This window comes from Microtus pennsylvanicus, chromosome 22 (genome assembly GCF_037038515.1).
Source record: "Microtus pennsylvanicus isolate mMicPen1 chromosome 22, mMicPen1.hap1, whole genome shotgun sequence".
NCBI classification, from domain to species: domain Eukaryota; kingdom Metazoa; phylum Chordata; class Mammalia; order Rodentia; family Cricetidae; genus Microtus; species Microtus pennsylvanicus.
In genome coordinates this window covers 16,051,098-16,337,811 of record NC_134600.1, presented here as the reverse complement: position 1 = coordinate 16,337,811, position 286,714 = coordinate 16,051,098, and the positions used below count along the sequence as shown (strand labels likewise).

The following is a 286,714-nucleotide window of genomic DNA, read 5'->3' as shown; positions in this document are numbered from 1 at the left end:
AAGGTCTGTATGTGCCTTTCTCTTGGCCTCTGGGTACAGGGCCGGACTCCGCTAAAGTGAGCCAGGGGAGATTCTGTAATGATCCGCTTCAGGCGAGAAGACGAGAGAAAGATAAGGTGACCTTCCTGCCTCTGGGCTCTCTCAGTTCTTCAGCTTAAGATGCCCTGCATCCCAAGGAGCCTCTTCATGGAGTACAGTGCTCTGATCTAAATAGGACCCTGCTCGCCAGGGCGAGCAAGAGGACTGAGGAGCTCTTCAGCAGAAGACAGGGTTTCCAGTCTCCCTCAGACCTCCTCATCTGGTACGCCCTGAGCAGGAAACAGTCTGTTTTCACTCACTGTACTCTCACAAAACAAAAGGCATCTGTGGCTGGGTATGTGTGGGGGTTTTCTCGGGGTACCCTACAATCCTGAAATGGACGCCCCTGGAATCATAGCAGAATGGCCTAACATATCCGGAGACGTCTGACGTGGCTTAACTGGAGAGTGTCAGATCCCATTGGTCAAAACTGCGGTCCTAGAAGAAAGCTCCCGTTCTGGGTGCCAGTCGCAAGCACTGGGCCACCACCTGACCAGCTGCCTGTAAACAGAGTTCCTAATCCTCCCCGCTGTGTTGGACGTATGTGCTAGAAAGGCTCACAGACGGTGAGCCTGCATTCCTAAGCCTATTTTAAAGGGTAGGAAGAAATGCGTAAGGGTGGGTGGTGTGCGTGGAAGGAGATGTTACCTCTGCGCTCTCCTGGGGACGCCCATGCTGCGGACACTGGGCCCTTCTGCAGCTTCCCAAGCCCAGCTTTGTGGTGTTTGCAGAAGCTTACCGTACAGCTAGGATTGAGCAGACCCTTGCCCGCTGCTGTCCAGCTTGAGCTTCTGCCCACCAAGGCAGCTTAGGGAGAGGCAGAAAAAGGGTTTGACCCTCTGAGCACATAGTTGGTTGCCCTGGCAACCAGACAGACCCCAATCCCGTGCTTATCTAGGGGCTTTATACAAATAGCCTCATTAAAGTGAACTCAGGTGTAGTTGAAATGGGTATAGTTGAAATGGGTGTAGCTGAAATGGGTGTAGTTGAAATCGTCTCTCACCTCTCGCTCTCTAGCTCTTTCAGGGACTAAACTCTAGACTCTTGGGAGACTATGGAAGCTACAAGAGCTGGGAGCTGTGGATGAAACCCACGATATATATTTTAGAACATTACACCTCCTCATCAGTATAAACACACTTACCTATTATAACTCCGAGGGCCCAGCTCCTTCTCTTCCTTCTCTTTTATTTGGGATGTGCCCAAATAAAAAAATGATCTTGCATATTTAAGCTGGCAAGTTATTGAAATGGTTTAATCTCATGATGTGGTTTTTTTTTTTGTACCTTTTTTAGCCACACTGTGAAGAGACATAACTTCACCAATGTAGACTTTGTATCCCTGCTAAAAGCGTTCTGTGTTGAGATGGTCTTATGCTCTGCCCAGAGTTTCTCTGCATTGTGTAAGACAGTGGTCTTCCCTACCTTCCCTGAAGGACTCCATCTTCCATGCAGCGTTTGACTCCATTTTGCAGGTGGAGGATGCCTGCGAACCCTGATAGACATGTAAACGACACCATCTGCCCGGACTCATCCACGAGGCGCAGACTGAGAGATACGTTGTTCCTGAAAGCAGAGAGGATGCCACCCCCTAAATTTGTCAGAGTAAATTGGGACCAAAGAACACATGGCTGTACTAAAAACATACAGGGAAAACTAGCTTGAGAATTTGTTGAACACGCCAGACTGAGGAAATGGAACAACTCTCCCTCCCCTGGACCCCAGAAAAAGGAAAAGACCTAACATTGTGCCAGTGTCATCTGACTACCTGATATGAGTATCAAGGGACTGACAGAAAACTCTTGGCTGTCCCAGAGGCTTGGACTGGGCTTGGCCCTCATTATTGATACGGCCTAGTCAAATCATTTCCCATCCATCCACTATCTTGTCCCTCAGCCCCATCCTGCTTCTGTCTCTAGATGCACGTTCCCACTCAGTGCATAGGAGGGAGACTTCCCAGGCAGGCCCGTCACCTGCTCCCCCTCCAAGAGGGTATCTGCTTCCCCCTCATCCTTCCTGTACCGTCTCAGTAGCGCCCTTCTCACGCATGTCTCTGCACGGACAGGGGGCGTCAGCATTCTGGTCTGGTGCTGGGGGCTGTGAATTACGATGTTCGCAGGATTTCAAAGGCTATTTTCCTCAGGTCAAGAGGCCAGCGAGACTGTAACTAGGCCTCTTGATGCATGTGTGCACTTGGCTTCCTTACTTCATAATAAAGCAGCACATCCTTTCTAACCTTTGCTGCTCAAAGCGTGTCCATAAGCTAGCCCTCGTGTCTGGCCTACCCGAGCGCTTGTTGGAAAGGTCAAGAGGTTACACTTCATTCACACCTGCAGGATTGGCATTCTAACAAACCCCAGGTTGGCTGTGTGCACGCAGAAGCTTCCTCTGCCCTAACCACCCAGGTGAGACCACGTTTCTTTCCTTTTTTGGAAGGTGGGGGGAGTCAAGACAGGGTTTCTCTGTAGCTTTGGAGCCCGTACTGGAAGTAGCTCTTGTAGACCAGGCTAGCCTTGAACTCACAGAGGTCCACCTGCCTCTACCTCCTGAGCGCTGGGATTAAAGGTGTGTGCCACCACCACTTGGCTCAATGTTTCTAACCATGGGACTGAGAAGCAAGACTTGGCTTGCCTCTGCTCTAGTGATGTAGGTTGGCTTGTGTAGCTGCTTGCCTCGGTCCCCGATGTCGCTCATGGCGGCCTCAAGCTTGCTGTCCCGCTGCCACACCAGTGCCGTTTTCAGTCAGATCATTTCCTTCTCTGTGAGGCCGTGCTCAGCAGTGTAGGGTCTTTGGAAACTCTCTGACCTTCCCCACTCCATACTTGCAGCGCTATGGCTCACCTGCCAGGCTTAAAGTCACAAGAGCCAAACTGTCTCACGATGTTGCTAATTGCCCGCGTGGGACCAAATCATCCACCCATTGCCTGCTTGAGAACGCACTGTCTTATCGGCATTGGGTTGGCTGATATTGTGTTTACAGTATAAATAGCTTGGTTTGGTTTGGTTTTGTTATTTCCCCAAAAGTAGAGGGTCTGGGCAAACCTGCTGGCAAAACCACAATCCAGATGTTCCGAAGGGTGTAAATATTTTAGGAAAAAAACAAACGTCACTGAAACAAAGATAGACATGAAGAGACGTCCTTTCTGGCAGGTGGCCTAGAGGCAGCTTTGGAGGCTTCCACACCTTGATGTCCCCAGGTCTGACTGGAAAGGATGCTGATGTCTAAAAGTTTTATCTGTTCTGAGCACCTGTGGTTGGGTACCCAAGCTGTAGTCTCCTCTCTCAGAGGGCCCTCTGGACAGGAAGTGATTCAATGTCTACTCATTCATTCATTCATTCATTCTCTCATTCATTCACCCTCTCATCCATTCACCCGCCCTCTGCCACGGACAAGGAGCTGTTTGTCCTGGTTGAGGGGAGGGATGTGATTCCTTCTTCAGGGGATTCACTTATGAGGGAGACGGGGTTCTCACGGCCATGATAATCACTTCAGAGTTTTTCTGTGCTTCCCTGGACACAGCTCGTGACTGCCACAGCCATCATGATAACTTCAGAGACATTCTGTGCTCGCTGGACACAGCTCATGACTGTCACAACCATGATAATAACATCATAGAGATTCTATGCTTACTGGACACAGTTCCTGAATGTCACAACCATGATAATAACATCATAAAGATTCTGTGCTTACTAGACACAGCTCATGACTGTCACAACCATGATAATAACGTTATAGAGATTCTGTGCCCACTGGACACAGCTCATGACTGTCACAGCCATGATAATAACGTCATAGAGGTTCTGTGCTCACCGGCCACAGCTCCTGATTGTCACAGCAACCCCCATGATGTTGCTATCATGGCTGTGACAATCAGCTCATGGTTGCTCTGCCTTCCAAGTAATGGAGTTCAGAAGGCGAAGTAGTGTGTCCAAAGGCACACGGCTCATGGCAGAGCAAGGACAGGAATCTACCCCGTGCACAGGGCTCTGCAGTGAGCATAGTGTTCCCATAATACGCACTTTGTTCAGACACATGCAGTCGTACATTGGAGCACAAAGAGGCAGGTTGGGAGAGGGCAGTGTCCCCAAGGAGGTGACATTTGAACAGGAGTCAGAATCCTGGGTAGTTGCACGTACGTGTTCACTCTTCAGACATTTATAGGGCGTCTCCATGGAGTCGAGACCTTGTGCTGTGAATTTAAAAATAGATTTCACCTTTTCAAACTTCGACTATTTAAAAGCCCCAGTTCCCATTTCCATCCACTGTATGTGTATAACCTGACATTGCTGGTGGTGGGGCAGGTTCCTGCAATGAAGATGGATATGAAAGGGACTGTTCAGGTCCCTGCTCGCAGGTTGGTTTTTGGTTTTGTTTTTTGGAATAGGGTTGAATTCAAGAGTGAAATTGGGGAGCTGGAGAGATGCCCGGTGGTTAAGAGCACTGGCTGCTCTCCCAGAGGACCTAGCTTCGATCCACAGCACCCACATGGTGGCTCACGACCATCTTTAACTCTAGTGCCAGGGGATCTAACAGCCTCTTCTGAAAATGACATCTGACCCCACCCCCACATCATGTTCTGTGCCAATGGAGGCAATGGGAATTCTCTGGACTCCCCTCCCTGAAGGTGGGTTAGTAAGGCTGTGTCCGGCCGATGCACTGCCCTGTGTAAGAGAGGAATAAATGAAGGCCCAGGGAAGGCAAGGACAATTTTGAGCATACAGGTCTTGCATTGCTCCCCTAACTTCTCCTGAGGCCAAGGCCTCTTCAGTCCAACCACATTTCTAGGTTTTCTTTTTATTATTGTTTTTATTGAGCTCTACATTTTTCTCCGCTCCCTCTTTCCTCTCCCCTCCCCTTCAACCCTCTCCCATGGTCCCCATGGTCCCAATTTACTCAGGAGATCTTGTCTCTTACTACTTCCCATGTAGATTAGGTCTATGTGTCTCTCTTAGGGTCCTCATTGTTGTCTAGGTTCTCTGGAATTGTGAATTTTAGGCTGTTTTCTTTTTATGTCTAAAAACCACTTATGAGTGAGTACATATGATAATTGTCTTTCAGGGTCTGGGTTACCCCACTCAATATGATGTTTTCTAGCTCCATCCATTTGCCTGCAAATTTCAAGATGTCATTACATTTTTTCCTGCTGTATAGTGCTCCATTGTGTAAATGTACCACATTTTCCTTATCCATTCTTTGGTCGATGGGCATTTAGGTTGTTTCCAGGTTCTGGCTAGGACAAACAATGCGGCTATGAAAATAATTGAGCACATGACCTTGTGGTACGATTGAACATCCTTTGGGTATATATATATCCAAAAGTGCTATTGCTGGGTCTTGAGGAGTTTGTTTCCTAATTTTCTGAGAAATCGCCATACTGATGTCCAAAGAGGCTGTACCAATTCACACCAGCAATGCAGGAGTGTTCCCCGCATCCTCTCCAGCACTATCAACCACATTTCCAAATGACTGTTTACTCCTCCTTGTCTCTGCATATGAAAGTATACATTTTAGCTCAAAGAAGTGATTTTGAATATGTGCGTGTGTGCATGTGCTCATACACCCCCATCCTCCCCATGTCTGTGTGTGTGTGTGTGTGTGTGTGTGTGTACAAATGCATACATGCAGAGCTTAGAAGACAACCTCTTGTTTTGACTGGTGATGGTCCTCAGAGGTCATTCACCTTTTCTTGAGGCAGGGTCTCTTATTGGCCTGGAACACCACCAGAGTGCTTGAGCTTGTCCCCAAGACTCCAGGGATAAGCCTGTCTCGGGCCCTGGGTTACAGGTATGAGCCATCACACCGAACACTTTTTTAATGTGGGTTCTGGGGATTTGAAGCCAGGTTCCTCTTGATTGCAAGGCAAACACTTCACTGGTCCCGTGATATTGAGTTTCTTTTACCATAAAGGAATAATAAATGCTTGTCGGTATAAGCAAATTATACATAATTTAAGCATACGCATGCATTGTGACTTCACATGGTAACTCCCGAATCAGTACAACTCTGGTGGTTCCAGGGGCCACGTTTCAAACAGGAAATGAGGGAAAACACACACTTTCCCCTGGGCATTTATGTCTTCACAGCTCGGTAGATAACGTATATTTTCCCTCTTGTGACTCTGCCTTTTGTGGTGAGTGACAGCTAGGACTTCTGTGAAGGGTGAGGAAGGGTGTGACCTTTGCTCCTCACATCAGCCAGCCAGCAGTCCACCTCAGTGCTCTCCAGTACACATCCTTTGAATCAAATCCATGTGCTTCTGTTAAATTGAATTTAGTTTTGTAACACCCGATTTTGTGTTACCCCCTTGGTACAGTTTGCGTACCACTGTACCGTATGCGAGTCGGGTAAGGGCCTGGAGATTGAAAGAACACACAAAGAGACCTGGGTCATCCGAAAGGAGATCAGCCGAATGCTGTTTATTCAACCTTGGGGAAATCCTTATATACCTAGCTGCTGCACAAGGATTTCTGGCCAGGCAGGTGGGAAATTACCATGCCAAAGATGGAGTCAACAATGTACTACAGCTAATCACCAGGTGGGGCAGGGGGAGCACAGGAACAAACAGAATGCTTTAGTTAGCTGACCGACCAGAAACTATCCTCAAGATGCACCCCAGGAACAAGGGTAGACCCGGGCCCTACAAGTTTGGCCTAATGGAGCTAATTCAGGCAATGCTGGAATGTGGTCTAAAAGTCTCCCCATACAGAGCAAAGAAAAACATATAGTTCAATAAAAACAATAAAAAAAAAACAGGAAAAAAAAGGCTCCCCATACTTAGTGAACTGTGACCCAACTTGATATGTAGACTGTGGTTTGCCCCTTCCCCAACTGCCAATTTCAGTCATTTAGAACATAAAGCCTTATCTAGTTAATAACAGGGGCCTCGAGCCTGCCCGCTTTTCTGAGTGTGGGCTCAGTCCTGGAGCAGGCTACTTTCAGCTTTTCAACTCTCAGATTTCAGAGGCAAGTGGGCACCAGCTGCCAGCTAGGGGTAGAAGGTGCCTCTTGCTTATTTGTAACTCTGATGAACTTGAAGTTCACCTCATCCTGAGAATGGATCACAGAGATTTGTTTTGTACAGTGACCCTCTCTATGGCCTTATTCCCTTCAAAGTTATCATCTGGCAATCTCGAAAACAAGACAGTAAAATCTTGGTAAATCCCCTCCAATCCTTGTTACCTAGTGTTTTACCTGATTAACTCTAATCCTACTCAATCCATGAGAACAACCCCATGACCTCATTCAGGTTCTTAGCAGTCATATGAGGGATTGCTTCAGAAGCCACCAAATCCGGTATACATGGCTATTTTAAAAACAAAAACAAAGGAAAAAACCTCAGTCACAATTCTGTCTTTGAGAGGCCCACACTCAATCTCAGGTGTGTCTCACTTTCTTCTCGGGTGCCTCTGTTTCTATTAACACCATTTTAAAATCTGTGAAACCCTCAGAAGTTAGGTCGTACTTCCTCATTCAGAAATTCTTTTCTGTGTGTCCCAGTCAAGGGTCTGGTGTTACCTGTGGAGGTGTCTGAATGACGGAGGAGCTCCTCAGGCCACTATGACTAGCAGCCGGGAGATGTGCCTGCACCCCTGACGCTGCTGGTGCCAGTTCCAGATGCAGACCGGCCTGAACCCGCCATGATGCCTCAGGACCCAGCTTCAGGGAAAGCTGTACCTCCCTCTGCATCTGCTATGCACAGAAAGAAACAAATATCCCATAGGGTGAAGGGTGTTTATCCTCCACATGTGAAGACCTACTTGGTATCCACTGATAAGGGGGTGCACAGAGCATTCCAGCAGAGTTCCATGGTCTGTGTCTGGGAGCAAAGAATCCACCAGAGGGGCTGGAGAGATGGCTCAGAGGTTAAGAGCATTGACTGCTCTTACAAAGATTCTGAGTTCAATTCCCAGCAACCATGTGGTGGCTCACAACCATCTATAATGAGATCTGGTGCCCTCTTCTGGCCTGCAGGCATACATGGAGGCAGAATTCTGTACACACACTAAATAAATAAATCTTAAAAAAAAAAAAAAAAAGAATCCACCAGAGACACAGCTGCTACAGGACAAAGACGTTACTAAGGGAAGATACACCTTGAGGAAGGGAGTGGCTGGAGCAGAGAGGTCAGTGGCTCAAATAATCCCCCCTACACACAGTTTTTAAGTCATATGACTCAGGCTTTTAGAGGCATCTGCATAGCCAGGGCTTTTGGGGTGCATCTGCGCTGCCAGGCTCTTCACAGTAATGTTACATGTAATTATGCATACAACATTTGTGTCCCGGTTTCATTAACATATTAAGCTTGTACCCATGAGTATGTCTTAGTCGTATAATGAGCTCGGGGTCCCTTTCTGACCCTCCGGAGTTCCTCTGCCCTTGTGCCAGGGCCCCGTTGTTCTTAACTTGCAAATTTTTTTTTTTTGTTTTTTTCAAGACAGGGTTTCTCTGTGGTTTTGGAGCCTGTCCTGGAACTAGCTCTTGTAGACCAGGCTGGTCTCGAACTCACAGAGATCCGTCTGCCTCTGCCTCCCGAGTGCTGGGACTAAAGGCGTGCGCCACCACCGCCTGGTTCATTGTTCTTAGCTTGGTGTTGAGTGGGATGTTCCAGTCTACCCCCTTCCACCATGGCTTTTTCATGTTACCTTGCTAAGGCTCTATGAGGCCTCCTACACCTCACCCTCTGTCTGTCCGGCTCTCTGGGCCCAGTGTTTGTTTCTGTTATTCCCACTAGAATATCCTTGCTTTTCATTGTTTTCCTGACATGGATTTTTTTTTCACATAGTAAAAATTCACATTATTTAATTTTCACATAATATATAATTGTTATATATATTCTACAGCTTTGGGTAAGCAACAGCACAGTTAGCTTAAACGATTTAAAAAAAAATAGACTGATTTGTCCTTCATGTCGGAACTCGGTCCCATTCCTGTGGCCCACCCAGAGCTCACCAAACAAACCCAACCCTGTGCCACCTTGAAAGCTGGCTTCATGGTGACCTTACGCTTTCCCAGGGTGACTCTTACTGAATTCAACTTTCACTATATAAATAGCAAAAGCCAGGTTTCCCCAAATAACCTCACAGCGATCTGCTTGTCAGCTGTGCCGTGAGAGAGAGAGAGAGAGAGACCCTGTCAATCGCTGCTCATTTCAAGTGCCTGCGTGGCTTTGTATTTCTATGTTTGGACCCTAAATTACATAATTCTACTGAGCCTGCCTTTTATTTCCCAAAGTAGTGTTTGTTTGGAGGCAGTCTAGAGGCATCTGAGTTCTTACAGTAAAATATAAAACAAAACACTATTAACTGTGCCGGTGTTTTTTTGTTTTGTTTTTTTTAGAAAAACGAAACAACCAAACACTTTGGGTAACTTCGCAGAGTGACAAACAAGCCATCTGCTGGGACCGGCTGCTTTGGGGATGGCTGATCACGGGGTCGAACGAAACATTCATAGTAATTAGTAGCAGCACCAAAATAGACGGCCGCGGTGCTTTTCCAGTTGTTATGGTGACAGCCCCCACCCCGCCCCCATCCCCCTGCTACCCTGCAGAAAGGCACGCCTACTTTCTGTGGCCTTCCATCTGGTGTGGACTCTCCGAGTGTAGTGAAATGAAATAGACGGCTCCTTTGTCACCCGGAGCTGTGAGTACTGGGGGAGGGGGAGGGCTGGGAGGAGGAGGGACTGGGGAAGACTGTCCTCTCCGCTCAAGTAAAGATGGCAGAGCAGCTGGCATATCCCTGCTGTCCATCAGACAGGTGCTGTCCCGGGGCTGCGAAGGCGCAGACGATGGAGACGGCGCCTCTGTGCTCGTGAATGAGATCCGTCCTTGGTCTGTCATAAGAGCGTCTCCCTGACACCCTTCACACTAACCCTCCATAGCCTAACCAGATATGGTTGGAGGTGAGAAGTGAGATGTAGCATTGGCTTTTCTAATGAGAAAGGTGGGAGCACAGGATGGTGCCCAGTGCGGGGTCCCCGAGGAGCTGGCGGGTGGCAGGTGGTATCCTGTCACCCAGGGGGGATCTCATGCTGCTGCTAGAACAGTCGTAACCCTTATCAGCAAGTAGTTGAAAGAGAACCCTATTCCAAATGGCAGGCCAAAAGAGGAAAAACAAGCTGATTAACACAAATATTTTGTAAGTGCCTAGGAGACACCTAAAGAGTAGGGAGTGTTCAAAAACAGCTCTGGGGTGGCATGAGCCTTCCTGGTGTTGGAATCAGCTCAGCCGTTCTTTATCTCTGAGGCTACACGCTCCTATCTTCCATCATACAAGTTAAAGTGTCTGGAGACCTTTGACCACTACTTCCTAGTGCTGTGTCGCTGGGAAAATCACTTTCAGCTCCTCAGGTATAAATTGGGACCCAAAGGGTGTCTTCTTTGGAAGGCTGGTTTGCAGACGTGTTGATGCTACATGGAAAGTCTGGCCCGCAGCCAGATGCAGAGCGAAGGCGTGGTAGCATTGGTTGTTTCCATTAATTAGGCAAATCCCCACTGCTGCTTCCTGCCTGGCTTTGGCCCCATCATTTCTTAGACCCAAAGTGTTCCCCGCAGGCTCTCGGTGGAGTCATGGCATACCGTATCTCCTTGCCAGGCAGCTGTTCAAGATCCAGCAGCAGATGGCCATTAACATCTGACAGCCTTCGTGACAGGAGCCGGGTAGGACCCTCTTGGGCAGCACAGCCCACAGCATCCAATCTGGGGTCTGTGCTGATCAGCAGCTCCTGGACCAGTCACAGGTCTGTGAGAGTCAGAGAAGTCAGGCAACAGGAACTCTAAAAGCGGAGATCATTCTGTCTGCTGGTCCAGATGCCCTGGGCTTAACATCTTTATCTTCATCTGCAGGACACATTCATTCAGCAAGAACATCTGAACCCATGCCACACACCTATAACTGTGGTCATAGATTCCTCCCCACACAACTCTGCCTTGGGTACCAATATTCTCAAAGTGTAGATGGAAAAGCTAGGCTACAAAGGCCAACAGTTGGGTCAGGCTAACCCAACTTGTGTGATGGGAGCTGAATTTGCACAGTAAACTCAGATGTACTCTGAAGATCTTCCTTTCATCTTTTTTTCTAAAAAGCGTTGAGTCTAAGAAAGCATTTCCTCACCTCCTGGCCAGTTCATCTCTAGTGCCAGCTTGCCCTTTAATGTTGGGGTGATGTCTTTGTTAATGTCCCTGTCTGACTTTGATAGATACGCAGGCCCTAGCTACTAAAATTGATCATACTTCAAGTCTAGATGCTCAGGAGAAGCTGGGACTTCTACAGCTTACCCCTGCACAGCTGACTTTACCAACTACAACACAGAGGGCTGAAAACCTCCCACACCTCTGCCCTGACCTGCTCTGACACTATGAGCACCTGCCCTCCTGTTTCTCTGCTTTGGGGAGTTTCTCTTCCCCAGGACATCACATGGTTCCCAATTCCAGATCCCTTTGAGCTGTCACAGGGATCATCCAGACCCTAAATTATCAAGTTCAAGTCAACCAGTCATGCTATTAATTGGTAAAGGGAGTCAGTGAAATATAGAAACCTTATCTCTGCAATCAAGAGCCTGATTCCTGTCCCCCTCCCTTCCTTCTTTTCTTTCTCTTTTCTTCCCTTTCTTCCTCCCTCCCTTCCTGATTTCCTTCCTTCCTTCCTTTAAATCTGAACTGCATTTTCTTTTGACTAAACTCTTGATGAGTATTTTTGTTTAATTTTATTTTAGAGTGGAAATTCAAAGACTGTGTTCTGACCGTGGTTCCCCTCTTTGATCTCCTCACATATTCTCCTGACCTAGCCACTAATCTGATTCCACACCTTCTCTCTCTCTCTGTCTTTAGAAAATAAACAAGCAAACAAACAAACAAGAATTTTAAAAAGGCACAAGAAGCATACACATACACATGCATTCCATAAAAACATAAAATCAGAAATTATAATAAACAAGCAAAAGACCAGAAAGAAAAATAAACCAAAACGAAAAACCTCAAACCACAAAATATAAGACAAAAAATAAATAAATAAAACTATTGACTTTGTTCTGCGTTGGCCATCTACTGCTGGATATTGGATCTACTCTGCAGTGTGGTTTATATACTCTGGGAAACTCCTTTGGAAGAAACTGACTTTTTCTTTGTAAGTGGTTGCCAAGCAGATACAGCTTCTTGGGTAGAGATGGGAGATCATGTCCAGTTCCCCCTCTCAATGCTGGGACCCCATGTGGCTTGAACCCGTACAGATCCTGGTCAAGCTGCCACAGCCCTTGTAGGTTCATCCGTGCATCCATTCTGTTGTTCTGGGAGACAATGTCTCCTTGTAATCATCCCATCTGACTCTTACACTCTTCCCAACTCCTTTCCTGCATAGCTCTCTGAGGGGAGAGGTCTGATGAAGACATCCCATCTAGGACTGAGTGTTCTGAGGTTTCATGGAGACATCCCATCTAGGATTGGTGTTCCAAGTCTCTCACTCTATACATTGTCCAGTCGTGGGGCTCTGTACTAGCCCCTATCTACTGCAAGAATAACTTTCTCTGATAATGGCTGAAAGAGACACTGGTCTATGAGTAAAGAAAATGTCATTAGGTGTCATTTTATTGCTGCGTTCCTTAAACAGAACAATGGTATTTGGTTTTCCCTTAGGCCCCTGGCCTATTTGGTTTCCAGGTTCTTGGCCATCCAGACAGTGTCCAGCATCAGGCATGGGTTCTGTAATTTCGAGTGGGCCTTAAACCTAATCAGACAGTGGTTGGTTACTCCTACAGTGTTGGTGCCACTATTGTACCGGCATATCATACAGGCAGGTCACCACGTAGACTGCAGAGTCCTTATCCGAGTTGGTGTTTACCTTTTTCCTTCAGTGGCATGCGGAGTGCCTTCCAGTATCATGAACAATTGTCAGTAGAGGTGAAGGCACCAGCTCAACTTCTTTGTTTTTAGCAAGATACATAAGTGTTGTCTTCAGCAATAGGGTCTTACATTCAGTTTGTGGAGAGCAACTGATAATAGCCTGAGAAGTTTGGGAGCGCCAAGGGGGCTCCTTTGGCCAACAGCTCCCTTAGATGAAACCCATTCTTGACACTGGAAGCTTGATTTTGTGGTGACAGGTGACTAATGGGACATCATCTCACCGTGCTTCCATTTAGATTTCTTCCATAGATGCGTATGCTTTGAGAAGATTCTATGGTAGTAGATCCCCATCTGACCTCTAAAAATGGCCCCTAGTGTTCATTGTCCCTCCTTGTGCTCCTTCACCCCCTCTTCCTTTCTGCTCCATGTTTCATCCTCTCATTCCAGTCTCCCCCATGTCTTTCCATAAAGATACATTCTATTTCTCTTTCTTTGGAGATCCTCCCATCCCCCTACTAGGTTTTCACTCAATACCTAACCACTTTATACAGACGAGATCATTCCTATTGAAGACTTAAAAAAACTATCATTCATAAATAAGAGACGATATACCGTACTTGTCTTTAGGGGTCTGGATTAACTTACTTGGGGCGATTTTTTTTTCTAGCTCAACCCATTTACCTGTGAATTCATGATTTCATTTTTTTTAAGCTGAATAAAATTCCATTGTATAAATGAATAACAACTTCCTTATCTATTCATCTCTTGGTGGATTTCGAGGCTGTTCCCAATTTCTGTCTATTATTAGTAGAACAGCAATGAACATGGATGAGCAAGTGTCTCTGTAGTAGGATGTAGGACTGGGCTAAGTCTCCATTCAGGATTTTTTTTTTCTGACTTATGACAGATGACAGGAAGTCAGCACAGAAGCTGAAGCTGAGCAGGCCTTCTCTGTTGACAACACTGTTCCCTATTCTCATGGCATCACAACCTGAGCCTCAGGGGTGGAAAGGCCTCAAGGGAACAGATCTGCCTGCTGCTGAGAGAGAGAGAGAGAGAGCGATGGGACGCTGTCAGCCTGTGAATCTAGGGCCGAGGTAGACTCTCTCATTATCTTTTGTGCTGTGGCTGCTTTGGGTACAGAGAAGAAATTCTTAACAGCTGAGCCTTCTCTCCAGTCCCTAAAGTCACAAATCCTAACTGAATATCTCTGCATCTTTAACATAGTTTCCAGATGTGGTTACCTCCTCCATGGGCTCATAGGGAGTTTCCAACTCCCCACGGCTCCCATGAACCTTTGCAGTCCTCTCCCCACGGCTCCCATGAACCTTTGCAGTCCTCAGCGACCTCTCCTCCGCCCACACAGGTTGCAGCGGGTTACACCTCTAACACTCTCAGTTGGGTTTGCTCATCATGTATGAAGGTCAGTTGGTACACACTCTCTGAGGTTTGGCTTTCTGCATCCGTCAACAGTATAGGAAACAGATCCAAGAGGAACTGTCCCTCATCGTTTTCGCTGGCTCGTAGTGTTCCTCTGCTTGGACAGACCACCGTTTACCCGCTCTGCTCTTCGTGGATGTCTCTGTTACCACACCAGGGCTTAGGAGCCAAATCCTTCGGCTGAGCGCTTAGCGAGCTTATGTCATTGTCCTTGAGAAACAGCACCACGACGCGCGTCCTGGAGGACAAACCCATACACATGCTTTTATTTTCTTTGCTTTCCATTTTTTATACTTTTAATATTTATTTATTTATATTTTAAATATACATTGGTGTTTTGCCATGAGTGTTGGGTCTCCTGGAACTAGAATTACAGACAGTTGTGAGCTGCCGTGTGGTTGCTGGGACTTGAACCCGGGTCCTCTGGAAGAGCAGTCGGTGCTCTTAACCACTGAGCCATCTCGCCAGCCCCCAATTTTATTTTTTAATATTTTTATTCTTAGTTCAATTTTCCCCCCACAGGTGTTCACTATATATCCCTGGCTGGTCTGCGACTCACTGTGTAGACCACTCTAGCTTCAAACTCTCAGAGGTCCGCATGTCTCTACCTCCCAAGCACTAGGGCTAAAGACTTGTGCCATTATGCCCAGCTTTCCCCCTTTAAAAAAATGTTATTTTAAATTAAAATTATATCATTTCCCCCTTAACCTTCCTCCTTCTAGCCCCTCCCACCTCCCCTCTGCCCTTGCTCCCTCTCGCATTAGTGGCCTCCTCTTCATGGTAGTAGCCAATTAGGGGCTCAGACCTGGGAAGACTGTTTCTGTCATTCACAGCACCCTTATTGGCCTGCAGTTCTTTGTCTACGTTTTTGTGACAATTAAAGCTATTTATGTTATAAAGACACAAAGGAAAATAGAGCCCTCGTTGAGATGCCACTGGTCGTGAACTGATCCTGATAGATTGCTACAATTGCCTCTGATCTCTCATTGAAAAGCAAAAAGGAACAGAATTGTTGAGGTCTAGTCCAATCACCCTTAACATTTGACCTTCCCATTTCCCTGGGGGAGCCAGAGCCTCACGTGGGCTGCATTAGGCTTTTGATAACTTCTGTGTTTTTGAGTGTTCACTAAGCGATACAGAGGACTGTTTACTTAAATGTGTTCTATAAATTATGCCCCATATTTCTCCAGCCTTCTGGTCATACAGAGTCAGTTACAAATACTCATCTGTGTGATAGCAAGACAGCACCTGTGTACAATATAAAACAAAGGTGTGACTGCTGTCCCAGGTGTGAAGATGAGAAAAGCTAGGCCGTTCTGGGATTCTTAATGTTTTGATAATGTCCCTGTGATTTCTGAATACCTTAGAGAAGAATTAAGTTTGAGACCCTGAATCTAGTCTGAATAACGTCTTAATAATTCCTTACATTTCCGTAGCACATGACAGTCTACAGAAGGTTTTTTTTTTTTCGGGGGGCAATGTTGGGAGTCAAATCCAGCATATCACACATGCCAGGCAAAATACTCTACCACTGAGCTATATCCGGCCTCCTGCCCCTACCTTGACCCAATTCCATGTGGTCTTCACTAGAGCCAAACTGATACGAGAGGCATGCCCTTTAATCTCCAGAACAGTGAGCTAATAAAGCCCTTTGCTTTATAAAGTTAGCTCACCTCAGGTGGATCACTGGACAATGCTTTGATACATGAGAGGAGAAAGGATATTTGCATGACTGACTACACTGATCACCATGGCAACCCCACTGGAGTAGATGGCTAAGCACCATCTTACATTGATCACCATGACAACCCCACTGGAGCAGATGGCTAAGCACCATCTTACACTGATCACCATGACAACACCACTGGAGTAGATGGCTAAGCACCATTTTATGCTGATCACCATGACAACCCCACTGGAGTAGATGGCTAAGCACTATCTTACGCCAATCACCATGACAACCCAACTGGAGCAGATCACTAAGCACCATCTTACACTGACCAACATGACAATTGCACTGGAATAGATCACTAAGCACCATTTTACACTGGTCACTATGACAACTGCACTGGATCAGATGGCTAAACACCATCTTACACTGGTCACCATGACAACCCCACTGGAGCAGATGGCTAAGCACCATCTTACGAGAAAGCTGAGGCACAGAGAGGTGATATCGTTTCTTAGGCTCACACGGGTCACACATGGCAAGACAGACTGGAGGTGCCCTCCCTGCCATCTCACCACCTCATCATGTAATGACGTCATCCATCACCTATGTGTTTAAAACTAGACTGAATAATTAATTATCGGTAAAGCTTTCTGACTCCCTCAGCAGCAAATAAACTCATCAATATCATTGTAAAATGAATCGCTACGATGCTGTCTTCATCGTCGGCTACAAACGGAATGTTTTTAGGACCCAAACATGAGCACAAATATTTAATGACCATATTAAAACTCTATTTTCTTGTATTCGGGTGACATAGGTGTGAATATCAACCACAACTTTTCTGCACAGAATGCAGGAACATACAAACAGGTGTGCTCTAGTCACCGTTCCGCTGCTGTGAGGGGGACACCATGACCAGGCAACTCCTATAAAAGAAAGCATTGGATTGGGGACTTGCTCGCAGTTTTAGGGGGTCAGTCCATTACCATCTTTGCTGGGAGCATGGTGGCAGGAAGATGTGGTGAAGGAGAGGTAGCTAAGAGCTACAACCTATAGGTCGGGGTGGACAGACAGACAGACAGAAACTGGGCCTGGAATTTTACAGCCTCAAAGCCCGCCTTACTTCTTCCAACAATGCCACGCCTCCTAATCTTTCTGATCCTTTTCAAACAGCTCCACATCCTGGTGACTAAGCATTCAACTATGGGAACCAAGAGGGCCCATTCTTATTCAAACCACCAGGGGTCCCTTCTGCTGGGGCTGAGATTTGATCTGCACAGGTTTTTCTAGAGAAAAGATGGAAACCAGCAACTGGCTCAGAGCCGTGTCTATGCTGAGCCTGGAAGCACAGCTAGTTTGCTTAGGTTATTTCCCGACTCATCTCTCACCATAGGCAACTCAAGTAGCAATCGGATCTTCTAACTAGATCCAACCTGGAGGAGTAAATCGTCTCTGTCTTCAAATCTTTCCTGTGCACTGTGCGGCAGTGAGAGAGGGGTGAGACCTTGGAGATCAGCTGTCCCGACTTCCACCATTCAACAGCTGTCACTGAGCAGTTACTTGGAGGAGAAGAACTGTATCCAGTTACTTTTTTGCCTTCGGAGTTCTTCTAAACTTTGCTCTCTGCATTGTAGGACTTTTACGTCATCTGTAAATGCATCGAAGTATTCGGAAAAAGAAACTAACATGGGCTTTATATTATTAAGGACATAGTATGAAAATAAAGTTTCTTGGTGGGGCAGGGAGCAGAGGCGTGTGGATTCTGTGGCCCCTGTTGCGACCAGAGGCCATAGGGATGTATGTTCATGGTCTGTGCAGTTGCCTGAAGCTTGTAGATCTTGGTGGCCTGTGCTGCCACTGAGGACAACGTGGATGTCCGTGGTTCATGCTGCCGGCTGAGGGCTCATGGTCTGTGCTGATCCTGGAGGCCAGGCAAATATCTGTGGTCTGTGCTGAGCCAGAAACCATGTAAAAGTCCACGATCCATGCTCCTGCTGACTGTTAAGAGCAAGGAAGCTTCTTCTGCAGTGGTGTTGATGATGGCAGACTCACAGTTGAGGAAGAGGGACTAAGAAGGCTTCTGTGGCAACCTCTATACCTCCTCCATCCTCCCCAAAAGAAACAGTCTAGACAGGAAACCAATGGAGAGAACTCTTGAAAACTGTGACAAGGATGCTGAAGTGTAGCTCTCCACAGTTGATGGGAGAGTTGGTGGGGGTGATGGGGAAGGATTCAGTCTTCTTTAAGGGGCTGGCCACTGAGAATAACACAAACTGGACCTTTCTTCCCTTTTCTTCTTCTTATTTTTTTAATGGAGGGAGGCCAATGGGAGTGGAGGAAAACTAGGAAGTGAATGTGATGGGGTGCATGATGTGAAATTCCCAAATAATCAATAAAAATATTTTGCTGGAAAGAAATAAAGTTTCGCTGGGTGGTGGTGGCGCATGCCTTTAATCCCAGCACTCGGGAGGCAGGGGCAGGCGGATCTCCGTGAGTTCGAGGCCAGCCTGGTCTACAAGAGCTAGTTCCAGGACAGGAACCAAAAGCTACGGAGAAACCCTGTCTCAAAAATAAAAAAAAGAAAGAAAAAAAAGAAAGAAAGAAAGTTTCTTTAGGATCATTGGATAAGAAGTATTCTACATATTCCCCATGGCAGAAAGAGATGAACTGTATTATGAAAATGCCTTACGTACTGAAGTTCTCACTATAACCAATCAGTCGATAGGTGCCCAGCAGTACAGGGGAGTTCCTGTCCTCTCTTGTGAGCTACTTGACTCCGTATTTCGTCCCCGAGTCATGTTTTCTTGGTATAGAGAAGAACCACTGGCCAATTTAAAGATATCCAATTTCCCTAAATTACTGATTATTTCTAGATACCAATGCATACAAGTGGACTTGGAATGGCATAAGGTCTCAGGGCTGATGCAGGCTATTTTGTTGGGAGCAGTGAGACCCCAGATCCTGAATTTCTTGTAATCCCCTGATCTGAGTGCCTACAGCTGCTCTGAGCACGAGACCTTCAGGAGTTCCTGATGGCAGGAGAGTGGTTTCTGGTGGGTTTGGCTGGGGCGTGGCTATCTCTATATAATCTGTCCCTGAACACAATAAAGGAGGCATTCTTGGGGAATTCAAGGATGACCCATGTCGCTGTCTCTCTGTCTGTGTGTGTTGGTATTTTAACCTCCAGCTCCCTTGCACAAAGCTCGCGAACTGGGTGCCAGCGCACAGAGTGCAGACACGGGGGTGGGGGGGGCACTATTTGGCAACTACATTGCTTCATAGTTTTCTTCTATAAAATTTGAGTCAAGATTTGTGCATCAAAAAGTCACTGAAAGGAATCAATGAACTGTGTGGGAGAGCATTTTGCAAATACACAGCGCAAAACAATCGCAACGTTTTGCTAGTTACATTGACTATCCTCCAAAATATCCTGGAGCCGTGTTACAGGGCTGTTGTCTGTGTACCCTACACTCTTCAGCTTCTCAGGAAGCATTGGGAAACTGTGGCAACAAAGGATGCATTATTTACGCTAAACCCAATGCATAGCTATGTGTCATTACGTATACTTTGTACATACCTCATTATGTACAGTCTTTACTACCTGTACAGTTCCTGCCAGGTACAAATACATTATCCTATTCTGAGAGGTAGGGATGGGGAGACGCTGCTGTCACAGACAACTGAATTTTGAAAATAGATAAATGCCCATATGCATATTTTTAGACTAAAGAGCGTACGTCTTGTGAAGCCTTGGCTTCCCGCGCTCTGTTTCCATTGCAATGGATCCTGTCCAGCAGTTGCTGTCCTGAGACACTGTAAGGACTAGTGCCTGCAGCAGCAGCGAGGTTCTTCAGTAATTGCTATGTGCAATCTAAAGTTCTAAACTTAGTCAGCTTCTAAGAATGTCTTGATAAATTCTATCAAGTGTTCCCTAAAGGTTTCTGTGTTGGAAGCTTGGTCCCTACCCCGTGGCAGTAAGAGGAAGCCGGGGAATCTTGAAGGGGTAGGAAATAATTAGCAGTCTTCCAAACATATAGGGACATGCCTTGGAGTGGAGTCCTGGTACCCTTGGTGGTGGTCTCTGTCTCTCAGCTGTGGTGAGGAGAGGAGCTTTGTCTAGCATGTGTGTCTGATGCAGCCCCTTGCCACAGGCAGGTGTTGCAATAGCATCATTCCAGAGATTTCTCTCTACGACAAATATGATAGGGTTCTTTTTTTATTTTCTATGATAGGGTTTGCAAATATTTTGCCCAGTTTCTACTGGCCTTTAGACACTGTGTCTGGGGACTCTGCTTCTAAAATGTAGAGTTTAATATTATCAAATTATTAGTCCTTTAGAAATTAGTACAGAGGGGGCTGGGATAAAGCACTGGATCCCCAAAACCCATGTAAAAGCCAGGCAGATAGAACAGCCCCCAGTAATCCCAGAACTCAAGAGGCAGACAAGCTGACATTAGACGGTTGCTGTTTCTGTGGCGCTTTCTCCCAATGAGATTCATCCCTTATTATAAACCACACAGAAGCCCACCATAAGTCACCACACAGTCTAAACTATCAATAATCACAAGGAGTGGCGAGATATTCTTATCACCCGGGAAAGTCCAAGGTTTCAAGGGTACCTTCCAGAAACCAGACCAAAGTCAGCAATCATAAAAAAATGTAAATATTTATTTACTTTCATGTGTGTGCACGTGAGCCTGGATGTGTGCATGTGCAGTGGGTACGTGCCTGATGCCCAAGGAGGTCAGAAGAGAGTGTCACATGCCCTGAAACTACATTCAGGTGCGGAGAATTGAACCTGGGTCCTCTGGAAGAACAGCCAGGGCATAGCCATGGCTCCTGCCCCCAAAGCCTGCAACATCGTTCGGTACCGGGATAAAGACACTAGATTTAATCTTGTATACGCAAAGTTCTTCCCTTCCCTAACACCATTGGCCGCGTGTCCCTCCAGCACCTGAACGACTGATTCCACACCTTTTCCAACATATGTTTTCTACCCATCTGGAATTTACTGTAATTCAAGTATGGAGAAGTTCATTCAACTTCCGGGTTTTCTCTAAGGAGCTCTCCCTAAATCTTTTTCTTCCTACGAGTTTGGACTGTCAGCCTTACCATAGGCTAATTCCGAATGTAGCATGACTCACTTCTAAGCTTCCTAGTGTTTCTCGCTGATCTGTTTGCATGTGACCATCACACAGTACTTTGATGATCTGTATCCCAAATTCGTAGTAATTTTTTCTTTACTATTGAACGTATTAAGAAGTCTTGTGGAACTTGGCTTAACAGAGCGGAGATCCAAATACAACCGTCAGAGGGGTGGACAGTATCTGTGGCTCTGTGGGCTGCCACTCCTAAGGGCCACACAATTGGGAGGAAGCAACGACACCACAGTGTCCTGTGCTCAACACATGGTATTTCCCGTTTGAGACTGGTTGAACTGGAGTACAGTCCATTATAAGTCGAAGAGCATCTGTACTTTTTTTAAAAAAATATTTATTTATTATGTGTACAATATTCTGTCTGCGTGTATGTCTGCAGGCCAGAAGAGGGCACCAGACCTCATTACAGAGGGTTGTGAGCCACCATGTGTTTGCCGGGAATTGAACTCAGGACCTTTGGAAGAACAGGCAATGCTCTTAATCACTGAGCCATCTCTCCAGCCCCGAGCATCTGTTCCTTATACCAGCATTGGAGAGAGCTAACAGAAGAGTTCTCAGTACACTGTGCACTGTGTGTTTTATACATTCAGAATCATGTGAAAACGTTTGCTGCATTGGAGACAGCACAGCCAGCTGCAGCTCCTGCAGTCTCTAGCGTGAGTAATAAAAACCCAGAGACAGATACTGGAGTTCAAGCTGAAGATCAGAAAAGCAAAAACAGCCAGTCATTGGCCAAAATGGTGGCTCCTGCCTCCAGGAATCCTTGGCCTGAGACTGAGCTGAGACCTGTCTCCTACCATCTTATATTCCTCTCTAGTGCTGGGATTAAAGGCATGTACCATCACTGCCCGACCTCTGTGACTAACTAGTACAGCTGCTGGGATTAAAGGTGTGCGCCACCGCTGTCTGACCTATATGGCTAACTATTATGGCTGCCAGGATTAAAGGTGTGTGCCACCACTGCCCGGCCTATATCCCTAACTAGTGTTGCTGCCTTGCACTCTGATCTTCAGGCAAGCTTTATTTATTAAAACACAAATGCTATACCACAATAGCAGTCTCCTCTCCAGTGGGAGGGTTTTAGGTATCTGAATGGGTTGGACACATGCCTTCCTCACTGGGGGCAGAGGGAGCACAGGAACAAACAGGATGCTTAGCCTGAAATTGCAACAAAATGTTTGTTTGGCCAGAAACTGTCCTCAAGATGAACCTCGGGAGGAGGGGTAGACCCTTGAGCCCTACACGTCTTACTGGTTGAACTAATCTCTTTTAATCTGATGACCTTGTACCTGAAAATGACAATTACATTCCTCTTAATGGCTGAATAAAATGCCACTGTACATAGAACACATTTTCTTTATCCATTTACCTAATGGCGGGTACCTAGGCTGATTCCACAACTTGATGACGGCAAATACAGTTGCAGTACACAGGGTGTGCTGATGTCTGGTATGTGCTGACTTAAATTCCGTCCAGTAAATACCCACCAGGGGTCTGGCTGGGTCAGATGGCAGTTCTATTTCCAGTTTTTCTGATGAACTGATTTCCATAGCGGCTCCATTCGTTGATATTGCTACCAAACGTGTCCAAGCTTTTCCAAGCCGATAGAATTTGTTTTTCAGCTGGAAATTCAGTGGGCTTACTTATGATGCATGTACTTATTTGTATGAAAAGGTATTTTGATGCATTATGACGAGCACCTAATAGAAATCATGTTCCATGCGCTGGAGACAGAGATCATTGGGTCCCTAGGCTTCATAAAATTTCTTATCAAGTAGGGATGACTGATGGGCATGTAATAACTTGTTATTCTTATTTTATGTGTATTGATGTTCTGCCTGCATGTAAGTCTGTGTGAGGGTGTCAGAGCCCTGGAACTGGAGTTACAGACAGACTTGAGCTGCTATGTGGGTGCTGGGAACTGAATCCGGGTCCTCTAGAAGTGCAGACAGTGCTCTCAAGCACTGAGCTATCTCTCCAACCCCAAATACGATCATTTAGATTTTGTTTTTTGAGACAAGGTTTCTCTGCATATCCCTGGCTGTCCTGGATCTCTCTCTGTAGACCAGGATGGCCTCAAACTCAGAGATCCGCCTGCCTCTGCCTTCAGAGTGCTGGAATTAAAGGTGTGCGCCACCACCACCACCACCACCACCACCACTGCCCCTGGTGGGCACTTAGACAACAGCCTGTGATGTATTTAATGGGAAGAATGGAGCTGGAACATATAAATGAGTATAAATGAACCCATGAAAAATTGATGTTCTTATTTCTCACTCTGCTCCAGAAAGGACTTAAGGTTGTTTAAATTTTTTATTTATACAAAATATCCACCTAATAAATCAGTATATTTACAAATGAAAATATCGACTATATATTAAATTGGTAATGATGGATACTATGCATTTGAATATTCATTTTCCTATGGTAGAATGAAACACAAAATATGGAAAAGATGGAGAACAAATACATTCTTGTCCTATAAATTCAAAACCAAAGGTGGAAGAAAATGTTGTCTGGGGGTGTACTGTGCTCGCCCCTATCAACTCCCAGCAGACACTGCACTGCGTATAGCCACAGGGACCTGCATCCCCAAGAGTAGACGTCATTATATTTATTAGAAAATACACGCATTCATTTTTATTCTCTGTGTTAGTTTTTTTTTCATTTAAAAACAAAGCCCACCCCGATTTGAACTTATTGATATAACTACTGCCAGCCACACCCAACAGGGTGCCAGGGCCCCTCTGCTAATCTCAGCCAGCATGGTGTTACCCACACCATAGCTCCTCTCTCTCCCCTCCTCTCAATGCTTCAAACTCCTCCTGTAGCAGAGGATGACCTTGCTGCCTCCACCCCCCAGGCACTTGGACCACAAGCATCATCTCCATCCCCCCCACAGGCACTTGGACCACAAGCATCACTTCCATCCACTCCCCACCAGGCACTTGGACCACAAGCATGGCCTCCATCCCCCCCCACCACCACCAGGCACTTGGACCACAAGCATGGCCTCTATCCCCACCCCAGGAACTTGGACCACAAGCATCGCCTCCATCTCCCCCCAGGGCACTTGGACCACAAGCATGGCATCCATTCCCCCCCGACTTGGACCACGGGCATCGCCTCCATCCCTCCCCGACTTGGACCACAAGCATCGGCCTCCATCCCCCCACACTTGGACCACGGGCATCGCTTCCATCCCCTCCCCCACTGGGTCCACAAGCATCGGCCTCCATCCCCCCACACTTGGACCACGGGCATCGCTTCCATCCCCTCCCCCACTGGGACCACAAGCATGGCCTCCATCCCCCACCCCCACCCCGCACTTGGACCACATGCACAGCCTCCATCCAACCCCGCCCCCAGGCACTTGGACCACAGGCACCGTCTCCATCCAACCCCACTGCTCTTCCTTCCTAGCATCTTTTTTTTTCTATTTCTGAGCTCTGTTTCGTGCTTTTTCTAGTTAGTCCCAAGAAAGAAACAGCTTGAAATTCACATGTGTTGAGCTGAAAACCATCGCCGAAAGGGCTCACAGAAACAGCCCACGGGAGAGAATTATTCCCAGGGAAAGCGGCTGGGGAACCATTCCTGCCTTGTTTTTCTTTAAATGAGGTTATTTAACATAGATTTGAGGAGAGCATGGTGAACCACATTTTGTTTCCCTGTTAACTGCATTTGAGCTAAAAGCAGAATTAAAAAGGAAGCATTTAATTGAAAAAGATAAACTTAATTCCTTTAGCCCTGGTGGAGCAGAGCCGGAGAGACATTCAGTGTGGAGGGACAGATTTAACTCCTTCAGCCCGGCTGGAACAGAGTGGAGAGAGCTGTCCATTATGACATTGTCTGGGTGGTGAGTTGCGAGGCAGCTGGGAATGAACCCAGCAAGCCTGGACTCTTCGGGTGACTGAAATACCGGTGTAAGGCAGAACTCTGTGCAAGAAAGGGTTTCTCATTCCAACAAAGGAGCAAAATGTTCCCATCGTGACAGCCTTGGAAATAGAGGGAGGAGGTATGGTCAGGAGAGAGGAGCAGTCACGGCTCTCACAGAGGATCTGGGTTAGCTTCTCCACGGCATGGCAGCTCACATCTGTCTATAACTCCAGCTTGGGGTATCTGATGCTTCTCCTGGCAATCAGGACACCAGGCACACAGATGGTACACTTCCATACATACAAGCAGGCAAAAGCCCTATACATATAAAAAATATTTTTTAAAATAAATGAGTAAAACACATACATTTACTCATGAATGAATTTAACAAAAGAGGTATAAAACATTTTGAATTTTTTGTTTGTTTTTTTTACAAGGTCCCTTACAGATGCAGGTGCCCAGAATCTGCTAGGTATCCAAGGATGATGTTGAACTATGGATCCTCCTGCGCTTATCTCCCAAGTGTTGAATTATAAGTGTGTCACCACACCTGGTGTCTCAGTTATTTTTCTAGAGCTATGATAAAACACAGGCCAATAGTGGTACACGCCTTTAATTCCAGCACTCTGGAGGCAGAGGCAGGCAGATCTCTGTGAGTTCAAGCCCAACCTGGTCTACACAGTGAGTTCTTGGACAGCCAAGGCTACACAGAGAAACCCTGTCTCAAAAAACCAAAAACATTAAAAAAACAAACAAACAAAACAAAACACTATGACCAAGGCAACTTATAGAAAGAAGGATTTGGGGGAGGGGTTTACAGTTCAATAGGGATTAAAAACCCAGCACCAATAGGTGGGGGCAGGGAGCTTAGCAGTTGGCAGGCAGACAGGATGTCACTGGAGCAGATGCTAAGAACTCATATGGCAGTGCACGAACAGGAAGCAGAGAAAACACACTGGGAACGCCATAAGTCTTTCAATGCCCAAAAGCCTGCCTGCAGTAATACACTGGGGGCTATTGTCACTGAAACCTTCCCATGGGGGTTATTCTCACTCAAACTGCCACAGCAAGTAAGAGGCCTAAAACTTAAGTAACAAAACAGGAGGATCTGCACCTTGGTGTGTGCAAAGCCAAAACCCACACCAGAAGCTGAAAGAAAGGAGAGAAATTCGCAACCCTCAGGGAGAAGAGACAGGATGGTCTGAATGAGAATGGCCCTAACTGGCTCCTGTATTTGGGTGTTTGGTCACCAGGAAGCAGCACTACTTGAGAAGGATTTGGAACTTTGACCTTGCTGGAGTAGAAGTGGCCTTGTTGGGAGAAGAGCATCACTGGAGGTGGGCTTTGAGATTCCAAATGCCTTCAGATCCAGATGTAGAAATCCCGAGCACCCTCTAGCAAAATGCCTGCCATTTGCCACCATGCTCTGTGCATGAATTATACTGGACTAAGCCTCTGAAACTGTAAGCAAGGCCCCAGTTAAATGCTTGGATGAATTTAGACACCTCGTACTTGACAATAGGAGACTCGTGTTATTGGACCGCAACACTCCTTACAGAAATCCAGTCATCCAGCTACCGCATCAAAATTACAGCCGAGGTCTTGGAGAGATAGCTCAATGGTTAAGAACACCGACTGCTCTTCCAGAGGACCCAGGTTCAATTCCCTACACCCACATGGAGGGTGGCTCACAGTTGGCTGTAACTCCAGTTCCAAGAGATTCGATACCCTCTTCTGGCCTCTTTGGGCACTAGGCACACAAGTGATGCATAGACAGTTATGCAGACCAAACACAAGTGTGCTCAAGGACCGGTATGTGTGTGTGTGTGTGTGTGTGTGTGTGTGTGTGTGTGTGTGTGTGTGTGTTTAGTTAGTACAGAAAATGGTGGGTTGGGAGTGACTGTCATTGCCCTATTGCTCAAAAATCCAGATTATTTGGGGCAGAAATACAGTATTTACAACAAATTAAAATGACACTCACAGTGAGTTGAGTTTTGAGAGGTTAGAAGGCCATTAGAGACAAGACAATTATATACCAAACAAGAAAAGGGTTGGTTCCCTTTTAGCAACCAATGGGTGGGTAAAAATCACCTTAGGCAGATCTATAACTGCTTTGGTTTAGGGGAAGCAGAGCAATCCCTTTGTGGTGGGCATGGCTTAATTCAACATAGTCTCGTGTTGGGTTGTAATCTTGGAACTATGATCAAACCATCAAAGCCCATGATAACACCCAACAGATGAACCATGTTTCTGGCCTGGTAGCACATCCAAGCCAGGGCTTAACCACCTGTGGCTATAAGACATTCCTAGAATATTGTCCTCCCCCCTTTTATTCTGTCATCATTCCCAAAGTTGCAGCTCCTGGGGTACAGAGATTCCAGCCACTGTCCACAGCTCAGACACTGGTTTCTGATGCCATTAGAAATGGAAGTTTGCATACATTCCTGCTGCTAAAATGTGGGCACTGGCTAACACCGCAATGGATTATGTGCTTGTTTGGTGGTTTTATTCTCCAGTGCTGGGGATCAAATCCAGGACCTTACATCTGCTAGGCAAGTGTTCTACCCCTGACTACATCCCTAGAAACGACATGATAAATAGGACCTTGCTACCTGGGTACTATGATGTGACCCTCAGTGAAGCTGTGCTCAGGGACCGGAGCTCGCTATGGAAATGACCCAGGTCCTGGGACATGCTTTCGTCCAGTGGGAATCATAAGCAAGAATAAAGGTGATCGCCGCTGCTCAGGGAGCTCATTTTCCAGAATAAGACATCCTTTCTGAGACTCCCGAGAGCCAGAATCTTTGAATCACCCTGAGAAGACAGTTGCAGGCACCACAGCACAAGATGTGGAAACACCCATGGACCTCCTTCAAGTCTTGATCCTCAGAGTGGTCTGGCATAAAGTGTTCTGTGTAGATAAATCAGATTAAACAGCATTCTCTGGGGCAGGATTCTCATCTGCCAGAATGCCTCATATGGCATTTCCTGGGGACAGCAATACTACAGTTCTTAGGGTGACTCTATGGGGGAGTATGCCCTTAGGAAGAGGAAGGGCAAGGGCTCTAGTGTGGGAATATGATGAGGTTTTTATTTCCACCACACCCAGCCTGGCCAAGATGATAAGTGATTCATCGCTGACTTGCCTCCTGTCTCTAATGGACCAGAGGACATTAACACCATCGATCTCCAGACAGGATGCAGACTGAGCCCCTTCCTGGATGGCTTACGGGAAGGGCACTGAGACAAGAATATAGACAGACAGACTCCCAGGGAAGAGTCAGGCTAAGAGCCCTCCGAGACTGGCTTTTCACTGGGCAGAGACCCAGAAGCTGAGGGAGGAATGAACTCAGGAAAGGGATTGAGGCTGACAATTTGCTATCAGGCATCCTCCGTGGAAAAACAGCCCAGAGGTGCAGGAGATGAGGGGCCAATAGAAAAGCATCTGTTCAGTCAGATGCATTGACACACATGTACAGTCTTAGCACTCCACAAGTGAGGTAGGTGTACCACAACTTTGAGAAGAGCCTCATCTACACAGTGAGTTCTGGGCTAGCCAGGGCTACATGTCCTGCTTCCACAAAGCAACTCACGCATCTTTGGGAAGGTCAGGGCTCGGGAGCAAGGTTCAGAGTGCTTTCTGTGCCCTCTGTTGTCCCTGCTGCTTCCGGAACAGGGGTTTCCTGTCACCTTCAGCCCCAGGGATGTGGCTGCTTCAGTCCTCACTAAGTTCTGTCACAGTCTTGAGTCCCAGTAGAATTAGGGATTAAAACACAGACCTAGGAGCCCAGGGCAGATGGAGGAGTCTTGTCACTGTGGCTGAGATTCTGCAGGCTGACCTGCAGTCTTCTCCTGGCTATGATGCTCCTTTGTGCAGACCCTAGCGCTGAGTGTCATTCTGAGCCTGGGCAAAGATGTTCTATGCTTCTGTATTGATCCTGTGTGTGACTTTGTCCCCTCATCATCATCGTCATCATCATCATCATTGTTGTCGTCATCATCCACCTTGTCATGTGACCTGTCTCAGCCTGCTTTCTGTTGCTATGACAATGTTTGCAAGAATGCTTTCTTCATAAAGGTGTGCAAAGTTCATGATGTGGGAGGCTGGGCTGTCCAAGAGCAGTGAGCCAGCTCCTGGTGAGAGCTTTCTTGCTGCATCATAACAAGGTGAAGGATATCACACTAAGAGACAGAGCAAGCATACTAGCTTGATTTGCTTACAGTGCTGCTTGGAGGGGGTCACAAACACATGAACTCATCTAATCTTAATGGACATGTAACTTTGGAACTAGATTTCCAGCATATGAACTCCAGGGAACATCTCACCCAAGGCTTCTGAACCCCAGACTTCTGGGAGCTTGATCTCACCATTTCCTGCTGTCTTAGTCAGTGTTCCATTGCTGTGAGGAGACACCAAGACCACAGCAACTCTTCTATAGATAAATATTTAATTGGGGGGGGGCTCGCTTATAGTTTCAGAGGTGTAATCCATTGTCGTCATGGTGGGGAGCGTGGTGGCATGCAGGCAGACATGGTGCTAGAGAAGTGGCTAAGAGTGGTATCCCCATCTGTAAGCAGAGAGAGAGAGAGAGAGAGAGAGAGAGAGAGAGAGTAACCGCCTTGGTGGCTTACTCAGTCTAGGGGTTGTAACCCACCCTGCAGTCAGTTATTCCAGGGTCCCGGAGAGGCACTATCTGAAAAGACATGAGCAAGAGAGAGGAAGAAGGCCAGGCAGATTTGTCGAAGCCTTCATTTATTAGAGTCAGGGTTACAGCTTATATAGGATAAGGAATTGGGGGGGGTGCACAGGGGCCTGGGCTCTTGCAGTGTGGTTCACGTTGGTCACTAGGCCAGGAGGTTACGAAAGGTCAGGTCACGATTCCTCGGCCAGGAAGTAACAAGTTGACACACCTTAGTTCTCTAGATAGTTTGGAATGTGAGGTGGGTTCCGCTAACAGATAGCTCTCTATTAACAGATAATTGGGAGTGGGATAGGCTCTGCCAATAGAACAATTCTAATTATTGTTAGGAGTGAGTGGGGTTCTCTGCTAACTCCTCAGGGCAATGGTTCCTGTAATAATTTTAGGAGGAAACGGCTCCTGACAAGAGAGAGAGAGATTGGGCCAAGCATGAGGGTGACATCCTATTTCCTCCAACAAGACTACACCTCCTAACCCTTCTAATCCTATCAAAGAGTTCCACTCCCTGGTGACTAAGCATTCAAACACATAACCTGTGGGGACATTCTCATTCAAACCACCACACCCGCCATCCTTTCTTCTCCAGGTGTAGACCCTCCCCTAGAGGCGTCTGAGTGGCTAGACAGGGAGGTGGTCACGTGTTGTTTCCATCAGGAATTTTGTCTTCGTGACACAAAAGTAACGAATGTAGGAGAGGCCATGAAGTTGTACCAGGAGGCCAGTGGCTCCCAGTCTGGCGTTGCTCTGCACTGACAGAGCAATCTGTAGCCTACGCTTCTTTAGTCTGAATGCCAACCTCAGACTGCATGAGTTGAGTAATGATGGTCCCATCTTGCGGGATTCAACCACCATGGCCACATCTTACTCTTTCCCTTGTCTCAGGTTAAATTGAAGGCTCCTGGCTGGCTGGCTGGCTGGCCTGATTATCACTCTGGCTAACTCATTATCCAGACTTCAGGCCTAGAGGCTACCTCCCAACAAATGTCTTTGGTGCTGCTCCTCTGGCTACCCCTGAGTAGGATCTGCTCACAGATGTCTCATCTCTCAGTTTCCCACTGAAATGGGCAATATTCTACCTGGGACCCTAAACCCCTGCCCTTGGTGCTCAAGTCCTGCATTACCTCTCTCTTTTGTTTTGACTCTGACAGGTTTTGTTTCCTCAGCCCCTTCAGCACATACACAGTTCAAGGTAGAATTAATTGCTGTCTGCCTTGGACCTTAACCTGCTTTATCCTTTAGGATCTGACTCTCCCCGTGGGATGCACAGGAACCAAATGCATAGTAGATTCTTTGGGGGTTTAAGTTGCAGGTTCAGGGCATATGGTAAAGCTGTGCACACAGTCAAATTGCCCTTTATAGTCCCTTTGATCACCCCCAAATTACTTGAATGACACCTTTTAGTGAGCCAATCAACATGACTAGATGTGTTTGTTTCCTGAACATCATATGCAAAGACTGGTCTGCACTTAAGGGAGCCATGAATATGCAAAATGAGTTTTTATCAGCATCATCCTGTTTGGATGACAAGGTGTTTGCAAAGTGGGTACCCTCCAGGGCTCTGTCCTGCTCACTTCCAGGCACGAAGGACACAAGATGAGTGATGGACACATGACCTCATGTTTTCGCTCTTCCAATACTTCTATTTGGGGGCTATGTATGTGGTTCCACTTGGAGCCACAAGCAGCCTTACAGCTAGTTTTCATGCTGGACCAGAATCAGTCCTGACCTAGCTCTCCCTAGCTATGCCCAGGAATTTGGCTTTTGGGCATTCTACAGTCTATAGTCTGTACGCCATTGGCTTTTGAAGCTTGACTGTGAATGGTGGACTCTGGGGTTATGGATGTGCCTGCCATGTCCTGACTGTGTTACCTGCTTCTACCTTAGATGCTGGAGAGCAAGATTAGGCCCTGGGGAGCTTGCGTTCTGGAATATGCTTCTTAGTCTGGCCTTGACTATGATAGTCCGTGTAAGAGAGTAACTTCTAAGTGTAACTTCTGGAGTGGTTTGGAAGTTCAGCTTTTTCATGCCGTCTCTCTTCTCTAGGTGACCCCTCATTTCGAGACTCTGACAAACGTGTCACTGGTTTGAATTACCCTTTTCCTTGACTTACCAAAAGTATATACACCAGTTAAGCGCTGTGTTCGACATCCCAGGGAAGAAGAGTGTTTGGTCACACACCTAGTGGGTGATTAACCCTCCTCTGCCATTTTCTTAAGTTTCCCAGCTCAGGTAACTTAGAAGAGATTTTCCATCTCTATCCTTATGGCAGTTAGCCAAACCAAACAAAAACAAGCCATGACATTTTCCTTACTGAGAGATTAAAATTTTTTCCTGGTTCTATGATACACATACTGTGCACTTAAAGAGCTGGTGGGAAGGCCAAAACCAGAGATGAAAACAAGACACTCTCATTCGCTGAGGCTTCAGTCAGGACACCACCCTCCCTCTCCAGCATCCTCCTGATGGAGTATTTGAACATCTTTAGGGTATCATTTTGAAGCACTAGGCAGCGATGTCGTGTTAAATACTTCTCCTGTACGCTGGGGTACGGCTTCTCTGCTCTATCCCTGTAAGATAAGCTTTAAAATCATCCATTTGCGGCAATAGAGTCAAAGATGCCAACAGTTTAAGCCAGTATCCTGGGTCACAAAGCCGAAGAGTACTGTACTAGTTAACTCCCTGAATCAGAAGTCTAAGAACACAGGACTAAAATCTGTTCGTTTCTGGTTTGAGCTTTCTGGCTACATCATCATGGCATCGTAGCAGGATCCCTGGAAAGAGGAAGAGATTATACTACAGGACAGGAAACAAGAGGTTCACAGGAGATGCCAGGTTTGTTCAGAGCGACTCACTTTCAACAGTTAACTGGGTTCCCACAAAAGTTATATTCATTCCTTCCCAGTTCAGTGTCCCTATGACCCAAGCACCCTCCTCTGCACCCCTTAAAGTTTCTACCAAGTCAGTGTCTGCACAGTGTGAACCTTTGGGGGACATACTCAAACACCATACATAAGCAGGCAGCAAGCCAGGTCCTCCTTAGTTCCAAGAATCTCATATTATTTTTTTAAATATTTATTTATTTATTATTTATACAGTTAGCCAGAAGAGGGTACCAGACCTCATTACAGATGGTTGTGGGCCACCATGTGGTTGCTGGGAATTGAACTCAGACCTTTGGAAGAGCAGGCAATGCTCTTAACCGCTGAGCCATCTCTCCAGTCCCGACTCTCATATTCTTAAAAAACTTCTTCTAAACGAGTGTCCAGCAAAATTGTCATGTGACTCTTGCTTTTGTGCTTTCAGCATTGTTTGTCCCCCTACACTCTACTCAGGAAGGCTCATGGCCCCATGCACTATCCTCTTTTTGTCCTCCGCTTGGGTTGATCCTAAACCACCATTTATTCCTTAATTTGCCCTGGAACCATCCCAGCAGGCTTGGCTCTGCTCTGTGTAATTCAGAAGGCAAAAATGACCACAGTGTTAAAAGGAGATAATAGTTCCCTATGTCTCCCCTTATATTAGATGTTTGTTCCTTAACGAACCCAGAAGACCAGCTATAGGAATCTGAAGTCATGTAGCTGTCCTGGGAGGTGGTACTGGTTGCACTGAGTTCCCACGAGTCACGCGTTGAGTGAGGTTTTAACCTCTGGCACTTCAGAATGAGACTACAAGTGTACTGCAAGTGGCAGTTAAATTAAAATGAGAGTCGTTGATATAAACCAGAGTTCAGTATGACGGTCACAGAGGAACGGTGGCATGAGGGCACAGGAAGGAAGGGGCCATCAGCAACAGAGGGACCCTTAATCTTGACTTCTAGCTTGCAGAATTGAAAAATCCGTCACGTCTTTGATTCTTGGTTCCGCAGTCCTAGCTCACCAATGCAATAGGCCCTGTCAAATTTGCAAATAATAATCCCATCCATGGTCAATGCAGGCAAGGAGGGCAGCAAGGCTAGACAGAGTCCTCGACTGGGGTGGCGGTGGCGGAGGGGGGGGGGGAAGGGGAACACGACGACGGGACACCACCTCCTGCCTGGTTCCTCTTCTAAGTGCTTTGTGGTCAGCGCTCTAAGTACTGTGATGAGATGTATGAGATCACCTTTTAGGAGCCAGCCGCAAAAGCCAGGCATCAGAACACAAAAGAGCCAGAGCCGGGTGCATAAACCTGAGTCCCGCCATCTTCGATTCAACCGCAGGATATCCATCACCCTCTCTGGGCTATAGCTTTGCAAGGCAATAATAATGAGGTCATTTGCTGGGCAGTTTTGAAGGAGCACTTGGAAAATGACATTTCAAAGAGGCAAAGTGAGCTGAGCATCAGGGCAGTATGCAACGTTCATAACTCTGAGGCCAACCTGCCTCCAAAGGAAAGGAAGAGAGAACTGCGCATGTGCTCTGGCACTGACTGGCTTCCTATTTCTTCCCTGAAGAAGGTAAGAATTCACTATAGGTGGTGGTGCCTGGTCGCAAACGTACTCACACACCTGATATTGGGAGGCTCGGTTACATTAAATAAATTACATTTTCTGTGCAATTTAGCATTTCCCTCTTCTGAGCCTCCTTCTGTTCCTACCTCTAAAGACCCAGCCCCTTCCAGCAAGGCCACACCCCTTCCAACAGGGCCACACCTCCTCTCACAAGGCCACGCCCCTCTCACAAGGCTACACTCCCTCCTACAAGACCACACCCTTCAAACAAAGCCCCGTCTCTCCTGCGAGGCCACACCCACTCCAACAAGGCTACACTTCCAAATCCTCCCTTAACGACCCACCAGCTGGGAATCAAACAGTTAAATCCAAGAGCCTGTGAGGGCCATTCTCATTCAAACTAACACACAGCCCAAGCTGCCCTCGAATTAAAGCGTGGTGGTTTGAATGAGAATGTCCCACACAGACTCCCGTGTTTGAATCTTGGTCCCCAGTTGGCAGAACTGTTTGGCAAGGATTAGGAGATGTGAACTTGTTGGGGGAGGTGCGCCACTGGGGTTGGCTTTGAGCCTCCTGAGGGAAGCCCTCAGCTACCGCGGCAGGGCCAGCTCGCCTGCCCGCTGCCACGCTCCCTCCCTGCTAAGGTGGTCATGGACTCCGCCCTCCCAACAGCTCTTCCTTCTTTAATTTGCCTTGGTCTGTGTCTTTTCACAGCAACAGAAAAGTAACTCAGACATCAGAGGAGTTCCCAGCCTGTCTGACTGCCCAGCCCCCATAGCACAGAAACTCTGTCAAGTGCCGGCGTCAACAAGAGAATGCATTCTGTATGAACTTCACATACGGAAAGCTTCAAAAGAGACAAAACCAGCCGTTAGTGGTAGAAGTCAGAATGGTTGTTTTCTAATAAGGAGGTGAGCTGGTTGGCAGAAGAAAGTGGACTGTGTTAAAATGTTGGCAGTGGTTTTTAATCATGATTGGGAGGTGGTTGCCTGGGTGCGAAATTAATAGTGCATGAAAGTCTTGCTTGGTGACCCACACGTTTAATCCTAGCACTTGGAAGGCAGGGGCAGGCTGATCTCTGAGTCTAAGGCTGGCCTGGGCTACACAGTTCCAGGATAGTCAGGGCTGCAGAGAGAAACCTGGTTTTAAACAAACCATCAAGGCTCTATGCATTTTGCTGGGCTTGTTGACACAAGCCTGTAATCCCAGTAACCTGGGACACTGAGGCCAGCAAATCACAGACTGGGTGGTAGGCTGAGCTACAGAGTGAGTTCAAGGCCAACCTGGGCAGCTCAGGAAGATCTTGTCTCAAAATGAGAAGTAAAAAGAAGTTTGTTCAGGGGCGGCGTGGACTGGGCACACGTGAAAGCCCTAGGTTCAACACTCAGTACAAAAACTACACAGACCATACAACTCAGCAGCTATATAACTTCCTGATTTTTTAAAATTTTTATTTTATGTACATTGGTGTTTTGCCTGCGGGTATATCTGTATGAAGGGATCTGATCCCCTGGAACAGGAGTTACAGACATCTGTGAGCTGCTATGTGGGTGCTGGGGAAACCCGGGTCCTCTGGAAGAGCAGGCAGTGAGCCATCACTCCAGCCCATAACTTACTGATTCTAATTACACACTCAAAATTAGCTAGCATGCACACACACGCACACACCACTGCTATATATACTTGTTTCTCTGTGTCCATGGGTTCAGCACTCCAACATTTATCCAATTACAAATCATAAATATTCAAGAAAAATGCATCTGTATTGGATGTAGCAGATTTTCTCCTTGTTAATTTCTCCCCAACTGTCCACATAGCATTTACATTGTAATAAGTATTACAAGTAATTCAGACATGGGTTAAAGCATCTAAGTATGCATGTAGGCCGTGCGCAAATACAACACTGTTTTATAGAAAGGACTTGGTCCCTCATGGATTCTGGAATCTACAGAAAGGCTATGGAACAGATCCCCTACAGATTCTGAGAAGCAACTGACACACCATTGTGAGAGGTGTCTGCAGGTATGTGTGTGCCATGAGCCAAACCAAAGCCTGTTCTAGGGGGGTAGAGACAGAAAAACAGTACAGGCAAACAAAACGAAACCCTTGACCCTAAGTCACTGTGGTGGCTAATACTGGCTACCAGTTTGACTACAAACGTCCTAACTAAAACCTAAGCAGATGCCCATCTCTGAGGGATTTTTTTTTTATTGCATCATCTAAGTTCAGAAGACCCACCCTAAATCTGAGCTACACCTTCTGATGGCAGCCCACATAAAGGAGGCGAAGAAGGAAGCTTTTGCTATTTGTCTGCTTGCTCACACTCTTGCTGGCAAGCTCCATCTACCTTACTGATGAAGCATTCATTTGCTGGTATGAGAGCCTGCTTTTCCAGGATTCTCATGTAGACTAACAACCAGATAAGACACCCAGTCTCATGGACTGAACAAATACCAGACTTTTGGCCTTTCTGTCAGGACATAGCCAGTGCTGGATTAGCTGGACCACAGCCTGTAAGCCACTCTAATAAATCCCATATACATATACATACACACACACACACACACACACACACACACACACACACACACATATAGAGAGAGAGAGAGAGGAGAGATTCATTCTATCAGTTTTGTCCCTCTAAAGAACCCTAATGCAGTTATAGTCTAAGACAGATAGTAACAGTTTCATTAAAGAGCCAGGTACAATGACTTTAAAGTTCAAAGGAAAGGCCAGGTGTAGCGGCTCTCACCTGTAACCCCCTCAGGAGGATCTCGAGTACACAGTAAACATGATCTCCATTGACTCTATCTCAAAACAAAAGGCTGAGAAAGGAATGAAGATGATGATAGGAAGAAATAGGAATCATAGGAGAGGCAGGCTAGAGCTCAAACCTGGAGCCAAGAACATTCCAGGTAGAAGAAACCATGGGACAAAAGGGTGCATTGTGGCTGGCAAGCAGCAGATGTCTCAGTGTGGCTGGGCTACAGAGGAACCAGTGTGTGCCCAACCGTGTGGGCTTTACTAGGAAGCAGCTGAGGGACATTGAAGAGGTGAGAGCCTCACCTTCTTGGGGGAGTCTGCTGTTTGCTTTCAGATAGGTTTCCCACGGATCTCCAACTGGCTTCAAACTATTGCTTCTACCTCCTGAGTGTTGGGATCACAGGAATGCACCTCCAAGCCCAGCTAGTTTTGTTTTTATTTTTATTGAGGGGAAGAGGTTGGTTTTCACAGCTGTCTCCTGGTACCTGAAGAGTGACCCAGAGAAGACCCTTGTCATCACCTGGGAACTAATCAGAGAGGAGGAGAACCCAGTGTATCAGCTTTTGTGGAGTCATATCCTGCATAAAAAAAAAAAAAAGTCGTTTTCGGCCGCGGTAGCCATCAGTAACTCGCCAAAATGACAAACAGAAAGGGAAAGAGGAGGGGCACTCGCTATATGTTCTCTAGGCCCTTTAGGAAACATGGAGTTGTTCCTTTGGCCACGTACATGCGAATCTACAAGAAGGGCGATATTGTAGACATCAAGGGAATGGGCACTGTTCAAAAAGGAATGCCCCATAAATGTTACCATGGCAAAACCGGAAGAGTCTACAATGTCACCCAGCATGCTGTGGGCATCATTGTAAACAAGCAAGTTAAGGGCGAGATTCTTGCCAAGAGAATTAATGTGCGGATTGAACACATCAAGCACTCGAAGAGCAGAGACAGCTTCCTGAAGCGGGTGAAGGAGAACGACCAGAAGAAAAAGGAAGCCAAAGAGAAGGGCACCTGGGTTCAGCTGAAGCGCCAGCCTGCTCCACCCAGAGAAGCACACTTCGTGAGGACTAACGGGAAGGAGCCTGAGCTGCTGGAGCCCATTCCCTACGAATTCATGGCCTGATGTACAAAAAGAAATAAAAGACCTGGACTATAAAAAAAAAAAAAAAGTCCTAGGCCGGGCGTTGGTGGCGCACGCCTTTAATCCCAGCACTCGGGAGGCAGAGGCAGGTGGATCTCTGTGAGTTCGAGACCAGCCTGGTCTACAGAGCGAGTTCCAGGACAGGCTCCAAAGCCACAGAGAAACCCTGTCTCGAAAAACCAAAAAAAAAAAAAAAAAAAAAAAGGCCTGGGCGATTCTTATGCACATCAAAGCTCTGAACAACACCAGCCCAAAGGCCAGAGAATGATGGTCTTGTGTATGGACAAGACTTCTGAGTCAGTCCTTGGTAATAACGCTCCAGGCAACTCAGACAGCAGGTGTGGATAACGGATCTTCATGATGCTGTCAGACCTGCCTGGAAAAGCAAGCCATCCCAGAAGGAAGCCATGAAAGGAAGAAAAAGATAAAGAAAGAATCAAAGGAACTCTCAGTGCCTAAATATCTCCACCTCACATTAGCGTCTCACACAGAAGGCCTCTGCGGGTTAGTAATGGTAGAATCGATTCTCCTGGTGCTACAGGGAGTAGGGGCCAAGATTATTTCATTTGAATAATTTATCATCCCCGGCATTAGAACTTGAAGACTTGCCAACTGCTACTGAATTCTTTAGAAGGTTATAGTCCTTTCTTTCCATTCCTGGCTCCTTTAGGCAAACTCTAAAAACACCTTTGCCTGAAGTGGCCATGAACTTCTCTTTTTCTCAGGGTCTCCATGTGGCTAGCCTCAGCAACGAGAAAAAGGTAAGGGGCATGGAAGATGTGGGCTGGTCTGCTTTATTCGTGGTCCAGCATCGCTGGGACTCTTAGATCCTCTTCTCCAAGAGGGATGGAGAAGCCGAGCATGATGTCATCCATCACCCGTAATCCTAGCACTGGGAGACAGAAGCAGGAGGCTCATGAATCCAAGGCCAGCCTGGGCTACAGGAGATCATATCTCAGAGCAGCAACAACAAAAGCAAAACAACAGCAACAGAAGAGCGGCAGAGAATTGAAATTGGCTGGCAAGAAAGACATAAGAATGGGCCAGAGAACTCAGAGAGGGACCCATAGGGACCAGTTTCCCTGCCTCCCTCTCCTGAATCCTGGTACAACTTCATACCTGGCCACATTTAATCATTGGGGGCCACTTATTTATTTTCTTTGAGGAAAATTTTAAAAACAAAATGCTCAAATCCTTAAGGTTGTGTTTGTTTTTATATCTGCCTATATCCACATGGTTCAAACCTCTATCAAAGTACAGATTCTTATTTTTCGGTGAATTCCCTTACACCTTTTCTCAGTTAATTCCATCCACCCCCCCCCCCATGCACCACTGATCTGATCTGCATTGTTATAGAACAATTTTCTTGTCTTTGACAGCTAACTTCCCTTTTTCATATACCCATTTCAGATTCTAGAATCGCAGTGAATTGTGGCAGACAGCAGACCACGCTTGTGTTTGGTCTGATTTTCTTTCTTTCACTCAGCATGTTTTAGAGGTGCCTTCGTGTTATTTTGTGGTTCAGCCCACTATGGATGGTGCCACCTCTAGACAGGTACCCGGTCCTGGATGCCATAGGAAGCAGGATGAGCGAAACATGAGGAGTAAGTTAGTAAACAGAGCTCTTCCAAGGCCTCTGCTCAGCTCCTGCCTTGGGTCCCTGCCCTGACTTCCCTGCATGGTGGACCGTCACTGCACGTTTGGTTATGGTCTTATCACAGTAACAGAGGCCTAGGGAAAACAGGTTTAGCTAGGAACCCTCTGGGTACTGTGGGAATTTTATCGCCTCTAGCACGTAGCTTCACTCTCTGGGGGCACTCCCATTAATGCGTTCTCTATGGAGATTCATCAAGGCAGGCCCACAATGGAGAGGCCTCTTTCTAGGTTACTCTGTGTCTGGCCTGTGGTGAGACAAAGACGTACAGGTGTTCCTGCCACTCTTCCTGTCTTAACCTGTCATCTCATAAGGTCTCCTGACGGTGACAGTCTTCTCAGGAGGCTCCCACAGAGAAAGGCTAGCATGTTTGGGAGGATCCCCTCCCTCCTCTCATGCTGGAAGCTTCCAGTCCAAATCATTGTACTTTGGCTATGCGTACAAAGTCTTTAAAAATCATAGCTGTCTTCTTCTTTTCATATTTTTTGAGGGACAGCCAAGTCTTCCTCTACCTCTGCTGACCCTTAAACGAGTCCCTTCTTCCACACTGGAGGGGCTCATCATTCTGGAACTTCATTGTCTCATGGCCTTACCCTTCAGATGGGTCAAAAAAAAAAAAACGTATCACGTTCTTTAGGATTGAAGTGGTCAGAAGAGAGTATGAGATTCCCCTGAACCTGGAGTTACAGCTGTGAGCCTCCTGATGGGGGTGCTGGGATGGAGTTACAGCTGTGAGCCTCCTGAGGGGTGCTGGGAACCCATCTCCAGTCCTCTGTAAAACCAGTATTCTCTCTTAGCCAGTGAGCTGCTCTCCAGCCGCTGGATACTAGGCATTTGTTGTTAGGGCAGAAGCCATGTCCTCTTGCTGAGCAAATCAGATTACACACCGCATTTATTTTAACACACACCTGATGAATGCCCTGCTTGGCAGCTCTGTGACCAGGGAGAAGACCAGAAGACCATAAACTACGGCCTTTGTTCTCCACTGCCTGAGCATGGACTGACTCTGAGGAGGAGTGATCACGGCAGGCTTGCTCAGATAGTCAGGCACCAAGTCTGTCTGGGGCAGCCATGAAGGCTCGCCCTGGGAGGCAGAGCTGGGGCTAATACCCCGAGAGGAACAGATCAGTCTGGGTGGATAATAAAAGTAAGCACACGCAGGCAGATAGGATGCTTCCCTTCTAGTCAGTGATAATGGGAGAAGATCTTCAGGGGATGCTGGCTCTGAGCCCCAAATTCCTGCTTGCTGCTGGGGTTTTCTGACCTTGAAGGTCTCATTAGGATGCAAGCGAGTGTATCAGTTACATTTGACGACCGTTTCTGCGAATTCCTGGCAGAAGCAACTTCAGGGAGGAACGACTCACTTTGGCACATAGTTTCAGATGTATGGGAGAAGGCGTGGCAGAACAGTTATCTTCTTGGCCAATAGGAAGCAGAAACGGGATATATAGGATTGGTCCTGTGAGATCCAGCCCCAAGAATACATCCCCAGGTAACTACTAGCTCCTACTCGGCTGGGTCTTCTACTCTGTGCACTTTTCAATGAAGTCATCATATTATTATGAATCCGTCAGGTATTCATCTCCTGATTAAGTCAGCGCTTCCACAGTAAAGCTGTCTCTGGCAACATCTTCATGGACACACCAGAGGTATTACTAATCTCCCAGGGACATCTTAATTCAATCAAGCTATGGTAATTAACTGTCACCGTTAGCTACATTTTCTACCAGACCCCGTTCTCCCTACAAACACAAGCTTAGGCAACTGTACCTCCCCGTTCCCATTCTTTTTTTTTTGTTTTTCGAGACAGAGTTTCTCTGTGGTTTTGGAGCCTGTCCTGGAACTAGCTCTTGTAGACCAGGCTGGCCTCGAGCTCACAGAGATCTGCCTGCCTCTGCCTTACGAGTGCTGGGATTAAAGGCGTGCGCCACCACGGCCTGGCTTGTGTGCATGTCTGCAGCCAGAAGAGGGCACCAGACCTCTTTACAGATGGTTGTGAGCCACCATGTGGTTGCCGGGAATTGAACTCAGGACCTTTGGAAGAGCAGGCAATGCTCTTAACCACTGAGCCATTTCTCCAGCCCCCTCCCATTCCCATTCTTAGTGTCGCAGCTGTATGACGTACTCATGGGTCTTGCTTGCTTCTCAAGAGCTGGATGGTTGGATCATCTAACATCCCAAGCCCCCACTTCTCATCCCTGTGTAACACCCCTTCTTAGGAGGAGCGCAGGAAGAGATGGACTAACGGAACTGAGCAGTGTTCCTGTACCCCCTACTGTAACAGACGCTGAGACACTCTGTGGCTACTGTCTGAACGTACACCTGCCAAAAAGAGGCAGGCACCTGTGAGGGTCACACACAGATTCTCCGGCTACTGTATTCTAAAAGGATAGTGGGAGCTGTCTCATTCCAGGCAGTTACCGCCTCCCGGAATCTTCAAGTTGGAGCCTCTCTAAATGTTAACTTTTCATGAGCTGAATTATTAATTCATTCCGCCAATCCAGTGACATTTTGATTGCGGCTTTCAGTCTTTAAATTTTGAATGATCTCAGATTCTATTCGTTCCTGCCTCGGACTTAGTAAAAACCGCAACCGGAGGATAAGGAACTGCTGGCTTTGCAACGCCGGTTTTAACTGTAAATTTACAGAGCTCATAGCTTCCTCTTTCTCTGAGAAAACAAGGATGGTTTTCCAATGTGACATTCTTTCCCCTGGGAAGTGCTTTCAAATGCGTTTGGGGCCTGTCTCCTGCTTTTGCCTACGTCCTTGCCTCTCACGGCAGAACAAGTTCACATTTTTTCCAGAACAAAATTGGGGTACCCAGGATAAAAAGGTGCCCTGAGATTGAAAATTCTACAGTTTTCCATCAGTTAAGTGTGGGACCGTCAGGGCTGTCGGATAAAAATAGGAGAGTTTGTGTGTGCACAGGTTCAGTACTGACCCTGCTGTCCAAATAAATAACACAGCGGACACTTGCAGAGACGTTTGTAGTTTAGCTTGCAGAGCTGAAGAGAAGTGAAATCTCGAGCATCCAGGCAGCAGCCTCAGGATGACCCTGCAAAGAGGTCAAGATGGAACTGGTTCTGAGAGATGTGTCACAGCTGAAACATAAGACTTTCCCAAAGTGACAGAAGACAGTGGTGTGGGGATTAACTGGTACCTCTAATTTCATCGACCCAATTTTAACTAAATAGCTACATTCTTTAGATTTCCTGTACTTTCTCTTTATTATGAAGTAGAACCAAACCACCACCAAGGAATGGACTCTTGGATTATGGGTCCCTGGGGTATTTCTGCAGGACTTCCGTTTCCTTCACAATGTTGTTTCCCGTTTCTTCCCACAGCCCTTCTGAATATAAACGCCTCATTTTCCTTGCTTATTGCTCAGCGCCCTGGTCTCCTCTCACCAGTTTATAGTGATTATTTCATTTGTGTTTTAAGAAATAAAGCTTGTCCGAAGATCAGAGTGCAAGCCTAGCCACACTACTCAGTCATACAGGCAACACACCTTTAATCCCAGAAGCCACACTTGTTAGACACAGGGGCTGGGCAGTGGTGGTACACGCCTTTAACACCAGCACTAGAGAGGAATATAAGGCGAGATGAGACAGCAACTCGCTCTCTTATCTGTCTGAAGATTTCGTAGAGGTAAAAGCTCTCTAGTGGTTGGTTACTTTGCTTCTCTGATCTTTCAGCTTGAACCTCAATATCTCTGTCTGGGTTTGTATTATTCGTGCTATGCCTGTTAGAAAGCAGTGAGCCATTTGAAGAAGCTTTGAAAATAGAGTAACCATTAGCCAGCGAACACACAAAGCGCTGCTTGTATCTCTATCGGCAGTGCACATTTAACGACTGTTGGCTGGATCCGTATTGTACTAATTGCTTTTCTTGTCACTATGATAAAACATCTGGCAGAACTTAGAGAAATGATATTTTTGGCTCATGGTTTCAGCGATTTCCATCCACAGCCCTTGCTTCTCTTGTTCTCTTGATTCTGCCTCCACAGTGAGATAGAATATTGTGGCGGTGGAATGTATAAAGGATGCTGTTCACTTCATGGCAGACAGGAGCAGAAAGGGGCAGTAATGGGGAGGCAATATAGGCAGGAACCCGGACAAGGCAGTAGTGACATGCCCCCAGTGACCTACTCTGCCCTTTAACCACACCTCCTCTTCCACACTTCCGCCAACTTCCAAAGTTTCAATGGATTCAAAATTTGAACCCATCAGTGGATTAAAGCGCGGATTCAGCCAGAGCCCCCATTATCGACTGTTTCTGAAAATGTCCTCATGGACAAACCTTTACAAATTCAACCGTCAGCCTCCTAAGTACTGGACACCATGTCCATTTTTCTGATTCCTACAGTTGAAATAATTATAGAAGAAACCCAAGTCTGTGGTTAAATTGCGGCTTACAGGTCTACAGCTTTGGCCACCTTGGAGTCTTCCTGTCATCCTGACCTTCTGGTCAACCCTTGAGTGTCCCCCTTCTTGGTTGTTTATATTGACCCCACAGATGAGCCTCACTGTCCCTTGACTTCAGTGTGCCGGGGGCCGCCAGGCATGCAGTCTTCCAGCTGTTTGTTATCTGTCGTAAAGCCACGGCTTCATCGCCCTGAAGGTGTTCCATCTCTGGGATCTTAACCTTGGATCATTCCCTTAGCTTATGCTCAGAAGCGAGAGGGCCGTCTACACTGGAGCGTGAATGGCTGGTTTCCAGCTTCCACTCCGAGCCACGCCGAGCTGTGACTGACTTCTAGCCCCGAGAGACACAAGCAGAAGAGCCACGTGAAACCGGTGAGAGCCTTCCTCACAGAACTTCAGCATTTTTCTCCTTCTTGTCTGCGGGGTGTGGTGTGGTGAGTCATGAGCTAGAAGCTCTCCGACTGAGGCTGGTAGCTCCGGTACAAAGGGAACTTGGGTTTCTTCTGCTCAAAAAGCTCCACAACAGCCCACATCCTTAAGTTTGGATGAGGGAGAAATCTGCTGTATTGAAGACTCGGCAGATCTTCAGGTTTTCTGCCCTTGCAGGCAATCCCGTCCCCAATATTTACAGCCTCGCCCCATGCTGAATTTCCTTTATCCATTTATTATGCATCATTGCCCTGGACCTCAAGTCTGACTTTTTCCGATTTTCTCTGGGTACGGTTTCCCTCTTTGCCCAGCCTCCAGAGGCCCTGCAACACTCACTATGAAGGGACTCAGAGCTCCCCAGGGTGCCCAGAAACTGCTCGGCTGTCCTGTCCCACTGTGTGTGGAGGAACATTTGCAGACGGGATCCCCAGGGGAGGCATCGCTTCTGTCTCCACCACAGCCACAACCAATCTGCCAGGATCGCTGACTGAAGAAAGAGTTGAGGAAGCAAGCGGAGCCCTCAGCTCAAGGAAGGGGTTGCAGCTATGTGCAGAGTCTCAGAAGGGATGCTCACTGGACAGAGAGGCCTGTGGACAAGGGAGGGTTTTTTTGGGGTTGCGCTAGCAGAAGGATGGGTGGGTCAGAGTCAACAATACAAGCCGGACATTGCAGAGGAAGCAAAGGACTCCTGGGCTCTGCCCCAGTCACGCCAGCCAGGAAGCAGTACCGCCTCCCTATGAGCAGGACCAGGGTGCCAATCATTTATCGGTTCTGGTATGGATGCAGATCTACAGGGCTCTTTAATTCTGATGTAAGCCCGACAAATCTCCACAGACGGTCCTGATATCATCATAAAGTTCAGCACGAAGGAGCCAGCTATAGGAAAAAGTAATGAGAAGGGCGGACCTCTAGGAGTCAAGCGTGTCTTCCCAGATGGAGCCAAACCAGTTAATCATAGCCCTGAGAAAATGTCACCTTGCTGGGTTTACCTTCGTCTGTTTTCTGACACTCTGAGCCGTAACCAAGGGGACTGTCTCAGTTGGGGCTTTCGTTGCTGTGAAGAGACATCATGACCACAGTGATTCTTATAAAGATAACATTTAATAGGGGTGGCTTGCTTATAGTCTCAGAGGTTCAGTCCATTATCATCATGATGGGGAATATGGCGGCTGCCGGCAGACGGGGTGCTGGCGGAATAGCTGAGAGTCCTACGTCTTGGGAACTTGACTCACAGTCACACTGGGGCAAGCTTGAACAAGAGGGACCTCAAAGCCCACCCCCACATTGACACTTCCTCCAACAAGGCCACACCCCTCATAGCGCCACTCCCTTTGGGGGCCATTTTCTTTCCAACCACCATAGGGACTTAGGCCTTCTCTCCCACGGGACCCCAGAATTCTTCAAGACAGAAACACAAACATCCCTTTGCCCTCTATGCTACAATGTGATAGACAGCAAGTGCTTGTTGATCGACTACACGAAAGAATCTTGACTCTGGACTGCACACTTAAAACTGGCTCTATAACAATACAGTTAAATGGGATGATAGAAGGAAAGAGGTTACACAGGCGTGGAGTGGTCAGAAGATGGAAGGGAAGTGGGCTATTGCTGAATGTGGGTTCCGGGTTTAATCATGTCTTCCCTAATAAGATGCTACTAGAGGCTCACGTGGCCTGCTCTTGTGGTCCACTCTCTTACACTAAGTGCCCATGAGACAGAGCATGTGAAATAGGTGATACAGCTCCTTCCCTGGACGTCTTGGGGCCACCACACTCGGGACCCATCTTGGCGAGAGGCAGAAGCTAGCCACAGCTGATTAGTACGGGAAATCCAGTTGGCGGGAGGGACTCCTTCATGAATGGTCCTGGCCCCCTGGATATAAGAATGGTCCCTGAGGTCTTAGGTCTCACAAAGACTGTGGAATGGTTTGAACCAGTGTCTGAATGGTCTTCTCTAGTGGATACCTCACAACAAAAACCGCAGCAGACCCCGGCTGGGTATCTGTCTTTGCAGATCTGCTATAGTGCTGGACCACGCCAACAGAGCTAGCAGCGGCGCCTGTGCTGGCATTTTCAAATTATATCACAAACACTCCCAGTGAGAGTGGATGCCATACCAAATGACAAATGGTGCGGTTTGGGGGTTGGTGACAAAGTTGTAAGCTGAATGTTGACTACAGGGCCACTGTAGCCCCTGGTGGAGACTTTCTCTCTTTCGCATGGAAGGAGGTATCAGTCCCTTTGGACTCGGGCCATGAACCCTTAGGCAACATCATATAAACAGAATGACAAACAGGATTCACTGTCTCGTCACAAGATGTCATCCCTGAACCCCCCAGAGTCCTCACCTCCACCCTGCCTCCCTCCTTCCCCAGCCTTCGGTAACCACCATTCTGTGTAGCTCAGCTTCTGTGATGACCCACGTGTGAGGCGGATCCTGTGGTTTGTCTTTCTGTGCCTGCCCACTCTTCGCTTAGTGTGAGGCCGCCTAGGTTAATCTAAGTTGTCAAAGGAGATAGGATCAATCTCCTTCCTTTACATCTTCCTTACTCCAATGCACTCCCCCCATGCTACAAACAACATTAGAAATAAGAACGCTGGGCACATCTGACACTTAGGGGAGGCTCTGCTGCAGTTGTAGGAGCTCTGTTTGGTTCCTAGAACTGTCTGTGCCTTAAGGACTCAGAGATCAGTGGGCCTGCAGAGACGTGGCTCATCAATTCACGGTTCCCGAGTGGCTGGACCTTGCCTCCCAGTCCCTGCCTGAGACACAGCATTATGCTGGTGGAAGCTGGAAATAGAAACCATCCTCAACTAGCCAGTGTGCCTGCTGGGGCCGCCACCTGCCCTGACGCGCACGCGCACCCGGCACTTCCGCCCAGGGGAGAGCTGATCTCTCATTTTTGGACGCTGAAGGCAGGATAGGGGTTCTGACGCACAAGCGTCGTCGCTGCAGTTTATCTGCCAGTGAAGGCAGGATCTAAACCCCATTTTACCTTTGCTGAAATGCCAAAGCAATGTGACAATCAGTTTGCCGCTGCTGCTGCTGCTGCTCACAAGAGTGAAGTCCACATCTGTGCTGCTAGGCAACAAGATGCTCCGCTTCCTGTGCGTCACTGGGTGGCTCAGAGCATCACTGATTTCCCTGCCAGCAGCATCCTTAGCACTAATGCTGTGTTGAGGAGCCCCCATCTCTCCTCCCACATCTGTCCTGCCTTGACCAACAGGGCTGCCCTCAGCTGCCTATCTGATCTCATGGGCAGGAGATTTAATCTGGATGGAATCTTGAAACTGGTCCTCGGCTACTTTATGGGCCATTGTATGTTCTCAGGATAGGGGACTGAATTTCATTGCTAAATGATCTGCTTGTTTCTGACTCCTCCCCTAAGTGGGTCAGGGTAATTTTAGACAAGGTCTTTTGAGGCTCTAAGAATTCAATTCAAATTGGAATTGACTTTAAAGGATGTAGAATTCTCATGGGAAGATATTCCCACGTTGTCTTTTTGAGCTCTCGTGTGAACTAGCTACGATCTGGGAATGACCTCCTTCAGGTTCTCAGTGGTGTCAAAAAGGCGAGAAGTGGCTGATGCATGGTGGTTTGGAAACATTGCCTGGACAGAAATCCAATCCCTCCATGTCCTCTGAGGCATCAGAATTGCCAGTGCCCCTGGGGAGCTTTCCAGCCCCGCATCCTCGCTGTGACCCCTACTGGGGGATTTCTGCCTCAGCAAGGTGGTGAGAGCACCAGAATTTCTCTATGGAAACTGTTCAGGGGATTCATTCTAATCGAAGAGTGGTTAGGGAAGTCCTGGAAATAAATGCTTGTCTCGCTTTACATAAAAAAGAAACATTCAGACGCAAATATAGGAGATGCAGGGATGAGGGATGGGAGGCAATGGGTTCTACCCTTGGTTTCCTGGGCGCAGCCCACCTAGCCAAACTCAGTTGTGTTCTCCTTCCCAAAGTCAGGGTTTCAAGGCGCCGGAGAGTCGTTGCCAGCAAGTGGCACTAGCGAGAGGCGGTGGGACCTTTAGCAGGTGAGACTCTGTGGGAAGTTAGGGCGCCGGGACTGGACTCTGGAAGGAGTTACAGGACCCTGGTGCCTTCCTACGAGCCACAATGTAGGCGAAGCTCTGTTGTGTGCTCTTGCCATGATGCCATGTGCCGCCACAGGCACCAAGTGAGGCCAGTCATGGACTAGAACCTCTGAACTCGTGAGTCACATAAAGCTTTCTTCTGTGTGCTCTGACTACCTTGGGCATTTCCATCTGCGCAGAAGTGCCTTTTCCATCACCGGCTCAGCAGACATAAACTCTGTAATATTGAGGCTGAGTGTGTGTGCCCTTCTCCATCGACTGTTCTAGGATTTTACAGGCTATGATCCCTTGAGACATGGGCCCCACGGCAATTAAAGAAAACAGTTGTCTGTAGATATTGTTTATATGGGAAAGAGAGAAAAAGGATGTGGTCAAATAGGTCATTTAAGACTTTTTTTGGCACCTTGACAAGGGATAAATTGAAGTCAACAAGATTCAAGTACATTCAGCTGCAGGAGAGCCAGGAAGACCTCAGACCCACACAGCAGCTTAAATGCGTCCCCCAGTGGGGTCATTTCAACTACAAGGAATGTGAGGGCATTGGTTGTTCCTTCTTGGAGGAAGAAGGGTTAGTTGGCAAGACTCAAAAACATCTCAGTGGTTAGTACAAATTAAGTAAGTGTGTTAGTGTAAACTGGCTCTGTCAATTATAACTGGGTGTGCTGGCTAGTTTATCTGACACACGCTAGAGAGAACGGAATTCTTACTGGGTGTGCTGGCTAGTTTTATGTCAATTTGATACAATCTAGAGGGGAAAAATCCTTAATTGAGAAAATGCCTCCCTAAGATCAGGATGCAGGCAAGCCTGTAGGGCATTTTCTTAATTAGTGATCAATGGGGGAGGGCCCAGTCTGTTGTGGGTAGTACCATCCCCGGGCTGGTGGTCCTGGGTTGTTTAAGAAAGCAGGTTGAGCAAGCCATAGGGAGCAAAGCCAGTAAGCTAGTAACCCCTCCATGGCCTCTGCATTAGCTCTTGCAGCCAGGTTCCTGCCCTGTTTGAGTTTTGACTCACTTCAATGATTGAGAACAAACCCTTTCCTCCACCAGGTTGCTTTGGTCACGGTGTTCCATCACAGCAACGGTGACCCTGACTAGAACTGGGTTACCCTGAGACAGCAAGAAGCCTTTCTGACCCTTAGTTCCTTCAGCTAAGAAATTAGAAAAATCGCCTTGACCACAAGGTAATTGAGGGCTGGAGAGATGGCTCAGTGGTTAAGGGCACTATCGCTCTTACTGAGGACCCAAGTTGGGTTCCTATACCCACATAACCATATGTTATGGCTTATAACCATAGAAAAGTCCAGTTCCAGGAGATCTGATGTCTTTTTCTGACCTCCTCCAGCACTAGGCACAAACATGGTGCATACATACACTCAGGCTCACCATGTACATGTAAGATTCTTTAAAAATGTGGCAACTGGGAGAATTAAATGAAAGGTTACTAAGTGGTTATCAGGAAAGTGTCCCGTACTGTGTCGCCAAGTGCTCCCAGCTATCCTGTGATGTCACCACCCCACTTTGCAGAAAGAGAAAAGAGAACGCTAGAGAGCCTAAAGAACTCTGTTGTGATGTGGATTTATGCCCACGTCTGCCGGACTTTGGCCCATTGAACCTGTTTATGAACAGAGCTACCAAACACTGTTGAAAACAAAATTACCTGAAGGTTTTGTTCTTCAATTTCCAATGCTGAGGTGTCACCATGATCAGTTACATCTGAGGGTCTGGGGTACAGACAGTTGGGGACCCCCAGGCTTAAGAGACTCTCCATTAATGTTGGGTCTCAACTGGCTGTTTCTTCGAATCACCAAGGGAAACATTTCCAAGATGGCAGTGGTCATGCTCAGGAGCTTCCTAAGTCCAGTAGAGCCATGGTTGTTCTGTGATAGTGAAGGGAGCCCAAGGACGTATTGGAGCTTTTGCCACCATTGAGTCTATGTATAAGACAAAGGCTTTGCTCGCTGGGTGGGGGCGCGCATCTTTAATCCCAGCACTCGGGGAGGCAGAGGCAGGCAGATATCTGTAAATTTGAGGCCAGCCTGGTCTACAGAATGAGTTCCAGGGTAGCCAGAGAACATAGAGAGAGAAAAAGCTTTGCTAAGATGTTCCCAGAGCCCTTCTGATTGCATGCGTGCTTCCTTAGGAAGAGTGCTGTGTTGTCTCCACTTGCCAGCGGGAGGGAGATTTCTCCCCGACTCAACAAGTGGGTGGTGGAGGCAGGACAGGCAAGGAACAGCCCCCCCCCCCCCGAGTGTTGGTGCAAGCCTCCTGCTGCGTTCACACAGCTGGCTAGATCAATAATGAGGTCAGCGTACATTCATCTGTCCTCTTACTGAAAGATCTGAACATTTCCTTATTAAAGTCAGTTTAAAAAAAAAACACCAAAATACTCTTTTCATTACTTAAAACTCTCTTACCCTTTTGATGACAGCAAGTGGCATTTATGCTTATGTTGTGACAACTCTGCCTTCCATTTTTGGTGAGAGGACAGTTATATTGCCCTGTTGAACAATCCCCAAATCTCAATGGCGTAATGGGAACTCACGTTCCATTTTAAGGTGCATCCGGGGATGGGCGCGGACAACTGGGGACCCAGGCTGGTGTGGTACTCACATAACTGTTTGGGCAGAATAAAGAACCTAGTCAGTGTGGGCTCTTATATGTTCCAGCACTGGGGGAATCCCATCAAATGCTGTTTCCTGGACACCGCACGGCTGATGCAATCATGAACACACAGCAGCTATGGCTTCCCTCACAAGACCTACACACTCATGACATAAGGCACGACAGGGAGAGAGGGGCCTGACAGAGTGGGAGGGGCAAGAGAGGGTAACGGGGCAAATATGTTCACAATATATTCCCTCCATGTGTGAAATTGTCAAAACTACGGTGATTCAAAATGTCCGGCACAAATCGAGACACTCGGTATTGCTAACATCTCATTGGCCAAGAGCTGTACCACCTTAAAAGGAAGGGTGACAAAAGTCTGGTTCAGACGGAGGGAAGAGGGTATTTATGAACAGCTGTCGTGACAAACACATCAAAACCAATATGTAGTATGGTTTTTGTTAGCGTGTCCCTAGAGCCTTGGCAGCTGTCCACAGAGTGTCACTCACAAGGACCCGGAGGATTGTGGGTGTGACTACCTGGGTGACTAGCTCCGCTGGTAGTGAGCTGAAGCTAGCACAGACTGATGGAGACAAGGGATATTGCCATGGGAGCCGAGGAAAAGTGACTCCTTCCACACAAAGCCAGACCAAGCATGTGCCAGGAGGGAGGAAACAAGAATCTGTCTGTGGACCACTGCACACGGCCAGCCCCCCTAAGGGATGGCAGGTCCCTGGGTCATCATGGTGCCCTTCACTTCCCGACTTCCGTTTTCTTCACGGCAAACCTTACACAGGATCATGTTTGACTGAAGCGACAACAAAGCAACCAAACAGTTGTCCGACAATCAAAATAACGGATAATAATTTTGAACCTATCTTGAAAAAAGTCCCAGCGAGGTATGAGGACTTTTTCTTTCTTCCCTCTTCCTTCCTGGCTGGAGAAGCCTTCTGGGTTCTTCGAGACTCTTGCAAACAGTGTGAGATCTTTCTACACCGCCTCTTAGACAGAACCAGTCCCCTTACACGCTCACTCTACGCTTGCCTGCACCATTACAACACTCACTATGCTGTGCTACAGCTTGCTTCTTGTCTAGTCAATTATTTAACCCATGTACATAGTTCTCACTTACTGTTTAGCCAGCATCACTTAATCCAATCCTTGGGACCTGTCCAGGAGGCGACCTCTGCTATTTCTACTTGGCACATGAGACACCTAGCCTCAGAGGAGCAGGTATTTTTGGTTCAGGAGAAAACACGGAGGCTGGAGTTGACCCAGATAGTTGACTCTCTTGGCTGGATCAGGAACCTTGGGGAAAGAGAGCGGCCATGATGAGCTTAGTATTCTCAAAGGCCTGGGCCGGGGCTTGGCATCAGGAATGGCTGTTAAGTGAACAGGCTTGCTGACGTAGGTGCTGTGAGAGCTAATCCTGGTTGTCAAGTGGATTATATCCGGAATTAACTAAAACCCATGCAACTGGGCATGAAGTAAGTGGTTTTCTTGATTTTCTTATAAGTGGTCAAGGCCCACCCTAGACCTGGACTACACCTTCAAGGTCATGGAAGAAGGGAGCTTTCTCCTTTTGCATGCTTGCCCTCAGCCTTGCATGGTAAACTCCTCTATCCTGTTGCTGAGGCATTGCATGGAGGGATTAGAACCTAATTCTTCGGGGTTCCAATGCAGACTAAAGACTAGCAGTTCCCTAGGAAACCTCCAGGATTCCGGCTGTAGACTGGGCCAGTTGAGACATTCAGCCTCATGGATGGAACAGTTATGGGCATTTTTATCCTTTCTATTGGGAAAGAGCCTTTGTTGGGTTACCTGGGTCACAGCCTGTACACACACACACACACACACACAAATCATATATATATAGCCTATCATTCTGTTCCTTTAGCGAACACTGACTAATCCATGCACCATCCCTTGGTCAGCCTTCCCCACACCTCACTGCATGTTTGACCCCATACAGATCCATTTCACAGATTACTCTGAGCTCATCGAGGTTATTTGGGAGCATATCCCCAAGTGAAATGACTCAAGACACAAAAATAGTATTGTAGAGATAAATTCCTTTCTCTCTCTCTAGAAATGTGGAACTCAGAATTACAGTAGGCATTACTAGGTGCATCTAACTTACTATTATACCCTCATATTTTAGTCTTTGCTTTCATTTTAATTAGTCTGAAATGGTATTTGTAGGGGACAGAGGTGAGCTGGGTTTGCCTTGTGAACCCAGGGCCAATGATGAATGTAAATTCATTCCAGGATCACTATGAGGATTTTGGGGTCTGTGTGTTTTCCTAGGGCTTTCCTGATGGCTCCTAGCTTGCTAGGAGATGAGGGAACATCAATCTTTGCAATGGAACAGGCTATCCCAAACTCACAGGAACTGGGCTAGGGAAATCAGGCCAGGATCCCTTTGCTATCATTTCATTTAGATTGTGTTGCGGCACTGACAGCTGGGCCACTGTAGCTCTCTCCAACCCCCCTACATACAGGGATCTCAGTCGTCCCCTTATAGAACAGAACAGAGCAAACAAGCAAACAAACAGATACTTTTGCTAGGTTACAAATGTTAATAATTGCTTACAAGTGCCTAACCTTAAAGAAACACAACACAAAAGAGAACCTAGCTGTTAGTGCCTTGAGGGAGAGGCTGAGAAAGGAGCAAGCTTCTTAAAAAGGTCAACAGGCCTCAGAGGTAGCAGAATAAATAATGGTTTTAACTGAGCAACTAGGTGTGGCTCTTGGGTTCCTAGTCAGTGTGTGGGTTCTCCGCAGCAGACCCCACTGCCCTGTTCTTTTGTGAACCCAACTGTAGCAACTGCAGAAACTGCCCAGACCACCCTGCCTTCCTCCCTGACTGAGCACCACAGCCCTGGTCCTGGAAGCCTCCACCTCCTCCTCTTCTGCTGCTTACAACATTCGGGAACACCCTTACTTATTATCTAACAGGGTCTTCCTTCTCCCATCAGAAAACCCTAGCTTGTTGTGGAATATTCAACTATGTAAAGATGTGTTACATTTGTTTATGCTGTGGAATATGTAACTGTGTAAAGATGCATTACATTTGTTATACTGCGTTTATTACTGGTGTAAGGATGTGTGTGTAATTATGTAAAGACTTGTTGCATTTGTTTTTGCCTTACCTGCCTAAGGCACCTGATTGGTCTAGTAACGAGTTGGACAGATAATTACTAGGCAGAGAAAGGCTAGCAGGGCTGGCAGGAAGAGAGAGAGAGGGGGAAGAAAGCTGGGCTTGAGAGAGAAAGAATGAGAGAGGAGGTGAAAATGAGGGGCAAATGCAAACAAGAAGCCAGGCAGTCTCCAGCCGGCCACAGAAGCAGTGAACGTAAGCTATACAGGAGGAAAGAAAAGTAAAAATCACCGAGGCAAAAGGTAAAGAAAAGCAGGTTGAGCGTAAGCTAGGCCAGGCTTTGAAAACTCGTAAGAAGTCTCCGCGTGTCGTGATACGGGAGCTGGTTGGTGGCCTGGAAGAAAACGCCTGGTACCCTAACCCTTCCCTGTGGACTCCCACAGGTCTCCCCATGTCCCGATTTCTCCACTATTCCTCTCCAGAGCCCTTTACTCCTCCTCCAGCCATAGAAACCTTAACATGGAGCTCATCCTCCCTCCCCTTCCCTGCTTAGTAACTCTATTTTCTTGTTTAGACGTGCTCCCAGCCCTGCGCATGCGCAAATGGCACTTTCCTGGGGAAGCCACGGTCACGTGGGTTCCTATAGCCGTTCCTCACGATCAAATTTATTTATACCGTTTTCTTTTGTAGGAGACATGAGCCATTCTCCTTCCCTAAAGTCTGAAACCTGGAGAGTAAGTGGTTTCAGTTGAAATCCAGAGAAGACCTGAGCAAGCCTCGGCTCACTTCCGGATCCTTGCTTTGCCACTGGTCGTAGGCGTCATTTCATGCACTGCCAGCTTGGTGAAGAATGTTTTGTTTGTTTTGGGGGTTTTGAGAAAGGGTTTCTCTGTGTAGCTCTGGCTATCCTGGAACTCACTCTGTAGACCAGGCTGGCCTTGAACTCACAGAGATCCGCCTGCTTCTGCCTACCTGAGTGCTGGGATCAAAGGCACGTGCAAATCTTCACCATTGCTTGGTGAAGAATTCTTGTTTTGTTATGAGGATTTGGAAATAGCTTTCCTTGTTTAGCTAGAAATTGTTGGAGCCACTGATTCCTTTTTTTCTTTAATTTAATTTATTATGTATACAGTGTTTTGCCTGCATGTATGTCTGCAGGCCAGAAGAGGGCACCAGATCTCATTATAGATGGTTGTGAGCCACCATGTGGTTACTGGGAATTGAATTCAGGACCTTTGGAAGAGCAGCCAGTGCTCTTAACCTCTGAAGCATCTCTCCAGCCCGCCACTGATTCCTTTTGTGAGCCTGTAACAAGTGACCGATGAATAGTGGGCCATAAGCTCCGCTAAGTCATGCTAAGTGCTCTTTCCTGAACATTCAGCCTTACCCAAAGGAGCGTCATTAAGTTCAGGTACACCAATTTCTTCATCTTCCTCACCGCCAGCCCTCCATCCCTCCCAGCCCAGACCACCTGTTTCTGCATTGCATCCCTAGAAAGGCCGACTTAAGCCCAAGGACTTCCCAGTCTCGTTGGCTGCCTCATGCATAGGCTGGCTTCAGGGACGGCATAGTAAGTGGCAGGCAAATAGGTCCCACTTCGCAGCAGCTGCTCTATCAAGCAAACTTTCCTGTTTGCTCTGCATCCCCAGAACAAAGGCTCCGTAAGGCTGAGGGGCTAATCCACTTGTCCCATGGTGCCCCATGGCTGGCAACCCTGCACATGGTATCTTGCACGCAGTAGGTACAACTGTAGACCTTAATCCTAACACTATCCTAGTGAAGCAGGCACCAGTGTTGCTGCTTTTCAACTGAGCCTTAGAAGGGTGGCCTGATGCTGCAAGGGTTTGAACCAGGATTTGGACCCAGGTCTTTTGCTCTTAGTGCCATACGGATTCTAGGGCCCCCAAGTGGTTTTAAATATGCAGTGTCTTCAATTTTATGAAAATAGCTTGTCTATGACTCAGCCTGTGTTCTTGCTATATATGATTCTGATGCACACTGTGTTCAGAGAAGAGCTGCTGAAAAGACCAATATGTAATCAAAGACAATCATGACGGATGTATTAAGGATGGGGGCCTCCCGCAACAAGGAAGGTTAAGGACTCCAAAGTGCCTGGTGCTGGCTGCTCACTGTGAATCCTCTCCATTGGAGGGAATGCTTCAGGCTGTTCAAAGGTGACCAAAAGTTTTCTTTTGTTTTAAAAATAGACACATACTACCAACTACTAAATGGACACACAAAATACAATGCATTATTATACACCAGAAAAATGAATGACGTCAACCAGGAGGTGGTGACCCACACCTTTAATCCCAGCAACGAAGAGGCAGAGGCCAGCTTGGTCTACAGAGTGAGATCTACGAGAGCCAGGGATTCTAAGAGAAACCTGTCTTCAACACAGCAATGAAGTCCTGTAACTTGTACAACATGGATGAACCCTGAAACCTCTGTGCTAAGTGAAAAAAGACAGACCTAGAAGACCACACAGTCTATAGAGTACCCACCTATGAGAGAGTTCTTAAGTAAACAAGACCCTAGAGAATGAAAGCAACTTCATGCAAGAAGGGAAAGGGGCAGCTAATGCTTCTGGGGCTTCGTGGGGTGTCTACAAGACGGGGTAGTGGCTGGCAAAACACTGTGTATTTACCACCACCGAAATGTACTTTTAAAATGGTTTAAATTCCATGTGTGGAGGCACACACCTTCAATCCCAGCACTTGGGAGACAGAGGCAAGCAGATTTCTTGAGTTCTAGGCTAGTCTGGTCTACACAGCGAGTTCCAGGACAGCCAGAGATACATAGGGACCCTGTCTCAAATAAAACAAAAAAGGGGTTTAAATGGTAAAATTTATACAACATATATTTTACCACAAACCTAACAACAACAAACTAGAAGCTAGAAACAAGCAGTTGACCTCTCCAGCAGCTTTTAGAAAACAGGAACCGCACACTGACCACGAAGTCTGATAAAGCCTAAAGCTCCAATACCCAATATAAAGGCTGCAGTGACGCTGTGCTGTGTGTGGGAATTTTGCTGAACGAATTGGAGTCTGGAGCCGGATGTGGTACCGCACGCCTGTCATAGCACTGGGGAAGCCACGGCAGGAGGACCCAGTTCAAGGTCAGGTGGGCTACCTGGAGAAAGGCTCTTTAAGAAAAACCCAGAGGGAATAAGAGAATCCATTTCAGGGGCTCTCGCCACAAGGGTGAGTATGCGGTGAGCCTTACACTGTGCATACCAAAACATTAAATGTACTCAGTAAAAATGAAAGAAATTAAGTATCTGCAAACCTCATTTTACAGAAAAGGGTAAAGAAAAACAATTAAGAGTTACGTACAAAGATATAAAAACCAGATCCATAATTTGAAAACCTTACCATAGTATGGTATTTTCTGGAACAAAAATGTCGGGCCTGGTGTGCAGCTCCCACCCCTTGACTGTGGTTTGTCAAGGTCTCTGGGCTGCTCCTGGAGCTGCCAACCCCCCCCCCCCCCCCATTGGTAGGGCACGCTGGTGGGTGAGTCCTGCTTCCCGGGCCTCAGGAATTTGCCACATCTTTCTTTAGTCCGTGAAAACAGCTGGCATATGAAGGGTGGCTGGTGGGGATGGGCCCTTCCCTGCAGGCAGCTGCTCTGCCTTTGTAGCCGACCCCAAACCCACAGAACTGCCTTCGCGTCCATCTGGACAGAACAGTGGGAAATGATCTCATCCTACTGTCTTGGCTCTTCAAGTTTCAGCGGCTCCATAGTCGACCTAAGTATTTGGAGGTTCCAGATGGCGTTATTCATGGAAGGGCTCCAAGTAGCCAGCTCCCTGATGAGGCTGTTCTTATTAAAGCTTCCCACACCTCTCCCTCATCCACAAGGAAATGGTGATAATATTGTCTGCACCAACCCAGGCCCTGCTGTGCCTCGGAAGCTTACCTCTTCCGACCAGGTGGCACAATCCTGGTGACGAGAGCCTCTTCCTGCACTTTTGGGGTGTCTCGAAGCAGCACCCAGCCTGCATTGCCTTCCAGGCACCCTCTACCTTTATTCCAACAGCTCCCAGAATCCTTTGCAGGGCCAGCCTGTCACCATGATTGGCTCAGGCGGCATCGGAATAGCATCCTTGATGTGTTACGAGGACCATCGAGTCTGAGCTTTGTGGGAACTCTTTCTCTAGGGACCCCCAAAGTCACAGGACTGACTGCTGGGTTCATCACTGTCAATACGTGGGAGGCTTGTCTGAGGGTGAAGACACAGAGGACACACAGGTGGAGATGGCAGTCGCGACGCAGGCTGTCACCCTCGGGAAGCTGCTGGTTCCAGTGGAAAGAATGCTGCTGTGCACCTGTCCATGTCTCTTTCTGTCTGATCCCAAGGCGTCAGACACGCTAGGACCACTCTCCCATGGCAATACTCCAACCCCACAAAACACACCTTTGCTGAGAAGCTGTTTGTGGCTATAGTGTGATTTTGTTGAAATTTCTATTTTCTGCATTAAAAAGCCTTTATTGTGGTAAAATTGCCAAGATTTACCGTGTTGGCTCTTTTAAGTGTTAACTCGCTGGCATGAAGTGTCTTCTCACTGTTGGACAATGTTATCATTACTGCCCACTTCCAGCATCTTTTCTTCATCCTACACTGAATCCCTGGCCACTATTTCACGCCAGCTCCCATCTCTCCAGCCTCCAGCCCCCACCCCCACCCCGTGACCATTTTAGTTTGCCTCTAAGAATGCCTGCATTAGTAAATAGCACAAGTGGAAATCCATCCCTAATTTGTGACTGACTTACCTCACTTCCAAGGTTCACAATGAAGAGTCTACCAGAGCGTCCTCCTTCCCACGCAAATACACATTTTGTTTCTCCCCTCCGTGCGCGTGGACACGGGTCCTACTTCTGGATTTCTGGCTGTTATAACAACACCGCAGTGAAAAGCGGTGTAAAAGCATCTATATGAGTCCTGTCCAGTTACAAGCATTGTGTATTCGCCGTGGCATGGCTGGCTATGCAGTGACTCTGTGTGAGGGCTAAAGGAACTGTTATGCTGTTTTCCATGGTTCTCCATCACTAACTTCTCCACCAATGTGCTGTCAAGGTTCCAACTGCCCCATCTTCTCACTAACACCTGTCTTTGAAAACCGTTTAAAGGAGGCACTGTGTGACCCTGGGAAGAGACCTTATTTCCTCTTTAGAAGAAAACCGTTGGGCTAATGAGGCATCAAAGCCAGAAGCTCTGGCCTTTGTAAATAGTCCTGGGCTCTTCAGCAGCGTCTTCGTAACTCCACCCTCACACCACCCCCAACACCAAAATGCTGGGCTGCCTGTCTGCAGTGGAGATGGAATGACACCCATAGCTACTCCCTTTCCTGATTAGAAGGGAAGATGCTGGCCGCATATATTTGTTGGTAGCCACCTTGACATGTCCCTCCTCAGCTCTAGTGTCTGCAGTTAAAAACAAAGCCATTTATTTTCCTGGACCCCCAGAGTCCTGCAAGCGACAATACCATGTCGCAAGGGTGCGGCCCCAGGAGATGTGTGACCAGCTGCCTCCTCTACATCCCCTTTCCCTGCACTCTGCCAGTGACAGAAAACCTGGAGAAACATTCCCTGTAGAGCTGAAGATGACAGGGGGAGGTCGGGGTGGGGAAGGAGCCAGTGAAGTGTGACACCCAAGACCTTGTTTCTTCCTTGTAAGGACTTTATTTCTGTATCATCGTGGTCTCAGACAGACTCTGAGGCACCATCATTTCTCTCAATTTGGCATCCTCATGGTTTTTTTTTTTTGTAGTGTTTTTCCTTAAACAAGAAAATGTCGAGTGAGCTTTGTACACCGTCAGTTAACGTTTTAACAATAACTTAAAAACGGTGCTGTCGTCTCACTGGTACAGGGGACCAGCAGGAACAGTGCAGCACAAGGAACGTTACAACAACTCACAGTGGGTCAGACTGACGCACGCACACGCAGCTGAGGGCCGGGACGGAGCGGTGTATGTACAGGTGCCCGAGGATGTGCGGCAGGCAGAGTTCATGGGTCACACAGTGAGTCTTAAGTCCATCTCATGGACTCCGTACCTTTTCACAGTTGTTGACCTGCGTCCTTCCAGATGACAGACGCTCTTGTCTCTTCTGGCCTCGTGGCCTTTTCACTACAAAGAGTTTACTGAGTTGGGCAGTCTCAAGCATTAAAAAAGACTCTTAAAAAAAAAAAAACCCTAACACTGAACAAAATGAAGTTTAACTTAGAACGCTCTGAACTCAATAGTGAGAACCCCAAGCATAACGAAACAGTGCAAATTGAACAGAGGCAGCAGGATTGGGAACAAGGTTGCTTGGAATCTCTTAAGATGTACATATTAAAACTCTTAAATCTATTTATACCTTATTTACCTTTTTGTTTAATATATTGTGTGTAAAAAAAGATGGAGGCAAAAATAGTTTTCTGAGCTATGAAAAAATTATTACAGGCACATTTTTCTGTTTCATGGCCGAAACATCTCAGTTTACCAGGTTGAACATTCAGCAGCCGTGTGTGTTTAAAGACATCGATTGACCTTGAGAAAGCTACATCTTCCCTCTGGGGCAGAGCTGGGTGGATGGTGATGGTTTCGTTGTGCAAATTACAGTGAATTATTCTGGTGATAATTCGTGCAAGCTTGCATCACGTCACAGGTGTGGCTTCTCCTCCGGTGGCTCCTCCTCACTGTGCTCCTCCAAGGACACTCGGTCTCCGGGTGACTGAGACGGTGAGGCAGTGGGGGAAGGTGGGGCCCAACGGGATGGAAGGCGGCGGTTGGCTGGTCTCTCTGGCCTGGAGAAGCAGGGCTCTAGGGATGGCGCGAGTGCAGAACAAGGTAGTTCCTTCAGAGCCGAGAGAGGGAGACAGCGTTATTCAGACCTGGAGTGTCACGTGGGCCATGGCCCCCAACATACGTCACACATGCTGAAGTTGAATGGAACAGCCCAGGAGGCTACAGCATCTGAACGATTATGGCATGCGTGGAGAGGAACATAAAGCGACCAGTAACACATTCCACAAGGATGACTGGCAACACAGGACACGTGACCTTTTACATCGCGACAAAACACAACAAAACATGGGGACATGGATCTGCTTGTAGGACATCTCCGAAACTGGGCTCGAACACAGAGAAGATGATGTAGCAATGGGGTCCCATCTTTGACCTCCTACTAAGTCAGTCTCGCAGGACGTCAGTCTACTGAGGCCCACAGAGCCCTGGGGTGGAACCCAGCTGTATCAGCAAAGAGAGCCAAACAGAACTCTGCCACTGTTTATCCCAAGCTGACTGGCGGAAGGCTAAACAAACTCCCACAGTGTGGGGAAAAAAAATGCTGCAGGCAGAAATTTTAATTGAGGTCTAGTTTTCTTTTATGATCGCCACCGAGGCAGCAGTCTTACCAACTAGGACTAGACTGTGCTCACACGTCGGTGTTTCAGCCACTGGAACAGTCTGAGTGCTGACCACGTGACAGTTGTTTGCTTGTTTTAAAGGACTGTGGAGCTACGTGTTCCTAGCCTGCAAGTCAGGGAGCAGGGATGTCCAAACGTGGAAGTTACGGACACACAGAAAGGCGGAAAGCTGTGTCGCGCAGTGAACCGTGGATGACGCTCACACAGGTCCGGAGGGGGTGATAATTATGGATAAAAGGCACAAGCATGATGTCATGGAATTAGGGCCCACAAAGGAAGTCAAGAGGCGAGCTAGAAGATTTAGACATGACAATGAAGAAGCCAGAATGAAGAGATTAGGGACAGAAGGGATGGAAGGACTGATGCCATGTCCAGTGGGCAGGCGATGGTTTTCAGGACAAGATGAAGACATGACAGGATGCTCAGAGATGGCCAGTGAGGATGTCATGACCCAAGGGCAGCAAGGGACCCACAGACTTCTGTAAGAGCGGTGGAGTAATGGGGCAGTCTTTCCCTCATCCCTGAGGGGCCAGCAAAAAAGGGAACACTGAGACCATTCCATCAGATGCCTCCTTTTGGTAGGCATTTTCCCTGACCTAGGAGAATCTTCCCCGGGCCATTTATGCCATGGTGCAGCGACAGCCAGGATGTACTCATAGCTGCCGTGTGGGTACACACGAAGTCAAGGTGGGACTGTATCTGTGTCTCGTTACCTCACCTCACAGTACCCGGAGGAGGGTGGGTACAGCATGTGAAATCCATGTCCCTGCTCCCACCACTGTAGGAGCGAGCATGTTCACGTTTGCTGCCGTTGGTGTGGCTGCCGCTACAGGTCTATCCAGCCCCTTCCTCCCACTGAGGCTGAACAGAACCAGCTCAGAGACACCTGCCTGTGCAGAAGGAAATGTGCAGCCGCGACGTCACGGAAACTAACATTTCCTTGGCAAGACACCTGTGCACATCAACGAGCGACGCTGTCCTCTACCAGTGAGGTGGCTGTGTGGGCAAATGGCCCTTCCCATCACTTCCTTGATCATTCACCCTCTCCCCCTGCCATGGCAGCTATGTCTCCCTCACCCCCAAGACAGCATCTCACTATGTAACCCTGGCTGGTCACAAACTCACCAATGTCCACTATCTCTGCCTCCCCAGGGCTGGGATTAAAGGTGTGCGTCACCACGTACAGCACGGCTCTGTGTTAGTTCTTCTGGTAGATTAGGAGGGTGACTACATCCTTGACTCAAACCAAATGTGTGCTTCCTCACACGCCTCCCTCAGTTCAGGCTCTGAAGAAGGCCAATCCCAGAGTTCTCAAAAATACAGGGAACAGGGATGTCCCTGCTATGATCCATTCGGCCAGTCCTTAGCAAGAACTTACTTTTCGGCCAATAGACTCACTTGAAAAGACAAGATACATTTGGACTTATTCTTCCTGGTATGGTGGTATGAAAAAAGGAGAAAACAAAACAAAACAAAACAAAACAGAGAAGGCTCAACATAGCCCAGCACACAGCAACACATAGATGTAACTGAAATGCCAGCGAGCAGCAATGGGTGGGTCGGAACCAACAGACGCTGGGCACTAAGACTTGAGTTGTGCCTGAGATGCCCCCCAGCCAATGTTCTTTCTCAACTGCAAACTCCCTGAGAGGAGAAATCCCAGCAAAATCTACATGCTAAATGGTTAACCCCTGGAGGCACTCCAAGCGGGGTGTCTGCACTCAGTGTCTGTTCCTGGGGATGAGCGTGGATTTCCACAGATGGTGATGAATGCGGCCATGAGTACATCAGCTACACACACGACTCTCTGGATGGAGGGAAGTGAGGAAGGAGGCACTTACAGTGTGAGGCAGGCAGGGCTAGAGTCCCCACGGGGCAGTTAGTAAGACAGTTTGGTTCTGGACAGACAGACAGAAAAAGGAGAGAAAACCAAGTCGGTTGGAAAGTTTGTTTCAAACAGAAGAACAGTATAAGTATAGTCCCTGCGCCAAGGTGGCCTTGAGAGAGAGAACGGGTGGTCCCTGGGTTCACGCAGAGGCAGGCCGCGGTAGAGGCAGGAGGAGGCGGCAATGGCACTTAGACACAAGACTGTCTTCTGCCATGTATCAACAGGTTGAAGAAGGAAGGTGAACCAAGGACGGGCAGTGGTCCCTTAGCTCTCTGATGGCGCTTATGTGACCAAGGGAGCTGTGAAAGTGGCTCAGCTGGGCACACAGCCTGGCTTGTTCTGGTCACAAGCTATGGCTCCCTGTGCTCACACGTCCCCTGCACCGTATTAGCTCTGGGAGGGAAGGATGCCAGAGCATTCTCTTGGCACAACTCTGCTTTGCTGCCCGAGCTTCAAGAGAGGGAGAAGCTAGGGCCACTTGTGGGGTGAGAGAGAAGCAAGGAAGGGATCTCATGTGTGGAGATCCCGGTGGCAAGGCCACACAGGGTGCTTGGTACAGGCAGGGAAAACACCAGCGGCTCCGCTGCTCTGAGTGTCAAAGGCAGACCCCCACAAATTCGCCGAGATGAGGCGTGATCCCCAACGCGCCCATTACGTGGGGTCCAACCAAACAGGATTCTGCTGGCACCCAGAACAAGCAAGCTGCTGAGAAAAGGGGGAGATGAGCCCATGGCCTTGAAATGCTGCCAGTGGGCCTCCCTGCGGGTTCTTGGGCTCTGAAACCGTCTGTGCTCCTGTCGTGACTCTCAGCTTGTTTGGGAGCCAATAAGACAGGCGTGTGTGTGTGTGTGTGTGTGTGTGTGTGTGTGTGTGTGTGTCTGTTCTCGTGCACATGCACAAATAAGAATCTAAACACACACTTTCTGGACAATAGGGCAGTGAGGGGTGACTGCCGTTGACAGCAAGGGTTTTGCATCACAAGGCCTTGACTCCATTAAAGCACGTGGCATCTCTATTATACCTCTGCGTTTTCTCATTCACTGTCAAGAATACAAAGGTTCTTTGGTTCCCAAACTTAATTTCTATGTGGTCTCTAAGACGAGTAGAAACTCAAAGACAGCCGATTGGCAATGTCTGAAAACGCGTTCTGTTTTACCCGAACGCAACATACTCATCTACAAACAGACTCTCCCAGGCCACAACTGAGGGCTCCTGAGGTTCGGGGGTGAAAAGATCAGAGGAGACACCATTTGCTACCTGAAAACTCTTATTCTGCGACGTCCTTTCTTTTCAGAGCACATACGAAATCGGTCCCTTCTGAAGTTGGGCGGATGCATTTAGCATTACGATCTGGCTACAAGTCCATGGGGGCACAGGGAGTGAACTGTGGTGGTTTGAATAAGAATGGCCCCTACAGGTTCATATATGTTAAACCTAGTCATCAGAGAATAGCACTACTTGAGAAGGATTAGGAGCGGTGGCCTTGTTGGAGGAAGTGTGTCACTGGAGGTGGGTTTCAAAATTTGAAGTCAGGCCCAGAGTCCCTCTCTTCCTGCTGCCTGGGGGTCCAGATGTGGAACTGTTAGCTCCTTCTCCAGCACCACGTCTGCCTGCATTCTGCCGCACTTTCCCACCATGATGATACTGGGCTAGACCTCTGAAGCTGCACACAACCCCCAATTAAATGATAATGATTGATTATTAATTATTAAATAATTAATTATAATTAAATTATAAAACTCTTAAGAAATCTGTCCCTAGAACTCAGACCTTGGGAAGAGCAGCTCACGGGATTGCCATTTCTATAGCTAAAAGTCAAAATCAGCAAGGCCTGCCCTACTGGTTTAAACTCGTCTTTTGAGTTAAGTACTCCTCCAAGGGCTGGACAGGGAACCTAATCATTTCTCCCCTGTGAGCAATTTGAGGCAAGTGGGCAAGTGGGAAAGGAAATACACCTTTCTCCTCCTGTCACCCAGGAAGCCAGAGCTACAAGGAAGCAGAGGGCAGTCTGAGGGCACCCTGCAGTTTTCTGCCCCTGCCCGTGCTGTATGTGGGAGTGGCTGGGCTTGGATGATGCTCAAGAACACGGGCACATCCAGGCTCCCAGGAGCAGCTGTCACGTGATCACTTACAGGCCAGACCCACTCTGTCAGCACTACATTAACAGGGAGGCGCCGATCCCCATCCGCCGTCACCACTATCACTGCTCCGACTGCTCCGTTTGCTGTGGACATAGGATTTTCTTCCTTGCTTTTGAGACAGGCTCTCATTATGCAGCCTTGGATGGCCTAGAACTTGGCGATAAACCTGACTCTGTCTCCTGAGTGCTAGGATTAAAACTGGGTAACACCATACCCGTGGGGTTCCCTGTTTGCTTGTGTGGTTTTCGATTTATTTGCCTTGCTTTTATCTTCCAGGGCAAGAACACAAGTGGATATAGAGGTACATGTATCAGAATGAAATTCAGTGCTGACAGATTGGTGTCACCATTGCCACACTGTATTGGGGCACTGTTTTTACTTTATCCACTGCCCGAGTCCAATGAGGAAGAGAGGTTTATAAGAGGACAATCTGCCAGTCTCTACTGAGGTGGCCCAAGAATCGAAAACCTATTCTTTAGTTCCCAATGAAAGGGTTTGTCAGGAGCCATTGTCCCAAAGATTATAGCAGGGACTATGGTCCTAAGGATGTTTGCGGGGAGCCCCACACCCAACTATCTTGAGAGCTATCTGTTAGCGGAACCCGCCCCACATTCCAACTATCTGGAGGATTGTTTGTGGTTGGAATCACAAAAGGACCGATTCCGCTCGAATAGAGAACACCAGGTGTGTCGACCTGCCCCTTCCTGCCCTTGCCATGCCCCTGCCCCCGTCCCAAGCCAAATTCCTCATTCAAGGGTTATATAAGCCACAACCATTTCGCTAATAAAGAGAGACCCTAACAAATTGAGAAGAGAATCTTGTCTGGCTCTGCTTGGTCTCCTTCCTGTCTCCCGCCCAGGTCTTTTTCAGATAGCGCCTCTTCGGGACCTTGGAATAACTGAACCGCAGGGCGGGTCACAAGGGTTTTGTGTCTGTGTGGCCCAAATACGCGGTAACACGTTCCTCACGAAGCCCACATAAAGTCTGCAGCGAGTCCTGACAGGGAGACAGACACAAGTGCACGCATGGTTTCCACTCACTCCCTTTTCACCCGTGCACCAAGTCACACAGAGAGAAAGCCAGTGTGCTGCAGGTACAACTCCTAGACCAAGAGAGAAAGGCTAACCCAGACCAGAGGACAGAGTCGGGGCAAACCACGTCCTCATCATTTTTGAGGAAAGTAAAAGTAATCTCTTCTGTAAGTTATTCAAGGTCTGTCTTTCTGTCTGTTCCACTTCACGGTTCACTGCGTTCCTGCCAACTGACAAGGATTCCCGAAACCAGTGCCCAGGACCCACCCGGCCTTTCTAAGCTAGGCAACTAAAGGCAGAGCTGATGGGAGACAGAGCGGTACCCAGTTTACCTCGATGGATCCTGGTTCAGCTGGTCCTGCTTCTCCGCTGTGGCTGTCGCTGGTGAGTCCTGAGGGGCCATGGGCGGCTAGCTTCTTCTCCTCCTTTAAGGCATGCTCCAACAACTTTTTGTTGAGGATCCGGGCTACATTCTCAGTGAGCGTGTAGCCAGGGGGGGCAGATAAGTCCTGTCTCACCGGTGTGTTCTCTCCCCCATCCTCCCTGCACACCTCTGAGCCCACGCCTAGGGGGCTGGGGGACCTTCCTCGGGAACTGGTGCCCGTTTCCTGGCCTGGACCCAGCTCCTGTCGAGGTTCTGCCGAGCGGGAACGGCTCCCAGCTCGCATCCCAACAGGACTGTGGTCGATGATGTTGAAGAGGCTGGAGAGGCCGTCGTTGATGGTGGTGTGCACAGGGCTCTCCCTGGTGGTGGTGGAGCGGGCCCAGGCTGACTCGCTGAACCCTTTCTGGGCCACGCCTGGCGAGGTCCTGCTATTTGGCTGATCAGCTTTGGACAGGGGCTTCCTCTGAAGCTTGGGAGAACCGTACTTTGGGGAGCAGCAGGTGCGTTCAAACTTGGCCTGCACCTTCTCGATAGCAGGGGCCACCTGTCTGTTCCTAAGGCTTCGGGAAGGAGAAGACACGGGGGTAGTGCCACCTCCGGCTTTTGGCGTGAGACACTTGTGGGGGCTGCTGGTGACACCGCCGGCACGCAGGGCCTCAGTCTGCAGGCCCACGCTGATTGTCTGGACGGTCTGTGTTCCTGCTGTCCTGGACCCGTTGGTCTGGCAGGCCATGTCCCTGACTTGTGGTTCGGCGGGACCAGAGCAGATGGCATTCCTGACAGAGAAGGCCACCTCCTTCATGTCATCACTCATGTTCCTAGACATATCTAGGCTGTGCAATGGGGAGGGGAACCCCAGGGAAGGGCAGACAGGTTTCTCTAGGGGGTGGAGAGACCCCTCCACATAGTCTCGGGAGTGTCTGGGTGGGGTGCAAGGCCACCTGTTGAGCACAGGTTCCGGATGACCTCCCTTGGCATCTGCCAGGTTCCCTCTTGCTCTGCTCATAGGAAAGGGGCCCTCGGGGTCCACTCGGCTCCTGCCCTCACCTCCCGACACGATACTGTCAACCCGGCGGACAGCAGGGGGGCTGTGCAATACATGCACCCCAGACTGCTCGGTGAGGACATGGCTCCGCAGTGGCTGCTTCTGGCAGTGCTCTGGGCTGGTCATGGTGTCTGTCGTCATGGTGACACTTGTGGTCAGGTACCAGGAGGAGTCAGGGAAAGGCTCCATGGTGGAGTCATGTCCTACCCGCCCCACCTCGGTCCTGTCTGCCCAGAGGTCTGGAGGCCTATCGGTCCCAGCCCTTGGGGAAGTATAGTCCCAGTTTTTGCTGTTGAACTCCTCGATGTACTTCAGGTCATCGGGAGACAGGGGTGGAGTGACATCCTCCTTGCTGCTGGCAGATGGTAGGCCCTTCTCAGGCAGGAATGGGGAGACGTCCATCAGACGTTGGAATTCAGACATACAGGACACAGACACAGCCCTGGGGGAAAAAAACAGAAGGGGTCAGCTCCTGGACTGTACTCTACACAAGATGTACCTGTGGAGGTGCCTGCCTCTACCTGGCTCTTAAAAATCGGGTCAGCCGGGGCTGGAGAGATGGCTCAGCAGTTAAGAGCACTGACTATTCTTCCAGAGGACCCGGGTTCGATTCCCAGCACCCACATGGCAGCTCACAACGGTCTGAAAATGCAGTTCCACGAGATCTGACACCTTCACACCAATGCACATAAAATAAAGTTAAATAAACCATTAAAAAAAAAATCGGGTCAGCCACTTGATATCCTGCATGGTTGTTACTCTTACCCCATGAATGCCCACAGTTGTATAGCTCTGCAATTGTGCCTGCAGCCTTGCCTTGGTCTGAATTGAATAGAGCTACTCCCTCCATGGCCACAGAGATGCGTGGATTACCCACCCACAGTCATAGCTAATTCCAGACTGTGGTCCAGCGACTCAAGCCACTATGGAGGATCACCCTCTGCTGGCTTCCATGAACCTGTGAAGATGAACACACCATACTCTCTAGCTACTGTGAGCCACAGGACGGGCAGAGAGAGACCCTGGTGAAACATCTACAGGTTCACATCTCTTTTCATCCAAACAGCCTCATCCTCCACTGGCTGGAAGGACACTGACTTTAGTCTCCAAAGGCCACCTGGAAGATGTCGGAGGAAATAGGGAAGTGGAAATCCTGATCAGTTTTGAGTCTTGTCTCAAACTAGAATACGATCAAGCCCACCCAATTCAGTAAGGGGCGTCCTCGCCTTCTGTCCCAGCTTTCCTCTCCATAGACAAGTGGCCTCTCTCTCTCTCTCTCTCTCTCTCTCTCTCTCTCTCTCTCCCTCCCTCCCTCCCTCCCTCCCTCCCTCCCTCCCTCCCTCCCTCCCTCTCTCTCTCTCTCTCTGTGTTTGCTCTTTTGCCAGCATTTCAACTTCTCATGTTCTAATCTGACAGAAACTTGGGGAACGCTTTCCCTCTGCTCTCCAGTCTCCACAGAGGCGGTGGGGTGGCAGACTGGACAAACCAGGAGGTGAGTGGGGTCTTCATGCTGCTTGCCTATCCACCAGGGAAAACAAATGGTCAGAGGCTGGGGGTCGGGTGCGCCCACCAACTCAGGTGACAGAATCGCTCCAGCTTGCAGCAGAAGTGGGAGGCAAGGCGGACACCCACTTACCATCCCACTAGATCTGTTTCCTCTCAGCTTGACAGACAGACTTTATACCTAGGGTTCTAACTCAGTCCTAGCCACGCCAGAAGGGATCTCATACCTGGTTCCCAGATCACTCTCTACAGAACCTGTTGGTAACAGGAAAGCCAGACTGAGGCTGCCCTGTGTCTAAATGCTCAAAGGTTGCTACACTGAACCACTAGTGGCAGTCACGAGTGAGGGCTTTGTGGGGTTAGCTGGATGGAGGAGCACAGAGATGACGAAGAATGGAGGGGTGTGGGCCTTAGAAACGGCCACGTTGATGAAACAAGAGGGCTAGGATCCACTGGAAGCATGGCCGGGTACCTCCTGGTGCAAGAGATGAGGCAGGGCCCCAACATGGTTACAAGTCAGGGGGTCCACATGGCCTGGGGAGGGGTCGGCACCTTCATTGTTTGGTCTCAGACACCTTGATGCTACTTAAAATTTGCAACCCCCATGTTGACTACTTCTGAAATCAGCAGAAGCAAATAAGATTTAAAATCACAGTTACAGTGCAAAGAGGAAGATGGGAGGCCTGGGTATCAAACGCGAATGGCGCAGGCCTTCATCTGGACACAGAGCGATTGCTCCTGTGAACGGGCACAGCAGTTGATGGAGCCACAGCTGAACCATGTGCTTCTCTGGCTTCCTGTGTGTTCATACGTGTGAACGCCACAAAGAAAACAACAAAATCTTTCAAAGAATCGGACTTCCCTATTTACAGATGAAGCAACTACGGCCCAAAGCACTTAAATCCCAGACCCACGGAAACACAGCAAGAGGCAGATGCAGATCACTTCCAGAGCCCAGGCTCACAAGTATACTTGCATTGCCTGGGGAAGACACCAAGTCCGGGCAACTCTGTGGGTTCTGTGGAAACAGACGGTCTAGGCTGCAAAGGAGACAGTCTGTATTTACAGCCTCCGAGATCAGAGGGAAAAATAGGATGAGGGAGCTGACGGCAGCAAACTGCCAGAGACACAGGATGCAATGGGGATAACACGTGTCCGTCTACGGAGGGAAGAAAAGGCAAAGCCAGAGAGCACAGGCTGTCAGGGAGGAAGCTGGGTGCAGCTAATATGAGGGTTGCAGCTAAGGTCGGTTCCCTCTGGGAATCACAGCAGGGAAGATTGCAAAGACAAAACAAATCCGCCATTTGCCATGAAGGACGCCTCAGAAATGGTTTTCTGAGCTGCCCATAAGAAAGTCTCCACAGACCTTTGAAAGACTGGTTTTTTTTTCAAGCACTCCTCTGGACATGGCAAACACAGTTGTTATCCTAAGACACAAACCAGCGCACATTGCCTTTTTGCTAATGCTAATCTAGAAAACAAATAGTTTAACAGCTGCTACTTACTGTACAGTATTTTGGAGAATACCCACAAACACTGCATGAAAACACTGCATCCTTAAAGGCAAAAGATTTAGAATTTAGCAATCAATTTTGCTTACCTTTGAAGATTTCCCTTGCGACTTTCTTCTTCCTGTAAAGAAAGAAAGAAACAAACAAACATCTGTCAGAACCAACTGATTCTGGCTTCCTAGGAATCCCGTCTGCACTAAGTGACTTGTTTTGCTATGGTCTCTTAAGATGTGGTTCAAAATGCTCACTGAGGCCAAGTCCTAGGCTACTGCCCTAAGCCCTTTGAAGTGGAACAGTAAAAGCTGCATCCACAGCATCACGGGGGGGGGGGGGGTAGGAGCTTCTGTAGTCACCGCCTGAGTGAGAAATACTGACTAGAAAGCTTGCTGAGTAAATGGTTCTCCCACACCCCCACTATATGGAGCTCAAAGAACTGGCAATTCCGAGTAGGTCCAGGTGCATGTGGGGGGGGGGAGTTGGAGTGGAAGATGACAGTGGGCAGGGAGGTGGGAGACCAATGGCCTCCGGTCCAATCTTGCTATGGAGGTTGGTATGAGTGGCATCTTTGGGGCAGGGACTCCTGCTTGTTTTTGAACGTTCCTGGTTATGATCAGATGTAGAAAAGCGGTGACTTCCCCTGAAGGGCAGCAGGAACTGTGCTGATAAACAGCGGCAGAGACAAAGGTTGTCTATTGAAAAAGACTCTCATGCTGGCATGGTTTGGAAGAAACAATCACTGGACAGTAATGAAACCATATTCCTTGGCACAGCCATATGGAAGCGTGCCTTCCTCACAGACAGCAAGCCTTTGCATCCACCACACAGAGGAGTAAGGGTCTCTCTGCTACAAAGCTATACCACGGACACTGCCTGCAGATCTGTGGCGGGGCAGACCAACCAACTGACATCCTACTGACCTGATACACACTGATGGGTGTAAGGCATGTGACTTCACTGACCTGACTGGCGTACGTGGTTGAGCATCCCTTAATCTAAAAATCCATAACCTGAAATACTTCAAAATCTGAAAATTCTGGACTTTGCTTCACACACAAAATAAGCATAGAATAAAATTGCCTTCAGGCTCCAGGCATAAGATGAGTATGGAACTTAAGTGATTTTTGTGTTTGAATCGAGTCCGATCCCCAAGATGCCTTTTTATGAACATGTGAATATCCCAAACTCCATGATAGCTGGAAACCTGAAACCCTATGGTCTCAGCATTTTGAACCAGGGACATTCAACTCTCATAATGTCCCCATATTTCAGCATAATCCGAGACAAGTCCCGTAAGTATGAAGTATTTGGAAGAACAGTAGCCAGTACAATCACTGTAAACCGGTTCATGTGTAATGATGCCCGCAGTAGGGTGCCCACACCATCATCCGGGTTTAATTGAGACAGGGTCTCACTATTCTTATACCAGTTTTTAAACTGTGGCTTTAAAAATACAATCATCAGAGGAAAATAAGTGACATCGTGCCGCAGAAATTTTGGTGGTTCTCTCGAACTCAATCATTTGTCCATCCACTTGTTGGATGTTTTTCCCTTTGCCCAGAATAACATATTTATTGCGGTTGCCATTTAGTGATATCTACTAAATGTTAAGATATTCTTTAATACAGAATTATTTCTCAGCCATCTGAGTTTTCTAGAATCAGAAAATGCATAATGATTTCAAGAAAAGCAGAAACTATACATTTGTTTTGTCTACTGAGTTTTGGGGACTACACTTGTTCTTGAGAGTTTTCATGTTACATGGGAGGCTAGTCCAGCATTTCTGAACCCAGAACAAAACGGCTACGTTAAACTGACCACGGGAGTAGGGTCGTGGTCCAGACACTGGCTGCACCGAATGTTGGCTCCCTCCTGCTGCTGGTAACCTCAGAGGACAAACCCAGGCTGACCTTGGCAAGGCAGTTCCTGAGGGGTGGCGGATCCTCTGGGTCATCGTCCATGGACAAAGCGTCCAAGTACAGGTTCTCGCTGGCCGAGCACCGGTCCGACTCCTTCAGTTTGGAAAGCGGCCGGTCTTCAAATGGGATGGAATCAGTGTCTGCACAGGGCCACATGGACACAGGCCGGGGAGCACGGAGGTCTCCTTGGTGTGGAAAAGGGTGGGCGTCGTCTTCCTTTTGACTGCAGAGGAAACTGCCGCTTCTCCGGGGGCTGTTCTCTTTCTGCAACTGAGTGTCAAAACAGAAACAATAAGCCTCCCTTTCCAGGGTGACAATTTTGCTAAGCCCATCCTTTCTCCACTATGTTGAATTACGTGTCTACCTGAAAAGACTTTTTAGAATCAAATGTGCTTAACGGCATGGCATCAGGTTCAAGATGTCGCACCGTACCACAAATGCTTCCTAAAGAGAAGCACACTTTACCTGGACTGCAGAATCTTCCTGATGCAAATATTTGTGTTTTGAGGGTTTTTGCTATTGTCTTCTTCATTTCTGTTGTACTCATATAATTTATCAATTATTGTGCTTACGGGAAATTAGACATTTTGGTTTCAAGTTTAAGGGGAACAAGCATCATGTTTAATATTTCTTTCACAGTAACCTCCAGAACTTTAGCAAACTCCTGAGGGGGAACCCCATTTTCCTACCTGACCCAAGGCAGATAACAAATTCGATACAGAACTGAATTGTAGTCACATGGTGCTCAAGACAACGCTAACTTTGCTTGAGAGAGTGAAAACTGAGCTACAAAGATGACTAAAGACCTGGAACTCTTTTCAGCCTGACGTGGTAAACTGAAGTAGTAACGGGGAAAGATGGGTCACTTGGGGTGTCAATGAAGGGGCTGGGGATACAGTTGGTGGGGAGCACTTGCCAAGCACATGCAAGTCCCTGATTTGGTTCCCAGCAACTAAACAAGGCAGGGCTGCAGCTGCAGAGGTGTGGTTTGCTGCTTTGCAAGCAAAACTGATTTCCCAACTCTTGCCTAGCTCAGTGGAGACGAGCAGACAGGTGTGCAGACAGGTGAGCAGGCAGGGGGCCTGGCAGGTGCACTCACTGGGCCAATAAGCACCTTTCTTCCAGTGGGAGGTCTTAAGTGGAGTATTTTATCAGACAACTATATAAAAATCACTGAGGACTGATGGGATGTTCCAGAGATGAGGCTCACGGTTTCATCTCTCTTACTTACTGCCTCCCTCTTCTAAATACTTATTGAAAGTGCAATCGAGGCCTGAAGCTACTCTCATCTAGGACTTTCTAATATGATTAAGTGCTCACCCTCCTACACTGGCTGTTCTCTTGAATAAGTTAAGTTATCCAACGAGCAGAATGACATTTTCATTTCAGTGGAAAGAGTGGCCAACTCAAGATTTCCAGTCCTCAAGTGCTGAGATGACGAGGAAAGTTCTTTAAAAAAATCCCTCAAACCCAGACTGATTATTTTTTTTATTAAATTTTTTTATACTTATTGAGCGTTACATTTTTCTCTGCTCCCCTCCCTGCCTCTCCCCTCTCCCCTTCAACCCTCCCCCAAGGTCCCTGTGCTTCCAATTTACTCGGGAGATTTTTTTCTTTTCTACTTTCTACTTCCCATGTAGATCTATATAAGTCTCTCTTAGTGTCCTCATTGTCTAAGTTCTCTGGGATTGTGGTTTGTAGGCTGGCTTTCTTTGTTTTATGTTATAAAACCACCTACAAGTGAGTACATGTGATAATTGTCTTTCTGTGTCTGGGTTACCTCACTCAAAAAAATGTTTTCGGGGGCTGGAGAGATGGCTCAGAGGTTATGAGCACTGCCTGCTCTTCCAGAGGTTCTGAGTTCAATTCCCAGCAACCACATGGTGGCTCACAACCATCAGTACTGAGATCTGGCGCCCCCCCTGGTGTGCTAGCATACATTGAGGCAGAATGTTGTATACATAATAAATAAATCTAAAATAATAATAATGTTTTCTAGCTCCATCCATTTTCCTGCAAAATTCAAGATGTTATTTTTTTCTGCTGTTTAGTACTCCATTGTGTAAATGTGCCACATTTTCCTTATCCATTCTTCGATTGAGGGGCATTTAAGTTGTTTTCAGGTTCTGGCTATGACAAAGTTGCTATGAACATAGGTGAGCACATGTCCTTGTGGTACCATTGAGCATCCTTTAGATATATACCCAAAAGTGTTTGAGGAAGGTTGTTTCCTAATTTTCTGATAAATCACCACACTGACATCCAAAGGGGCTATACCAGCTTGCATCCCCATCAGCAATGCTCCCTTTCCCCCACAACCTCTCCAGCAAAAGTGGTCATCAGTGTTTTTGATCTTGGCCATTCTTTCAGATGTAAGATGGAATCTCAGTTGTTTTGATTTGCATTTCTCTGATGACTAAGGGTGTTGAACATTTCCTTAAGTGTCTTTCAGTCATTTTAGATTCATTTGTTGAGAGTTCTTTGTTTAGGTCTGTACCCCATTTTTAATTGGATTATTTGTTCTTTTGATGACCAACTTCTTGAGTTCTTTGCATATTTTGGAGATCAAACTTCTGTCTGATATGGGGTTAGTAAAGATCTTTTCCCATTCTGTAGGCTGTTGTTTTGTCTTGTTGACCATGTCCTTTGCTTTTCAGAAGCTTTTCAGTTTCAGGAGGTCCCATTTATTGTTCTCTCAGTGTGCTGCTGGGGTTCTATTTAGGAAGTAGTCACCTGTGCCAATGCGTTCATGTGCATATTTCCCACTTTCTCTTTTATAAAGTTCAGTGTAGCTGGCTTTATGTTGAGGTCTTTGATGCATCTGGACTTGAGTTTTGTGCATGGTGATAGATATGGGTCTATTTTCATTCTCCTACATACTGATATCCAGTTATGCCAGCACCACTTGTTAAATATGCTTTCTTTTTTCCATTTGACATTTTTTTGCTTCTTTGTCAAAAATCGGGTGTTTGAAGATTGATATCCGAGCCTTCTATTTGGTTCCATTGATCCTTCTGTCTGTTCTTATGTCAAAACCAGGCTGTTTTCAGTACTGTACCTCTGTAGTAGAGTTTGAAGTTAGGGATTGTGATGCCTCCAGAAGTTCTTTTATTGTACAGGATTGTTTTGACTATCCTGGGATTTTTGCTTTTCCATATTTAGTTGAGTACCGTTCTTTCGAGTTCTTTGAAGAATTTTGCTGGGATTTTCATGGGCATTGCATTGAATCTGTAGATTGCTTTTGGTAAGATTGCCATTTTTACTATGTTAATTCTACCTACCCAAGAGCATGGGAGATCTTTCTACTTTCTGGAGTCTTCTTAAATTTCTTTCTTCAAAGATTTAAAGTCTTCCACTTGTTTGGTTAGAGTTACTACAAGATATTTTATGCTGTTTGTGGCTGTTGTGAAGGGTGTTGATTCTCTGATTTCTTCCCCAGCCCTTTTATCATGTGTGTACAGGAGGGCTATTGATTTTTTTTTAGTTAATCTTGTATCCTGCTACATTGCTGAAAGTGTTTTTGAGTTGTAGAAGTTCCTTGGGAGAATTTTTGGGATAATTTATGGTTTAATGTATGATTTAAGCTTTGGAAGTATTTCTTTTACATATGACGGTGCCCTTGTATTTGGGGCATAGATGTTCAGTATTGAAATTTTCTTTTGAGGGATTTTTCCTGTGACTAATAGGAAATGACCTTGTCTCTTTTGAATGATTTTAACTTGAAGTCTTATTTTGTTAGATATTAGGATAGCTACACCCTCTTGTTTCTTAGGTCCATTTGATTGGTATATTTTTTTCCCAACCCTTTACTTTGAGACGATGTCTGTCTTTGAGGTTGAGATGTGTTTCTTGTATACAGAAGCAGGATGGATTTTGTTTTCATATCCAATCTGTTAGCCTGTGCCTTTTAAGGTTAGTTGAGTCCATTTACATTAAGGGATATTAATGACCAGTGATTGCTATCTCCTGTTAATTTAGTTTTCATTGTTGGTAATATTAATTTGTGTGATTTTTTTTCTTCTTTTGGATTTGCTGTTATGAGATCATCGATTATCTGTGTTTTTGTTGGTGTAGTCATCTTCCTTGGGTTGGAGTTTTCCTTCTAATATTTTGTGTAGGGCTGGGTTTATGGCAAGGTATTGGTGAAATCTAGATTTGTCATGGAATATCTTGTTTTGTCCTTCTATGGTTATTGACAGTTTTGCTGGGTATAGTAGTCTGGGCTGGCATTTGTGGTCTCTTAATGTCTGTATAATGCTTGAACATGACCTTCTGGCTTTCATTGTCTCTACAGAGAAGTCAGGTGTAATTCTGATAGGTCTACCTTTATATGTTACTTGGCCTTTTTCCTTTGCAGTTCTTTTTTTTTTTTTCTGATTTTTCAAGACAGGGTTTCTCCGCAGCTTTTTGGTTCCTGTCCTGGAACTAGCTCTTCTAGACCAGGCTGGCCTCGAACTCACAAAGATTCACCTGCCTCTGCCTCCCAAGTGCTGGAATTAAAGGCGTGCGCCACCAACGCACCTCCTTTGCATTTCTTAATATTCTTTCTTTACTCTGTATGTTTAGTGTTTTGATTATTATGTGGCAAGAAGACTCTTTTTTTTTTTTTTGGATTCAGTCTATTTGGTGTTCTGTAAGTTTCCTGTATCTTCATAGGCATATCTTTCTTTAGGTAGGGAAAGTTTTCTTCTATGATTTTGTTAAATAAATTTTCTGTGCCTAAGTTGACCGTCTACTTCTATACATATTATTCTAAGATTTGTCTTTTTATGATGACCCTTATTTCCTGGATGTTTTGGGTTAAGCTTTTGTTAAGATTTAATGTTTTCTTTAACTGATGAGTCTATTTCCTCTATTGTATCTTCAGCACTTGAGATTCTCTCTTCTGTCTCTTGTATTCTGCTATTCATGCATGCTTTTGTGGTTCCTGATCTTTTTCTCATGATTTCTGTTTCTATAATTCCTTCGGCTTGTGTTTTCTTTATTGTTTCTATTTCAGTTTTTAAGTCCTGAATAGTTTCTTTTATATGTTTGATTTCTTTTTCTTGGTTTTCTTTAAATGATTTGCTGATATCTTCCAATTTTTTGTTTGACTTTTCCTCAATTTCTTTAAGGGAATTTCTCATTTCATCTTTAAGAATTTCAAACAGTCTCTTGAAGTTATTTTTTAGGTCATTTTCTTCTGGTTCATCCATATTTGGTTGTTCAGGCCTTGCGGTTGGAGGGTCTATTAGGTTTTGCTGGTGTTGTGTTGCTCTTTGTGGTGTAGCATGTGATCTTACCTTTTCTACTCATCTTTTCCTCTAGTAGGTGTGGTTGGGGCTTTCTGAGATTCAGCTGAATAATCTTCTAGGTGCCAGTGAATCGGAAGCTCACGAGTTGTTCCTCGTGGTACAGTCAGTGTCACAGTTCTAGTTACCCCATTGGTTACTTGGTGTTCCTAGAGATAGCTCAGTGCTCCTATGCCTTGCTCTGCTCCCTTGGAGTTTGCTATCTCAGGCCTACTTTGGCCTAGGTTGCTGGCATTGCCCTGTTTCTGTAAATCCTGGTCTGGATCCCCTCCTGCAGATGTCCCTGGCTTGGAGTTGAACCTGTTCTGCTGGAGATCGCTGACTCTGGATCTGGTCACTGGCTGCCAGTGTCCCAGGACTCGGTTGGCTATTGAGACTGGATTTTCTCCTGGCTTCTGCTCCCAAGGGAGCTTGTTCGTGCTCTGTCCTAGGTAGCTGGTTCTGTCCCACTCCGGTTCTGGTGGAGATTGCTGACTCTGAGTCAGGTCGCTGGCTCAATCCTTATCTGCCAGTGTCCTGGGCTGGCTTCTAGGACTGGATTTACTAATGGTGGAGCTTCCCCAGACTGGTTTTTAAAGAGCATCTTTACCAGTTGCATCTCTGAAACCCAATTTGAGCCTACATCGATGAGCTTGCAGAAGCATGGCTTGTGAATGAATGCTCAGGAGGAAGCTGAACAGGACAAAAGGACCCACAACTCACTTTTTAATTAAATGTCTCTGAGCATCATTGCTAGTCCATGAGAAGATGGGGTCCCTGCCAGCAGCAAAATCTTAGATGCCAGTCTGTGGCAGGCTCAATGTTAAATCAGGGAAAGAACAGATTACTCCAGATTCAAGCTCGGTCCCCTCTACCCTCTCCTCCCCCTCCCTAAGGACACATTTCTTCGCAGTTCCCTTAATGATGCTAAATACTTTATTTTAAAAAATCTATAAAAAGGAAAGCTTTTTATTATATTTCTCTAACGCATGTCAGTGCAGCTGAGTTTAACACATGATCATCTCCCAGGGTATTTTGGGCAAAGAATTAAAATGCAAGAATCACATTGGAAGCTGTAAATGGGCACTGAGGGTGTGTGTGAAGGGGGAGAAGGAACGACTAAAGAGAGTTACGAACAAACACAACCTAGCTCAGTAAAGTGGGGTTGCAAAAATAAACCCAGGCAGCCAGCAGCAGTTTGCACCGGGGCTGCTAAGTGTCAGATTTCCTAAAAAACCAAGCCGAAGTGGCCAGAGCTGGCAGTCCCTGTGGCCGAGATGCTTGTGTGCTGCTGCAAAAGTCTAGTGGGTCCTGACCGGGTAGGGTTTCCCGGGGCCACACGCCTACTGTACTTGTGATCTTGCAGCAGAATGCATTAAATGCAAATGGAAAATTTAACAGGCTTATATTTCAAATAATTGAGCACGACAGACTCTCAAGAGCATCACCTTACAGAGGGTGAAAAGAAAAAGGTCGCCCTGTGAAGAGGTTTAGAGGCTGCTCGGGTTCTCATGGCAGCTGACTTGAGAAAATGAATTGGAAGGAGAACAGGTAACACAATCGTTCCTCTTTTAGCTCCCTAAGTACAAATATAGAGACATTCCGTGACAGTGGCTACAGAGAAATCCACTGTGACCCCATAAAAGGTAAGTGACCCCCCCAATCACACATGGGTTGAGATGAGAGTAGACGAGAGATGAGACACGCCGAGTGACCGTAGCCACATTCCCACAGTCCTTCACCACACAGACCGCCCGTGTGTGTAGAAATTATGCGTGAGTTTATGGTCACTGGGCAAGTATGAAGCACATGTTCCGGGAGTGGAAAATGGATTTACTGTTGCTTCCTTCGCTGTCTGTATCAAGTTCTCACAGGCAATGCTATACGGCTTCTCTGGGGGTCAGATATCAGGGGGACACCGCGAGGAACACTCGTCTACGGAATGTGCAGCTAGACATTAGAACAGCAAGCAACTGGTAAAAGCCGTGCGCGTTTCCCCTCGTGCCGACCTCTCCACGGGCATCTGAGCCAGCCTGCTCTCTCACAAAATGCTGACAGCTACTGTGCTGGTGTTCGGAAGCCCTTTCCAACGCGGACTGCTCCAGGGGAAAGGCTAGACCGAGTCCTCAAAGCCACGTCTGCATGCGTTCAGCATCCTTTCACTGTGGACCCGTCTGACGAGCAGGGAAGCCTACGCAGACCTACAGCACAGGTGTGAGGGCCAGGGGGACGCCTGAAACACCAGGCTGCGGCCATGCGGAAGACACAGCAATCGAGTTCAGCTCCTGGTCCTTGCTTTTATTGCCTCAAAACGGTATCAAAGTGAGGTGGCAGCTCAGCCCTGGGTCACTGTTGCCTCAGAAACTGAGGGTTATCACGTGTTGTCTGACCAAATTTTTCTTTGCTAGAAATTCCTCATTCCCCAAAGAAAAACAAAGACCTTGGATACCTGTTTAACTGGCAGTAAGTGCAACTTTCAAAACTGAAGATGTCAGAGACAGGATGGATGAGTGGCAATGACCAGGCAAAGGGGAACCCAAAGGCCCATGACAGGGGACACAATGGCCTCATAGGGTGTAGCAGGGACACTCGAGGTAAGCAATACAAGCAGTGACCAAGAGTGAAGGTTCCCTGGAGCCTGACTGCAACGGCTTGCTGTAGTACAAATTCTACCTGGTCTTAATAATAAAAACCCAGAGTCAGTTATTAGGGGTGAAAGCTGAAAGACCAGAGAAGCAGAGCAGCCAGCCACTGGTTCTTTTTTTTTTTTTTTTTTTGGTTTTTCGAGACAGGGTTTCTCTGTGGCTTTGGAGCCTGTCCTGGAACTCGCTCTGGTCTCCAACTCACAGAGATCCGCCTGCCTCTGCCTCCCGAGTGCTGGGATTAAAGGCGTGCGCCACCATCGCCCGGCCTAGCCACTGGTTCTTAGCTCTGCGAAATTCCCAGACCGAATGAGGTATCCTGCCTCTGCAAGTCCTCAAACTGAATGCTCAGACTGTGGCCCTGTTATTTCCTGTCTTATATTTCTCTCTTCACCCAGACACATCACTCCTGTCTCCACCTCCCTAGGGCTGGGATCAAAGGTGTGAGCCTCCACCACCTGGCTGGTTCTCTTTTAGGCTGGGTTGATCTAGTGTGGCTCAGGGTAGCCTTAAAACTCAGAGAGATCCCTCTGCCTCTTCGAAGTGCTGGGATTAAAGGTGTGTGCTACCTCTATGGTTAACTAGTGGTGAGCTCTGCTCTTCAGGCAAGCTTTATTGGTTAAAACACAAACAACATACCACCACAGCCTTCTTATTCTTCCTAGGAGATAAAGCCCAGCCTCTTGGAGGGAGGAGAAAGCTTCATGCAATTTACAGGGCCCAAGAAGCACAGAAAATTAGAAGTGGATTCACCAAGAGTCCTCCACAAGGTTACATAAGCAGAACAGTTGTGGAGGAAGGAGCTGCCAGTGGGTTGAGCTGCCTGTGGGCTGAGGCGCCTGCAGTTTGTGCACCAGTGATGCAGCTCGCGTGAATCATTGCCGCTACGGTGGGCTCTTCGGTGCGGTTTCCACCTGGGAGCCACCCAGGCTCCAGGAAAAAAACTTTCCTCAGTGGTGGATCACTAAACTAGATCTGGGTGGAATCATTCTTTGGTCTGAATCAGAACTCCATCTGGGGCAGAGGCATCTGCTCACATCTCTTCAGAAAAAGTCAAGTTGGGTGCGACAAATTGGCGATCATTTTATAGGAACACATGCCGTCAGCTCTGACGTTCTGCCGCGCGGCAGGCTCCTCAACAGAGTACAGATGCTAGGCACAGTCTGGCAGATTCTTCTCAGGGCTGGATTTCCAAACCACACAGGAAGTGAGGACTTCCCTCTTGGAAGTATTTGGAGAATTTTGAAATGGGGCCATATCAAACATTAGCAAGGTGACTGAACCCAGAAAAGCCTCTGCCCCTTCTGTCCCTAGGGTGCTTTCCTCCTCTCTATCATTCCTTAGTCAGAGGCTCTGGGTCACTTTTAAATCACATGGTTCATTTCTGAGTCCCTGCAAATCTGGACTGGACTTCACCATGGCCCTTCAACTTTAGCGCAAGAACTGTGCCGTACACGTGGCCGGAGGAGCCTCATTCTCAACAGGTTCTCATACTAACGCCTAATAGAGCCACGCTGTACTTTCTTTTTCATTTCTAGCTGACAGTTCTTAAGGCTCTGGGCATTTGTAAGAGTGACAGGTTGGAAGAGGCAAGGTATCTGTAGGGGTAGTAAGAAATTCAACACCCGCTTCTCAGCATGAAGTAAAAAGCTTTCTGAATTTCCACACCACTCTGGGCCAGCTGCAGTTACACAAACCTCACTAAGGGCACGCAATGCAGAGAAGGATTAGCCAGACAGCAGGAAATCAGCTTCCTCTGCTCTCCCAGCATCCATCAGAGTTGTTTGTTTATCAGGAGGTGATGAGCTACCAGACACCTCCCTGGATTCTGTTTCCATCTAATCACAGCTCAGAAAAACCCCCAGCAGGCGCAGTCCCCAGCCAGCAAACAATGACTTCTAACTCAATTTGGTAATTACTTCACTAATGGTGATGAGTCCATTCAGGCTGCAGCCAGCACCATGACCGGGTCTTCAGGGGCATCCTAAGTGTTAGCTTACATAGGAGCAGAACTTTCTGAGGATGACCTGAAATAACCTCCCCTTCCAAGTCAAATCCCTTTAAAAAAAAAAAAAAATCCTTCCCAGTCCCTGTACACGCGTACAAATGCAGATCGCCTACAAACTCTGCAATGAAAAGGTGTGTGTGATGTAAGAGTATGATGATTCACCTTGAACTGTCAACTTCACTGGCTTGAGAAAGGTCTAGATTAGTAACGTTGACGAGGGTATGTTTGCAGTGGCCACTACATCCTGTGGGCTGTGACCTAATAAATCAATGAATTCCTAGACAAATTCAAAGACGATGGCATTATGGGAAGATAGTAGAAGACAAGAGGTGGGGGTGTAGTTGGAAGAAGTTGGTCCCTGGGGCTGTGCCCTTGGAGCTACAGCTTGCCCAGTCCTCCTGTATTGCCCTGTGCTGCCCGTCCAGCACAGATGAAGGAGCTCCTCTACCATGTGCTCCAGCCACCCTGCACCATTGACTGACGCGAACCACGCCTTTTAAGTTGATCTCACGGGTATTCTGGTGCACCATAGTAACTAACACGTGGCGCACAGGAGAAGAACTCTGCCACAGGAAATCTAGCCTGTCTCACTCTTCCTCTGCATGCCCTCAACACAAGGCAGGTGACAGCAGCAAGCTGTTTCTGAGGTCCCCTGGCTCCCAGGGCCATGAGCTGTCTGCATGCTGCTTGCTCTGGTGCAGCTGCCGCCCACGCCCACTCTGGAGCTGTGGCACACCTACCTGCTCCACCCGCCACAGGAGTTCCTCTCTCTGTCGCCCCCACTCCTGCCGCTCGCTGTCCAGACGCTCCAGCAGCTCCACCTTCTCTCGGTTCCAGTTCTTCTCCCGGTGATGGATCTGCCAACGCAGGTCCATGACCAGGCCGTGGCTGTCGGCCAGCAGCTTCTGGTGGACCTCTCTCTCCTTCTTCAAGGCCCCTTTGCCCTCCGCGGAGGAGTCGAGCTCTCCCAAGCTTTTCTCAGCCTTCTCTTCCAGCTGCCAAAGAAGACAAGACTCAGGGCTACCCTCTCTGAAATCCAGCATTGGAGGCAGAAAGAAAGCTGCCAAGCCAGTCTGATTCCATGGGAAAACGAAGCAAATTTCATTTTTAAGGCCAGAATTTAGAATGTCGGATATAAAATCTCCTAGATTGTCGAGCACCGCTCTAACAGACTCCTTGGGTCTACCTCCCTCCCAGTCTTAGTCACTCTGTCTTCTGCCTCTACAGCTCTTTGTAGGTGCTACCATGCTCGCTTGGTCCAGTATCTTTGGCCCCGATGTGGGACAACAATGGAACCCAGTATTCTTTAATAAACTTTTCTCAAAGACCCAGGGGTGAAATGTAGAAACCAGAGAACTACCAAAGAGGAAACAGGTAGAAAGCAGAGAGAAACAGTATTATGCAAAGGCAGGGGAACTCGGGTGTGCATGTAGGGCTTCCTTCCTCTGGGCGCCCACGAAGCATCCTAAGTGCTCTTGGTTCCTAGAACCATCGATCACTGCACGTGGTGCTCAGGGAGCACACCAGACTTCTCCTCGGAAACTATGCGAGGCAGGTAACGATGGGCACCTCTAAGCAGCTGAGGCAGAAATGCAAACGGGATAAATGTGCTGGTTGGTTGGCTCTTGTCAACCTGGCAGAAACCGAAACAGATCTTGGAAGAGGAAATCTTAATTAAGAAGAGGCCTCTTTAGGAATGGCCTGCAAGCAAGTATGCACGGCATTGTTATGGTTGATAATTGATGGGGGAGGGGAGGGCACAGCCCATAGTGGGTAGTGCCATGGCTAGGCTGGTGGTCCTGGGTTCTACAGGAAAGCAGGCTGAGCAAGCCATGAGGAGCAGCCCAGGAAGCAGCTCTCCCCCATGGCTCCTGCATCAGCTCTACTCTCCGGGTTCCTACCCTGACTTTCTGCCCTGCCTTCTTTTCAATGACAGACAGTGATAGAGAAGTGTGGGCCGAAATTAATTCTTTCCTCCCCAAGTTGCTTTAGGTCGTGCTGTTTTACCAGAAGAGAGACCTGCCTAAGACAATAAAATTCTAAATTTCAAAACTGAAGGCATCCTAACACAGAGAAATGAAAACACACAATCACAACAAAACCCAACCCTTGCCAGGAGACCTGTCCTTCAGACCGACAGGGGAGGCTCTTTAAACAGAAGGAACATGGGACCAACACTTGATCTGTCCAAAACACGTACTATGAACACAGCAGATATCACTATAAAACTCCTTTCCTCCATGTAAATTGATGGTACAGAGGGAGGGGATGGGGATGAGGTTCCTAAGGGTCAAAGGTTGATGTGGGTGTTGCTTTCATTGGTTAATTACTAAAGAAACTGCTTGTCCTCATAGGTCAGAACATAGGTGGGTGGGGTAAACAGAACAGAATGCTGGGAAGAAGGGAAGTTAGGCAGTCGCCATGCCTCTCCTCTCTGAGACAGAGGCAATGGAGCCAGTCGCCAGGTCAGACTGGCTGAATCTTCCCCGGTAAGCCACTACTTCGTGGTGCTACACAGATTGTTAGAAACGGGTTAAGCAAGATGTGAGAACTAGCCAAGAAGAGGTTAGAGCTAATGGGCCAGGCAGTGTTTAAATGAGTACAATTTGTGTGTTGTTATTTCTGGGGCTAAGCTAGCCAGGCAGCCAGGAGCCGGGCGGCAGGAACACAGCCCGCACCTCCTCACTACAAAAGGTGTGGAGGTAACAACTCCAAGGCCCGCTGGTTAGTTTTTATAATCAGCAGGGAAGAGAGACCCCCCAACTGAGGAACTACCTCCATCAGGCTGGCCTGTCTGCAGGGGAGTTTTTTCTTCGGAGAGCCTAGCAGCCTGTGCTAGGTCTTAAGGATTGACTCAGCAGACTAGAAAGGCTGTGTCTTGCTTTGGTTTCCGCTATACAGAAATGCTGCCATGGGCCTCACACATGCAAGGCAAGTGATTTTATTTTGAAATTGGTTCCTGTTTGTTACCAAGCATGACCTCAGACTTGGGATTCCCCCTACCTCAGTTTTTCTACAGATATGTGCCACCAAGCCCAGCTAAGCAAAGGTTGTCTGTCCCATGTATTGCTGGATCCTCAGTATTTAGAGCAAGGTCTTAGTTTGGGAGAGAAAAAAAATAGAGATTTGGGCTCCACTGAAAATATCTGGGTTTTTGATTTGTATTTAAGCAGAAGGCCAAGCTGACCCTGGGATGTGTATGTTGAAGAAATGTCCTGAGCAGGCGGGGCAGAGGATGAACCCGCTGTGGTACTACCTGGCTTCTGAACTTGAGGTCCTAGCTTGTTTCCTGGCAAGGAAGGCTCTGTTCTCCCCTGAGGCTTTAACTGCAGCCAACACACTGGTGGATTTCAGGCTCCTCTGAGACAAACATACAATGTTTGAAAGTGGCTCGCTTGACATGTATGTCTTCCTTCTTACCCACACGATCCCCTGCATACTTCTGAAGGGACTTAATGGCTCCTCCTGGAAGAGCATCCTCGCACACTTCTCCCCTGTGGCTCCTGGCAGACTGGACACCAGGATGAACAGAGCATCTGGTAAGAAGCCCTCTCCTGAGCAGCCAGGAACCAACACAGGGCCACAGTTCTATCATTTCCTAGGTTGGGCCTGACTCTGTTCCTGCCTCTTCAAGGATATGAGCCTTAAACCTCAGAAGACAGAGCAGGTGAGCTTGTGGAATCTGGTGGCAGATGGCAGCAGGGCGCCCAGGGTCGGTGGCAGTACAGGTGAACTTGGAGGTCCCTACGTTCACGCCACAGAACAGGTGAACCTGAGGGGTGCCAGGGGTCAGTGGTAATGCAGGTAAAGTAGGGAGGTAGGCTGGGTCAGGTGGTGGTACAAGTGATCTTGAGGGGTACCTGGTGTGGCAGAACAGTGAACATGGGGAGTCCTAGGAGAGCTATTTTCTTCAGGGTGACAGGCTCTTTTCATCTTTTATCACAACTGAGCCTGTTGACAAGGTAGCTCCTTCTTAGGGGGCTTTTTCCTTTCATGACTGAGCCAATCCGTATAAAGTTTTCATTACTTTATAGTTTGCCTCACAACAAAGGCTAGAAGATACATGCCACACACAGGCCTTGTTCCTGCCATCTGACCTGACAGCACCCTGGAGCAGCAGACACTGTGTGGGGGACACCCAGAGAAATAGCTCAGCAAAGGCTGCTGCTCCCTATGGGCGGAGCCACACTCCCCAGGCTGAATGTAAATCCTCACTAGAGGTGGGTCACCTGGGCTCTCCCCATGCTAGCCCTGACTCAGATCTGAAGCACGCTGCCCCTTCTGGGCCTCGGTTTCTTTGATATAAAAGGGACATTGACTTGACAAGGTTTCCAAGCCATGAGTGGAAACTCTTTTCAATTATTTCCAAAATTCTAAAGGGCAGCCACCTGTTGTCTTTTCTCAGAGGGGACAGAACCAGTCTGGAGTCAGTGCGAAGGCGCACACCTTTTATCTCAGCGTTTGGGAAGCAGAGAAGCAGGTGAGGCTAGCCTGGTCTACATAGCAAGTTCCAGTCCAGCCTGGTCTACACAGTGAGACCTTGTCTCAAAAAGAAAAAAAAAAAACGAAAACAAAAACAAACACCTCTACTCTGGTTTCCTGTGGTTCAAAATAGACAGCTTCACATTCATCGACATTCTTGTTTAGCACCGAGGGAGCAGACAGCACAAGGAAATACCACTGGTGAAGATGTATTCACCCTCGGGAGGGAGACTACCTTGAACAACGGGACTTAGGAGGTGAGGCCCTTCAAGGACAGCCTCAAGACCCACTCCTCTCCCTGCCCCAACCTGGTCCACAAGGTTTGCTGGATAGGGACAATGTTCAGGAGGGAGGCGGCCCAAGGGGTGGGTACCTGCTCCAGGCGGCACTTAAGTACAGCCCACTCCACATCCCAGGCAGCCTTGTCGCTGGCATACTGCTGCTGCAGGCGGAGCCGCGCATGCTCATCTTCCCGCAGCTCCGAGCGGAAGTCCTCCAGCAGGGCCTTAAGGGCCCTGAACAGCTGCTGATTTTCCGCCACCTGTGGGAACAGAGCCAAGGGAACCTCATTTAGGAGTGTCTCAGTCAGTCGAGGCTGCAGCGCCTTCCAGGTTCCCTGCAGAAGGCACCTGTGGGTGGGGTCTACAATCACCGAACAATGGCCAAGATGGTCCCCTCTCTGGCCAGAGGCCTCCTGAGCAGGTGTGTTCAGAGGCTGAACCATGGACTGGTGCTGTGGGCACCTAAGGCATGGGTGCTCTCAAGCCTGAGGGTTAGTTTAGAATCAAGAAGTTGCCAAAGGCCACTGGGAGCCCTTGAAGCCAGTCTGTCGGGCGACGCTGCGGGACGTCAGACACCCTGTGCTCTGAGTTGGGCTGGCTGCTGTGGTACCCATCGCTCCAGTGCAAGCAACTGAACTAGAAGTAATCGATGCGGGCTGTGGTACCCATCGCTCCAGTACAAGCTACTGAACTAGAAGTAATCGATGCGGGTCTACGAACTCTGGGAGACACTGAGCAGTCACTCTTTGACTTCTGGTAACTCAGAGACTAGGACAAAGACAAGCAAGGCAGAGAGGGAGGGAGCTTCTGAGAGTCCCTAATTAAAGCCTGAGGGGAAATAATGCTCACCTTACTCACAGGCGTTTGCGGATTCCAAGACGCAACTCTGCCCTTATTACTGTTTGTGCTTCACATAAAAGCAATCAGACTCCAGACCCTGCCCAGTCTTTGAAGGCACACTTCAAAACTCTGATTTATGTTCTAGTGAGTGCTGGCATGGGCATTGTATCACAAAGGTTCACACGCAGCACCTGTAACCCCAGCATGGGGAGAGTAAGACCGAAGGATTGCAAGTTCCAGGCCAGCCTGGGCTATGCAGTAAGATTCTGTCTCTAGGAATTGAAGGGGTGGGGGGCGGGGGAGGAGAAAGTCTGAATTAAATACTCTACACTAGTATTTACTGGTGACAAAAGGCTTAAGAGTGCGTTTGAAAACTTTGGCAGATAGGAAACGTTAAGTTCTATAGTTACTCCACCTATGTGACTATGCTTCCCCAGTCCTCACAGAGATGGAGACTCATGAACAGGAAAAACTCCACATCAGAGGTACCCACAGAAGACCTAAGGGTAAACATGAGGGCATCTGGGTAGGAAGAGCCGCTGCTACGGTCCTCTCAGAGATGCGCATCTTCGGAAGGATGCGGGGATGGCTCAAGGGCAAAGAGCACTGTTTGCTCTTCCAGTGGTCCTGGGTTTTTTTTATTTATTTATTTATTTATTAAAGATTACTGTCTCTTCCCCGCCACCGCCTCCCATTTCCCTCCCCCTCCCCCAATCAAGTCCCCCTCCCTCGTCAGCCCAAAGTGGTCCAGGGTTTGATCCCCAGCAACCACAGGGTGGCTCACAACCACCTGTAAATTCAGTTCTAGGGATCCAGCACCCTCTTCTGGTGTACCTGAGTAGAACATGCACATGGTGTAGATATATTTGCAGGCAAATTACTCATCAGCATAAAAAAAAACCCTCATTTTTACATAGGATTTTCTAAAGACTATGTTTCCTGGGAGATTTATTTTTGCCTTTAAATCCTTAAATAAAAATCACTACCTTTGGGCTGGAAAGATGGCTCAGAGGTTAAGAGCATTTCCAGAGGGCAGGGTTCAATTCCCAGCACCCACATGGCAGCTGTCTATAATTCCAGCTCCGGGGAATCAGACACCTTCATACAAAATGCACATAAAGGTAAATGATTTTTTTTTTTAAAAAAATCACTACCTTTTGAATCAAATAAAATATAAGCGAAAAATAACCATAATAGTTTTGATCTAGTCTTTGGGGCAGTCATTCCATTCACATGGAAGAAAATGCAGTGAAGTATGTAATACACGGAGTCAACACTTCTCCGTGAACCCCACATCATATAACAGCTTGGTCTGTGATGGCTCAGCCCTGTACCACATGACTACTAATGACATTAGAATCATATGATGGTTCAGCCCCTGTGTCACGTGACCACTAAGGACCTTAAAATCAAGGTTTTGCAGCCTCTTTGCAGATTGAAAATTTGCTTCCTCTGGAAGCAAAGTGAGCACTTTTTGGCATGAGCAGATATTGGATCGGATAAAAATTAAGCCTAAATATTTCTATGCACGTTTGGGTTCGAGTCACCAACATAATACCCTATGATCCCAGGACAGTATTTATTACCAGAGAATGAGCTCCAAATGAAGCCAGGGGGACGGTGGCCACGAGAGCAAGCAAACCTTGCTATCATTATCACCCAAGAGCCCTGTGTGGGTGGCAGGAAGCCAGGACAGCTTCTGCCATGAACACACAACACTTATGCCACAGGTGGGCATGGGTCTTCTAAACGTCTTTTATGCAGGCACATAAATCCAGTAAGGATAAGTCACCACTACTTTTCATTTCTTTCTTTAGACATTTTATTTATGTATTTTACGTGTATGTGTGTTTAGCCTGCATATATGTTGATGTACCACATGCATAGTTCATAGATGGTTGTGAGCCACCATGTGAATACTGGGAATTGGACCCGAATTCTCTGGAGGAGCAGGGTAGCTCTTAACCGCTAAGCCATCTCTCTAGTCCCTACTTACCATTTCTTATGGGCTAGGATGTGTGCTAACTTATTCATCTATATGACTCTTATATCCTATCAATCTTCATGCATTTTATAGAGGAAGAACTAAAGCTCAGGACAAACAGGTATGCCAGGGTCCCACTCTCTAGACTATAACTTAGGTTTGTCTCCACCATGGATAGACAACCCAAGGCAGAAACATTTAAAATGTCTCATTACAATGTGCCCAGTTATTTTCTTTTCATTTTGTTGGGGGAACCATCCCACCTCTGAGAAACTGTTGTCTCCTTCATTAAGGGAAATAATAACATTGGAGCCACCAAAAAAAGTCACCATTCTTATGTCTTTTCTGATGCCTTTTGCTGGGATAGATTCTGGAGTAAAAAGGTGACCCAAAGCAAGGTAAAAGGACAATGGATCAATCCTAGGAGGGTCTCTGTGAGTTCAAGGCCACTCAGGGCTATATAGGCATGACTTTGATACATAAAGATTTCTTGATGTGAAAAGTCATTTGGACACAAGTTTTTTTTTTTAACACCTTCATGACAGAGCCTAGCTATGTAGCTTTTTGGTTTATAAATTTCAGCACAGGTTAAGTTAAATAAAACAAAACAAAAACACATGATTTCCCAAATCTCCTCAAACTGGATGGTTGATACCAATGGCTCTACTATTTCCTGTTCCTTTAATTGATGGCATTCCAGTCCTTCACAGCTCATCTCTCTTGGGCGGGACACTTCAAAAATGCAAAATGAAGGCCTGTGCTCACAGGTCACACTTTACGACAGGTTCAAGGCTGCCCTTCAGTCCCCCAGATTGCCCAGTGAACCTGTGGTACATTCAGAGCAAGTGAAGCAAGGGTATGGCTAAGGTTACAGACTAAGATATGTAGGATGCAATGACAGCCACTTTCCCAGGCTCTGAGATTTCGGAGATGTACAAGTCACATGAAATTGTACGTATGGGAACAGGAAGCCACCGTGAAGTTAGCCTGGCTCACCTCTGAGTCCTCCATTACCTCTGGAAATGGGCTTAATCTAAAGGTGAATGGAAAATACTGACCTGTCCCTGTGGGGCGAAACACAAAAGGCCAGTCACAAAACAGAGGGGATGGCCTTTTATTGTTTCAGCTATTCCTATTTATTTCAGCTATTCACAACACAGGGGGGGTTCTGCAATGTTGAGGGAGCTGCCCTGATTACCTGACCCTTGCAGGCCAGTTTCCATTCGACCAAGACGATAGGGGAGCTTTTGTGGTGTTCAAAAAAGCAAACAGATCAATTCCAGGCAGTCCTGCCTTCCCCCCATTGGTAGGGAACACAAACAAGACCTTCAAAGGACAGATCTGCGTATCAGCCGCATTCTCCTAATGAAACCATTTGTCACTCCCGCCTTCATTGTCACGCTGAGAAGAAATTCAACATGCTTTTCTGAACCCATTATCTTTCTGCAGATGAAAGAATGGGCCCCCCGAAGACGGGCCTTGGGGGTGTATTCTAGGGCGGGAGTTCTCAGGAACGATGTTCACTTTCGGGCAGAAATCATTTATTTTCCTTCCAGCAGGGAATGTCCCAGGGGCTCATGGCCAGGAGGGTTCTGTGTCTACCCACGAGTCCCCCAAGAATGCAATCAGGTGGGTGAGGGGCCTCTTCAAGAGGCCCCTGTTAAGCAGATTAGACGGAGAATTACCAGCTCACAAGCTGAGAAACCAGGGCGGGCGCTCAAACACAGGGGACCACTGAAGCACTGTTGAAGAGCACCAGGAACCCCGCACCTCCCTTGTGGAAGGGACGCCGCCTAAACGTGGTGGTCCATGGTGGCAGTCTTGACATGCTAATCTCATCTATTAGAAGTGCTCTTTCTAGACGTTTCTTTATCTTGGAGGGAAAATAGAGAGGCAGTGTGGACAGCTAGAACACAAGGCTTCGAGTGCTAGGATTAGTTAAAGCCTGTCAATGGAGGGAAGAAGGCCCTGAAGGTTCTAACACTGTGGCTGGACTGGGGACCAAGGACTCTGGGAGCCGGATGAATGAGGCCTTAGAGATTAATGTTAAACCACACTTCATAAGCTATTGCTGTGAATCTTATGTTAGGAGCTCCACATCCACAGTATAAACTGTCATACCTCTGAATGTCAGAGTAACTTTATTTAAATAACTACTCTCATGCCAGGAAAGCAAGCTGTTTTCTCTCTAGCCACAGGATCCCAGCACTGGCAACGTGAATCACCTCTGTTTCAGGCCTTGGTCTCAGGGATGACTAAGGAGAGTAGGAAATGCATACCCGGCCGATGTGAACCATACAGCTAGTTCTCCCCTGCTCAGCCTCGGCTTGACCCAGCAGCAAGGAGAGAATGAAAGTGCAGACTGTGTTTAAGGTCAGTGCCATGGGACTGTGTAACTAAAGACAGGAGGCCGGAACATGGGCACTACTGAAGTTTGCCAACCTGATGAATTTTGCTTCTGATCTGACTCAGTGTGGTTTGGTAGTTGATATTTTTTAACTTCTCTGGCTATGATAAATGTAGCTATCTACAGCCCCGCACTGTGAGAATGCTCAGTAAGATACAAATCCAAGACTGGGCCAGAGAAGTTTTGTTACATTTTATCACTTGCTCCTTCATCCTTGGGGAAGCCGATTGGCCTTGTTTCCCATGCGACTTATCACTCCCTGAGGTTCTCAGGGCTTTGTCGGGGGCCACGGTTCTGCTCAGAAGCGCTTTAAGACAAAGACACGTGGAACGGCTCCTGCATCCAGGCTGCCCAGCCAATAACCGCACCACTCCCAGAGAGGCGAATCTTTCTAGCGGAGAATGTTCGTCCTCAGTGAGCCAGCTGTCGCTTACAGTAGGGCTCTTTAATCTCCTGTCCTCTTCCGAATGCCACTGTGTACACATTTGCTTTCATGACTGCGGCGGGCTGGCAGATTCAGTGAGCTGCAGACCTGGTTCTGACATGCGCACTCCCCCATCAGCCCATCCTCCAGCATCTCCCATGTCTGTCTCTCCCACTTTTAAGAGTAACCACAGAAGGCAAGGGGAGACGAACATTCAAGCACTGGTGGGTGGCTCCGGCTGAGGGCCTTTTCAGTATTTTTCACCCCGGGGTAACATTTTCCACGACTGTTTAGAAAACCAGCCATGTTGCATCTTTTCTCCCAAAGTGTTGGGATGCACACCTGGGAAATGCCCATCACGGGATCTCAGTTGTGGCAGGTCTGTCTACTGATGGGGGCCAATAACAGACACTGCAGAGGTCTAACCAACAATGCCTCGCTTCAACACAATAAAATGCCTACATTTTAAAGCTTTGTTCACAATCTGTAATGTTCTAGTTTCTAACTAGATCACTGCTGGAAAACTTATTCCATGACCTCAACTCTCCCCAGGGATTCTGGCACTCTGACGCACTTCCTGATGACTCCGAGGAGAGGCTCCTTTGAAAGTTATTATCTCCAGCCTGAGTCACATTGTTCAGGGAAAACGAAGGTGGGTGGGGTAGACAACTGTTCGGATTTGTGTGTGAAGAGAAAGTCTCGTCTCCCCTTAGCCGCTCTACAAAGGCATCGCTTTCTCGCTGGAATCCGCACTAAGGCCTGGTGACAGCCATCTCCCACTTGACCCGCACCACTTTGGGCAGAGGGGACAGGCGAGAAGAAGCAGCTGCTGGACACACTGCACGAGGAATCCGGAATGGCTGTGGCTGGAAGGCTGGGCCGTGCCCAGTGCCAAACCCGTACCCTTACACCAGCAAGCAGGCAGCCAGCCTGGGGACCCCGGGCTTTCTGTAGGCGCAGAAAGTACTTGGAGAGCTACCTCAAGATCTCAAGTCTCCAAATCAAATACAGCTGCACTTTGTTAGAGGAATGCAAAGTAAATAAATAAATAAAAATAATAAGATTTATGTCACCAATAGTGGGTTTGGGGGGGGGGGACTGGTTTTCAGGGTTTGTCTGTAGTATCACTGACACCAAACATTTAGTGATGTTTAAACCCCCCTCTCCTCTTTCCACAAATGCTATTTTCCCAAAGTATTACCATGTATTTTCATTTGGATGTGTGTTTTAAGTGGTCAAAGAAAAATGTGAAATACTTTGTACACGATGGGAATTTGAACAAATACTTCTTTATTTTTCCTTATAAACTATGCTGCCAACACAGTCCTGTTGGCAATGACAACCAACAAGTCCTGTAAGGTTGTTCCCTGGCTATGATAAGAAGAGTATTCTCTCTTCTTAGAAGTCTGTCTAATGAGTATCTTCCTTCTGAGATCAATTTTCTGGAGCCAAGGGGGCACATACTCAATGGGTTTGACCTTACACTGGTCCTGAGTTAGGGGTCAAGTAAATGACTTGATGAGCAAGGATGAACAGCCCAACCTTACCCCCGACACAGACAGGCGGTTAAGACAGTGGAGGTCTTTTCTGTACCCAGGAACTTCAACATTTGAATAAGATGACAAGAGACATGGCCAACTAGTTTCCTTCTGTGTACAGAAGGCTAGGCTTAGAGCTAGGCACCCACCTGCCTGTTGAGTGGTCCCCCATCTGCAGTCTGCAGCCGTGATCCGTGTTCACTGATCTGTACTGGAGAGCGTGGGGCATGCTCTCCCACGGGAAGGCCGCAGCCTCGCTCAGCATCGTCTTGGTCTGCTCCATCTGTCTGGTGACCACCCTGGACACCGAGCTCAGCAAACCCAGGCACGTTCTCTGGATGTTCGCTCTGAAAGAAGCACACAAGATCATAACTTGGCTTACAACCTTTTGTTCTACAGAGTGACTTTCCCCCTGAGACAGAGTCTCATTGTGGGAGTAGCCATGACCAACCTCTGTGTGAGACCAAACTCCTGGTCTCACATGAGCCTCCTCCTCACACTGCAACTCTGTGTGGCCTGCAGGTGATCTGGTCCCCAGACTTTTCCTTGGGTAAGCCGTCACCTGCAGGTGATCTGGTCCCCAGACTTCTCCTCGGGGAAGCCCTCACCTGCAGGTGATCTGGTCCCCAGACTTCTCCTCGGGAAAGCACTCACACCTGCAGGTGATCTGGTCCCCAGACTTCTCCTCGGGGAAGCCCTCACCTGCAGGTGATCTGGTCCCCAGACTTCTCCTCGGGTAAGCCCTCACCTGCAGGTGATCTGGTCCCCAGACTTCTCCTCGGGGAAGCCCTCACCTGCAGGTGATCTGGTCCCCAGACTTCTCCTCGGGGAAGCCCTTACCTGCAGGTGATCTGGTCCCCAGACTTCTCCTCGGGGAAGCCCTCACCTGCAGGTGATCTGGTCCCCAGACTTCTCCTCGGGGAAGCCCTCACCTGCAGGTGATCTGGTCCCCAGACTTCTCCTCGGGGAAGCCCTCACCTGCAGGTGATCTGGTCCCCAGACTTCTCCTCGGGTAAGCCCTCACACCTGCAGGTGATCTGGTCCCCAGACTTCTCCTCGGGTAAGCTGTCACCTGCAGGTGATCTGGTCCCCAGACTTCTCCTCAGGTAAGCCCTCACACCTGCAGGTGATCTGGTCCCCAGACTTCTCCTCGGGTAAGCCCTCACCTGCAGGTGATCTGGTCCCCAGACTTCTCCTCAGGTAAGCCCTCACCTGCAGGTGATCTGGTCCCCAGACTTCTCCCCATGATGCTAGTCTCACTCACTGCACTTCTTTCACGTAAACAGCAAAGATGCTCCATTTATTAGAAAAGATTAATGCAGTTTTATTCTTTGTAAGTTATGACTGCTCACAGAGGCAGTTTTATAGATGACAGGAGGAGGAATCCCAAGTGTATTATCAACAAGAAACCTCAGAACCACATCCAGGTTTGGCTTCACCATGTTGCTCCATAGCATGGATGCTGGGAACCTGGTTGAAATAATTTTTAAAGATGTTCTTCAATCTGAGGAGAGAGAATTACCATTCACGGGGTAACTTAAAATGTCACACAGTGTTCACTAGAGTTAAAAACAGGCAAAAGGCTTCAGCAGCTCAGGGGCTCCAACTGCTCACAATGCAGGAGCAGCTGTGTTAGCGGCTGGTGTGGCTGCACTGGACGCCCATGCTGTGTGTCACCGTACTTTGACAGAGAATAAGACTGGGGACAGGACATGCAAAGCCACGAGGCAGTCTGACCTGTGCTGTAAAGGGTTGGTCAGCCGGGCAGTTGTGGCGCACACCTTTAATCCCAGCACTCGGGAGGCAGAGGCAGGCGGATCTCTGTGAGTTCGAGACCAGCCTGGGCTACAGAGCTAGTTCCAGGACAGGCTCCAAAGCCACAGAGAAACCCTGTCTTGAAAAAACCAAAAAAAAAAAAAAAAAAAAAAAAAAAAGGGTTGGTCAGTGACGAGTACAGTGGCCCACACCTGCAATCGCAGCAATCTGGAAGCTGAGGTACAAGAACTTCTGTGTTCAAAGCCAGCCTAGGCTCCACAGAAAGTCCTGTTTCAAAAACAAAAACCTAAGGGGTAGGAAGGAGGCTCAGGGGCGAAGAAGACTGGCAGCTCTCGCACAGAGAGGGACTTGGGTTTAGTTCCCAGCACCCACATGACAGCTCACAATCACCTATAACTCCAGATCCAGGCAGATCTTACACTCCCTTCTGGGTTCTGCGGGCCCCGGGTACCAGCCACACACATGGTGCACAAGACACACAGGCAGGCAAGAGACTCATATACCAAACAAACAAAACTAAATAGAAAGCAATAAACCCTGCTCTCTAAATCTAGGAACTGAGACACAAGGGGTCAACATATACAAATGTCAGAGGTGACAAAGGGACCCAGGTGAGGCCCAGAAGGGTGCCTTACAAAACTGGGGGGAATGGGCGGCACACATTTGTGCACCCGCTTTTATAAACTACTGTGCTCGAATGACAGTGAAGACCTCGGGGTGATGACTATTTAGCCTTTAAAGATTTATATCCACCCACAGAAAGGGGGATATGAGCAAAACTATTCCAGAGGGGAATTAAAGACCAAGTCCAAGTCCAACACTCGCTCGTTTTTCATGCATGCCTAGATAGGACACGGTTTCCATGGCTTGGATTGATAGCAAAAGATAAGTAAAAACAAGAGGACACAATGGATGAGACAGCGGTGTGGGGGTGTCCAGAATAAAGCAGATGCAAATTAAACGGGCTGCGTGGGCGGGGGCCCTACCTCCGCGAAATCCTCTCCTCCTTCCTCCATCTGCTTCCCTTGGCGCCAGTGTTTCAGCAGCCACCTGAGCTTGACATAGAAAAGGAAAATGTTCTGCTTCAAGGACCGGAGCTCTTGCTGCAGCAGATTCTTCTCGTCACTCCAGGTTCGCTTGTGAAGGGTGTTCTGCAGGGCCAGGCTGTGCATCTCCAGCTCTTTCCACCGCAAGGCGTAGAGGTGGTCCTCCTCCATCTTGAACAGAATCAAGAAGCAGCTGTGACAAGAGGCTGCGCCAACGCGCCATCCCAGCCTGACCAAGGTTCTCAAGAGCAGCCTCTGTCCAACCTCAGTGGTACACAGGGGACGTGAAACACCAGAGTCCTTACGAGGTTAGGGTGATTAGTGACACCCAGATGTACAAAACCATGAATTTTGTGATTTGGAAGCAGGTACTACTTCAAAGGAAGGCTCTGTAACCATCTTCACTGTCAGCCTCTCTCCACGCTTTTAGATTATCTCCAACCCCCGACCAGGAAAAATGCTATTTGGATGTACGGCTTGCGATGGACTCAGATGCCATTTAAGGAGACCCCATCTCTCCTCTATGCCTGTGCTTGGCACACAAGGGCTCATTTACTATAGCAGGGAAGAATAAGAAACCCACCTCTTCCTGAGGTTTCTGGCTCCTCTTGAGCCCTGGTAGAGAACACTGAGACAGCGGAAGGGCCACTATGCGCTGCAGAATTAGAGCGGGTGGCTCAGAAAGAACTCTTCCTGAGCACGCAGGACTCAACCGCGTACACCACGGGCAAACGTGATGACACGTTTCCAGGTTTTAGCATGCTCATTAAATGTGTTCACCACTCAGGGAAACAAAAACTTCACTCAAGAATTACCCATCTCTCTGGGCTGGAGAGATGGCTCAGTGGTTAAGAGCATTGCCTGCTCTTCCAAAGGTCCTGAGTTCAATTCCCAGAAACCACATGGTGGCTCACAACCACCATGTAAAGAGGTCTGTAAAGAGGTCTGGTGCCCTCTTCCGGCCTTCAGGCATACAGACAGAATATTGTATACATAATAAATAAATATTAAAAAAAAAAGAATTACCCATCTCCATCTCTGCATTAAGTTCCTCTGCTTTTTCTTTTCTTAGATGGGGTCTCACTATGGCCCTCAGACTGCCCTCTTGGGTTAAAAGCAAATCTCACGCTTCACCCTAAAACGTAGCTATAACACTTGAACCACAGACATATGCCACCACAGCTGGCTAAGGTTTTTTTTTTTAATTTCTTTTTCTTTTTTTAAGTATCCATACGGAGCTCTTCTAAGCAGGAAGCAATTCTTGTGTCAGTACTAAGCAAAAGGTGCAAATAAAATCTTACTTTGCAGATAAAGACGCAGGGATAACCTTTATTGTTGTGGAAGTGATACAGGAAACGAGGGGCTTCTGAATCAGAGCAAAATGAGGGTCAGAAATGGCAGCCCTACCACTGCCTTCCGACTTAATGCTTAGACCAAAAGCCAAGGAAGTGTGCTTATCCTCATAAGGTACTAGATTAATCCTCAAGAACCACAGGATTACAACTACGACTGCCTGGTGGAGACAGCAATACGGCCGGTGTGCTAAATGAGGGCTGATACCCTTGAGAAGGTCCACATGGCTATGCAGGGACCTAGCATCTGCTCTACACTGGATTTCGAGCTGGAAGAGGAAACACCCGCTCAACAGTCCTCGGAGTGGCCACGCTGGTTATGCCCAGAAGGTCGTGACGGCACAGAGTGGGAGACAGCCTGATGCACTGGCAACCCAGCTCTGCAGCTCCTCACTGCTCCGTCCCCGACTGACCACCTCAGTGGCTGCGAAGACAATGGTAACTACTTCCCCGCTGCTGAGGAAAGGTCAAGGTTCAGGGAGCTGGGCCTCTGAGGCGCTCAACTGACTCCTGGCAGCACCTGTGCAGACCCTAGGCGACCTGAGGACCTCCGTTCATACTCTTCCATCTGCTTTCTTTTGAGTGTTCACTGGGGGCCTGAAGAGCTCAGAGCCTGGCCTTTTGCCCTCTGTCCTTTCCCTTTCCAACACCTAAAAGAGAATGCCTCCTCCCTTGAAGGCTTTCCAACCTACTCCTTTATCATAAGCCCACAATGGGACTCCGCTACTGTGTCACCAGCGTCTCCAGTGATGACCTCACTTCTCAAAGCATTTTTGAGGCCATGAAAACGGCTGCATGTGAGTGCATATATGTGCATGGGGGGTGGGGGGTAGATGTCCCTCTTATGTAACCCTTTGGTAATGATATGCGAAGCTTTACTTCTACAGGAACCGTTCCGAAAGGAGTGTGCAGCTGGGGAAGACACAGGAGGAGACACCAAAGAGTCTGGCATCCAACTCTGCACGTTCTAAGCTGCAGGGTAGAGCAGACGCTCCCTTAATCAGCCCATGACCGGTTTAGAGCCTCTCGGTCCAATCGCCATGGAGGTATATGCCCACAGCACACATTCCCAGCCAAAACAAACCTTGGATGTACCGAATGACTCATTTTGCAGAGCATATGTGTTTTAGGAGCATCAAGGTACATTACTCGATGCCAACGGCTCTGCTTTGCTTCCTTTCGAAGCTACGGCTCTCTTCTAAGAACGAGCACAGGGGAGAACAACCGTGGCAATTCTGCATCTAGATACAGTTCACAACTTAATGAGATGCAAGGGCAGTGTTCTTGGAGGCCCAGGGCAGGAGCACCTGGATCTGGGAAGCCCCTAGTGGATAAAAGGGATAATTAGTCTGTAATACGTAATTTTAAAAATAACTACAAGCTAATCAGGTCATAGCTCAATTAGTAGTTGGTTTCTGAAGGCGACACTAGGGGTGAGTCGGTGTTTCTATTGGACAGCTCCCTTCACGGTGACAGACACACGGACTGGTCTCATTTAAAGCCCTTGTTTCTTGTTAGTTTACTGGTGGGCATCACTGCCCACCTGGAGATTTTCCTGAAACCACATTTCTCCCTATCCAAGGTCTTGTTTTCTGTAGTTTGTCATCGGTGGGCTAATTGCAGTCCAAAAATATTAACTAGGAAATTCCCCCAAATAGTTTACTGCACGATATTGTTATAAGGGTTTAGTTATCCCTGTTCATCCCTATGGTGCATGATCTACAAGTTAACAATACAGGAATAAACAGCCGGTGAGAGCTTTGGTACTCTCTGTGGCTCCAGGCATCTCTGGACTGTCCTAGCATGGCTTCTCCGTGGCTTAGGGGAGTCAACATTACTGAAACAAGTGCTGCAGAGTACCTAGGTGGACAGTTTGCACTGGCGCATTTAAGAGGGAGCCTCTCCACCGAATGACCTGTCTATACGCCTGTGGGTCTTGGCACCTGCATGCAACAGACAGCATTATTTTATGAGGCATCATGGCATTGCTCCCGAGGCACTGGGAGCGGATGTGCTGGGGATCCTCATGAAATATTTACCTTACGGATCTTGTTTGTGTATGTCTCTGTCTCCTCTTGATGCAGTCTGGCCGCCTGGGCGAGCTGACCCTGTAGCTCTTCTAGCGACACACTCTGCTCGGGTAAAACGGGGGAGCCCCTGAGCTGAGTGGCAGGATAAAGGAAGGGTTTAGTGGAAGAGAGAACTCTGCCTCAGGTGGTGACGCAGGACACACATCCGGACGAGGTGACACACACACAGGGGACACAGCACAGCGGCTGCAGCAGTGGAGTGACCACCAACCCCCCTCCCCCCTCAGGGGTTATCACAGGGGAGCCCTGCTGCTCTGGGCCCAGTGGCTCTCTGAACTTCCCTGTATCTTTCTTTACAAGGGAGATGAGACAACCATAAACTAGCTGTGGTAAAAAGCCAGGGTGTACAAGAAGGCTCTCTGCTACCCACAGGGGCTTCTAGGTGGTTCGTAACGTCCAAGTAGGACTCGGTGATGACATCTCAGTCCAACTTGGCCACTATCACACAGTCAGTCTCTGGGATTCACATCCCTGAGCCAATGGGGTCTTCCTAGGGGGTCCGACTAATCTGGCCATAGGCTTGCATACTGGGGATTTTTCCAAGGGTGCCTTTAATCCCACAGCATGGCCCTGGTCACTCAAGAGTGGGTGTGGCTCCTTCTAAGATAGACACCTGCTCCTAAGTCTCTCTGTCATACCGTGTCCAGGAACCCCACAGATCTATTAATACTTACTGCACTCCAACCTAGGGAGAGGTCAAGGGACCTATACTATTATTCTTATAGATAAAGGTTACACGTTGTAATCAAATGGCCATGAAAGGGACTAGTGAGGATTTTTGAAAGAACGGTTTATTAAAATCTCAGGCACCATTGAAATTTAAGCAAAATGTTTACCCAATTAGCTTGTGCTAATTAAAGGTAGATAATTTAAAAAGCGAAAACAGGACAGGGTCGCTATGTAGTTCAGGCTGTCCTTGAACTCTGTATATATTCCAGGCTGGTCTTGAATTCACAGAGATCCTTCTTCTGCCTCTCAAAGGAGTATGCCACTACACCTGGCTGGGGTAGGTGGTTTTAAAAACTTGGACCTAGGGTGGACTGTTATAATAAAGACATGTTATCTCTCTAGCTCCTTTTGTCTACCTTTAACTAACTTCTACTTCTCAGTGAGGAAACTATTCTGGATGTTGGTGTTACTCGGCTTGTCTTTGGGTGAAGACCACACGCCAAGGACAGAAAATACAGACCCCAAAAGGCAGCGCCAAGGCAGAGAAAGCTAGACACTGGGGGTTTGACAACTTTGCAGTAAACTTTAGAGTTCCAGAAGATTTAAATTCACTGGGCATGGTAGTGCATACCTTTAATCCCAACACTTGGGAGGCAGAGGCAGTTTGAAGCCATTCTTTCTGACTTACATTGTGAGTTCTTGCATAGCCATAGTGAAACCCTGTCTCCAAAAACAGAAGATGGGGGTGTACGCAGTGGCTGAGCACTCGCCCAGCAAGTGCGGGGCCCTGAGTTCTCCCCAACATTAAATACTTAAACTCATCCAACTTTAAGAAACTCAAGAATGGGGATCATGAAAAGTTACTCTGGTCTGTGAGTTGTTGGACAGTGTTGTGGGATTTCCTTGAATTTATCATGATGACTAACTTCAATGCTACTGGCTTAACTACTTTTAAACTATGTGCCGACTTGGGTAACAACAACTTGCTCTTCCCTTATGCCTGCCTGGAGCAGCGCTCAACACCCTGTTTATTGTCCATCTGATAATCCCGTTTGTTATCTGAAGATCTCGGCTGAATGCCGGTGTTCGCTTACTCCTACTCTTTCACTTCCTCGTATTCTATTTCATTTTGAAGTTTGGTATCTTTATAAATAAAACCCTTCGTCTGTTTCCTGCAGGTATATATGATGCATTTTGTTCATATTTGCCACCTGCTCTCCTCCATTCCCTCCCACCTTCTCTTCTTCCCACACTTCCCACGTTCATGTCATTTTTGTCCTCATTATAATCCACGCAGCTTAGTTCGGACTGTCTGTACGGACATGGCTGCAGGTTTATTTGCCTGCTCTAGATGGTGGACATTTTTCTAACCGTGTGTTTGAAGTTCCGCACTGTGAGCTCATCCTCAGTGGGTATTTATTTAGTGATCGTGCAGTTAACTTAGTTGGCAGTGTGGGTGTGATTGCAAGTTGACTTGTGCTTGCCAAAGACATCGTTTTAGACATAATCCTTGGTGACTCTTAGAACAAACGGGAGACCTAAGTTCAAATCTTGGTCCCGGGTAAGGTCAGCCATAGTTCCTTTTCCTCTCAGCCCCACACCTGTGCTGGTAGACAGGTTCCTGTTGCCTCACTTCTGCCTGCCAACCTGTAGGCAAATGTTTTTCCTGCTTACTGTTGTCATTCTCTGCCAATGGTCTGGACCAACACCGTGTCTCCTGTTCCTTTGGAACTACTGAAGTCAAGGGTCACCACCCCTGGCAACTACTATCCAAAGTCACATGTCTAAAGGCCGGATACTGCTCTCTGTCCACCTAGAGTGAGTTCCGGCTCTAGAAGATACCTGAGAACTCACTATTGAAATAGATTATATATATAAATTATGTATTTTTGTTTATGTGCCTGTGTGAATTTATGTGCGCCTGTATATAAAGGTGCCTGCAGAGGCCAGAAGAGGGTGCCAGAGCCTCTGGAAGCAGCATTATACTTGCCTGAGAGCTGCTGGGTGTGGGTGCTGGGAAGCAAACTCTGGCTCTCTGGAAGAGGGGCAAGTGCTCTGAACTGCTGAGGCATCTCTCCAGCCCCGCTGTGCCTCACATTTTCTGCAGGGGATCCGGGTACTTACGATTCTGGGCACCACCTACAGCACTGGGGTCACACCAGGGAAGATTCTGCAGCTCAGGTATTTCTACAGGGTTGTTTCAGGGGACCTGGGTGCTTTCTGCCAACTTTACTTTCTAGTTTACCCATTATGGGTTTGAAATGTGAACACTCTCGATTTCAGAGTCTTAGATAGCAGACAAAGTGCTGTGTTGCTAAGAGACAATCAGACATTCTCATCAAGTTCACTGTTATGAAAAGTACATCATATGATACCTTGGGAACTAAATACAAAATTCACTTACGCTTTATATGCACCTTATACACAGTCTTAACACAATTTTATACATTTTTTAATAATTCTGTGTGTGATGCTGCATGGTATGGAGTTTTCTATTTATGGAGTTATGTGGATATTCAAAAGTTTCAGGCGTTGGGATAGTTTGTTGTTCAGTTCAGATATGTTCACTCATATACTTTAGTTTTAATCTTAATAAATATTTAAAATAATTATAAAGAGCTAAGCCTCATTCATCAGCAACACCTGACTGACAGCATGTCTTTCTGTTTGAGCCACCCTTGTGCAAGGTCACAGGGAGAGCTCTTGAGGTCATCTGAGGGTATTCACCTGGGACAACAATTTCTTACGGAGGACCCGGACCCGGACCGGCTGTGTAGACCACACCCACTTTCAATTTTCCTTTTGCTAGTGAAGTACTAGAACACTTGCGGTCACTCCAGTGTTACAAAGAACGAAACACAAACATGCCGTGTCGGAAATTCTTTCTAGAGTGGTTCTACTGTCACACAACTGCAAACAATCACATACATGGAGGGAACATTGGCACGCAACACAAAGTTCCTGTGGCAAAATACATGCTTTATCACCAAGTCCCCAAAGGTTTGAATGTAAACACCGCCCTTTGCTCATTTACCTATTTTGAGCACAACAACAAATGACGTCACCCTGATTTTTTTTTTCTATTAAGTCAGTCTATTTAAACACTAGACCTACCTGTTCTGTGGCTGCCAAGACACTAACCTTGAAATCAAACCTCCCTCCCGTCAGCATTCTGACACCCACCATCCACTCCCGCTCACCCGCACCGCTAACTTTTTGACCAGGTCCAGATAAAGCTGCTTATAAATTAGCCCCGGGCTTAACAAGATGGCATTGCTATCACAATAAGCAAAGGGAGAATGCTTTTTCCCTGCGGCCCTCCACTACCCAGGAACCGCGAAGACGGTGGAACCCCGCAACTACTCCAGGACCATGACTTCACTTCTGGTGCATTCCGTTTTGTCCTGGCCACTTTTCAGACTTGGCAGATGAGGTCCACACATGCACAAATACTTGGCACGAACCCCACCACACAGTTTTCCTGGGACTGGTATTTCACAGCTGAGGCCTGAAGGACCACAGATACTGTGCGCTTCAGCGATTACAGGATAAAGAGGAGGAGCGAGAGAGACCTGACCCAGAAACTCAATCCTCTGGCTCAGGCTTGGTTTCATTGATGTATGAAACCCGACCGGTGCCCGTGCTTGGCCACTTCTCACTCAGCACTATTTTTAAGGTGCCTGCACATTCCACGTGAAATGTCCTATACGATGCGTGCTCCTAATGAGCGAATCTCTTGGCACGCTTAATGGGAAACACAGGGGCAAAGTCGGGGCGGGGGGGAGCCCAGGGCCCACAGGGAGCCTCCTGCCAGTGCATTCTGGGGTGAACAGGCAACAACAGGAAACAGGAATGTCGATCTTTCTAAGTCTGGTTGTCTGTAAGTTCTTTTTTTTTTTTTTTTTTTTTTTTTGGTTTTTCGAGACAGGGTTTCTCTGTGGTTTTGGAGCCTGTCCTGGAACTAGCTCTTGTAGACCAGGCTGGTCTCGAACTCACAGAGATCCGCCTGCCTCTGCCTCCCGAGTGCTGGGATTAAAGGCGTGTGCCACCACCGCCCGGCCCCGTAAGTTCTCCTGGCTGCTAACTTCTGTGTGTTTGCATCAGGGAGTCAGCAGGTGTGATGGGTTCCGACTTCTACCTTAGAGCACGCTGGCTCGGACACATCTTCCTGTCCTAGGTTTGGTGAAGTGTGGCGTGCCAACAGCAGGCCATCTATATTACATCTGCTTGCTGTCTGCTTAGAGTGAACTTTCCTTTCCCTCCTTGCTGTTAGCAATACTGCCATTAGTGTTATTAGTAGTGACCATAGCTTAAACCTGGGCAAAAACAAAAATAACCCAAACAACAACAAAACGATCTCCCAAAGTAGCGACTTGCCCTTTGTCCCCCAGCCTAAACAACAGAACTCCGAAGTCCAAAAACCACAGAAGGTGCCTCAAAGAATGGGGCTGGAGAAGCCTAGCCTTTAAAAAAGACTTCCGTTTAAACGCCAGGGTTCTTGCCCATCGGCGTCCTCACCCCCTCTTGCCTCTAAGACCCAAGGACAGAGAGCTCAAGGAGTTTTACACATGGGTACAAGTTGGCCTGAGCACAGACTCTGTGGTTAAAGGGCAATGCAAGAGGGGGCAGAGACAACTGCCATGAGGGCACACCCCAGCTGCCTGCCAGGCCTCACTCCCGACCAGTGTCTACACGAGGACCAGGGTGTGGCTCATGGTAGAGGAACTGGTTAGTGTGCACAAGGCCCTGGGTTCAACTCCAGCATGACAAAAAGGAAGTGCTCGTGTTTGCTTTACCCCTGCCACTCTCTGCCCCCCCCCCCCCGCGGGCTCTCCCCACAGGTGTATCGTGATCCTGCTTGCTTCTGGTAAGTTAGCACCAGTGTATGCTCAGCTCTCCAAGAGGAGGGGCCTTTTCTTGTCACACCCCCGGGAATCCACACGTAATTCCCTCAGGGCCTAAACCTAGGTACCACCTTCACAGGTGACCTGGCATCTGAAGTTAGCAAGGGGCAGTGGGACTACACAGGATGTTTAACGCTTTCTGATTTCTATGCTTCTGAGGTGATACACATGCCTTCACGTGTCCAGCCAAAGGGGAATGATGCGATGCATTCTTTCACATGTATGTGTGTGTGTGCATGCATGTGTATATGTGAGTATGTATGTCTGTGTATGCACACAACGAGGGTAAAGATGTGATGCATTCTCTCACATGGTGTGTGTGTGTGTGTGTGTGTGTGTGTGTGGTGTGTGTGTGTGTGTGTGTGTGTGTTAGGGCAAACAGATCCCCAAACCAAAGATGTTTGGTCTCTTCTGGCTGTGACCACCTCTGGTGGTGGCATAAGCAGCCCCTACTTCAGGACACTGTGTCCCTTTGCCCAGCGATGGGCTCCTTTTCCAACCTACCCAGCCAAACTTTTCCACAGGTGAGCTTGCTTGCTTTCAGCCATTACCATCTGAACTTTTCCTTCTGCCCTGACACGTGGGAGCTGCTCCCAGGCCTCAGAGTGGATTTGGTAAAGGCTTCGCAGAGATGAAGACATACAGAATCTTCAATGCCTCAGAAGTTCTGGTCCTTTTCCAGTGGGGAACCTGTTGCTCTAGACTTCCAACCCCACTCTGATGCTCTCCCCAGCCCTTTCTGTACTGGGAGTTACTGGTGACTCAGAAGCCCCCTTCTGTATGGGAGTGTAGTCCACTTTTCAACAGGACGGGAACTGTGCAGGTAGCTTTGACACTGCACACTGGGTTACCATGGCAATGGAGAAGCCTGAGGAAACTGCAGGTAGAAAGAAGGCATCCCTGATCCTGCCCACAGGCTGGAAGAATGTTTCCAGCCACCATGAGGGCAGTTCATACAACACAAGCAATGAAGTACTGAAGAGAGAAGCTTGAGGAGCTTTCTCAGAACCAGGAAGGTCCCTGCCTGGTTTCCATCCCTGGTTTCTCTGCTGTGGGACAGGAAGCCACCAAACGTTCACTTGTCACTGCGGTATATGTCTCATCACACCTCCAGGCACCCATGGGTCTATTGGAGTGTGTGTGTGTGTGTGTGTGTGTGTGTGTGTGTGTGTGTGTGTGTGGTGGGGGGTCATACTCCAGTTAGCCATCACTCCAGCTGACGGGAGAGTTGCAAGTCTGTGGTGATATTTTGTTTATGCAATTACAAAGCTTGCCTGAAAATCAGAGGGCAAGTTAGCCATAGAGGCCAGGCAATGGTGGCACACACCTTTAAGCCCCGTACTCAAGTTCAAGGCCACCCTGGGCTACACAAGATCAAATCTTAAAGAGAAACAGAGCTCACACAAAGGTGATCGCAGCACTAGGGATAGGGGAGTGAAACGGCTGGGTGGAAAGAGGAATATTAGGCGGGAAGAGCCAGGAGCTCAGGCAGTCTAAGGATTCACAGAGACGGATGGAGTCTGAGAATTCATAGGGAGAGGACCACCCTTTTGGTCTGAGCATTGGTAGAGAGAGGTAAGAGAACTCTAGTAGCTGGCCACTCTGCTTCTCTGGTCCCTCAGCTTTCACCCCTATGGCTGACTCCGAGTTTTTCATCTAGACCAATTAGAACTCGTGTTACATAAGTTAACCACACGCAACTACATACACTCCCTAGTTATTCAACGCAAAGATGTTGATTCAAGAAGGTTCTACTGGGTTCCACATCCTCCTGTTAACATTACCTCGGAGCATTACCATGGGTAGGAAAGTTCACATTGAGACACCCAGTGAGAAGGGGGAGGGAGACAGAAGGCAAGGAGGCTCAGTGAACCCAGCAGCTCACTTACCTCTAGGCCGAGACAGCTCTGTCCTCCCAGCCCAAGGCTCCCGGGATCCCCATCAGCACGCCGGTGCAGTTCCCGAGTGGCTCGGAGGCGCAGGCCCTCTCTTTCGTCCCCTGGATCCTGACTGAGCTGCCACTCCAGCTGGTCTCTCAATTTGGACTGTTAAGTGCACGAGGAGGGTGAGATTTATTTTGTTTTGAATTTTTTTTTAAAAAAAAAGGAACGAAAGACAAAGGGGAAGGTAAGGAGTGGGGGGTAAAAACAAAAGTCGCAGACGATGGGGAAAAAAAAAACTACCAGACAGAGTAAAGCATGAATGAATAGGATCAACTTAAAACACTTGAAACAAACGGAGCATGAGCGAAAGGATGCGCTAACACAGAAAGCGGGGTGGAGGGGGAGGTTTTGAGACGCATGCAATGGGGACACAAGCACACTACCCATGAAGGACATAGGGAAGAGGCTCTGCCTTCCTTACTTGCTGAGCAGCCAAAGCCACAGTCCAGGGTGGCAGCTGGGCCATGCACCCAAGGCGAAACCTGGGAAAGTGGTCCTTGCAGGGCTGCTCCCCTTGGCTCTCACCCTGGGCGGCGAGGGAGGGTGGCAGGAGCGAGTGGCAGCGGGGTTTTCCATCAAAACCAGCCTTTTCAGAACCGGCTCCTCTCCCCCATCCTGGGTTATCTTCCAGAGGGAGTAGGTGGGGCTGGGTTGTCTGAGACTTCTCAGAACTGCACTGGTCCCTCTGGCAATAAACCCAGAGGGGGGGACAGACGCTTGTTACTGAGTCTAAGTGTCCTGACTGTGACCGGAGTTGTGCTTTGTCTTAAACTCCTCAGAGCTTCTTCGTCAGGGTGGCTGGTTAGGTTGAGACACCAAGGAGGGAACAATGAACAATGGAAGGCTGCATCGGTCCCTAGCGCCTCCACTGGGCTTAGCCTGGTCACAGAAGGCCCTCTAAACCAGGAATCGCGGTGCAATTAAAAGTGAACAGGGGAAGGAACAAGGAGACGAAAAGGAACTTACAAAACAAAATTAAAAGAAAGAAAAAAAAAAAATGAAACCAACCAAGAGAGGTTTGTTTGACGCCGAGGCTTTAGTACAATGCAGGTCTGAAATCAAAACCAAGCAGCCGTGAGCAGTGCGAGCACCAGAGCAGCAATGCCAGCGAGAAGGAGGAAGAACGAGACCGAGCCGGGAGGCGAAGTCGCAAGCCCCCTTACCTGCAAGTCTGGGCCCAGCTCCTTCCCCAGGGTCCCGATGGGGGAGTCCCGGGACACAGAAGTCACGGTGGAGAGGAAGCTGGATGACTCTGTGAGGTGGGATAAGGGCGACAGACCGTCCACCATCCGGGTCATCTGCTCCAGGAAGGCTTGCAGCTCCTTCCTAAAAGCCTTCATCTTCATGTTGATGGTCTCCAACAAGTGGGGCTCGTTCTGGCTGCCCTCACCTTCACCTTGGACCCCAGGTGAGGCCAATCCCCTGCCCCGTGGGCCTGAATCATGGATGAAACCGTCTGTGTCGGCGATGAGGCGCTCCACTGTCCGCTCAAGCCGCTGGGCCTCCTGCTTTATGGTCACCAGGCACTCGGTGTCTTCCCGGACTCTGAAGAGTTCTGCTGGGCACGGCTCACTCGCCTCTGAAGGCTTCCCACTCCCAAACCCTGACGTCTTCTCACATATGTCCTCCGAGTCACTCTCGCCACCGACGGGGCCTTCTCGCTTTGGCTGCGGCAAGCGGCACTCCTCCCCGTCACTCTCCTTCTTGCCGGCATCGCTATCCGCGTCACTGTCTCGAGGACTCGGTGCACGCAGCCCCAGGTGTGCAGCGAGGTCGCACCGCTGGACGTTGGACAGCAGCAGCCGGTTCTCAAACTGCAGCTTCAGCACCTTCCCGCTCAGCTCATCGATCTGCAGCCTGGCTGACTTCAGCTCCTCCTGCAGGGGAACGCTCGACCCGGGACCCTTGGCTACACCATCCCCGAGCCACCCTGATGACTCCTGGTGAGGCTCAAACTTGAGCTTGCTCAGCTCGTGGGTCAGCTGCCGATTGTGGTCCTCGATCTCGGATATGGACCTCCTCAGCAGCTCGGCTTCTTCCTCCACAAACTGCAGGTGCCTGCGGAGCTCCGTGGAGGACTCCGGCGAGTCCCCGAAGGGTGAGGTAGGAATGCTTGGCATGTGGTCCCTGCCTGTCCCCTCCCGCTCGTGCTGAACCCGCATGTCCTCCATCTCTGCTTTGAGGCCACGGTTTTCCACCTCCAGTTCCACGATCTTACGGCCCAAGATGTTGGCTTCCTCCTCCACCAGCTTCAGCCGCAGCTTCAGCTCTGCCTCCCTGGTGCTGGGGGGCCCACCCGCCTCCCCTGTGGGGAGGGGGCTGTCCACGTCACCGTAGAGGGACTTGTACTTCTGCAGTTCCTGCTCCAACTCGTCCTTTTCCCGGCCTAGCTTGGCCATCTTCTTGCGCATGAGGGAGGCTTCCTCTTTGGCAAACTGAAGCTGGCATTTCAGATCCGCGCTGTCATCCTGCCAGGCAAGAACAGCCCGAGGGAGGGTTATCTGAAAGTACTGAACGCGTGTCTTCTGATCCCTCACACCTCAACCCCAACACACACACACACACACACACACAGAGGCACGCATGCATGCATGCATGCATGCACACAGGCAAGCACACACGCATTCACGAATGTCCTTCTTCCTGTTGGTGCTGTTGTCTTCTGGAGAGACAGGAGCCGTGACAAAGCAGCAGTGAGCCCAGAGCCTTTGCAGATCAGGCCCCAGGGAAAACCCATGATTTGCCATTTTGTCAAGAAACTGAACTGATAGTTCTGGGGGGGAATCATGAACATAAAAGCCACACAAGTAGCCGGGCGGTGGTGGCACATGCCTTTAATCCCGGAACTCGGGAGGCAGAGGCAGGCAGATCTCTTTGAGTTAGAGGTCAGCCTGGTCTACAAGAGCTAGTTCCAGGACAGGTTCCAAAACTACAACGAAACCCTGTCTTGAAAAACTAAAAATAATTAATTAATTAATTAAAAAAGCCACACAAGTTATATGTGAAGAAGGAGAAAGTTAAATGAAGTACAACATATGTCAGTAACATGGTGGCCCCTGGTAACTTTGTAGAGCCAATACTGTTCACCATCAGGACCCAGAAAAAAAAAATCATCAAAATCCCTCACCCAAGCTGGTGGCAGAGCTAGTGGGACTCCGGGACTATATACATCCACCCTGAGGCCACTATAAACCTCTCGTGTGTCTGACTGTCTGAAAGCTTCCACCAGGACAAGTGTGAAGCTGGAGCCGAGCTTCTCCATGGACTAGCTGAGGTATATGAACGGGGGTAACTCATCTCCCCCTTGCATGTCTCCTTCCTCAAGTCCCCCAGAGGGACACGAGGACAGAACAGGGAGACAGCGGGCATCACAGAGTGTTGAAAGCTGAGGTCCTACGTAAGAACACACACGGACACTGCGAACACCCACGAGTGAATGAGAACCACTTCAGGGCCTTTTCTTCCGTCCTCTGTTCTAGTTGCTGTAACTACGGGAAATTAAACACAGAGACCAAAGAAAGAGAAGCTAAGGGTTTGCAAACCTGGGAAGTGGTTCTCAGCAGAGTTCCAGAGAACTCAGAGGGCTCCCAAGGCAGGTGCTCGTGGCCCTTGCCTGACAGAGGTTAAGAAAGTCAACTGCCTTTTCAGCCTGGGTCCCAGGCCTTGAAGCAATCTGTACTTACCTTAGCCTTAAGAAACTCTTATTCTTTGTGTTCAGTAAATAGAACAGTGACGTTCACAAAGCAGCCCGGTTTGATTGGCCTCATAAATTCCAAAAGATTGACGGGGGCAGGGGTGATGTCTGCAAGGGCCCCCTCATCACGTGGAGGAAGTTCTGACACCAGCTCTGAGACTTGCTGATGCCCGGGCTGTCACCCATGTGATGGAACAAGTCAGTCTTCCATGAGTGACTGGCTGCAGTGCTCCCCCCCCATGGCTGACTGGCTGCTGTGCTCCCCCATGGCTGACTGGCTGCAGTGTTCCTCCCATGCCTGACTGGCTGCTGCGCTCCCCCAATGCCTGACGGGCTGCTATGCTCCCTGCATGACTGGCTGCAGTGCTCCCCCCATGCCTGACTGGCTGCTGCGCTCCCCCAATGCCTGACGGGCTGCTATGCTCCCTGCATGACTGGCTGCAGTGCTCCCCCCATGCCTGACTGGCTGCTGCGCTCCAATGCCTGACGGGCTGCTATGCTCCCTGCATGACTGGCTGCAGTGCTCCCACCATGCCTGACTGGCTGCAGTGCTCCCCCCATGGCTGACTGGCTGCTGTGCTCCCCCCCCATGGCTGACTGGCTGCTGTGCTCCCCCCCATGGCTGACTGGCTGCTGTGCTCCCCCCCCCCATGGCTGACTGGCTGCTGTGCTTCTCCCATGCCTGACTGGCTGCTGTGCTCCCACCATGCCTGAGTGGCTGCATGCCTGAGTGGCTGCAGTGCTCCCTGCCTGACTGGCTGCTGTGCTCCCCCCATGCCTGACTGGCTGCATGCCTGACTGGCTGCATGCCTGACTGGCTGTAGTGCTCCCTGCCTGACTGGCTGCTGTGCTCCCCCCATGCCTGACTGGCTGCTGTGTTCCCACCACGCACGACTGATTGCCCTGATGCACCATCCAGGAGGATTAATGACATTCTTTTTTTGTTTGTTTTTTGTTTTTTTGTTTTGTTTTTTGAGACAGGGTTTCTCTGTAGCTTTAGAGCCTGTCCTAGAACTAGCTCTTGTAGAGACCAGGCTGGCCTCGAACTCACAGAGATCCGCCTGCCTCTGCCTCCCAAGTGCTGGGATTAAAGGCGTGCGCCACCACCGCCAGCTTTAATGACATTCTTGGTCTCATAACTGCAGCTGCCCTGCCACATCCTGGCAGCACAAAGCCATCTGGTATAAAGACACAGAAACAGCTTCCTTGGTGCCTCCAGCTTGCTGCTTGCCCATGTCTCCCTGACCACAAACTCATGGAAGGAGACCTGAGTGACCGGGAAGATGCAGAAGAACTCTAGCGCCAAACTGCAGCAAGCAAGGCGTGCAGTCACCCTTGGGGGCCTTGCATGATCTATGAGTGATACACTCCATGGCTGTCCTCAGGGGCCTCTTCCCCAACACACACCCTCTGAGCACTGTGGAGAGTGATCTACACACGTCACAGTCTTCAAACTCTGAGAACTTCCACCCCAAGGATTTAGTCTTCGTTAGGCAGACAAAAAATAAATTAAATAAATAAAATAAAATTTTAAAAAAAAGGTTCCAAGACTAAAGTAAGAGTACCTGCCATATTTCTTTAGTTTTTGAGACAGATTGCATGTTTCGTTTTCTGAGGCAGAGTCTCTCTATGTAGCCCTGGGTCTCTTAGAACTCTCTATGTAGACGAGGCTGGACTTGAACTCACAGAGATCCACTTGCCTCTGCCTCTTGACTGCTAGGATTAAAGGTGTGTACCACCATGACCGGCTGCTCTACTCTTTTAACCACTAGGCAAAAGTGGGTTCACAGATTGTGGGATTGGACAGGACTTTCTCGGACAGGTCTTCATTCAAGTTGTAAGGACACACTCAATCCTGACGCTAAGGAAGCACTTCTGTTCTTTCCCTCGCTCATTCCTTCACTGTCTCTTGAACGTCTGCTGAGCAGCAGTGATTGGCACACATTTTTCAGCAGCCCGGATTTCTCAGAACATTCTAAAGCAGAACAATGAAAATCAGCTGCCCAGCTTCCTGCTAGACTAAGGTGCATGCAGAATCCAAACACACTAACAGGTCTCTGCTTAAAGGAAGCTACAGTACTTATCAATGGAGACAGGCTGTAAATACTTTGTAACCACATTCTTTTAGGAGTTACATGCAGGAACTTGAAGTCTATCTTTAACTGGGTAACCAGAGTGTGCCCACTGGCCAGAACCGCCCAAGTGACCCAGATTCTACCTCCGTGCAGACAAACCCTTCAGGGGGACGACTGTTGAGAATGCCATTCAAACGCAGACACCATCTCATCCTCTGCCTGCTTCCTGCCTGCAGCTCAAAGAGGCCAGACCAAGAGAGGTACAGGATCATCTGCCATGAGCCTAGATCAGGGTCTCTCTGCAATCTCTCCTGGGGCAGAGGTGAACCAAGTGACTGGGGAAGGGGAATCCCCAAAGGCTCTGAGACGGAAGCTTACTCAAGTGTTAACCATCATATCTGCTTATGCAAGCAGAGCGTCCTTGACCCCTGCAGTCACTTCTAGAAAACCTGGATGGACCTCACACTAATCTCCATCCTCCTCCTCCACGTCATCCCCAGCACCACCATCCCCATCTTAAGCCTAGACCAAGGAACAGTCACGGCAGCGATTCCACAAAGGACTGGAAGGGTGTCCAGTCTGCAGGCCACCTGAGGATTCATCACTGTCCGCTCTTCTTATCCTTGAAGAAAGCAACTATACAAACAAACAGCAGGCGCTCTGACAAACGAGGAAGCATGCTGCCAGCTCTACCAACACCCATGCACACTACAGGACCGGCCACCAAAACCAAAGCAGGGGGCGGAGCGGAGGGAGTGAGAGAGAACCTTGAAACCAGATAGGTGAAGGAAGGATGTGAAGGAGTTGGTCCCCCTTTCCCGATGTCACTGTAATTGAAGCAGGACCCACACTACTCTGTGAGGCCCAGGAGAGAGAAGGAGGGGTCCCTCTACCCAAGGGAAGCTGAGCTCAGCCTGTTCTGAGAAGCAGCTCAAACAGCTGGCAGCTATGTTATTAGCACGTAACCAGAGACGTCTCCGGAACTCTGCCAAAACTCTAGCGGAGGGATCTAGGTAGAATCCTAAACTGGAGTCACAAGCTTGAGTTTCAGGAGCCCATAGCTAGCTCCAGACACAGCACGAAAGCACATGTCAGACCCATCTTTCCAAGGGAAACTATTCCAACTATGGGCAGAAGGGGCAAGCTCGGCATGGGGTCGAAACGCATGGGGACCAGCACCATCACCAGTGGCCGGAAAGGCTTGTCAAGCAACAAAAATATATCGCTACTGGTATATATTCTCTGGCTTGCAAGTCTGCCATCTAGCCCACACCCCAGCAGCCAGCTGCCCGTGTGCCTACCTTACGCCTTGGTGCCAGCTTCCTTTGGGTTTTGGTGGCCGACCTGCAGTTCCCAGGGCGTTCCATTCCACCATTCTGCTGAACAGAAACTCCTTTCTCAATCACCCTGCAGACTGCGTGGAGCTACTCCACACAGCACGGGTTGCTTGTGAACACGCCCGTGACTCTACAGCTCCTGGGCCTATCAAGTTATGCCCGACAGTTTCATCAGCCAGCAACTGCACTTTGAGGAAAAAGCCCTTTGCTGGGCAAGAGACATATTCTAAACCCAGGATACTAGAGACACCCAGCAGTGGGTGCCTTCAATTTTCCTGTGATCAATGGATTCTCAAATGACACTGGGGGAACTTGCAGGAGGATGAAAGAAATCAGGCTTGTGCTGAGTCCTCCAGTGACTCTGATTTTATTGGGGACACAGGAACCAGGGTGCGGTAGTTTGAATGTCCCCCACAGTCTCCAGCATTTCAACACTTGGTCCCCAATTGGTGACACTGCTTGGTGAGGCTTAGGAGGAAGTGCACCACCGGGGGCAGGCTGTAAGAGCCTTCAGTCATCCACGTTTGATCTCTCTACTTCCTGCCTGAGCTTCGAGATGTGAGCTCTCAGCTCGCTACTCCAGCAACCCTGCCTGCTGCCATGTTCCCACTACCTCGATGCTGATGGGACTCTGGTCCTTCTGGAACCGTGAGTCCAAATAAACTCTTCCTTCCGCAAGTCGCCTTGGCCATAGTTTTCTCATCACAGCAATGGAAATGTAACTAATACTTGAGGGAATCACAAACGGGGAGTTTCCCATTTATGGTGTATACGGTCCCTTGAAGCCTCTTAGTGAGCCTGACTCACTGTGTCCCTCTCATTACGGCCTGCTATTTTAGAGTCTGCCGAAACTATAGCAATAACACCTTTGTTCTCCTGGAAAGCAATTTTAGAAAGAGAAAAGGAATCCAGAGGCAACTTCAAAAAAACGGCCTTGAAGAATACATACCCTGGATATAAGAGTGCCGAATTTTCTCAGCTTTCCTGCTAGAAGGCTCTACTTTCCAGTAAACATGAGGCATTGTTCAGCTACATATTAAAAGCACACACATTCACAAAATAATGACATATAAATGGCCCAGCCACCCCAGTGGCTGGATTATGACATTATGTGAATGACTGTGAAGGCCACCCCGCTTTCTGGCAGTTAGGAGAGCTGCCAGACCCTGGACTACACTCACTACAGTTTCCCACAAAGCCAGTTTGTTCTCATTCCTAACGAGCCTGCAGGTTCTCAGAGCGAGAGAGACAAAAGGACAGCGCTGGGGATGTGTGTGGTAAGAAAATGTTCACCCTAAGAAGATTGGGCGAAATTCAGTGACTTGGCAGGTGATGTTTCTTTTAGCGTCCTAAAGGCAAAGAGGATTTTCAGAACGGGGTGGCTTCCTTCTTTGGGTTAGAGCCCTGGCTTTATGAAAACCTCAGCTTACCTGACTAGCGGCTTTCTTCTCTTTGTACATTTCCCGGCTGCCTCTTCTCTTCAGGGAACTCTGAAAAAGATGCAAGCGTCGCTTTGTTACTCAGGGGTCGCACATGACAGCCGGCGCGTGTCCCTCCTGGTGAAGCTACTTGACTCTAGAGAAAACAACACCCCTCTCCGTGACATTTAACTGAGGTTGTGTGTGTTTGGTGAGTCTCTGAAGTACCGAGGTAGTTGATGTTCTAATTACTGTCGCTGGGGAGCAGCTCTCGGTTACTCTGTTTAAGGCACCAAGTGGGCGGCTTCCATGAATTAACAGTGAAGAGAAGGCAGGAAGACAAACACAGGAAGTTTTAGAAACAGATACACCGTAGCTCTGAATGTGGCTAATTTCCTAATTACACTCTAACTACTATCAGAATTAATTCGTGTGTTCTCAAAGGTCAGATTAAAAAAGCAGAGGCTCTTATGGAGAAAACATAATCTAGGTTGCAATATTATTAACAACCTGATACCATTAAAGCAACGCCTTAGGAATATTTTAAAGCTCTTAAGTTATTATTACAAAGTAGCCTTGGCTCATGTACCTGCCTAGATTCCATACAGTCACCGCTCAGTCTGTGGATGGGATCTCCTGGATCCTGGAGAGACCAAACTCTATGGAAGCTCAAGTCTCTTAAATAAAATGCTGCAGTATTTGCATACGACCTATGAACTCCTGGCACACTTTGAATCATCTCTAGATTATTTATAATGGCTGGTATAATGTAAATACTATAAACAGTTCTACACCATACATGTTTAGGTGGTGATAAGAAAAATATTCTAGACACATACATGTTCTAGACACATATAATTTGTTTTCAGATATTTCTAATATGCAGTTGGTTGACTATGTGGATTTGGAGCCCCCAGCGAATTCATCCCATTAGGGCCAGTTAGTAACATCATAAGAGACCTCTCCCTGCTTCTAAGGGAAACTGTGGCTAGTGATTATGTGGGGCGGAGCCCAACTGGCCAGCCTTTGCATCCCTTGACACCATTAGAGTCTCCTGACAGTCCTCTGCCTTCCTGGGCTCAGCTCAGGGCGTGGGGCACCCCCCTGGGTTCTCCTGTCTCAGCTCAGGGGGTGGGGCACCCTCCTGGGTTCTCCTGGCCTGTCTTGAGGTGAGCTTTGTCCTTTTGTTCCAGCATCACTTTGGAAGGAGGCTCCTGTGTTTGTCACTCACGTCATCTTAGGTAGCTTGCTGTAGCCCCTGGTGGGCCACAGTGGTGCACGCCTTTAATTCTAGCACTTGGGAGTCAGAGGCAGGTAGATCTCTGAGTTTGAAACCAGCCTGGTCTACAGAGTGAGTTCCAGGACAGCAATGGCTACACGGAGAAACTGTGTCTTGAAACCAAAACAAAACTCAAATCAAGGAGGCGAGGCAGCAGCAAGCTGACTTCATTAACTCAACACAGCTCCCAGCTGAAGTAACTCCCTCTCTTGAGTACCAGGCCTTGCAGCTATTGTAGAGATTTTGGGGGGGGGGGGAAACACACCCTAACTCTAGTTATGTCTTAGTCTCTGAGAGGCTGAAGAAGAAAACCAGTAACTGAAATGGGCAAAAATATCATGAAGGCTAGCCAAGAGGGCTGAGGCACGGTCTCTAAATGCTAGCTACAGGACTGGCTTAATTTCCTTTCCAGTTTTTAGAAAAGGCAGGGTCAAACTAATTTAATTAGGACAACCAACCCCATGCAGACAATCCCCCACTGAGGATTGTCTTGTGTAATTCTGGGTTTTGTGGAGTTGATAATGAAAGCGAACCATCACAGAAGGAGAGAGAAGTGTCTGCTCCTTCCAGGGTTACAGGAACAAAGATTCTATTAGTTCTCGGTCCAGAGCTGAGATGTAGGAAGAAGGTGGTAGTGGCCAGCCTGTCCGTCACACAGTGTGCCCTGGCTGGAACCTGTCGCCTTTTTCCTCCTCTTCACCTGTACTAGTTACTCCCCTGTGGCTGTGACAAAAACAACCTAAAGAGTTTATTTTGTGCTGGGCAGTAGTGGCGCACACCTTACATCCCAGCAGTCGGGAGGCAGGGACAGGTGGATCTGTGAGTTCAAGGTTTGATCTACAGAGTGAACTCCAAGGCAGGTAACAAAGCTACAGAAAAACCCTGTCTCAAGGAGAGAGAAAAAAAGTTTATTTTGGCCTCTAGTCCAGAGGGCTAGAGTCCACAATAGCGGGGAAGGCCAGGCGTGCTGGCTGGAACAGGAACCTGGCTGGTTATGGTTCCATTTACACAGAGGAATCAGAGAGGGGCAGCCAGCCCCCAGTAAAGCACTTCCTCCAGCAAGGCTCCACCTCCCAAAGATGACATTACCTCCTCACACAGCATCAACAACGGAGGAGTAAGTGTTTAAATATGAACCAATGGAAGACGGTTCTCTTCCAAACCACCACATGGAAGACAGTAACTGCAGGGGCCCAGGACTTACAACTCCCTCTTAGCTGCAGCGCAGAAAAATTCCCCTTTCCTGGGTCCGCTCAAAAGGACAAGGATGATCTTAGCAAATGCCCTTCATTGGGCACTTAAAATCGGGCACCATGCCAAGTCGTCCATTACACGTCTGTCATGGCTACATCCTTGTCCCCTCCCAGCTCCTATGCTGAAGCCCCTAAGATCCTGTGTGACGTGTGAGGAAAGAAGGTCTCTGGGAGATAACCGGATCTGGTGAAGTCCTAGGGTGGAGCCACCATAATGGGACTGATGTCATCTTAAGAGAAAAAGACACCGGTGCTTCTTCTGAGTGCTTAGAATGAGCCTCCGAGGATGCAGCCTCTGAAGGCTGCCAAGGAGCCTTGGGTAGGGCTCAGCCTTGCTAACGCTCTGACCCTGGATGGCACTGGATGACCCTGGACTCAGGGATTCCAAAACTGAGAGATCTGTTGGTTAAGTCAGGGCTTTCTGGAGGCTTTTTCTATTCCTGGTATCTTTGTGCCTGACAAATTTTCATGCGCCTTCAAGCACTAGCTATACGGAGTATGACTATAAAACACTCAGCAGTGATAAACAATAAGGAAACGTACCTAAAAACAATTCTGCTAAACACAGAATTTTCCCGTCTATTAAAGACTAAGGCAAACCTGCGTTCTAATGTGGTGTCTTGCTTGTTTACTTCTCATTATGAGCGACATCTTGACGGAGTAGTTGGCAGTACAGGATGTAAAACATCTTCAACGTTTTTCATAGTTGATCAATATTTTGATTTCATGATTGTCAAGGCTAAGAACACCACTTGGCATGAATATGTAGTAAAAATAAAAAAGCAGAAGTATATTTAGAGCCTTTTCAGAAATGGCTGGAAATTCTCTCCTAATCTCAAGGCAAATTCAACAACAACAACAAAAATTTTATAAAACCCGAGTCAGCAACTTAGACAACAATCTTTAAAAAGAAAACATTTTAACGCAATATAATCCTAAGTTATGCTAACGTGAACTAATATGCCGAGGAATGATGGTTAAAAAAAAAACATAAATTTTTTACTTCTGTAACTAAACCTTATGCTTTTATAAGAGCCGATTTTCTTTTCCAGAAAAAGAAAGAAAGAAAGAAAGAAAGAAAGGAAGGAAGGAAGGAAGGAAGGAAGGAAGGAAGGAAGGAAGGAAGGAAAGAAACCTGAAATTCCCAACACAACCTGATCCACAGGAGTCTGAGGCAGCGTCCTCTGGTGTCAGGGGGCATGAGGACACGCACTGTGAACGTGCACATAGCACGTGTTCCGCATGAAGAAACAGTGAAGCCCCATGGTGACAAGCAAGGGCCCTGCCAGATATGGGGTTGTGAGCCCGAGTTTAAGAAGCTCCGGTGTTCGCTGCCCAGCCTGGGCCATTGTGTTACAGCAGCCCAAGCTAACAACACTACCACCTGGAGCTGAATGACAGAGAGGAAGGGGGACGGATCAGTGCTGACAAACTCAAGAGTCAGACGGTGTTGACACGCTCATACTAGGGACAGCAGCTTTGGGACATCACCCTATGCTCTTGGTCCTGGTTCTCTGGTTGTCAGAGCACCTTCCAAGGATCACATAGTCTCTTAATCTCCTAGAGTTTAGCTATTTTTTTTTCTTTTTATTTTCTGAGCCTCTAACTGGCATGTTTTCTTACCCCCCTCCCCCCCAAAAGTCTTGCCTTCCTCTGGCCAACAAGCCCAAAGAACTGTCCTGCGAAGCCACCCCACTGCCGAGGCTCCTCGTGCACGGCTATGAAAATGCACTTGTCAGCACTCTGGAAGCTTCTGGAAGATCTGAGCTGCAGACAGCACACATCCTTATTTGGAAAAGTCAGTCAGAAAACTGTCATCAGAAGGCAAAAATACCCCAAAGTCATGGGGGCGGGGGGGAGGATTATATTAAGACACACTGGGCTGATGAAAAGTAAAACAACAGGAACCGATTCCCAGTGGCCAAAATCTGAGGAGGTGAGAAGGGACAGGCAAGGACAATGGCCTGCCAAAAGCTACAAGGTCCGTGGATGGACACGGACCACCCAGTAAGTACACCCAACCTATTAAATACAACTTTCCCCCAGGGAACTCAATGATAAGGACGGCAGGACAGGGCACATGCAACCTTGAGGATCAGGACCCACCGGTGCCCTGTACCATACGAGTTGGTTGAATAATTCATTTCACACCCTATAGACATGTATCTTGAAACCAATTTATTAAAGATTGCTTGGAAATATACTGCCAAATAATATCCAATAAACTGAAGGTAACAATAGTAAATTATACATGAAGAAAAATGAGAAGCCATGGCCACTATAAAAATCTTATGGACGATTCATGCAAAGCAAAGTATCCCCCTAAACTTTAAGATCACCAACTCTTTGTGAGCACACAATCACGTGGAAATCAATGTCACCACCGAGCATGGTACAAAATAGCCAATCAGAATCTGGTTTTCAGAAGCCCTGACTGACTCCCTTAGTAGAGAATCGATAAGCAGCCCTCGCCTGGTGATAAAAGTTGGAAAGTCATGCCAACTGCCTGAAGACAGAGCTCTATCTTTGAGCACAATTTGTCTCTGGGAAGAGTTGGCTGTGGTGGCACTTGCTAGTACTCCCACAACTCAGAAGGCTGAGGAAGGAGGACCAAGGTATAAGCCAGCCTGGACTACACAAGGAGACACAGTCTTTAAAACAAACAAGCAAACAAGCAAACAAAGCAATCTGCCTCCACCTCTGCCTCTGTCCTCTCTGATTTATCACGGGGAAATAACCCAGTCTAAAGACCGGCAAAACTATATTATGTGGCAGGGAACTCCCACAGCCGATAAACACCTTCAGTAACGTGGCAAGATACAAGATCAACTATAAAAAAAAAAATCAGTAGCCCTCCTATATACAAATGATAGAGAAACTGAGAAAGAAATCAGAGGAGCATCACCCTTCACAATAGCCACAAATCACACAAAATATCTTGGGGTAACACTAACCAAAGAAGTGAAAGACTTGTTCGACAAGAACTTTAAGTCTTTGAAGAAAGAAATTGAAGCCGGGCAATGGTGGCGCACGCCTTTAATCCCAGCACTCGGGAGGCAGAGGCAGGCCGATCTCTGTGAGTTCGAGAACAGCCTGGTCTACAGAGCTAGTTCCAGGACAGGCTCTGTCTCGAAAAACCAAAAAGAAAGAAAGAAAGAAAGAAAGAAAGAAAGAAAGAAAGAAAGAAAGAAAGAAAGAAAGAGAAGAAGATACCAGAAAATGGAAGGATCTATGTTGGGAGCAGTGAGACCCCTGCTCTGAGTGCCTACAGCTGCTCTGAGCACGAGACCTTCAGGAGTTCCTGATGGCAGGAGAGTGGTTTCTGGTGGGTTTGGCTGGGGCGTGGCTATCTCTATATAAGCTGCCCCTAAACACAATAAAGGGGGCATTCTTGGGGAATTCAAGGATGACCCGTGTCGCTGTCTCTCTGTGTGTGTCTGTGTATTTTAACCTCCGGCCCCCTTGCCCGAAGCTCGGGAACTGAGTGCCAACGCACAGAGCGCAGACACGTGGGCACGGTGCGTGGCAGATCTCCCATGCTCTTGGATAGGGAGGATCAACATAATAAACATGACAATCCTACCAAAAGCAATCTACAGATTCAATGCAACCCCCACCGAAATCCCAACACAATTCTTCACAGAAATTGAAGTATTGAAAAAACAATACTCAACTTCATACGGAAAAACAAAAAACCCAGACTAGCCAAAACAATCCTGTACAATAAAGAAACTTCTGGAGGCATCACCATCCATGATAGCAGCATAATAAAATAAAAGGGAAAACACATTGAAAAATGAAGCAGAGTTGAACAATTATATAAACAAATATAACTAAAACACGGTGCCCTTCCCAGAGAGACTTCAGGGGTCATTTCTTCGGATGCATTGTGACTAGAAAAACTATTGTTTCACTTCGTTTCCAAACACAAAAGTACATGGGGTTGTGAGTGACACCTCATAGTGTTTTATAGCCATCTATCACAATTTTCTAGTTTGACTTAGGGTATCGTTTTAATTAGTGTCTTGTTGCCATGATAAAAAAAAATCCTTTACAAAAAGCAGTCCAAGGACACGTGGGTTTATTTTGACTCCATCGCTGTACAGAAGTCATGGTCACCAGCGGCTGAAGGTGATTGTGGTTACAATGTTTCCAGTCTGGAAACAGAGGGGGAGAAAAGCTCTCTCGGCCTTGCTAGCTTCTGCAGTCCAGGACCAAGCCAGCAGGAAGGAGTGGAGGTACCGCCTTCCTTTGGGGCGGGTCTTCCTGCTTCACTTAGCCGAATAGAGATAAACCTCACGGGACTGGCCAGAGGCTATGTAATCTGAGTAATCCCTCTCAGATGAGTCCACGGGCTTGTTGCCCGTGGGTGAGCCTATATTCTGGAACCTTGACAGTCAATATTCGCCATCAAAGGTACCATCCCAGATCGTCGAGTATACTGTGAGACTCATAGCCATCACATTTGTTGTTAAAACTCAGTGAGTAAAATAATCCAAGACCTGTGCATATCAGTAAAGGAAACCATCTCTAATTAACAATGTGGATTTAGGGGGAAGTCTGTAATTTACTTTCAAGTGCACGATAGATAGATAGATAGATAGATAGATAGATAGATAGATAGATAGATAGATAGATAGACAGACAGACAGACAGGGGAAATCAACAGATGATAGATAGATGATAGATAGATAGATAGATAGATAGATAGATAGATAGATAGATAGATAGATAGATAGGGGAAATCAACAGATGATAGATAGATAGATAGATAGATAGATAGATAGATAGATAGATAGATAGATAGGGGAAATCAACAGATGATAGATAGATAGATGATTGATAGATAGATAGATAGATAGATAGATAGATAGATAGATAGATAGATAGGGGAAATCAACAGATGATAGATAGATAGATAGATAGATAGATAGATAGATAGATAGATAGATAGGGGAAATCAACAGATGATAGATAGATAGATAGATAGATAGATAGATAGATAGATAGATAGATAGATAGATAGACAGACAGACAGACAGACAGACAGACAGACAGACAGACAGACAGACAGGGGAAATCAACAGATGAGATAAACCAAGTGTGCCAAAATCTCAATGTACACCGTAAGTGAGGGGAGTAAAGGTGTTAACTATAAAGTTAGATTTACCAAATGTTTGAAAATGTTCATGATAGCTGGGCGGTGGTGGCACACGCCTTTAATTCCAGTACTTAAGGAGGCAGCAGCAGAGGGATCTCTGTGAATTCAAGGCCAGACCAGCCTGGTTTACAGGGTGAGTTCCAGGAAAGCCAGGACTGTTATACAGAGAAACCCTGTCTCAAGACACAAAGCAAAAAAAGAAAAAGAAGAAAAACAAAAAAAAAAGGACAACGTTCATGATAAAATCGGAGGAAAACATTAGATGTGTAAGTTTTTAAGGTCACTGAAAACAGCATAATGCTGCACAACTATTAAAATGATTATTACAAATACTTAGAGACATGAAAATTTTTTTAATATAACCTTGCTCTTTTCAGTGTAAAATAAAAGCCAAAAAAAATAAGATACATTTGTCTTGAAAATGTTTTGTGCTGATACACTTGTAAAATGCCAACACGGGGGCCTGGGATGCTGGCTCCGCACTTGTTGCTTTTCCAGAGGATCCCAGTTCAATTTCCAGCACACACACGGCTTCACACAACCATCAGTAACTCCACCCTGCCCCTGGGTATCTGATGCCCTATTCTGACCTTTGTGGTACCAGGCATACATGTGGTGCACAAACAGACAGACATGTACATAAAATAATAAAACAAATCTTTTAAAAATTGAAATGCTGCCGGGCAATGGTGGTGCACATCTTTAATCCCAGCACTCGGGAGGCAGAGGCAGGCGGATCTCTGTGAGTTCGAGGCCAGCCTGGACTACAAGAGCTAGTTCCAGGATAGGAACCAAAAGCTGGGGAGAAACCCTATCTCGAAAATCCAAAAAGAAAAAAAAAAGAAAAAAAGAAAAACTAAAATGCTAAAAGCTACTTGTCAACGAGTAGTAGAATTATGAGTGACTACAGATTTTAAAAATTCCATTAAAAAGTCAAAATTCATAGATGTTCTTCGAGGCACAATGGTTTTATATCCTGATAAATACATGGTAGGTAGAAAATATTTTACTTTAAAAAAAATGCTTTTTTTCCCTCTACCAAACAGCACAGCTGAACAACACGATACACGGAGGGTGCTGGTGACTTAGTGACTTCCACTTATGCCCACAGCCGACTGGGAGCTGCTGTCCAGCACAGTATGAGAAGACAGTACCCGCTTCCAACACCGCTGGTCCAGATAAAGATCAAAACCCAGAATTCCGAGCACAGCTTCTCCTGAATTCGCACCGTGTTTGAAACCCTGCAAAGCTGGTAACTCCCTTTAGTCAGGCATGACTATATCATCCTTTCGAATCAGGAAAGACTGTTGTTTTAAGGATAGTTTAACCAAACATTCCACACTCTAATTAATAAGCCTTTGTCCACCCACCTCCCAGGGCTGGGTGAGACTGAGGGGCCCTGAGCCTCACACCACGCAGAAATCAACAGGAAATTAAACAGGATTAACTTCCAGATAAGATTATCTAGCTCTGTGTGCCTGGGGCCCCTCGTGGGCATCTTTGCAGAGGGCACCACAGGGTCTAATGGGCACTTGGGGCTAGAAAGCAGAAGTCCCGGTATCTAATCGCCTTCCTGGGCTCAGCGTTTCCTATCTGGAGGCTCCCTTACTGGGTGAAGTATAGCGTCCATCTGACTTACTGACCTGAATCTGCCTAGATCCCCGTTATCTAGAGTCACAGCCTGGGTTCATTAATCATCCACCACGCTGCTCAAACACTGGCCTGGCTGGCACCGTACAGAAAAGCCATTCCAGTTCTAAGGGCAAATCGCCAGCAATTCTTGTCTCCAGGCAGTGGCTGCTTAGATCCTAACCTCCAAGCATTTACTAAGGCATAACGCAAATGACGCAAATGACGTGTGGAAGGTGGGGGTGGGGAGAGCTTGCCCTGTGGATTTATGTTTCTTGTAGACCGGAAGCTTTCTCTGTTCTCCATGCCTCCATGTTGTCTGAGAATTACAGTGATTTAATTACGCAAAGGCAGTAACTGGACGACAGAGGAGGGGCAGGATGTGTAAAAAGCCCCCAAGAGGCCACGGTGCAGCTCTGACACAGGGGACGCGCTGCCCAGGCCTGGTAAGAGCTGGGAAGAAACCTGTGCCCAGTGAAAGGCAACCTGGGAGCAGAAGGGCTTCAGGAGCAAGAGCTGCCCCGGGGGCTAAGAATGGGCAGGGGACTGGACTGCAGCAGCTCGCCCTCAGCTGTCTTGCGCATGCCTTGAAGAAAGAGATGGCCAGGAGAGGACTACACTGGAGCAGCCTTCTTTGGAGGCACACAACAACCTCCGCTTTATGTGGTGAAAGATCAAAGAAGGCAGTTTCATTAGCTCCAGGGTTGAGGGCCCTTATTTAAGAAAATGTTCTGGGTAGGTGGCTTGATACTCCAAACCCTAATCATTTCTGCTACTGTGTTATATTTATGAGACAGAATATCTCACAGTTTGAAAGTGTGGTCAGTTGCCAGATCAAACGTTCCCAATGCAGCCCCTCAATAGCTAATTGAGAGAGCCATGATTGAGCCACCATTATCAGCTAGACCCCCACTTGGGGAATCCGGGCTCCAGTCTCAGATGCTATGACACCACAAAAGAGCCCAGAAAGCATCCTTCCTGCAGCCTGGCAGCACCGAGTGAGCTCCCACAGCTGCTGTCTTGCTGAGGATGCAGCCAGGTGGACCAACTCACAAGGCAGAAACCACACACACAGGGACAGAAGTGGCCTCAAGGCAACCTATAGAAAAGTCCATTGGAGTTTACAGTTCTGGGGGTTAGAGCCCTTGATCATCGTGGCAGGAAGGAGGCAAGCGAGCAGGCAGGCACGGTGGCTCAGAGCACATGTCTTGAGACAACAACCGTACGTCAGAGGGAACTGAGAAATAACATGGACTTTTGCAACTCAAAGCCCATCCCGAGTGACACGACTTCTCCCACAAGGCCACACCTCCTAATCCTTCCCAAACAGTTCCATCACTGGGGACCAAGTATTCAAATGCATGAGCCTATGGGAGTCATTCTCATGCAAACCTCCACACCACTCGGATGGGGACTTCCTTATTTATGATTGGGAATAGCAGCAATTCAAAAAGAGGAACATGGGATGTACTCACTCATATTTGGTTTCTAGCCATAAATAAAGGACATTGAGCCTATAATCAGTGATCCTAGAGAAGCTAAATAAGAAGGAGAACCCAAAGAAAAACATATAGGCATCCTCCTGAATATTAACCTTCATCAGGCGATGAAAGGAGACAGAGACAGAGACCCACATTGGAGCACAGGACAGAAATCTCAAGGTCCAAATCAGGAGCAGAAGGAGAGAGAACACGAGCAAGGAACTCAGGACCGCAAGGGGTGCATCCACACACTGAGACAATGGGGATGCTGGCCTGGGTCTGAAAAAGCCTGGGATAAAACCGGACTCTCTGAACATAGTAGACAATGAGGACTACTGAGAACTCAAGAACAATGGCAATGGGTTTTTGATCCTACCGCACGTACTGGCTTTGTGGGAACCTAGGCAGTTTGGATGCTCACCTTACTAGACCTGGATGGAGGTGGGTGGTCCTTGGACTTCCCGCAGGGCAGGGAACCCTGATTGCTCTTTGAGCTGATGAGGGAGGGGGGCTTGGTTGGGGGAGGGGGAGGGAAATGGGAGGCAGTGGCGGGGAAGAGACAGAAATCTTAAATAAATAATTTTTTTTTTTAAAAAAGGGAATAGCAGTAATGATTGGCCCTGAGTGTGGTGGTTAGTACCCCAGCACACTAAAGGAAGGGGCAGAGGTATGTCTGTGAGTTTGAGGCTAGCCTGGTCTACATAGGGAGTTCTAGACCAGCTAGGGATAGTGACTCTCTCAAAAACAAGCCAATAATAGCAATAACCTTAGTGAAAGGGTTCCTGTAGGGATGGAGCACAGTCATGTGCTTAATAATTGACAACCACAATAAACAAGACTTAGGGTAAAACCAATTATGTCTTTTCGTGGTTAGAATTTTAAGTGTTCATCCAAAAAAAATTAAGCACAGAAAAGGAGCCACTATGAGTCATTCTCACTTTCCTCTCTCTAGGAGAAACCAATGTTCCGAAAATAGCATTCTCCATCTTGCATAGAAACGTATACTTGTAGGACAGATTTCAACTCTATGGATTCCTGTATGTCCTTCCTGGGCGGTCTGGAGTAGCGCTCCACAGTTCACATGATGTCTTGTTGGGGAAATGTCTTACTCTTATTGCCTGCTCATACTCACAGGAGAGATTTTTTTTTTTTTTTTTTTTTTTTGGTTTTTCGAGACAGGGTTTCTCTGTGGTTTTGGAGCCTGTCCTGGAACTAGCTCTTGTAGACCAGGCTGGTCTCGAACTCACAGAGATCCGCCTGCCTCTGCCTCCCAAGTGCTGGGATTAAAGGCGTGCGCCACCACCGCCCGGCATCACAGGAGAGATTTTAACAGCAGAACTTTCCCACAACAAGGAAGGCATCGCCTCCACCACCACGGGAGGTAAGTAGGTCAGTCTTTGAACAATGCTGCTAAGTACACGCGAGAGCCAATGGGAGCAAGGACTTCACACACGATTTATGGGAGATGTCAAACCATTAGAATACAAGTTACAACAACCTTCTCTCCCTCCTGTCCGATCCTAACTACCGGATGGGAAAGTCTTGGCTCTTCTTCAACATATTAAAATAAAATGAGCAGGAAGATGGGCACCTTCTAAATTAATCGGCTTTGTGGGGATTCTGGGCTGGGGTGGCCCCAGGGGACATCCCCAGCTTGCCTTGCCTCTGCTCCCAAGGCATCCCTCCCACGGCCTTGCCTCTCTCTCGGGCATTTTTACCAATTCCTTTCTTTCCAGTCCTCTGATCATTTCTGGGTTCCCATTTCTTCTCCAAAACTAAAAACCAGACGCGAGAAGCTCAGCCTCTTTCACAAGGCTGCCCCTTCACATGGGAGGAGCATCTCCTGTTTTGTTCTAAATAACAGAACCGACAATGAATGGAGCTCTGGATTAGTATTGCAGAGTGGAGGATTTCTGTGAAAAGCTGGCCAAGTCTCTTCAGGCTGCAGAACATATGGATTTTCTAGATACCTCTAAAAAAAAAATGAACAAAACAGAGAAGGAAGAGAAAGAATGGAGGAGCTGAAACACAGGCAGAAGGCAGACGGGCTGCCTTCCAGTCTCTGTTTTCTCGTGCTGTCTCTATAGATTCTAGACACTGTGCTTTCTGTCACCTATGGGTGATGCTTCCTTCTACATGGCCACCAAGCTCAATTCTCCATCACTTTCGGGCCCCTGGAGGCCTATTTATTCTCCAACCTCAAGGGCATCTATCCTCTGTCAGCACTGACCCATCTCTCTGTTCCCTCCACGTGTGTATGCCCAGCTACCACACACTGTCCTTTCTTCCTTCTCTCCACAGCCTGCGGAGGACTTGATCATCTGGACTCTCTCCAGAAAGCCTCCACACTAGAAGCATCACCGTGGTGCAGCTGTCTAATAACAAGGTGGGTTGGGGAGGCCACAGTGGCACCTCTACTCTTTTATTAATGTATCCAGAGGTTTGGGGGGAGGGGAGTCAGTACCCGTGTGCATGGGCAGAAGCCAGGAGGTGGTGTCTGGTGTCCTGATCTATCACGCTCCACCTTACTCCCTTGACAGTCGTGACTGTGCTACAAGTACCCTTGCCCACTGAGCCATCTCCCTTTACTTTCATTACTAACTCAATCTGCTCACTGGGAACTTCACTTACGTGTGCTGTGCCTTCTGATCACTTTCACGCCCACCAAGCCCCACTCTCCTCCCTACGGCCCTCTTCTCTATAGTCCTATCTATTTTTTTTTGTTTTGTAAGCTACTGAGTTTAAACGGGGCCGTCTCTGACTAATCACTGGAGTCTGAAGGCCTCACTAACGGCTTTGCAAGTGAAGACTCCCCTCTCCAAGAATCTAGTCTAGCAGGGAAGAACAGGATCCCATAAACAATGCCCCCTATCCATGGCTGACTGTTGACGGGGCACTGGTGTAAAGGTCCGGGGTAGCTGCTGTTGTGTGTGACAACAATGGCTGTGTCATCCCCAGAAGATGAAACATGGTAGCCTTTCTCCCCCTCTTTGAGTTTTTGTGTTCTTTCTCCTTTTTTTTCTATAATATCTCCTAAGACTTAGTGGGAGAAGGTATGAATGCGATTCTGGGCTGAGCACTCACCGTCACTTACTCTCGGGACCTTAAGCAGCCATGAGTCTTCCGCTCTGCATCCACTTTTAATGTCGCCCATGCCCCTGCAATACGGCTACCTCTCTGGTTGGAGGTACACATTCCATGCTGTGCAGGCCTTGCAGATAGATAAATGCGCGTGTTACCTATGGGGAACACACAACGCAATGCCACGTGCCCATTCTGCTAGGCACCAATGTGTCCTTACACATTCTCCCCCAAAATCACAATGCACAGGAAACTTTTCAGAACACTGATTATCAGGGACTCAAGCAGATAGCAACACACCAATGTGATGGAGGTGGGTCTTGTATCTTATCTGCTGCTTTCATCGGTTAACTAATAAAGAAAACTGCTTGGGCTGATAGGACAGAAAATTAGGTAGGCAGAGTAGACAGAACAGAATTCTGGGAGAAAGAAGCCGAGTCGGTCAGTCGCCATGATTCTCCCACCCGACACAGCCGCAGGTTAAGATCTTCCCTGGTAAGCCACCTCGTGGGCGAAATGGGTTAGATCAATATGTAAGAGCTAAATAATCATAAAGAAGTTTGAGAGTAAAAAAAAATATGTAAGAGCTAGCCAATAAGACGTTATAATTAATGGGCCAGGCAGTGTTTAAAAGAATACAGTTTCCGTGTAATTACTTCGGGGCATAAGCTAGCTGGTGGCCGGGAGCCGGGCGGCAGGAACGCGGCCCGCAGCTCATACAACACCAATGTTCCAGTCACACTGCAGCAGCCAATGGTGAGCATACCCAAGTGTCTGTCAAAGGATGGGTGGATAGCCACAGTGTGGTTCAGACCTATGCTGGGCTTATCAGACAGAAAGAAGAAGGAGCAGTTCTGCTGTGAGACAGAAACAGGCACAAATACTACCTGATTCCACTGAGACACGACACCTAGAATACACAAATTCAGAGACAGAGAAGAAAGCAGGGTTAGTTCCCGGCTGCTAACCAGTGGTATCGCTTAAGAAGTGCAGAACACCTTTCTGGGATTGTAAAAATGTTCAGGAGACAGCAGTGATAACTGCTTGCCATTGAGGGAAAAGCCCACTCAATTGCATGCTTAATCAGAGTTAAAATGGCAACTTGTACGTTGTGTGTATTTACTATAATAAAAAATATAATTAGACCCAGATTGGTCTGCTTTGAGAGTTTGAGAGGCACACCCACAACTCTCGTATGGGTTCCACGGCTGAGTCGGGGTGTCACCATGGACCCTCGTGATTTACTGCGCTGGCCCCCCGCACAAAGCTATATGTTCCCTTTCCTCTCCTTTTATGGCTTCACAGCTAAGATTAGCCAGCTCTGTTTTCAATCTGTAAAACCCACACTGGAGCGGGCCCACACTGTTTATAAACGTAGTGATGGCAGCTTTTAAACACACCAAAGCTTCGGCAAAGAGTTTTTGCCAATGGCTTTTTTTTTATGTTAATACGCTTTCTATAATTTGTATTTTTTTCCACCTCCTCTACTGATACTTCAGGGCTGTCTGTTCTAATAAACTACCGTAGGATGCTTCCTTCCTATGTAAATAATTTCTCCCACACTCACGAAAAGGGATTTCTAAAATTTACTTTAAAAACAACAAAAAAAAAAAACACCTAGTGGGAGAAATTTTGATCCTTCACAGAGTTATTAAAGCCCAAGATCTGTTGGAAACACATGTTTTATAATCAAGAAAATACATTCTGCAGTGTCTGCTACAGGTGTTTTATATGCACACGCGCACACACACACCTGCGAACACAACACTGTCTCCTGGAAAGATGGGAGAAAAACGGCAGGCACAGAAGGAGCTGGAAAGATTGGGGGTAAGAAAATGGGGGCCTAAATCAGGGAAAGGTCTGAGTCTCATCTTCTTCTCTTAGCGCAGTTTCTAGCGTGTGCTCTCCCCACCCCTAAACTAACCGAGAATGTTGGAACAGCAGAGCAGACGGCACATACACCAAAGGACTTGCCATGCAGAATGGTAGGAAAGTTGGTGCACACATGGCTTCTGTTCTGTGTCTGGTCGCTTATTCTTTTAGAGTTGAGGTGTCTCCTGACATACAGGAGGTGGATAATACTCTCACGTCAACGTACAGAAAGAAGCTTGCTGGCTTACAGCCAGATTTTGAGCTCGTCCCTTGGAAGCGCGAGCCTCCCCCACATCCCCACATAGCCTCTCACTGCTGAGGACTCTAGGTGAAGACAAACCCAAGGCCTTGAATGAATGGCTACTTCTGTGCTCACGGCACTCAGGATCTGGATGAACAACTGAGGTCTGCCCAGATTCCAGGAGATGGTGAGTATATGATGCTGTGACCTAGTTATTTTGGGGCCGCTCCAAAGAGGGTGAGCTGGGAGCTATGCACTCCTTACACAACCAGAGATGCTCCATGCATCTGGATTTTAGAATAGAAGAAAGGACTCCCGGGTTCAATTATGAAAGAAAGCGTAGGTCCACAGCACCGCACCTGCTCCACTCTAAAGGTCCCAGGGTTCTGTCAGTCCCCTTAAGAGACCTAGACTCCATAAGCTCGTGACCTTCCTGTGTCCCATCTTCTCCGAGCTCTAGCAGCCACCTGCCAAGGTCTAATGTTTTCTGAGACTCTGGTAGAAACAGGAGGCCCATTTTCACCACAATCAGCCATTCACGACGATTGCACTTTCTCTAAAAATGTGTGCCAATTACATGCCCTTTCAAAGGCCCCCTGCTCGGGCAGGCAGCTTGCCCTTAAGTAAGGGCCTCATTACGGTACTCTGCCTTTTGAAATGTTTTCTTCTCCGGAGACTGTTTTCATGCTACTGATAACGAGTGAGAGCCTCTTCAATTTCCCTACAGGCGGGGTCTCAGAGTGCCCTCTGGAGAAGTGCTCTCACCCTGAATTAATGATGGAGAGAAAGGCTGAAGTGTACATGGTCCCGGGCATAGGAAGGTGAGAAAACCAACTCCTCAACCGCAAAGAGCCAGTGTTCCGGCCTAATCTGCAATCAGCACAGTTCTCTCGTAGGCCTCCTTAATCTGACTATGCCATATGGCTAAAAACCTGCTGAAGGCTCAACACAGACTGGACCGAGCCTCTCAGGAAAGATGTTTGACAGTGCTGCCTAACCGTCCTCTGCCTTGAGAAGAGCAAGCGTTAACTTGTGGACACTAAGCCTCAGAGGCGAATCTCCTATAAATCCTCTCGATTCACAACCTAAAAACTGGTCACTACTTTCCCCTACATCCCAATCCTCATCCCCTTTCGCCTTTTCCCTTTCTGTTCCTTGGCAATGAATGACTGTCCCAGACTGTAAAAATTGGAAGGAGAAAGGGAGGGGGTTTTTTCAAGGCTGGTATAATTTGTGCTCCTCAACTCCACTTTGAACACCTGTTGTCTGGCTCCCTGGGTATCAGCAAAATGTACAAACCCCCTGCTCCCAAGCCTCTGTCATTATGTACTGTCTGAGCACCAACACCGAATGACCTCAATATGCCTAAGTTCCAGGAAGCCTCCGCAGCACCAAAGGCCACACAGCTCTGTGCTCAGCGACTCCTTTACAGATTTAACAAGTCATATGACTTAAAATATCATCGCGGAAGCATGATCGATCCGAAAGGTTTAATCCATTGTCTTCAATCACCCCAAATTCTGGGCTTGAAGGAACAATCTATAAATTATCTACAGAACCAGAAAATTTAAGATTATTTTTTCAAGGAAATATGAGGTGAGCCATGCCAGTTGGGTGAGCGGGAAAAACCTCGCAGGGGTATACTGGCTACCGTCACAGTGCCGAGAGGGGCGCCAATGACAAGCTTCGCCAGGCACCGCCACAAACTCGCCCCAAAGGGCAGCCCGACAGCTTTTATCTCCTGCACATAAAAAGCGAAAACAAGCTGGCTTTGAAAACCCTTTATCCACATCCATGGTGCGGAAGCCAGTGACAAGAAGAAGATTCATCTTCTTCAAAGCAACGAGTGTATTTTATTACCACCGCAAAATGCTACTGCGTCTCAAGATGTAGAAATCTTTATCAGACCATCCCATCAGAAGCAAACAAAATCCCCCAGAGACGCTGCGAGTGGCCTCTTCGTGTTTGTGCTTCTGAAATATGCGGCAGATGTGTTTCTGAGACATAACACCTCCTTCCTGTTCAAAGTCCTCTCTGCTGCAACCCAGCTTCCTCAAGGCTTCTGACCCAGGGTCAACGGGCAGAAAACAGTCTCTCTCTCTGCCCCTCCACAGCCCTCTTGATTCCAGTCACCTCTACTTTTGTTTCTGATCTGCACTCTGCATTATGGGGCCTTTCTTTTTTTTATTGTTTTTATTGAGCTATATATATTTCTCCCCTCCCTTCCTCTCCCCTCCCCTTCTACCCTCTCCATGGGACCTTTCTTATGAGAAGACAGTCATCACTGCAAAGCCAGTGTCGGTGACTACTGGGATGGTTCACGGGCCCAGCACCCTCAAGAGTGAGACATTAAACCTGCCTTTGTAAACACTAAGATGTAAAACAATAGAAAACAAAGTCCACCACTCTAGAAGGATGTGGCATTCTAGACTCCTGGGAGTCTGCGGGCAGGGAGAGGAAGGACGCTGGGGTAGTCTGTGCTGCCCCATGGCAGGACCAAGGCAGCTAGAATACTTTTTCCAAAATGCTTTGGATCAGAAGTATTCAGATTTCAGGGCCCCCCACCACCACCAGATATTAGAATTTTAGCATGTATAAAATGAAATATCTTGAAGGACCAAAATCTAAATATAAAATCCATGTATACATTACACACATCTGTTGAAGGTAAATTTCCATGATATTTTAAAATAATTTTGAACACAATATACTTTTGGGTATGGAATTTTCCATTTGTGATACTAAAAAAGCCTTGAATTATGGTGCATTTTTGACTCTCGGATTATGAATACTCAACCCGTATTTCTAATGCCCACGGAGCTTGCTTTTGCTTTCCTTCTTTCTTTTCCGTGTCTTTAGTGGAACTTGGTAGGCTATAGGTCACCTTTCCTTGTATCCGAGGCTCTTCACGGCAGTCCCTAGGGGCCCTACTGTGGGGGTTGCTGGCTGACTTTCCCATGGTGCTACCTCTGTCCTCCCTCACTCATTATCAGGGAGTCAGAGGTGTCTCCCTTGTGTCCTGTTAACTTCAAATCGTTAGAGGACAGGGCACTAGACAACCATGGACATTAGAAACGGGGGAAAGCCACCTTTGTGTAGAAGGGGGTCTCTGAAGTACGAATACACATTATATGTCTTAGGATTTACTATATATGGCTCTTCAGAATTAAGGGTTTTTTGGTTTTTTTTTTTAAAATACTCAGAATTTCAGGCTGCATCACAGATGCTAGAAGCTGAACACCTGGATGCTGGACAAGCGGAATATCACATCTCATGTGCCCAAGACACATTCAATTTTCATTTCTATTCCTCCCTTGCAAGGCTCTAAATGTTTCCTTTCTCCCCAAAAAGGTTGCTTCTATACTTCAATATTGCTGAAAATCCACCTGCATACGAATTTTAATCTCTTGCCTTTGATAAATAACATTCTTTGTTCATGCCTAAGATTAAGTTCTCAGCCTATTCTGCAGTAGAAACATGGGGGGAGGGGAGGGATACCCCCACTACACCACTACATCGTCCATGAGTGCCAACCCTGCCCCAAGAGACCCCAGTGATCCCAGGGCTGTAATCTGTTAGCCTGGCCTGTCTGCTGGATACCCTGCCCCTTTAAGAGACAAGCCCTGCCCACTTCCAATCTTCCCACTCTTCTCCAGTTCCCTTCTGAAGAGGTAACTACTGTCTCCCCCCACCTCTATTTACCTCATTCCTCCATAATCCCCTTACCCATTAAATAAAGTCTATACCCAAGCTCTCTCTGCATGGTGCTCCCACGTGGCCTCACACCATCGGCTGCTGCCCCTCCTGGGACCGGCCTCGGGTCACCCAGTGCCATGAATGTTAACACCCAATATTCTGTGCTAAAACTCAGGCACCTGCTATGTGGGAGATAGCCGCGCATGTATGATAATTCTCACTCTGCATGCCAACCTAACGAGTGTATGACGACAGTCATGTAAGCTACGTCACAACTCGCCTCGCAGCATCCAGAAGCACGTCTGCTCGGTGCAGGACCGTGTACTCTCAAGGAGGACGAGGGTTTGCTTTAAAAGGTGGCTTAGACATTAAAAATAGTTGTACTCTCCCACAAAATGGGTCAGGTTAACCTGAAGCCCCCCGAGAGATGTTCCGGAAGGCTCAGAGCTACGCTGGCTCACGAGGGTTTTCTGGGGCAAGGTCGGTTCCAGGGAAAGTGAGCAGAGAATGAAGTTGATGGTCCTTGAAGTGTTCTCAGAAGAAAGGGACAGATGCCCATAGCATTCGTCTTTCATAAACGTCAGGAGGCCTCCCAGTTCCTCCTCTCCACAGAGAAGTGGGATCAAAGTGCTCCGTACTCGTGTGGCTATTTTCTCCTCCCAACTAACAACAGCGAGCAAGTCCAAAAGAGCAACTGCAACCTGGGTTCTGGAACCTCCCTGTGTTACCTGTGTGACTTCAAACAGGTCCTTTGGTGAACTCAGGGGATTTATGGAGAAGCCGCCACCTAACTCCAGAGGGCTGAGAAGCAGCCACAGTATGGTAGCATTTGGAAGGCCACACCACATCGGGCTCTATAGTTAATGTGGCCACCTTCACAAACGGGTTTCCCAGGGATTCCAAAGCAGTGTCTGGCGACTAAGGGCCCCAGCACCAGTGGTCAGTGGAGGGCAGGCTGCTCACACCAGGGGGCCTCTTTGATGCTGCCAGTGTAGAAGGCATCAAAGAGTAAGGGCGGAGGTTAGAGTAGTCCACCTTCAGACCACTTCCTTCCCCTCAAAGAGACAGCGCTGACAAGGAAATGGACAACAGGAAAGACCACAACACAGAGAGGTGAGGAAGGTTACCACTGAGCGGACTGCGGCTCCTGGAAACCCATGTGGGTGTGGCTACAGAAATACAAAAAAATAAAAATAAAAAGGCGAGAGACCATTCTCCATAGAAACCCTATGGGAAGATCGGGCTCCTTTTTGTTCCCTGACATCACCGGTGTTTCATTAGAAGGCACTTGGGCTGTTTTACTGTCCTCAGGTTACAAGGCCAAGGTCAAGGACCAAATCATTTGTGCCTTTCATATTCACAACAGCTATGAGTATATACATAGGTCTATATATATCTATATACACTGTGTGATTTATAAAGACAACTGAGAGCCGGGCGGTGGTAGCGCACACCTTTAATCCCAGCACTCGGGAGGCAGAGGCAGGCGGATCTCTGTGAGTTCGAGACCAGTCTGGTCTACAAGAGCTAGTTCCAGGACAGGCTCCATAACCACAGAGAAACCCTGTCTCGAAAAACCAAAAAAAAAAAAAAGACAACTGAGTAAGGGAGCGTGAAAAAGTGGGGCGAGGAAGAGCTGGACGCAGGTCCCGAAGTCTACAGGTAAGCATCAGGAAAGGTAAAAGCGTGAACAAAAATGAACATACGTTAGAAACTTAAAAACTGTAACCAGTATGCCGGGAGGCGGCCTTGTATTCGCCCCAATTCACGACACACTCCCCGATGTTTTTATGTTGTACGGCACAGCTCACACGCTCTGCTGTGTATGCCATGAACAACCCAAGGCTAGGATCAGTCTTCACGTGGACCATTTCTCAGGAGAGTTTGCATGAGCCCGAAGGATGAGGCAGCATCCCTTGGCAGCAAAGAATAGTCTTCTCAGCTGAGACACCAACCCACTGCAGACAGCGTCCACCTGGGCCCACCAAGTCACACTTCCTGAGTGGGAGGTAGAAGGGGAGCTGCCTGGTATGTCCTGAGGGATAAAATCCCTTCACACCTACTTCTGCAACCAGAGAGAAGCAGCAAGCTCACGTTTAAGGCTGCAAGTAACCTAAACTCTAATTCCAAATGCCAATAACTTGATTCTAAATAATGATTTATTTCGATTTTAAAAATGGCTTTGTGGCGGGGGGGGGGGGGGGGTTGAAGAGACGGTTCAGCGGCTGAGCGTGCACACTCTCACCCAGAGGATAGGATTTGGTCCAGTTGCCGGCACTTACAAGTGCTTGTAACTCCAGCTGTGGGGGATCTGACAGTGCTCTGGCCTCCAAGGACATGTGCATATATGGCATGCATTCACACACACACACACGCATTCACACACACGCATGCATTCACACACACACGCATGCACACACACACGCATGCACACACACGCATGCACACACACACGCATTCACACACACACGCATTCACACACACGCATGCACACACACACGCATGCACACACACGCATGCACACACACGCATGCACACACACACGCATTCACACACACACGCATTCACACACACGCATGCACACACACACGCATGCATGCACACACACACGCATTCACACACACACGCATTCACACACACGCATGCACACACACGCATTCACACACACACGCATTCACACACACACGCATGCACACACACACGCATGCACACACACGCATGCACACACACGCATGCACACACGCATTCACACACACGCATGCACACACACACACGCGCATGCACACACACACGCATGCACACACACGCACACACATGCACACACACACGCGCATTCACACACACGCATGCACACACACACGCATGCACACACACACACGCGCATGCACACACACACACGCATGCACACACACACGCATGCACACACACACATGCATACATGTGTATATAAAAATAGTGAAAACAAATCTTTGAAATAAAAGTTAGCCTTTACCTTTGAATCTAAGAAAAACAACTGGATTATAAAAACAAAACAAAATTTAAAAACCACATGCCTGCCGGGCGGTGGTGACACACACCTTTAATCCCAGCACTCAGGAGGCAGAGACAGGAGGATCTCTGTGAGTTTGAAGCCAGCCTGGTCTACAAGAGCTAGTTCTAGGACAGGCTCCAAAGCTACAGAGAAACCCTGTCTCGAAAAACAAAACAAAACAAAAAAACAAAAACAAAAAAACCCACATGCTTTTAAATAGGATCTATCCAGCAGCTGATGTTTTAAAAACCACTGTCATTTTATGAAACCTATCTTTCCCATGTGGCGCCCTTGAGACCCAGTTACAAGGGCAAATAGCGACTTCTGTCTAAAGCATGCCCAGCCGGCCAGGCATTCCGCCGCCTGCCTAGACGTTTGGCTCATTCATTCCACTCTCATCCACTCTAGAGTGTTCCTGGGCTTCTGTTGCAGTCAGCAGTAAAAGTTGGGATTGGGAATGAAAATCGCCCCTGATTTTAGTTTCTCTAGAAGCTCTAAAGAGCGACGTTAGAAACACTGACCAGGCTGCTTGCACATCTCACCGGCTGCCTTCTCGCTGCTGTCCACGGCATTGTACTGTGCTTCTGCCCTCCCTACAGCATCTGCGGCTACACAAAACTCCATGTTTTCAGAGTAGGCTGCACACCCAGCGTAGGGTACCAATATCCCAGTGATGGATCTTATTCGACATCACTTCTGGTTCTTATCTGTGTCCATATTTTCAGCATCTTTCTGCTGGGGTTAACAGTTGAGATGGAAGCAAGGAAAATTTACTAAACAGCTACCCCCAAGAACCTGTGTGTCTGTAAAATAAATACTACTTCTTTAATGCGTGCAATAGCATTTTCCCTGCATGTATAGATAATGCAGCGTTTGCGTGTGATGTGAGCCTGGTCCCCATGAAGGCCGGAAGTGGGCTTTGGAGCCTTTGGAACTAGAGTTCCAGGCAGTTAGCTTGAAGCTACCATGTAGGTGCTGGAAGCCCAGGTCCTCTTAAGTGCTCTTAACCACTGACACACCTCTGCAGCCCCCAAGGCTGGCAAATTTTTACTTTTTATAATTAATTCCTTTGTCAGGTGCCTTCCTCTGAGACAGAGGTAGGCCAGTCCTTTCTTAAGCTTTCCTTCAAATCAAACATGAAAACAACTCACAACTGCTGAAGAAAACCAGCAAGAAGTTCTACTTGGACTTTGCAACGAAAACCATCAGTTCTCTTAATCCACACGCAACCAGTATGTGGAGACGAAAACGCTAAATAAACAAGATTTTAACAAACTTCTCAAACTTCCTCCTCTAGGGTACAGGTGATTTTTCTAAGTAGTCACAATTTTTACGCATCTCCCTCAAAAATCAACGGGTTAAGCCTCTCACTCAGCACACGTGACAGTGTTTAACCTTACCTCACATTTAGTGTGGCACGCCCACCAGACGTCTTCTCCCCATACTGAGGCCCTCGGCCTCTGCTCTCAGGACACCGCAGAGCAGAAGGTTTGTCTGTCCCACAGTCTGCTCCCCTTCCCTTCAGCTTACACACCCAGGAACAGACCCCCCTTGAGGATGCCATCGTACTGGCTTCTGCTCCACTCTCAAGTCTACGTGGATCTTAAGCCCAATGCCCAAGTTAGATACATACATCCACAAGGGGCCACGTGGGCTCTGCCTGCCCAACTCCGGGTATTCGCATTTCTATTTTAATCTAGATAGCGATGAATGACAACAAATGGCTTCGCTGAGACGCACACGGAAGCCCTCGGTGCTGGACCCTGTGCCTGACGTACGTCAGTCACATCGCGCTGTTTGCCCACAAGTCTGGTTCTGCGCTGGGTCTCTGGGATTCTAGTTTCGCCAGAGTTCACCTCAGGCTTCCTCTATGGTAGGAAGGCATAAGGCTGGAGGCCCCAGGAATACAGCAATTATTCTCAGGGTACAGGCATATAGGAAGCGGATGCCAAACACAGTATCCCAATCAAAAATCATAGCGGAGAATTCAGGTTTCTGTTTGGGAAAAATACACATGGCCACTCTCGGGCATAGCCCAGAACAGCAGTAGCAGCGTTAGCTACATCCCCCAGAAGCATGGGTAAAAAATATCATGTTATGCTCCTGGGTGGTCACTGGAGAGGCATGTTTAACCTCTATCTATGCCTATAAAGTCTAAAACATGGAACCCGTAACTTGGCACAATTCCCTTCTGGGGCCTTTTATGACTGAGCACACACGAGCTATGTCCAAACACGTCAAAAGTCTATTTACACATTTAAGCAAGAAGTGTAGAGTCAGCGACAGTCCGAACCTTACTTCTTCTGCATAAATTTCTTCTCCTCAGAATCCAGACAGGCACAAATCCAGCACTGATGGAGACAGTCACAGGACGGTGAAGAGGTGCAGTCACAAGCCTGTGCCCAGTGCATCTGCCAACCCAGGCCTCTTCATCTTCAGGGCACATAAGGGCAGGAAGCAGTGACCTGGCACAGTGACCTGGCCACAGGCACCCTGCAGCTGTAATAGAGTCTGCCCCGCCCCAGGGCTCCAGGGTTCACTAGCAACTACATCAACACATAAACACAGAGGAACTCTGCAAGCCCTGTAGGGGCTCCTCCGGTCACTCCTGTGGGGAACTTGTTCTATCTTACATTGGGGTTCTCCTAAGACAAGCCCCTGAAGTCAGGTGAGTCACTACAGTGCCTTAAAAGTAGGTCCAGAAAAACATCCTCAAGTCCCATTTTTTCTGGAGGTAGGCTCCCGAGGTCAGAGTATCTAACCTTGAGGAAGAGCACACAGTCAATCCTTCCTCCCCGCCCCCATCTGATGTAAAGGTGGACTCTTCTTGCTTTTGCACATTCATAGCCAGTTGACAAGCAGCTACTGCCTTGGTACCCAGTTCTCTTTGAGAAGCTGGGGACACAGAGAAAAGAGTGCATGTACCCTTATAAGGTGGGCTTGGGGCTGGGTTCTTTCCAGAACCCTTGGTCTAGCAGTCAGTAAATGTCTGACATAAAATGTCACTGTCACCAAACTATCACTGGCTTTACTACCCCTCTTCCCATGTACCAGCTTAGGTTGTCTTCGTACAGTGGCATCACTCAGAACAAAGCTCAAGCCCACAAAGAGAGAGTTAATCATCCCAGAAGGGGATGCTGGCATCCCTACTCTGCAGCTGCAGATGTCTAAGTTCGGGTCATTAAGTTCCTTGTTCACAGACACCTCGCTGCTGAAGGACAGACCAGAACTCATGTCCAAATAACACAGGGCTCATGCGCCTTCTGGTCACTTCTCACTGTGACACAGCACCACCCTGAGTGGAAGGGGCCACTCAGGTGTCCAACAGGCGGCCACGCCCTCCACGCTATCTACTTCCTGACCACAGAAGACCACGCCCTCCACACTATCTCCTGACCATAGAAGGTAGGCCACGCCCTCCACACTATCTACTTCCTGACCACGGAAGGCCACGCCCTTCACACTATCTCCTGACCATAGAAGGTAGAAGGCCACGCCCTCCACACTATCTACTTCCTGACCACAGAAGGCCACGCCCTCCACACTATCTCCTGACTGTGGAAGCCTGTTATCCTCAGGCTTTTCTCTCCCACGCAGGTCTTTGCTCTAGCCTCCTTAACACCTCACTCTCCATTCTGTCCCAGTGTCCACTCTCCTCCAAATGGCACTAGGACTATGCCATGCTCTTCTACAATTCCTTTCACACGCATCCAACATCCCGAGCAGGACATGAGGCCCATAGGATCTGCCCTTCGCCTGCAAGCCTCCCTCAGGCTCACCTCTGACTCTTCTGCATCCTGCATCCCTTGCCGCAGTGAACATGGTTTGAACATCCCCAGACCCGAGGCTTTCCTACCTTCTGACCACAGGCCTCTCCAGACCTGATGTACCAGTATAACTGAGACCCTAGGCAGCCAGGCCATCCAGGTGCGCTAGGGTGCACCTGACTTTCTGTCTGCTCATCCACGTCATCCGCTATGAGTGTGGAGAGGCTTCTCAAAGACCTCCACCACAGGGGCTGAAGACGCTGAGTTGCCGAAAGTTACCAAGCACATACAGTAAGTGACCAAATGCGTCTCAAGGGCCACTGGGGCAGGTCCAGGCTCTCTACATAACAACTAAAGGTGGACTCGATGTGTGTGTCACCACGAGCTGCTGATGCCATCAAAAGACCTCGTTTGTCCTTAAATGAGAGAAACTGCTCGGAAGAGATTTAACTCTTGGATGACAGTGAAGGTGCAGTTGCGACCTCTTGGCTAGAAGATCGAAAAATGTCCTGCCAATCATTTCACTAACCAAGAGGTTCCCTTCCCTGACGTCTCACCTTGACCACCAACAATGCCAAAGACAGAACGCTCTGCTAAGCTACTGTAAAAAGTAATTCTGAAAAATACAAAAACATACCAATAACCCCTCTCCCGCACTGGACTGCCCATAGACACACGCATACATCTTATTCCTTCTCTGCTATCAGAGGCTTCGGGGAGGTGGCTTAGTGGGTAATGTGCTCACTGCTGGGCCTGATGACCTGAGTTCAAGGCCCAGGATCCACATGGTAGAGGAGGAAACCGATCCCATGACTCCTGTCCTCTGACCTCCACACCTGAACCATGGCACATATACTACACAAACAAATTTAAAAAAAATTTTTTTTTAAATGTGATTGTCCTGTGTATCACAAATAATAAAAACCCAGAGACAGATATCAGGGTTAAAGCGGAAGATCAGAAAAGTAAAGTAGCCGAGCCACTAGAGAGTTCTTTATGGGTATCTGTCATTGTTTGGGGGTGTTGGTTACAAGTTGTTATCGGTTAGGGTCAGGAGGAAAGTTGAACAAAGAAAATTAGATTCAGAGTTCTTGTTCTAAAAAGAAAAAAGGGGGATACAGATATGACAGGAGAAAGGGGAAGATTACTGAATATACTCTGAAAAGAAAAAACGGATATAGATAATGATAAAATAAGAAGGTAGGTTATTGAATCTATTTTTAAAAAGCAACTACCAGTTTTGAGTATCTTACATTGGACTGGACTTTAGTATAATGTATACAAATTTTGTATAGTGATACAAGCTTGAGATTTTGTTAAAACATACTGTACATACGTTTGTAATTTTGTTCAAGGTATTGAACCTATACAGCTCATTTAACAACGTAATGTAAATTTCTAGTACTTGAAAATTATTATTACCAACTGGTTAGGATACTAAAGAAATGCAGGTTAGTAATTATCACCTATTACAATTAAATTTGTAGTCATATCAGGTATGTTTTCAAGGTCAAACAAAGATCTATTTTTAGGTAGACAGGTCATCTTCAAACACTTCAGTGATCTACAGAATATGGCTTCTAAGATGTTTTAGTAACATAGGTTCTTGTGTGTGTGTGTGTGTGTGTGTGAGAGAGAGAGAGAGAGAGAGAGAGAGAGACAACGAGACATGTCTGCTCCTGGCAGCACCAATCCACTTCAGAGAAGATAATGGGTATGAAAAACACTTCACATGGAGTTTATTTTCTTTGTGGCAGAAGTAAGCCAGTGGGTGAGAAAGTGTCCTTGCCTCAGCTGACAGTATGCTGTCCTAACTGGACAAGCAGGACAAGAGAGAGACTGCCAAACCTTATCAAGACAAGGCGGAACAGTCCTTCAGAAATCATGCTTCATAGAAAGGCATTGAACATTCTAGGCCTTTAGGCTGAGGATGGATGCCCCAATGTTGCAGAGGAACTTTAGGTAACTGTCTAGGCAGCCAGTTGTTTCTATCATTTCTCACATTATTTGGAAGTCGCTTGCTTGCACTTCCTGCTTACTCAGTTAATATGATTTCCTTCTCAGGTCTCTGAGGTGGCTGAAGAGTAGACAGTTATAGTTTTCCTTTCTTAGGAGACTCAAAAAGGAAACTCACTAAAGAAGTGTAAAGTGTATAAGGTTGAGAGGTATCAAAAGATAGTTTGGAGCCGGGCGTTGGTGGCGCACACCTTTAATCCCAGAACTCGGGAGGCAGAGGCAGGCGGATCTCTGTGAGTTCAAGACCAGCCTGGTCTACAGAGCTAGTTCCAGGACAGGCTCCAAAGCCGCAGAGAAACCCTGTCTCAAAAAACCAAAAAAAAAAAAAAAAAAGATAGTTTGGGATGGTAATACAAGCTATGACAGAAAGTAAATTAGATACAAGACTTTGGACTCATCAAGATAGGATAGACAATGGAGTATTTTCTCTGAAGTTGTCAAATGCAAATAGACTAGACATTTTTATATACTTATTGCTTATATATAATATATAGTTATGCTTATTTATATAACTTGTCTTATATTAGTTATAGCCTTCTTTATTTTAGACAAAAGGGGGAAATATAGTAATATTTTATTTGTGTTTTAATAAATAAAGCTTGTCTGAAGATCAGAGAGTAAAACAACCACACTGGTCAGCCATACAGAACAGGCATACACCTTTAATCCCAGGACTCAAGGCCACTCTGGGATACAGAGGGGACCAGTCTAAAAGAGAAACAAAGTTCACACCTTTGATGCCAGCACTACAGAGGAATACAAGGAAGAGTTCAGTGCAGTGTCAGCCTTCAGCCTGAGGTTTAGTGGAGAATACTGCAGTCTGCCCTCACTCTGAGGACAAAATCGCCCTTTGTCTGAGCCTCAGTAGAGGTAAGATCTCTCTAGTGGCTTGGCTGCTTTGCTTTTCTGATCTTCAACTTGAACCCCAATATCCGTCTCTGGATTTTTATTATTCGTGATACAGCCCTGTTTTCCTGGTGATCCTTATTTATAAATCTATTTCCATTAACTATTCTTGTTTTCTTAGTAATAACTGTTGCTTTCTTTAAATCTGTTGGGATTTTTGTTTAATATTTTTATACAAATAGAGATTCATAAAATACCTCACTGTCAACAAAAATCAAGCAGAAACCAAGGGAGATTTTTTTTTCCTAAACTTAAGTAGAAATGTTTATTATTCTAAAAAATGCTTCTTGGCCAACTTCCTGGAACAGACACAACAGCTAGTCACAGGCGACGCTATGAATGTCCTACTTTCAAAGCTGTGCGGAGCAAGCCTGACTTGCTGGCTCGGAGATGCTGCCCCTGTCCTCACGGCTGGTTTCAGCTCCTTAGCTTCCATGCGGGCAGTCATTCATGCGTTCAGTGCATGTGTTTATCATTCATTCATGCGTGCACTCGTCCACGCACTCAACAAATGCTTTCTACATTTCTACTGGAGTTAAAATAAGAAGTCACTGTAACGGAGAGAAAACTGAGTGCCTGCGTTTACCTAGGAGGGAGGTCACCCCAGCTGCGTTCCTCAAGAGACTGGGAGCTTAATTAAGGAGGCTACAAGGAAGAAGACACACCAAATGAATAAAACAATGTGGGGGATACACCCCAGCAAAGCATGTGGGGGGCGGGCAGTACTAGCAAGTACCCAAGTGAGTCACTGGGCATTTGGGAGCAGCCAGGACAATGGTGGAAAGGGAAGACCCTAAGCTCCCAGGGGTCACCGAGCCTACTCAAGACTCTGGGAGGTGGAGGGCGGGTAGTGGAGAGGACGGTTGCGGAAGGCTCACATATAGCTTAGCACGGGACTTACTGGAGGGGAGGCACCAAGGCAGAGGTCTGCCATGGGACTATATGAAGTGAAGTCCTGGAAGCCTTAGCTCCATGGAGCCTGAGAGAAGAGAGAGACAAACGTGACTGTGGTATAGTGGCTGACTGGAGGCTAGGTTATCCTCCAAGGAGAGGGGGCCACGGTTAGGCCTGAAGATCTAGAGTAGAAGGACCAATCGCACAGCCAACACAACTCAGAAGTGACGAACGAGATGGCTCAGCTCCTCCAAACACACTGGGGTCGGGGTGCTCCAGCACAGAGCGCACAATGAAAAGGCAGGAATAACAGAGACCCTGGCATGCTGCTTAGGTCATTGTTAGGGGGGAAAAAAATCACTGCAAATGAATTTGCACCAAGAGAAGTCAAAAAGAGACAGCACAGGTCTCTGATGCTGTGCTCGTGGGCTGTGTGCCATATCAGGTCCCACGAGGACAAGGGCTGGCGCACAATTGAATTTATCTGCCTACCTCTGCATTGTGAGCTGACCCCAAGAAGATATACTCAAGTCCTGACTCTGACAGCAGTGAGGATAATGTTATTCAGAAAAAAGAGTCTCGACAATGGGATCAAGTTGTAATGAGGGCACCTGGAGGAGACAGGGAGTTTGATCCACCGCCGTTAAGATTCTCAACGGTAGAGGGAAGAGAACACACACTCAGGAAGGCTAGGCGATGACACAGACACACAGAGACACACACTCGGAGAAGGCTATGGGAGGACACAGACACACACACAGAAACACACACTCGGAGAAGCTATGGGAGGACACAGAGACACACACTCGGAGAAGCTATGGGAGGACACACACAGAGACACACACTCGGAGAAGCTATGGGAGGACACAGACACACACAGAGAAACACACACTTGGAGAAGCTATGGGATGACACACACAGAGACACACACTCGGAGAAGCTATGGGAGGACACACACAGAGACACACACTCGGAGAAGCTATGGGAGGACACAGACACACACAGAGAAACACACACTTGGAGAAGCTATGGGATGACACACACAGAGACACACATTCGGAGAAGCTATGGGCGGACATGGAAACACACACTCGGAGAAGTTATGGGAGAACACACACAGAGACACACACTCGGAGAAGCTATGGGAGGACATGGAAACACACACTCGGAGAAGCTATGGGAGGACACACACAGAGACACACACTCGGAGAAGCTATGGGAGGACACACACACATACAGAGAAAGCTAAGTTTCAGCTTAGGGAACACTAAAGTAATGCAGCCATGGCAGGACATCCAGGATGGCTGGCACCAGCGGAAGCGGAGGGTAGAGCCTCTTCAGTAGAGCCTTCAGTGAGTATGTGTCAGCGCCACCTCGATTTCAGGCTCCTAGTCCCCACACTATGAAATAATGTGTCTAGTTTAAAGTTGCCAGCTTATAGTCTGCTGCCCCAGTAGCCCGAGGAAAGTCACAGAGCCAAGACTATGGAGCCGACTAGGGAAGGCGTCAACCTGAGAGGCTGACCGTCCTCTCAGATTTCCATCAGGATGGCCGGGCCAGTATGGGACACTACAGAAGAAAGATTGCTATGGCCCAAAGCAGGCCCCGGCAACAAAGGCAGTATAAGAGGAGAGAGGAAGGAACTGGTCAGCACGGTTCTCAGGCTTGGTCTTCAACTGACTGCCCTGTTCCCAGCAGAAACGGGGTCCCTAAAGACTTTCATTGAGGAGACCACTCTGGAGCAGGTTGCAGCTGATCCCGCGGGACCAGGATCCTTAATGTAGCTGCTGTCTCTTCTCTAAGAACAGAAGGCCCACTCCACATGCTACCTAGCCATTTGCTTTTGCATTTACACTAAGTACTAGGATTAAAGGCCTGCACTACCTCCCCCCACCCATACATCCCCTCCCGCGCCCCTCTCTCTCTCTCTCTCTCTCTCTCTCTCTCTCTCTCTCTCTCTCTCTCTCCCACCTGCTTACAGTTCTCTCATTTGATGGTAGCCATCAATGTGACTACATTAAAAGTCACCCAAGGACAGAGATTTCCTACAGGAAGCCTGAAGAGGTCAACCTAACTTAAAAAAAAAAAAAAGAGTCCCACTGTTTATATGCCTAACTGTCAGGAATTCATCACCACCCTTAGACACAGTGAGGTAATGCTACAAAAATATTCTGCAAACTCTAGGACCCAGCCCACTTCTCTAAAACACGGTTAGCGAACAGCCTAGGAAACTGATCATCCACACAGGAGAAACAGGACAGGCCCTCTGCTCATATTGACCATGAAGCTAAATCCAATTTCACTTAAGAACTTAATTGTGTGAGTCAAACATTCAATTACGTTAGAACAGGTTCTTAAGCTTGGAGAGTAAAATACAAGGATGAAGCTCATAAATTTAAGCACAATATAATAAAAAATCTCTGTTCTCGAAAGAGGCACCAAATGATGAAAAGAGGCCAACCTGGAAGAATATATGTAACTGATACAGGGGATGCCCTGGCCATGTTCATGAAGATATCCCTACTAAGAAAAGTTAAATAAAGAGTTGGGTGTGGTGGCATGTGCCTTTACTCCTGCAGAAGCAGGTGGATCTCCGTGATTCTGAGGTCAGCCTGATGTACATAATCAAGTTTCGGGCCAGCAAGGCTACAGAGTGGGACCCAGTCTCAAAAACAAGCACCAAGCAAGAGCACAATAAATAAGAGACATATACTGTTATGATTTTAGCCAGCACTTCCGGGTTCCAGGGACACGCATGTGCGGACAAGCCTTCAGGCAAAAGCTCCTAGCCGCCCGGGGACCTTAAAAGGCCCTGCGTGACCCAAGTGTAGCATGGTTGCATCACCTACGTATGACGTAGCTACGTAAGCCCTTGTGTGCGTGCATGAGCTCCATCATCTGCGTACGATGTAACTACCTCATCCCCCTGTGCGCATGCGCTCGGCAGCCTTTTAACGCTGGACATGCCATCTTCAGCCCTCCCCTGCACACTGACTTCCCCAGGCCTGTACACGCACGCCTCCTCTAATAAACTCCTAAGCGGGTTTGTTGTGTGTTTCGTGTCTCCTTCTCACTCGCGCCAGGTAATGTCACATACACCATAAGATGCTCTCTGACTTCAGAGGCCAACAGGAGACTGCAAACCGAAGCCATAAAGCATACACCGTGCTACTCAAGTGTAACCATTCAAGTCTTGAAACCATACACAAAACAAAATTTCACAAACATATCAACTGTTACAATCAGCGTGGAAAAAGCATTTGTTATTACCTAAGGAAACAGCGCACGTAAAGAATCCGAATGGACGTTTCCTCAAAGACGAGTAAATGGCCAATAAGCAAACATCACTAGACATCAAGATGAAGGATGTGAGAGGCAAAGCCACCAAGAGACATGCAGTCACATTGATGGCTACCATCAAATGAGAGAACTGTAAGCGGTGTGTGTGTGTGTGTGTGTGTGTGTGAGAGAGAGAGAGAGAGAGAGAGAGAGAGAGAGAGAGAGAGAGAGACGCAGGAGGGGATGTATGGGTGGGGGGAGGTAGTGCAGGCCTTTAATCCTAGTACTTAGGAAGCAGCTCTGAATTCAGGGCCAGCCCGGTCTGCACATGGAGCTCCAGTCCAACAAGGGTTCCAGCGTGAAACCCGTCTCAAAAATACTAAAATAGAATTGCAATTAGTACCTTGGTGCATCATTAGTTACAATGTAAAACGGCACGGCCACTGTGGAAAAAAAACATCACATTTCCTCCAAAAAAAAATTTAAAGCTACCACAGAATCCAGCAATTCCACCTCTAGACAGACTGCCTTGTACATCTGTGTTTGTAGTACAAACACAGGAGTGATTCCCATGTCCATCAACGAACAGATACACAGACATGTGGCTTAATCGCCCCATGGACCAAGATGCAGTTCCTGAAAGAAGGATAATCCTGATACTTACTGCCACGTGGCCAGAACATGGAGGACGTCATGCCAAGTGAAGCAATAAACTCCCAAGTGGAGCTCTTGCCTTGCCTCTACTGCATGCGAACGTTCAATCCCAAGCATTTCCGAACACAACAAGGCTCCCTAAGTCTACCGTAAGAGATAGCTGCACTGTGTCTCCGTAGCTCTGCATTCTCCAAAATGGAACACATGTAAAGCTGCATTAAGGAAAACTGCTTCAATTATTATGGACTTCTTCAGCTTGCTATTTTATGTTCCACATTTTCTGTTAGAACAAAAAAATAAAGAATTCAAATGCACTAATTCTCATTGGTGTGGCTATTCTACGTTTGCTTTCTAAAAGTCAACACATGGGGAGGAAGAATGATAAAGGGGCGAGGTAAGAACATCACTGTTGACAATGACTAGCTGGGCTGGAGGTCCTTGCAAAACCATTGCACTGTTCTCGCCAACGCTATACATATAATTGTCGATGACTAAGATAAAAGAAAATGAAGTCCAATGAGCTACCACTCATGTAAAGACTTCTACCTCCCTAACCATAACTGGGAAGGTGGGTCCTGTCTCACTGGAGTCCCCTGGGGACAAGCCAACTCGGTCCCAGTAGCAGGGATTTCTGCACTGCACTTCAGAATTCCCGAATAACCCAGGCAAACCGAAGAGGTCAAGAGACTCCCCTGAAGACCCCATGCCGCTTCTCAGCAGCTTCCCTGAGACTGCTGCCTTCTCCTCCGAACAGCTCACCTGCCAGGGCACGCCCAATCCAGAGCTCCACCAAGCCAAGAACACACAGCCCTGGCCTCCAGCTGCCCCAAGCCAGCTTGTTTCCAAAGCCATTTAACTCTCCATTAACTTGATTTGATGAGTTGCTGGACGGCCACCAAGTGCACTGAGAAATAAAGTCCCAAACAGCAAGCACATCATAATTTAACCATAGCCATTACTGGTCCGTGCGCCTCTGTAGCGTTGGCAGCAAAGTCTTTCCCTCTCATCCTCCCAGCTTTGTGTGCTGCGTTGCCTGGCGCTCAGCTGCGGTTTTTCTTCAGCTGTTCTCCCATTTATTTTCCCACGTCCAACAATCTTTTACCTACTTGCCACTTGCTGTTGCCATCCATATAATTTTTGTCCTGGAGAAGCATCCAGTTCCTCCTATTAATGAATCCAACTAAAAAAACGCATCTTTTGAACATCTGGAGTGCTAACAATGGTGTCAAGGGCACTTGCTATTCTAAGTCATTTATCTGAAGTCGGGAAAAGCAGAAGCCAAAACAAAGGACACTGATGAATGGCTAAACCCAGTGTCCTCATTAATTCTTCCTGGAAGCTTGGGAAGGGAACAGCCAGACACAATTACTATGGGTTAATTAACACCACTGTAATTAGCCAGGGTCCTAGAGACCACACTTCATGTCTACTACAACTCCATCTTTGCAAGCATCGAACTGGGTCGGACCCCGGACACTCTCCTCAAGCTTAAGAAAATCGTGGGCTTCCAACTAATTCTGTAAAAGGAGAGTTTAGGGTTGTTCCTGGAAATACTTAAATCCCTGGTGAGAAACCCTAAGAGGCAAAAAAAAAAAAAAATCTGATTTACTGTTCCCTTTCATTTCGATGAAGAGAGGAACAACTGCTGGAGATAAGGGCAGACTAGGCCCCACAGTGCCTGCCCTGAGGAAATCTGTTCTCCCACTTCCTAAATCAATTACCCAAGATTCCAGCTCTTAATCTCCCCAGGCCTGGGGGTATCTGCCTGATAATGGCAATAAAATAATCAATCAGCAGCCAGCCTGCCTCCCAGGGCTGTTAAGTGCAAATAAAGCCAATACTGAGCCATTATCCCTTTCTCAAGGAGTTCTCCAAGCTTAAAAGCTGAATGCTTTGAAAGAGATACAAATAGCATTGAAAGTTCCCAGCAGCATCTAAGAAGAGGGAAATGCATGGGTGTGTGTGTGTGTGTGTGTGTGTGTGTGTGTGTGTGTGTGTGTGTACTTGGGAGGCAGACAGCAGGCGGATCTCAGTGAGTTCTGGGCCAGCCTGGTCTACAAGAGCTAGTTCCAGGACAGGCTCCAAAGCTCCAGAGAAACCCTGTCTCGAAAAACCAAAGAAAAAAAAATGCTAATGGTCCCATTGTTGAAATGCATCGCCATACTGCGCTCCGTAAATACGTGCAAACATTATGCCAATTTAAAAAAATACAAGATGAGAAGCACAGAGATCTCAAAGCTTAAAAAAAATGATTATTTAAATAATAAATATTGCTTTGTTTTTTAAAAAAAAGAAAAATAAAAGAGTGGAGCCAGGTGTGGTGGTGCATGCCAGTTGGGGTGGGAGGGGGGAGGGGGGAGGCAGAGGTAGGAGGATCTCAGAGTTCGGAGCCAGCCTAGTCCTTCCTACAGAGAGAATTCCACGACAGAGAAGCCTTATCCAAAAAAAAAAAAAAAAAAAAAAAAGGCGGGCAAGAGGGCACACACCTTTAGTCCCAGCACTTGGGAGGCAGAGCCTGCCCCATCCCAGTTGAGTTCCAGAACAGCCAGAGCTGGTGCAGACTAGCTGTTCTACTGCCTGCTTTGTCAAATAAAAGGTCAGCCTATGTATGTATGTATGTATGTATGTATGTGAACGTCCTGCTCCAGGACGCTACGGTCTCATCAAAGAGAACAAGGATCAAGCGTGGGTCCTGGGAATGTCCTGTGCCATTTGTACCCTCAAGTTGCTAACGCAGGAAATATTTGGGTATGAAATACATTAGGATTTGTTTATACAAGGGAACCACAATACATGCCGCACACACACAATACATGCATACATGCAGCACACACATGCAGCACACACACACAATACATACATCACAAGGCGCACGCTCACACGTGAACGTCTCTAAAATCAGGTCACGGTCAATGACTTGGCATGGTTTCACTAGCTGCAGGTTTGATTTTAATGACAGACCTTCTAATCTCTGGCCAAGTCCGTGAAAACTGGTTTGTCTCCAGACAGTAGCCATTCCCAGGCTGTTTGTGACGTGGGCTTTTAAAACAGGCAACAGGATTGTAGAATTCTTTATCTTTCTCTGTTTATTTTGAATGCATGCCGTCTTACACAGGCCGGTAGACAGGTGTACACACTTCAAATGTAACATCCCCATTCTCTACGGGTTTCTCTCTGGCAGAGAGAAAGACATCTTGATTTTTGAATGTGTCTTGGACCCCTAGACTCACTGCTATTCCCTGTGTATGGACCACTCCGCCACTAACAGACACTGTGTGCGCAGGGAGTTAGATCCTCCTTGCCATGGGGTTCAATTTTCTCACCAAGTTGGGTGAGCAAGCCCCATCTAAATCACTGAGTTGTGCTGAGAAGGAAAAGACAAGCACTTAGATCACAGAGAGCCACACCCTACCAGCTCGGAAGTTTTAGCTGGTGGTGAAGGTCTGGCCCCTCCCATCTCTATTGGAGTTCTCAGAAATGTGCAGAGTAAGAACACCTAGGCTGGTCAACCATTCTTAACTCTTCCTAAAGCAAAATGCATCCTGCTGCCCTGATCCTATGGCTTTTTTTTTTTTAAAGAGCAAATCTCTCAGGCTAGGCAGTAGTAGTCCACATCTTTAATCCCAGGACTAGGGAGGAAGAGACTTTCTGTGAATTCTAGGACAGCCAGGAACACACAAAGAAACCATGCCTTGAAAAAAGGGGGAGATTCTCTCTACACAGCCCTGGTTGTTCTGGAACTTACTTTGTAGACCAGGCTAGTCTACAACTTACAAAGATCTGCCTGCCCCTGCCTCCCAAACGCTGCTATTAAAGGCGTGCACCATGTTGAAAAGGAAGAAGGCAGAGGTAACAGCACCTGATTGGCTACTTTGTAATGGGTTCCAGTACTGTCACATTCCACCTGGAATGACAGGACCACATGCAACCAGGAAGACTGGAGGAAGGACTCCAGGGGGAAGGAGAAAGCCCAGAAGATGGCAGAGAGGGGTAGAATCAATATGATGAGTATCGATTTCAAATGAACTTCTGACACAGGTCACCTTCCTGTACACTAGAATAGTGGCCTCTGGTTTCAAATTAATGGAAAGGAAACAGATGGCATTATCGTCCTTTTACAACTTCAGAAGTCATAAAAATATAAAACCCACGACTGCGCTTTACTAACACACTACAGTAATCACCCACAGACCCACAGTCGCTATGAGGTCTGCTATGGGCCTCCGCTTTGATGCAAAGAGGTCATTTGCCTAAACAAGCCACTCCAAAGAAAACCTCAACCACATAAAGCACCGGGTTGGGGCAACTCGTATTTTACCCTTCTTGACTCTAACCCTGCACTTCCCCTCAGGTGGAACACACTTCAACTACAAAGAGGGAGCAATACAACATGGAGTTGTGCACCGTTGTTAAACTCAACAGACCTGGGAGTTGCGAAAACCACTTGAAGAACCCTAAATTAGGCCTGGGTATCAAGAGTCTTCAGAAATACCTGGGGGTTCTGTTGTGTAATCAGGCCCAAACAGCATGGGGCCCGAGACTCAATAGGTCATAGGCACTCTTTCCCCACCCGAGAAACCCACGCTACAAAGAAGCAACTTGTTCAAGCATGGGATGTCCCTCAGGATCTTCCTAGATAGATCTCCAAGTGTCACCTCAATTATTTCACAGGAGTCTTATAAAGCTTTGCAAGAGGTGAGAGCAGAGGAGAAAGTGGTTACTACCTGATGCTCATCTAGCTGATTTAAAAAAAACAAAACAACAAAGCACACAGGCCAGCCCACTCCTGAGAAAATGTACAATTCCTACACTTCGGTTTCCACAGGAGAGCTGAGGAACAAGATGCGAGACCAGATGGAAGCCTGAAAGTAAGAACACGCTTCTGTGACGCAAAGCAGAGCCCTGCTCCGCCACCTCAATCATGTCAGTCAAGCCCTTCAAGAGGAAGGAACCGGCAGCCCGTGTGGGTGACAAACACACGTGGACAACTTGGCTTTCCCACACACTTGTCTAGGTCAGCGGTTCTCAAGAGAGGGCAAGTCGAGCTCCACCCCTGCCCTAAGACACTGAGAAATATCTGCAGACCTTTTTTTTTTTGACGGTCCCGAGCTTGGAGCTGTGGCGGCACTGATAGCATCTAGTGGGAGAGACGCGTCTGACATCCCGTGGGGACAGCTCCTACCACAGGAAATTACCCATCCAGTATGTCACGCGCTCAGAGGCTGAGCAAGCCTGTTCTGAGCAGATACTGGGAATGAATTCCTCCTACAACCACCCCCTCAAGCGCACCATGATGGTTCTGTGGGGGCTCCGTGATGTGTGGGCCTCAATGTTTCAGTGATCACACAGACAGTATTTGTTTACAAATAAGCCCAATAACCTTGACCCAAAAATGCCTGCATCCAAACCCCTGAAAACAGACAGGAAATGCTTGGCTTGTCTTCAAAACTAAAGGCAAATAAATAGCCCTGGTGACACCCCCGTGGTGACTCAGGCTTGCTGGGGAGAAGGATCCCTCCGACTCTCCTCCCACGGGGATGCTGGTGGGTTGCTGCGCTCTTCATCGCTCAGAGTCACAGGGTCCTGCCGCATACAGCTGCAGCTTTAAATTTTCATGATTCTTACATCTTAAAACGATTAATCCAGGGAAGACTTTTTCCAGCAATTAGTTCATGTTCCTCTCAGGCAGGAGAAAGCAACAGCGATGCCATTTGTGTGAATAAACACAAACACACACACACGCACAGGGAACTCTCCAAGGGCCTGGTCTCCACAACTGAGGTTGTCTGGGAATCCCCAAGTGTCCAGCACCCACCCCCAAAGCTCCTCCAAACACTCTTGTTGCTTTTCCTAGTCCACTCTCTTCCCCTCCTCCCCCTGGAAGAGATGAGGCCAAATGCCATGGGCAAGAAACCCCAGGTGTCTATCCTTGATACTCTGAACTAAACAGAAACAGCTGCTCAATAACCACACTGGTTTGCCTCGACAACCCACTTAACACCAGCACCCCGAGATGAATAGCATCCATATTCTGATGCCCAAGCATTTGATGGGCACCCCATACTTTCCATGTTCCCTGAGCCTGGTGAAACCACTGTGGGCCACAAATAAGTACAACCATGAGCCCCCATCCCCACATGGAATTCCTCCATCAACACAATTAACCAAGCTGTATAAACTAAGAAGGAGGAAGCTTAGGCCGGGCGGTGGTGGCACACGCCTTTAATCCCAGCACTCGGGGAGGCAGAGGCAGGCGGATCTCTGTGAGTTCGAGACCAGCCTGGGGTCTACAAGAGCTAGTTCCAGGACAGGCTCCAAAACCAGAGAAACCCTGTTTCGAAAAACCAAAAAAAAAAAAAAAGGGAGGAAGTTTGCCTTTGGTGAAAGATTCTCGTTAAATGGGGGCTGGAGGGCTGGAAAGGAAGAAGTGGTTGGAGCTTAAATCCCTGGGAAGGTCTATAAACCACACTGATGCTTTAACGCAGCCAATCCACAGGGCACAGCCATTGCCTTGAGAGGCCTCCAGGGCACCGCAGTGCTGTGGGTGTGGTTCCACCAGCTCACAGGGCCAACTTGGCACTGCCTGTGCCCAGTGGAGCGTGGCTGGATGTTCAGGAACCTTACAATCAAGCGCAGCCCCGCTTACCACAGGCCAAACATGAAGCTTTTATGACTCATCGCCATTGTCAAAAGAGCAAACTTAACCTACAGTAGAATTACTGTCTCGCATTAACTGTCTTGAGGTCATCACTTTCCGAATCAGAAATCCCCTAGGAAGAGATATTTGAACAATGACATGGCTCTTTCTTGAGCAAGAGAAACAATTTTTTTTGTTGTTGTTGTTTGTTTTTCCTGTCTCTCTGTGTAGCTCTGGCTGTCCTGGAACTCACTCTTGTAGACCAGGCTGGCCTCAAGCTCACAGAGATCCGCCTGCCTCTGTTTCCTGAGTGCTGGGATTAAAAACGTGCGCCACCACCGCCCAGCTCCAAAGTTACAAATTTTTAATGAGTGCCCAACAGGCAGGGGTGGGCTATAAGCAATATGTACCACAAGGCTAAGATGTGATTGACAGTCCAAACATCCTATGAGGGAACAGATACGCACATCGCTGGCTAGCTTAGACAACATCAGCATCACTGTTGGAGAATCAAGCCTGTGCAGTTTGTAGAGAATGAGAAACAGAGCCACGCAAAGACGCCCAGTTAATTTTTGGTGGGTGGTTTTGTTTTGTTTTGTTTTTGAGAAAGGCTCACTATGTAGCTCTAGCTGGCCTGGAACTCACTATATAGACCATGCTAACTTTCAACTCATGGGGTTCTGCCTGCCTCTGCCACCTGAGCGCTAGGATTAAAGGTGTGTACCACAACCATGCCAACTCTAATTTTTGACAAGAGTACAAAACAAAAATGCAAATGGAGAGAAGGCATCATTGCCATGTGTGGTGCTGGGGCTGGCCCGCCACTGGTACATATAAAAAACAAAGCGAGCCGGGCAGTGGTGGCGCACGCCTTTAATCCCAGCACTTGGGAGGCAGAGTCAGGCGGATCTCTGTGAGTTCGAGACCAGCCTGGTCTACAAGAGCTAGTTCCAGGACAGGCTCCAAAACCACAGAGAAACCCTATCTCGGAAAAAAAAAAAAAAAAAAAAAACAAAGCGAATAGACAAAGCCCAAAATCTAATCCACCTCTCATACAAAATGTTAACCCCAACTGAATTGTGAACCTAAATGTGAAACTAAAAATTTATTTTAATATTGACTTATTTTATGTATATAAGTGCTCCATCTTCACACATAGCAGAAGGGGAAATTAGATCCCGTTACCGACAGTTGTGAGTCACCATGCGGTTGCCGGGAGATGAACTCAGGACCTCTGGAGGAGCAGCCAGTGAGTGCCCTTAGCCAGCCAGTGAGCCATTTCTTCAGTCGCTGAAACTATAAAATCTTAAAGCGGGGGAAGGAGGGACACAGAAAACATTCCGTCTAAAGCTAGGTCTTCAGCTCTTAAAGCTCTTAAAGCTGTGACCATAAAAGGGGACATCTATAAACGAGACTCCCTCAGAACTGAAACGAAGAGCTCAAGACTGAGTAAGACCCTGTGGAGAGGGTGAGACAAACTAGAGACGGAGACACTGTTTATGAATTGTGCATCTGCCAAAGGACAGCGTTGGGAACACGAGGAGAACTCTCAAAACGCAAAAGTAAAATAAATAGGGAATCCAACTGCAAAATCCAATGAGAGAAACACACGGAGAGAGTTTTCCAAAGGAGACACAGATGGGAAACGGCAACTTATTGAAAACCGTGTCTGCTGGGTCCTTTAGTCCCAGCACTTGAGAAACAGACTGGAGGATCTCTGAGAGTTCAAGGCCTGCCTACCTGGTCTACACAGCGAGTTCCAGGACAGCCAGAGCCAAGAGGTGAAACAGTCACGAAACAAAACAAAAACGGTGTTGCCTGCGGTTGTGCTTGTCGAGGGTGTGGAAACCTTGGAATGCCCGAGCATCAGAGTGGGGACAGCCACCCTGAGGACTTTCTCTACAGAGTTCAACATGTAACTCCTACACAAATCTAGAAATCGTTTGTTACCTTGGGTGTTTATCCCTGGGAAATAAAACCTCATGTTTCCACAGACACCCGCACACAACTCTTTGGAAGACACAGCTGCCTTTCTTGCCCTGGGATGCAAACTCAAAGCAGACCATTTCTAAGACAAAAGGGTGAGGTGTTATCACAGTGACCTGTTATCCAAGACCAGGTGGGGCCAGGCGGGGCCAGACAGGGGCGCTATAATAAATTCAATGCTGATGCTTGAGCTAGAAAGCATCAGACGGAGAACTCTGAGCTCTGTAAGACTTCCCGACCCTCAGATGCCAGCTGTAAAGGTCAGGTCCCAGGCTACCTACATACAGCATCTGCCCAACTTGGCTAAAATACGAAATTCTCGCCAATTCTTTGCTACTATCACTCATGGACAATTTCACTAGTGTTTTAACCATTTTATAAGAAGATGCAAATCAAGCGTGACTAGCTGGGGAAGCTGGAGAAGGGAGGGTATGGAGACTTGAAGCTTGCCGTGGCCCCACACTCTCTGTGCTTTCAGAGTCACAGAAGGCTTTGCTGCAAAAGCACGGCTGGTTATAGCATTGGCGACTGATGGTAACTTGACCTTTGCTTACCTTGTCTTTTTCTTCCAATGTCAGAATGGAACAGAGCCCCGCGTGGTTGGCAAGCTCTCCATATAGCCACACCCTTAGCCAAATTAACACAAATACCTTTGAGTTGCCTTTGCTCCCCAAAGATAGAGGACCTGCAGTCTCCTTGGCCAACGACCTTGAGGCAGGACCCCAAACATCTGTCCTGTCCTCTCATGAGCACCCTCGTCCCATGGGAGATTCTCCAGGTTTGAGATGAAGATGAGCTAGGAAGGGGTGTATGGATAAAGCGAGCACGGCTGTATGCATGTGGTCCCTCACTGACTGGATTTGTGACTCACAAGGCAATCCCAAGTGAGGGTGGTACCTAATGATGACATCATCATCATCTTAGCTTGTGCAAACATACCCGATGATGTCAGTCCCTGTCCATGCTCTGTGAGACCGCTTCCACCGCTCTAAGGAGACAGAGTTCAGAGTTCCCGGACAGCTCGCCTGGTGAGGAGCTGGCAATAATTTAATTCCATCTCTAGTATTTTTGTGTAGGCACATCGAGAACCATGAACAGCTTTAAGAAGGAAGAGTTTGACTGTCACATCCTCGACAAAGGCTTTACAGCCAAGGACATTCTGGACTAAAAGATTAATAAAGCATCCTCTGATAACAAGGATGCTTTCTATGTTGCGGACGTGGGGACATTCTGAAGAACCACCTAAGATGGGTAAAAGCTCTTCCCCGTGTCACTCCCTTTCATGCAATCAAAAGCAATGACAGCAGAGCCATGGTGAACACCCTACCTGCCATTGGGACAGGTTCAGACTGTGCAAGGGAGACTGAAATCCAGTTGGTGCAGGGGCGGGGGGAGAGGGGCTCCAGAGAGGATTATCCATGCAAATCCCTGTAAACAAGTCTCAGAGATCAAGGATGCCGCCAGCAACTGAGTCCAGATGAGGACGTTCGACAGTGAGGTTGAGCTGATGAAGGTCGCCAGAGCACATCCAAGGGCAACGTCGGTTTTGTGGATGGCTACCGATGATTCCGAAGCAGTCTGTCGCCTCAGTGTTAAGTTTGGTGCCACACTCAAAACCAGCGGACTTCTCTTGGAACGGGCAAAAGAGCTAAATATTGATGTTCTTGGTGTCAGCTCCCATGGGGGAGGGGATGTACTGACCCTGAGACCTTCGTGCAGGCCCTGTCGGATGCTTGCTGCGTCTCTGACGTGGGAACGGAATTTGGTTTCAGCATGTATCTGCTTGCTACGGATGGCGGCTTTCCTGGATCTGAGGATACGAAGCTTAAGTTTGAAAAGACCACCAGTGTGACCAACCCAGCTCTGGATAAGTACGTCCCTCCAGACTCGGGAGTAAGAGTCATAGTCGAGCCTGGCATGTTGCGTCAGCTTTCACCCTGGCAGTCAGTACCATTGCCCAAAAGATGGTGTGGAAGGAACAGACTAGCTCTGATGATGAGGATGGGTCAAAGGAGCAAACCTTCACGTATTATGTGAATGTGTGTACGGACCATTTAACTGCCTTCTTTATGACCACGCACATGTGAAGGCCCTGCTGCCGAAGAGACCCAAGCCAGATGAGAAGTATTCCTCGTCCAACATGTGATGGTCTTGATGGGACGGTCGAGTGCTGTAACCTGCCTGACATGCATGTGTGTGATTGCATGCTCTTTGAGAACATAGGTACACACAGTTGCCGCTGCATCTACTTTCAATGGGTTCCAGAGGCCTTCTATCTACTATGTAATGTTGAGGCCAGTATGGCAACTCAGGAAGCGGATCCAGAGCCATGGCTTCCCACCAGAAGTGGAAGAGCAGGATGCTGGCACTCAACCCCCATCTTGTGCCCAGGAGAGCGGGATGGACAGTCACCCAGCAGCCTGTGCTTCCGCTAGTATCAATGTGTAGATGCCATTCTTGTAGCTCTTACCTGCAAGTTTAGCTTGAATTAAGGGATTCAGGGGGACCATTTCACTTAATTATCGCTAGTTTTGGCATGTCTTTGTAAGAACAGGGTTGGCACGGATGCAGTGTGGAAGGCTAGGAGATGGGTCACACTTACCTGTGTTCCTATGGAAACTTGGAATGTTTGTTTTATATGGACTTTTATCACTTTTCAGACACGATGCTAACGTGGGCCCCTCAGCTGCTGAGCAAGCATTTGTAGCTTGTACATTTGGCAGAATGGGCCAAAAGCTAATGTTGTGACCCACTTTAGAAACAAACTGTCTTGAAATTTAAAAAAAAAAAAAAAGATACTTGATGTATATGCACAGGCTAAGGACAGATTGTTCAGAAATTCCCTTCAGATTCTATGTCACTACACACCTATTATAGTTTGATTTACAAATAAATCATAGCAAGAGATTAACAAAATAATAAGAGACAACACGCTGGAAAGCAAACACTGGTGTTATCTATTTTTGGAGTTTCCATCTTCTGTATTTACTTTCACAACTGGCCTACAACAATGGAAACCATGGAAAGTGAAACCACAGATAAGGCAGGACGAGCAACTGCACTTTCAAAAGCCCGGCTACATCCTCACTGAGGAGACCTTGATACTTTTGGAACACACTCAGCATGATGTTTATGTACCCCATCTTTCCGGTGACCCCCCCCATACCCTACGGGATTTGTTTACCTAGTCTCCTCCTCCTTATTGGGAACCCAAAGGAAAAGGAACACTTCTTGAATGACGATAAACCACACAATTTGTGAAATGACACTACCTAATTCCTGACAGAACTACACAATTCTATTCATTCCCTACAGAACTATACAATATTTCCGGTTCTAGGGAAAGAGCTTCCTTCTTTCTTCACGTTCTCCACAATAACCGTGAAGTGGTTTCATCACCCGGAAGCGTCTGTTCAGAGTTTGGAGCGTTGCAGACAGCTTCTGTGAGAGCTGGCCTTTCCAGGAGAATCTTAAAGGATGTACAAGACCGGTAGAGGGATGGTCAGAAGCAGAAGGCACAAGCCAAGGCCGTGGGTGGAGCAAGAGGCCTAGGTGGGTAGGGGCCACATTCACTCCCTCCCTAGGAAGGAGAACCTCCCTTCCTCCTCCTGCGGTGTTCTCATTAGATGAAACAACATTCAGCACTTCTAAAAATAGAAATTAATTACACAGAGACGCATCAGCGGGTCACAGGAAGGCACAGGTACCTTTCTCCAACTACCTGAAGATAGACCTGAGCTGCCTGTTGTTCTCCCTGCTTTGACGCTGTCTCTGCTCCAGAGCCCTCTCCTGGGGTCCTGACCCGTCTCCAGCCTCTTCCAGCTACAACGAAGATGCTCAAGGGAGATACGGAGGAAGAGAAGGGCTGATTCAGGGGAGTCCCTCCTCCTTGCAGCAACAGGCCTGGAGACCATTCAGAACGCCTAGCCCCAGGCTTTTCTGCTTTGCCCTGGGAGGGTGGGCCCAACTCCCTACGAACCCAACTCTATAAGAGTCCTGTAAAAGCCAACAAGCTGAAGGTGTGTTTGGGAGCCTGTGCTGCTCCTGCCAAACGGTGGACCTTCAGGAGGTGGGACATGGAAAGTCACCGGAGTGTGCCCTTTGAAGAGGCCAGAGCTCTGGTGCAGCCTTACGGGCGCCTCTAACACCACTTCATCACAGGCCTCCAAGGACCATGGGTTGACCTCTCTGAATCCACGAACCAGTCAATTATCTCAAGGTTATTTTGTTGGTTTTTGTTTTTCTGTTTTGTTTTTAGTTGCAGGAAGCTGATCCATCACTGAGGTCTTAGCACACAGATGAGACACAGAGCTCACGCCTTCAAGAGCCCACACACACAGTCTGCGCTTACCTCTGACTTCCCCCCATTCTCCTCACCACCATGTTCTTTCTCTATCTTAACCAAAACCAAACACGGTGTTGGTACAATCTCTAACAACCAAACTTAATGAACAAACATAAACTAAGAAACCAAAATATTCCAAATACTTGAACAGGTCAGTCACCTTTCCTCGCGAATCTCTGACATAGTTCCTGTGAAAAAGCAAATAAACTCACCCAGCACATGGCCCAGCAACAGCATGGGAGGGTGCTGGGGAGGGAGGGTGATGGGGAGGAGGGGGAGAAGGGAGTGTGCTAGGGAGGAGGATGCTGGGGAGGAGGATGCTGGGGAGGAGGGAGGGTATTGGGGAGGAAGAAGGGTGCTGGGGAGGAGGGAGGGTGTTGGAGGAGAGAGGGTGCTGGGGAGGAGGGAGGGTGCTGGGGAGGAGGGTGGGTGCTGGGGAAGAGGGAGGGTGCTGGGGAAGAGGGAGGGTGTTGAAGGAGAGAGGGTAATGGGGAGGAGGGAGGGTGCTGGGGAGGAGGAGGGTGTTGGAGAGGAGAGAGGGTGTTGGGAGGAAGGAGGGTGATGGGGAGGAGGGAGGATGTTTGGGGGAAGGAGGGTGCTGGAAAGGAGGGAGGGTGCTGGGGAGGAGGAGGGTGATGGGGAGGAGGGAGGGTGATGGGGAGGAGAGAGGGTGCTGGGGAGGAGGGAGGATGATGGGGAGGAGGGAGGGTGTTGGAGGAGAGAGGGTGCTGGGGAGGAGGAGGGTGATGGGGAGGAGAAAGGGTGCTGGGGAGGAGGGTGATGGGGAGGAGGAAGGGTGTTGGAGGAGAGAGGGTGCTGGGGAGGAGCCCAGGAGAGTACTGGGAAGGAGCAGCAAGCCATTCCCTGGCCTCACTTTGATACAAGTTTGTGTTGATTTAGAGAAGAAGCATTCCCCAGTGACCTGCACTTCCTCGCACCCTCCACAGTGGTGATTACCCACTAGCGTATTTACAGCTCCTGGACTGAGGGCACCCTCTCCTCCAGCCGGCCAGCTACAGCTTAAGCACCCAAAAATATTTATGCTTGTCTTTCCGTGCCTGGTGCCTGTTAAAATCCTCTGTGAATCTCTGAACTCTGCACTTCCCAGCTGGGGACACCTGATCTGATATCAGTATGGATAAAGGATAGAAATGGCTCCCAGGAGCAGAGGGAAAGAAGGTGGTTTCCCTGCAGACCTCGGACACTGTACACCCACACAGTATACACACAGACAGACAGACAGACACACACACATAGAGAGAGAGAGACAGACAGACAGACACCATGGGCCGCCTCTTCCAGTACTGGGCAAAAGACTTAACCAGACACCATTAATTCTTCTCCCCCTCCCCCGCCCCATTCTACCCCGTTATTAACTTAGCAGGGCACACAACTGGGCTATCACTTAAGTCACCAGATTTCTTACCCTTCCTCTACCTCAGCTGGAGTCTCCCACTCAGTCACACGTGAAGGCATACCACGACTAGTGAGTGAAACCAGAGACCGCTTGGTTCCTTCCCAGCTGTTCTCAGTGGGTGCACTGGGACTTGCCAGGTGACCCAAAACACAACCAGTGTCCTAAGGAGTACTCACTCTCCTGTAAGATCTGCCTACAGAGAATTTTATCGCCTTCTTCCCCAAGTAAATCTTTTTTTTTTTTTTTTGGTTTTTCGAGACAGGGTTTCTCTGTGGTTTTGGAGCCTGTCCTGGAACTAGCTCTTGTAGACCAGGCTGGTCTCGAACTCACAGAGATCCGCCTGCCTCTGCCTCCCGAGTACTGGGATTAAAGGCGTGCGCCACCACTGCCCGGCCCCAAGTAAATCTTTGCTTACCAGGGGAACCATAAAGTCTGAAAAAACCAGTGATGATATTTTACTGTGTAGAAGGACAATGGCTATTTATTGTTTTTATGTATCTACACTTGCAGACTCCCTGGCCGTCAGACAGTCTGAATATAATAGTAAATAAACAAAGTCCTAGAGAAGACACAGACCCACGGGGAAGGGGGGATGCAGACCCACGGGGAAGGGGGGATGCAGACCCACGGGGAAGGGGGGATGCAGACCCACGGGGAAGGGGGGATGCAGACCCACGGGGAAGGGGGGATGCAGACCCACGGGGAAGGGGGGATGCAGACCCACGGGGAAGGGAGGATGCAGATCCATGGGGAAGGGCGGATGCAGACCCACGGGGAAGGGAGGATGCAGACCCACGGGGGAAGGGGATGCAGACCCACGGGGAAGGGGGAATGCAGACCCACAGGGAAAGGGGGATGCAGACCCACAGGGAAAGGGGGAGGGATACAGACCCACAGGGAAGGGGGGGATGCAGACCCATGGAGAAGGGGGGATGCAGACCCACAGGGAAAGGGGGATGCAGACCACAGCCAAGTGGTGAGCAGAGAGACAAGAACGCCACTCAAAGCCCCGACGCTGCTGCTCTGAGAAAGTCCACTGAACCCCATGACCACACTCAATTTAGGCAACACCGTGTGTCAAGCTATTGTGACCCTTCCCAACATACTCAATAAATAAATCCAAAATACTCAATAAAACACAACAAATAAAAATTTCTACTTAGTTGAACTTGGGGAAAAAGAAAAGAGAAGACTTCTCCAGTGTCATAAATGAGGAAGGGGTTGAAAACCTCGGCAGGCTCAGTGAGAAAACCTGTCTCAGAAAATCAGGTAGAAAGAGAGAAAAGACACCCCACATCGGCTTCTGGCCTCCACAAGCTAGTGTATACAGCTGGAGCAGTAGCCATCCATACACAAACACGCACACATCACACACGAGCATGACAAAGAAAGAAAGAAAAGGAACAAGCTGGCAAAAGTGCCAATCCAGGAAAATAAGCATTGCTATTAGACGGTTCAACTACGGGGAGATTTTAAAAAGATGCAACAATAATGATAACAGGAAGGAACAGAGTTGATCAGCTCTTTAAAGCTGTGTGTATTACTCAGGAAAGAAGCAGGTATGATCATTTTAAATTTCAAATCAAGCACGTATGTGAAATATGAGTCCAATTAACGGCAGAATGCACACTGTCGAATGTACGGCGTCCCAGATGGGAACGAAAACATGAGAATTAAAAATCCAAAGAAAGCCAGGCGGTAGTGGCGCACGCCTTTAATCCCAGCACTCAGGAGGCAGAGGCAGGCGGATCTCTGTGAGTTCGAGGCCAGCCTGGTCTGCAAGAGCTAGTTCCAGGACAGGCTCCAAAGCCACAGAGAAACCCTGTCTCAAAAAACAAAACAAAACAAAACAAAGAGAAATCCAAACAAAAGGCAACATTTAACAATCAAAAAATGCCATGGAAAATAAAGAACATAAAATACAATGATCAAAATAGAGCAACGTATTTATTAATAGCCACAATGGCATAAATGAATTAGATTCATTGGTTCAAAAGTGCTTCTCAAACATCATTTCAAAAAATATAGCTATATTTTGGTTCATAAAAAGTAATAACCTAAAACATAATCACAGAAAATCAGACACTAAAGAACCACAGAATATCCCAGGCAAGTGCCAGTAGAATAGACGTCCCTGCCAACTGATTAGGGTGATTTATCCCAAAGCTTCTAAATCTACCTGGATTTTAAAATATAGCTTCAAAATACATAAAGCAAGAGTTTGACACAGCCCGAATTACAGTAAGACCATGTAGTAGTAGGAGCGGCGGGCTGAGTCCCCGCACCTGGCCGCCTGAACAGCTAGCTTTACCCGAAATAATTACACGGAAACTGTATTCTTTTAAACACTGCCTGACCCATTAGTTTCAGTTTCTTATTGGCTAGCTTTTACATATTGATCTAACCCATTTCTATTAATCTGTGTAGCCCACAAGCTGGCTTACCAGGAATGATCTTAACCTGCGTCTGTCTGGAGTGGGAGAACCATGGCGACTCCTTGACTCAGCTTCTTTCTCCCAGCATTCCATTCTGTTTACTCCGCCTACCTAAGGGTTGGCCTATCAAATGGGTCTAGGCAGTTTCTTTATTAATAAGAAATCACTCCCACATCATTTCCCCTTTTTCTGTTTAAACAAAAAAGAAAGGCTTTAACTTTAACATAATAAAATTACATATAGCAAAACAGTTATTAAGCAAGAATCACAGTTACAATATTTATATCTATTTTATCTTTTATCATAACAATGGAAAACTATAACTACCTATCCATTCTTCAACTCCATCAAAGACTCCAGAAGGATATAATATTACCTAAGTAAACAAGAAAATGACAGAGACATCTCGTTGCCTGTACAGTCACCCAAAGTTCCTCTGTACCATTGGGGCATCCATCTTCAGCCTTCAGGCCCATAGTATCCAGCAGACATTTCCATGAAGCAGGCAATTTCAAAGACAGTTCAGTCACTATCTGCTGTGTCCTGCAGAATGTCTCGCAGACTCTTTCATGAGTCATGAACCCCAAAAGACCGTCTCACCTTTAGGCAAGTTCAGCAGTCCTCTCTCTGCGGGTTCTCTGTGTCCATTTTATGCAACAGTCCAGGCAAGAGCAGTTTCTTGCCCAAATGGCTATCAAACTCCATAAGGATCCTCTTCGATGCCCATCTTCCTCTCGAAGTAGATTGGTGCCACCAGGAGCAGACATGTCTCATTGTCATGAAAAGTCCTAAGTTATTAAAATATTTTAAATGCCATATTCTGTAGCCTTTGAGAGATATGAAGAATGCCTATCTGAAATATATCTCTATATATCTAGAAAATCTAAGTAACATGACTACAAACTTGACTATTATTTATGATTATCCATCAACAACCTATATTTCCTAATTATACATTACATTTTAAAAATGAACTACACAATCACACCTTATTCAAGATCAAAAATACATATACATATAACAAAATTGACCTTAAAATCCATACCAATGCAAATTATTCATACCTATATCATATCCCCCTTTAAATGTAAAAGAACATTTATAAACAATTTTTGGGAATATGGGCGCAGTTTTTTCTCTCCAAACTGCTTCCTGCTGAATGGGGGCGTCGTTAATTAGGTCTTTCATGGTATAACCTGTGTGCTAGTTTCATCTCAGTTGGCAGTTGAGCGAAGCAATTTTTTGAAGATGTCACAACAACCTTTCAGGAGGGCGTGGTCTATCATACCAAATTGTAATAGAAGAAATCCACAGGGTCTGGTCCTCTGTGAAAACAAAAGAAGACCCTCTCCAAAGCATCATATTCTTAGACCCAAATTTTGAAATCGTAATACCCTTATGTCCATTCTGGTTTAGCTTGGCAGCCCATGTAATGAAATGTCTCTCTGTACTTAGCTCCTTTAGAGTCAAAAATTTTAAAGAAAGCACAATGTACATAATCCAGACTCTCTGTGAATTTTCCATTTTTATGTGGCTTATTTTTCTTTATTTCTTTTAATCTCTTAACTATCTGTACTCTGTCTCTTTAAAGACTTTACCTTTTTTTTTTTTAAACCATTAACTTTATTCTCTATATTCTTTTTCTTCTCTCTCTCAAGCCTACGTACATTCATCCAACAGTATGGTCTTTTATGTCTGAATCTGTTTTATTGTGAATCTGTAACATTTTTTTACTATCCAGGAGCATTTCTTAAAATGTTAAGCAGTTCTTAAAAACTTAAGTTGCACCATGTACAGGTAATACAGTAATAAGGTACAGCCTGTTTCCTGCCCAGTCTAAACCTTAACTGCACTGTTTTTATGGTAATTACGGTAGTTCCTACCTGAGACCAGCACAGTTCAGCATGGCGGAGCTGAGCAGCTCCTGCCTCAGAGCCATTTGGTGCCCCTGAGCCACACACAGTTCCAGGCACACAGCAGTCCACATTGCCATCAACCAAGCCGTAGAGCTTTACTCCAAATGCTCCATTCAAAAGCTCTGTCTCCCACAGGGGCCAGACAGAGATCGCAATGGCGGCACAGCCCAGAAAGCCGGCATTTTAAAACAGCCAGTTTTTTCCTGCTGCTGAGTCAGGACAATTTCTTTGCGGCGCGCAACCCACAAACAGCAAAAAGCTGTCTTAAATTCTCTCTCTCTCTCTCTCTCTCTCTCTCTCTCTCTCTCTCTCTCTCTCTCTCTCTCTCCTTTTTAAGCCCTCTCAGGTTTTACGTGGAGTTCATTAGCACGTTGGGTGCCACTCTGTAGTAGTAGGAGCGGCGGGCTGAGTCCCCGCACCTGGCCGCCTGAACAGCTAGCTTTACCCGAAATAATTACACGGAAACTGTATTCTTTTAAACACTGCCTGACCCATTAGTTTCAGTTTCTTATTGGCTAGCTTTTACATATTGATCTAACCCATTTCTATTAATCTGTGTAGCCCACAAGCTGGCTTACCAGGAATGATCTTAACCTGCGTCTGTCTGGAGTGGGAGAACCATGGCGACTCCTTGACTCAGCTTCTTTCTCCCAGCATTCCATTCTGTTTACTCCGCCTACCTAAGGGTTGGCCTATCAAATGGGTCTAGGCAGTTTCTTTATTAATAAGAAATCACTCCCACATCAAGACCAAATTATAAAGTACACAAAAATTAATTTTTTAATTAATGAATGCACTTTTACAAACTACAGCAATACAAGGATGGGCTGTAAATCAATTAAAACCAAACGGAGCAAGAGTGAAAATATAGTAGACTCCACAGACAGAGAAATATGACTTCATCAAACGTTTACATCTGTACCCTGAACACAGACAATATCCTCCCTGCTATGGGTTACAGCTGAAATTTTAAAGCTTCACTCTGATGGAATTACATGAAAATCTCCACCCAGACTCGGAGCAGCCACAGTCTCTCTCTGGTACACACAGACAGACTCGGAGCAGACACAGTCTCTGGTACACACAGACAGACTCGGAGCAGACACAGTCTCTCTCTGGTACACACAGACAGACGAGGAGCAGACACAGTCTCTGGTACACACAGACAGACGAGGAGCAGACACAGTCTCTGGTACACACAGACAGACGAGGAGCAGCCACAGTCTCTCTCTGGTACACAGACGCATAACATCAGCCACTTGTTTACTAAGCACACCCCACTATGACGTCACATCCAGGGTCTGGAAAAGACAACCTGCAAAAAGCCTCTGGTTTCTGGCGGCTCCTGCGATTCCCATTAAAGAAAACACGAGGCAGTTTGAACCAAGCTCCTACAGCAGGTTCAGAGAACCAGAAGGAACCCCAGTAAAATATACGAGGCTGTTTGTTTGAACGGAGCTCCTGTAACGGGTTTAGAGAAGCGGAGGGAACCCCAATAAAATTCTCTGGCTGAAGTTCTACACACCTCACCCCAACTACGTGCCTATCTGACAGACCAGGAGAGACTGAACAGTCAAATAATACAAACATCCTACTTATGTGAGTGTCCTCTGTGTGACCGCTCGCAGGACAGTAACCTGAGCGCCACCCACCAGGATTCTTTCTCTGTTCCTATGCCACAAAACCCACTGCTCTTCCACTGGTCCAGTGGGGGTGATGGGGTCTCACTCTATTTTATGATATGGAAATCATCCTAAATCTCAAAATCACAACTACCAACCAATGGGATCTGATACTCAGTTTGTCTTTCAACACTCCTTTCCACAGTACTGATTCACTGGGGTGACGTATCTCTGTCCTTAGAAATTGCCAACTAATCTGGCTACTTATTACTTGTGTCTAGTTTATGACTGTATTAAAAAGCTGGGGGAGGGTGTTATTGTAGAGTAAAAAAAAGCATAAGGGTGACCATCTTTGAAAAGGGGAAGCTAACCAGGCCTGGAGGTAGCACACACCTTTAATCCCAGCACTTGGAAAGCAGAGGCAGGTGATCTCTGTGAGTTCGAGGCCAGCCTGGTCTACAGGGCAGGTTCCAGGACAGGCTCCAAAGCTACACAGAGAAACCCTGTCTCGAAAAGAAAAAAGAGAAAGCTAAGCTACTTTCCCTTCCTGAGATTCTGTGTCTGTGTAGAAACAACACAGGAGTCGAGGACCAAAACAGCTTGAACTCCGCGGCAGGGCAAAGGACCTGGTTCCTGGATACAGGGACCATGAGTAAGCAAGCACAGAGAGCGACCAGGAGACCTGGCCAAGTAGGTCAGCCCTCTTGCCTTCCCATCTATCAACAAAGAAAGTGAGTTTCCCATAACACGCCTGTTTACCTTTAAAGAGGACCAGAGGGGAAAGCCCTTTGTCACCCTTTGACAGCCCTGTCCCTGCTCCAGTTTGCATCCTGGGTGGAGGAAGGAGGGCAGGGAGACAGAGTGAAGGCCAAGTAGTGAGTAATGGTCATGTTAAGAAGTCAGACAAGTCTTCGGCAAGTCTGTTGAAGGCGGAAGGACACTGTCAGACCTCTGGGACGGAAAGAAGAGAAAGGACTTGACACCATGCACCCTGTCACCCCACATCTTCACCCAAAACACTGGTCAAGTATGATAGAAGAAAACCATTTTGAAAGAGGTTAAGGGAGCTGGAGAGATGGCTCAGTGGTTAAGGGCACTGACTGCTCTTCCAGAGGGACCGGGTTCAATTCCCAGCACCCACATGGCAGCTCACAACTGTCTGTGACTCCAAGATCTGACGGCCTCACACAGGCATACATGCAGGCAAAACACCAACGCACATAAAATACAAATAAATAATTTTAAAAAAAGAAAAAGAAACGAAAGAGGTTAAAACTCGCGCAAAAAAAACCCAACCATTTCAAGGGTATAAATCAACAGCACTTGGCACACTCACATCGGTATAAAACCACCACCTTGTCTGCTTGGTCCTGAAACACACGCATCACTTCCAAGGCAATTCCAAACCCCTAACAACTACAATTCCATAACTACTGGAAACCATTCACCTGATCACAAAAAGCCCAGAGCTGGTGGCAAACACTGAAGATGGGGGTGAAGGTTAGTGATTGCTACCACCAAGAGCCCTAGCAACTACAGGACCCTAGGAGAGGCGGAAGGACCACAGCAGGGATGCTCAGGTCCTCTTGAGACCGGGCGCCTACACACAAGAAGGACTCTGTTATTCGGGAACAGGAAAAGCCCGTGCATGTTTAGGTCATCACGCATCGCTTTACAAAATGTCAGAAGTCAACCAGGAAGAACAAAGCTCCCCAGGGCCAAACTCATCTGCGTATTTTTTTTTTTTTTTTGCTTTTGTGAAAACAATCCATCTAGGGAGACCCAGCTGGCATCTCCCAGCAACCCCTCTTCCACCACCTTGGGACCCTGCTCCCTGGCTCCATCACTCTCTTCATCCAGTATCCTCTGCCGGCGTCTAACTCTCCTGAGACTCCTGTATGTTATGCAATCCTTTTAGCGGTTTGGTATAAAAATATCATCCCACCGGACTGACAGCAACTCCGGTGGTGAAACTTATTCCATCTCTACTGCGCCCTTTTGTCCCGCTGTGTCAGTTTAACCCACAGGGAGGGGCTAATGCCCCTGCTTCCTCCGGCTTTACTGTCCATGTAGAAAACAACAGCAGTCATTCTTCCTCCCACGGCTCACGAAATCCACTTAAAACATATGCAGACTCTTCCCTTGCCTAAAATATATATGCAGTCCGTCTTCTGCATCCGTGTGCTCCACGAGGGCAGGTTCAACCAACCAGGGGTATAAAACAGTCCACCAAAAAATATCGCTGCCAACCTGGTTACGTAGACTAGATTTTTAGGATTCGTGTCTAAGTGACATTAACAAAACAACTCTTTATATAGTGACTCTATTGTATTGGACATAATACATAGCATAGAAATAAATAAAGTATGCAGATGTGCTCAAGTTCTATTGAAAAGTCTTATTATTTTATGTAAGAGACTCGAACATCTCCGGACTTCAGTATCGGTGCGGATCCTGGTAACACTATATACATAAGATATATTGTGTGTGTGTGTGTGTGTGTGTGTGTGTGTGTAGTTAATTTTAATGCCAAAACACCTATCCAAATCAATCTTATAAAATATACTTCTCAATTATTTTCTATGCACACAGGTAGGGACTGACCTGTAAAACAGCACAGTTTCAGAAAACTAAGACCAAAGGAAGAGCAGACGATAAAAGGTACCAGTGATGGTGAATGAGGCCAAATAAATAAATAAATAAAAATTTAAAAAAATTCCATGATTAGAGCGCAAACTCCTCCAGCCTGAGGATGAAGCAGGCAGCAATTAAGGGTTGCGCTGTGCTCATGATGGAAACAAGCCTTCAAAAGAGAGCCTCCTGGGCTGGGAAACCTTGCAGCCTCGCACCCGTCCCCTGCAAGCCACGATGGCCATCTGTGCACGCTCCCTCACCCGGCATGTGTTCAGGCCCACATTCAGGCTCAAGGATTCCACGGTGAACCAGACAGACAAGCCCCTGCCCCTTCCAGTGGAGCTCACGTTATACAGAGCATCGTTGCTTTGCTGTGGTTTGTGCTTTGCAAAAAACCTTGGGTACCCTGAAGGACTATAGTGTACTTCAATGTCTTCAGCCCCAGAACTCGGGACCCCGCCTGAACAAAGTGGGGTGTTGAACATTTGGGTGGGAACGCCTAAATGAAACAAACGGACCCAGAAGACATGAACTGCTACTTGAGGCTATCAGCAGGTCACGTGCCAGCGTGAACCAGCCTCCCCCAGCGCCGCAGACTTCATCAGTATGCAGGGTGTTTTCCAAGAAAACACGCAGCTACAGTCTTGTAACAAAGTCAAAAAGAATGCCGTCGGGATTTACATTGCCATATGCAAATGGAATATTTTTCTAGACTACTTTGCTAGAATAATCACTCTGTAACAGTCGAAAATATCTATACCTATATATAGATATCTATGTCGGATCCTATCGGCTGAATAATACATAGACATGTGCACGCAAAGGAACATGTCTGCAGCACGAATCTATTTACAGAGAGCTTTGTCGTTGCCATTTTGAGACAGGGTCTTACTATGTAGCCTTGGATGGCCCGGAGCTGGCTACGTAGGTCAGGCTGGCCTTGAACTCATTGACTTCTGCCTGCCTCAGCCTCCTAACTCTGGGGCTTAAAAGGCATAAGCCACTGGCTGATAACAGAGTTTTCAGGGACAAATATAATTTACTCAGAGCTCACATGAAGAGAAAAAATTCAGTGTGTGTGTGTGGTATGGGGGAGAGCTACTGTTTAATTCTGTAATAACACACCGCACTCAGAGGCACTGAAGGGATTAATGGTCAGCTCACTTGAATAGGAATGACAGGAAATGAATTTAGACTAGAGTTTCAAAGCCTTTTATGTAAAAAAGCAGAGAGCAAATATTTTTGGCTTTCTAAGCAACCTACAGTCTTTGTTCCAGAAATTTCCATAGCATCTGTGTATCTGTGACTTATTTTTCATCTACAATGAAAAAAATAATATATATCTTTTCTCCTGAGCCCCTGAGCCAAATAGCCTCGCACTGTGTTATGGACTCCTGCCTTCCAGCATAAAAATGAGACGCGAGGAGCCCCTAACTCCCGTGCCCGTGTGTGTGTGTGTGTGTGTGTGTGTGTGTGTGTGTGTGTGTGTGCGCGCGCGCGCGCGTTACCTCTTTGAATCTCTCCAGCTCATTCTGGAGGGCCTGTCGGGATATCTCCACCTCGATCATCTGCTGCCGCAGAGTTTCATTGTCGTCCTCAGCTTTAGCACGCTTCTCCTCCACGGTCTCCAGCTCGTGGTGCAATCTGACGGACACATCTTTGGCTACCTGCATTGGACACACGGGGATCGTCATCGGGATATGAAGTCTGGGGCGGGGGATGGATGCTAAGGGAACATTCACACAGCCTCAGAGGAAGAACCATTAGCTTAGCCATAGCAAGAACCCAGGAAATATGCACCAGGCTTATATTTAAACGAAGCAAGTATTACACGCTGAGCATCCCTGATCCAGAAATCAAACATCTAAAATGGTCTAAGATCTGAACCCCTTTAGACACAAGCACTCTGAATAACGAATACAGTCTTACTGTTTCTATTGCTGTGATAAAACTCCGTGACCAAAAGCGGCTCAGGGAGGAAAGGGTTTATTCCACTTACACTCCCACAACACAGGGCAGGACCTGAAGGCAGGGGTGTAGAGGCAGGAGCTGAAGTAGAGGGCATGTGGGGAGCTGCTCACTAGCTTGTTCCCCATGGCTTGCTCAGCCTGCTCTCTTATACCTTCCAGAACCACCAGCCCAGGGACGGCACCACCTGCAATGAGCCAGGCCCTCACCCGTCAATCATCAACCAAGAAAAGGTCCTACAGACTTGCCTATAGGCCAGGATTATGGAGGCATTTTCTCAACTGAGAGTCCCTCTTCTCAGATGTGTCTAGCTCGTGTCGAGTAGACAAAAAAAAAAAAAAAAAAAAAAAACTATGCATCACAGATACTCAGTGTACAATTTAAGACCTGCAACTCTACTGTAAAGGAGAAAATGGTTTTCATAACGACTAAGCCATCCTGGATAGGACTGTCTTCTCACTGAATATCAGCATTAGTGCCAATTCTCCTAGCACTCGTATGCTTCCTGCCAAACAAATCAATGTTAAACCTAAAACTGTTTGGTGGTAGTTGCACATAGCCAAACAGTGGTGGTGCACACCTTTAATCCCAGCACTCCAGAGGCAGAGGCAGGCTGATCTCTGTGAGTTCAAGGCCACTCTGGTCTACAGAGTGAGTTCTAGGACAGGCTCCAAAGCTACACAGAGAAACCCTTTCTTGAAAGAAAAAAAAACCTAAAAGCAGTAAAAAAATAAAAATTCTGTATGCAGTAGATGATCCACAGAGTCAAGTTTTTCAAGATGTCTTCTGTGGCTCTTGTGTGGTTAAAACCTTGCAATGCTCAAAGCAATTAAACTCTTTTACTTTCGTTTTAATTTTATTTATTTTATGTGCATGAGTGTTTTGCCTGCATGTTTTACATGCAGTGCCCATGGAGGCTAGGAGATAGTGGTAGATCCCCTAGAACTGGAGTTGTAGATGGTTATGAGCCACTATGTGGTCACTAGGAATGGAGCCAGGTCCTTTGCAGGAGCATCCAGTGGTCTTAACCGCGCCAAGCCTTCTCTCCAGCCCAAAGCTCCTTTACTGTCTGACAGGAGCGAGGAAAGACTGTAAGACAACCAGAAACCACCCTTTCTCACACTGCCTGGCACGGCATGAATAGCTGAGAACTCTGTGCTTGAGACCAGCTTGGTCTACAAGAGCTAGTTTCAAACGATAAAGAAACCTTGTCTCAAAAAAAAAAAAAGATACTTAAATTTTATTTTGTATGTAGAGGTATTTGCCTACATGTCTGTATGTCACGTTCATCCCTAGTACCCACTGAGACCAGAAGAGGGGGCATCGTATATTATGGGAGATGTTAGCGAATACCATGTGGATGCTGGGAATCGAATCCATATGGAGTGGGTAGGTAGGTGTGTGGAGTTACCACCTCAGAGTCCTAGCCACTGGACGCCCCGTGAGCGCGCTCACCTTCAGATCCTGCTCCAGGCTTCTGATGAGCTCCCCGTCCACCTGCCCTGTTTCTGCCACTTTCAGACTTTTCTGCTCGGCCTTCCTGAGTCGGTACTGCAGAATCCTGCAGTTCTTGTTGGCGCGGTCCAGCTCTCTCCGGAGCTCCTGCAGCTGGTAACCGTCCTCTTCTAGATAGCTGTCTCTCATCTCCTCCATCTCTGCACGGAGTTCGTCTAGTTCATCCTAGGGACCCAAACGCCACAGGTGAGCCAGACCCTCGCAGGAAGGCAGCCTCTCTCCATCCGCGAGCCCACCCCACTCCACCCAATACACCCAATGTCAAATGCCCACACACATGCATCAGCTCGCAGCCATACCAAGGGACCACTGGAAATTCTCACAGGAGATGGTAAACTCACCAAGTATTCTTCTGAACTGAAGATGTAGGGATAAGTCCCGCCCCTTAGGGGGCGTGTTCGCCTCAGGCTAATGTTTACCTATAAATCTGGCCTGCACTCAGTCAGTAGAGCATAAGACTCTTAATCTCAGGGTCGTGGGTTCGAGCCCCACATTGGGCGCCATTCTGTTGTAATATGAGCGGTGGGGCTGCATCCCCAGCACCCCGGCCGCCTGCTAGCTTATGCCCCGAAATAATTACATGGACACTGTATTCTTTTAAACACTGCTTGGCCCATTAGCTCTAGCCTCTTCTTGGCTAACTCTAGCACCTGGACTAGCCCATTTCTAATAATATGTGTACATCGGTCTTACCGGGGAAAGATTCAGCATGTCTGACCTGGCGGCTTGCTCCATCGTGTCTGCCCGGGAGAGAGGAGCATGGCCTCTGCTCCAGAGAGCAGAGCTGTCAAGTCTGAGCTCACTTCCTCTTCCTCCCAGCATTCTGTTCTGTTTACTCCACCCACCTATGTTCTAACCAATAAAATGGGCCAAGGCAGTTTCTTTATTAGCCAATGACCTTCCACCATCTAAAACAGTCCCCATGACTCCTTACATATCCAGAAGAGAAATCACCTCTACAAATAACCAAGCCCTCAGAGTCAAGCCAAAGGCACCAGTTATGTGCTAAGATGAACCAGGCAGACTTTCTACCTTCGATGGACACAAAGTTTAGCAGGATAATAACTGTTGACTGCCGTGGAATTACAGCACACCTGCGAACGTCTCTAAAATTCTATTCTAAGCCGGGCGATGGTGGCGCACGCCTTTAATCCCAGCACTCGGGAGGCAGAGGCAGGCGGATCTCTGTGAGTTCGAGACCAGCCTGGTCTACAGAGCTAGTTCCAGGAGAGGCTCCAAAGCCACAGAGAAACCCTGTCTCGAAAAAGCAAAAAAAAATAAAAAATAAAAATAAAATTCTATTCTACGATACACATGTTAGCATTCCATGACTCTAACGAGCAACATCTTCCTCCACTATTTCAAATACAGGCTGAGTTTAGTTTTGTTTTTCAATCTCCTATCCTGCATCTCTCAAACCTCCCATTTTTACTACAAAGATGAGCGCTCTCTGGATGCAAAAACATTGCATGAAATGATAAAAGTCCACTCCTCCACACCGAGCTCTGGTGAGCTCTGGCCTTAGGCCTCTACCCAGTTCAGTCTGGATATCAAAATGAATTCATACTGTTTCCCATGCCACCGAACAAAACTGTGTTGTTATGTGACCTTCTGAAAAAATCAGGATGTCCCCAACAGGCCAGTCTCAATGCCATGGTAACACACTCCCTGGTACTTTCATCTTCATGAGGAGCAGAGTAAGCTGCGGTAACCGGAGAAGTACGAGCTCTTCTCCTCTGGTTCCGTCTCCCTGGTCCTGCCTTACAGGCAGAGTCACTATGAAACACCCAGTCTGCTGTCTTCAGTCTGTCTAGAAAATCTACCCCAGCCCAAGGAACTCTATATTCAAAGGAGCAGATGAGCTTGATTCCAGAACTGCCAACCCGAGAGACTTTGACCCCTGGCTTCCCTCCTACCCTACAGCCTAGACTCTTGGAAGTTTTATCTTCTCAGTGGGTGACTCTCTTTCCAGGCTCCCTAATCCCAACCCTAATTCAGGTTTCAGGCCTCAATCCCAAAACAGAAGAAAACCATTCTGAGGCTTCCCAACAAGCCTCCATCCAGATCCTTGGGTGTCTACTCTACAGCTGGGGAGTTAACCTTTAGAATGTAAATTCGATGACTCCGCCCATTACCAAAGCCTTCAGGGCTTCTTTTCTTTCTCAAATTCCTGCCCAGCACCCCTTCCCAGCACACTGGGCCTTGGGAAACCTCAGGGCCTGTAGCCCTCTGTTCTTCCCTATGGGGAATGTTTCTGTCCAGATCCACGGGGCCAAAACCGGGGGCCAAAACCCTCTCGTAACGTGTAAAGCACATAGGTTAAGGCCCTCTGACCAGTCCCAGGGTGTCTGTCCATCTCTCTCCTTTCTCCCATCTCTTATCACCAATTATTAATATTAGTGGTTTTTTTTTTCCAATTTCTCAACCTACCCTACAGTGAGCTCTGAAGGCTGGAAACCTCATCCCCTGGCCCTTACCCAGAGCAGCAGAAGGCTCACAGCAGGCTCTCAAAAACATTTGTGGTATGAACACAAGAAACATCAACAAGCAGAAAAGACCAAATCATCAGGACAATGGAACTCCAACTTAACTGCAACACTGCTTTTGCTGCAGTCTTGAGGACTGGTAAAGAAACCCCCCCCCAAACCTGCAAATGTAGAGCCATACACTGAATATATATTCTGTCGAATAATGAAATATTTCAAAGTATTTCAAGAAAAAGCAATTAGGGAAAAGCACTAAGGAAAGCATTCTTGAAATTTTCGTGACTTGTTTAGTATTTGGTGATTCAAATGCCTACAGAATAAGGCGCTCAGTTATTCCTATTTATTTTGTTCAATTAATACTGAGGCCCTAGAAAAAGAAGAAACTCTCACCCACACTTGACCACCCTCAATAGCCTTTCTGGCCCTCCTATCCAGTTTGTTCCAGGGATCTTGGAATTCTCACCATCCTCCCCAATCCTGATTTGCTCTTAAAGCTAGGACTTGGCTCCCAACATCTGAGCCTCAGCTTGAGAAGACCCTGCACGGAAAGAAATGTCCCGAAAAGGAGATTATCTTGGGTAAAGGTGAAGTAAAGGAAACAGGAGGAAATCCTGGTGGGCTCGCCTGGAGGAAGATGCTCTCCAGTCAACCTCAGCTATACAGAATATTCTAGAACACAAACTGGGAGCCCATCCCCCTAACCCCCTAACCCCAGCTTGTAGCTTCCTCCTAGCTGCCCACTATCCTGATCGACAGAATCCCTGTGGGCTGCTGGCCAGCTAATCTAACCCGATCAGTGAGTTCCGAATTCAATAGGACACTCTGACAAAATACTAATAATAAAATGAAGATCAACTGTTAACATCCGGCATCCACAGGAGTATACATACATGTGTATGCTTGCATGGACGCGAGCACATGTGCACACACACACAGACACACACACACACAGACAGACAGACACACACACACACACACACACAAACACCGTCACCCGCTTATGCTCAAAAAAACCCTCACCCTCTTATACAATATTTTATGCTAACATTGAAAATATCACTAAAATAAATCTATTCTGCTGGGTGTGGTGGCACACACCTTTAATCCCAGCACTCTAGAAGGCAGGGGTAGGTGGATGAGCTATAGTTTCTATCAAGGGTTTTCAACCTGTGGGTCACGACCCCTTTGGGGTTGCCTAAAACCATCGGAAAACTTAGTTACGATTCATAACCGCAGCAAAATGACAATTGAGAAGCAGCCATGAAAATGATGTTATGGTTGGGGTCACCACAACGTGAGGAACTGTATTAAGAGGTCACAGCATTAGGAAGGCTGACAACCACACATTAGCCTACCCAGTAAGATCCAATCTCAAAAAAAAAAAAAAAGCCAAGGTATTAATGCTTAGAATTATCTGTTCTGTTCTTAAAAGACTGCGTATACATAAGAAGATGGCAGATACTGTTCCTTGGTTTCCACACATTACAATAGAGGAAGCTGGTCCACCCTACCGCTGGCTATGCTCGGGCGATGGGTTAAACAGTGATTACCAGCTAAAAGCAGTTTTCGATGCACCTTCACCTCTGAATGAATATCCCTGGAAAGAAGCTGTGTCTGGCTGTAACCGACTCCCTTGAAGGTGGCTGTGTCTGCGGAGTCTGGGGAGGCGGGCTGGAATTTCAGTACTGTGGGAAGATTAGAATTTTGCGGGTTCCGAAGCTGATTACTTTCTCTTCGGCGAGTGTTAAGCCTTTTGGAACAGCCACGCCTTGCCCCACTCTGGAGCTGAACTAACACCTCATGATAACAAACAAAGTCTCCCCCTAAAAACTATTAACTCAGCACAGCAACCGCTTCCACCAAGCCAAGAGCTAAGCACCCTGGGCCTACGACTCCCCCATTGCTGGAGCCACCTCCCTGCACCACCCCCAAGGAGTTTTAAGTGGCTTTACAAACAGCTTTCTCTGTTCTGTAAAACCACAAAAGCCCTGTGAAACTGCTTTTCAAGTTGGAACACTGGAACACGGAATTGGGAGTAACCTAAATCAGTGCTCCTGGGCCATGGTCACTCAAGATGGCTCCAGAACAAAGTACTTCTTATTCTCTTTAAGATGAGAGCCGTGATTTTTCTGCTGGCACCCCCCCCAAACCACTGAACAGGCCATATGTAGACAGATCATTTTATTCTGGGTACAAATAACCACCCACATTAGTAGAACTGGATGCTAGAAAAAGATCCGAATTATTTTCACTTCAACCGCTGTTTCCATAACCTCGTATTTTACATCAATTTCTGAAACAGAAGGTACCCTATATCATGCACTTTAACCTCTGAGCTAACCCTAAAATAAGCCTCCATTTTCAGTGACAAGAAACCAAACAGTGGCCAGACCCTGTAATCTAGGTCTCAGAGCTAAGAAAGGAAAGCTGACTGCAAACAAGGCTACCACACTCCAGTCTCAAGTAAATACAACAAATTGCCTGTTACAGGCAGGGCAGACGAGACAGTAACAAACCTACAATTGTAGTTTTTAAAAGCCCGGCATCCATGTAAACGAAGGAAAGTTGCCTGGCATTTAGACACTGAGAGTGGATGGCACACATCCACGTCCGTTAGAGCAACTGGCACTCAAGGAAAGACTGCAGCGGCCGGGGAAGAGACAAAGATTCTCATTTTAAAAGCAAGGAACCCGGGAGTTCAAACGCTCTCCTGACAGAGCAGGCCTGTTTCAGAGGTAAACTGAGGCCGGCGTCCCAACCCTTTCTATGGCCTGGAAAACTGTGATCTTTAGATTACCCCAGAAGCCAGTTATGAATCATGTAAGAGGGCAGTAGCCGCTTGAAACCCGAAAGGCGCTATGACTCGGACAGGGGTCAGGGTGGATTGTGGTGGTTCTTTCTGAGGACACGGGAGATTTCAGGAGACAGAGTATTCCCGAACATTAGAGACGTCTGCCACGTTTGTCATTTTTCAAGACTATCAAACAAAGCAGAACATGCATTGTTTCGGCAGATCGAATCTTGATATAGTAAATAAAGCCAAAGAAAATGCTGGTGTCTCTACCCCCGTACACACACACAAATTTCTCTCTTTTCTTTTTAAGATTTGGTATTACTTTTTTATTTACATATATGTGCCTGCATGGATTTATGTGAACCATGTGTGTGCAGATGCCCTCCGAGGCCAGAAGGCATGGGACCCTTATGAGCTGTGGTGAACTGCCATGTGGGTACAGGAATGGAACCCAGGTCCCCCGCAAAAGCGGCACATGCCCTCACCTGCTGAGCCATCTCTCCAGCCCGATGGACCTTTTAATGCAGGATTTATAAGGGGAAAAAAAGCACTATTCTTAATCAATAGTGCTTTTGAGCATTAGACTGCTCGGATAACTTTAAATAGTAGGTCATTATCTCATTCAAAAACTACATTTTTATGGTATATTTTTATCTGTAAAAAAAATTACATTATGCTTATTTTTGCAGGGAGGGGTTACACACCACATACTTAAGGAAGCCAAGAGAATTAGCTTTCAGAAATTGGCTCTCTCTCCTTCCACCAGGTATGTGGCAGGCATCAAACCCAGGTTTGGCAACAACGTTGATACCCACTAAGCCACCTCCCTGCGCATTACTGTATTTTTAAAATATTTTATGTAAAGTGGATTCTTGAGATCGCGTGAAGCTGCCCAATGACTCCCCTTTGCTACAGATAATGAATCAAGCCTTTTAACAGACATCAGATTGGAAGGGTGTTGGGTGCCACCTGTGTCTACCCATAAACACAAAATCCAGGGTTTCTTGGTATAACTACCCAAACTCTAGATCACACTAATGACGATATTCAAATGTCATTTCTCTTCATCAAAGATTAATGGCACACATGGGTGAAAACGCCGTAATAAAATCCATCCATCACTCGGTACCTGAACGTTAAAAAAGATCAGTAACTATTCCTACATTAATAATTCCTTGCAAACAGACCCAGCGGGAACACTGACGGTCCTTTGGTTAATGTTGCAATAGTCTCCTCTTCTGGGAGTTTACCGCAGAAAATACTGTCTTTTGTCGTAGAGGAATAATCCGCCTCATTTCCTTTGGGACAAGGGAAATGCTCTGTACCGGGGACCAGCTGTGGCTGAGCAGGCCCGGGGACGGCTACTATTGTTTCCCAAGTCACAGTCCAGCCAGCAGCTGAGTGGCGGCGACTGTCCCAGGCCACAACATCTTGCCACCTAAGATTAGCATATTGGTGCTTTCATGGCTGAATAAAGAAAGCACCAATATGTAAAGCAGAATGTCGGGGAAGAATAAAGAATATCCGTGTTAACACTCGCCCCCACCCCCAAGAAAAAGGAAGGCGAAGGAAGGGGGGAGGGGAGGAGGGAGGAGCTGACCCTCCAGAGGCTGAGATGCTAATTCTTGCCCGTACTAACACCCAGCCCTCAGGCCATGCTAAGCACCTGCCATTCAGTCAGCCAAATGGAACAAACCCTGTTGGCCTGAAACTAAAAATCTCCCCCAAAACTCGGGGTGTTCTGGGTGCCAAATCTGTGCTTACTATCCAGATGACGGGGTTCAATCCACGTGACCTCCCACAACACCTCAGTGATTAAGAAATCACTCCGCCCAAGAAGCTGGTGTTCCGGCCCTCAATTTTTTTTTTTTTTAAGTAAAAGTGATTCTTAGAAAATAACCCAGAAAGCAGAGCGGAAAGGAACAGCCCTTCCTAGCCTAGCACTGGGCCACCACGCAGGACATGGTGTCCGGATGGTGTCCACTGTCCAGGGGCACGATGTGAGCGTGTCACAGTAAAGAGTGAAAGACTGCAAAGGACATTTTCGAAACCTGCCAGTGAACTCAGCGATGACCTCGGGAGAAAGCCCACAGAAACGGAGGGCACAATAAATACATGAGCGATGAGTAGCCCTACTTGTACGATTGTCCCAGGGCGCTCAAGCGAAAATGCCAGGCAGGGAGGAACCAGGAGAGCGGTTTGTGAATTCTGTCCTCAGCAATAAGAAACTTGTCTGGGTTTGTCTAGAACAGACCCAAAGGCATGGGATACCTACGCTGGATACCTTAATTTCTGAGTATTCTCTGTGAGTTAATCAGAGGTCAAGTGTGTTTCTACTTGTCCTTTCGAGCAAAGGCAAGCCACCGGAACTGAAGCATTCTGGTTTTTTCATCTAATTATCTAGTGCCCTTTGATGAAAGAACAGACAAGAGTTAGTGATGACCCTACATGTTCCTCACAGAAGAGAAAGTGTCCTAACCCAAAAGATGCCCTTCAAATTTCCTTACCAGTGAGACATCCTCCCAGATCTTATTTTCTTATTACAGACACTTTGGTCAAATCAGAAAGTTCTGAATCGCCACGGTTACAGTTCTCCCTCAGAAAATAATATGATGCTTCGCATAATCACAACATCCAGAACTTGTAAGTGTAAAACCTCTGGGCAAAATCTCTTCTTAGAGAACACTGGTGCAGCTAGATGCTGTCATCTCAGGAGTTCTGTGCAAGAAGCAGGCATCCCTCCATCATGGGGGGAGGGGGCAAGGTACCCCAGTGCGGGATCAATAAGCAAAAGGCAAAATGAAGTTTATAACTTACACATTCTAGCTACCACGGGCAAAAAAAGGAATGCCGACGGCCCACACCTCATGAGGACACTGTGACAGTCCAACCGGTGTCTACGCAAGGGGGCAGGCTCGTTGACCTGTAGGAGAGTCCGTTAGGATCCCTGTTCTTTTCAAAACTGAACTACTATATATAGGAAGCTTCTGAAGGACCCAGCAGGCACACGGCATACATATACCAGGCCTCCTTCAGACCCCTTCTAACCAATTCTTTCTCCTGCTGTCCAAGGAAAGGCTGAAGGATGGAGTCCAGGGCTCAGCGAACGGACAGCCAGGACACTTTCTCCCCAGGAAGCAGCAACTGAACACGTCTTGCAGATCAAACCCTACCAGTGGGATTTCTGTAGCCTTTCACACAGGCCGGTGAGACATGCTCATTATGGGCCTTTCCCCTAGGAAAGCAAAAGAGAGCTCTGAAGTATTGTGTCCAGGCAGAGTGCAGCCCGGGAAGAGGCTCTGCAGAGGGCAAACAGAAGGGGCACCACTTCTGAGCGAGATGCTGAGTGTCTGAGGAATCAGAGTTAGGGTGGGCACAACAGCAGCAGGGTCTGGAAGGTGTGGGCCGGTAGCATAGATGTTGCTCAGCCTGCGCAGTCTTGCGTTCTACACCCAGCATGCTGGAGAGTGGAGGATGCGGGCAAACCCCAGACCATGTTGTAAAGGTCCGATGAAATGTCAAATACGCATAAATCAGGCTCCAAGGTCAAAGAGCTGCTTTCATTCACTGGGGTTTAAGCAAACGTTTAAAATCGAGGAAGGCAAGGCAAATAAAGCGGTCATCCAAAAAATGAGCTTAGAAATGATGTCTAGGCGGCCTGCTCGCAGTTGGAGGATGCTGTGACAGTTTCTTTAAAAGAAAACTCCATTTTCTGCTGCCCAGCAGTTTGGATCTGGATGCCTGGGATTTGATCAGGACTGCTGCAGGCCATGGGGCTGCAAACGCGTGGTTTCTTTTCTCACCCCGCAGGACGCTGTGTTCCCTAGTGCTACACACACACAGCATAGCTGCCTTATTCTGTCCACACCTCTGAAATGTAAGCTGCTGTCTATTACATAAGACCAAGTGGCATATACATTATCGGAAGCGTCCCGAAGTGCTCAGTTCTCCCTTCTGTCTGCCTTGCTTCACGTATGATAACTACTGGACTCAAGAGTAACTTCTGATAAACAATTTGGGCTCTGAGGACCCACAGTTAAGGTGTTCATTCCAGCTTGACTTGTTCACCAATCACCTTAAAAACCTGAACCCCGCCCGCCCCCCCCCCATCCCAGCCTCAGCACAGGGCCTCAATCAGGCAGGTCCAACACCTGCTAACAAAACAAACCACATAACCCACTGGGGAAAGCATGGGCAACCAGGCTCTGTGGAGGATATTCAACAGGACAGTACCAGAGGTGTGAAGAGTTACATTCCTGGTGTTATTTACTAACCCGAGGGTTACAAAAATTAGGTCACTTTCACACACATACACACACCAGAGAGCGCGCCCCGTTTTCTCCTATCAAACCACCACTTACTCTCCATCCCCTGCTGTTTTCTCTGTATAACCCAAATGTTTAACTCAACCCCCAACACTGTTTATACCCTCTGCCCCAAAGAGAAGATGGAGACCGATTATCCATCCCGGGGCTAACAAGACAAGACCATGGCTGGCAGGCCCCATTGGGTAATAATACTCAAGAGTGCGGGAGGCTGCGGTTCCTTCGAAAGAGTCCTTCCCTGACACAGGTTTTGAAAACCTACTTGTGGTCACTTACACAGGGCTGCTCCCACAAATACTGCTGTCCCTGAACACAGGCCGCAAGTTCAAGGCGCTTCTTCTGAATTTCAAATTTGTTTTTATCACTAAAAGGACCAGCCCCCTCTGCTACACCCACAAAGGCCTGGAGGAGACCGAATGAGGGCCCAGCTTTCTGAACCCACAGGAGGACCTGCGGACAAGTCCAGCACCTGGAAACCACACTGCACACACGTGAACGTGTGGGGTCCCGGCTGGGCATTTAGATAGCCCGCAACAGGTGACACTGCGGGGGTCCATGTTTTCAAAATGATTTACAGCCACCCAAAAGGCATCAGCGAAAACACGCAAGACTTCTAAAAACAGTAAGAGCAAAAAAATTGAAAAACAGACCTACAAGTCACAAGTTTGGGGGTTCAGTTACTAGAACCTAGTAGATCTGGAGAGCAGTGGGGTGCAAAACAGAGGAGGTTAAGGAGTTAATGAGGCTCCCCCAGGAGACAGGGTTCGGAGGCAGCCAGAGGACCCGGGGTCGGCCTCTGAGACACCTGCCACCCCAGAGGTCGCTCACCTTGAGGTAGTCATTTTCCGAACGTAGTTCCTCCATCTCCCTCAGCAGCTCTTCCTCCTCGGCCACCACCAGGAGCCGGGGCTGTTCGCCCAAGCTAGGCTCCCTGGGGGTCCCGAGAATCGTTCGCTCCGGTAGCGTTCGGCCCCCAACATCTTCCAGCGAACCGGGTCCCGGGGACCCTGAGGGGGCCCCGCCTGGGCTGCTTCGGCCCCCGAAACTGGCACCAGCGACAGGGGGCGCCGTGAGCAGGGCGGGGGGCTCGGGGCTGCCCGGCGGCGGCCCGCGGGCTCCAGAGCTCTGGGTGGGTGCTCCGCGCAGGGGTTCCCGGTCACTGGAGCCGGTGCCTGACTCGGCGTCGCTGCTGGCGGCTGGGAGCAGGCGCTGCTCATCAGACAAGGGTTCGGAGGCGCAGTCGGAGAGATCCGAGCTGCTGTCCGTGTGGCTGATACGCGAGCCGGCCACCGAGGTCACTGAGAGGGTCACGGCGGGGACCCGGGCGGCTGGAGCCGGGGGCCCGACGGCGCGAGCTGGAGGCGTCCCGGGGCTGCGCTTAGCTTTGCGGCCCTTCGCGATGGCAGGCGGCGGCTCAGCCCCAGCTGGCCTCCCGACCCGGGGCAGTGGTTCCGCCGGCCCCGAGCGCGCCGCCCTCCTGGTTCCCGGGGCGGCCTTGGCGCCACCCGCCGACCTGGCTCCGGAGCCAGGCGGCGGCTTGTCCTTCGCGCCGGGGACTACGCCGCTGCGTCGGGAGAGGCGGCCGGGTGCGGCCGGGGGCCCGGGCGACGGCGGCGCCTTCCCAGCGAGGCTGGGCGAGCGTGGAGCGGCGGGAGTAGGGGCACGGCCCGCAGAGGAGGTGGTGGCCGTGGCGGGCCGCGTGTGCAGATCCTTGAGGAAAGGTCTGGCGGGCGAGGGTGCGCGGTGCAGCCGCCTCCTCTCGGCCAGCGGGTGCAGGTGGTGGTGGCGGTGATGCTGGCCGGCTGGCTGCGGCTTGGTGTCCGGGGCGCCGCCGCCCGCGGGGCCGTTCAGTGTCTCCATGGCCCGGGCGGCGGCCGCGATCCGCAGCTCAGGCGGCAGATGCTCCGGGCGGCGGTGGCGGCGGCGTGCAGCCTCCCCGCGCGCCCGGTCATCACTGACCCCCTGCCCCGCCCGGCGTGCGCCCCGCGCTCCCGCCGTCCCCCCCCCCCCTCCCTGGGCACACCCGAGGGAGTTTCTCCCCTCGCTCAGGTCAATGGCGTTTGGGTTCTCGTGGCACAGCCGCCGCGGTCGTTCGCATCCCCAGCACCGTGCGTTCAGAGCTCGAAAGCAGCCGCGGCCTCGCACAAAAACACTTGTCTGGCGCGCGCGCCTGGCTTCTGCGTTCCACTCCCCGCCCACTGCCAGTCCGCGGGGACCGGCTGGCAGCCACGGCTTCTGCTTCTGCCCGGCGGCTCCGGCGGAGAGAAGCTGCACGCGCGCTCCCCTCCGTCCCGAGCCCGGCGCGCACGCCCCGCCTCCTGCCAGGCGGCCGGGGAGGGGAGGGGAAAGGAGGGGCGGGACGGGCTGGAGGGCGGAGCCGGAGCTCTTGGGGACGCGGAGCCCCAGTGCCCACGCGCCCGCACGTCCTCTCCTCCAAAGACCACTCTTTGCCTTCGGATGTACTGGGGACGCCACCCACAGCTGGCTAGGGAGAGAAAACGCTGGGGTGAAGGGAGGGAAGAGAACGGGCATGGGCCACTTGGGGACACTGAAGGTGCGGGCGGTATGGAGGGCCCCTCTGAAGTGGGTGCCAGCTTTCTCTCCTTCGGCCCAGCCCCCTCTATCCTCCTCGTACCTCTCCTCTTCTGCACGTTCCCCCCAGAGCTTCTTTAAGGATCACTGATACTGGATGCAGCGTCAGGACCAGCATAGTGCTCCACAGTTGGCACCCCCAGTGGCCTGGGCAGCTCCGAGAGGGAGGAGCCGCTGTAGAAATAGGAGAAGCAGTTCGCCAAGCTTGGAGTCTGAAAGGGAGCTCACATTTATAGTTCCTGCGGCCTTGAGTCAGGCGCTACCCTGTGCACGCTTTATCGTCCTAGTAACAGTCCCGAATTGGAAACGCTGTCTTCAGAATGAGACACGGGCGCGAGGAGGTGAAGCCGCTTGTCTGAACTCCGTTGCTGAGCCGGGATTCAAACCCAGGTCCGCAGGAGTCTCAGCCAAATAGGAACCCGAGTCCGGTCTCCGCCCCGTGTGCAAGTCGCTTGGCCCTGCGAGTCTTGGATTCCCTCCTCACCTGTAGAATCAGAGAATACCGACTCTGGATGTATTCTGTTTAAACGAGGAAATAGGAAGACGCACTCATCAACTGGAAAGTGTTTTTGACAGATAGTGAGCAAGCTTTACGACCCAGGCTTTGGATGGGCCATTAATGCGCCGAGCGAGGACAAGCTTAAGTTGTCCTTCGTCTAGCCTTAGCGTTTGGGAAGCAAGGGGAACTCTTTGTTTCCCTGAAAGATGTGCTGGTCTTTGGGCAGAGGCTAGTTCACAGCCCAGTGTAAGGAGGATAAGGCTTAGAGCTAAGTCTGTGGAGGGGAGAGGCAAGGACTCCGAGCCTGAGTCATCTTTGCTGAGAAAAGATCCCGGAGCAGCAGGATGGGGCCGAGGGAGGTGAGTGGGGGAGGACAGACTTGGAAATGGGAAAGGAAAACTGTACTCCAAAATCTTTTAACGACAGAATGATCCTACTTAGCCGGAACGTCCGAAGATGCAGGAGAAGCTGACTTTTTTTTTTTTAAGTATAAATCCGGAAAGTCATTCTCCTGGAAGATGCCGTGTCTTGTTGAAACTCAGACCCTACTTGCTCTTACAGGCCTGGACTTCTGGAAATCTTTTGAAAGTGAGATATACCAAATATAACCCGTCCTGAGTAGTCGTGTCCCTTAGAATGCTTGGAGTGGGAAAGAACATTAGTTGGTTAGATGGTGAGCCAGGAAAGAATAGAGGCCGGCAGCCACGCTTGATGAACCATGTCCACTAGAGGGCGCTCCAGTGCCCCCTTCAGAACCAAGCGGCGACTCCAATACCCTGCAGGTGGCTTAGAACCCCCACACCCTCACATTCCTGAAGAATTATGTCCACGACTCTAAAGCACAGCATGTCACCTCTTCAGACTATACACAGTCACGCAAATTCCACCCAAAAGCGTTTCACTAAGTTGTCTTTCAAAAACATCCACCAGACTGGTACCCAACTTCCTTTCCCTTGAAAGAGGACAAAGTTCCTCTTTCTTAGGGTGATGATGATGCTACCGCACTCGGCCCTGGTGTTAGGTAATGTTTTGTTTCCCTGCTTCCTGTGAGTTAATGAGTTTAAAGAAACAGGTGCTTGTTAGGTTGGTGACTCGACTGATTGGCGTAGCTCAGTGAAAGCAAGTGGACTGGAATTCCAACCACACCCGAGGTAAAAAAGCGGAGCGTCCTTTTGTGACCGGCGCACTGGAGGAAATGGGTCCAGTAGATCCCGGATGCTCAATGGTCAGCCAGTCTAGCAGAAACAAATGTGCTCTGGGGTCTCGATACAGTGGAGGAGAGAGAGAAAGAGAGGAGAAGACGACTGTTTGAGTGTGCTCTGGGATGCACACCTATACACGCACCACACACCCACACACAGGCAAGTGTGGGCAGGCACTTGAACACACACATGCACACACACGAGCACGTGCGGTTCTGCTGCCTGTGGGCAAGATGAAGTCGACTGCAATTTGAGAATTTGTTTTCTGTTATCAAACTAGTCTAAAGATTAATGATTTGTAATTTAAACGAAACTTAATTTTTTTTTATTCTGAACAACAAAACAGGATGTGCCTGGGCCTGCTTGGTTCCTCTGCCCTTGGATGTAAACCTTTACTCGGCCCTCGTCAGAAAGTGCTGGACCAGCCTGCCTCCGCCTTAGTCTTAAAGGTTATCTTATGGCAGAGGCAGGCAGATCTCTGTAAGTTTGAAGCCAGCCTGGTCTACAAGAGCTAGTTCCAGGACAGGCTCCAAAGCTACAGAGAAACCCGAAAAAATAAATAAATAAATAAATGACAAACTAAAAATAAAAGGCAAAAGATAAACAGATTCATTAAATTTGTTTCTCAAGGAACAGGAATCCTATGCACAATCTTAATGTCAAAAGGTTCTGTACTGCCTGTTCCAGAAAACAGCAACCATGTCTTTGTTTCAAAAGTTTGTTATAACACCCCACACACGACCTTGCAAACGTACCTTTGTTTCAGGAGGTCGAGGTCGCTAGGACTAACTTGTTACACTTACGTTCCTGTAACCCTGCCAGTTTTGCCCACCAAATCCCCCGTTTGGAAACTCTCCACCCCTGAGCTATAAAAACTTTGTCTTCCTCTCATCCCTCATTGACTTCTTGAACCCAACCTCAGCCACAGGCACTCTGTGTCCACAAATGAAAAGCTGGCTTTAGTTAATTGCTGAATTTAACGAATTTGCCCATGGTGATGTGGGCCAGTGGTCTTTTTCCTCAGATCTTTGGGACGAACAGGTAACTAACACAAGAGAGGTTTCCAGGCTTGGGCAGTTGTTGACTGGGTTTGGACGGGGCAGTCGGGGGTACTGTCGGGAGACTGGAGTGGTCCAGGAAGAGACTAAACAACACATTACCCTCGCTTCTCAGGCTTCAGGTGTCCCGTCCAGCCGTGGCCAGTCTTCACGGGGTGGCATTCCTAGGGTCTCTCTGTCCCTGGGTGATCTGCATTTTCTGATAACTTTTCATCTTCCCATTACCTGGCAGCCGAAGATTCTGGCCTCAATCTGTGCTTGCCAATCTCTGCACATCTTCAGTCCCCCAGTTTGGGTCTGGGTTCCTCCACCAGCTCTGTGACCGACTATGCAAGGAAACCATGTTGAATTTGTACTGTCCACTCCAGAGGTCAACCGTTCTCTTTCTGCAGAGACTTATTAGATGAAGTTCTCTGAAGTCAGGCACTCAGCACTGTTTATAACTGTATTGTCACCTCCTTGTCAAGGAGCAGTGTGGTATGGCGGCCAGAGTTGGTGGGGCACAGATAACAGGAAAACCTGGTTCCAAATACTGCCAAAGTTATTTGTTCTCGCCGGGCAGTGGTGGCGCACGCCTTTAATCCCAGCACTCGGGAGGCAGAGGCAGGTGGATCTCTGGGAGTTCGAAGCCAGCCTGGTCTACAAGAGCTAGTTCCAGGACAGGAACCAAAAAGCTACGGAGAAACCCTGTCTCGAAAATTCAAAAAAAAAAAGTTATTTGTTCTTTGTGACCGGAATTTCCCTTGGCCCTTCCCCTGCCTCCCCCACCTCTTCCCTTCCCTTTCCTTGCCTTCTCTTCCTCCCTGCCTCCCTCCCTTTCAAATTTTGCTATGTTGCCCAGGCTAGCCTTACTCCTGTGCTCATGGACGCCTCCTGTGCCAACTCCCCAGGTTAGCTGGCACTACAGCCCTGTGCTGCTTTCTTCGGTGTGTGTGGGTGCCCCTCACGGAGGGTGGAGTTGTCACCATAACACACCTGCATCTGTCTGCATCTTAACAGTTGCTTCTAATTAAAGGGGACTCTGTTATATATTTCCTGCTCTGTTTATATAAAAACTTTATTTAGTAAAATACAGAACTTAATATGAATCGCTTTGGCTTTTGTTTTTTAATTTTTTTATTGATTTTATTTTATTTTCTAGGAGCTAAACATTTTTATTTTATATATAGTTGAACATGGAGTGAGGCTATGATATACAGTTGAGCAATGAACAGGATTGGCTGTTCTCAGTAGGAGCAGTTAATACAAGAACACAGTATTCATGAAATAGACATTCAGGGGAAGGAACCAAGGTGAGTGTTTCCTGTACATGCTGTCAGCATTCACAGTGAGATTCAGGGAAGTCATTGTTGCATCCTTCTCCGTTTACCTCACAAAAATAATTTCCTTGGTGTTGTTTAATCCCCTTCTCTCCTTTTTTTTTAAATTGATTTTTATTGAGCTCTACATTTTTCTCTGCTCCTCTCCCTACCTCTCTCCTCCCCCTTCAATCCTCCCCCAAGGTCCCCATGCTCCAAATTTACTCAGGAGATCTTGTCTTTTTCCACTTCCCATGTAGATTAGATCTATGTATGTCTCTCTTAGGGTCCCCATTGCTGTCTAAGATCTCTGAGATTGTGGTTTGTAGGCTGGCTTTCTTTATGTTTAAAAACCACTATGAGAGAGTACATGTGATAATTGTCTTTCTGTGTCTGGGTTACCTGTTTTCTAGCTCCATTCATTTTCCTGTAAAATTCAAGATGTCGTTATTTTTTTCTGCTGTGTAGTACTCCATTGTGTAAATGTGCCACATTTTCCTTACCCATTCTTCAGTCGATGGGCATTTAGGTTGTTTCCAGGTTCTGGCTATGACAAACAAAGCTGCTATGAACATAGTTGAGCACATGTCCTTGTGGCACGATTGAGCATCCTTTGGATATATACCCAGAAGTGGTATTACTGGGTCTTGAGGAAGGCTGGTTCCTAATCTTCTGAGAAATTGCCACACTGACATCCAAACGGGCTGTACCAGCTTGCATTCCTACCAGCAATGCAGGAGTGTTCCCTTTTTCCCACAACCTCTCCAGCATAAGTTGTCATCAGTGTTTTTGATCTTGGCCATTCTTACAGGTGTAAGATGGAATCTCAGAGTTGTTATGATTTGCATTTCTTTGATGACTAAGGATGTTGAACATTTCCTTAAATGTCTTTCAGCCATTTGAGATTCCTCTGTTGAGAGTTTTCTGTTTAGGTCTGTACTCCATTTTTTTTTATTGGATTATGTGATCTTTTGGTTTCCAATTTCTTTTTTTTTAAAAGATTTATTTATTTATTATGTATACAACATTCCTTCCATGTATGTTTGTATGCCAGAGGAGGGCACCAGATCTCATTACAGATGGTTGTGAGCCACCATGTGGTTGCTGGGAATTGAACTCAGGACCTCTGGAAGAGCAATCAGTGCTCTTAACCTCTGAGCCATCTCTCCAGGCTCCGGTTTCAAATTTCTTGAGTTCTTTGTATATTTTGGAAATCAGACCTCTGTCTGATGTGGAGTTAGTGAAGATCTTTTCCCATTTTGTAGGCTGTCATTTTGTCTTATTGACCGTGTCCTTTGCTTTTCAGTTTCAGGAGGTCCTATTTATTAATTATTTCTCTCAGTGTCTGTGCTGCTGGGGTTATATTTAGGAAGTGGTCTTCTGTGCCAATGCGTTCAAGTGTACTTTCTCTTCTATAAAGTTCAGTGCGGCTGGCTTTATGTTAAGGTCTTTGATCCACTTGGACTTGAGTTTTGTGCACGGTGATAAATATGGATCTATTTTCATTTTTCTACATATGGATATCCAGTTATGCCAGCACCATTTGCTAAATATGCTTTCTTTTTTCCATTAGATATTTTTTGCCTCTTTGTCAAAAATAAGGTGTTCGAAGGTGTGTGAATTAATATTCGGGTCTTCTATTTGGTTCCATTGGTCCTTCTGTCTGTTCTTATGCCAATATCAGGCTGTTTTCAGTACTGTAGCTCTATAGTAGAGTTTGAAGTCAGGGACTTTGATGCCTCCAGAAGTTCTTTTATTGTACATGATTATTTTGGCTACCCTAGGTTTTTTGCTTTTCCATTTGAGGTCTGTGAAGATTATTGGGCTACAGGAGATTAAAACTGTCTGAAAGAGAAATAACCTCACACAGAGGTGATCCCAGCGCTGGAGAGTCAGAGGCCTTTAATCCCAGCACTAGGGCATTGGAGACAGAAGTGACATGGCTGGGCGGAGAGAGGTGTATAAGGCAGGAGGAGACAAGAGCTCACTGCAGTCTGGGGTTTGGAGAAGAGCATTGCAGTCTGCAGTCACGTTGAGGGTAGGATCTCCCCTTTGCTTGTCTGAGCCTTAGTAGAGTTAAGAACTCTCTAGTGGCTTGTCTGCTTTTCTGTTCTTCAGCTTGAACCCTAATATCTGTCTCTGGGTTTTTATTATTTGTGCTACAATCATGGTTGGGAAATGAAACCTTATGGCATGCCCCTCCCCCAAGGCAATGTCTATTCCAATCCTTTTGGGATTTTTCCCTTCCCACTTCCCACCCTGAAACAGGGTCTCACTGCTAAATATCCCTGACTGGCCAGGAATTCTCTGTGTAAACCAGTTAACCTCAAACTCTCAAGAGATCCTGTGCCTCTACCTCCCGAGTGTTGGGATTAGAGGCGTGTGCCAGTGCATCAGGCCTAGCTTTTAAAAATATACGTCTAGAGTAATATACCTAATTCTCATTTCGTGTAAGAAAAAAAAAACCCGCCCTGGGGCAAAGGATTGAAAACTCCATTCAGCCTCCTTTCTACTGAACCGAGTTGGGGAGGGTGCCCCCTGGTGGTCGATGTTGCGATGACATCCTCTCCCCGAGGTGAATACAAAAAAGAATTTCAAAGTGTCAGCCGCGGGGGTGGGGTGGGGTGGGGTGGATTTAGGTCGGGTTGGGAGTAGGGTACCCTGTGTAATTTAGAATAGTTTCCAGGGGATCCTAAGAGGCTTCTTCTCATCAAAGGCTGAAGAACTCCCTTAGACAAACTTCGGCATGCTTGCCAACGTTGGAATTAAAAATTTGGACGCCTTTCTTCTGGCAGTCTAAGCGCTAAATTTTTCAAAAATTATATTTAAACGCTGTTCCGGGCCACTAAGCTTGATGCACAGAGAAAACACGTTGTTAAATATGGAAAAGTAATGGAAACTCTCTTCCCTGGTCAGCGCCGTGTGGAACTGTGTTGCCAGTCTTAATTTAGAACGTTGCAATTTTCACGGCGCACGACAGGCTGCCTTTTGCCTGCTTTTGTTGCAATTCGCCAGTGCTTATTTCTAATTCTACAGAGTTACTAGCCCTTCAAAACGGAAATAGAGGTGTGAGGATTGGGGATGCAACTCAAGGGTAACATGCTAGGGTAGCCTAGCACACGTGCGGTTCTGAGCGCCAGCTCCAACACCACAGAAAAAGAAAAAAAAATGGAGAAGATGCCAACCACCATTTCTTTCATTTATTTGTCTTAAAAGACTTATTGTTACAGCTGGCCAGCATGATATATGCCTTTAAGTCCAGCACTTTGGGAGACAGAGGCAGGCTGATCTCTGAGTTTGAGGCCAGCCTGGTCTACAGAGTGAGTTCTAGGACAGCCAGGGCTACACAGAGAAACCTGTCTCAAAAAAAAAATTATGTGTATATTTGTGCACCTGTGTGAGTTTATGGTCACTGCATGCACACAGGAACATGCAGAGGTCAGAGAGCATTAGGTCCCATGGAACTGGAAAAGTTACAGGCAGTTGTATGCTGCCTTGTGTAGGTGCTGGGACCCAACGAAGTCCTACTAGAGCAGTAAGCATGTTTAACCACTGAGCCATCCCTCTGGACTCCTGTTGTAACCATTTCTTCGTGCACTCTGGCCAACTTTCCTGCTGATTTTTACATATAAAAACAAAACAAAACAAAAAAAAACAGGGCTGGAGAGATGGCTCAGAGGTTAAGAGCATTGCCTGCTCTTCCAAAGGTCCTGAGTTCAATTCCCAGCAACCACATGGTGGCTCACAACCATCTGTAATGAGGTCTGGTGCCCTCTTCTGGCCTTCAGGCATACACACAGACAGACTATCATATACATAATAAATAAATAAATATTGAAAAAAAAACTAAACTAGAAAAACATATGTATAGAAAGTCCCAGAGCAGATCATACTATGAAATCAGCATCCAGATGAACCAGGAAATTAGGCACTGTGAGGTCACATACAAAAAATACATTTTAACTATTATTTCTACACAAAATTACTGTCTGGCAAATTTTGCTATTAAATATCAAGGTGGTATGAGTTCTAGGTGTGGAAAAATTGTTTGTCCACAAAATAGCTCAGTCTTCCTTTCTGTCTGTTAGAGACCTCACCTATATAATTAAAACAGTGACCTTTAATCATCTATACCTCCAGTATCTAAAGGTTGAGATGCGCTTGCAAGTTCTAATTATCTAAGTATCTAATTATGGAATTACCCGGGGGCTGGAGAGATGGCTCAGTGGTTAAGAGCATTGCCTGCTCTTCCAAAGGTCCTGAGTTCAATTCCCAGCAACCACATGGTGGCTCACAACCATCTGTAATGAGATCTGATGCCCTCTTCTGGCTTGCAGGCATATATGCAGACAGAATATTGTATACTTAATAAATAAATAAATAAATAAATAAATAACAAATCAGACCGGAAGATGGCGACCTGGGGCTGTAGTTGCACATCTGTGTTCCACCCCCAGAATTCGGTCCAGAGGCTTATGACCACCTGCAATTCCAACTCTGGGGAATTTCTTATACACATGGCATACACACAGGCACAAGACAAGTATGCATATACATAAGTAAAAATAAAAAATAAGGTGATAAATACATTGTAATGGATGATAATATAGTGAAGAAAATTAATATGATGGACTGTGTTTATTGAGAGATATGCATGTTTTGTGTAATTTTCCTTGTGGACATAGGGTGGACAGTTGAGATAGAATCTTATTATGTATCCAGGCTGGCCTTATAATCACCATCCTCCTGCCTCAGCCACCTTGGTGCTGAGATTACAGTTTTATGTCAAAACACTCAGCTATAACTTTAGAATAAATTTGCATTTAAATATCATTCCCTAGAATTGGGGAGCAGAAAGGGATTTTATTTTTATTTATTTATTTATTTTGGTTTTTCGAGACAGGGTTTCTCTGTAGCTTTGGTGCCTGTCCCAGAACTAGCTCTTGTAGACCAGGCTGGTCTCGAACTCACAGAGATCCGCCTGCCTCTGCCTCCTGAGTGCTGGGATTTTTTTTTTTTTTTGGTTTTTCGAGACAGGGTTTCTCTATGGTTTTGGAGCCTGTCCTGGAACTAGCTCTTGTAGACCAGGCTGGTCTCGAACTCACAGAGATCCGCCTGCCTCTGCCTCCCAAGTGCTGGGATTAAAGGCGTGCGCCACCACCGCCCGGCCAGAAAGGGATTTTAAAGCGTGTTTACAGTCCTCACACGTCCCCCTGTGTTTCAGGGACCCCATATCTGGCATCTTCCAGTTATGGTTCTTGGAAGTAGTTTTCCCTATGATGCAATTTATCATCCAGACCATGGGACATTTATGATTCCTTAATTACAGGGATAATAGGCAAGAACCAGGGCTAGCCTGGGCAGCTCAGGCTGTGTGGTCCCCGTATGATTAACGCACATTCCTCGAGGTAAGAATGTCTCAAGTCAAGGCGACTCATCTTTATGTACACCCACACTGAGAAGACATGACCACTTTCCATTTTAACTCTTTCCAATAGTCGTGGGCTGGAGGATGTGAAAAAAGCTAGTTCAGTCACTCGCTCGCTTGTACACGCTTTCATTGGAAGACTGTTTATCAAATACCTAAGATGCTAAATTTCATATAGACATTAAGAGTCGTGGGGTTGAAGAACATAAAGCATGGGACCTACTTTGGGGGTCTCATAAGACAGATGATGTCATGAAAAAGAGAAACGCTGACACCGGCATCCGGAGCTGGTCTCCACCGGCATCCGGATCCGGTCTCCACCGGCGTCCAGAGCTGACTAAACACTTGGGAAAATAGCGGTCTGTATATCCTCGTGGCTGAAGCAGTACGGAATCCACACGACAGGTTCTCCTGACACAGATCACATCTGAAAGTTGGGGCTCAGGGTAGAACCAGCATCACCCACTGCGTCATTAAATAAGGGTCTCTGTGTCTCCACTTTCTTGCTTAAAAAATGACATTGGTACCCAATTCAAGATTATTTCGTGACTTCTATTATATACAAACATTTAGAATCATATTAACATCTGGTATGAACGAATATCATCTATTGTCAGTGGAGAAGGCTGTGTAGTTCCCACTACCGGATTCTCTGAGTAACGCCTGCCAATAAATTGGCTTCCCATACGAACCTGTGTATAGGCAAAGAAGATGTTTTAGGGTTTCATTTCTTATCGAGCAGGAAAAAGAAGTTATTTTGATTAGCAAGTTGAGAAAAAAAAAAAACAAGTCTGCAGGTAACTGGGTTTAGTAGCTGTTACGGTAAAAGTAGCAATTGAGTCCACCAGAGGGAAAGTGAATCCTGCTGAAGGCTTTGCGGATGTTACTTTCTAAGTTTCACAGATGAAGAAGCCACAGTACAAGGAAAATGATACTTTAGGGATGGTGAGATGAGTCAGTGGGTAACAACATTTGTTCCTGATGCCGACAACCCTGATTTGATCCCCAGGACTCTCGCGGTGGAAGGAGAAGATTGACTTCCAGGTGCACGCGCGCGTGCATACACACACACACACACACACACACACACAAAGATGTCCATGACTGCAATTCAAACATATTTCTGAAGAAATAGCTACTCTTCCAACAGAATTGGATTATCATGAGCCCAGGGGAAGTAGCGATTGTTCACATTTCCTGACTGGAGCTCGTCAGTCTATCTACATGTAGATGAGTTTTCTCTGGGTCATTGTCTGTGACCCTGACATCAGGACTATTTATGAATTCAGAATGAGGTCATCTTGAACCAAGAAGACTGTAGAAAGCCAGCTTGGGGCTGTAATTAGGTGGCACATCCAGGCTGGGAACTCAGAAGTGTACAGGTGTCCCCACACTCTCCCCAGTTCTGCTTTGGCTTCTCGCAGGTACTGTTCATCCCTGCCCACGAGGCTATCTGGCAGCCAGCCCTCAGAACTGCCACAGGTCTCTGCCAGCTTCACAAGGTGACAGAGGAGACAGATGCTGACCAGGCAACTGGAAGAAGAAGCTGATGGCTATCAGACAGATGGCGCCCAGAGATGTCTTGCTTCTTTGTGGGAAGGTTAACACGAAACTCTGGAACCAGGAACAGTTCTAGAATTAATACACCTTAGAAAAGAAGGCTGTGTGTCGATCAAGATGCTGGGTCTTAGCCAGGCATGGTGGTGCATGCCTTTAATTCCACTCAGCAGGCAGAGGCACGCAGACCTCTGTGAGTTTGAAGCCAGTCTGGTCTTTGTAGAACAAAGTTCCAGAACATCCAGGGAACACAGAGAAACCCTGTCTCAAAACAAAACAAAACAACCCCCCACAAAAAACAAAAAGATTCAGGGCCTTTCGGTGCCGTGCACAGCGCCCCTGTGTCTGCGCTCTGTGCGCTGGCACCCAGCTTGCGAGCCTCGGGCAAGGGGCTGGAGGTTAAAATACACAGACACACACAGAGAGACAGAGACATGGGTCATCCTTGAATTCCCCAAGAATGCCCCCTTTATTGTGTTCAGGAGCAGATTATATAGAGATAGCCACGCCCCAGCCAAACCCACCAGAAACCACTCTCCTGCCATCAGGAACTCCTGAAGGTCTCGTGCTCGGAGCAGCTGTAGGCACTCAGATCAGGGGAATAAAAGAAATTCAGGATCTGGGGTCTCACTGCTCCCAACATTCCGGGAGTACTGGGGGTTCACTTAAGAAGGATGAGTTCTATAGGAATTAAAAGTTGAAAAAGCATGGAAGCTGTTTTCTAACGTAAACAACTGAATAAACGTGTGGGGTACAGAGCTGCAGCATCCACACGCGGTCCACAAAAAGGCTGCTCACGGGATGCTGGAAACGGCTTTCTCCAGGCCCTTTGGTCCTGAGAGAATGGCATTTGAGAGGCTCAGGAAGGGGAAAGACAGTTGGGTTCTGATACCCTGGGGAAACAAAACCACTAGGAGAGACGAGAAAACCGCTGTGAGTTCCCAGCTTCCATCTAACCTTGCTTCTGTGTTTCCCCAGTGTTTCTTTGTGCCCTTGAGGAGAGCCTTGATGGACAGGAGCTAGCTCAGTGAGAGCAGCCTTGGGTAGTGTGAACACGACCTTGGGTGGGCAAGAGATACAACTTGACCCACACCTTCTTCTTCTTCTTCTTCTTCTTCTTCTTCTTCTTCTTCTTCTTCTTCTTCTTCTTCTTCTTCTTCTTCTTCTTCTTCTTCTTCTTCTTTTTTTGGTTTTTGGTTTTTCCAGACAGGGTTTCTCTGTGGTTTTGGTGCCTGTCCTGGAACTAGCTCTTGTAGACCAGGCTGGTCTCGAACTCACAGAGATCCGCCTGCCTCTGCCTCCAAATGCTGGGATTAAAGGCATGCGCCACCACCGCTTGGATTTTTTTTTTTTACCCACACCTTCTAAAACATGGATGTTGGTGGAGACAGGGTGATTTGATCAAATGCTAGTTTAATGAGATACCTTAGAAAAGCCCTTTTGTGTGGTGATGACATCAGAGATGCAAAAATCACATCACAGGGTTCATGATGTCTTTGAAGGGCATGTGTACGGTACTTAGTTCACTTATTTAAGCCCTTTTGGTCTTTAACCCTCGCCCCCCGCCCCTGTGATAGTCTCCCTTATGAATGAGCAAAGAGAGTTGCCACAGGGGGCTGGAGAGATGGCTTAGTGGTTAAGAGCATTGCTTGACCTTCCAAAGGTTCTAAGTTCAATTCCCAGCAACCACATGGTGGCTCACAACCATCTGTAATAAGGAGGTCTGGTGCCTTCTTCTGGCCTGCAGACATACACACAGACAGAATATTGTATACATAATAAATAAATAAGTATTTTTTTTAAAAAAAAGAGAGAGTTGCCACAGCCCTATCTTTGCTGTGTTTACTTTGCCTTATGGTGCTGAGGAGCAAATCCAAGGCTTGGAGCATGCTGGGATATGTTCCATCACCGAGCTATATCCCACCCCTGTTTGTGTTTGGATGGGATTGAGGTCTCCCCGGTGACTGGTTCTCAGTTACTACCCTGTGCTATGTTGCAGTGGCCTGCTATAAATTATTCCCTGCACATTACTCCATATCATGTTCAGCTTGCTGGTCGAACCTTGCCCTGCGTGACTCCTTTTATAAAGCCAGCAACTGACTCCCTTCTGAGTACAAATACGAAGGCAGAATTGACTCGGAGTCTTATTTACATAAAGACACTACTTGTCCAGCACAGACTGCGAGGCCCACACCGCTAGCATATTCATATAATTAAAAATAACCGCAAGTGAACTTTGGAAACAGGCCAGTACATGAATCAGTAATATAAATCATATTAAAACCATGCCAGGAAGACGAGTCTGTGAACTGTCTAAACACAACAGACCAACGAGGGATAAAACACCTTCATAAAAAAGGAGGATACATGCCGGGCAGTGGTGGCGCATGCTTTTAATCCCAGCACTCAGCAGGCAGATCTCTGTGAGTTCGAGGCCAGCCTGGTCTACAGAGCGAGTTCCAGGATAGCCAAGGCTGTTACACAGAGAAACCCTGTCATGAAAAACAAAAACGAAACAAAACAAAGACACACGACACTGTACTGACTGCAGCTCATCCCCCATGACCCAACCACATGACTTTTGCACCTAGGGACGGCAGGCCAGGAACTCCCAGTTCCCCTCTGCTTGGTATTGTTCCTATTGCTTGGTGCATCATCTGTCCTGGTTGACTTTCTTTTTTCATCAGTTTGATACGAAGCGCAATTGTCTGGAAAGACAAAACTCAGTTGAGAAATCCCTCTGTCAGATGGCCTATAGGCAAGTCTTAGGGCCTTCTTTTTTATTAATGATTGGTGTTCAAGGGTCCAGATACCTGTGGGCATGTCATCTCTGGGCATTGTAAGAAAACAGGATAAGCAAGCCCTGGAGAACCAGACAGTAAACAGCACTCCTCCACGGTTCCTGCTTTCAACTCCTGCCTCCAAGTTCCTGCCTCCGGGTTCCTGCCTTGAATTCTTCTCAGGATGATGAGTGTGACCCGAGAGTTGTAATATAAATAAACCCTTTCCTCTCCAAATTGCTTTTGATCACAGTGTTTTATCTTTTTGGGTTTTTTGTTGTTGTTGTTGTTTTGTTTGTTTGTTGAGATAGGGTTTCTCTGTAGCTTTGGTTCCTGTCCTGGAACTAGCTTTCTTAGACCAGTCTGGCCTTAACTCGCAGAGATCCAGCTGCTGGGATTAAAGGCTTGTGCCTCCACTTGCCCGGCTCGTGGTGTTTTTTTTTTTTGGTTTTTTGAGACAGGGTTTCTCTGTGGCTTTGGAGCCTGTCCTGGAACTAGCTCTGTAGACAAGGCTGGTCTCGAACTCACAGAAATCCACCCGCCTCTGCCTCCAGAGTGCTGGGATTAAAGGCGTGCGCCACCATCGCCTGGCTGGGCTCGTGGTGTTTTATCACAACACTAGAAAATCCTAAGACACCATCTGTATAATCAGAGTTCTCTAGAGTCATAGAATTTATGAAATGTGTGTGTATGGGAATTTATATGGGTTATAAAATATATATATGTATATATAATGGGAATTTATTAGAATGACTTACAGACTGCAATCTAACAATTACTAGGTATGATTGGAAAGTCCAAGAATTGAGTAGCTGCTCAGTCCCACAGGCCTGGGCATCTCATCTGGTCTGCTGGATCCCAGAGAAGGAATGGATGGTTGTGCTGACTAGGAGGGGCAAGCAGTCGAAGAACAAAGCCTTCCTTCTTCCCTTGTCCTTATAAAGGCTTCCAGCAGAAAGCGTGGCCCAGATTAAAGGTGTGCCTTCTAGACTCAAGGTCTGGATCTCCATTTCCGGATTATAGGGCATTCCAGTTACAGTCAAGGGGACTCCCAGGAACAGCAACCACGCCATCCATTTGTCCCTTACTTGTACCCAGTCCTGTGCCGCTGAGCCCTCCAGTTGGGCTCAGTCATATCTGATTACCTGCGTGGCTCTCTTTTGCAGGGGCATCACCTTTCTGCCGCCAGCGAGTTCTCTTTGAACTCCGCGGCCTCTTTAACACTGGCAGCCGTTCCGTTTTATACATAAATACATGCACGTGTGACCTGAGGGTCAGCTGTGATTAGAACGAAGCGACGATGGCCAACAGCAATGTTAGCGCGGGGACATGGAGACTGTTTGGTGAGTTTCAGCTAAAGCAACGGACACAGCTTGTGAGCTTGTTGCCAGTAAATAAATTCTGACAAGTGTGCTCATCTGGGTTTCTGGCAGGACATGGTCACAACATTCCAGGTGTTTCCGTGTGTGTCTTAACCTCAGGAAGAATATGGGTGGTTGAAATGACACTTCCGGAGGGCAGAGTAGAAGGAGGCTTCACAGGAGAAGCCCCAGGCTGGGCATGGCTGAACTTGTCTTCAATCCCAGCGTTTGGGAGACAGAAGCAGGTGAATCTCTGAGTTTGAGACTAAGATAGTCTACGTAGGAAGTTCCAGTCCAACCAGAGCTATGTATGAGATCCTGTTACAGGGTGGGGGAGAAAGAGCCCGCGTCTATGTTGCTTTTTTCCCCCTACAACTCGCCACCAGCCTCCAAAGGGTCATCCTTGTCCTTCTTCCATTGAGCGTCCACCATGTGCCACAGACATACTTTAACGAGGATCTTGTGACCATTCTCCCCACTGCCCTTCTAGCTAAGCTCTCTGGAAGGCTCTGGGTGATGGAACTGGGGAGACAGCTCAACGGGTCACAGCACTTGCTGGACAAGCGTGAGGACCATGAGTATGAATGCCCAGTACTCACATAGAGAGGTGAGCACGCTCTTGGTTGCCCGCCATAAGTAGGCAGTAGGACCCTGCTGTAGAAGACACAGCATCCTTTGGTTGCAAACTGAGATGTTGAGCTGGGACCTGACCTGAAAACTACCTCCTGCTGGCTAGTTTGTGCTGGAATGTGCTATGCAGGCCACCGGGAGAGAAGCACCACCAGTGGTTTTACCCAGTGGTGAGCCCTGCATAGGACCACCTGTCGGGCACAATGAGACACAGAGAGTAATGGTAAGGAGGGTATGAGGTAACCAGCCACTTTTGGATTGGACCTGAATTCCTCAGGAGGGAATTCATACCTAGTGTTATCATTTATAAGATGTGGGACCCGATGGGCTGGAGAGATGGCTCAGAGGTTAAGAGCATTGCCTGCTCTACCAAAGGTCCTGAGTTCAATTCCCAGCAACCACATGGTGGCCCACAACCATCTGTAATGAGGTCTGGTGCCCTCTTCTGGCCAGCAGGCATACATACAGACAGAATATTGTATACATAAAAAAAAAAAAGATGTAGGACCCCAGGTTGGTGTCACAAGGAGTGGTGGTCCTACGAGGGGCAATGGTGGGTCCCCTTGGCAGATGAGAGACTGAGGCATGTGAGAGACAGACAGATATGCCATGCAGAGAGAGCTGGGGTATAGAGTTTATTTAGTGGGTTATGGAGGGGGAAGGAATGGGGAGAAGGGGGGAAGAGAGAAAGAGAGAGAGAGAGATCACCTTAACTCTTGTGAGCCAAGACCTGCCCTTTTTTTTCCTTTGAGACTGGGTCTCGTTGGAGCCTGTCCCGGAACTAGCTCCTATAGACCAGGCTGGCCCCGAACTCATAGAAATCCACCTGCCTCTGCCTCCAGAGTGCTGGGATTAAAGGCCTGAGCCACCACCCCACTACTGCCTGGCTGAGCCAAGACCTTCTTTTTTTTTTTTTTTTCTTTTCTTTTTTTTTTTCTCTTTTTTAGAGCCAAGACCTTCTAATGTCCCTTGGAACCAGGGTGACCTCCACTCTCAACCTGCTTCAGCTGACTAAGGCAGTCGCTAACAGAGCTGACCTGGGCAAGTTGGGACTTAATTTCTCTGTGTGGTTAGGTAGTTTTTCTTCTCATAAGTAATTGAGTGATAATGAAATTCCTCAAAGCTATTTGAGAGAATTAAGAGACGTGCCAGGAATGATGGTGTACACCCTTTCACCCCAGCACTTGGGTGGTAGATGCCGGGTAGGTGTTCTCATCTACATAGTGAGTTCCAGGCTAGCCAGGGCTACATAGTGAGACCCTGGCTAAACACAAAAGCAAAAAAAAAAAAAAAAAAAAAATCCACCAAATAACTGAGATATTGCATAGAAAACCCTTTGCACTTTCAAAACCAGAGCAAGTTTCTGGCGGTCACGTGACCCCTTCGGGTGCCTCACTGAACCTCCCTGGGTTTCAGTTTTCTCCAGTTCTCAATTTCTTCTCCCCAACAGCCTAGAAAGATTACAGAGACTCCTAATTAGCACTTCAGCTCTGCAGCTCAGCTATTCTTGGAATTATCCTGTTTATATGTAGATCTGGGTCCCTAAGCCTAGCCGGCTTCATTTTTAAGAAAACAGCGCCTCTCTCCTGTTGACTTTTCCCATTCCCTCTGCAAACCCTTCGCGGAGAACCCAAAAGCACACAAACTGCCTTAAAGAGAACCTACAAAGGGGTTTGGATTTTCAAGATTTTTCTTTGCCATCAGTGAGCTCAGAAGTGACCCCCATGTGTGAATATGAGGTGACCTTCCTGGAAGAGGTGTGCACTAACCCGGAGGAGACTATGGGGGCCTAGTCCTAGTGGAACGGACTGCTCCAAATAGCTACCATAGCTTTTTAGATGGAAAGGTGTGTGTGTGTGTGGTGAGTGGATCGCCTGCATGTACTCTGTATTCTGCCCCTGAACTACATTGTTAAACGAATAGGGATTTAATTTACATGAAATTAGAGCAGCCATAAGGGCCTATTAAAGGAAAACTCCCGATGCACAGAATAGTCTCCAGTCCTGGTGGAGATGGAACTAGCATTTCCAGTTGTGTGGGTCAGTCCCCAGGCCAAGGCCCCACCCCTCAGGAAGGAGGCTGGCTCACCTTAAGCCAAGCTGAAGAGTTAGGCGGGGTAATTATCCCTTTAATGAGACACTGTGCTTGTTCCAGAATTCCTACCCCTAACACAGTTCCTGCAAGCTGCCCTCTGTTTGCAATGAGATTTGTTAGCATCTTTCTTCCTTTTTTTCCTTTTACTCTGTTTCTTTCAGACGCTGGCCGGAACCTAAGTATGCTCTCTCTGACACACGGGCTTCCTTCCCAGTTCTCTAAAGTCCTCTCCTTGCTGGTGGTTGCCCACTGAGATGCAGCAGACTTTCCACGCCAGTGATGCCAACGCCAATGGCATAATTCTGCAGTTTTTTCATTTCTCCTTCTCTAAAAAGCTGCAGGGATTTACAGCTTGTAAACCCTGGGCGTTTTTTTCTAAACTGTAATAAATTGTGCATTTCCATTTGGGACCGTTTCTAAATTATTTTATTAATGAGACTAATAATCCCAAGAGGGGACCCCAATTTCCCTGATACATGTTCCTTTACCCAGATGGGAGCCCAACCCCAACCCCAAACAAAAAAATTCCTGGTAACAAAATCACCATCAAGGTGTGTGTGTGTGTGTGTGTGTGTGTGTGTGTGTGTGTGTGTGTAACAGGGATCTGCAGTGAGGAACGTATCTCTCTGCTGGGCAGTTCTCACCTAACCACCCAGCCATGCACAGAGTATAAGCAAGGGTCTATATTACGTCGGGGAAGATGGTCCCTGCTCTGAATGCAAGGGAGAGAGAAGTTAGTGTTCTCTCGATCACGAAAGGAAAGGCTGGCAAGGACCAAGCTCGACATCTGACAACCCCTTTTGGCTTTTCCTCAGGTGTGTTGCTGCGACCATTTCTTCTGTCCGCCCCCCCACTCTAAGATGCTAATAGCTCCTAACCTCTCTGCAAGTCTCGAGATCTCCTTTTGGGAACATGACTTTGTCTCTAGCTTACTGTAACAGTGGGAGACCTGCATGGTTGAAAGCCACAAGCAAATCAAAATTTTGCCGACTTGCTTGGACATGTCGCCTCTGAAGAAAACTCTCATCGGTGCCCTGATTAGCTTCTTCCGGAACGGGAAGGCTGTGGCGGGTCAGCAGCTGGTGGTTATGGCGGATACAGGGTAAGCAGCTACTGTTTGTGCTCTCGGAACCAGACTCTACAGTCTTTGGGTCACTGTCTAAACTGGTCATCGGGATTATTTATTAGAACGATGCCACTTTGAAGCAGGAAAATTGTGGATAAGACGTGTCCCCTGAACTTCCAACAGCCCTTCGGTGATGGATACTGTTAAGTTGGGGCCGTAGTCCCAGCCCCTGGCCTGGGAGTTGCTTTGCTCTGGACTCCAAATCCCAGCATGCAAGGTCCCAGGGTCAGGGGTCAGGACCAGTTCCACAGGGTATTTGAGGGACCTCCTAGAGTAGGAACACATGATTTTCGGGTCTGCACGGGCTCCATGCTGTTCTGTCTCCCCGCCATGCACTTAGCCACCCAAGAGCATCATCCTTAATAAAATGATGGGCATATTGATTTGGTTTGATTTGACCTAATTGTACTTCTTCCCCCACGGAGCTGTTCTTATTCTTATCAGATACTTTGTGAGTTCCTGCATCCTCTAAACAGGGATCCTTACGGCTTGCCCTTGCCAGCATCACCTGGTACCCAGACTGCTGCAGTAGCAGCACTTCCTATCAGCCAGACTGGGTAAACCACAAGGCTGTGCACTTCTAGGAAGGTTGGTGTATGCTGCTGAAGCCCACAGTGCAGCAATCTCAGAGCATGACTGATACTCGCCGAAGCCATCACTGCAGACCATTTCAACGTGAGATTTAGTTGACTCTTCTGGAAGAGCAATGCCGTTTACCCTTAATGGGACATTATGCAGGAAAAGAAAGCAGCCATTAGGTGACGACCAGATGCAATCCGAGAAGTAGGTTTGCTACGCATGGACCTTGCTCAGCTTGGCTGGGTGTGGTAGCACGGGTCTGTGGTTGTTGCACTTGGAGGGTGGAGGAGGCAAGAAGACCAGAAGTTCAAGGTCATCCTCCGGCCGCCTAGGGAGTTAGAGGCCTTCGCCAGCTACCGGAGACCCTGGCTGAAACAAAAAGAAGTTAAATTCTTCCCAGAAGAACATTAGAACTCCTATCTCACTAAATTACATTCTGTACCAGATTAGATTTAGGTCACATCATCTTTTATACCAGAACACAAGGTCTCTTGAGTTTCTATTGTTTGAAAGATGGTTGTTCTGAAGATAAACAGTTCTCTGGCTTCTGTGAGGTGAAGATATTTCTGGTCTCCCGTACTGGGAATCAGACCGTCTTGTGGCTTTATTGCCTCTACTCCTCCCTGCAAACGGTGTCTGCGCACTGACTTCTCTTTTGTCATTTCTGCTGGTGGCTTTGGTCACCTTTAGTAAAGGTCTGAGAGCTACAAACACATAGGACATTGCAGTTCTCACTGGTTCCTTTTCCCAGTCCCTAGGTCCCAAAACTCTTAGGACAGGAAAATCGATGGATCCAGCTTGGGCCAGTTGTCTGCCTCTGCCCAACCAAGGGGAAGAAGTTGGAGTCCATGGACAGCCCAGCCTCCTTAAAGAGGCATCTAGAAGGGAGGCAGTGACAGTCATATGTCACTCCGTCTTTGTCTAGCACAGGACCACACGTGTAAGGCTCTGAGGACCTTACGAATCACATGGTGGGTTCCTGATACAGAGTGTGAGAGCCAAAGTTATATTTTAAGTTCTAATTCCTATGCCTTAGAGATCCAAGAGACCAAAACGCCTCAGATCTGCAAGCCCCTTGTCCAAGGATAGACAGTTCCTGAAAGGCTGGGAGGCCTTTGTTTAGGGGAGATAACAAGCCTCACGCTTTCGCTCCCCTAGACAAGTTTGTTTGACCCATCTGCAGGTGTGGGTGGGAGGGAGGTAGGCAATGGTCAGGATGTAAGCTTGCCCCTGATTGGACCTTCTGGGAAATGTAATGAGTTACGGGGTTTTCTTCTTAAGCCCTTGCCGTTTCCCAGGAACCTGGGTGTGGACCTGGTCAGAGCCCATCTGCCTGGTTGGCTTGAAACTGTGGTAGTATGGTCTTATTCTTGACCAGTAGGATTAACAAGAGGAACTGTCACAGACAGAAAGCATTCAATGACTCATGTTAAATCACAAGAAGGAAGACCTCATTGGTAATCATGGTGATAGACCAGCGGCTTGCTCCACATACAGCCTGGGCAAGTGGGGAAAGACAAGGCATAGGGGGCGTGGCCAGCAGATGGAAAGCCACCAGAAAGAAGCAGAAGCTTCAGGTTGGATGGGGCTGTGGTGTAGACATGTGTGCTGGTTGGATGAGAATGGCCTCTATACGCTCATGTATTCCAATACTTGGTTCTCAGTTGCTGGAACTAATTGGGAAAGATTCGAGGGCACGGCCTTATGGGAGGAGGCGTGTCATAGGGTGGGAGGGGCGGGCTTTCAGGCTTCAAGCCTCCCGCGATCCTCAGTGCGCTCTGCCTCCTGCCTAAGGCTCAAGATGTGTGATCTCACCCACTACTCCCTCCTCCCGCCACCAGCCGTTTCTGCTCCACTGTGGTCACTCTGAGACAGTGTTGCATTCCTTGGATTGCTATTGCTGCATCGGTTCCTTTTCTGCTCCAGTGTTGGACGTTAGGTCCCTACCGAGATCTAAACGGGGAGGGGGGGGTCTTTGGATCCGGGGGGCTGAACCCACAGATGGGATTTAGACAGCCTCTGTGGTGTGGCTTAGCTCCCGTAAGACCAACATGCCAGGCGAGCAAGTTCAGCTCTCGATCACTCTGGTTCACTTCAATACTTGGCCTGTGCGGTGGTGGTGGGGGGAGCTCCACCTAGTTCCACGCCCCCCAGTCCAGAGCCCATCCCTGAGAAAGCCCACCGTCCGTGACTCCACCCCAGAGAAGGGCCCACAAAATAGTCAGGAGCCTAACTAAAGTTGGAATCTTTGTTACTTTTCTTACTCTTCCACCTCATTCTTCTTTCCAAAAATGTAATAGTTTAGGGACTTGGGTGGAGGTCTCTGGCTGACGTACACTGTTCAGCCTCATCAGCTGGATCCTTCTGAGTATTCCCAGGCTGTGCGGCCACTGCCTCACCTCACAGAGCGGGTGGCATCATAGATCTGAGGTGCAGGATACCCGGGAAGAGCACATCTTCTTCACACTGTGCACACAAGGGTGACCATTCCATTAAAGATTTTCTTTTTACAAAACAGGTGACAGAAAAATCATAGCTAAGTGAGATTGTACCTTGATCCCAAGGGCCTAACCCACATCGCTGGCTGGAATCTAAATGCCCGATTACATGTGTTTTATGTCAAATTGTGAACAAAGAAAGGTTTGTAATCCCAGCAGAGACGATGACTTGAGGTGTCCAGGAGTCACATTCAACTTGGCCTTTGTCCAAGCATGCTTCTTTGATTTCTCTCCTCTCTTCCTTCAAAACCGCTGTCTCCGTCCCCTTTGTGTTTGCTTGAGTTTAAATTTTGTCAGTATTTCTAAGATTATCAGATAGCAGAGGTCATTTTTTTTTTAAAATTATGCGAGTGTTTTACTTGCATGTTTGCCTGCTTACGACATGTGTGCGAGAGGCAACCGCCAGGATCACTACAGTTGTGAGCCACCACATAGTTGCCGGAAGTTGAACCCAGATCCTCTGGAAGAGCAGCCAGTGTCCTTACCCACGGAGCCACCTCTCCATCCCAGAGGCCACTTTTGTTGCTTATTTAAGACAGGGTCTCAAGTACGTCAGATTGGCTTTGAACTATGTGTATGGGGGAGTGTGTGAGGGGGCAGATCTTCAACCTCTGATTCTTCCGTTTCCGTCTGGCTTGGCACTGTCACCCACGTCCAGCTTACCACCTGTTTCGGTTACTTTTCTACTCCTGTGACAAAACATCAGGACCAAAAGAAAGAGTAGAAGAAGCCGCCGGGCGGTGGTGGTGCATGCCTTTAGTCCTAGCACTTGGAGACAGAAGCAGGAGGATCTCTGAGTTTGAGGCCAGCCTGGTCTACAGAGCAAGTTCCAGGACAGGGCTACACAGAGAAACCCTGCCCCATAAAAAACAATAAATAAACCAATAATCAAACAAACAAGTGAAAAAAATGTGGTAGTTAGAACGCAACTGGCTCCCATAATCTCATAGGGAGCAGCACTGTTAGGACGGGTGGCTTCGTGGGAGTGGGTGTGGCCTTGTGGGAGGAAGTGTGTCGCTGTGGGGGCGGGGCTTTGAAGTTTCCTATGCTCAGGATATCACCTGGTGTATCAGTCAACTTCCTGTTTCCTGCAAGCTGCAGCACTCTCAGCTCCAGCACCACATCTGCCTGCATGCTGTCTGCCATGCTCCCCGTCATGATGATAATGGACTGAACCTCTGAAACTGTAAGCCAGCCCCTCAATTCAATGTTGTGTTTTATAAGAGTTGTCATGGCCATGGTGTCTCTTTACAGCATTAAAAACCCAAACTAGGGGCTGGAAAGATGGCTCCGTGGTTGAGAGCTGTTGTAATATGAGCAGCGGGGCTGCGTCCCCATCACCCCGGCCACCTGGCTAGCTTATGCCCCTAAATAACATCACAAACTGTATTCTTTTAAACACTGCTTGGCCCATTAACTCTAGCCCTTACAGGCTAATTCTCACATCCTGATCAACCCATCTCTAATAATCTGAGTAGCATCAGTCTTACCGGGAAGATTCTAGCCTACGTCCATGCTGGGTCGGAGTTCATTGCATCTGCCTCAGAGAGCAGAGCTCTCACGTCCACCCAGGAGAGGGGAGCATGGCGTCTCTCTGAGCTCACTTCCTCTTCCTCCCAGCATTCTGTTCTGTTTACTCCTCCCACCTATGTTTTAACCTATCAGGGCCAAGCAGTTTCTTTATTGCTTAACCAATGAAATCAACAGATTGATATATGACACTCCCACATCAGAGAGCACTGAATGCTCTTCCAGAGGACCCAGGTTCAAATCCCAGTGCCCACATGACAGCTAACAACTGTTTGTAACTCAAACATCTGACACCCTCACACAGATGTACACACAGGAAAAACACTGATGCACACAAAATAAAACAGCAAATAAATTTAAAAAAAACAAACTAAGACAGATAAATAAAATAAAATAAAAAAAGAATTTAATTTGAGGTTTCACAATTCCAGGGAGTTGGAATCCATGACCATTGATGGCTGACGGGGAGCTGGGGAACAGGCAGCAGGCAGGCAGACATGGCCCTGGAGCAGTAGCTAAGAACTTAAACTGATCCACAAGCCTGAGGCACAGAGAAAGCCAGCGTGTCTTTTGAAACCTCAAAGCCCATCCGCAGTGAGAGTCCGCAGTGACAGACCTTCTTCAACAAAAACCACACCTCCTAATCCTCTCCAAACAGTTCCACCAACTGAGGACCAAGCACTGAGACAGGTGAGCCCTTGGGGAGGGGTGTCATTATTTTGTTGCTGTTGTTTGCTTGTTTCAAGGTAGGGTTTCTCTGTGTGTAACAACAACCCTGGCTGTCCTAGAACTCACTTGGTTAGTCTCCTCCAGAGAAAACTCCTCTCGGCCCTTGCGAGACCGAAACAGGTGAAATACAAAATATCCCTTGCAGGTTAAGAGTTCTGTTTGCTATTAAGACAGTAAAGAATACGTTCCTGGTGGGCAGTGGTGGCGCATGCCTTTAATCCCAGCACTTGGGAGACAGAGGTAGGCAGATCTCTGTGAGTTCGAGGCCAGTCTGGTCTACAGGAGCTAGTTCCATGACAGCTAGAGCCGTTAAACTGAGAAATCCTGTCTCAAAAAGAAAAAAAAAGAAAAAAAGAATACGTCCTTGATTGTCCTGTTTCTTTTATCCATCCGAATGTGCTTGATCATGTGTGGGTGGGAGGTATGTGGGTAGGAAATACATCAGATGTACACTCGCCCCTGATTGGCTCTGATGGGAAATATGGTGGCCTTATGGATTTGCCTCTGCAAGGTGTTCTGGGAATGCAGAGATGGACCTGGCCAGAATCCATCAACCTGGCCAGTATTTATTTAAAGCTTACTTCAAATTTGTCTTTAAATTGTGGTAGCGGTGGTAGGGTAAAGAGGCTTCAGCCCTCGGGGCTCCTAGGTGGCAATGTCCTCCTCTGTTGTGCCTTTCCCCTGCGCATCTACTGTCCCTTCATCAGGGACGCAGGATGGGATGACCCCCACTTCCCTGATAAGGACAAAAGGGTAAAGATGGTGGATCAGCTCTCCGACCCCTACTCCTCGAGGGCAGCTGACAGAGAAGAGCTTGGTAGCCACTGAACAGCGGAGGAAAGCCTGCCTGTGGACACACAGTCCGAGAGCAGCCGCTCTTCCTGCTCAGGGGCTCCCACCAGCCTGCGGGTATGGGTGCCAACATTGTGTGGGAGTCTCTGAAGTGTGCCCCCACTCTGCTTTGGGTCCTAGACTAGGGCGTCCCTCCTTCAGAGGTCACCGGAACAAATCTGCCATTCTTACAAGTTCCTTTTAAGGTCGTCCGAAATGGGGAGTGGTGACGGGAGCCTTTAATCTCAGCACTTGGGAGGTGGAGGTTGGAGGGTAGGAAGTTCAAGGTCACCCATAGCTACCGCACAGGAGGCAGACCTGACTGGGGGTACGAAAAGGAAGAGTAGATACCATTGATATGGAAATCCACTGCTGCGCGCGCACCCCCCCCAACACCCCCCCCCACCCCAGCAGCCTCCCACAAGGACTGGCACTTTGCATACAGCTGGGGCCCTCCCTCTGAAGTTGCTGAGCCAACTGGCGCACAGTGGGACAAAGAAAGGCGCGGCTGTTGCCCGAGCCTCAGAATAAAGATTTTAGCCCAGCACAAATGGCCGGGACCCCTATTGCCCTCCCACTGCACGCTAGTCTTATTTTTAAATTTTAATTAACAATGCTGAACTGGGAGGCCAAGTCTTTGTCTTCATTTAAGCCTGTCTCAAATTCCATGCTAACCTCTGGGAACATGAACAAAATAAAGTGATCAAAATCAGAGGTTGTCGCTTCACGAACCAAAGGGCCCCACGGGAGGACTTCTTCGTACGACTTTCAAAACAAAAGCACTTTCCGCCTCTTTCCTGGGGAGAGGGTGGGGGTGCCTCAAGACTTAAACAGGCTCCTCCCAGAGGCAGAAGTTAGGAGGCCTGGGGAGTTCAGTCATTGCATAGCTGATGGTCCCAGGGCCCCAGCACCCTCATTCATCAAGCGACCCGATTAGCTTGCAGTCCTGGGAGGTCAAGCGCCCAGCTGCCAAGTGCAATGAGAAAGGGCGTGGTTTCCAGTCCCCGCCCGCCAGTCTCCTGGGTGACGGTGGGGGCTGTTTTCCTTAGTAAAATACTCAGGAACCAGAGGAGAAATTTTTAACGGGCGTCCCAGCCTCGAGGCATCCTGTGGAACTGGTCCCGGCTGGCCTTCCATAATAATCCACAGCTACTGGGACCAGCCTCCCGTTTCCTAGTCTTTCCAGTCAGTGCCGCACATTCGCCCTGAGTTTGACTGTCATTGTGTTATTATTGAATTTGTATTAACAGGTAAAAAGGCAACTGTGCAATTTGTCTTTTCCTATATGAGCAATGTGCTTCTGTAGAGCAATTCACGTTAAAGGCTCGTTACAGTACAACACTGAAGCTTGTACGTGTGAATAGTTAGTTTTCTCTCTTTTTGAATTACGGCAAAGCAGCGTTTTCCAAAGAGTCGTTGATGGAAACGCGCGTACCCATTTGTTAACGTCAATGATAAAATCGGCATTGCTATCTCGCCTCCCTCCCTGCCCCCTTCCTTGGCGGTCAAGATCAATCACCTGTCAGCACCCTCTCAGCCTTTCATTTGCACCTTCAGGACACACCTGCCTTCCACCACATCCTGACTTACTAGGGAGATTGCCCAAGAGGTAATTACGACCACACCAACCACCAGGCTGAGAGGCTGGGGAATCCCGTTAATGGGAATACTACTGTCCCACCTCTGCCCACAGAGCCTGGCTCACAAAAGCCTTCTTTCTCTTGGGTTGAGTCAGGATTGTTAAATAAAAGAACAAGTACAATATTCAGGAGGCAAAGGCAGGAGAAACTTTGTGAGTTGTAGGCCAGCCCGCACTACCTAGTGAGACTCTGTCTCAAAACAAACAAACTGAAAGACCCTCAGAGAGGACCTTTCCTCTCTGATGAAGACCCCAGAACTAGGACACTCCGAGACCAGGCCACAGGATGCAATTAGCAAGAGGTTTATTGAGTAAACACAGGTACCTGCGGGCAACAAGTCTTTCGGAGGACTTGCGCACCTGCCAACTGGAGGACGGGCTTTTTATAGGGAAGAGCAAAAAGCAAGTTTACAGAAGCAAAAGCGTGGTTATCGATCGACCGGAATGAGGCGGGGGCATGAATGGTTTCCCCTCTTAGCATGGGTGTCAGCAAGAAGCAAGTTTATAGAAGCAAAAGCGTGGTTATCGGAATGTGGCGGGGGGCATGAAAGGTTTCCTCTCTCAGCATGGATGCCTGGCAACAGTCATCCTGTTCCTATCTTATAACTAACCTGCTTTGTTGACATCCTATCTTATTGACATCTTGCCTTGCAGTCTTCCTATCTCTATCTCCTGTTCTCTCAGGCACCTGGGATGTTCTTACGGGAGCAGGCTGGCTGCTGATCCGGAGATTTGTTTAAAACAAACAGGACGTTCCCCCGGGAGCATGCTAGCTGCGGGTTTTGAGGAGGGGGTCTGTAGGGTCTTTCATTTCCCCCTTTTTCTTTTGTTAATGAGTTAAATCTTTTACTCAAAGCAATTACAGAACCTCGGTATCTTGTTGTGGTAACATGTGATACTGATGGGTCAGTACTAGGGCCTGAATGACTGACAGCCTGTCTTTTATAAACTGGACCAGGCGGTTTAAGATGCAAGGCCCAAACAGGAGTAGCAGAAGGAGGATAATCAAGGGACCCATCAAAGAAGACAATAGAGTTGTAAACCAGGGAGACTTATTAACCCATCCGTCGAACCATCCTTGTTGTGATTCGAACAGCTTTGTCTCTGTCTTAACCTCTCTCTAAGCTTGGTCATGGATCTTCTAACCAATCCAGTATGGTCAGCATAAAAGTAACATTTTCCCCTGAGTGTAGCACAAAGACTCCCTTTCTTTAAAAGCAACAGGTCCAGGCCCCTCCTGTTATGGAGCACCACCTCTGAAAGATTTGCTCAGACAATAGCCATATGAAAACTAGTACAACTGATGGGACAAAATAACTTATACTTTACAGAGCAGTATTGGGAGAAGATAGTAGAACATCTCTAGGGTGTACATAGCTCTTAACAAAATTATCTGAATGAGGCTTGAAAGTAACTACATGGTAGACATTGTGAACCACTGTAGACCCGAGAATAGCACCCAACACTGTGGCAATAATAGTCTATTGACTACAAAGAGCTTAACTCAGCCCTAAGAAACACATGGATGCCTTCTCATAAGAGGCAAGTTCAGTATTATGAATACAAATCTCTTTTGCTGTAGATACCGGGAGTGTTGTTCCTCAACTCCAGAGAATGTGCCGGAGAAGTCAGTTTCGGTCCAGCTGGCACCACATGGCATTTACGGGTTTCCATTGCATCCTGTAGCATCAGCTTTATCCAAATGTACAGGGTTGTGTCCATTGTGAGAACTTTAACAAACAATGAGAGAAAATGCAATACAGGATGACAAATGTTTAAAACAAAACAAAAAGCCCTAAAACCAGAGGACAGCGAATGAGGACATAAATATCTTTTTGAGACTGACTTACTCAGGCTTTACATTTGTAAGTACAGCATTAAAAAAAGTTTTAACATCCCATTGACATCTATTTTATCATATATTAAACCATATCTGTTTATCTTTTGAAAGCCATATCATTTCATAACCCCACAGATTAAAACAAGATTTTCCTGTAGAAAAACAAAACCTATCAAGAGGTAAGGAAGCTTTAGGTGTGTTTGCTTTTTCTCTGAAGTTATCTGCACAAAACGGTCTGATCCGGAAAAATCTCAAACTGTAAAAAAATAATTCCTGTCAATAGGTCCCAGACACACAGTGGAGGAACAGAACAGAATTGCCTTTTGCTTCTGCTGTCTGATATTGTGCTTCAAAAGACCCTAAAAAAATGAGCAGAGCCCTGTGGGTTTCTGACTCTAGGAAAGAAGAGCCTTAAAGGTGATGTAAGCCCACCTTATAGCGGATGTGCCTGCCCTGTGTAAGCCTTGAGCTCAGGATTTCATCACCAGGGTCAGCCACTGTCAGCGGATACATGAGCAGCAGCTAACTAGCCAGGCAACAGAACTAGTGGCAGCGATTGCCGGGGTGTTTTGAACCCAGGACAGGACAGGAGGGAGGGAGGTCTGTCCAGTCATTTTTGCTGGTCTCCAAGGCCAATTATGTCAATTTGTTCTTTCAGAATCTTATTTATCCTATCTATCTGACCTGAGCTTTGGGGTTGGTAAGCTTAAGTTCCAATTGATCCCCAATGTCTTGGCCACACCCTAACTTACCTGGGCAACAAAGGCAGGTCTATTATGGGACATGATTATCTTGGGCATCCCAAACCTTAGGATGATTTTTTTTTTATGATCTTCTTAGCCATTACATTGGATATCTCAATCTTGGTCAATGTATGATGGCTGTCTTCTTTGGCAAATGTGTGGCCTCCTGGAGGCTCAAAATTTCAGCAGATGTCAACAGTCCTTTTTGTCTGTATATTGCTTTAAAGCATACCTGCTGTTAGTATAGACGTTCCCTCTGCCATCTGTAGAGCTTGTATCAAAGCCACAAGTTCAGCGTTCTGGTCAGGCCGCCATCCCTGAAGGGAGGTTACTGGCCCAGATCATTTGCTTCCTGTCCACCAATGTTGCCCCCGCCTTCCGCTTACCTTCAGTCTTGTGTACCTGCTTAGCTCGGACTGCCAGCCTTGTGCCCCTGGCAAGCTTCGCCCTCATTTTCGGCTCTGCCTGGCACAGCTTAGCCTGCCATTTTGCCATTTGCCTGTCCTTTATGCAGATGCTGGTAGGATCCTTAGTCCATCGACGTCAGCCCAGCACAGGAGCAGTAGTCTGGCACAGGAGGGCACCTGTGGTAGCATGGTGACTGCTGTATCACAGTCTGACATGGGTGAGGGGAGCAAGACTGTAGAGTGAGCAGTCAGGGCTCATGCAGGCTTTAGAGCAAGCACAGCACCAAGGCAGTTGCTAGGAGGTGAGGATTTCTTCAGCGGTGATGGCAGGGAGAGGTGGTCATCCTGGTGAGGAGGGCGTGGTAGAGGCAGAGGCAGACAAGCAGCCTGCGTCTCCTGCAGAACTGAAAACAGCAGCGAAAGCAAAAGTCCCTCGTTTGGTCAACAAAAGGCTTTGGTCATACATTCAGAAGTGACCAGGGAGGAACGAGTCATTTATTTGTCTTTTTCCCAAATTTCTAGTTCGTAAGGTGTCCAGTTTGTATTCTTTACTCAGTTCCAGTGTTCCTCTTCATTTGTCTTTGATCTTCTGTTGCCCAGGCTCCTAATCTGTCTGAGTCCTATCTTTCTTTTGCTTCCCGCCTCTCTCTCTTTCGCTTCCCTTTCTCTGTCCCTCGTTTAACATTTTTTTTTTTTTGTCTCTCCAAATTTTACTAGGTATAATCTTGTGACCTATCTACTTGCTGTAACTTTTTCTTATATCTGATGTTGCCTGTCCTATGTAGGCCATGGCTACTGCTGTCTGCTGACCTTCAGAGGTTGGGTAAAATGCCTGTAAACTTTTATTAATCATTTAAGGAGCATAGATTGTAACTGGTCCCTGGAGAACCTCTCTTACCTTGGCCGAATTAGTGGGGTGCCTTGCAGCCCCCCCCCTGAGATTTGCCATGAGCTCAGCATTTTGACTGTCAGTTTCTCCCTTTAAGAATTAATTAGACATTATCATGTAGAAGAATGAAGATAGATCCATATTTATCTCTATGCACAAAACTGAAATCCAAACAAATTAAAGACTTTAACATAAAACCAACAATATTGAACTTTTTATAGAAGGAAAAAAAGTTTAAAATTCATTTTCAAACACAGCCTCAGTGGCATAGACATTGAGAGAAACAATCAATAAATAAGATTTTTAAAACTGAGACGCTTTTTGTATAGCAAAGGATATAATCAACGGAATGTAATATCAACCTGTAGAATGGGGAGGTATCATGAGACATATAAGGAACTTAGGAACTTAATCCTCATAAAAACAAACATTTCAGTACAATTATGTCACAGACCAAAACTGTAAATTCTCAACAAATGAACTTGAAATGACTGAAAGATATTTAAAATTTGCTTAAATATAACATCCTTAATCATCAGGGAAATGCAAATTAAACAATTCTGAGATTTTATCTTATTCCTGTAAAACTGACCAAGATTAAAAATATCATTTGACAATTTATGCTTACAGCTACTTTGAACATTAGCATGGTGGATTTTCAGAATTAGATAACATATTACCTTAAAAACTTAGCGACATCCTTTATATTATCATTGACAGAATCTGAAAACAACCCAAAATGCACCTTTTTTATATTAATAATAAATGAGAATCTTTGCCATGTTTTTTTTTAAAATAGCCATAAACATTATAAAGAGTCAAAAGGGCCATTTTAACTCAACCTCATCATTCAGTAACACCCCCTTTGCCATCGTAGTGGGGTGAGAGGCTTTAGCAGATCTTTGCCTTGTGGGGCAACTCGGGGCCCCCACCTTATCACAAGCATTGTGAGCAGACAAGTGTTAAATTCAGATCTAAACATGGGCTGGCTTAGAAGCTCAGCTGGGCTGTTCATATGGCCCTGGCCCTGTGCCAGGCCTTTTACAGCAATAGTTCTTGAAGACAGTGTAGTCCTGCATCCATCTAAACAGAGCTGGGAATTTACTTTCCTCTGGACACACTGCATAGTAAGAAATATAGAAACCAACAATCTGTAGGTTTTTTTATAAGCATATTATTTTAAAGTGACTTAATTTAATTTTCCCAATTTTTAAACCAGAGGCTTTTACCTGGATGCAGCACATGATGACTGGTATAGAGCATCCCCGGAAGACAGATGTTATCAGGGCTGGTAGGCCCTTTTAATGTCAGCTTACTCCATTACCTGCCACTCCTGAATCCACATTCACCATTTACCAACAGCCACAGGGATATTTACTTGCAATCTCTTGCCCTACTGCCAAAATGGAAAGGTCCAGGTTCTTTAGGGGACCTTTGCTTTTTAATAGGGTATCCGACCCCAGAGAAACAGCCTACTGTAGGTTCCCAGGCTTACTGGGTCCTGTGGGGAGGAATTAGCACCAGCTTGGACCCAACTGGTTGGCATGTGTCTCCACAGGAGGCCTTAGTTCTGTGACCCTGGCGTTAGCACCAGCTATTTCCCCTGGGCAAGGGCCACAGATCTTTGGCACAAGGTTTTACATGGCATTTGCAGATGAGGGCTGCCATTCAATCTCTAGCACCTTATTTTCCAGGGAAAACAAGCCTTCTCCACAGGGAACCCCACTGGGGATCCTTCCAGGACCTGGCTTCAGTCTCAGCTCTGTCCATAGTGAGCTCCTAGTTGTATAGCACAAGCTTCCCATACCCCACCTCAGTACTCACAGCAATCTAGCAGCTTTTCTCTGAATGGGATTCCAGAGGCCCCAGGAGGAATTCCCTCCAGGGAACTTGTGAGGTCAGGATTGGTCCACCGTCTGGAAGCCTCAACTCAGTTCCTCTTTAGCCCTCACACTGCCAGTAGCAGCTGTGAAGACCTTTGCACTGGCTGTAGGGGGAGGGAACACCTTGGACTGTCTAAGGCAGCCCTCCTCCCCCAGTCCTCCCCTGCGGTGCTGGTGGACTTCAGGTCAGCAAGAGAGGACTTCACTCTCAGCACAGGGATTTCAGGGGGTGCCCACAGCTGCCCCCTTTTCTGACTTGGGCCAGGGTTGCTGCCATGCCCTGCCCTGCGTCCTGCTGAGAAGTTTGCTCAGAGGCCAGGCTGCCTGCCTAGGCCTGGCTCCAGGCTGCGCCGCAGGAGATCACAGCCCTGCTCCCTCCCCCCTTGCAATAGCAAGCAGGGCAGTTCAGCAGCACAGCCTAGAGAAGTAAAGGAGGGGCAGACTGTCAGCGTTCCTTTTGGATTTTCATAGAGTTGGGGTCAAAGAGGTGGTTATTTACTGCCCCATGGTACCAGATTTAGACTCGAGTACAAACAGATATACAAAACAAAGAACATATTAAGCACAAAAATACACAGACAATACAGATGCGCCGGCTCGGATTCGGCGTAATGCCGAAAGCAAAATTTCAGACGGAGACAATGGGAGTCCAGACCTCCCTTCTCCAACCAGATCCACGTATCTTTCCGACACGGGTTGAGCCCCGAAGGCTCCAGACGCCCCTGGAACGTCTTCCAAAAGGCTGCGAGGGAAAGTCCGAACTCGTCAGTTCCTTTCTACCTCGCCAGATTCAGAGCACTCAGATCTGAGCGTACAGAGCTTAACAAAGAACACAAATGACACAGACACAGACTAACGAATGGGTGCTGGCCAGCTTACCTCCCGGTGGTGGGTCGGTAGCTCCTGGGTGAAGGTCTTCAATTCCCGGCCAATGCACCAAATGAAAGACCCTCAGAGAGGACCTTTCCTCTCTGATGAAGACCCCAGAACCAGGACACTCCGAGACCAGGCCACAGGATGCAATTAGCAAGAGGTTTATTGAGTAAACACAGGTACCTGCGGGCAACAAGTCTTTCGGAGGACTTGCGCACCTGCCAACTGGAGGACGGGCTTTTTATAGGGAAGAGCAAAAAGCAAGTTTACAGAAGCAAAAGCGTGGTTATCGATCGACCGGAATGAGGCGGGGGCATGAATGGTTTCCCCTCTTAGCATGGGTGTCAGCAAGAAGCAAGTTTATAGAAGCAAAAGCGTGGTTATCGGAATGTGGCGGGGGGCATGAAAGGTTTCCTCTCTCAGCATGGATGCCTGGCAACAGTCATCCTGTTCCTATCTTATAACTAACCTGCTTTGTTGACATCCTATCTTATTGACATCTTGCCTTGCAGTCTTCCTATCTCTATCTCCTGTTCTCTCAGGCACCTGGGATGTTCTTACGGGAGCAGGCTGGCTGCTGATCCGGAGATTTGTTTAAAACAAACAGGACGTTCCCCCGGGAGCATGCTAGCTGCGGGTTTTGAGGAGGGGGTCTGTAGGGTCTTTCACAAACAAAACAAAGAAATAAGTAAACAGATAAATTCTCATACATAGCTATGGTCCAACTAAGGGAAAAGTTTCTGCAGCCGGATAAGCCCCTCCGCCGATGCAATAATCCGAATCAAACTGAATTAGAAAAAGTCCAGGTCTAATGGATACCAATGCTCCCGGCTGGCTTTCTAGCCCCCAGAGAGGATCCAGGGAGGGAAGACTGGAAAGCACATGTTTATTCTCTGGGGTACCCTGTGGGAGTGGTCTTGAGCATCTCTGGGGATGGGTCACCATTTGGCCGGCTTTCTCCAAGGCGGAGTCGGGACTGAGGCAACTCTGAGGGGAGGGAGTTTGGGATGGAACTTCCCCCCAAACATTCTAGACTCTTCGGATATATGGATGCCAGGGCCTGAGGTGAAGCTTCCACCCAAACACAAAGTATGCCTTGATATGGGTACGAATATGTCTCTGAAATTGGTTCAATTCAATTACACCACACACTATAAAATACAGCTCACTGTTGTTATTTTTATAACTCGATAATGAGTTATATTGCAAAGCAAAGGAGAGTACATTTTATAATAACCAGGATTAGTAAATTTCATGGGTCTGAATTTTCAATATTCAAGAGAATCATCTATGAAGCCATATAGAAACAGAAGTCAGGGGCTGGAGAGATGGCTCAGCGGTTAAGAGCATTGCCTGCTCTTCCAAAGGTCCTGAGTTCAATTCCCAGCAACCACATGGTGGCTCACAACCATCTGTAATGAGGTCTGGTGCCCTCTTCTGGCCTGCAGGCATACACACAGACAGAATATTGTATACATAATAAATAAATATACAAAAAAAAAAAAAGAAACAGAAGTCAGGGCCAAAGATACCAACCCGAATGTGCCACAGTCCCCACTAAAGAACAAGACACTCCTAGGCAGATCCCGATTCTTACACAGTGCGCTCCACTGCAAATGCAGCTACTTATTTATTTATTTATCTATTTCCCGAGATTTATTTATTTATTTATCTATCTATCTATTTCCCAAGACAGGGTTTCTCTGTGTAGCTTTGGAGCCTGTCCTCGCTCTTGTTCTGTAGACCAGGCTGGCCTCGAACTCACATAGATTTGCCTGTCTCTGCTGGGAGTAAAGGGGCACGCCACCACCGCCCAGCATTTAAAATTTTTTTTTACTGAATCATTTTTATTTTATGTGCATTGGTGCTTTGCCTTCATGTCTATCTGTCGGTGTGAGGGCGTTGCATCCTTGGAACTGGAGTTATAGTTGTGAGTTGCCATGTGGGTGCTGGGAATTGAACCCCGATTTTCTTAACCGCTGAGCTTATCTCTCCAGTCCCGTTCTTTCTTTCTTTTTTTTTTCTCCAGATATTGGTATTGGTAAAGGTCTACAGGAAGGTTAGGCTCTGAGCAGGCCACTTCACCGGAGCCGTAGTTCTGAAGCACTGTAGGATGCCTGGCAAGCCGTTTGCATGCTATTTAAAAAACAAAGCAAAACAAAGAAAAAACCTGCAAAACTAGTTTGTGGTAGAGGAAGCGGGAGACCAGTGGCCTCTCAGGAGGGTAGCTAAAACCTATTTAAAGCAGACTTTGAAAGGACTGAAGGTATTCCTTACTCTAGTGTACTTACTTAGTACCTGTGAGGCCCTGGGCTGTATCCCCTAGCACAGAAAAATAGCAAAACAAGACAGAATGCTAAGAACGTGATGAAATTACAGACTTATGTTAAGCCAAGTGAAGGGCAGGAAGTACTGAACACGATTTGACATTTATTTGTTTATTTATTTGCATGTGTGTGTGGTCCCACTGCTAACACAGCTTCCACAGGGAGGCCAGACGCCAAACTGTGGGAGTCAATTCTCTTCCTTCAGCAAGTGGGTTCCAGGACTGAACTCAGGTAGCCGGGGTGGGTAGCAAGTGCCTTTTCCTACTGATTTAAAGATTTAAATTCAATCTGAGATTTAAAATAAGGAAAGCCCCAGAGTGTGTAAGGCTCTGGGCTCAGTGCCTGGCATTGCAAACGAACCAATGAGGGAAGGGAGTGAATGAATGAACGAACAAATGAATGAGGAGGAAAGCATCGTAGATCTTGTGAGCTAGCACCTAAAGGCCTGTGGCCTGTGCCAACTTTTAGCAACAGGAGCTGAGAAGCTTAAAAAGTGGCCTTGAGCAAGTCCGTGGTCAACTTCTGTTATCTCCTCTGTGACGTGGGACTGGTGATAGCTCCACCCAGGGCCCTCAGGAGCACCCGGTGGCCCTGGTCAGGATCTCAGAGTGAAAAGCTGGGTGATGCACCTTCAGGGCTGTGAGGCTGTTCTCTAGAGAACTCAGGCTGTGGACAACACGCTAGTGTCAATCCAACAAAGCCACAGGCTGTCCTTCCTCAAACACAGTCATCTTGGAAGAACCAAAGGTCCAGCCCCAAATCCTTGAAAACTAAGGTGACTTGAGGCCAGGTAACCCTGGGACCGTTCTTTGGGTTGATCTTAGGGTCAACTTGGCTTGAGATATCATTTTGTAGACTGGAAGAAAAGGAGGCCGCAGGAATTCTGTGCCTTCCCCAGATTCATGGGATGTGGCAAGTTACAGCTGGAATGGGAACCGGCTGCTGCCCAGGATGGCTCTTTGGTTCCTATCTGGGAAGGCTTTGGGTTACTGCCCCCTAGGGGCAGGACTGTGGTTCCAGCTGTCACCTCTATTCCTCACCAACTGTGGGAAATGGACTCCCACTTAGGTCTGGTTATTCCCTCCAGCCTCACGAGCAAAGACACTCCAGGAGGCAGACATCAGTTACCACTGAACGTCACAATTCTAAGGGCCAGCCTGCCCTTGGCCCTCAGGTTCAGGCCACTGACCACTCAGCCAGGGTCAGCACAGTTTGGTAGCCATGTGGTCCCTTTGCCAGCTTGACCTCCATCCTCTGTGCTCTGGTGACTGCCACAGAGCACTCTGTAAAGGACGGGGTCTTGTATGTCTGCTGTGCTTAAGCTGGCTTCTAGAGATGTCCTGGAGACAGAGTTTCTGCGGGGATCTGTCCATAGGAAGCTTTCCCAGGACAGGGAACTATCACAGTCTAACAGCAAGATGTGACAATAAATTTTGCCATAGCAACTGTGCCGTAAGATCTCTCTGGGTTTTCCCCTTTGAAGTTCTTTTTTTTAAAAAAGAAATATTTATTTATTTACTATGTATACAATATTCTGTCTGTGTGTATGCCTGCAGGCCTCATTACAGATGGTTGTGAGCCACCATGTGGTTGCTGGGAATTGAACTTAGGACCTTTAGAAGAGCAGGCAATGCTTTTAACCACTGAGCCATCTCTCCAGCCCCCCATCCCTTGAAGTTCTTGAGTGCTTCTCCCCTTGCTACCGCCAGTTACCTTCATTTCAAGATTAAGTGAAGACAGTCCTTTTTCTTGAAGACGTCCAATCTTGATTTTTAGCTACTGTGGGCACAGAGTGACTGTGTTCCCCATGGGAAAAGACGCCGTGGACCTTTATCAACCCCCAGCTGGGTACAAGTGAGAACAGAGAGAGCACGAGATGGCTGCTGGGCTCCTTCCAGGACCAAGTTTGGGAGAGGTTAAGGGAGGCAACTGTCTGGACTGCTGCCCAAGGCTCCTCAGCACAGTCTGAATTGCCTTGACCTGGCAGGGTGCTACTTGCTATGACTTTAGGGCAGATAGAATGAGTACCCTGATAGGAGAGAGGCAGAAAGACCAGGAGGCCAGGAGGCAGTTTGGGGTGAAGGTAAAACTTAGGCAACTTTTTTTTTTTTTTTTGTAAATAATGAAGGAAAGCCAGGTGTTGGTGGTGCATACCTTTAATCCCAGCATTTGGGAGGCGAAGACAGGCAGATTTCTGAGTTCGTGGCCAGCCTGGTCTACAGAGCAAGTTCCAGGACGGCCAGGGCTACACAGAGAAACACTGTCTTGAAAAAGCCAAACAAAAAACAAAAATCCAGCCAGGCAGTGGTGGTGCAGGCCTTTAATCCCAGCACCCGGGAGGCAGAGGCAGGCGGATCTCTGTGAGTTCGAGACCAGCCTGGTCTACAAGAGCTAGTTCCGGGATGGGCACCAAAGCTACAGAGAAACCCTGTCTTGAAAAACAAAACAAAACAAAACAAAACAAAAAAACCCAAAACAACAACAAAAACCAAACAAAAAGCAAATAAGTAAATAATGAAGGAAACATTGTAAACTCCTAAAGTGTGCCGATGACTGGGACAGGACAGGGCCACGCAGAGGCTCCTCCATCTTGTGCTTTTGCTGAGGCCATTTCAGGTTTAACTAGGATTTGATCTCCTTGATGGAGAAGTCTGTGGAATATTCCCACCTCTCTTCCAGATGCTCCAGCTAACTAATCTTCTGATAAACTGTTTGGTTCTGAGAAGTCACCACCGGCAGCTGTCCAGGGAGATGCCAGAATGTAGGTTTGTTTATTTTTTATTTTCAAGACAGGGTTTCTCTGTAGTTTTTGGTGCCTGTCCCGGAACTAGATCTTGTAGACCAGGGGGGCCTCGAACTCACGGAGATCCACCTGCCTCTGCCTCCCGAGTGCTGGGATTAAAGGCGTGCGCCACCACCGCCCGGACAGAATGGAGTTTTTACCTAAAAAAACAAAACAAAAACTCTGTCCTCTGTCTGGTGGTGGGAGGCAGAGGCTGGCAGATCTCTCAGTCAAGGCCAGCCTGGTCTACAGAGTGAGTTCCAGGACAGCCAGAGCTACATAGTGAAATCCTGTCTCGGCAAAAAAAAAAAAAAAAAAAAAAAAAACCAAACCAAATATAAACAAACAACAACAACAACAGAAACTATATCATCTGGACACTCAGGATTATACCGAGGACCCAAATACCTGAATGAGGCTTAAATTGTGTCTGAGTGGGGTCCCTGTGACAGATAAGGAAAAGCAACTCCAAAAACCAGAAGGGGACCAGCTCCTGGGCCTTAAAACCGAGGCTGTGGATGGTAGGCGATGACAAGGCAGTGACTTTAAAGGCGATGTTTAAGACAGGTTCTGGTCACTAGGCTCCTTTGAGCCAAAGAAGAGAAAGGAAGGGAAGGCGACTCGGGGGCGCCCTCTGCCGGAAGTCTGGGGCAGTGCAAGGAGTGACTTCAACAAAGTCAGGCTTAGAATGCGGGAGGTCACAGCCTGCTGCTCCGGGCAGGCAGGACACCTGATAGTCTCATATCTAGGTCTGCGGGGTGCATGGGGGTTCTGTGCTGCTTCCACTAATCTAATATGAGCGTTTGCCCCTATGAAATCAGACCTTTCATGGAATGTGAGCACGGGTTTAATGCCAGGGGCAAAGAGCCAGATAGGAATGCAGAGGGTCGTTTGACTCTCTGGAGCAGACAGCTGCTAGCTTGGGGCGCTGCAAAAGCGCGTGGGACCCAGGACATTGCTTTCCACCTCTTCTCCCCTCCACCTGGAGAGGGGCCTTCGAGGAGCCACTCAGGCAGAAGCTGTCCCGTCCTTGGCTCTCCCTGTACGAAAGGACTTCTGGGATGGCTGCTCAGGGGCTGTACACACAGGCGTGAGTCAGGGAAACGCTCCTCACAAAGCGGCTTCACTCGGGCTACACTTAAAGTCCTACTTCTGAGGGAGAACAATGCATTTCCTTTCTCTATAAATCCATCTGAGCATGAAGACCAAACAGAACCACGGCGCAGCCACACAGAACCATGGTGCAGACACGCAAAGCCAAGTTGCTGGTGAAGTTCTTTTTCATCAAGTCCTCAACCATATGGGAGCTGTATCTATCTATCTATCTATCTATCTATCTATCTATCTATCTATCTATCTATCTATCTATCTATCTATCTATCTATCTATATCTATCCAATCTATCTATCTATTTCAGGACCATCAACCATGAGGATCAAAATCTGAGGAAATGCAATTCGTTCTCCAACATGTTTTTGGACGATGCCACAAATGTCCAGCGAAGCAGAGAGTCTGAGATCTTTTGGATGGAGTTAATTTATGCCCAGGTTACCTGACATTGACCTTAGCAATGGTCCTCACCTCTGCTTCTCTCTCAGGTCACTGCCACTGCCAGCTGCTGCCAAGTACGGGTTCATCTTCTTCCCGGCTCTATCTACTGAGAGACATCATGTCCCAGATCACACACTGAAATTCATAGCTCAGTAGAAACACTTCAGAAGAGTACCTCGTATATGTAAAGAGCTGCTACAAATCAACAAGACAAAGCAAAGGACCTAATAGAGAAATAGAAAAACTACATTAAGATCACAGTGAGGGCTGGGAGTTATAGCTCGGTAGTAAAGGGTTTGCTTAACGCACACGAAGTTTCAGAATCACAAAAGACAACAGCGACAACAAAAAACACAGTGAAGCCAGGCGATGGTGGCGCACGCCTTTAATCCCAGCACTCGGGAGGCAGAGGCAGGCGGATCTCTGTGAGTTCGAGACCAGCCTGGTCTACAGAGCTAGTTCCAGGACAGGCTCCAAAACCACAGAGAAACCCTGTCTCGAAAAACCAAAAAAAAAAAAAAAAAAACCAAAACAAAAAAAAAACACACAGTGAAATGCCGCTGTCTGATGATCAGAATGGGGAAAAATGAAAAGGAGAAGCAGCTTCAAATTGACAACTTATATCTATATAATTCATAATTATATTAATTTCATTATTAAACAGTTGTTTAAATTTACATGATAAATCAAATTATAAGATCCAATTTTTAAATATTTAGATAATCTAATTATTCATCTAGTTGATCATTATTTTTGTTACGGAATAATTATTTCAATAACATTACATACCATCTACTTAACACACAGAATGGGCAGTATATCCATATACTGTGTACTGGGAGACACGTGTCAGGTCTGAGGCAAACCCATTGCCATCACAGAAAGAAGCAGAACATCAACTCTGTACGCCTCTGCTGTGGCACAGGGCAGGTTCTGGCTTATTGGCACAGTAGACACGCTCTGTGGCTTCTGCAACCTGACAGACGCTAAGTTTCACCCACATGAAGAGCAGAGCCAGTGAACTCGTCTGTGGGTTAAGCCACTGGGAGAGGCTGAAGGGGCAACCTCTGAGGTCTGGCTGCTTCTTGGGGGGCTCAGGGATAGTCACTGAGGAAAAAAAAAAACAAAAGCTATATAACTCATAATTTATGTCCTTTTAAAGACAAACAATGGGCCTGATTCTGCAGTCAGCTCCCCAAACAGAACAGATTACCAGAGAACTTCCAGGGCCGCCTGAGCCTCAGGAGACAGCAGGTGATCTGAGGCAAGGGAACTTTCTCCTAGTGTACCCAGCTCCTGTATTGTGCCTGCTTCCTGTTTGCCCCCCAGCCACTCCAACTTGGGGCTTCTCCTAGCCCTTTTTCTGCCTAACTCCAAGTCCCCAGAAGAGAAACTGAGACAAATTTAGACTCTCTTCCTTCTCCCCTGAATACTCACGCTTCCAGAATTCACAGGACATATCTGATCTCTCAGTTTTCCCATTCCTACCCCCTTCCCTCTGCGTGTTGAACCTGATGGCACTGTTTCCTATGCGCGCGCATTCCTTTCTTAGCGTCTCAGGAACAAGCTGGAATACAACCTATGCCGCTGCTGCTGTGTAGAACGGACCTCTGGGGTCATCCTTCCGGCCCCTGGAGCTTTCTTACCCATCACACTCGTTGCTGTCCCATCCATTCCTTCCCTGCTCTTGAGATGTCTGTTCTGGTCGCCGGTCACCTCTAAGTGTGGTCCTTAACATTTAAAAAGACCTGAGCTGGGGTCCCTGGTAGTTATGTAGACGGTCGAGGGGCATGGCCTGTAATTCCAGTTTCAGAAGGCAGAGACTGCGGGGAGGGGGGGGGTCCCCTAGAGAGGCCAGCACTCTAGGTGAGCTTTGAGTTTGGTTGAGAGATGCCGCCCCATTGAATACGGTGGAAGAGCCGAGAATGGTCCCCACGCCAGCCTTGAGCTTCCACAAACATTTATCCACCCACATTGACCTGCGCGCGCATCTCCCATGACTTCACATACGCACACACACCTCACGTATATGAAAACAGAAAAGGTGGGGCTGGAGAGATGGCTCAGAGGTTAAGAGCATTGCCTGCTCTTCCAAAGGTCCTGAGTTCAATTCCCAGCAACCACATGGAGGCTGACAACCATCTGTAATGAGGTCTGGTGCCCTCTTCAGGCCTGCAGGCATACACACAGACACATAATAAATAAATAAATAAATAAATAAATAAATAAATAAATAAATAAATAAATAAATAAATAGAAAACAGAAAAGGAAGGAAAGAAAATGCAAACGTCAGGTTCATTTAGTAATAATATACAGTTTGACCCGGGTGTTGTTCAACCCAAACTTGTCTACCTGCCCTTGGGAGGCCGAGGCAAGCGCAGGTAATTTTGAGCCATTCTGGGTTGTGTGTAGCCAGACCCTGCATGGAAACAGACAAGCAAACACCACACACACACACACTACAAAAAACAATTGTCTTCCTTAAACAGTACTTAGGGAAAGAAAAAAATACACCTTGCTCGAAGAATTACCTTTAAGATTATCGTACACAGTTTACTTCTAGGATTTCTTCCTTTCGAGACTGGGTTTCTCCATGTCTGTCCTGGAACTTGTTGTTTCGCCCAGGCTGACCTCAAACAGAATTTCTTTGTATCTAAAAATCTGTCCTATATTGGGAAATCTTCCCTACATTCAAATAAAATTTATTAGGTAAAATTATTGCTAACATCTAGGGTGCAACAGGAAAACCCATGTTCTTATTGATTATATGTCACGCTCAACAATGAACTTCAATTGGGCATTCACTTTACATACAGCGTAAAACATTCAAGATTCTAATTTAGAAACGAGTTCACCAAAGCAAGCTTGCGATACAATCATGGGTGCTGTGCTGCCATCCAGTGGAACTGCTGCGTTACTGCAGCATGGTTCAAGATGCATCCCTTCTTCTCCTGGGTAACGTTAGATTAGACGTGACACATCAGGTGAAGCCTTAGTGCCAGAGCACAGCAAAGAATGCCAGGGGCCCAGCTACGTGGGGAAGAAGCCGAGACAGGCTTTGCACTATGTGTTTTTTTGCTAAAGTTGAGCATCGCATTTTGAAGCCTGTGTTCACACGGCAGGAGCCCAGAGTGTGGGCACGCCGAGTAGATGATTAAGAAGGATCCGTCTGTTTAAAAAGCACCAGGCAGATGGCAGGGCTTGTTCAGGTGGTGGAAGATTATAAAGTCAATGGAGATGGTGTTGGATCCCTTGGAACGGAAGTTACAGACAGTTGTAAGTGGCTATGTGGATGCTGGGAATCGAACCTGGAACCTCTGGGAGAGCAGCAGTGCTCTTAACCACTGAGTCATCTCAAGCCTCCCTGAGTTAATTTTTAACTGATAAATAAAACAAAAAAATTGTAAATACAGTGTACCATATGATGATGTTTTAATATTGTGTCTTTAATTTTTTCTTTAGCATATTTATTTTAAATTATGGATATGTGCCCATGAATACAGGTGGCCACAGAGGCTAGAGGAATTGCATTGCCAGTTGTAGGCGGTTTTGAGCAGCGTGACAAGGTGGGTTCTGGGAACCGAACTCTGGTCCTTTGAAAGAGTAGGACACACGACTAAACCACTGAGTCACCTCTCCCGCCTCAGTATTGTGTCTTCCCACTTGGCTTTGTGTTGCTGGGAACCGACCTGTGGAGGCCCCAAAATGTGAGCCTATTCCACCTTGTCTGAAGGTCCACAACTTTGAGCAAGCTCTGACTCTGACCAAAAAGGTGGCTCACAACACCGAACCCAGGCAGATTTTCATAGAGAGGTGGAAACTTGTTATTTTTTAAAAATTTATTATGTATACAATATTCTGTCTGCCTATATGCCTGCAGCCCAGAAGAGGGCACCAGACCTCATTACAGATGGTTGTGAGCTACCATGTGGTTGCCGGGAATTGAACTCAGGACCTTTGGAAGAGTAGGCAATGCTCTTAACCTCTGAGCCATCTCTCCAGCCCCTCAAGTTACTTTTTAAACGTGTCTCATGATCCTTTCTCCACTGAATCACCTTGTCCATGTGTCAAATTAATTCGCCATACCATGATGGTTCATGTCTCTCTCCATCCCGTTCTCTGCCTGCACTAGTGGAGACTCAGAATTACTGAAACTAGGTAGAGTAATGGAGGCTCTTTGATGATGATTTTTTTTTTATTTTTGCAAAATTGTTTTGGTGGGTCTGGCTAAAAATCCAGAATGAGCGTGAAGAATCTTGCAGGGTTTGATTGGAAAAGTCATGAGGAAATAGACCCCTTACCAAGTGAGAGCTTGCATTCGTCTTCAGAGTCCAGTCGAGTCTGCCTAGAGACAGGAGGTCACTGGAACTATGTGAAGTTTGAAGAAGCACAGGTGTGGATGAGTGTGCGCGCACTGGCCACTGCGCTGAAGAGGGAATCCTGAGAGTTGACGATGCCTTCGGCTTGGGGAGGATCCCAACTGAAAGCTGCACGCGCCAGCTCCGGTTCAGCTCAGTGACTGGAGAGTGGAAGGATTTGGCTTCTCTCCATTTTCCTCATTTCTAATATTTTGACGATGTTTTAAAAGCAGAATTCCTTGACAGCTCCAGGGCAGGCGGCGAATTTCTGAACCATCTGTGACGATGGTCGCCTGAGAACCAGGGAGGCACCTGAGAACACAGCCCTCTACAAGGCTTTCCCACATCCCCTCAACAGGTTTGCTGGCAAGCTGCTGCCACACGGCTGTGGGAAGGCACGTCCTCTCTAGGAGCATGTGACCACTTATCGGAATAAAATGAAAGAGGCCAGGAATGACTGTTGGAAACGGGCCAACAAATATCCCACTCCTGAGGAGAAAAAGAAATGCCTATAAAATGAAGTGGCCTATATTGAGGACACTAAGGGCTACAGAAGTCAGACAAGAAATAGGGAGAGGATGCTGATTTTATTGTCCTCTTGGTGGTGGTGATGACAGTTAGCTGGGGTATACATCAGTAGGGGAGTAACTACCTGGTATGTTTGGTCCATACTGCTGTGTCCAGTGGATGAGAACTCACAGGCTTGAGGTCTGTTTGTGTACCGATTGCCAGAGAGCCTTTGGGGGTCTAGGACCCCTGAAATCACCCTCAGTTCCTAGCTCACCCTTCACGAGCACATTGAACAACAGTGATCAAGATCTGGTCTCTAAAATTACTTTATGTAAGTTCAAATATTGACTACTTAAAACATCTAATCACCTTCTGACAGATCACTGGACTTCTGTGCTTCCATTTCCCCAACTAAGAAACGGGGATAATGGATGACCAGTACCCCTGCCACCCCGAACCCAGCTCAGGGGCTTGTGAGAATAAGTATCTGTAGGTTTCATGTAACGAGACCTGGCATCCAGCAAACAGTGATTACCTTCAGCTATCAGTGCTATAATGTTAAAAAAAACCCAAATATAGGGCTGGAGAGATAGCTCAGTGGTTAAGAGCATTGCCTGCTCTTCCAAAGATGGAGTTCAATTCCCGGCAACCACATGGTGGCTCACAACCATCTATAATGATGTCTGGCGCCCTCTTCTGGCCTGCAGACATACACACAGACAGAATATTGTATACATCATAAATAAATAAATATTAAAAAACCCCAAATATAACTTTAGACTAACAGGAAGCTAGAAAAAAGGAATATAGTATAGTCATATCCTATATCCACTTACGGTGACATCTAACATGACCAGAATGCAATGATTGATCGGGAAAGACTTGTGCACAGGGATGTGACCTGGTCTTAGACCTTGTTCTGCATTTTACAGTGTTCCGAGATAACAGGTATGGTCGGCTTGAGGTCCTTAAGGGACTGAGGAGCCACGGCAGAAGTGTCAGTTTAACTGAGCAGCACTTAGAAAAGCTAAACTCTTGTTACTCAGAGACCGGACTCTGGTCAGGTCTGCCTGGGTAACATCTCTTCTTTTTCGGTAAAACATACCCTATGATACAATGAAATATGCATTTTAAAGCTTACTTGTTGAACTGCCTTTGGATTGGCACCAACTTTTAAAGAAATGAACCTTGCAAGGTTTAGGAAGTTTTGCGTCTTGCCCATTGTTTCTATTTTAGTTATTCTTACATGTATGACTTGAACTTGTGGGTCCATGTGGCGGCCTCCGGCAGCTTTCCACAGTGGGTGCTTGGCCACCTTGATGTGTGTTCCGTGGATCAGACTCAGACAGCGAGGCTTGTGTGGAAGTACTTTTACCAGCTGAACTACCTCACCAGACCTTGGTTTTTGTTTTTAACTTTTACTTCTCAGGGCTGGAGAGATGGCTCAGCGGCTAAGAGCACTGGATGCTCTTCCAGAGGACCTGGGTTCAATTCCCAGCACCCTGCACGGCAGCTCACAACTTTCTGTAACCCCAGTTCTATGGGATCCCCCTCCTCTGGCCTCAGCGGGGACAGATACATATGCCGGCCAAGTACACAAAACAAAGGTTATTCGTGTACGCCTGTCTGAGTTACGGGTACCCTATGACTACAGACACCCACAGAGATCAGAAGGCCTAAGAGGCCGTGGAATCGGGATCGCAGGCAGGAGTGTACTGCTTGATGTAGGTGCTAATAACTAACACTGGCTCCTTAGCAAGAGCTGTAAGGACTCTTGATCGCTGTTTGTCTAGTCATTGGCTTTGATTTTTCAAGACAGAGCTGGTACGTAGCTCGGGCTCGCTCTGAACTTCCCTCTTCCTTGCATCTGCTTCCTCAGTGTAGAAGTATCTACAGGTGTGTGCACCGCCACACCTGGCCCACTGAGATGTAAACATTCTGCCCCTGCTAGCACTTAATATAGGTCGGTGCCCCTAGGGAGGAAGAGCTCCAAGGAGCCCTGCATGGGAGCTCAGGGTGCTCAGACCACGGGGGGCATGGCCAGGGAGCAGAGACTGCTGAGAAGGGAACCTGGCAGGCAGGAGAGAAAGGAGCCCTGAGGCTCATGTACTGAAGCTAGGGTCCCACCATCAGCGCTACCCTGCAACCTTCCTTCCTCTTCTCAAGTCCCTTGCCTTTCTCATCAGGCTTTATCAGGAAGAGGTAGAGCTCGGGCGTCAGACCAAAGGGATTGGGGCAGTCCATGGCTAACTGCAGACTACGGCTCGCTCGTCAAAGCCTTGAGGATTCTATGCTATACTGACCCGTGCTCACCATCTTTTTTTTTTTTTTTTTTTTTTTTTGGTTTTTCGAGACATGGTTTCTCTGTGGCTTTGGAGCCTGTCCTGGAACTAGCTCTGTAGACCAGGCTGGTCTCGAACTCACAGAGATCCGCCTGCCTCTGCCTCCCGAGTGCTGGGATTAAAGGCGTGCGCCACCATCGCCCGGCCAGTGCTCACCATCTTTAGGCACATTCTTGGTGTATCGCCATACCAACAGCCATCTCCTCAGCCCCACCTCCTTCCCAGGCTGATAACCACGGTCCTGTCTATGGATTTCTAGACTACTTCAGAGTGGAGTTATAGAGTGATCACGTGTGCTTACTGACTGTTCTGTCGACAGCCACCAGAGTGTTCCTGACTTCCGGCTACTGTGAACACTGCTGCGTGCCTCTGGCTGGCGTGGAGCTCATTAGGTAGACCAGGTTGGCCGTGATGATGATCACCCCAATGTGCTGACCCTACTGCTGCTGCCTCCTGCACACACACTGAGTAGTAGCCGCTGTTTCTGGAACTCACGTGTGCTTACTCATTGTTCTGTTGATAGCCATCAGGGCGTTCCTGACTTGTGACTACTGTGAACACTGCTGCTGGGCACTGCCGTGGGCACCGCAGCTGAGGGCGCCATTGGCATGAACACTGCTGGAAAACTGTCTGATACCTGCCCTGCCTCCTGAGCACAGACTCAGACCCAAGCTGACCCCTTCCCGAAGCAATCAGGGTGTCTTCCACGGCAGAGCTCACTCCGCTTTCCCTGCCTACACTCAAAAGATTAGGATTTGGAGCTGTGGAACACTGGCATGAATAATTTGTAACTGCATAAATGCATGTGGCGATTCGACTGTCGTTCATAAATACAAAATTTTATTTGCACTTCATTAGTGTAGAAAGACCACGATGCTTCTCATACCACAACACTCAGGACACGCCAAGTTATTCAAATACTTACTTATTTACCTTGACTAAACAAAACAGTGCAGCTTAATAAAAGATATACCAAAGATAGCGTTCACAAATTCCCTATCAGACCAAAAAAGAAAAAAACCAAAACAAAACAAAATAAAAACGAGAAAACTTGAACACAGTCTAGGCTTAATAGGAATAGGCTTCACTGTCGACGGGAGAAGTTCATCATTACAAAGATACAGGATGTTTAAGCAAACGCATGTGTATTCTTCCATATAGTAAAATGTAACTCTTAAAATCCCTATAAACAGGATTTGTGTAGGACAGCAATGTGGTTTTAAAATCTTTTCTATAGTTTCAAAAACGTGTCTTCTTTACTTTTCTTTATCCTTCTTTCCCCCTTGTGCTGGGGATTGAAGCCTGGGCCTCATGAGTGTTAGGCAAATGCTCAGCACTGAGATACAATCCCCGTCCAACAGTCTTTTCTCTATTGAATCTTTGTTGTTCTTAATTGCTTAGGTCATGGCCAATGGAAATCCCTAGACTATGCAGCCACGGGACCCAGTCCCATCCAGCCCTCCGCCTAGGAAAAGCCTCTCACCACATAGCCCGACAGATAACTCTGTGGGCGAGGAGGAACTTTGCTCTGGGGCAGAGACACTCCAAACCTCAAGATGCTACGGCTGGGAAAGCCTCGGAAATAAAGAAAAAGCAGTTGTCGTATCTTCTTCTTCAAAAATCTTCAGTTTTGTAGACTTTTCTTTGAAACAGAAAGCGAAGCACCCGGTCCTCTCTTCTCACTGAAGTATCTGCCTCGTAGTGTGATTACCCAAGGACATTTACAGTACTCAAGAGATACTGCACTTTTCTTCTCTCCCATTCTTCATATTCGAAGTACTACGCCTCCCAGTGTATGGACGCTACACACTGGGGTACGGAGGAGATATAATCTGAAGGGAAGTGTGTAACTTAGAACCCAACCTTACCCGGGATTGCGTATTTGCATATTTACAAGTTAGTGTATACAGCTGACTCGGGTTACAAAGTGCGAAAGGAAATTGTCACATGATTGTAGTGCAGAACAGAATGGTTTCCCCCTTCTAGGAATCGTTTGCACTCTGTCTCCAAAGCAGCAACTCAACAGCATCGGACATGGGGTCTAGGTGGAGGCAGCTCTGGTGGGATCTCAGGCTCTGGTTGTAGAGAGAGGATGCTATTGGATAACTCGTTTCTCAAAATATCAAGAGGCATCTAAAGGACAAAGAGAGAACACAAAGACCTTAGTCTTGCAGGTAAGAGGTTATGTTCTAATTGTACAGCTTTTGTGCATGTGCCTGGGTGTTTTCCATGTGTGTATAGGTCTGTGTGCCACATCTGTGAAATGATGAAATCAGAAGGCAGTGTTGGATCCCCCGGAACTGGGGTGCTGGGAATCGAACCTGGGTCCTTTGGAAGAACAGCCAGCATTCTTAACCACTGAGGCATTTCCCCAGCCCCTGAAGTACTGTTTTATAATGCCTTTGGAAGAGGCTGGTGTTTGCCCAGCATGTGTGAGGAGACCCTAGGCTTGATCCCTAGCAACGTGATTAAAAAACAAACAAATAAACAAAAAAAACCCCACATTCTTTACACTATAATAAAAATTTACTACTATAATAAAAATTTAACATATTAATCAATAAAAAACTGGTCCATTGTCTGAAGAAAGCAGCAACCTCTGCCAGGCTTCTGAATCATGTCACATCTGTGACAGTATATGAACTCCCTCCTGGGGCCTCAGTGACATAATCGGTTAGGGCTTAATAGTTAGCCAGCCCTCTCTACCTGGAAGGTTCTCCACTGCCAGATTCAATGAAACTCTGACGGAAACATCTGGGAAGAAATAACCATGTCTGTAACAGGTAGAGGGTCCATAAAGGGCACAAGCTGCAGCTGTTTACAGAGCATTGAGTCATCTAGTGATGGTTTTCAGGGTTCCTAGAGTCACCCCTAACTAGTGACTGGAAGGGGTCCAAGGAGAGTGCTGCTCCTCAGCGGGGCTGCCCAGCACCCTCTGTGAAGGTCCCCATCCAGAGAGAGGCACCTGACGACCAGCAGCTGTGTTCCTTCTCCAAGGAAAGCCTACACCACAAGGGGGCTCCACATTAAAAAGGAAGTGTCACATGAACACAGTACTTTATTTACCTGTAGTGCTGGACACTGAGCCCGGGCCTCCTGACGGCTAAGAAACACTGTATCACATTTATATTTCTATGTTGCTAGGCAAGAATCCAGGGCCTCAAGCATGCTAGGCAAACGCTCTACCAGTGAGCCACGCCCCCGCGTCCCATGGCCATCAGACCTTGTCTAAGTCACTCCAGAACATCCTATCTCAAGCAAGTAAACAGACTGTCTATCAACCCTAAGCACTCCCAAACCCCTACGCATGAGCAGCAGCTGCCATGGCAGCCAGTCGAGAGGCACATTTATTTATTTTTACCTTTTTCAGAATGTCATCAACGAGTTTCAGAAATATCTCATCCACGTTGAAATTGTCCTTGGCGCTGGCTTCACAGAACCGCATGCCAGTTATCTGCTGTGCAAACTGAGAAGACACGTGCCCGTTTTAACGTTGGCACACCAGACCCCTGACAGGACCACAGACTCTGTGCTTTACCACCAAAGGTGGGGGCGCTCAGGGTCTGTACAGTCCCATTTATGTTCAAATATCAGGTTCATGTGTACAGCAAATTTCTGTAGCAATACATATAACAAAACCTTTAGAGACCTTTAAATCCTATTATGCATGTAAGAGTCTAAATGTACAGTGTATCTGACATTTAAAATATGAGTTTCAATGCTTCTTCATGATTGGATCCTTAGCAGGAAAAAAATCATCAAAGTAAATCTTGCAACCTAAAAACATTGTTTCTGTACAAAATGTCAACTTACATAACAATACAGTAGATACCAATGTGCTTTTGCCCTCTGCTTCAAATGGATCCAAAAAGGAGGTAAGTGAGCAACCAGAAGGCTGCGCCTGGCACTCACTGCGCGTTACCAGCCCGTGAGCGACCGCAGGGCACCCACATTCACGCACCTTTTCCCCCTGCTGCTTGGAGATCTCTCTGTCTGCTTCACAGTCCAGCTTATTTCCAACCAGGAGAAGCTCAGCGTCTTCTGAAGCATACTGTGGGGTTGTCAGAGACGTCACACACGGACAGGCAAATGCAAATGCACACTTGTCACCAGTTACAAACTGCTCCTTCTCTCCACTGCCCCTGAGCACCTCCCGGGATGGGCAGGGCCCTCGGTGTTTTGGAAAGTACCTTCTCAGAGGTATGGACAACTACCATGGTCCTGGTCCTGGCCTTGGCCCCAGCCATTCTTAAGACTCTGTTTAGGAAATGACTAAACAACGGTCAAAGCTATGTACTCAAAAATGGTCATCAACTGAAAAAGGTCAGAGTTCAACAAAATGGGTAAAGAATGAAGCAAAGTGGGTAATACCAGAGTGAGTCCTTTTGTCCCAAGAATATTAAACGACACAGGAAGGCCCTCACGGTTAAAAGCTGGTGATAAAATGGAGTCCAAGATTTTAAACTTACTTTTATGCTGTAATGAAGTTAGTATTAACTCTATATCCAGAACAATTTTAAACTGCCTCTGCAAGGTTTAAAAAAACTATAGGTATGCTAGTATCTCTAGAATAACTCATTCCATTTTGTGTGCTTTAAAAAGTCATTTGAAGTACACTGCATGGAAGGAACCTGAGGATCATGGCCAAAGCACTCTTGCGGCTAGGAGAAGGGGTGGGAGCAGCTCCCTATGTGGGTGTCTTGCTGACATGGTGGGACAGTCTGGCCCAAGTTGAGCTTTCCAGAAATGATAGCACTTAAATCTTGGTTGTGTACACCTTTGATCCCAGCACTTGGGAGGCTGAGGCAGGTGGATCTCTATGAGTTCAAGGCCAGCCAGGGAGGGCTACATAGTGAGACTCTTGTCTCAAAAAAGAGAAAAGAAAAGAGAGTTCTTTTTTTTTTTTTTAAATATTTTTTATGGTTTATTTAACTTTTTTATTTTATGTGCATTGGTGTGAATGTGTCAGATCCCTGCAACTGGATCTTCAGACAGTTGTGAGCTGCCATGTGGGTGCTGGGAATTGAACCCGGGTCCTCTGGAAGAGCAGTCAGTGCTCTTAACCACTGAGCCATTTCTCCAGCCCCAGAAAAGAGAGTTCTTACACAAAGAATGACAGATAGAACACAGGCCAGGCCAGGGCATCCGACCTTGGTGGATTTGCAAACCCAAAAACCCAGCAGGCCCTCATTCACTCAGCACATTTCAACTATAAAGTGTGCACTGTCCGCAGGAGCAACTCCAAGGTTTCAAACACAGGGACTCTTCCATGGCACACAACCATCTGCTAGGCATTTCTAAAGGTGGGGGCCTACAACCATAAACATGGATCTTAACAAATGCTCAAACATCTCACAGGTTCTGAAAACCATTTTCAGGAATGTAAGCCCCCAAAGACTAAGACCAGGGGTGGGAGGTAGCCCAGTTGGTAAAATGCTTACCACCAAGTATGAGGACTTTAGTCTCAAGTCTACACACCATGGGTGTGGTGTGAATGAGATGCCTGCCTTAGGCTCTGGCATCTCAACACCTGCTCCCCAATTAGTGGCATTGTTTGGGAAAACTTAGGAGATGAGGCCTCGTTGGAGGAGGGAGGTAGCAGGGGTGGGCTCCTTGTTGGAGGAGGGAGGTAGCAGGGGTGGGCTCCTCATTGGAGGAGGGAGGTAGCAGGGGTGGGCTTCTCGTTGGAGGAGGGAGGTAGCAGGGGTGGGCTCCTCATTGGAGGAGGGGTGTAGCAGGGGTGGGCTCCTCATTGGAGGAGGGAGGTAGCAGGGGTGGGCTCCTCGTTGGAGGAGGGAGGTAGCAGGCTGGGCTGTGGGAGTTAAACTCACACCATCTCAAGCTCTCTCTCTCTCTGTGCTTGGTGTTTAAGGGGTGAGCTCTCAGCTTGCTGCTCCAGCTGCTGCTCCAGCTGCTGCACCTGCCCCATTTTGATGGGGATGAACTCTGATCCCTCTAGAACCCTAGAACTCTAAGGCAGAACAAACTCTCCCTTCTATAGCTCACCTAGGCCACGGTCTTTCATCACAGCAACAGAGGGTAACCAATCCACCATGCATGAATGCTGACTGAAGGAGAGTGTTTGTAATCCCGTGAAGGAGAGATAAAAGAGGCCGCCTAGCCCACTAGTCTTCCTAAAAGGTGAGCTCAAGAAGGAGAAAAACCCTGTTTGCCTGGCCTGGCCCAGAATCCGACTCTGATGGTAACTTCCATCTTAGCCTCACAGTGCACCAACCAGCTCTTGTACGTATGATTTCTCTGACTCTGAGCCCCTCTCACTGCCTGTGATTTCTCTGACTCTGAGCCCCCCTTCACTGCCTGTGATTTCTCTGACTCTGAGCCCCCCTCCCTGCCTGTGATTTCTGACTCTGAGCCCCCCTCACTGCCTGTGATTTCTCTGACTCTGAGTCCCCCTTCACTGCCTGTGATTTCTCTGACTCTGAGCCCCCCTCCCTGCCTGTGATTTCTCTGACTCTGAGCCCCCCTTCACTGCCTGTGATTTCTCTGACTCTGAGACCCCTTCACTGCCTGTGATTTCTCTGACTCTGAGCCCCCCTCCCTGCCTGTGATTTCTCTGACTCTGAGCCCCCCTCACTGCCTGTGATTTCTCTGACTCTGAGCCCCCCTCACTGCATGTGATTTCTCTGACTCTGAGTCCCCCTCACTGCCTGTGATTTCTCTGACTCTGAGCCCCCCTCACTGCCTGTGATTTCTCTGACTCTGAGCCCCCCTCACTGCCTGATTTTAGCTGGCTTTACAAATCACTAACTCTGGGAGCCGCACAGCTGAACCACATCCGATCAGTCTCTCACTACCTCTGCTGCAGACAACGCTTCAACCCCTATAATTTTATTAAACACGGGTTTGATTTTGTTTGCATATGTGCGTGCACACTATATGGCTGTGTATGGAGGTCAGATGACAGCTGGCCGGAGTCAGTTCTCTTCTCCACGTCATCAGGCGTGGCAGCACCCTCACCACTGAGCCCTCCCACCAGCCCCGCTGATGGCTAGGTTATGTTTTTAGGGACTTGAAGCTGGCCTTACTTTAAAAAAAAACAAAAAACAAACCTGACTCTTGACTTGGGCCTCTGGCCTTCTGATATCATGAGGACTAAATTCTTCCCTCACTTGAGGATGCCCCACAGCTAACACCACCACTGTGTATGAAGAGCTTCACAGCAGATCACTGATCCCCTTCACCTCTCCCCCCATCCTCAGCCATCTGCTCTGTCACCTCATAAACATCCCTACCTACCCATGGAGGTGTACTGGAGACTAGAGCCTTCTCTGTACACAGACACTCTCCTGTGGCATGAGAGTAACCATGTACCCAGTGACCGATGCCAAGCATGGGGCAGGGAGAGGGTAGAGCCAGTGTCTGCTTCATTCTTGGTTGTTGCTGAGTTTCTCTATGTAGCCCTGGCTGGCCCGGAACTTGTCACGCAGACCAGGCTTGTCTCAAATTCACAGAGATTCACCCACCTCTGCCTCCTGAGTGCTGGAATTAAAGGTGTGCACCACCATGCCCGGACCCTAACATACTATGAAGAAGCACACAGGGAAAGCTGGCTTAGCAAAACCAGAAGTGAACCTTTGCTAGTAGCTAAGTGACACCAAAGTACCATCAGGGTTGAGTACAATTTACACAAAACCCGTTTTGTGTTTGTAACATAAAGGAATCGATCATCTAAATATTGCCCATGGAGACAGAATCTCAAACTGCAGTTAACTGTATATACACGGTCACATTTCAATCCCAACTGCTCTGTCTTCTAAAGGTGTACTGCTCACACACATTTCCTAGTGGAATATACAGGTCCCATTAACCATGAAGATACAGAATTTTTTGTAATAACTCAATTTGAAGCTGAGAGAAATCGTCTCTTGTTCAAAACGAGGAACCAAAAGAAGCTGTAGACAATTAGATCCCTGGACCACCTGTGGGTTCCAAAAAGTACATAAAGAGTGTCCACACGACCTTTCCTGCTTCTTTAACTCCGAGCAAGAGGAAAGATAGAGCAGAAAGAGTAAGTAAGGATTTTGGCAAGAATGAAGGCTTGTTTCCTTGGTTACAAGCTGATTTTGGGTATTCTATTCCATCATTGCCTTATCTCTAACAAGGTTGCATAAGGACAAGATGACATTTAGTCCACTAAGGATGCTATATCATCCTCCATCACTCTGTTCCCCTCTTCCTTTTACGAGTAATGCTATGATGCCCACAAACCGAGAGCTCACAGCAGGAGAACGCGACACATACCTTATCAATCATCTTCATCCATTTTGGCAAGTCATCGAATGTCTCTTTCTTGGTGATGTCATAAACTAATATGATCCCCTTGGCACTTCTGTAATAGGCTGAGGTAATGCTGTTAAATCTCTCCTGTCCTGCCGTGTCCCTAGAAAACAGCAGTAGCAATCAGTTCCCAAAGCAAGTCTACATGTTGGTGCAGACACTTGCTCTGCTCCTCCTCCACCCCAGCCTTACAGGCGGAGAGAAGTTCAGGCTGTTAAAAGGTTAGAAGACTCGTGGTTTGTCTGTCTACAGACTGACAGCTAAATCGCATAACTGGAGACAGATTACCCACGCAATCAACCAGCAGCTAACCAGACTATCACCCTTCCCCAGAAAGATTACCCACACGATCAACCAGCAGCTAACCAGACTACCACCCTTCCCCAGAAAGATTACCCACTGCGATCAAGCAGTAGCTAACCAGACTACCACCCTTCCCCAGAAAGATTACCCACACGATCAACTAGCAGCTAACCAGACTACCACCCTTCCCCAGAAAGATTACCCACGCGATCAACCAGCAGCTAACCAGACTACTACCCTTCCCCAGAAAGATTACCCACGCGATCAACCAGCAGCTAACAAGACTACCACCCTTCCCCAGAAAGATTACCCACGCGATCAACCAGCAGCTAACCAGACTACCACCCTTCCCCAGAAAGCCACAGCAGGCAGGCCAGGACATCAAAACATCGGGTCATCTGCTTCTTTAAGATAAAAGGAGACACGGCTCTCACAAACACTGACCTGCTTTTGGCGCCTGACTGAACGCTTGCGGCAGGAGAAAACGTTCCTTAGAATTACTATTCTGCATCCTCCAAATAAACACGCAGGCTATTTGCCACTCCACACTAAACTGTGTACGACCACACCACACGACTGAGCACAGGGAGAGTGAAGCCTCGACTCCACTCCACAGGATATTACCCTACTATCTACTGTACGTCAGGTTTGTTGATCTCTTTGTATGAGTGTCTTGCTGCATGTACATGTGTACCACCCATGTGCCTGGTGCCTGTGGAGGTCAGAAAAAGGCAAGGGATCCCCTGGGGCTGGAGTCAGGGATGGAGCTGGGAACCCACGTTGGGTCTTTTGCAAGAGCAACAGGTGATTTTCACTGCAGAGCCATCTCCCCAGTCTCCACAAAGGTGTCAACTATTGATGGAGGTGTCATGTTAGAAGGACAGAGAAGAATCCTAATACTCTCTCTCTCTCTCCCTTCATTTGCAGGAAGCTTAATTCTCACTGTCATGATAAAGAGCTCATTTCAAGCCGGTGGTGGGGCCCACACCTTTAATCTCGACACTTGGGAGGCCACCGCAGGTGAATCTTTGTGAAGTTGAGATCAGTCTGGTCTACAGAGTGAGTTCCAGGACAGCTAGAGTAGTTACACAGAGTATCCCAGTCTTAAAAAAATAAAAAAAAAGCTCGTTTCTAGAAATGTGGGTTTTCTGCTCTCAGTTAAGTCACCACCTAATAGAGCAGCACAGGATCTTATTATCAGTTCTCTCTTTGCCTTTGGAACAAGCTGAAACATTCCTGCAATTCTGTTTTGCCAGCTTGGTAATTTAACATTTAAAATATTTATTTTTAATTATGTGCATGTATGTGTACGATGTCTGCATGTGTGTCTGAGGCCAGAGGCCTCAGACCCTGTGAGGGGGAGTTACAGATGGCTGTGAGATTCAACCTTGTGAAAGGAACCAAACTCTGGGTCCTCCGAAAGAGCAGAACAGTCAGGCATAGGGCACCTTTAATCCCAGCACTCAGGAGACAGAAGCAGGTGGATGTCTGTGAGTTTGAGGCCAGCCTGGTCTACAAACCAAGTTCGAGGGCAGTCAGGAATACCCAGAAAAGACCCTCTCTAAAAACAAAACAACACCAAAACCAAAAATCAACTAAACAAACCAACAAATCACACACATGCATGCACACACGCACGCACTCAGTTGGGATAAGAGTCCCCTACAGGGAAGTCTGGGTGATGGGTAAAGAGAAGCGGCAGACAACCATTGCAAGGTTTCAGGTCCATTTCTACACAGTAACTTAGAGAGACGGATGGTTCGGCAGTTAACAACACTACTGCTCTTAGAGAAGACCCAAGCTGGGCTCCCAATATTCGTATCAGAGGGCTCCCTACTACTGCCTCTAACCACAGCTCCGGGGGATCAGATACCTTCTTCCCGACTCCACAGGCACCTGCACTTGTGTACCTATCTGTAGTAGTAGGAGCGGCGGGGCTGCGTCCCCAGCACCCCGGCCGCCTGGCTAGCTTATGCCCCAAAATAACAACGCACAAAGTGTATTCTTTTAAACACTGCTTGGCCCATTAGCTCTAGCCCTTACTGGCTAATTCTGATATCCCGATCAACCCATCTCTAATAAACTGTGTAGCACCAGTCTTACTGGGAAAGATTCAGCATGTCTGACCTGGTGGCTTGCTTCATCGCGTGCGTCTGCTTGGGAGAGAGGAGCATGGCGTCTCTGAGCTCACTTCCTCTTCCTCCCAGCATTCTGTTCTGTTTACTCCACCCACCTATGTTCTTACCTATCAGGGCCAAGGCAGTTTCTTTATTTTTTAACCAATGACCTTCCTCCATCACCTATCCACACAAACATATATATATATATATATATATATATATATATATATATATATATATGTAAACTCAAGAAACTACGTGCCACTGGACACATTTTAGCGACACATTAAGTTTTCATGTACATGTAGAAATACCTAAGGTCAGAGAAAAAGTGGCAATCAATCAAAGAATTAAAAACGTGGCAATGACAATATGTAACGTGAAAATGTGACGGACGGCTGGAGCCTTTGGGATGTTAGACGTGCAGGACTCAGGGTGGCATTTCCCCAGAATGACCACACAGAAATCATCAAGAAGAAATGCGTCTAATAGCTGTTTTGTGGTGACCAGCAGGCACCAGGCAGGGAAGCCCTTCTGTCACTGGCCCAGCGCTGTCCACCTGGCTCCTGAAACGCTGCTTCCGACTCCGCTGTCTGAAGCTACTGACAGAATGTCACAGCAGACAACACACAGATCAAATCACAAAAGCAATGGCATGAGACTGCCCTGGACTGACACATGTCACACAGCAGAGGCTGAGCATCCTCAATCTAAAGATCCAAATGTTCCAGATCTTTTTGAGTCCAGCATGATGCTGATGCTGCACACAAAAAACTCCAGACCTGACCTCAAAAGAGTGCAGACCACAGATGCTGTGTAAGATTATCTTCGAGTGTATGTAAAACATGAGGTTCATGTTTAGACTTGGGACCCATACTCATCAAGTTATTTCATTGTATCTAAGCAAATATTCTAAGATCTGAAACACTTCTGGTCCTAAGCATTTTGGCTAAGTGTACCCAATCTGTACTTTTATTAAAGAAATAATCAAAGAGAACCATGACTCCAGGATTTTGTTTAGTAGTAAAATGAGAACAAAAATTTCTGGCTCATTTTTCATCTCTGAAATAAAATATTTCAGAAGAAAAAGTCTTTTGAGTATGGTGTGATTAATCAAGTAGCTGACATACTATAAAAATAAGATTCACTCTGAAAACCCTTTAGGAAAAAGGTTTGACAACTGTGGTCAGATTAGGCATCTCCTGGGCACCGGTGACTCACAGGGCCTATCTCTAAGTATCTGCACCGAATGACCTCCCACCCTTTCCACTGCAAGGGACTCTAGCCCTTAAACCACGAATGGAGACAAGCCATCACTCCCTTAAGTTGTTACGTCAAGTACTTTTCACAAGGAGCAAGGAGCACCAAGTCCTGCTTCCTAACCGACCAGGAACATTCCATGCAGAAGTGTGCAATCAGCTTTTCTGTAAGTCCAGCATTATACCACTCTTCCCCAGAGACTCTTCCCAGTGCCACATCAACACTCTTCCCCAGTGACATTCTCCAGTGCCACACCAACACTCTTCCCCAGTGTCATTTCCCCAGCGTCACACCAACACTCTTCCCCCGTGATATTTCCCAGTGCCATGCCAACAGCTGCAGAAATTTACAGAGGGTCAAGAGGGCAGAGGGCAGTTTCTGGAGAAAGTTTCACATCTAAGAGAAAAGCAGTCTGTGAGCCCCACGTGGCTTAATACAGACTATCAACTCTCATGGACCAGGCTTTCATAAGGAAAGCCAGGAATTAATCCGAGTTGAAGACACTGTGGGGGAGGCCAGACACAACCAACAAGAGGCACTTGACATAGCTAAAATTCGGGTCCTCTGCAAGAGCAATAGTCGTTCTTCACTGTTGAGCCATCTCTCCAGCCCCATGACAGGTTCTCCTCGTCACCCACTCAAACCAGCTGTACGCGCATTCTAATATTAGCCACGTTACCCTTCTCGGGGAAAAGAAGACAGCCAGATGCCGATGCAGAGGTGGACATGTCCTGGATCCTTCAAAAGCTGTCCTAAGGTGCTTATAGTCAGAAACACCAGCTTGTGTCAAAGCTTAAACCTTCACGTATATGGGTGGTTTCCCTGCATGTATGTGTGTGTACTAAGAATGTGCCTGGTGCCCAACAACGTCAGAAGAGGTCAGAGGATCCCCTGGGTCTGGACTCACAGACAGCTGTGAGATACCCTGTGGTGCTAAGCAACCTCTCTCCAGCCCTGAGAGAGAACCTGAGGGACAGCATGAACTGAAGAAAAATGGCTACCTTTCTGTGGAAGAGTTACCAGATATTTAGGCAAAACTGTTGAAAACCAAACAAACCCATAAAACTCTGTAACACAGATTCTAGTTGGTATTAGTAATAAAAACCCAGAGTTGGATGTAGGGGTTAATGCTGAAGATCAGAGAAGCAAAGCAGCCAACCAATAGAGAGTTCTTTTACCTCTACCAATGTTCAGACCGAAGGGGCGATCGTTTTCAGTGTATCCTCAGACTGCAACTGCCTTCACCAAACCTCAGAATGCCCTGCCCCTCAGACTCATCCTGCCTTCTATTCCTCTCTCCACGCAGCCATTGTGTTCCTGTCTCCACCTCCCTAGTGCTGGGATTAAAGGCCTGTGATCCCAAGTGCTGGGATCACCTTTGTGTGAGCTCTGTTTCTCTTTTAGACTGGATCAATTTCATGTGGCTCAAGGTGGCCTTGAATTCAAAGAGATTTGTCTGCCCCTGGCTCCTGAGTGCTGGGACTAAAGGCGTGTGTCACCACTGCCTGGCTTCTATGGCTAGCTAGCGTGGCTGGCTCTGCACTCTGATCTTCAGGAAAGCGTTCTTTATCAAAACACAAACAAACTATCACTACAAAACCCCGAAGCCCTTATGTGGGTTACAGAGTGGTGGACGACCAAACAAAAGTGATTACCTCAAGACACCAGGAGAGCAAGGCTGGCTTGGTTGCAGCTGTGCCCCAGACAAGGACATGGATGAAGGATGGAGACATGCCACTAACATTCAAGCGTTAGATGACCGGTGAGACCACAGATGCGGCAGCAGTTAACGTGGATGAAAGCAAACACACACAGACGGTGGACAGACAGTCAGAGCTGAGGGCGACCTGCCAAGATGAGTTAGTAAGCTCAGTGTTGCACCAGTGCTATGAAAACCAAGTCATTCTCCAAGCAGCTCAGGGGGCCACTACTCAAGTGCACAGGCCGCGCCTTTCTTCTGCAGAGTGGCGAGCAGCATGGGGAACTCCAGATGCCACTGTGGGCTAACAGGGAAGAGGAAGAACACAGCTGGCCTGGCCTCTTGCTACAGTGCTGAGCTGAGAAATGGTCTATTCTCCTTGGATGGGGTTTCTGGGTCCCCTTCAGTATGCAGAAGATGCCCTGGTCACAAAGTTCCCAAAGGCCAACAGGACAGGGCATGTCAGCCACACTATACCCACACTGTATCGGCACAGGGCCCTGAGCTGTGGTGTAGGTGATGTGTTTTTCCCTCCCGACAATATGGTTGTGAACATACTGGGCTCTTTTGAATACCATGCAGTAATTTTAAAGACATGAAGACATGCCTACCCTCAACCCCCACCGCCAGCACTGGGGATGGAAGCCAGGGCCTGAGACACGCTAAGCAAGGGTTCTACCACTGAGCTATACGCCAGTCCAAGACACTCCATCAAGCAACCATTTTAATGACAGCAGCTTGGGGACATCCGTGATGGGGAAGCACAGGCAGAGAGGCGCACACAGGCTCCCGGGACAGTGACACACACCCATGTGCAGATGAGAGAAGTGGACCCGTCCCCAGGAAGCGCTAAGGAGATGAGGTGAGGTCCATTTTAGTAGCCAAGCGTGTGGGCTGTTAAACACTGAACTTACCAGATCTGTAGTCTAATTTTCTTCCCCCTCAGTTCTACAGTCTTGATTTTAAAGTCAACACCTGTAGATAAAACAAGTGAATATGAAGCAAAAATAATAAAGACGCAGAGTACACAGGAACCCTACTTATAAGCATGACTCAGAAAACTAAAAGGACCAGTGTTGCGAAAATTCAAAAGCACAAGGGATGAATGTGCCGAGACCGTGGCTCCGGGCACTCTCCCGCTCCACCCTCAGCCGGGAGCCCCGCCCTGGCTTATCCGAGCACCTGCCGGACATGTAATTTATGACTCCTGGGGCCATTTCAAAACCACAGCAGCATTAGCAGAGGATGCCAGCTCAGAGATGATTCTTAGATGGAAAATTTGAAATTCAATCTTGATTACAAGCAGCCTTTGTTTGAACCGGGAAGTTATTAATACATTACAATTTCTGGCTCTCACAAGTGTTGGTAAATATGTGCATGACTCAGCATATTACTTATGGAGAAACAAATTGGCATAGACAGGCTGGGCAACCAAGTTCTCAGCACAAAAAAGAAAAAAATTACCCATTTATAGATTAGCATATTCAATTTTAATTTTTATTCATTTTAATACTGAAAGCAAGCCATCGTGTGTAATATTTTTTTCTTCTTAAAATCAAACTAGTAAGCTTCAAGTAAATTTTAAAAATCCAAATTTCATTGGTGTATCTCATCTGATATCTTTTACGGTTATACACAAAAATATCTCAAGCCGAGATTTCCAAATAAGCATTTACAAGCAAAGAAGCGAGGAGAGGCTGGCCGAGCACAAGCGCTAGAAATGCTTCTCTTTTGGGTCTACTTCCTAGCCACTTGCCAGGACCCAAGACGGACAGCCCCAGGCAGCAGGCGTGTGCAGGGGACCACAGCCAGCACAGTGACTCTGCCTGGGACCGGGGTTAAAATTAGCAACACACCAGACATGTCTGTGAGACCGAGCTGGGGGCAGTCCCTACCTGGACAACAGAGAAGTTCTGTGACTACACAACATCCCGATGGAGATGCTGCATTTCAATTCTTGCTTTTATTTTTTTTTTAATGTTTGTTCATTTGTTTGTTTGTTTGAATCGGGGTCCTGGCTGGCCTGGACTGCAGAGACCCACTGGCCTCAGCCTCCCAGTGCTGGGATTAAAGGTGAGCGCCAGCACACCTGTCTCAGCCCTTCACAGCAAGGCCGGCTGACACCGTCTCAGCCCTTCACAGCAAGGCCGGCTGACACCGGCTCAGCTTCCTTCTCCAGCCCTTCACAGCAAGGCCGGCTGACACCGTCTCAGCTTCTTCTCAGCCCTTCACAGCAAGGCCGGCTGACACCGGCTCAGCTTCTTCTCAGCCCTTCACAGCAAGGCCGGCTGACACCGGCTCAGCTTCTTCTCAGCCCTTCACAGCAAGGCCGGCTGACACCGGCTCAGCTTCTTCTCCAGCCCTTCACAGCAAGGCCGGCTGACACCGTCTCAGCTTCCTTCTCCAGCCCTTCACAGCAAGGCCGGCTGATACCGTCTCAGCCCTTCACAGCAAGGCCGGCTGACACCGTCTCAGCTTCTTCTCCAGCCCTTCACAGCAAGGCTGGCTAACACCGTCTCAGCCCTTCACAGCAAGGCCGGCTGACACCGTCTCAGCTTCTTCTCCAGCCCTTCACAGCAAGGCTGGCTAACACCGTCTCAGCTTCCTTCTCCAGCCCTTCACAGCAAGGCCGGCTGACACCGTCTCAGCTTCTTCTCCAGCCCTTCACAGCAAGGCTGGCTAACACCGTCTCAGCTTCTTCTCCAGCCCTTCACAGCAAGGCTGGCTAACACCGTCTCAGCTTCTTCTCAGCCCTTCACAGCAAGGCCGGCTGACACCGTCTCAGCTTCTTCTCCAGCCCTTCACAGCAAGGCCGGCTAACACCGTCTCAGCTTCTTCTCCAGCTGAACGCTTTCCAAAGTCAAATGGTTTTCAGGCGCAGTCGTGAGCCTGGGGGCAGGTCTGCGCAGGCGAATGGGCTTGAGCAAGGCTCCCAAATGACTCACCCCAAGGTGACAGCACCTTAAAGTGACACCCCCGAGGCACAACCACACTGGCGTCTCTACTGCGACACCGCGCAGCCTGGTGACAACCCTGTCTCTGCAATATCAACCTAAGTGTAGGACTTCACGCCATGACTCTGCGATGTGAGCTCCAGCCTGAACTCACCCCGCCATGACCACTGTGTTTATTACTGCGGTGTGCGAGAGCGCAGGAGTCCGTTCTCTGTTCCATGTGGACACCAGGGGGCACGTGAGACTCCGAGGGTGGTGGGGGCTTTGCACACAACCATCCTGTCAGCCCCCTTGATTTCACTTTTCTTTTCCTACTTCAAAGGACTTTGTTTGCAGAATCTGAGTTGGGAAGTTTGTTACTTTACTGAAAAGAATTGGCCAGTGGCCTCTCTCCTGAGTTCTGCTCCCGATAGCAGCAGAGCAGGCCGCTGTGCTCAGAGGCAGTTTCCTCTGCACACGTCACATGTTGGCCACTCTTTCTCAGCCAGTCTGAAAACCTACCTGTGTTAGCAGTCCTTTACGAGATTATTTTTCTAACCACAGAGCTCAATGAATGGAAATAAAAGGATCAGACATCAATACTCAAAACCAAAAATAAGGACAGTTACTTAGAATGAAACTGAACAAAGACTCTGTTCAGCCCGCGGGGGAATCGAGTACTCTTGGAGCGCGGTCAGTACAATAGCATCAGTAACTGCAGCAGAAACATTCTACAGCTGGGAAGTGGCTGAATTGAAAAGTCTAGACGCCAGGCCGGAGAGCTGATTAAGAAGACTCCTTGCTCTTGCAGAGGAGGACTTGGAGTCAGTCCCAGCACACACATGACAGACTGTAACTCCAATCCAGGGGACCCAATGCCCTCTGCTGACCTCAGCAGGTACTGTTGGCACCTGGTGCACACACATGCCTGCAGGCAAAACACTCACATGCCTAAAATACATAAATCTAAAAAAAAAAAAATCAAGTCAATAAATGGTAACAGCTCCCTAAAACTATCCCTTCTCTTAGATAAAATAGCTGTGTTGTATCTAGCAGCTCCGAGTAGCTTGTAATGACTGGAAACGTAATTCAATTTATGGCGTGGACATATATCTTTGTAGTAATACAAAGTACAGCACTGAGCATGTCTAAAAACGTCGCCTCACAAGTATAAAATGACTCCATGCTGTGTATCCAGCGTCGGCAAGCCTCAGACACGACCGTGATGACAGTCTCAACTATGGGGCCGTCAGCACAGTCAGGAGCGGAGAACTGCACATCATCCTCGGGGACAAAGCGGGCAGCACCTTCACTTCCACCTGTAGCTCTGCTGAAAACCCAGTTTCTCGGAGGCTTCTCGACTAACAGGCATGAAAGCAACCTTCACTATCTACCCTGAGGATTAACGGGGACAGTCCCTGCCCCCAAAGCTGGCTCACACTGACCTACGTTAACACTTGGCAACAGAGTACCTTCTGTGGCTATCCACTCTTAGAGAATCTTCTCGTCTGCCCAGACGTCTTTTCCATCCTAGATTTCACGCGGAACCTTCCCTGACCACACTGCCCTGCTCCCACCCCAGGCCCTGGTCCTGCACTCCTCTTGCAGGATTCCTCATGGAATCTTTCTCCGCTGGCCTCACCCACAGACTGTGCATCCTCAAAGACCTAGCACCCTTGGCTTACTGCCCACACACAGCAGCAACTCGAGGACTGGGATGGTGACGGGCAGTTGGCCTCTTCACTAGATGCTGCAGAGTAACCTAGGAAAAAACTAGGGGTATTTTGAACTGAGGTAGTGTTTGTTTTTAAGACAAGAGGCAGACAAGGCAGCTATGGAATGGGAGTCCTGGATACGAGCGCATCTTGTAGGGGACGGCAGATCTGAGACAGCAGGGGTAACTGCTAGACCACAAGCTAACACAACAGCAGAATCTGGATTCACGCTCACACTTGTGTGAACAACTGCAGGCTGTTAGAAAGATCAGATGGGTGAGGAAGAGAGGCACATGAGAGGGCGTGTAAATGACCCGCTATCATCTTAACCACGCCGCTAGAGGAGAGCCTGTCTCTCACGGCTGAAGAACTGCTGTCTAGGCAGACCAGAGGGAAAACATTTCCAAACATTGTTTCTCTTTGCTGGGCCCTAAGAAGTTACAAAACAGAACAGCAGGAATACATAGACTTCTCTTTCTTCCAGTTCCTTTCCAGCCTAAAGAAAAAAACCACCACCATGGTCAGAATCTTGGACACAGGCAGCCCCTGCTACAGGCCTATAGGATCACCCGGCTTCTCTACCAACGCAAGACCCGCAGCTTGCCCCAGATGGCATCGGACTTTACTGAACATCAACGCGGCCATGGAGTCCCAGGCTCTCACATACGTCTCCATGTAAAATGGTCATGACACTACCGTTCTGTCCCAGCTACTGCCTTTAGTTTGGAGCAAGGCTTTTCCTCCCAGCATGTACCTTAGACAATGTCAGCCACTTTGGGACATTATATCCCTGACTTGACAGTGGCAGACTAAGATGTGTCAAGTCACAGGTGCAAGTCCAACATTGGGTGGGCGACACTAATGTCTGACAGCCTGTATTATTATTATTATTATTATTATTACTGGGAATGAGTCTCCGGTCCAGGCTTCATCCTGCGTGAGGAGAGTCCAGGGTGGACCGCACACTTTGAGGGACAGGGAGAAGCGCTGGCTGCCTCCAGACCTAGTCTCTATTCTTGCAGCAAGTTCAGATTTTACTTTTATTTTTATGTGCATTAGTATTTTGCCTGCAATGTCTGTGTGAGGGTGTTGGATCCCCAGGAAATGGAGTCACACACAGCTGTGAGCTGCCACGTGGGTGCTAGGAATTGAACCTGGGTCCTCTGGAAGAGCAGTCAGTGCTCTGAACCGTTGAGCCATCTCTCCAGCTCCCAAAAGTATCTTATGGGTAAAACCTCATGGATTTGGCTGGCTTTCCCTCCCTAAGCTAAGTTGTGAGGATTCAGTACAACTAAAAACAATATTCTAATTATGAAATTTTGCGATCATAAAAGGCGCTATTATAGAGCAAAACTGAAGGTGAGAGAGGGCTGGACAGATAGTTCAGGGGTTTAAGACTACTGGCTGCTCTCAAAAAGAACCCAGGTTTGGTTTCCAGAATCTACATGGTAGCATGGAGCCATCTGCAACTCCACTTCAAGGAGACCTGACACTTTTTTCTTTTTTTTTCGAGACAGGGTTTCTCTGTGGCTTTGGAGCCTGTCCTGGAACTAGCTCTGTAGACCAGGCTGGTCTCGAACTCACAGAGATCCGCCTGCCTCTGCCTCCCGAGTGCTGGGATTAAAGGCGTGCACCACCATCGCCGGCCTGACACTTTTTTCTAGTCTCTGAGGGCACTGCATACATGTGATGCGGAGACATACATGTAGGTAGAACACTCAAAATATACATAAAATAAAAATAAATCTCTGAAAAAAAAATAAGGGTGCGTGTGTGTAAACCCACCACGCGTCACTACAGAAGCTCACTGGGCTACGGCAGCACAGGTCCACGGGTGTAAACTCACCACGTGTTACTACAGAAGCCTTTTTTAAAAAAAATTTATTTATTTATTAAAGATTTCTGTCTCTTCCCCACCACCGCCTCCCATTTCCCCCCCTCCCCCAATTAAGTCCCCCCCCCCCTCAGCCCAAAAAGCAATCAGGAAAAGGCTTGACAAATGCAAACCATCCTGTGCCTCTGCTCCAACACACGGAAGCATAAGACACTGCCGTATACCTGACATGAACACGCTGGCCCAGCAACATAGCACAAGCCAGGGAGAGGCTGGGAGCGTGCATGTCCATGCCCGGAGACAGCTCTATTTTCATGGAAGTATACAGGAAGAACCTCAGACAACGGTGCTCATGCCTTCATAAGGAAGGAGCCAGAGCTAACCATCCTGATGTTTGCTGTATTCCAGGCAGCACTCTAAGAAAGAATACCGCACAGCCCCTGCACTGAGCAGCAGCAAAGCAGCTGAACATCTGGCTTTCCCCAGCTCTTCCCCACTGTTAAGAGTTATGGCGGACACTTGTTATTTCTTACTCTACTGTATGTACTGTGCACGTCCTTATAGGATACGGATTTTCTGGAAGTTTCTACATTTACAGCAACGACATGGAAAACAGAATGATGGATCACCTTTCTGGGCCTGGTTAGGACATGGTACCCCCATTTCTTCCAACCTTGTGAACTAGGGAGAACATAGAAGGTGCCCCCATTTCTTCCAACCTCGTGAACTAGGGAGAACATAGAAGGTGCCCCCAACCCTTTTTTAACGAATGAGAATCTGAGGGGTGTAGTCTGCTGAAAGACACACTGGTAACTTACAGAAGACCCTGAACTGAGGTCCAGCTGGCTACCTGCCCAACTCCACCATCTGAGCAGCACAGGGAAAGGCCAGGGGGGCTGAAGAACAAAACTTTTCCTTTTGAGTAAAAATTAAAAGAAAAAAAAAAGATTGTTGGCTTGAAATTGTACTTTAGCTGATCAACAGGAGAATACTAACAAAACAACAACAAAAAATGCACAAGGAAGGGAAAGAAAATGGGAGAAAGAAAGCGTAGCTCTTTATTGACCGGGAATGGTGACATCACAGGGTTCTGGCAGGTCAACTTCAGAGGCTTCACACATTAAGAAGGGCAGGGAACAGGAAGGCTCTTCATCTGCCTGCCAGAGGCTCACCGGAGCTTGTTTACTTGTAAGCTAAGAAGGTAGGAACACAAGTGCTGGAGTCAGCAGTCGGTCAGGCTGGAGAGGAGGGAGGAGAGACTTTCAGTGGTACACACATGATGTCCTAGCAGCCCGTCAGACTGGAGAGGAGGGAGGGGAGACTTTCAGTGGTACACACATGATGTCCTAGCAGCCCGTCAGACTGGAGAGGAGGGAGGGGAGACTTTCAGTGGTACACACATGATGTCCTAGCAGCCCGTCAGACTGGAGAGGAGGGAGGAGAGACTTTCAGTGGTACACACATGATGTCCTAGCAGCCCGTCAGACTGGAGAGGAGGGAGGGGAGACTTTCAGTGGTACACACATGATGTCCTAGCAGCCCGTCAGACTGGAGAGGAGGGAGGAGAGACTTTCAGTGTCACACACATGATGTCCTAGCAGCCCGTCAGACTGGAGAGGAGGGAGGGGAGACTTTCAGTGGTACACACATGATGTCCTAGCAGCCCGTCAGACTGGAGAGGAGGGAGGAGAGACTTTCAGTGTCACACATATGATGTCCTAGCAGCCTGTCAGACTGGAGAGGAGGGAGGGGAGAGACTTTCAGTGGTACACACATGATGTCCTAGCAGCCCGTCAGACTGGAGAGAGGGGGGGGGGGAGACTTTCAGTGGTACACACATGATGTCCTAGCAGCCCGTCAGACTGGAGGGAGGGGGGAGAGACTTTCAGTGTCACACACATGATGTCCTAGCAGCCCGTCAGACTGGAGAGGAGGGAGGGGAGACTTTCAGTGTCACACACATGATGTCCTAGCAGCCCGTCAGACTGGAGAGGAGGGAGGAGAGACTTTCAGTGTCACACACATGATGTCCTAGCAGCCCGTCAGACTGGAGAGGAGGGAGGGGAGACTTTCAGTGTCACACACATGATGTCCTAGCAGCCCGTCAGACTGGAGAGGAGGGAGGGGAGACTTTCAGTGGTACACACACATGATGTCCTAGCAGCCTGTCAGACTGGAGAGGAGGGAGGGGAGACTTTCAGTGGTACACACATGATGTCCTAGCAGCCCGTCAGACTGGAGGGAGGAGAGACTTTCAGTGGTACACACATGATGTCCTAGCAGCCCGTCAGACTGGAGAGGAGGGAGGGGAGACTTTCAGTGGTACACACATGTCTGAGTAGTCTGTCAGACTGGAGAGGAGGGAGGGGAGACTTTCAGTGGTACACACATGATGTCCTAGCAGCCCGTCAGACTGGAGAGGAGGGAGGGGAGACTTTCAGTGGTACACACATGATGTCCTAGCAGCCCGTCAGACTGGAGAGGAGGGAGGGGAGACTTTCAGTGTCACACACATGATGTCCTAGCAGCCCGTCAGACTGGAGAGGAGGGAGGGGAGACTTTCAGTGGTACACACATGATGTCCTAGCAGCCCGTCAGACTGGAGAGGAGGGAGGGGAGACTTTCAGTGGTACACACATGATGTCCTAGCAGCCCGTCAGACTGGAGAGGAGGGAGGGGAGACTTTCAGTGGTACACACATGATGTCCTAGCAGCCCGTCAGACTGGAGAGGAGGGAGGGGAGACTTTCAGTGTCACACACATGATGTCCTAGCAGCCCGTCAGACTGGAGGGAGGGGAGACTTTCAGTGGTACACACATGATGTCCTAGCAGCCCATCAGACTGGAGGGAGGGGAGACTTTCAGTGGTACACACATGATGTCCTAGCAGCCCGTCAGACTGGAGAGGAGGGAGGGGAGACTTTCAGTGGTACACACATGATGTCCTAGCAGCCCGTCAGACTGGAGGGAGGGGAGACTTTCAGTGGTACACACATGATGTCCTAGCAGCCCGTCAGACTGGAGAGGAGGGAGGGGAGACTTTCAGTGGTACACACATGTCTGAGTAGTCTGTCAGACTGGAGAGGAGGGAGGGGAGACTTTCAGTGGTACACACATGATGTCCTAGCAGCCCGTCAGACTGGAGAGGAGGGAGGGGAGACTTTCAGTGGTACACACATGATGTCCTAGCAGCCCGTCAGACTGGAGAGGAGGGAGGGGAGACTTTCAGTGTCACACACATGATGTCCTAGCAGCCCGTCAGACTGGAGAGGAGGGAGGGGAGACTTTCAGTGGTACACACATGATGTCCTAGCAGCCCGTCAGACTGGAGAGGAGGGAGGGGAGACTTTCAGTGGTACACACATGATGTCCTAGCAGCCCGTCAGACTGGAGAGGAGGGAGGGGAGACTTTCAGTGGTACACACATGATGTCCTAGCAGCCCGTCAGACTGGAGAGGAGGGAGGGGAGACTTTCAGTGTCACACACATGATGTCCTAGCAGCCCGTCAGACTGGAGGGAGGGGAGACTTTCAGTGGTACACACATGATGTCCTAGCAGCCCATCAGACTGGAGGGAGGGGAGACTTTCAGTGGTACACACATGATGTCCTAGCAGCCCGTCAGACTGGAGAGGAGGGAGGGGAGACTTTCAGTGGTACACACATGATGTCCTAGCAGCCCGTCAGACTGGAGGGAGGGGAGACTTTCAGTGGTACACACATGATGTCCTAGCAGCCCGTCAGACTGGAGAGGAGGGAGGGGAGACTTTCAGTGGTACACACATGATGTCCTAGCAGCCCGTCAGACTGGAGAGGAGGGAGGGGAGATTTTCAGTGGTACACACATGATGTCCTAGCAGCCCGTCAGACTGGAGAGGAGGGAGGGGAGACTTTCAGTGGTACACACATGATGTCCTAGCAGCCCGTCAGACTGGAGAGGAGGGAGGGGAGACTTTCAGTGGTACACACATGATGTCCTAGCAGCCTGTCAGACTGGAGAGGAGGGAGGGGAGAGACTTTCAGTGGTACACACATGATGTCCTAGCAGCCCGTCAGACTGGAGAGAGGGGGGGGGGAGACTTTCAGTGGTACACACATGATGTCCTAGCAGCCCGTCAGACTGGAGAGGAGGGAGGGGAGACTTTCAGTGTCACACACACATGGTGTCCTGTTAGGTCTGTATTGTTGCTTCCTGGCTTTAAGGATTAAATAACAACATAACCACACTCAATTAGGGTATAGGGTTGGTCCGCAGTTTTGTTTTCAGAATACTTTCCAACATGAAAGCCGTGCAACAGAAAGGAGAACGGTAAACAACCAGTTTCTTCCCTCTGATGAAACATGATGGTTCTCACTTTTTTTTTCTTTTACACTGGACTCCACTGTCTTTGTGACTCACACCCCTCTAAAGGGACAAGCCAGGTGTGCAGGTGCCAACTTTGTGTCCTATTTAAATGCTCCTAGAATGGTCTGATGTAGCTACAGAGAACCTCTGGAAAGTATCTTCCAGAGACCGACTGCTGTACAAAGCCATGTTTTCTTCCCCAGTTCGGCTCAGTGGCAGTTGGAACAGTGTATCTGATGCCTCCCTGCAGAGCAACACTCACCTCCCGTCCTCAAAGGCCAACTGCTCTCTTCCTAGTCAGCTCAGGGCCTCAACAGAGACCCCTGGCAGAGTCCACAGGCTGGATAAAAGGAGGCCGTCTCTAACCCGTCGGCTGAGAAGCAGAAGAAAAGCGGGGAGTTCTGAGGCCAGGTCTAACTAGGTCTTTATTTTCCCTGTGCAGCTGACTCCAAAGAAATCTACAGTCTTCCTCTGAAAGACAGCGACGAGGTGTCCCAAGGTGGACACCGCACAAGCCTGTGGGCTTACACTAATTCCCGAAATAAACCCAAGCACAGTGCGCTGCTCCCTGGGCCTGTGACCCAAACCGCACCACTCGCCTCTTCCTGAGCTGTGATCTCACATAGCTCTGCAGTGGGTGGGGCAACCGGGGAGGCTGTGCTGCTCCAGTGTTTGGGAAGGGATTCTGGGCATTCTTGCCTGACTCCCCTCTCTTTTTTATTTTGTATGTGTGGGTCTTTTGCCTGCCCATATATCTGTGGACCACATGCATGCCTAGTGCCCTCTGAGGTCAGAAGGGGGCATCAAATTCTCTAGAACTGGAGATACAGATGGTTGTGAGCTGCCTGCTGGGTGCTGGGTACTGAACCCAGGTCATCTGGAGGAGCAGTCAGAGTTCTTAACGGCTGAGCCACCTCTCCAGCCCCCCATCGCCACAATTCTCTTAAGTGAAACACTCAGCATATGTGTTTGGAAGACTGCATCTAAGCACAGAAGTGCAATCAAAATAAAATCAGAGTTTTAACCCAGAAAAACAAGTATATCTTGATTATTGTCACCCCAGCTTCAGCCCTGAAAGCTGCAGACTAAAGAGGAAAGCAGCCAATTTCCCCCCCACACCTACTCTGAAACTTACAGGTAAAGACACCGATGACCACCATTTATAGGCAAGCCAGATGGCCAAGTCTGCATGGGTCTTACTCATTCAACTGTTTTATGAGCCTTCAATTCTGTGGTCAGTTCAAGAGCTCCAGCAGGTGTGGCCTAGGCTGAAGGCTGTCCAGCTAGCTGAGGCATATCTCACCTCTGCAAGAACCAGAGAGGACACCCAGGAAGATAACACGAGGGCCGTGGCCAATAGGTTAGCACTGTCTCTCTAAGTACTTGGTGTCTTCTGAGACGGGCTGGGAAGTCGTAAGAATTGCTGGAGAGGACAAAAGTCCCCAGAGGGAAATTTTAAAAGCTTTAATTCTGCTATCTGGTCTCCCTATTTTTCCCATCTTCATTTTAACTCTTTCTCCCTCTTTTGGAACTGATGATGGTGGGTTTTGAAAACATCTTTACTTGGCAAAGTAAGAGAACCAATGATCCTATGATGGTCTCTACCATTTTTAAGGGGACTTTCACTGCTCAGGAATAATAGAATCCTGGTTTAGATAGCTTTACATCAATTTATTCTATGTTCCGAAAGTTTCAGAATACTTTCATACACATAATGAGACGACAGAGACTGGAATGTGGTTCACATCGCTCACGAATATAGCAGGAAGGTCATTTAATGCACGAGCCCTTGGAGACGGAGCACAGGCAGTTCCTAACTGCCTGGTGTGGGTGCTGGGACCAATCTCTGGTCCTCTGCAGGAGCAGCAACACTCTTAACCGTGCCCTTAACTCTAGCCCTGCCCCCCAAAACGTATTTTAATGAATTTTCTTGAACTATACTTGAAAAGTTTATTTATGCAAAATTAAGGGGATCTACAACAGAGAAAACAGACCAGGAGCTCTGCACGGCTTCTCTGTCTCCCAGCCAGACGGTAATCACATGAACACACGTGTACCTGGGTTCACAGCAGTACATGTAAAGGAGTTCACAATCACACGAACACACGTGTACCTGGGTTCACAGCAGTGTGTTCATAATCACATGAACATATGCGTACCTAGGGTTCAGAGCTGCGCATGTAAAGAGTGTTCACAATCACATGAACACACGTTTACCTAGTGTTCACAGCAATGCATGTAAAGAGTGTTGACAATCACACGAACACACACGTACCTAGGGTTCACAGCAGTGCACGTCAAGAGTGTTCACAATCACACGAACACACACGTACCCAGAGAGTCACCCAGAAAGTAATCACATGAACACACATGTACTTAGGGTTCACAGTAGCACATGTAAAGTGTGTTTATAATCACATGAACATGTGTACCTAGGGCTCACAGCAGCACATGTAAAGAGTGTTCACAATCACACGAACACACGCGTACCTAGGATTCGCAGCAGTGTGTTTACAATCACATGAACACATGTGTACCTGGGTTCACAGCAGCACATGTAAAGTGTGTTTACAACCACATGAACACATGCATACCTAGAGATTCACTCAGAAATTAATCACATGAACACACGTGTACCTAGGCCTCACAGCAGCATATGTGTGTTTACAATACAGAAATCCACGGAAGAAAACAGTTCAGATATGTCAGAGACATTGTCTAGGCAAAGAAGAAACGAAAAACTGGCACAGAAGGGGCTGTGGGCCAACATCAATAGTAAACTTGCTTTCTCCATTTCTCTAACTTCACAAACACTGTTCCTATACTTTGAAAAGAACTGGCCAAATTATTCTAGTTGTATCTGACTAATTCAATTCCACAAATACAAATCTATTTGAAAAATCATATTCTACAATAATTGCCATTAAATAAGTTAATACTGTAGCTTTTCACACCTTGTGAATTCTATGTGTTTCAAACCTAGTCTGCTCTGAAAATTAATCATAACAATAAAAAACCCCAACATTTCGCTGATTCAAATTTTACATTCTTCTACCAGCTCAAATCCCTAAGGAGCTCCCTAATTTCCTGTTACACAAAGTCCACAGGTGTCTGATGAACTGTCAAAGGTATATTTCAGAAGTCTCTCTTCCAGTCTCTGATTTACAGGTGCCACGCCCTTGCTTCTGCAACCCATCTCTGGGCACACACGCTCAGGGGCTGTGGTCTCCTCCAGAAGCAGCCAACATCCGCAAGCCCTGCCTCAGTAAGGAAAACAACAACGGGGAAGACACTTGTCCTCTGTGTGGGGCATTGTACTGGGACGAGAAGAAACTAGAAACACAGGCCACAGAAGGACCCCAACCATACCACACCCAGAGTCATATTTAAACAGCATAAAGGAACTTAAGGAATGAACTTAGCTCCATGCAGTTCAATGGGAAGGAATCCTCTAAGAAGCTCTCAGCCCCAGCTGGGAAGCACTTCGAAGCTAAGTGCTCTCCACTGTCAGCTAGCTCCCCGTGAGCGTGGCACCACTTGCACGCTGAACCCACGCCCTGTTCCACTTTCCCCACGGGCAGCATGACAACCAGCCCCCAGCAGGTGCTCCGCCAACGACCTGCTCACTAGGAAGGAAAGCGAGTCAGTGGCAGGAGCTAACAAGACGCCCGTTTGCATTTGCTGTCTTTAGCTTTGAGTACGCCATGGTTTCCATCTTCCTTTCAACTCCCCGAGACAAGAAACATTTATTGAAGTTAACTACTACAGGCTGCATACAAAGTAGACAAAAACATTTAAGAAAAAACATCCACCCTCAGTGTGGGGAGACACACTTACACACGTACATGTAATTATGTGTGTGAGCTTCCCTGCTCACTCCCAGGTAGTCTATGCTATCCCATTGGCTGGTTTCCCTCTGTCGATGTTGGGAAAGCTCACAGGGCAGGTCCACCCTTCTCAGAACTACATGCTGGCCAGGGTCTCGAAGCATCCATTTCTATGCGTCCTAGAGTGTGGGTGTCCTGTTCTGGAGGGCAGCTTTACCCATTGCCTCACACCCCATGCCTTCACAGTCTTGGTATCTGCACCGACTTTTCCCTTCCGAATTAGACACAATCATACCTTTCATTTTTACACATGTAAGTAAGTGCGGCCCATAAAAGACTGGTAATCCTCAATTGCCTTCAGACCCTACTGCGTTTACATCAGCTACTAACAAAATAACAGCAGCCTCATTTCCTGGTTAATAACTCCCTCTATACTTTCATGATCCAAGATTGGATATTTGCAACAGGTATAATTATGTTACTGGATTTTAATATCACATCCCCAAGGCAAACAGACAAACATTAAAAAAAAGGGTAGAAGGAGCATAAATATTTAAAAAAAAACCCAAATAAATAAAAGGAGGGAAAAAAATGAAGGGACATACTCAAAAAGGAAATTAAAAAGGTCAATGTGAAAACTGGAGGATTAATTTTCCAGTTAAGTACTTAAAACTGCCATTGTTTTGTTACCTGACAACTCACAATTATGATCTCATGATCTCTTTAGGGAGAGGCCCTAAGATTCTCTACAGAATTCTCATCTCAAAATGGGCACCGTCAATGTTTACAACTGTAAACATGTGTATACGTTTTTAGCATTTAAATTCTCCAAACTGAGATTTGCCTTGTTTGAGACAGGGTCTCTCTACACAGCATTGTCTGTCCTGGAACTCACTGCATAGATCAGGCTGACTTTGAACTTACAGAGATCAGCTGGTCTCTCACCAATACTGGGATTCAAGACGTGTACCAAAGATCTCTGGACTCCCTGTCCAGTCCCTTTTGTTTATTCTACAGAGTCACCCCAAATCACAGTTCTCTGGGCAGCCTTTCTATGGGCACAACTGGCTCCCATACCCCCGACAAGCCTCAATGTCAAGTTCTGTCAGTCCAGCGTCATTAAAAACATTCCCTTGCAGTTTCAAATCCAGATACCGAGGAAGGAAAGCAGCAGCAGCGTTACCGATAGATTTCACCGACTCCGGTTAGGTAGTGGAGGAATGGTTCTCACTTTGCCTGTCACCCGGTTATTTGAGGTCAAGGATAAACACAGCCGAAATCCCTCTGCCCTACATTTGTCCACGAAACAAGAAGCTGGAGCGCCGCTTTACTGCGAACGGTCTCTGCAGTGATTTTTCAACTTCTTCGCAGTAAAATATGAAAACGGATGGGCAATGAGAAAGCAAGCCCTGGTTCATTCTTCTAGCCTGTTATGCTAAGAGGTTCAAGCCCGCTTAGGATGGTGATCTCGGGGCGCTGAACCAGTGGCTGGTCCCGGGCTTTACTTTCCCATCTCACAAAGCCGTTTTCCTGGGCGAGCTGGTATAACGGACCGGGAGTTTCCACGGATGCATCAACCCGACCTCATGACCCGAGAAGGCTCTGGGAGGGAATGTCCCGGCTCTGGGGGTCGGACACCCGCGGAAAGGCCACGGAAAACTCGGCCTGGCCCCGGGAGGGGGGTCAGAGCTTCCACAGGGACCCGGTCTGTGCGCGGCTCGGATGCCTGATGTTCCCACGGCGGGAAAGCCCAGGCACCCGCAGAATGGCCACGGGAAACTCAGCCTGGCCCCGGGAGGGGTCAGAGTGTCCACGGGGGACCGGGCCCCGACCTCCCCGAGGGCCCTCCCGCCCCAGGCCCGGCGTACCCACGGTGGACTTGCAGGCCTCGCAGAACGTATCGTCGGTGAAGCGCTCCATTAGGCTGGTCTTGCCCACGCCGCGGGAGCCGATGATGATGACCTGCAGCTTGAAGTCGGCCGGCCTCGGGGGCTGCTTCCTCCGGCGGGCCTGGCCGCCCGACAGCGCCGGGGAGACCGCGCCCAGGCCGCCGCCCGCGGGCCGCCGGTGCAGCGCGGCGCTCGGATCCATGCACGCATACGGCTCGCCCTCGGGCCGCCTTCCGCGCGCCCCGGGCCCCCACACACCGTCCACCCGCTCCGCACCGCCGCCGCCTCCGCCGCCGCCGGGAGAGGAGGAAGGGAAGCAGCTCCTCCGCAGCAGCGGCAGCAGCATCCCGGACCGGGAGGGGCTGGAAGCGCAGGCGCCGCGCGACGCGACTCCGGAGCGCGACCCCTGCCGGCCGGAGGACCGAACCGCACGCTCCGCTCCGCGGCGGGACGACGCTCTTGGTCACCACGGTCGCCTCCGCTCTCCCTCCTCTGCGCATTTCCACTCGTGGATTTACTTTCACCGCGATCAGTCCCTAAGAGCCACGCACTTTTATTAGCCGCTCGCCCAGCGAACATGTTGCAGGGTGCATGACTTGTGATGACCGTCCCGAACTCAAGTTGTTCTGGGTGCCAGGGGTTCCCGGCCCGGCCCACGCGGGTTCGGGTGTAAACGCCACTTTGACTGAAGCCCCGGCACTCTGGCGGGACCGAGGCTCTGCGTGCGACTATCCTGTGCGGGGTCCCAAGGAATTTGCTATCTTAATTGGGCTTCTGTCTCTCTCAAGATATTTGAGCTGCAGTCCGTCAAATTCAGTAAATGGCTTGCACCTTTGGGGAAGCGAGCAGGTAAAATCTCAGAGGTCAAGCGACCAAAATTCCCAAAGTTTAGGAATTGACATGGGTGGGTTAGTTTGCCATTTGTACTTGAAAGTATTTAAAGCTACAGAAGCTTGCCAACGATTTATTTAGCAAATTCCTCCGCGTGAACTTGAGCTCCTCAGAACACTAGGTTCTAAACATGATAGGAGCTGGCACGCGCAAGGAGGATGATCAAGTTACTCACCAAATTTCAGCCGTATTTAGAACCAGATTTACTAACAAATAGCGCATGCGTCTGTTTCCTGTGAATGCAAAGTTGAAGAAGTCACATTATTTTGCAAAGGCAATTGCAGTTGGATTTTAGAAATTTTTTTAAGAGAATGAAATCGCCACAGATAACCATATAAATAAAGTTGTTTGGTGCTCTGTGCTCGCTCTTAAGCCCAGACCGAGTAATAAAAGGGGTGCTCTCAAATCCTGCCGTATGAGCAATTACTCCCCGTGATTCCAAAAGGCCACCATCAACATTACCTTACCACACACCGAAGACCCGAAGACCCGTGCAGAACCTGTGGTTGCCTCTGCCGAAAGGTAGAGGTTGAAGAAGAGATGGGAAGGAGATGCTAGAGACAAGGAGACAGCACAGCCTGGGAAAACCAAGGGTTGTGTTTCACAAAGCAGGGCATGATCAAAAGGCCTCGATGTTGCCATTCTGTGCTTTGGTAAATTCTTTTAAATTAAGTTTGTTCTCATGGAGACATATAATTATACACGTTTTGATGCACACATGCGGTGTAACATTTAAATCAGATTAGATATATCTCCCCATGCAGCTGTTATATTTTCACGGTGAAAACACTGGAAGTCTTTTGGTTTTTGGAAGTTAGTACATTATTGTCATCTATAACAGACCTACCGGGCAATGACATGTCAGGGACTTTCTATCCTGGCCATTCTATTAATACCCATCGAGCGATCTCTGTTGTCCTCTCCTCCCATGCCTGCAGCATTGTGCTCTTAGCTCTCTGTGAGGTGATGTTTTTAGACTCCACATAGGAGTGAGATCACGTGGTACTTATCTTCCCACGCCCGTTTCACTTCATTTAACATAAAGATTCCCAGTTCCAGGCAATACAAAGGACAGGATTCTTCTTTCGATGGCTGGACGATATTCCCTTGCACATCGAACCACATTTTCTCGCTCCATTTGTCAGCTGGTGGACACCCCGTTTGCTCCCATTTCTTGGCTGTTGTGAACAGCCCTGCAGCAGACATGGCAGCACAGATGTGTCCTTAACACGCTGATTCTGTTTTCTTTGTTTCTGTTTGCTTTATCAAGTGGTGTTATAATTCAGGACTGAAATGGCCCACTAAGGTCTGTGTCGATTAAAGGCTTGGTCCCTAACTTAGCGTAGTAGGGAGGTGATGGGGACACTTAGGAAGTGAGACCTTGACTGGGTATGGTGGTACACAGCTTTAATTCCAGCACTTGCAAGGCAGAGGCTGGTAGGATCTCTGTAAGTTCAGGGCTAGCCTGTGCTACATAGTAAGACACGCTCAAGAAAAGAGAAAAGAAAGAAATGAAGCAGGTAGTCCTTAAGGGCATGCCTCCAAATGAGGATATTGGGGTTCCCAGCCCTTTTGTCATTTGCTCCATCATGTGCACCTCACAACATGTAGACCCAAAACTTTGGAGCCAACTAGCTCCGAAACTGAGCAAAAACCAAATTCTTCCTCTTGTGAATGGCTAATGGCAGGTATTTTGTTACCGTGACAGATAGCTGACTAACGCGATTGCCAGATCAAATAGTAGCTCGATTTTATTTCTATTTGTTTGTAGATTGGCGAATTGTTCTCTTTTTCTTAAGTTGGATCAGCTTCCAACAATTAATTCTTTGTGCTTTCTATGTTTTGAAGCAGCTCCCAAAGTTCACTGGATGCTAAGTGTTTTGTTGGCACCATTTCCTCCGAGCCATCTTTATTCCTTTTATTCGAAGGCCTTTCTCTTTTCATGAAGAAAGTAGGCTTGCCACCAAGGGCTTTTTCTCTGGCTACACACCAGGAGTTTCTGAACAAGGGGTGGGGACACCCTCTGCACACTTGGCTGTTTCTTAGTGACTTTGCTCATGGTGGACTGCTGTCTCACATGAAGAATTATCCAAGTTTCTTTCTTGGCTGCACTTGCATTTTTGTTAGTCTTTCTTTTTTCTTTCTTTTTCTTTTTTCTGTTTTGGTTTTTCAAGAGAGGGTTTCTCTGTGTAGCTTTGGTGGTGCCTGTCCTGGAACTAGCATTTGTAGACCAGGCTGGTCTCGAACTCACAGAGATCTACCTGCCCTTACCTCCCGAGTGCTGGGATTAAAGGCGTGCGCCACCACTGCCCGGTTTTGTTAGTGCTTTCTTTCACATGCAGCACCGGAAGACAACGTTAGCTGACTGTGTGTGAACTGAGTAACGCCCATGATGTGGCGTTAGAATAAGCGGTGTCCTCTGCAGATTCATGTGTCTGAACACTTGGTTCACAGCCGCTGGTGCTCTTTGGCGAGGTTGTAGAATCTTTGTGATATGGAGTCCTGCTGGAGGAAGTTGGGTCACTGAGAGTGAGCTTTGCTGGAGGAAGTGGGTCACTGGGGGCGGGGTTTACTGGAGGAAGTGGGTCACGGGGGGGGGGGGCGGGCTTTACAGGGTTTCCTGATTGTTAGCCCCCTCAGCTTCCTGCTCTGGCTTCATGTAACCATGCCTCCTTAGTCATGTGAACTTTCTGGGTTAAACGCTTCCATAAACTGCTTTTGATCTTTTCTCACAACAACAAAAGGTGGCTGATACAGAGGCACAACACTGGAACAATATGTTATAATAACGAATCTGACTCCAGTTTTTTGCTTTGTTTTGTTTTTTTCGAGACGGTTTCTCTGTAACTTTTGGGAGCCTTCCTGGAACTAGCTCTTGCAGACCAGGCTGGCCTCGAACTCACAGAGATCCGCCTGCCTCTGCCTCCCGAGTGCTGGGATTAAAGGCGTGCGCCACCACCGCCAGGCTCTGACTCCAGTTTTTAATACTGACTGACATCCTTTGACTCACTCTGTCTTCCCTTCCAATCCTCCATCTAGGCAAGACGACTAGAGGCCTGGGTGCTGTCTTCCTGAGGTGCTGCTGAGCGAGTCAAAGCATGCAAGTTTTACGGAGCCCTCTCTTTCCCCTCCGTGAGTGTTCAGCTTCCTTCTTTCCTGAGCACTTGGGCCATTTTTCGTGGCAGCTTGGGACGGCTGCCCTGTTCGCTCCAGAACGGTTTAATTATGTAAACAAGCAGCAGGGTGAATAACAGACACACCCTCTTGGGGCAAGAGCAGCCTCATCAGTCTTGACACCCGAAACCGGTATTAGTGGACATCCATGCCCGTCTTTCCCGTGGAGCATAGCCAACAGACATGAATGGTCACGACAGTCACCCATTACAATGGATGTGTTGTCATTTATATGGTGATCCGTGAGCTGGAAAGCTGGCTGTGAGGTGACACTTTCTGTAAACACTCTTGTAAGGACTCCACGGAGGCTGAAATCAGAACTGTTGATATCTGGTATTATTCAAGTAAGTGACATGGGACATTTCCTTATCAGAGCCATACAAAGAGGAGTAACTGTATTCTAAAGCAGAGTGGGAATTGGGTAGCAATGGATTGAATTCACATGCAGAGTGAAGACGAGACCCAAGCAGCGAGGCATCCACCTTCTTGCTAAGGCGTATTTTAGCCTGTCTCATCACCTGTCCCCAGAGACACATGGCATTACACACCACTCCCAATGGTCTAATTATACCATAACCCCTCTGTTCTCCTCCAGGGGAGCACACTAGAATCCCAGGGAGTAGCCACAGTCATCACTGTTGCGTAATCACCCCACAATACACCCTAATTTACCCCAACAGAAATCTGACTTTTGTTCAGGTACCCACACTGCCCCGTGATGTCACGTGCTTTGGGCACAGCTTGCCGAGGCAGCCAGAGCAGGAGGCTTGAATGTTCATTTTCTAAGTCGATCATGTGGATTCTAACTCCCTTGTCTATCAGTGGCTTAGGAAGCAGCATCTGATCAGAATGGCCACCTACAAGAAGCTAGGGACATCTTTCCAAGGATAGAGGCTTCTGATAAAGCATCAACTGTGAGAAAAAAGATGACCCAAGGCAGAACTCTGGACCTCCACGTGGAAGGCTTATGGCTGCCACCGCCATCTTGAGAAAGGCTGGCTGTGTTGAAATAGGAGCGGCGGGGCTGTGTACCACCACCCAGCTCCGCACAGCTAGCTTTACTCGAAATAATTACACAGAAACTGTATTCATTTAAATACTGCTTGTCCCATTAGCTCTAGCCTCTTATTGGCTAGCTCTCACATCTAGATTAACCCATTTCTAATATTCTGTGTAGCCCACCAGGTGGTTTACCAGGGAAGATCTTAACCTGCATCTGTCTGGAGTGGGAGCATCATGGCGACTCCTTAATCTGCTTCTTTCTCCCAGCATTCTGTTCAGTCTACTCTGCCTACCTAATTTTCTGTCCTCTTAAAGGGCCAAGGCAGTCTCTTTATTTAACCAATGAAATCAACACAAAACAGCAGACTCCCACATCATGGCTGGGTTACTGTATCTGGCAGAGTGGGGAGAGCAGGACTTTGACTTGAGAAATGAGAAATCACATATATCAAATGATATAGTACATACAACCCATGCACCTTCCTTCCTTTATTATTCATGTTTTATCTATCTATCTATCTATCTATCTATCTATCTATCTATCTATCTATCTATCTATCATCTATCTATCCAGAATCTCACTGTGTAGCCCTGGGTACCTAGAATTCATTATGCAGACCAAGTTGGCCTCCAACTTAGATTCACCTGCCCTTGCCTCTTAAGTGCTGGGATAAAAGGAAGGTCGTACCAGCACACCCGGCTCCTGAGCACTTTAAATCATTCTGATGGCTTAAAATACCGGATACAATGTAAATACACTGTACTGTATGATCTGTGGAATAATGGCAAGAAAAAGAAGGTCTGTATCTGTTCAGCACAGACACAATGTTTTATGAACATTTTCTATCACTCTGGCTTGACTCTAGGGACCCAGAACTTGACACAGAATGCTGCTGTACTGTACAGGAAAAGAGGAGAGGTGGAGAAATTGTTGTTACACCAGCAATGATCATGCATGAAGTGTCTGAGTGTCCCTCACCCCAAGGAAGAAGGATACTTTTCGTGATTCAGTTCAAGGGAAAAAAGTGGTGTCAGGTGGTGGTGGCGCACGCCTGTAAAATTCCAGCTCTTGGGAGGCAGAGGCAGGTGGATCTCTGTGAGTTCGAGGCCAGCCTGGTCTACAAGAGCTGTTCTAGTTCTAGTTCCAGGACAGCCACTGCTGCACAAAGAAACCCTGTCTCAAACAAAACAAAACAAAAAAGACAAAAAAAGTGGCAGAATCATGTGAGTATTTTAGAGTTTCTCCACTGTCTTTGACTGTTTTCTGTGTTTTAAACAACCATGATTTGTAATTTGAAGAAAATGAACTTAATAACAGAAGTAATTCAGGAGTCAGCCGCATTTTTCACAACTTGTGAACGGAACAGATATGACTCAGGGGCTGTTATCATGAAGTCATTTTATTTCATGTTGCTATTTATGAAAAAAGATTTATTTTGTGTGTCTCTGTGTCTACCTGAGTGTTTGTATGTGCAACACACATGTGTAGTTGCTCAGAAGCAAGGCTCTAGTTAACCAGGAAGCAGAATTACAGGCAGTTATAATTAACAGGTAGCTGCTGGGAACTGAACTGGGATCTCCTGTGAGACCAGCAAATGCCTTTAACTGCTCAGTCATCTCTCCAGCCCCTATTTCAGCCGTTTACATTCAGTCAGCAGGACTTGCTGGTTGCTGTTCCCCCCCTCCCCCCACCACCACGGAAGCCGAAGCATTTCTCTAACTTTAGCTCCTTCTCAGTACAAATGGTCTAGCACAGAAACAGACCCTTGCAGGCCCCTGTAATACCCTAAGCGCAATTTTACACAGGGCGTTTCCCCGTAAACCAGGGAGGAGCAGCTAACAGAGAGGAGGCTGGAAAACAGGCACCCTCTCTTCTCCACCCCACGTTGTCGTTGTCCCAGTCCCCAGCAGTTCACCTGCCGTGGTTCTGGATACCTATGGGCTAACCGGTGCACAGCAGGTACTGATTAGAATGCAGCCCATACCCTAGTGAGTTGCCTCCTTGTTCCATAGTCCTGGAAGATGACCAACGATCACCACTGCAGTCAGGCGGAGGTGGCGCACGCCTTTAATCCCAGCACTCGGAAAGCAGAGGCAGGTGGATCTCTGTGAGTTCGAAGCCAGTCTGGTCTACAAGAGCTAGTTCCAGGACACGCTCCAACGCGACAGAGGAACTCTGTCTCAAACAAAACAAAACAAAAACAAAGATAGCCATTTCTTTGAGGATGTGTGTGATTTTCTGGCACGTCTTTCTCCTGCCGCCCCTGCCAGTAGCCGTCTCTTGCTGTAGCTGACTTCCTTATTTTGGGCCACCACCCAGCTCCAAAATCATGATACAGAGACTTATTATTAGTTATGAATACTCAGCCTTAGTTTACGCTTGTCCCGCTAGCTCTTAGTAACTTAAACTATCCTGTTTCTCTTCATCTACGTCTCTGTTTCAGGGCTTTATACTCTCCTTTCTGTATGTTCTCTTCCATATCTGGCTGCCTGGCTGGCTTCTCACCCCAGCCATGTCCTTCTCTTTCTCCCTTAATCTCTTCTCTTTTCTCTTTCCTCCCACCGGCCCCACCTACCCATCTTCTGCCTAGCTATCTGCTGTTTAGCTTTTTTTGGTTTTTCGAGACAGGGTTTCTCTGTGGCTTTGGAGCCTGTCCTGGAACTAGCTCTGTAGACCAGGCTGGTCTGGAACTCACAGAGATCCGCCTGCCTCTGCCTCCTGAGTACTGGGATTAAAGGCGTGCGCCACCATCGCCCAGCATGTTTAGCTTTTTTATTAAACCAATCAGGTGCCTTAGGCGGGCAAGCTAAACTAGTGTGCCCGCTGGGTTTACATGTGGGCCACCACTGCCAGGTCTGGAAGGCTGACCAGTGGGGCTGTTTTACTCTCTGATCTTCAGGCAAGCTGTATTTATTAAAGTACAAATGAAATATCACTCCACTAGTACTCAAGTCCCCTTGCCCTGGAGTTCTAGGGTAGAGACCCAAGGTTGATGTCACGTCCATGTCTTCCCTGGTCTCTCTCCACAGAATCTCTCACTGGATTTGGAGCTCACTGTGTAGATGGCGACTGCACTTTCATTTCCTGGCCAACCAGACCTGAATAATCATACAAAGCTATGTTAATTATAACACTGTTTGGCCAATGGCTAAGAAGTATTCCTAGCTAGCTCTTACAACCTTTTTTTTTTTTTTTTTTAGTTTTTCGAGACAGGGTTTCTCTGTAGCTTTGGAGCCTGTCCTGGCACTTTGTAGACCAGGCTGGCCTCGAACTCACAGAGATCCTCCCGCCTCTGCCTCCCGAGTGCTGGGATTAAAGGCGTGCGCCACCACCGCCCGGCTTTAGCTCTTATATCTTAAATCAACACATTTCTATTAATCTATGCATCACCACGAGGCTGTGGCTTACGAGTAATGTTCTGGCATCTTTCTCCTTTGGCAACTACATGGCATCTCTTTGACTTCACCTACTCTTTCTCTCTGTTTGGATTTCCTGCCTGGCTTTACTTTGCTAAGTCATTGGCTGAAACAGTTTTATTCATCAACCAATAAAAGCTCATATACAGAAGGACATCCTACACCATCACTGACCAGCCAATGAGCTGCAAAGATCCACTTGCCCAGCCCCAATCGTTGGGGGTGCAGTGTCTGACTTCTGTGTGGGTGCCAGTGATCTGACTCAAGTTCTCCTGCTTGTATGCCACCCAACTTACTGGCAGAGGCATCTCCCCAACTTTCCACTTTTATTCCCTCTTACGCATCTCTCTTTTCTCTACACTTAGATTTTAGAGAACATTGTTTTACCTTTGAGGGCTGTACTTTGTAAAGTTTAAAAGTTCCACCTTGTTTTTAGTCCATCTACTTAAAAGAGCTAGGTTTGGGAGGGTTGCCACCCTCTCCTCTGGAGTTAGGGCTCGGCTTGTCAATAACTCTCATTTATATAGAGTTTAAAAAGGAGAGTCTTCAAATTGCTTAGGCACAAAGCAAAGCGGAGTTAGGGACATAATGGTGACGTGAGAGAAGGCAATCTTTTATGTCTGCCTCTTGTACTCAGAGAAGTGTGGGAGTACGGGACGGCTTTCAGATGTTGAGAGCAGCTTTGTACCCCACGAGGATGGCATTTTATTATCATTTTAGAATATTCTTCTGGACGTCTTTTTTGATTGTCATGCTGGCAAGAAAACAGTTCCAGTTTTTCTTCTCTACCTGTGAAAGGAGCCATTCAGCCTGGCTGATGAAGCCCACGGTGATGTGTTTTAACACTGCCTGTGTTAGCTGGTGTTAATGGTATGAAATGGCCGCTCTCCAGGTAGCTAAGAGCCTCTGGGCAGGCAGCTGTAAGACAGGTGAGGCTGCCCCAGATGTGGTTTGTGGTTTGTCTGGTGGCCTGGCCCAAGCCGCTTCATTACCGGACAATACACATTTTCCCCTTAATTTCAAGTTCATCTGCAAAGCGTGTAGCTACTGCTCCCCACTGTGACTCGACCCTTTTATTCAGAAAAAAGTGTCAGATGATGGGATTGTGGTTTGTGAGCTCTCTCTCTCTCTCTCTTTCTCTTTCTCTCTCTGTCTCTCTCACACACCTTAACACATTAACAAAACCCTTACCCCTCGCCTTCCTTTTTCTCCCCCCCCTTCTTTCACTCTGTTCTCTATATAAACTGTGTCTCTGGCTTTAAAAAAGTCTGGTAAACATCTTGGCGTTTGTCTGGAGGTCTCCATTTTTATCCCCACTGAGTGGGAAGAGGGGTCAGGAAGGAGGGACCTTCGTCTTGCCAACTGTTTCCCCCTCTAACTGTGGGTATGATGTTCAGGATCCCACAGTTCTACCCACACCCAGCCTCAGCAATTTCTGCCCACAAGGACTCACCCACCTTTCTGAGGAAGTGAGCAACCTTAGTCTCCATTGCCTCATGACTTCCCTAATGTCTTAGTTGACTATGGTTAGGATGTTTAATGAGACAAAATGTATTTCTCGATAAATAATACGTGCCTATATTCTCAGAACCATGAAGGCTCAGTGACTCACAGAATTTAAGAGGGCACTGTCCTTCCACTAGGCAAAATAAATCCGTGTCTGCTACACCCGTCTGCATCCCTCACTACAGGGTCGAGCTGTCTTAGTAATTTCATGGTGAGTGTCCCCAGCAATGGTTTTCTGAGTACGTCTAATGACTTATGTGCTCAGTGATCATGAAGGGACTTGGCCTTTAAAGAACTGACCGTCCAGGGGAAGTACCTGTTCTTTCTGCATCCAACTCCAGCAGGCCAGACTGTGCACTTCCCAGCAGCTTCAAATCCTCTTGGCTCTACCTTGGTCTCCAGCACCAACTCCACCACCCTCAGGGAGGGCAACCTGGCAGGGTCAAGAGTTCCAAAGTTAGTATTTCTGGCTGGGGATTCCCAGCATTCATATAAAAGCCAGGCCTCCTGCCTGCAAACATCTGTAACCCTGGTGCTTAGTGGGGAGAGGAGGGGACAACAGGCATATCTCTGGGCTTACTGGCCAGTCAGTGGCTCACTAGCCAAAATGGCAAACTGCAGGCCTGGTGAGAAATCCTGTCTCAAAAAACAAAGTGGAGAGTAATAGAGAAAGACTTCTGCCTTCCACATGGGCAGGTATGAGTGAGTGCACACACACACACACACACACACACAGATATGCACAGAGAGAGAGAGAAGCACATACACGCACACAGAGAGAGAGAGAAAGGTGTATGTGCGTGTACACACACACACACAGAGAGAAACATACACACACGTGCACAGAGAGAGAAAGGCACATGTGTGAGTACACACACACAGAGATACACAGAGAGAGATATGCACACACACACACACAAACACAGAGAGAGAGAGAGAGAAGCACATACACACACTCACACACACAGAGAGAGAAAGGCGCATGTGCGTGTACACACAGAGATAGATGCACACACACACAGAGATGATGCACACACACACACACACACTCTCACACACCCCTATTCCAGAGCTTCTCAGATACTGTGGCCTGTCCCCTCCAGGCAATTACAAGCTGGAGATGCAGGAATTAGTTCCTGTGGTGACTTCATGCAGTGGATCATGACAGCTGCTTTTCCTTGCTTGGTCCAGAGAGCCAATCAGAAGCAGTACCTCAACTTGGGAGGCATGGTGGTGATGACCCCTGTGGTCAAGACAAAGGCTAGATCTAGCAAGTCTGAGCTCAGTCACACTCGTTCAGTTCCCCATGGAACTTTTGCACAGCCCAGTTGGACTGTAGCTGACTCAAGCAGGTTACCCCAATGGAACAAGTGGTCGAGAACTTGATGTAGGGTGTCTTTCTCAGTGGGACTCTATTTTTTTGAGACAGGGTCTCTCAGTGAAACCGGAGCTCGCTAATGTGGTTAGGCTGCCTGGCCAATGGATCCTAGAGATCTTGTCCCTCTCCACTCCCCCTACAGACCAGTGCTCAGCTTCCCGTGGGTCCTGGGGATCTGAACTCAGATCCTCATGTTTGCCCGGGAAGTGCTTTGTTGGCAATCCCCACATGAGACTATGCATGAGATACCTTTCCTAGAGCAGCTGGCTCCCCGTCTGACACTCGGACAGTAGCTATCGCTCTAGAATTTTTTCCCAATAGTCATCAACAAAGGTAATCATAGGCGGATTGTATTACAGGGACACCCACAGGCTCTTCTTGAGCAGGAAGGAGACTCTCCTATTCTTTGCACTAACAGAGTCTACAAGAACACTGACTAGCTAGCTGGACATCTCCGACCTGGATGGGTAACCTGTTGTATGGATTTGGGAGACAAACTGGAAAGAACCCCAGGGAAAGAGTGGCTGTAGTCGAGGGGTAAATGGAATGAAGATTCAAGCGGCTGCTGCTTTGGTAAGAGTTTGGGAGTCTAATCAGGCATCCTAAACCTTGCATCCACATCAATAAAAATAAAACCAGGCCCCTTAGTCTCTTTGGAGTCAACAGACATTCCAAGCGCTATACTTGGGAAAATAATTCTCAACTATTTGTTTAGTGACTTAATTTTTCTTTAGTGTCCAAGACTGTGAAGGGTTTTCCAGTAACTTTTTTTCCCCCAGAGGAGACCTTGGGTCCCTTGGAGTCCATGGTGAAGTCAGATTCATTCTTTGGGCTTACACAAAGCATCACTGTCTCTTCTTGCTGGCTGGTTTTGACCTTGGCTCTTACTGGCTGAAAAATCTGATGAACCCCGCATGGGTTTCCAGTTCTGTATAGATAGTGCTGGCACTCAACAAGATGACCTACTGGTCTTGAGGGTCTTCAGGCACCCGGGCTGAGATCCTTAACCCATATGGTGCCCACAGGAGACTATGTCTCATCTCCAAGTTACAAGGTCGTAATTACATATTATAAATAGTACACAGAAAAACAATTATGTAAAAGCTATTGTGAGGGTTCAGCCTCTCATGGGTACAGCTGTCATGATTGCCTGGAAAGACCTTAGCCTGTTCTCTGTGTATAGTTCCCCATCTCACTATGTAGAAAGCAATTAGAAAGGTAAGTGAAGTTTTGTGTCCAGGCCCTGGTTATGTCGATGATGCATCTCTGGTCTTTGGTACTAGTGTAACACAAAGAAGCCTCATTTTGGCTTAAACGAAGTGACTTTTGCTTTGACTATTTCTGGCCCAAATCGATCTATTTGGTCTCACAGGGTCACCCTTTCGTCAGGAAGTCCCCGCAGCACTGTATAACATGCAATTCTATGTTTGTCTGCCTCCTTCCCTGTTTGTTGTGGGATATTTGTACACTGTGTGAAGTTGTGTTCCTCTGATTGGTGTAATACAAAGCTGAACAGTCAATGACTAGGCAGAAGAGGTAAGTGGGACTTCCGGGCAGAGAGAGGAAGAGAAGATAATGGAGGCTCACCAGAGATGCCATGGAGACAGGGAACGAGCTGGACATATAGAATGGGAGAGAGGTAAAAGCCATGTGGTAAAATGTAGATTAGTAAAAATAAGGGTTAATCGAAGTTATGAGAGCTAATGGGTCAAGCCTAAGCCACAGGCTGAGCTTTCATAATTCATAATAAGTCTCCGTGTCATTATTTGGGGGCTGGTGGTCCCAACAAGAAAATACTACTACACTTCCCTGGTCTGGTGGCACACTGGGGCCGAGTTGTTGTAGAACAGTTAAAAAAAAAATAGACATTATAGAAAACAACAAAGAGGTTTCTCAATAAAATAAAATAAAAATAGAATCCCAAATAGATCCAACTGTTCTACTACGGAATGTCTGTTGTAAGAAATGAAAGAGGCGTCCCATTTATTGAAAAGCTGCTTTATGTGTATTAACGTTTGCCTGCACCATGTGGGGGGGGGGCTGGTACAGGCAGAGGTTTAAAGAGAAGGGTGTGATTGCCAAGTGGGTGCTGGGAACTGGATCTTCCGCAAGAGTAAGTTCTTGTAACCACGAACCTATCTCCCCAGCCTTCAAAACAGTATTTTACAGAGAGAACTGCCTTCCTGTGTTCATTGTATAGTACCAATCACAACAGCCAAGACCTGGAACCTGTCTGCAAATGAATTGATAGCCAGATAAACGAATAAAATCCCACGTGTGTTGATTTTTCAATAAAAATAGAGAAATTCAGCTTAAATGGGGAAACAACACACACCTCAAGCCGTCAGTATCCTTCTTTAGATGAACCAAGCTCCTTAAGATAGCCTCTGAGGCACCAGAATTTGTTGGTGTCAATTAAGGAAAGAATACTTAGTGTTTTCCCTTGGATTTATTTGACCGAGAACAAGCCCAGTTTGAATTCTCTACCTCTCTCCCCGTCTTCTGTTTGTCTGTAGTCTGTGGTTACTGGCTTGTCTGTCGTCTGTCTGTTGTGTGTTTGACCTGTCCCTGTTGCTTGTGTTGGTCCCTAACACAGGACTTTGTTCGAAAGCATGGCAAGGGGAAGGAAGGAAGGTGCTGCACAGACATCTTCAACAGAGTGTTACAAGGGACAATGTTATACTCTCCAGCTGACCCCAAGTGACAATGTATCAGCACTGCAAACAAACCATTACAAAGCAATATCCAGAAGCTGGTTGCAACATTTATAGTAGATATCTGCTGTATAAGCTTGCTTTTCTACTTGTTTGCTGTTTTCAGCAAATGTTTAGCCACACACACACACACACACACACACACACACACACACACACACACACACACTCATTATTCTCTGACTCAGGGGCATGGAAGAACACATAATTTAAGATCAAAGGTATACATTAGCTTAGGTTAGAAAAGCTCCAAGGCAAGTGGTTGGCTGTCACAGTGCCCTTTTAAACAAACAGGTTTAAACAAACAGGCCGAGTACAGAGAATGCCCGGCTGAGTCTTAAGTGACCTCAAGCTGTCTTATTAACAGCTGTGAGGTTTAGCAAAAGTCCCAGGCTCTTTAGATGTAAGGGGTATTTTCATAAAATTGTACTGCTACACTTAGAAGGACCAAGTCATTGACATTGTTGACGGTCTTGGGAGCAGCGCATGGTCGCTCCAGGACCTGCCGTCTAGGATCCAAAGGTGCTCGTCGGACACTGTGGACCTGGGGTAACTTTAAAAAGACTTAATCTTGAGAAGCTGTATTCTCCACAGACAGCTGAAGCTTGCAAAGTTAGCATATCTCAGAGGCTATGGAGATATTCTGAATTGCACTGAATTTAATATTCTGAATTTAACATGTGTTGATCAGCACATTTCAACTGTAGATCTGCACTGGCTAAAAAAAAAATTAACCCTTAAAATATTCTCCAAGTTACAGATTCTTACAAATATTGGAATGGCTATGATTCTGTCAACATCGTAAAATTTGTTTTTGGGATATTGCTAAGAAAAAGATAAATGAATTTTGAGATTTAGTGTTTGGTGGGCTGTTGTAAGATCCCATGAGCATTCTTCTTTCTTTGCTGTTTGTTATTTCAGTATATGAAAACCCTGAAATTTGTTTCACTGGAATATAACATTATTATAACCATCATTTCCTCCAATCTCTCAATCACATGTCTGTTGTGGCACCGTTCTTTTTTATTTTTATTTTTATTTTATTTGCATTGGTGTTTTGCTACACGCGTGTCCGTGTGAGGATGTCAGATCTTGGAGTTACAGACAGTTGAGAACTGCCATGTGGGTGCTAGGACTTGAACCCAGGTCCTCTGGAAGAGCAGTCAGTGCCCTTAACCACTGAGCCATCACTCCAGCCCCCCAGTGGCACCGTTCTTCTTATGACATACATCTTACTTAAAAAATGAGTCCACTTTAGTGCTAAGCAAGTTCAGTTGAAAGTAGGGGTTTAAAGATGATACTTTCTAGCCCGATTTCCAGAATGTCTCTCCTATTGTATACTTTCAGAGATTTCCACATGCGTTCATCTGAGCCCCTGTGAGATTCAACCACATCCCGCTTTGGAAGTAAGCACTAGGGATTAAATCCACAAGCCTTGTGGAAGCTAGGCAATACACCACCATGGAGATATACACCAACTCAATGTCATACTTTTTATTCAAAAATATATTACTTTTTATTTAGAAAATTTTCATAACAGCAAACAATTGCAGTATATATAATATTGTTCATGGATGCTTTATTAATAACAAATGAAAGTTTTTTTCTATAGATCTGATGTGTTGTTTTTCTTGAATTATTTTGTTCTTAAATGTGCATGGGTGTTTTGCCTGCATGTATGTCTGTGTATCATGAGTTATGCAGTGTCTGAGAAGGTCAGAAGGCATTCGATGCTCTGGGCTAGCATGGCAGATGGTCGTGAGCCACCATGTGGGGGCTGGGTTTGACCCCCCATCCTGTGGAAGAGCAGCCAGGGCTCTCAACCACTGGGCCACCTCTCCAGCCCCTTGCTGTGCATTTTAATGGAAGTATTGCAGATTAAAACCAGTCTCTCGTTGGGTTTCAGGCTCACCTGAAGTTCTCTGTGTAACTCAGGCTGCTTTGGACTCGCATTTCTCCTGCCTCAGTCCCTCAAGTGCTGCGATTATGGAATTTCTCTGCCGTGATCGGACCAAGCCCGTATAAGCGCATCTAAGCTATTTTCTTATGTAGTAGAAATAAATAAAAGTATGTCTAGCTCCTCCCACCAGCAGAGTAATTAACCGGATGCCAAGTACTGATGGAAAAACCACTCATGCCGGCTCTGAACCCGACGGACTTCTTTCTTGCCACCGTTTGCTCTACAGTGCGACAACGGCTTGCAGAGTCGACGCTGTGTTAGGCCCCAGAAGGAGGCGCGGAGCGACCCGAGCCAGCCTTCCAGTTCCACGGGGCTTTTAGTCCCTTGATTTTTGTCGGCTTTAAAAATCGCCGCTTCTAAAAGTCACACACGCTGGGCTACAGATTGTGAGTCTCCCACCAGCACCGCGGTAGACTACATCTCTCCCGGTTATGATGTCCCCCCTGACAATGGTTGCCTAGGTGACCGCTCTGCAACTCACAGGCCAGCGTCTTCATTGAAAACACTGACTCTTCGTTCCAGTCTTGCAGCTATGCGATGGGTGACCTTTTGATGTTGGGGGCCCAACATCCAGTCCTAGACAATGCTAACACTTCTCTCTCTCTCTCTCTCTCTCTCTCTCTCTCTCTCTCTCTCTCTCTCTCTCTCTCTCTCTCTCTCTCTCCCTCTCTTATTTCATTTTAAATTATGTGTATGTATGTGTATGTGTGTCTGCATGTGAGATCAGGCCTTTAGAGGCTGGAGATGTCCAGTCCTCCCTCCCCCCAACTCCCGAGAGCTTGAGTTAAGAGAGGTGGAGAGTTGCTCAATGTGGGTCTGGGCACTGAACTCAGGTCCTCTGTAAGAGAGGTCCTTACCCTCCAGCCCCAATACAGCCAGTTTCTAAGAAGAGGGACAGGCCGATCAGCTCCAGCCACTCTTCCCCAAGCCCATGCCGCTTCCTTACTCCATAAACATCCTCAATCTTTATCCTCATGGGTCTCCTCACCTCCATGCTTCCTGCTTCCTGCTTTATGCATAAACTCCTCTCCACGCACAACTTTTTGACATTTCAGTGAATGGCACAGTGCGCCGAGGTCAAAACAAGACTTGTTCAGTGGCATTATGTAATCTAGAGATACCCAGCACGTGGGCAGCTGTAGGACTGATTTTACTTCCTTTACCAAGGACATTCGTCTTCCCAGGGATGGGGCCAGCGCCCAGGGATCCTACTGGACAACTTAAAAAATTGTAAACAAAAGTCCCTAGCTTCCAAGGTCCAGAGGCGGAAATAGAACAAGAGAAACTTCTTGCGCTTAACTTCTGAAATATAGGAGAAAAGTTATTATCTGCGTTGAGCAGTTTGACGACCAAAAGCTGGAAGAAGGCACAGCAACACAAATTGAAACCTTGACATCAAAGCCTGCAAAGGCCAAATTAATTAGCAGAGGGCAACTGGGCTCCCGGCCCAGGAGAAACCAGGTCACCGGAAGTGATGTGCCAGGGAAAGTTAAAACCAGTGACTACCAAGCAATCACACCTCTGCCTGAACTGTAATTAAGTCATCGCTGCCCCTCCCCCACTTTCCTTTGGTGCCGCTTTCCCATCATCCCCTGGGGCAGATTTGCACAGTGCCGGAGAAAATGTGACCTAGAGGTTTATTTATTTTTTTAAAAAAAAATGCACAGGGAGTTTAGGATAAACTAACGAGGTTTCTTGTATTTTTCAGAACTGAGGACAAACTAGAAAGGTGAAGCTGGTTACAAATTTAAGAAAAAAGGTCAGGTGGTTCATACTGACCGATGCTCATGCATTCGCCGCCTTGGATGATTTTTCCGTTCAGGTTTTGAGGCAGTCTAAAGCTTTGGAGAAGGACGCCTCTATCTAGGCGTTTGAATGGGAGCCACACAAGGTCTGTGCAGGAGCTGGGGCTCAGTGGTAGGATGCAAGCAAGAAAATTCAGGCCCCAACCCTAGAACTGCAAAAGAGAAGAAAAAGAAAAAGCAGCAGGACAGTGTCGATGCACAGCCCACTTACAGAACAGACGTCTGGCCCAGGACCAAGGACAAATGAAATTCAACCAAGATGGCTGCTAAGGGGTCTCCAGGCACCCCAGGCTGTGCCTGAATCTCAGGGCTTCGGTGAACTTGCATCAAATATATGAGAATAACAGATATGAGAAGAGAAATACTTTCTCCAGAGACTATGATTTTTTTGGCTACCTCGGCTAGAAAATCTGTAGAGAAATGAACCAGCAGAGCCTTTGAAATGGAGACGGGAGGGGGCGGAGAGATGGCTCAGTGGTCAAGGGCACATAGTGCCCTACCTCAGGATCTGAGTTTGATTCCCAGTACCCACATCAGGTGGCTTACAACTGCTTATAACACATACTCCAGGGGAATCTGATGCATCTGACCTCTGTAGACACTTACATATACCCCCATAATTAAAATAATAGAAACATCTTTAAAGAAAAGGAGTTCATTCTTCAAATGAACTCCTGGCTCCATGGGTCTCCGTGGGTCTCTATGGGGGCTCCGTGAAGCTCCATTGGGACTCTGTAGGTGTTCTGTGCGATCTCTGTGGGATCTCCATGGGGGCTCTGAGGGTATCTGTGGGAGCTCCGTAGGATCTCTGTGAGATCTCCATGGGGGCTCTGAGGGTATCTGTGGGATCTCCATGGGGACTCTGAGGGTCTCTGTGGAGCTCCGTGGGGCTCTAAGGTCTCCCACAATTGCATCCGCAGCTGGGGCTCTGCACACGGATAGTTCCCTTTTAGTTCCTTCATGTTCCTTTCTTTTCACACA

At 47.7% G+C, this 286,714-nt stretch overlaps 2 protein-coding genes and 2 pseudogenes across 7 annotated transcripts; 2 read left to right on the top strand and 2 right to left on the bottom strand.

The window, feature by feature from the left end:
* Positions 1-37,572: 37,572 nt before the first annotated feature.
* LOC142839702 (large ribosomal subunit protein eL21 pseudogene) lies at positions 37,573-38,112 on the top strand (annotated as a pseudogene).
* Positions 38,113-60,055: 21,943 nt separating this feature from the next.
* Mtcl1 (microtubule crosslinking factor 1) lies at positions 60,056-190,028 on the bottom strand. 6 transcript variants are annotated; one of them, XM_075955926.1, is made up of 16 exons: positions 188,556-190,028; positions 178,063-178,287; positions 176,148-176,306; positions 117,420-117,479; positions 115,954-116,031; positions 110,047-111,351; positions 108,830-108,985; positions 101,317-101,439; positions 97,866-98,096; positions 95,253-95,450; positions 88,003-88,170; positions 83,888-84,142; positions 73,219-73,497; positions 71,401-71,432; positions 67,200-68,739; positions 60,056-61,236 (listed from the first exon to the last, which is right to left on the bottom strand). In XM_075955926.1, exons 1-16 carry the CDS (start codon positions 189,585-189,587, stop codon positions 61,042-61,044), a joined length of 6,036 nt encoding a protein of 2,011 aa, XP_075812041.1. In that variant the 5' UTR covers positions 189,588-190,028; the 3' UTR covers positions 60,056-61,041. The 6 variants fall into 6 exon arrangements, with proteins under 6 accessions (XP_075812041.1, XP_075812043.1, XP_075812040.1 ...); XM_075955928.1 differs by lacking the exon at positions 115,954-116,031 and adding an exon at positions 63,649-63,705 and having other exon boundaries at positions 188,556-189,725; XM_075955925.1 differs by lacking the exon at positions 101,317-101,439 and having other exon boundaries at positions 188,556-189,725.
* Positions 161,296-162,718, top strand: LOC142839946 (ornithine decarboxylase pseudogene; annotated as a pseudogene).
* A 48,454-nt stretch (positions 190,029-238,482) lies between the features above and the next one.
* Positions 238,483-268,251, bottom strand: Rab12 (RAB12, member RAS oncogene family). The gene is made up of 6 exons (XM_075956427.1): positions 267,866-268,251; positions 252,259-252,319; positions 245,927-246,065; positions 241,626-241,715; positions 241,026-241,130; positions 238,483-239,797 (listed from the first exon to the last, which is right to left on the bottom strand). The coding sequence occupies exons 1-6, from the start codon at positions 268,230-268,232 to the stop codon at positions 239,684-239,686; spliced, it is 876 nt and encodes a 291-aa protein (XP_075812542.1). The 5' UTR covers positions 268,233-268,251; the 3' UTR covers positions 238,483-239,683.
* Positions 268,252-286,714: the final 18,463 nt, after the last annotated feature.

Coding starts and splice junctions, on each gene's coding strand:
- Mtcl1 (XM_075955926.1), bottom strand. CDS start 189,587: ATGGAGACACTGAACGGCCCCGCGGGCGGCGGCGCCCCGGACACCAAG. Junction 116,032..117,419: donor AGAAGAAAGCCGCTAGTCAG/GTAAGCTGAGGT, acceptor GTTTCTGTTCAG/CAGAATGGTGGAATGGAACG. Junction 88,171..95,252: donor GGGGACCACTCAACAGGCAG/GTGGGTGCCTAG, acceptor CTGTTCCCACAG/GTGGCGGAAAATCAGCAGCT.
- Rab12 (XM_075956427.1), bottom strand. CDS start 268,232: ATGCTGCTGCCGCTGCTGCGGAGGAGCTGCTTCCCTTCCTCCTCTCCC. Junction 241,716..245,926: donor GGATGAAGATGATTGATAAG/GTATGTGTCGCG, acceptor ACAACCCCACAG/TATGCTTCAGAAGACGCTGA. Junction 241,131..241,625: donor CCAAGCAGCAGGGGGAAAAG/GTGCGTGAATGT, acceptor GTGTCTTCTCAG/TTTGCACAGCAGATAACTGG.